Raw genomic sequence first — 273,189 nt, 5'->3', positions numbered from 1 at the left:
GGCACAACAGGTTAAAGGAATTGGGACGGTGGATTCTCAAGACTGCTTCCTGCTGATTTGTGGACATTGTCTTGGGGGGAGCATGAGAAATCTGGGTGCTGGACACATCCTGGGGTAGCTGGTCTCTTTGTTCCTGTCCAATGTTTATGGTATGGAAATGTCTGGTGTCTCTTACACCTGTTTAAGGGATTGGTAGAACACAGGACAAAGTTAAGTTTAGGGGAAAAAAATTTAGGAGCAGGGAATTGAGAGGGATGTATCTGACCTGTTTAAGGTGGATCCTTCAATTCAGTTCCCTGGAACTCACAAGAATTCTTTGGGTTTGTGAAAACATAAGTTTTAGACATATGCATTGAATAAACAGTAGCATATTTATGTCAGAATGACTGTGACAGTTGTTTTTGCACAATGAAAAGTATCTTTAAGGCTACAAAAGGCAGTGTGAGAGAAAATTTTAGTAGCGTGCACTTGTCCTCACACCTTTATAACTTGCAGGTATACACCTTAATAACTTGTATTTGTGTTTTGTTGAAATTTGTACAGTGAGGTTGTACTTTTAAACTGACAAAACCTCTCAGCTGTCAAACTGCATCAGAGATATTTGAGAAGGATAAAATTTTACAAGAGTTATTGATTTAAAAATGACAAGAAACTTACTTGGTTGGTACCTAGAGCTACTCCTCAGGGTCCTCCATAGTCACTGAGGGTCGTATTTGCCTTTTGCTGTTTAGCACAAGGCCTGCCAGGCTCCAGAAGATCCTGTGGGCTAAGAAATCTGTAGGAAGACAAGCCTACCTTGACCTGAGCAGTTAGGCTGTCAATTCCAGTGATTCTGTCCATGTCCGGAGATCTTCAATTTAGATGAAAGACAGTTTTACCCAGTGGTCATTGCTTGGCAGTTGAAGCAAATTGTGGATGGACGTTGTTCTGTGTCCATCTGTCTTCTTTGGAGGAAACAGAGTGCTGCTGCTAGGAGTCAACCTGTCTCTTTTTGTTATGAGAAAGTCTTTTAATAATTAAATATTTAAATGCCATATTCCCCAGATATCTGAGAAGTTGAGGGATGTTTATCAGGTACAACTACAGTATAGAATCTGCCTGGAGAGCTGGGTCTGAGCTTGACTGTACTGGCTCTCAATTTAACAGGTAATGCAGGGTTAGATTAAATATAGAGTATTTTATGTAAGAGACTTAAAAGTACATACCAATTTAAAACATGAGACTTATTGCTTTGTAGTTTTAAATGATACTATGAACAGACAATTATGACATTTAACAGTAAACATAGGTGTATTTAAGTTACATGTATGCACACACACACACAGTGAAACAGTGAACAGGAATTGGGCAAAGTGAATGTTCTTGGTGGGCCTTATCAAAGGCATGCCACTGCATAAAACACACATGTAACAGAGTCAACACCAGGGAAATAGGTAGGGAATACCTCAGATGGGGGAACTTGGTCACCTGACCTGGCTCTCAGTTATGGTGGTGGTGAAGTCACCTGACCTCAGTCAAAATGGCAGCGACCACATGTTGTGTGGAAGAGAGACCTAGAGACATGATCTGCCCTGTTGCCGAGCCACCACAAGCCGCAGAGAGAAGCAAAGGCTGGAATTGAAAACAGCTGCCTCGTGGATCCAACCAATCTTGTTGACAGTGGTGGCAGGGACAGTTTGAGGAGAAGTGGAGCTGGCGGGACACCGGTGGAATAAGGGTTTATACCATAGCTGAAAATGTAAAAACTGGTGAAAACAGCGGCAAACACCACAGGGCCTATAGAAGAACGTTTCCTCTCTACAGTCAGGGTGTTAAAACCTGACTGGCTCCGGTCCAGGAAACTCGGAAGCCAGAGAGGCTGGAGGCCGCTCCAAGCTGTCTCTCATGGCTGGGACCAAAAGAAAAAAAAAAAAAAAGAAAAAGAAAGAAGAAAGAAAAATCTGAGGGACCCTAGCCCCAACCCCCCCAGTTGAATGTACTGCATAGGGTGTGCAGTTCTAATGCAGGAGGACTGACCCCAGGTCATCTAGTCATGTTTTTTGCTATGGAAAGCAGCGAAGGGCGCAACCATAGCCGTGAAGGCTGTGGTTGGGGGCTGGAGGTGGAAAACTCACCATCAAAGCTGCTGGTGTACATACAGGTTGATGTTTAGGCAGATGGAACATGTGGTTGTTGTGTAAAAAATACTCAGTTCCAGATCCCGACCCCGGAAGAGGGGCGGGTGAGGCTCCTGAGTCTCAGGCACCAATGTTACGGTTTAAATAAGATGCTGTGGATCCCCGAGGGGTGCAGCAGCAGAAACGCTGCAGGTCTCCTAGTGGTGGTAGTGGGCAGCGGGCTGTGAGACCATGCCCCAGGTCCCTGAGCAGTGGCAGGCAGAGGGCAGCCAGTCCCGAGACCATGGCTGGCCACGAAGGCAGCTAGGTCCCAGACAGGGAGCCCCTGAGTGGCCTGTGGGCCATGAGGGCCAGTGGGTCCTAAGCAGGGAGCCATATGATGGGTGAAAGACCAAGATGGGTAGGCATGCCATGTAGAGGAAGTGGGTATTTATTTATTGGGTTATGGAGGGGTAAGGGAAAAGGGGGAATGGGGGCAGAGGAGAGAGAGAGAGAGAGAGAGAGAGAGAGAGAGAGAGAGAGAGAAAGGGGGGGGAGGAGCCAAGGCAGCAGTTACCTATTTGGGAGAGAGTTGGAAAGGAAGAGACTTGGGCTGCAAGCAGGAAGAAAGATCTGCCTGCCTCAGTGGATGGGGGAGGGAGTGGACAAGGTTTGTCTCTTAAAGGAACAGGACAGATCATTACACTTACAACCTCAGGGCTAAGGAGGCAGAAACAGGCAGATCACTGGAGTATGAAGGCTGGCTAGCCTAGTCTAATCGACAAGGTGCAGGTTGATGAGAGACCTAATCTCAGAAGACAAGGTCGACAAGAGACAGGTTGTCATTGGGCCCTTCCATGCACATACACCCATGGACCACTGACCACACAAAAACATTCACACACACATTGAAGATGATAGACTTTATGTTTTAAGTATTTTTACCCACAAATAAAAAGTAATAATAAAAATGAACTTGGATGATCTCTAGTATCTCATACTTGGTAAAATGCATTCATGTATATGAGCACATTAGATACTTACAACAGCTTCTAAGGGAGAAGGTTGAATGTTATTACTTCCCTTTTGGAGTAGCAGAGATTCCTCGTAGGGGTAGGGTTGTTGTTTGTTTGTTTGTTTGTTTTGTAACCAGCTCAACAGGAATGGGGATATTCTAAAGAGACATTTGTTCCCTTCCCTTTGACTTTCAGACTAGGGATCAATGATCCCCAAGAAATAGGAATTTTCCCTGGAATCTCTTGCTGGGAGAAAGAGAAGGCTGAAACCTGGTGCCAGCCAGAAGAGAAACATGGTTTTGTTCTTGTTCTTCCAAGACAGGGTTTCTCTGTGTAGTACTAGATACTCTGGAACTCACTCTATAGGTCAGACTGATCTTGAATTCAGAGATCCACCTGCTTCTGCTTCCCAAGTGCTGGGATTAAAGATGTGCACCACCATGCCCAGCTTTTTTTGTTGTTGTTGTTTGTTTGTTTATTTGCTTGTTTTCTGAGGAGGAAGTTTGTTTCCAGTAAAGAAATTTCATATGGTATGACAATGTAATAGACCACCTTGTAGGAAAGATTGAGCTGAGACAATGATGGGCCAGTGACGGGGGAGACTACGCTTCAGAGATGACTACTTAGCTGTGCACACCTCGGGCCCTGTATTTGAACCTTGATGCTGGCATCTGTGGTGGGTATGAGCTATGATGTGATCTCCTCTGTGATGCCGATGCCTGCGCCCTACTTTCTGTATTGTTGTATCTTAATTCTACACACCCTATCTCGCAGGACCCTCTATCTTGCAAGATGATGGTGAGCTCTCCCCACCATCTACCCTTCTAACTTTGGAGACCCACTCAGGGACTAGAGTTTCCACAGGAAACTTTCTCAAGGGCTCCATAGAAAACGGAGTTGACCTGTTAGCCTCTCTCAGCAACCTGAACAGAATTTTAGTGCCATGGTTGGGTGAACTCTGACAAATACATGCACCCTTGTACCCCACACCTTGTCCACACACAGACTATTTCTAGCAACCCAGAAAGCTTGCCACTCTGCCCCAAAGCTTCTACCTACCCTTTGGCTCTTCCTTCACCCTTTTGGAGAGGATGGGGGCAGGAGTGGGAGTGTGGAAGGAGGTGGCTATTTGCTGAGCATTGTTCCTGAAGCATTGTTTTTCACCCAAGATCTGGGACCTGCTAAATGGGGATGGGGGTGGGGAGCACAAAAACACAGACAACAAAGAAATAACTTCCTCTATTTCTCACACTTAGCTAAAACTTCCCTTTCCTTGGAGAGTAGAGGTCAAGTTCTGGCTTGAGAGAGGGTAAATGAGAGCGACCCCCCCCCCGACACATACCCACCTGTTTTCCCAGTCCTCCACTATTTTCACACTTGGTGCTTTTCTCAGACCCTACTTATTAAGCTTCTTTAAGCATCTGTCCTCTATCCTCTGTTTCTACTTGTAAAACTCTTATGTCTGAAATACAGTATCCCTTCATGATAAAGGTCTTGGAGAAAGTAGGGATATGGGGAACATACCTAAACATAATTAAGGAAATATACAGCAAGCCAACAGCCAATATCAAACTAAATGGAGAGAAACTCACAGCAATCCCACTGAAATCAGGAATAAGACAAGGCTGTCCACTCTCTCCATATCTATTCAATACAGTTCTTGAGGTCCTTGCTAAAGCAATAAGACAACAAAAGGAGATCGAGGGCATACAAATTGGAAAAGAAGTCAAACTCTCACTGTTTGCTGATGATGTGATAGTTTACATCAGCGACCCCAAAAATTCTACCAAGGAACTTCTACAACTCATAAACTCTTTCAGTAATGTAGCAAGATACAAGATTAACTAAAAAAAACAAAAACAAAAACAAAACAAAAACAGTAGTCCTCCTGTATACAGATGATAAATAGGCTGAGAAATAAATCAGAGAAACATCACCCTTCCCAGCCACAAATAGCATAAAATACCTCAGAGTAACTCTAACCAAACAAGTGGAAGACTTGTTGTAATGGTCTGCTCTGTCCCTTTAAGAGACAAGCCATGCCCACTACTCCCCCACCCCCCACCCCCCTCCTCCGAGGCAAGCTGATCCTCAGCTTCCAGCCTTAGTTTCTTGTTTTCTCCATCTCTCCGCAAAGAGGCAGCTTCTGCCTTGCTCCCTTCTCTCCACTTCTCCCCTTCCCATCTCTCTGCCCCTCTCTCTGTTTCTCTCTGCTCTTTCCCTTCTCCCCTTACCCCCTCTCTCCTTCCTTTCCCTAACCCACTAAATATCCAACCTCACTCTGCATGGGGTGCCTATCCATGTCTCTGTCTCTCGCCCTCCACATGGCTCCCTGCTCGGGACCAGCCACCTTAGGAGACCTGTGGCATGATCTCATGGCATGTCCATCTGTCTGTCTCTTCTCGTGAGACTCGCTACCCCTTGTGGCCCAATGCAGCCACTTGGGGAACTATACCATCCCTGCCTGGGACTGGCTGCTCTCGGGACCCATGGCTCACTGTCGCTGCTTGGGGACCTGTAAAGTTTCTGCTGCTACAGCCACTTGGGGGATCCACAGCATTTTACTTAAACCATTGCACTTGCATGACAAGAACTTTAAATCTCTGAAGAAAGAAATTGAAGAAGACACCAGAAAATGGGAAAACCTCCCATGCTCTTGGGTAGGTAGAATTAACATAGTAAAAATGGCAATCTTACCAAAAGCAATCTCAATGCAATGCCCAGCAAAATCCCAGCAAAATTCTTCACAGACCTCAAAAGAACAGTACTCAACTTCATATGGAAAAGCAAAAAACCCAGGATAGCCAAAGCAATCCTGTACAACAGAGGAACTTCTGGAGGCATCACAATCCTTGACTTCAAGCTCTACTACTTGAAAGTACTGAAAACAGCCTGGTGTTGATATAAAAACAGACAGGAGGACCGATGGAACCAAATAGAAGACCTGGATATCAATCCACACACTTTTGAACCCCTGATTTTTGACAAAGAAGCAAAAAAATATCAAATGGAAAAAAGAAAGCATATTTAACAAATGGTGCTGGCATAACTGGCTATCAACTGTAGAAGAATGAAAATAGATCCATATCTATCACCATGCACAAGACTCAAGTCTAAACGGATCAAAGACCTCAACATAAAGCCAGCCACACTGAATCTCATAGAAGAGAAAGTGGGAAGTACACTTGAATGCATTGGTACTGGAGACCACCTCCTAAATATAACCCCAGTAGCACAAACACTGAGAGGAACAATTAATAAATGGGACCTCCTGAAATTGAAAAGCTTCTGTAAAGCAAAAAACACGGTCAACAAGACAAAACAACAGCCTACAGAATGAGAAAAGATCTTCACCAACCCCACATCAGACAGAGGTCTGATCTTCAAAATATACAAAGAACTCAAGAAATTGGTCATCAAAAGAACAAACAATCCAATAAAAGATGGAGTACAGGCCAACTTCATATGGAAAAGCAAAAAACTCTCAACAAAGGAATCTAAAATGGCTAAAAGACACTTGAGGAAATGCTCAACATCCTTAGTCATCAGAGAAATGCAAATCAAAACAACTCTGAGAGTCCATCTTACATCTGTAAGAATGGCCAAGATCAAAAACACTGATGACCACTTTTGCTGGAGAGGTTGTGGAGTAAAGGGAACACTCCTGCATTGCTGGTGGGAGTGCAAACTGGTACAGCCCCTTTGGATATCGCTGTGGATATTTCTCAAAAAATTAGGAAACCACCTTCCTCAAGACCCAGCAATACCAGTTTTAGATATTTATTCAAAAGATGCTCAATTGTGCCACAAGGACATGTGCTCAACTATATTCATAGCAGCTTTATTTGTCATAGCCAGAACCTAGAAACAACCTAAATGCCCCCAACTGAAGAATGGATAAGGAAAATGTGGTACATTTACACAATGGCATACTACACAACAGAAAAAAATAACAACATCTTGAAATTTGTAGGCAAATGGATGGAGCTAGAAAACATCATTTTGAGTGAGGTAACCCAGACACAGAAAAACAATTATCACATGTACTCACTCATAAGTGGTTTTTAAGCATAAAGCAAAGAAAACCAGCCTACAAATCACAATCCCAGAGAACCTAGACAACAATGGGGACCCTAAGAGAGGCATACATGGATCTAATCTACATGGGAAGTAGAAAAAGACAAGATCTCCTGAGTAAATTGGAAGCATGGGGACCTTGGGAGAGGGTTGAAGTGGAGGGGACAGGCAGGGAAAGGAGCAGAGAAAAATTTAGAGATCAATAAAAATCAATAAAAAAGACTCTTATGTCTTTGTAGCTCAATTAATAAACCTATTAGCTGGATAATAAAGGTCTGTACTAGTCTTTGGTGTGGTGATTACATAGTACCCCAGACCCACCTGCCAGAAGCTTAGTTTGTTGGGAAATACCAACATACATTAAGCCAATATATACATACTCTAAATCGGATCACCTTCTGGAGTCTCTTTTTTAAAAAATTTAAGTTTATATTAGCATATGTTAGACATAGTTTTTTCATTGTGACATTTTCATATATGCATATAATGTATTTTGGTCATTTTCTTTCTCATCGCATTAGCCTCTTTTGTCCCCCTACTTCCACTGACTGCCTCATTTTTCCAAATAGTAGGAGTCTCTTTCTTGGGGATGCAACTAAGTACTCCTCACCGACAGCTCCATACTGCAAGCCTTCTCCCTACAAATCCATTCACTCTCATCCTTGTTTTACCATCTTTTCCTCATCAGGAACCGACCACATCCACCGCTGTGGTCTCCACACCTCTGCTCAAATGCATCCCCCCTCTACGTCTTCATTTCCACACTGGCTCCTGATCTCCTCCTCCATCCTCTGGACTGTGACTTTCTAGCTACTGCACCATCTGTCTCAGTGCCAGTGTCTTAGTTACTTTTCTATTGATGTGCAGAGACACCATGACCAAGGCAACTTACAAAAGAAAACAATTAGTTTGGGGCTCATAGTTCCAGAGGATATATAGTCCATGATCATGGTGGAACAGAGCAGCAGCAGGCATGTAAGCATAAAGCTAGAATAGTAGCTGAGAGCTTACATGTTGAGACAACAGAGGAGGGGGAGAAGAGCGCTAACTGGGAATAGCGTGGGCTGTTGAAATTCAAAGTCCACATAGTTCCTCCAACAAGGCCACACCTCCTGATCCTTCCCAAACAGTTCCATTAAGTAGAGACCAAGCATTCATATGTATGAGGGTATGGAGGCCATTCTCATTCAAGCAACCATAGTTAGTCTGACCCAGCCATTTCTCTCGGTTCCTAGGTTTAGAGGACAGAAGACTCAGTACTTAATACTTCCAACCAGCTAGTCCTGCCCACCTACAGCCTTAGCTCCTGCTGTCTGTTCCTTCCGAGGCATGAAAGAAATACAAGGGAAATTCATAGACCACTTGAAAAAGACCCTCTTCACCCTGGGATCTAATGTGCCTTTCCTGCAGACAGAACCAAGAACCTCCAATACAAAGGATAAAAGAATTGCTTACAAAGATAACGTGTGTTTTCTTAAAGACATCTCAATACAGATGTTAAAAACAGCCAATGAACTAGTCTGTTCATTTTAATTTTGTTTAAAATTTACATTTATTTACATGTACATGTGTGTATACTTGTGCATACACACAGCACAATGAATATGTGGTGGTCTTTTGTGGAATATTAGTTGAAGATTGTTACATGCATTTATGCTGTGGAATATTTGTTTAATGATGCAAAAGATGTATTGCATTATTTTATGCTGCATTTGCTTAACTTGGTGAACTTGTGTTTGCCTGTCTAAAATACCTGAATGGTCTAACAAAGAAAGGAATGGCCAATAGCTAGGCAGGAGAAAGAAATAAGCAGGGCTGCCAGGCAGAGAGAATAAATAGAACAAAAGGAGGGTAGGAGCAAGAGAAGGAGAAAGAGAGGATGGGACCAGGGGCCAGCACCCAGCTAGCCATGGTGTAAGAAAGAAAGAGAAGTACATAGAATAGAGAAAGGTAAAAGCCCAGAGGCAAAAGACAGAACAATTTAAGTTAAGAAAAACTGGCTAGAAATAAGCTAAGCTAAGGCTGGGCATTCATAAGTAAGAGTAAGTCTCCATGTGTTTATTTGGAAACTGGGTGGCGGGCCCCCAAAGAGTTAAAAGAACAAAACGATAGGACTGGAGAGATGGCCCAGAGGTTAAGAGCACTGTTTGCTCTTCCAGAGATGCTGAGTTCAATTCCCAGCAACCACATGGTGGCTCACAACCATCTATAATGAGATCTAGGGCTCTCTTCTGGCATGCAAGGAAAATATAGGCAGAACACTGTATATGTAATAAATAAATCTTTAAAAAAGCAAAAACAACTTGAGTAGTCAGAGAGTATTTTTCAGCAATCAGCTCTCTCCTTCCATTGTGTGAACTCTGGGAAGGGAATTCAAGACTCAGGTTGGTGGTAAGTACCTTTGCTCACTAACCTAAGAGGAACTATTCTTTTGTTTTGTTTTGTTTTTCAAGACAAGGGTTCTCTGTGTAGCCCTTACTATCCTGGAACTCACTCTGTAGACCAGGCTGGCCTTGAACTCACAGAGATCCGCTGGGCTCTACCTCCTGAGTGCTGGGATTAAAGGCGCACACCACCATCACCCTATTGCAATTAGGGTTGTTAACCACTGAGATGGCTCCAGATCCCTCACCCCTAATCTAAACAATGCACCTCATAGAATCACTTTACAGCTTCATTTACTACCAAAAATCTTATTAAAAAAGCTAACAAGTTCATATAACTACTCAACTTTTAAACTTTAAATTTTAGACTTTGCTGAATCTTTAAACCCGGTAAATTACAACCTTAGAACAGTTCAAACTTCTCAAAGCCACAAAGTCATCCACTCTCTGTGGAGAAGCCCACACGCGTGTCTCGGGATTCTGCCTGCCCCTTCCCCATACAACCTGATTTCTAAATACGTAGTAAAGTTACTAACTTGCTTTGACTACAGTTCATCCTGAAAATCTTTCTGAGGTATAGTTAAGATTCTGAGAGTACATGAGTGAAGGTCCTGAACAGCAAAGGGCCCCTGGCAGTCACCACATTGAACTGTGTCTCCCTGCTGCAACCGACACTCCAGCAATGCTCTTTGCTCTGGCTTCAGGAGACTGTTCTGCTGGTCTACCTCACTGACCCCTCCTGCCATTAGTCACTGTTTAGGAAACTCCCACCCCAGCCCCGACACACCCACAAATACACTACTGTCTCAACTCTGTTATCTGAACAACGTATTTCTCTGGTTTCCTGTTATCTACAACTGAATGCTCCTCCCCACAGGCCTGAGAGCTCCTTGAAGGCTAGGGTTATTCAGCTCTGAGTCCTCCTTGAACAGGTGCACTAGGCTTTGTCCTAAGGCCTTTTCGCAGAGAAAGATGTTACTATGGCACCCATTCACAGTAAGGACAGCGAACAATTAGGGGCTCTGCTCAAACAGCCGCTGAGAGTAGCAGAGCTGAGGTTTTAAACTCAAGGATCAGGCTCCAAGTATCACTTGGAACCCCTGGGCTCATCTGCCCTTCAATTACCTGTCTTGGTCTAAAGGCATTTTTATCTCCCCATCTCAGTCGGAAGCCTGCAACTCACCCAGCAGCCCCTGTCTCTACGTCCACCACCCACTGCTCCTTCAGTTTAGTCTTCGACTTTGACTTCTCTCTCCTCTCCTCCCCCTTTTCCCGGTATGTTCATACTCTGTTTTGTTTCCTTGGGAAACATCAGGTTCATCCTTCCCTTAGGTCTTTCTTGCTGTCCTCTGAACAACAGTTTCCTTCAGGTGTCCTTGACAGTACCGCCTTCCTTTGGGGCCTCAGAGTTCACATAACAACACAAGAGCTAGCTATTGTTTACATTCCCCGCATTAGCCTGAGCAGTCCTAGAACTAGCTCTGTAGACCAGGAAGGTCTTGGGCTCACAGAGATTCGGGTGCCGGGATTAAAGGTGTGCACCATTACTGCCTGGTTTGTGTACATCTTAAAGATGAGGGATCAAATGAAGGACTACAGGTTCAAAAGAGATTTGTTTGATGCAAGCTCCAAAGAGACTAGAGACTTTGGACAAGTCAGTTCACCTCAGAGTCTCAGAAAGCTCATTTATAAAATGCAGATAATAAATCACAGTAATTTCTGAAGATAATAAAGTAGCTTAGAATCCTGCCTAATTCACAGTAAATGCCCGGTGGTTATCAGCAATGAAAGGTCAGAGGACTTAACAATGAAAGCTATGGACAGCGTGTCAAATATTCCAGTTCACTAACTGTGTCAGAGAAAAATTTTCTGGACGTTTAGGACTCATAGTTGAGAGGAAGTTACCCTGCCTGGCTCCTTTGTCCTTTAACTCTCTGCTGGGAAGTTCGTTTTCAGAATGTGTTTCAAAAGATGATACTGTTCATTTTGAGGAAAGTGCCCAGGATCTATGGTTCTGTGATGTATGGGTTGTATGACCCTATACAGGAGAGACTGAAGCCTCATAAAATAGAAACAGTAGCATCATCCCCCAAAGAGTATTGAGGATGTTTACACAGCCTTTACACACTATATAAGACTTTACCATAATCAGGCTGAGAATTTTACAGTGCAAGTCGAGGATGAGATGGGCATGTAAATCACACGACGTTAAAAGCAAGTCTTTAAAAGTAGAGGAAAGATAAGAGGTCTATGCAAATAAGACTAGCTACTGCTAAAGTCCCCATAGCCTTCTCCCAGCGGAGGCAGACGACCTCCCCTACTTTCCAGAGCTCCACCTCTCGGGCCCAGAGACGCTAGCTCAAGCCCCGCCCCGCTTTGGCCCAGAGCCTGGGCGATCTGAGTCACGTGATCTAGAGTGCGGAAGTGGAGCTGAGGTACGCATTCCTGATTGGTCGCGGCGAGTGTCTTGGGGGCGGGGCTAGGCCCCGGAGGTGCCGGGGGAGGAGGCTGCCGTGGGGGCCGGCTTGGAGTGGGATTCGGCCCACGGCGCTGACCGAGTGCTGGACCGCCGGCCGTCGGGCTCCCGGGACTGCGCCCACCGCTGCTCCGGGTCGCCCGGCCGAGGCGCTGGCCGCGGGAGACCTCAGGGAAGGCTCGGGCTGCCGGGCCGGGCGCCATGTCCATGGAGGACCCCTTCTTTGTGGTGAAAGGGTGAGTGTGGGCCAAGGACAGTCGCCGCAGGGGGAAGGGAGGGAAATCGAGGCAGGGTGGCACAGCCTCTGCACCCCGACACCGCGCGTCCTCCAGGGCTGGGTCCCCGGGGGTCCTCCTTTCGGCCCGCACGGCCACTTCCTCGGGGTCGCACGCCGCAGGTGGGGAGCGACGCGCTGGAGCGGGCGGACAGCATCTGGGCAGGAAAAGGGAAATGGCCCTCCTGGAGTGGGCGTGCGCGGGGGCGATCTCCATTGTGGAGTCGCGGAGCTAGCCCGGGACTGGCACCCCGCGGCTTACCCGGAGGCGTCCAGCCGGTGCGGGACCTGGGTGCGGGAGGACGCGCGGCTTCCCGGGGGAGGAAAAGTCCTCCAGGCCCGGTACTGATGTTGGAAGGAAAACAAGATGCAATCAGCCAAACCAAACTTTCCGAGGCTTTTTGTGAGCCACCGGGATTTTCCCACCGTATCGAAGGAAATGAGTGTTTCTTTTGAACTCCTTGGTTTCGTCCTGGGCGTTTGACAGGTTTCCCTCACTTCACATTCTGCTTTTCAGAAGCCTACTGCCCTCTTTTTGCGAGGGAGCTGTCCTGACTCCATCTTTGATTGTCTTTTGGGAGATGGAAACATCAATTGTGCTTCGTTGTCTCAACTTTGTAGCCATTACACAAATGCAAGAAAGTGCAATTATGATGTCGCAACCCATTTCTAATAACATGTCAGCTTTATGCTTTGAATGTCAGAGAAATGTCAAAAATCTGAGAACTGCGAAGTTAAGAGAGAAGTTCTACTGACTGTGAAGTGTTTTTTGTTTTTAACTAGTTGCTCCTTGCATCTTATCTGTGCAGTGATAAAAGCTGACCAGTTGTGTGGGTGTTGTTTTTATACTTAAAAGTACTGGGAAAATTTAAATGGTATTTTAGATGAGATACTTTATTATCCATAGTGTATACAATCAAATCTATTAAGACTGTTTCTTAACATTTTAGTCAAAGGGTTTTTCTTTCACCTTGCTTTAATTTAGATGGGAGACTAGGAAGATATAGATCAACAGTAAAATTTACCTACTTAGAAAATGTGTTATTAGGGAATTGGTTTAGGATGTCTTCTTTTGTTTTTTTGCTTTTTAATTTAGAGTTGTATACTTTTTTCTTGAATGGAAGGGTTTTTGTTTTGTTTTTTAATTTTTTTTGTGTGTGCGTGTGCGTGTGTGCGTGCGTGCGTGTGTGTGTGTGTGTGTGTGTGTGTGTGTGTGTGTGTGTGTGAATGCTATGGCACACATGGAAGTCAGAGGAAAACTTGGAGGAGTCCGTTTCTCACTTTCCTCTCTTTGGGTCTCAGATCAAACTCAAGTCTTCAGGCTTGGTGGCAAGTCTTCACCTTTGCCTGCTGAGCCATTTCACCAGCCCCAGAATTGAAGTTGTTGTTGTTGTTGTTGTTCTTCTTCTTCTTCTTCTTCCTCTTCTTCTTCTTCCTCCTCCTCGTCCTCCTCGTCGTCCTCCTCCTCCTCATCCTTCTTCTCCTTCTTCTTGTCGAGACAGAGTCTCTTTGTGTAGCTTTAGAGTCTGTCCTAGAACTAACTTTGTAGACCTGGCTGGCCTCGAACTCACTGAGATCCACCTGCCTCTGCCTCTGCCTCTGCCTCCCAAGTGCTGGGATTAAAGGCATGCACCACCACTGCCTGACAGAATTGAAGTTTTTAACACTCAAGTTGCTAAGTTTATATCTGTTAGTGAGTACATGTTAGAGATAACCAGAACATTTTTATTTGCTTGCCTTTGAGTGAGAGTTTTGAAAACTCTTCACTGCTCAGCCATATAGATATTTCCCCCGAGAGTCTACCAGCACTTCCTTCCTGACTGGATATCACTAATTGATTGGAACTGTCGTAGGTCTTTAAGGTGCTTGAAGGAAGAGTAGTGGTCTGCACTTTATCCAAGAGTTAAGTGAAGCCAGCCACATGTGTGTTTCCAGACATGTGATAGCATACCCAGGCATATCTGTTCGTTAACAGCCTCGAGGGCCAGTGAGATGTCCTGGTAGATAGGGCCACATGCAGCCCAGCCTGATGACCTGATCTTGGTCCCCAGAACTCACGCAGCAGGAGTTCTGCTTGTTGTCCTCTGACCTCCACATGCAGGAATTTATATGTGCGCACAGACACACACACACACACACACACACACACACACACAGGAAAAGTTTAAAAAACAAGATTATTGAAAATAAATCACAAATAGAAAAAGTAGAGATGTCTCAAGTATGACTTTATTTTTTCAGTTTTTGGTTTTTTGAGACAGTTTCTTTGTGTAACAGACCTAACTATCCTGGAACTTGCTTTGTAGACCAGACTGACCTCAAATTCACAGAAACCCTCCTGCCTCTGCCTCCTGAGTACTGGGATTACAGGCGAGTGCCACCACCACCTGACCAATGTTTTTGTTAATATATTCAAAATATTACTGCCAGCTGTGATTCCTTCCTTTCTTCTTTTCTTTCTTTCTTTTTTGAGATAGAATCTTGTTATGTAGAACTTGCTGGCCTGGTACTTGCAGTATAACCCAGTCTAGCCTTAAACTCAGCAGTCGTTGCTCAGCCTTCTGAGTGTTGAGATTGTAGACATGCACTTGGCTTCAACTATTTGTATTAAGTCTTCAAAATTTGTTATTTTAAATTTCTATCTCATTTCTGTTTGGCTGTTAAAAATTTGAACATACTGTCCTATATTTAGACTCCTTTAAACTTATAGTTCAAAAGATATATTCAAAGTCTGGGTCATAAGGAACACTTGTAATCCCAGCACCTGGAAGTCGGAAGCAGAAGGAGCAGATATTCAAAAGGAGCCTCACAATGAGTTTGAGATTAGCCTGGGCTATATGAGAGTCTGTCTCAGAGAAGAAAAAAGAAGAAAAAATTTACATACCCCAATTGTTCCAAACATACATACCACTTTTTGGGCAACCAGATTGTGTATCAGTTTTTAAAATAATTAAATGTTAGTTCCTTAATGACACTACTTTTAAAGTCTTTAGGCATACCTGAATAAGCACGTGTGAATTTCATATTGGACAGTACAATATAGCCCTTCAAGGCCTGAGCAGGTATAATCTACTTAATATCATTTAGTGGCCGCCCATTGCCTAAAAAATAAAATGCATGGTCTCCTGGACTCACATACTTGATGTTTGGGCAAAACATGCTGTCAACAGGAAAGTAGCCGATGGGAGATGTTTGTTCATGGCAGGTAGTAGCAGAGAAAGTGACACAGGAAGGGCCAGGGTTAAGATTCCCTCAAGAACACACACACACACACACACACACACACACACACACACACACACACACACACATTGATTATTTCTTTCAGCTAAAACCTCCCGCTACAGTTTTGAGACCTCCCAAACAGCTTCTGCTGAGGCCCAGCCTGTAAATACCAGGGCCTCGTGAGGTGGCCCTCTGAATCCCTCGTATCCCGTCATACCTGTGCTTCCCCCACGCTGCCCCGTGACAGGACTGACACCACTGACACCGCAGATGGGTCGAGAGTGAATCTGACTACTCCTTCCTCCAATGTACTTGACTCTAGACCCATCCCACTACTTTCTTGGAACAGCATTTGTTTCTGTGACCCTGAGCTTTTCTAGTGCAGACCAGTTTTCCCTTGCTTCCACTTAGACCCAGCATTCCTCAGTGTTCTTTTACAACTTGCTGGTGTTTCCCAGCATCATGGGTTCAGAGCACCTCTTTTATTCTGATAAGCTTCCAGCTGTATTTCCAACCTAACCCCTTATCCAGGGTTAACCCTTCCATTGATAGCTACCTAGGAACATTCCACTTGCTAAGACCAAACATCATCATCTCTGCTATGGGAAAAGTAAGTATTCAAACAAGCAAACAAGATAGACTTAAAAAAAAAAAAGGCTGCTTCCTTCTCTCACTCTTATGGTAGTGGGCAGTGTCACCTAAATAGTTTGGTGACTCTCCTTCACTTCCCATCTTCTACAGCCTCCACTAAGTCAACCACTGGGCTCTCAGATCTGCAAGGAACTTTCAAGATAACCTACCCTTCATCCATGGAACAGCTAAAGAGATCTAGGGCTCAGACATTTTTGGCTGCTTGTCTCAGTTCTTTGACCTTGAGAATGAAAAGCATTCATTTACCAAGACCTGTTTAATCTCAGCCTCCAAACAAATCTGTTTTCCTTATGGAACGAGCAGATCTGAGTTTGAGCCCTTGGAAAACTGGTTTTAAGTTAGTGAACAGGAAGTTCTCTTTAACCACTGGAGAAACAGTTCAGAAGTTAAGAGCACTTTCTTGTGGAGGAACCAGGTTTGATTCCCGGTACCCAGATAGCGCTCATAGCTGTCTATAACTCCAGTCCCAGGGGATCTGGTGCGGTCGTCTGACCTGCATATGAAACAGGCAGGCTTGGGAATACAACACTCATATACATAAAATCAATTAGTCTTTGTTTTCCCAAATGCTTCCTCGACCCAGAGAGGGAGGGTAGCAAAACAAACAGAAACAACAACAGCAGCACCTCCTAAGCAAGAAGTGGTTGGTGTGAACCTAGAACCCCAGCACTTGGGATGTGGTGGCCAGTGGATTGCCATGTTTTTGAGGTCAGCCTGGGCTGCATATTGAATTTCATACCATCTTGAGCAGCATGGTGAAACTAGGTTTCAAAAACAGAAACCTAAAGCAGGGCCTCTAAGATGGCTCAGTGGCCGAAGAGTTTGCCTTCCCTGGGAAGCATATGGTGGAAGGAGAGAATTGACTCCCACAGTCTGACTTCTAGATATTCATTGTGTCATGCCCCCACCACAAGCACAAGATAAATGCAAACTTGGTTTAAAAAATTAAAAGCAGCCGGGCGGTGGTGGCGCACGCCATTAATCCCGGCACTCGGGAAGCAGAGGCAGGCGGATCTCTGTGAGTTCAAGGCCAGCCTGGTCTACAAGAGCTAGTTCCAGGACAGGCTCCAAAGCCACAGAGAAACCCTGTCTCAAAACAAAACAAAACAAAACAACAACAAAATTAAAAGCAAAAAAACAAAAAAACAAACCTATAAGGTTATATGACCCAGTGGTGTAGCCTTCTTAGTTCATTTAAGTACATCTGTGTCATCTCACAATGACAGCATTGTCTAATGAGACGATTCTCAGATTATAGTCTGATCACCAGCAGCACGTGATGGTACTGACACATCTCAGCATGCTCAACTTTGTGATTTTCTTGGTGTCTTGTTTCACTAGAAGTTGAAAATTTGAAAATGCTAGTTCTGAAAACTTGGTAACGTGTGTGTGTGTGTGTGTGTGTGTGTGTGTGTGTGTGTGTGTGAGAGAGAGAGAGAAAGAGAGAGAGAGAGAGAGAGAAGAACCAAAAACTTGACTGAATAACTCATCAAACACTGAATAAGTTCCTATACTGTATTTTTCTTTCACCCAGCAAATTAGTACTGAATCTATGTACTAGCAAAGGATTAGTAAAACAGGTCTGTTAAAACACCCTGGCACTTTCTAGGGGTAGTCTGGCAATAGATGAAAAGCTTTGTTGTGCATGTGCCCTGAATTAGCTATTATGCTGCAGAAATACAGCCCGTGGAAACAACCCAGAGCAGGAACAAAGCTGGGACACATAGCTTACCTCCATGTTTAAGAGTAAAAAGTTACTTAGAAACTGCTTTTGCTAAGCAAAAACAAAAACCACTGGCCACTCCTCTAGGCCTGCAAGGGACAACAAGGCCTCCTATGAGGACAGACTATCCCCAAAATGAGAACAATTGTCTGTGATGGAGAGACTATTCTCTGCAGCAGCTCATCTAGTAGGAGCCACAGTGGTCCCTCCTAATGACAAGGACTACCATTACCTGATGGGACAGTTTATCAGACCCCCTTGCAGGACTGCTTGCTGATCATTGCACACTTAGATCAGTGCTTTTCAAGACTTCCTTTTTAAATTTCCCTCACACTGACACACTGATGTAGCTAGCACTGCTACCAAACCAATATTCCTAAATCCCTAATTTCACTTCCTTCCCAGTTCCAAAAGTCTCCAATGACATCAAGATGAGGTCTTCCTTGGGTCAACATAATTGACCCTGTTGTATCTGTCCTCAGTGAAATTAGATTATTTAAGTGTGGAGCCTGCAGCTATTTATTAGCAGTGTGACCCCCTAGATACTCCCCCAGCTTCTCCTCTTTGAAATGAGACAAAATTCTCCATTGTCTGGCTGTCTTTACAATTCATATAAAGTGCTCCTAGCTCAGGAGATGCATCCTTTAAATGTTAGTCTCAACACACTGCCCACTCCACTTGAGTGCTCTATGGTTTCTGAACACACAGTGCTGCCTGCCCCCCAGCTCCGCTGATGGTGTTGCCCTCCATGAAGCTCCCTACCTTCTCTGTTCAAACCACCACCAGTAAAGAGTGCATACTTCTTTCTGTGCCTTAAGGCCGGAAACACAGAAAACAAGGCCAAAAACCAAAATGTCATCCCTCTGCTCACAGTCAATTTAGACAAGAGAAGCAGCCGCATAATAATGAATGGCAGGCACCAAGAGAAGCCCTTCCTGGAGGCCGTGGAGCTGCTCACAGTGACTCATGGAGGCCGAATGTGTAAATAGGCAGGGTGGGTGTTTGTGAAGCAAGAGCACCTAGCGTTGTAGCAGACCCGGACTGGACTGGCATTCTGGAGCACTGAGGCAAGAGGGAGCAGAGTGAGGACAGGCTCAGGGAAGGTGCTCCACCAGGACCCGGCTAACCCTGGATAAGTGGTGGTCTCGCGTTCTCCACTACCTACTGCCATGAACAAACGCCACTCTCTTGTGTTGACAGCATGTTTTGCCCAAGCATCAAGCATGTGAGGTCAAGAGACCATGGAGTGAGCCTTCTGAACCCCTGAGGCAGAAATCGGTCTTTCCTCTCATTCTCTCTTTTATTTCAGTCACAGTAGCATGGAAGTGAATGTACAACAGCGTGTTAAGGTCAAAATATATGTAGTGTGGATAATTAAGTGGAGACTTTTTTTTTAATTTGCCTGAATTTGGTTGGCAGTAAGACTAAGCAAAGAGTGTTTTGATTTTCCCTTAAATGCAAAAGATGTGTGTGTGGAAGTAAAGCAATGGGAAGAGCTCCTCTCTCATCCTGATTGGCAGTAGAATGAGTTGTGTGGGGTGCAGGGCAGGAGCAATCTGGGGGAGCGTGGGAGGTGGGTGAGTAAAGTGGTTGCTGAGGCTTGCACAGCTTGCAGCCTGAGTCTTTGAGGTTGCACCTCTGGATCAGACTCTTGTCTTTACTAGTCTCTTGTATGTTGTTGTTGAACCAGAAACTTCTCTGTAAGCTTTACAGAGAAGTTCCTTGTCCCAGATACAGGCTGCACCAGTGTCTGCATTGTCCCGTTTGCTTCTTAAATTGGGAAGCTGGCATTCATTTCTGTCAATCAGTAGTCTATGCTCCCAGTGTTAGACCTGAGCAGACCTTTGGAACTGCCTTGACTGACAAAATGAAGCAGCGACACCGATTCCTGAAGTCCCTCAGCTGATGCAGCTTTCTCCTGCGTCATCTTCTCTTAGGTCACAAGCTTAGGGTGCCTCAGCAGACGTGAAAGAAGTCAGCTACACAGAGGATGAGGGGAGACCTCAGAGAGCTCGGGAGAAGTGACTGGGGAGCCCTTGTTCTAAACATACTTTAGCTCAGACCTGGGACAGGTCATCCTTGTTGTGTCTGATTACTCCCCCACAGAGCCTGTGAGCGCACAACAAACACTATTTTACAAGGAGTTGGGCAGCAATTGTTGCACAAGCAGAGGAGCAGGGACAGATGCCAACTCAGTCTGTCAGCATGGGCAAAGAAGGCAGACTCTAGAGGGAAGCTGGAACTGCAATCTTGCAGTTCTACATAGCCGAGTAACAGCTAAGAACAAGACCCCTTTCTGCTGGTCTAACCAGTAGCCAGACAGGATACTTTGTAAAGAGAGGAGGTTTATTTAGCTCATGGAAAGTCCAAGATTGGGCCCTGTAGAGAGAGGCCCCTGGGCTGTACCACTCGATGATCAGTCATTTATGAGAGGGACAGATACTGTGGAGGCCACAAGCGAGAAGCTCTGTGTTTTGTAGCAACTTTTCTTTCGGGAGCTTACTGGGGTCCCACAAGAACTACCTTTATGGCTTTTTGAGTGCTGTATCCAAACGACCTAATTACCTCTGACTAGGACATGCCTCTTAGGGCTTTCAACACCTCCACACTGCCATATTGAGGGTCAAGTCACTAACATGTATGAGCCCTTAGAGACACACTCAAACCCTATCCAAAGCTTGACATTCGCTATTAGCTGAGACATTCTTTGTTTCTTTTTATACTTGGCAAACTGTCTTGTTCTTTTCAAGAGGGGGCCTCACTAGACCAGACTAGCCTTGAACTAACAGAGATCCTCCTGCTTCTGCCTCCTGAATGCTGAGATTAAAGGCGTACACCACCATGCCCGGGCTACACTTCATTAGCTACAAGTAAGAAAACATCGTGAATTTTTTCTTTTTGGAGGGGGTGACATTTGGGAATATTCTGTAGCCCTCCCAAGCTCTATTGGTTGGGGTGGCAAGCCCTTTACTACGGTGTGACAGGTTGGAATGTGGTGTGGAAGAGGCTTTAAAATCAATAGCACTGGTCAGTGTTGCATTAGCTTCCAAAGGTTAGTCCTGTTGCTGTCAACTTTTGTTTAAAGTGGGTAAAAGAATCTCGTTTGGAAAGTTTGGGTGGCTCTTCTTTTCGCAAAGGTGCAGTCTTTTATTTATCAGGAAGGAAGTGCTGTGTTACAAGTGTTTCTGTGGCCATATTGTGGGATAGTGTTAGGGTCCTTCAGGCTGTGGTTCTGAGAACTTGACAGGCTTTCGGACAGCAAGTGGGTAAAGTCCACTTGTGAAGTTTTACTAGCACAGGTGCTTTGTTGATGTGACGTGGTGTGTAAGACTGACTCTGGAAGCTCGGAGCAGAAAACTTGCCTGGCTTGTAGGCTAGTTGTTTCTCTTCATCAGTGACTTGCTCATGGCTTCTCTGCATGAGGAGCTAGAGCCACAGTTCTCACTAGGAAGGTAGCGGGCGAGCTTTCATTGAAATGGCAGTCACGATTCCAGTGCTGCTGAGCCAACGGGTGCTTTCTAAGAAGCTTGCTTAGCTGATCCCTAAGAAGTCAAAGTGCATCTGTGCTCTTGCGTGTTCTTTAATCGTTCCCATTGCATATTTGGGAGAGAAGCCTGGAAATTGCTAAGCTGGACTGTCCAAATAAAGGAGTATTTTGGTCATAGCTGTTCATTCAATAAAGCACTGACAGGACTGGCTGGGTAGGGCAGATAGTTTCCTGGAAGCGCCTCCTCAGCTGGTTTGACTGAGGCCCCTCCCTTTCCTTTTCTGAGAAGTCTGAGAAGGAAAGAAGGGCTCTTCTGCCTTCCGGGATGGCAATTGGGTGGGTGGCAGGATGATGTGCTGCCGAGGTTCATGGATTGACTTAGTTGAAGTGCTAGGTCTCCTCAGTGTTTACTGTGAGGTGCTTGTGTGCAGTTGTGATGGAGAGGGTGTCCTGGTCGGTTGTGCGTTGTTAGAGGTGGACTGTGGCTCTTGGACTATGTGGAAATTTCAGGTCATTTAGAAAGTTCTGCAAAGTGTTTCCAAAAGTTTGCTACAAGGCTTAGTTGCATATGCCTACAATAAGCTCAGCCTTCAGGAAACTGAGGCAGAGGGATTAACCTAGGTTACGTAACATAGCGAGACTCTCAGAATCTACTTCCAGCTGGGCATGGTGGCTCACTTCTTTAATCTGAGCTCTTGGGGGTCTGAGTTCTAGACTAGCCTGGTCTACAGAGCAAGTTCCAAGATAGCCAGGGCTACACAGAGAGATCCTGTCTTGAAAAACAAACAAGCAACAATAACAACCAGACCAAAAAACCCTATCACCATTAGCATACTTGGTTGTGACCCACATTATTCCCTGTTACTTATTCATGCCTGGAAAGTGTTACTAGCAGGTTGGGCCTCTTCAGTACTGCTCAGTTGGAGTTTCTGGATACACTGTGAGTCTGGCTTTTCTTTCAAGGTCTGAGCCACTGCTTAAAACATCTGCTTTAGAAATATGAACTAATGATCATTTTACCTTTTTTATTTTTTTTAAGACAGGGTTTTTCTGTGTATCTCTAGATGTCCTGGAACTTGCTCTGTAGACCAGGCTGGCTTCTAACTCAGAATTTGCCGGCCTCTGCCTCTGCCTCCTGAGTGCTGGGATTAAAGGTGTGCACCTTTTTTACTCTTTTTTTAACTCTTTTTTTTTTTTTAAGGTTATACTTTACCTATAATAAAATCCACCCCTTTTAGTGTCTGCTTCTGCACAATTACACGGACTCATAGGTTTACGATCACGGTCGTTAGGACACCGGACAGGGCTATGGAGACAGTTCATTTGGTGAAGCGCTTGCTGGGCAAGCATAAGGAGTCAGTTAGCTCTCCAGGGACCACAGCTTGTTGTCCCAGCCTGGGTAGGTGGAGACAGGGAGATACCTGGGGCTTGCTCCAGGCCAGTGAGAGACCCAGTCTCAAAAAACAGGGTGGATAGCTGCTGAAGAACAGCGCCCAAGGTTGCTGTTTGACCTTGGCATACACATGCATACATTACAAACTGACTAATTGGTGCAGTAGTCTCAGGCTGTAACACTGAAGTGGGATTTAAGATCAGTGATAGTGAGGGTACCCTTTTTAACTGCATCTGCTGTGAGAGCATGCTGAACGGTAGCATTGCTGGGGCTAGTCCCACACTCTAAACAAGAAAAGTATTGGTCTGGTACACAGTGTTGCTTACTCTAGGGAAGCAGATACTAGCAAAGCTGAAATGTTTAGGTGTCTTCCAGGGATTTGAAAGGTCTCAGATTAAAATACTGTATGAAACACAAGCCAAGATGGGAGTAGTTCTCAACTGCTCTTACCCCAAGAAAAGAAAGATTGACTGTCACACCCAATGAAAGCTGTATTTCATTGTGAAGGACCCTTTAGTTAATTTATAGGATTGCTTCTTTGTGTCACTTTAGTATTGTCTGTTTAGAAAAAAGAAACTGAACTGTCTTCCTCAAACAAACATGATGTTAAAGTTGCTTCAATAATGGCCAATTTATTCTGCATCTGCTGGGAACAAAATACCCAGTCTGTGTGTTTGGGCCTTGTTCAGGGTGGTGAGGGTGGCACTGTGATGTGGTTGTGAGGGTGACGTGTGGTGGTGTTGCCTTAAGTTCTGCTCTCTTGTTCTTAAGTTCATAGAATGAGTTATGTGTGACCTCTCCCTTCTTTCCCTTCACCTTGACTACAGAGAGGTACAGAAAGCAGTCAACACTGCCCAAGGATTGTTTCAGAGATGGACGGAGCTCCTTCAGGGCCCCTCTGCAGCAACAAGGGAAGAAATCGACTGGACCACCAACGAGCTGAGGAACAACCTCCGCAGCATAGAGTGGGATCTGGAGGACCTCGATGAGACCATCAATATCCTTCCTTCTCTGTGGTGTCTGGTGTAGGGACTCAGGAATGTTGGCAAGAGGGCAGTTCTGTGCAGACCTTGAGCCATAGATGAGAGGTCTGCTTCTATAGTGACTTATCTGCTTCTTGTTTGTACCGTGACACATTTGAAGTCTGCCCAGGGAGCTCAGGTAGTCTGGCCTTGTTCTTCCGTGGATGGCGAGTCCTGCATTATCCAGGCCGCATAGCGCAGTGACCGTCACTTTGGACGCTGGAGTCAGTCTGCTGGTGTTCAGTTTCTTACTCCACTGTTGTAAGAGTACAAATAAACTTTCTGTTCATGCACAGTAAAATACTAATACTTGTGATATCTGTGCACCAAACAGTTTTCCAGCAGACACCAGCTGAGTGGCCTACGGTTTTGACACTATCTACCTGGAGATAGCATGGGCTGCTGTAGTATCCATACCAGATGCCACCTGCAAACCCCAGGTTCTGACCCACCACATCCTGTTTGTTTAATTTTCGAGAGCAGCTTGTAGAGCTCAGAGAAATGCATTGCTTAGGTTAACTGTGTATTGTAAAGTCTGTGTGTAGAAGAGATTTGCAGGGAAAATATGGTAGAAGAGCTTGTGTGGTCCCCAAGAATGCCATCCTCCTGTGGCAGGCACTCCACAGGAACCCTGTCCATTTCAGGAGTATGAGAACTTCATCACAGAAACATTATCAATTAAGTCATTGGCCGTTGGTGATTAGGTCAGCCTATAGTCCCTTTCTCCTTCCAGGGGCAACTGTGGCTAGAAGTTCACATCACTAATCATAGCATTGGTTTGTGTGGTGATCAGAGGAGCTGTGTAGGAATTATCAGTCATCTACTAGCAATGGAACCTAGAGACTCCAAGCGCCTTAGGCGCTCTGGGCCAGAGAGAGTGTTGAATATATACTTGATAATTGTGCCACAACGGTGACTCTGGCTTTGGCCACATTAGTAAGCTTCTCTATGCTTTAGTTTCGTCTTCAGAAGAATGTAAGGACAGCAAGAGTGCCCGGCTTACAGTGTCAAGAGGGTTCCATGTATCAAGAGCTTAGAATGATGCCTGCCCAGAGTGATTGACTGTAAAGGATGAGCAGTGTGCTGGGCAGACTGCTTGGTGATACAGTACTTGACTAACCTAACGCTTGCGGAGCAGGGCTCTGGCCCCACAGAAACACAGGCGTGAGTGCTCACACCACACTAGCGGTCTTTGCTATGCACCCGAATATACAGACCAGTGTTACAGCTTGGTAACTGGAACTCAGAAGAAAATCTCTTTAGAGACTCCACTGCCACTTAAGTGATTTTCAAATGCCGTTGTCTGCTGAAGAGCTGCCTTCTACCCTGGAACTGTTTGGTGAGAGCGGATCCATTGTGCTGATTTCTGTAGCCGCTGCTGCCGGCAGAGCCCACAGATCTGACTTATGAACTAGAGAGCTGCGGACGTGGGATTGTGCCCTTTCTGTTCTCGGCTGGGAAGTCTCTGTAACCAAAGCTTTAGTTAGAAAACACACCAGCTCCGTGTCTGAGCTCTGGTTTGTGTTTTTCTTTGAAATTGTCCATCAAGGAAACCGTCTCTACAGGGTTCTCTTGCTAGGCAGCACGGGCTTATAGGGGGTTGATCTGTAGAGTGTTTAATTGCTGTTCTAGTGACCATGGTAGTTGTTCCTCATTACTTTCTTCATGGTACCTTTTATGTTATTAAAAGACAAGTAAAATGTGAGGGGACAGGATCATAAGCAATTTCAAGGGATATTGTTTCCTCTAAGATGGACTGGGGGGCATAAATTATGAGAAAAGAGAAAAGGAGGGCAGTGAAGGGCAAAGGGCAAAGTATAATGATACACATATAAGGCATGTCACGGAGGAAGCCATTTCTTCTCCTGCTAACCAGATTTTTTTTTTTTAACCAGGTTTTTAAAAGACTATACAGTTAAATAAAATGTAAAAACCTATGAGACAGAAAGGACAGTTGTTAGTGCTAGGCATGGTGGTGTTCACCTGCAATCCTAGCACTCAGAAGGGTGAGGCAAGAGAGTCACAATCAGATGCCAGCCTGGGCTTTGGGGCTATATAGTGAATTCTAGGCCAGCCTTCGTTGCATAGTCTGCCCTTGTCTCAAAGAAACTGAGAGAAAGGACAAAAGTTTTGATTTTTTTTTTATTCATTCAGCAATCATTTATTGAGTGTTCTGTGTGCTAAACATTTTCTTGGTTTTTAAGGTTAGGTCAAATGAAACTAACTACCAGGCCTCCTGGAATTAGGGTTGGGAACAGATAGTAAATAATATGGCAGATACTGTAATTACAGGTTATGAGAGAGACCACAAGGTTTTTCTAGTGTCTGTCCTAAGGCAGTTTAACCAGACCTGAGGAAAAAGGAATCAGAGATTAGCTCCCTGATCTCTTTAGGTTGAGGAAAAAGGTTAGCATTTGGCATAAAGAAGATTTTTCAGAAGCTGACTGCGGTGACTGTGATTCCCAGCACTGGGGAGGTTGAGGCAGTGCTAGCACTCCAGGTTCAAAGCCTGGCTACACAATGAGCTCCAGCCCACTCTGGGTTCCCTGTGTCATTAATCAGAAGGCACAAAAGGATAGCCACAAGGGTTGGCTACTACTGACCCGTGGTAGCCATGAATTTATGGTGAGCCCCATAGCTCTTTTATACCCCTCTCACCCTTTTGCTTCCTTTCACCCCAGCTACATTCCCAGCTCCTGATTTTTGAAACACAGGTTGTCCTGGAACTCAAGATCCCCCTCCCAAGTGCCGGGTTTATAGGTGTGTTCCATTGTGCCCGGCTACAGAGGCTATTTTTAACTTGCCAGGTCATCTTTGTCTTGGGACAGGGGAATCTTCTCAGAGCTGTGGTTGGAGAGAAAGTCTAGGAATATTTATGTCAAGTTGGTGTTTTCAAGAGGTTTAGGAAGTCTTATTTTCCTGTCCTGTCGTTTAACAAGATGCTGTAAAGGCTTCTCATGGTGCATTTGCTTTACCTTAACTTTTTGATCCACGCATAGTTGAAGCAAATCCTAGGAAATTCAACCTGGATGCAACTGAATTGAGCATAAGGAAAGCCTTCATCACAAGTACTCGGCAGATTGTCAGGGTAAGGAGCTCTCCTTCCAGTGTCACCTGTGTGGGAAAGAGGTACACTTCTCAGAACTGTCCCTCAGTCACAGGCCAGCAGGCTGACTCTGAATGACCTTTTAGCATGAACTCAATGCAAGTGTCCCATGTACAGCTTCTCTGGCTGGGTGAAAGTGGAGTGGTGGTGGTGGGGAGGTCTAATTTTTTTCCCTTTTTTTCTTTTTCGAGACAGGGTTTCTCTGTGTATCTCTAGCTATCCTGGAACTCACTCTGTAGACCAGGCTGGCCTTGAACTCAACAGAGATCCGCCTGAGTTTGCCTCCTGAGTGCTGGGATTAAAGGTGTGTACCACCATCACCAGGCTAGTGGGGTCTACTTTTAATACTGCCTGGTTAGTTAGAATGAAAACAAGACAGTAAACTGCTGGCTGGAAGGGAACTTTAACAGCACGATCCCGCTTGTCTGTATCTCTAGTTCCTTTAAAATAGTGATTTAAAAATCTCTTATTGTACCCTATTTCTGGACAAAAGGAAAGTCTCTTGTGGAAGCCATTGGTTTCCTGATTGATTGGTTATGTGCATTGCTGAAGAGTGGCTCTTCCTAGGCTTGGCTGGTGGCCCTCTCTGCCATCTGAGTTGCTTCTGGAACTCCTACCACCCATGCCATTACTATTGCCATAGACAACTGCTTGACAACCTCTCAGGAGTCACCCAGAGCAGGTATATCAAGGATGGCATATAAAAATAAGCCATCAAGTAGATTCACCTTTAGTACTAAATTATTTAGAATACTACCCACTGGTCAAGTATAAACAAGAAAATGTAGTTTAGGTAAAATCTTGTGTCATTCAGTTGTATTTTTTATTTTGAAACTATATGGCTAAGCCATTTGATTAGCATAACTAGATGTAAGAGAAGCAGCTGCCATTAACATATGTACTCAAAAGTAGCTTCCTTGAAGAAAAAGACTTGGGATCAGACCAGTGCTGACATATGGCAGGAACCTTGCTATGTGCTTGCCAGAGACTTTCATCATGTGATTTCCTCTTGAAATGATCTCAAATGGTAGATTTCGTTGAACTTTATACATATTTGTTTCTTGTTTCACCCAGTAGTTGGCTTTTCTCTGTATTTATAACTAAATTGTTTTTATAGACACTCACATGTAATAGAGCAGAAACCTTTTGACTTCAGGTGCCCCATGGAGACAATGAGTATTTGTGTTCAACATTCTGACTTTGTAGGCTGTTGTAGATGCTGTTCTGCTAAGCACATTGTTAGGTGACATCTTTTGTGTGCAAGTCCCTCAGTTGTTTTTATTTACTTATTTAGACAAGACCTCACTTCATAGCCCACACTGACTCCAGACTCCCAAGCACTAGCCTTGAAGGTGTTAACGACCACATCTGGCTCTTTGAGCCTACCAGCATGAACCAAACTCAGGAACAGCAGCAGGCGCTCTTAGCTGCCGACCCATCGCCAGTCCTCGTTGATCTCTTTAATACAGCTGGTTTTCCTTCTCTCCTTCCCTCCTTGCTTCTTCTATCTCACGCCCCTTTCCTCATTTCTCCTCTCTCTTCTTCCCTCCCTTTTTTTAAATATTGGTTTTTCTAAAGGATGCTACTGTTGACCCTAATATTTCTTGGTTGGTGCCTTGCTGTAAAGTATATATTCTTTAATCAGTGCATTTCTTCTTTCTGTAAGGTGGTATTTGTGAGTTTTGAAAATTGGAATTCAAAGGTATCAGTATATTGAAAATTAAATTGGTATAACTATAACTGGAGGTAGATACCAAAGTTTATCTCTTAATATTTGAAAATCTATTTAAAGTACATCTTAGAATTATTTTGTTTTATTTTAAAAGACTTATTTATTTATTTATTTAATGTTTATGAGTTCTCTATCAACTTTATATCAGAAGGAGTCAGATCCCACTAGAGATGGTTGTAAGCCACCATATCATTGCTGGAAATTGGAGTCAAGACCACTAGAAGAGCAGCCAGTGCTCTCCAGCATCCTTGGAATTATTTTAAATCATGGCAGTACATCAGAATTTTATTATCCTTATAGAGTTTGAGATCTGAACCACACTCAGCTATGTTTTCAATGGACTACTTGATAGATTTAGTAATTTATTTCCCGTACCCCCCTTGGGAAGCTGTTAATATTTGCCAGCTTTACTAACAGTAATCACACCTGAACTTTTGCTGATTTGGTTTTAATAACTTTTAATTGACAATCTTGCAGAAAAGAAGGAAACAACTTCATTAAAAACCAAAAGTGTTGCTGGGCAGTGGTGACACACACCTTTAATCTCAGCACTCAGGAGGTAGAGGCAGGCGGATCTCTGTGAGTTCAAGGCCAGCATGGTCTACAAGAGCTAGTTCCAGCACAGCCAGGACTGTTACATAGAGAAACCCTGTCTCAAAAAAAAAACACCACCACCACCACGAATAACAAAAATCCAAAACAGTTGCTTGTATTGACTTCAGTTTCTCTGTACTCAGCTGAAGAGATCTCAGGCTTTTGGTAGAAACTGGTGAAGGGACAGAGTTATCAGATTTGAGAACTGGGACAAGACAAAGTTTACGCAAGAACTTTGAAACCACGGGCTTAGTGGTTTCACTAATCCTAGTGATCCTAGTGACCTGTCATTTAGTAGTGCCCTACTTTTTTTTTATGTTTTAACTTTTTAAATTTTTTTAGAATTTCATGTATAGTTTCTATCATTTCCATTCTCCCCTCTCCTCATTTCAGCTCCTCCTTTGTCCTCACTTACACTCAGATCTGGGACCTCTTCTTTGTTCGTTATTATTGTACGCACACACGAATGTCTGTCTGTCTGTCTGTATATGCACACATATGAATATGTAAATGCAGCCCACTGTTTCTGTTTTAGTGTTGTCTGTATGTGGATTTGTGTCACTCTGACCACTTGGGATTGGCTGGCTTGCCACAGACTTGTCCTGGAGAAGACTGAGCCTCCCTCCCAGCAGCCATTCATAGCCTGTAGCTCTCTATCTGGGAGTGGAGCCTGTGATGTTTCCCCCATCCACGTTAGGATGTCAGTGGTATTGTCACTGTGCAGGTCTTGTTTAGGTGACTATTGTTAAAATTTCATGGGTGCATTTCCCTGACATATATGAAAGACACTATCTCATAGCAGACACCCTGGTCCTCTGATACTTAGAATCTTTCCAGCCCCTCGTCACGGTGATGTTCCCTGCACCTTCAGTGTAGGGATTGTGTTGTAGATTTATCTACTGGACTGGGCACCCCACGGTCAGTTGTTTGCATTTTGACCAGTTGCGCTTCCTGTCGTGGTCTTCGTTTGCCGCCAGTGAGAATTATGCTGACCTGTGAGATATGGATAACATTTAGAATGCATTTGGGAGTTACTCTAGTTGAGAAAAGTTATTGACCTATATTTGTTTGTTTGTTCTTGTGTTTTTGAGGCAGAATCACATTACATAGCCCTGGCTGGTCTTGAACTCACAGAGATCAGCCTGCTTCTGCCTCCCAAATGCTGGAATTAAAGGTGTGTGGCACCATATCTATCCTTCTGCTTTTTTTGATTTAGTTAGTTTTGATTTGAGACAGGGTTGCTCTGTGTGGCTCTGGCTATCCTGAACTTACTTTGTAGACCAAGTGCTGGGCGGGATTGAAGCATGTTCCACCACTGCCTGGTCTAGAGCATATGCTAACTTGCTTGTATCACTTTGTCAGGCAGAGGAGTCAGTGATATGTAATGACTTCTTTATGTGAAGAAGCAATCTTCTCCTGTGTGATTTGTATGTGTGCTACTTGGTATGCTGGACAAGCACTCTGCCCCTGAGCTGCAGTGACAGCCCTTCTCTCAAGTGACTCATTGGCCGTGCACTTTATACACTTCTCTTGCTTACGAGTTTTGTGTGTGTTTTTCTAAGCATCTTCTAAGGCTGTCCAATTTTTATTGAGTTTTCCTGGGAAGTTTTAGCTGAAAAAAATAAATTTTAGTTTTTATGTAGAACAGCCTGTCTTTGCCTCTTCCTTTCCTTTTGGCTTAGTGCTGGAGATCGCACCCAAGTCCTCATGCATGCTAGGTAAGCCTCTAGCACAGAGCTACATCCTGGCTCATTTATAGTTTTACGTTGTAGAATCATCTATTTGCTATTTGAGGCTTCACATAGGAATTTTTTGTTTTGTAACTATATCCCACAAGTGACTCTGGGTAATTCTAGTGATTCAGTACATTTAGTTTTGCAGCATATACCAGGAGAACAGTGAATAAGACCCCAGGAAACTGGAGTTGTAGGCTAAACTCTAACCTTAATAGAGTTTCATCACAAACCATAAGCCTCCCTGGACCTCTATTTTGTCAATGAGACAGTACTTACCAACATTCTCTGAATTTGACTTTGGGAGGAAAATCAGAACTACACTGTACCCTGCACCCAAACCCAACAGTCCACAATATGTTTCCCCTAAGAACTGCTTACCATTGGTTAGAGCAGAAGTGACTAAAAGGTTAGTCTAAGAGGCTGAGATAGCACTGGGACGGGGACCTGTGAGTGGGGAGTGCTGGGATCCACAGTGTCTCATTCATTCAGTGTGGAAACAAGAGAGTAAATAACCAGGACATTTGCTGTTCTTTTGGCAGATGGATCTTGTGTTATTGGGACTAACTGCTGATCCTAAGCTTCATGTGTTAAAAAGAGGATGAGTAATTATGGTTTTGGCATGATAGATTGTTACAGGATGTTTAAAACAGTTTAGTAACAGCTAAAATTCCATATCCCAGTGTGAAGGTGGTCCTCTGTATGGCATCTGGTGACTAGCCTGCTTATATAAATGCCCTCCACATGTGAAGGCTGTACTCCCACAGCAGTGAACATGTATAGGATGCACACCGCAGAGCTGTAAGGGGAGGTACCCATCAGGACTGGCTCTCTCTTTCTCTCTCTCTCTCCCTCTCTCTGTCCTCTATCAAATAGAAACTTTAAAAAAATCTAAGATTAAAAAGCATATTTTATTCAACTGTTGCCTACTGCATGTTTGTTATAATTAGAGTGGCTTTTTTATAAGAGGAGGGAAAAACCATAACTCACAATAGTCCCTGCTCCAGCACTGTGTTCTCGCTTCCTCTTGACGGACAGCTGGAACCCTGTCGTTAGTCAAGTGCATGTTTATGTCTTAAGAATACTCTCGGGGGGGTTGGAAAGATGGCTCAGAGGTTAAGAGCACTAACTATTCTTCCAAAGGACCTGAGTTCAATTCCTAGCTACCACTTGGTGGCTCACAACCATCTATAATAAGATCTGGTGCCCTCTTCTGACATGTAGGCATACATGCAGGCAGAACACTGTATGCATAATAAATAAATCTTAAAAAAAAAAAAGAATACGCTCATCTGTGCACTGGTGACCCATGCCTTTAATCCTAGCACTCAGGAAGCAGAGGCAGGTGGATCTCTGGGAGTTTGAGACCAGCCTGGTCTACAAGAGCTAGTTCCAGGACAGGAACTCACTTTTCATACAGGAGTTCCCTGTCTGAAAAACAAAACAAAACAAAACAACAACAACAAAATTGTTCTCTGCTTTCTGTTTTTTAATGTAACTAGTTCTGTTTGAAAGGTGAAAATGCCTCTTCATTCTGTAATTTGCTCTCTAGAAATAAGCATTTTCTGGGACTGGAGGGATGGCTCAGTTGTTAAGAGCACTGGGTGCCCTTCCAGAGGACTGGAGCTCTGAGGACTGTCTGTAAGCACAGACCCAGGGCATCTGACACCTTCCTCTGGCTTCCACAGGCACCAGGCACATACTTAGTTCACAGACATACATGCAGACAAAACACCTATACACATTAAATAAGTAAGTAAATACTTAAAAAAAAATAACCGTTTTCTGTCTGTTTCTGGTACTGGAACACAGACTCTTAGAGTGAAAGGAAATGATATCCTGTCATTTTTTTCCTATGAAGAATTTGATTGTAGAGTTGCCTAGCGCGCATAATGTTTGGGTTCAGTCTCCAAACCCATCAGAGAGAAAGAATGGGAGTAAGGAAGAGAGGAGAAAATGTGTTGTGTCTTGGACCTGGTGCCTTAGCATTTGGAAAGCGAAGGCAGGAAGATCATGAGTTGAAGACCAACCTGGGCTATGTAGTGAAAACTGTCTCAAACAACAATAACAACAAAATTCATGTGTGTCAATACAATAAATGTAGAATAGCTCTGTATAATTGAAATACGTTATAAACCATTTATGTCTAGTAGACTTATTTTTAAAAAACAAGTTTGTTTAATATACTTTATTTAACTTAATGTATCAAAAATATCATTTGAACATATAAACAATGTAAGAAATATTGGAGGTTAAAGTATTTTTAATTGTTATGCTAAAAACTCTAAATTTTTAGTTCAATTGTGAATTTTTTTATTGAAAATAAAAGTCTTTGCTAGACAGTGGTGGCAAATGCCTTTAGTCCCAGCACTCAGAAGGCAGAGTCAGGTGGATCTCTGAGTTAGAGTCCAGCCTGGTCTACAGATTGAGTTTCAGGACAGCCAGGCCATACATAGAAAGCCTGTCTCAGAAAACCAAAAAAGAAAATAACAGTCTTCATTTCAACTTTATAAAACTTGTAACTGAAAAGTAGATTTATAAAACCAGCTTTCTATGAGCATGCTTAAAAGAGTTTATCAATAATGGAATTTACATTTTAGTTAATTAAAATAATGTGCTGACCTTATTTGAAGGAACTGCAGCTGGTGTGGCCCCTGTCTTGGACAGAAGCAAATTTTGACAATCCTTTTCAATGGCTGCATACTTAGATATGTGTCCATTTTAGTGATCACTGTTAGTCACCACAGTGGCCGTTAGGTACTAATGCAAAATCTAGCAAGCTGCCCAGTTAACCCAGTCATATGTTACTAAGTCTTGAACTCAGTTCATCTTTCCTGGTCTAACTGGGAAAATGCCTCTAGCTTTGCTTTGACCACTAGTGGGCTCTTCCCATACTTGATCATTCATATCCATCTGCTTTCAGAAAGGAATCTCCTTATAAGCAGGCTGTGTAGCCATAATACTGTAGTGTATGGGTTACTGTATGTTCTTTGCCCTTATTTGGATATAGTCTTTATTTCTACTTGATTTCATATTATAAATGACACTAAAATTTTTTTCCACATCTATTTTGGTTCATATCTTTACATAAATTGTTATTGATAGGGTCAAGGCAGTGAAACTTTTTTAAAGACAGGGTTTCTCTGTGTAGCCCTGGCTGTCCTAGAATTCCCTCTGTAGACCAGACTGGCCTCGAACTCAGAGATCCACTTGCCTCTCCCTACTGAGTGCTAAGATTAAAGGTGTGTGCCACTACCTTTCAGCTGGCAGTAAATATTCTTACATTGTTCAATATAAAACAACAAAATTCATTTTGAAGACTTCATCCTGTTATATTCATCCATTATATGGGAACAGTAATGGCTTCTTAAATGCTTTATTGATTCACAACAATATAGAAGCAGTCACATATTAGAAAAAGTCACAAATTCTAAGCAGTCAGCTTGGTGAGTGTATTGCAGGGATACTGCATCTGAGCAGCACCTACAAGCATAAGTAGATTTTCACAGTACTTCAGGAGCCTGTTGGAGGTGTGTTAAGTCATTACCTACCCCTACCCTCCAACTTTAGATAGCAGACAAATTCTACATACCGCATTTGAAGGCTAAGGTGCCACATTTTCTGTGTATACAATGATTCCACTATGGAAGTATCATGCTTTTTGTTTTTGTTTGGTTTTTTTAGAAATACTTATAAACTGTTTTAGAAAGACTTTTATAAAGTTGGCAAACTGCTAAACATCTCCGATTTGCTCTTTCTCATTCAGTGTACATTAAATAAATGTAATTTCTGGATTGAATAAATGCTATCTTAAACTAATTCAGTTGATAAATAGAAAGGGGATTTTGCAATCCAGGACATGTTGTCATAACCATCTTGTTTTGAGGTTTCTAGAGTGTGTATATAACTGAGGTTCTAAAGTTTCAGTCTTTTTTGTTTGTTTGTTCTTTGTTTGTTTTTTGAGACAGGACTATTCTGTGTAGCCCTGGCTGACCTGCTCTGTAGACCAGGCTGGCTCTGCCTCCAAGTACTGGGATTAAGGGTGTATGCTACCACCTCCTGGTTCAAGTTCCAGTCTTAAGACTCCCGGAGAGACTTGTTAATAAAGACTTGCCATAAAGAGCCAGTGGCATAGGTCAGGATGAGGCAGAGAGAAGTGCATTTTCAGTAACCTCTCAGGTGTCTGAGTCGGGCACTTCACCATGTGAGCGCCAAGGGAGCAGAGAACTAAGCACGGGGCCTGCCGCATGCTTGGACATATCAGATATCAGTATGTGCTTGCAGCATGGATGGTCGTGGACTTCGAACGCTGAAGCAAGATGGCTCTTTTTAGAGTTAACCACAGTAGGAATTTTAAAGCCATGGCATGCCTAATACAGTCCTCTCTTGTCAGGGTGTGATGGTGCACACCTTTAATCCCAGTACAGGGAAACAGAGGCATGCAGGTCTCTGATTTCAGGATTAGCCTTGTCTTAAGTAGTGAGTTCCATATCAGTCAGGGCTACAAAGTAAGACCCTGTTTACAACAACAAAAGTTGAATACCATAACATTTGCATCTGTTAGAATAAGTCCACTTAAAATTTCAGAAAAAAAATTCAGAGAAACAGAAAATCCCAAAGTATCTTGACTCTTTTTTTTTAAAGAAAGAGAAAATTATATTGCAATTACAATATGCTTACTTTAGACTTTTTTTTAGTGTTTTCCATTATAGTTAAATATAAGAATTAAAATGGTTCATATTTAATAAAGTTTTACTTAAGATTAAATAATATATCCACTGATTTTTGATAATACTTTAGAAATTCACTCAGCTGTTAGTCTATTCTGTGAATGAATGCAGCTCATTCATAAGTGCACTGCAAGAGTTTCTTGGTATTAATGATAAATGCATTTTAAGAAGAACAGGTTTACATGTGTTTTAGAGGATGCTAGTCTCTGAGCACAGGCTTTAGGTTTTTTCCCTTCACGTGTCCTTTATTGGCTGTATGACTTTGAGAAGTTGTCAGTCTTTTTGCACCTCGGGCCCCTCAGCCTGAAAATGGAAACCACATCAACTCATTCGATCCCCAGGAAAGTTCGGGGGAGCGCTGATTCTGTCTGGTATTTGCCTTTTCTTTCCAGATAAATTTAGTGTCTGTATTAGCTGTTTTTAAGGGAAAGTCTCTCCCATTTCCTTTATGTTTGAAATTGAAAACAAAAGCCAAAGAATGCTATCTTTTTGCTTAAAGATAGACAATCAAGTGTGTATTTTGCTAATATGGGAAGTACTAGCCATGATTTTCTTTAAGAGTATTTTTTTCCTTTGTTTTCTTCCCTTTTGGTCTCATTAGGACATGAAGGATCAGATGTCATCTTCATCTGTGCAGGCATTGACTGAAAGGAAAAACAGACAGGTGAGAAGATACCCGAATATAAGTGTCCATTAAGGAAAATATGTGTTTAGATACTTGGGGTTTGAAATTGCTGACTACCCTGGCTCATGGGATCAAGATCAAGTGCTGTGTCCACTGCCCTGGGTGATGGGGTAGGTATTGTGATCAAGCCCTGTGTCCACTGCCCTGGGTGATGGGGTAGGTATTGTGATCAAGCGCTGTGTCCACTGGCCCTGGGTGATGGGGTAGGTATTGTGATCAAGCCCTGTGTCCACTGCCCTGGGTGATAGGGTAGGTATTGTGATCAAGCGCTGTGTCCACTGGTCCTGGGTGATGGGGTAGGTGGTACGATTATCTCTTGTTTGTTGGTCCTATTCTTGTAACTTGCCACTGTAACAAACTCAGAGCCGATCACATGCTTTTGGGCATGTGCCAAGGCATCATTATAGGAGATCACAAAATAGATTAATTCTACTTCTTTAAATATTTTTCTTTTCGTATAATATATTTTGTTCATATTATTTGCCCATCCCCTAACTCTTCCCAAATTTTCCCCTCCTTACCCACTCCATTTTATATTCTTTCTTTTTCTAAAACAAAACAAAACCAAGCTGGGCGGTAGTAGCACAAGCCTTTAATCCCAGCACTTGAGAGGCAGAGGCAGGCGGATCTCTGAGTTCAGGCCAACCTGGTCTACATAATGAGTTCCAGGACAGCCAGGGTTACACAGAGAAACCTGCCTTGAAAAACCAAAAACCAAATCAGCTCTACCCCCCTAAAAGAGAAAAACCAAAAACCAAAACCAAACAAGAAAAAAAGCATGAGCACACACACACGCAATCAACAACATGTATGTAGTCCACTTTGTGTTGGTGAAGTACCCTGAGCATGTGGCCTGCTTCAAGTGCAGTTTCTATCGCCCAGGGTCACTCCTTTGAAGAACGTAGATTTCTCTCTCCCAGCATCATTTAGTAGCAAATAGTGTTGCTTGGGGATGGGACTTGGTGCCCACATCCTCTTCTCCATGCCGGGCTTTTGTCTGGTTTGCACCTGTGCAGGGCTTGTTCTTGCCATCACAGCCCCTGTGAGTGCATATGTGCGTCAGCCCTGTTTGTCTAGGAAATGCTGTTTCCTTGCAGTTGCCGTCTCTGGCTCTCTTGGCTTTTCCACCTCCTCTACTGTGTAGCTCTCTGGTCTTGAAGGGAGGGGTGTGATGCAGACGTCCCGAAGTCTTTGACTGCATGTTGTCCAGTTGTGGGCCTCTGTTCTAATTCCCATCTACTACAAGAAGAAGCTTTTCTGATGCGCTGATTTTATGGCTGTTAGCTACTCTTCTCAAAGATCCTATTACCTCACAGGCATGCCACAAGCTCGGGCCCAAGACTTTCCCACCTGGCCTTCAGCAGACATTTAGACAAATATTTCCTTCTAGACAGCTTTCCTCAACACTGCCCCCTCCCCCCAGTTCCCTTGCTCCTGCTGATGGGCCCACAGCATCTTTTGCTCTTCCCACCTCCTGTGAGTCAGCATCTGCTAAAGACTCTTGATAACTTAGTGTCTTTTTACGGGACTACAAGTTCCTTGATAATAGCATGGTTATGTTTCAGTTTTGGTGTAGCCAGGAAGTTGCTGTGCCCCTAGTTTAGCTACAAGTTCAAGGCCAGTCAGGTCCACATAGTGTGAGCTCACACTAGTCTGGGATATATAGTGAAACTTTGTCTCAAAAATAAATGAATTGATGGAGACATCTGAGTAATCCTTAAAATGTTTCAAATGTTTCAAATTTATTTTTGCTTTTTGAGACAGGGTTTCTCTACATAGCTTGAATTCACAGAGATCCACCTGCTTCAGTCTCCTAAGTGCAGGGATTTAAGGCATGCTACCGTGCCCGGCACCACGTTTCAAGTTAAATCTCTTCATTTAAAAATGTTGATTATTGATGGGGGGGGGTTGTTTTGTTTGCTCTGGGACAGGGTTTTGCCATGCATGTAGCTATGGCTGGCCCAGGTTGTCTCAGAACTCAAAAACAATCATCCTACCCTAGCTTTCTGAGTGCTGGGGTTACAGACTGGAGCCACCATGCCGGGTTGTTGCAAGTATTTTAAGGAATGGCACACTTTTGTAGAAAGGAAACTCCCCTGGGGGCTGGAGACATGGCTCGGTGATCACAAGCACTTGCTGTTCTTCCAGAGGCCTGAGCCTCACATGCCGCTTTCAGCTCCCATACTAGCTACCTGTAGCCCTTGCCCAGAGATCCACATGCACATGCCCACATGCAGGCACACACACTCACACAGAATTAGAAATAATAAAAATAAAGAAGAAACTCCTTTCTAATGGTTAAAATATGATCCTTAAAGAATTTACAGCTATCACCTAGAACTTAAACTCGAATTCAAGTTCTGATTTGTTTGAGTTTTTTTGGTGAGGTAGAATATCCCTTCAAGTCTGTTTTTCTTGTTTCCTTGGGTTGTTTATGTTGTACTTTTTTTTGTTTTCATTGTTTTTGTCTTGTTTTTGTTTGTGTTGTTTTTTGAGACAAGGTTTTCTGTGTAACAGCTCTGACTGTCCTAGAATTTGCTTTGTAGATCAGACTGGTCTCAAACTCACAGAGCTCCACCTGCCTCAGCCTCCCAAGTGCTAGACTTAAAGGCATGTGCCACCCCCACCTTGTGGTTTTTATTGTTCTTATCTACCTCTCCCTCTTGTGTTCTTTTTTGGAATTATAGGAAAAGCTATTGGTCAGCTTGTCCATCTACCTTACTTTAACCCTTCAAAAAAGCTAGTGAGTGGTCAAGGTGGTCTTTACCTCATGGGCCTTTGGCAGACACTTAAGTAGACGTTAGCCAGAGCCAGACTGCCCTACCGCTGCTCGCCACTGCGTCTTCTCATCGTCTCCTAGCTGCTCTCCTTAGGGACAGAGTTCATCCATGAGGCCCATTTGGGTGTCTTAAAGACAGAGCGAGCCCTTCCTGATGTTGCTCTAACCATCCCGCCAGGTACCACCCTGCCCTGCCACATCCAAGTCTGGTTCAGGCTTGAGGACCATTTGAGTTGCTCAGCAATAGCTTCTGAGTGTTTCTCCTGATTGGTTGTCCCTGCTCACACAGGCGCTACTCGGAGACAGCAGCAGCCAGAACTGGAACACAGGAATGACGGATCGATACGGGCGCCTTGATCGAGAGCTGCAGCTAGCCAACTCCCATTTCATTGAGGAGCAGCAGGCACAGCAGCAGGTACCTGAGAACAGCCGGTGGAGGGCAGGAGGTGGCAGGCAGGGTGCCTCGCCTGAGTCTTCTGCTAGCCACAGACTTATTACTAAATGACAAGCAGGTTAGACCTGAGCATGTCCTATGTTTGGTTGTCGGGTGTATAATGATTGTATACACTGTTTAAAATCTTGAGAGCATGGTGTCCCAAGGAACTAGACTTGACCCCAGGAAACACAGGGCTGACATCAAAACTGAGGAGGCCCAAGCTATGCAGGTTCTGTTTCTGTTGCTGTTTTGAGATGATTTCTCACTGTATGGCTGTGGTTGGCAGGCCGGCTTCCATCGTGGAGATTTGCTTCCTGCTGCCCTCGGTGCAGTTTAAAAATGTATACTACCCCCAAATAAGGCCACGGATTTTAAAAAAGAAAGCAATCCCTCTTCCCCTTTATATATTCAGCTTTTTATTTTAACAAAGATACTTTCAGAAACATTGAGTTCTTGTTTTTTCTATTGAAAGTTGTCAGTTTGTTCCATTATATATAAAAAACCACTTGCTTTGATGGAGATTGAGGTATAGAGGGAAAATGAACTTGTCTCCATGTTACTACATTTTATATTTGTGTATTTATTGTTGTTGTCTTATTGAGGCAGAATGATGCTGTGTAGTCCAGGCTGGCCTTGAACTCATGGTTGTTCTGCCTCAGCTTCATGTGTGTTGAGATGTTAGGCCTGGCCCACCATGCCAGCTTGTGTTCTTGCTTTTATGGATAGCAATGCTAGTAAAAGGAAGGTAACAATTACATTATGTATCAGGATATGAGAATCATCTGTCCATTGAAACTTGGGTTCATAAATACTGTGTTTTATGTATATTTGTAGGCTGTGTTGTTTTGCTTTCTTTACATTATCATGTTGGCCTAACTAGTTGTTTGTTCTCAAAATGTTATAATGAAGCAAAGTTTTTAATAGAGAGTAAGGGAACCACAGCACAGTTGAAAGTATGTCTTTGTCAGCCCACAGTTGTCACCGAGGCAAATTATTGTCCTTGAAGTAGAGGAAAAGGATTCTCTGCGGTCCTCCAGCGTCAGCTGTTTTCTAGGCTCTCCTTTGCTAATGCTGTGGCAATGTGGTGTGCACTAAACCTTGATCTTGGCAGTGAGCTTCCTCTTCCTAACCAACCCCTGATGCGGTGGTCATATGCTCGTGTGCTGTCGACCATTGTCTGTTCCCTTATTGGACCTCAGCCAAGCAGAGTAAATCTCTCTTGGTGGTTTCAAGCCCTGCTGACTGTTCACAAGTTGGATCAGCAAGCGGTGTGGGTAGCTTGACAATCCAGTCTTTGGAGCAGTGTGTTCTCAGAGCCAATGGTCTGGTTCTTTGATTCTGGGCTTTGCTTTTGAATGTGAATTGTCCCAAGCTGGCAAAGAAACTAGCAGCTGCTGGAGTGCTGGGCTTGGAACCAGGTAAGATGGATTTTAATTGCTTATTTCCGTTTCTCTGGCACCAGTTGATTGTGGAACAGCAGGATGAGCAGTTGGAGCTGGTCTCTGGCAGCATCGGGGTGCTGAAGAACATGTCCCAGCGCATCGGAGGGGAGCTGGAGGAACAGGCAGTGTGAGTAGTGAGATGCCCTTATCTGCAGTGAAGTGAGGGAGAGCCATCCCATGAGACCCTGAAAGCCCAGCAGTGAATTACGTGACTGGTAGAAAGAAAAAAATAACTTCATTTATAGTTACAGTTTTTACTTTGTTCCACAGGTTAGCTCTGCCAAAGAGGCAAATCTACCAAATAAAATTCACAATGGTGGGTTAGGCAAAGCTGTTTACTTAAAAATTGTTTAAAAGATATACAAATTTCTTTGAGCAGATCACCCCCCCTCCCCGCCCAAGACAGGGTTCATGGCTGTCCTGGAACTTACTCTGTACCAGGCTGGCCTTGAACTCACCACGAGTCTCCTGCCTCTGGCTCTCTAAGTAGATTCTTGAGGCGTCCAGATAGGGCTGCAGACTGTGGAGACAGCACTCTGGAGAGGATGGCAGGCATGCAGGGAGATGGGTGAAGGTGGCATTAGAACTCTCAGCTTTCATCCCAGGACCCTACTACACCAAACATAAATTATACTCTTATGAAAGAACATTTAAATTTGATTTTAGTTAGCAAAAACAATCTTTCCTTTCAAAACAAAGAAAAAACAAAACATAACTCTTAAAAGTCGCTTTTGCTTAAGAACCTTGTTTTTTACACTCTAAAAGTATGATAAGCAGAGACAGCTTTCTTGAATACTGCTGTATAATACCATTCTGTTTTCCCCCGACCCTGGGTGGGTGGGGTATCTACTAAGATGTTCCAGAAACTCTATACATGCTCATTATCAGTTCCTTCTGGGCCCTTGTTCTGCACCAGGCTTCTGGGAGGCTCTGTGGGTATAGGAGTGAGCAGTGAGACTCTGCCTGCCATTCAGAATCTTTGCTGCTTCTCGGGTACAGCACATCCTGTAGTCCCGTGTGGTGGGGAGAGAGCCACTTTTCCTGGGATAAGCTCGTGCAGCTGGCTGGAGAACCCTGTCTTCTCCGAGAAAGAGGGTCAGCTGAAGGCGTGGGATGTTTAGAAGGTTGGAGGTGGAGTGAGAGCCAGTGACTCTGCAGGGATGCCAGCAGTTATATGGGTACAGGTGTGCACAGAACAAGTAAGTGTCTAGCATGGGGAAAGAGGGAGCAGAAGTCCTGACAGGGCGTCAGGACAGCCGGGAGGTCCTTATCAGTGTGGTGAGAAGGCAGGGCTTTGCCTTTTCAGTAGGCTGGGAGGGCCGGGAGGCAGTGTGTGGAGTGATGGCATGAATGGGGGTTGGGATTCGGGTGATGTACCATAGTGGAGCCAGGTGGGTATGCCAGATGGGAACAGCAGAGTAACAGGAACCCAAACGCACAGGTTGAGTTTCTACTTAAAATGGAAAGAGGCTTGAGCCACTTGGTTGGTGCGGCGGCTTGAGCATAGAGACAAGCCGAGCTACCGCTAGTTCTGAAGATGCAGAAGTGACAACAGTCTGTAGCTCCATTCCCTTCAAAGCCACAGCAGAAACAAATGTTTTCGCAAAGGTAAAAACCTCTGGAGACCCTTTCCCGTGTGGTTCGCATGGTGGAGGCGTCTGTCTCGGACGCCAGGTCTCTCGTTTCCATCGGGTAGACGCTCTACTGCAAAGATGGTCAACGTACCCAAAACCTGAAGGATTTTCTGTAAGAAATGTGGCAAGCATCAACCTCATAAAGTGACCCATATAAGAAGGGCAAAGATTTCCCTGTACGCCCAAGGGAAGCGGCGCTACGATTGGAAGCAGAGTGGTTACCTTGGGCAGACAAAGCCAATTTTCCAGAAGAAGGCCAAAACCACAAAGAAGATCGTGCTCAGGCTTGAGAGTGTGGAGTCCAACTGCAGGTCCAAGAGGATGCTGGCCATTATGAGATGCAAGCATTTTGAACTGGGAGGAGACAAGAAGAGAAAGGGCCAAGTGATCCAGTTCTAAAACTTGTGTTTTTGAGAAGAAAATGCTGAAGCAGTAGGAAAATTACCTGTTAGAAAATAAAGTTATTGTTATTGATACCTAAAAAAATAATTAAAAAAAACCCTCTGGAGACCATAGCACAGGAAACAGCAGTTATAGCAGTTTAGATGACGGACAGCAGGCAGGCGGCTAGCTAGAGATTCAGTAGGCCAAAGAACGCTGACCCCTGAGCCAGTGTGGAGTGAGCAAGAAGCAGTGTGATTCCCAACACAAACCGCTCAGCTGTGACTCGTCTGCACTCAGGTGACTTCATGTTCATGTTGAACATTGATCTAATCCAATTGTACACAGCTGTATCAGAGAAGTGGGAAGGAAACCGAGGTGAGAGTTCAGAGGGCCAAATCCTAGTCTAATAGCGCTGCACCATCAAATGACGTCTGAGCACAAAAATCTGCAGAACATACAAGCGTGCTCCTCGGAAGTGGAGAAAGTACCTGAAGAAGCTAAGTGATGGGAACACATGGGAAACAGAGGAGAGCTATAGTTTAACATAAAATCCCTGTCAGATTGCTTTCCTATTTAAACTGGGTGTTCCTGTATCTGGTAACAATAAAAGGGAAGAAATACGAGTCTCGAGCTGATATATATGCTGTGTAGGAGACGAGCCACCAGCCTCATGCAGCTACTGAGGGTGTGGAATGTGGCCAGACTGAGCTAAGATGTGCTGTGAGCACAAAGTGAACGCTACAGTTTGAAGTAACGGGCGGAGGAGTTTATTAGTAATCTTTATGTTACTGTGAAAATGGTGCTTTGGATATAGTAGTCTAGATAAACAGTGTTAAACATGAATTTCAGAGGCTGGGGCTGTAGCTCAGTTGTGTAGTGCTAGACTAATGTGCACGAGATCCTGCACTCAGTCCCCAGCAGTGCATTAGCCGAGCGTGGAGGTCCACACATTTGGAGTTGGGGAGGGGGGTGGTAGAAGTGGGAGAATCAGAAGTTCAGGATCATACTTGAAAGTTTAAGGCCAGCCTGGACCACATGAGAGATCCTGGCTCAATTTTTAAAAACCTTTTTAAAAGCACAGCTGCCAAAATGCAAAGTAGCATTTGTGACCTGCATGCTCTTTCTGTCAACAGAACTTTGGCTGTGGCTGTCCTTGGCTGAAGATTGAGTGACATGCCTGTTTCATCTTAGTAAGAAAAGTTACTCTCAGCACACACAAGTAGCCCTTGTTTTTCAGTGCTCAGCCTGGAGATGCCAGCCAGCCAGGTCCAGTGCTGCCAGGTTCTGAGATGAACTAAACATGTTTTAATTTGAAAACTCAGGTATAGAACAAAGACTTATTTACTTAGTTGTCAGTGTGGAGTTTGATAGTTAACTTAATGAGGGTTTGGTGGCTCTAGATCCTGAGGGACTGTCATGCTCCTTTGTGGGCCTGCACCCAGACCAATGGATTATAGCTGCCGGTTGCATGGTCAGAGTAAATAAGGTCTTTGTAGGAAGGCCCTGCTACTAATTGGTGTGTTAATTTTAGCCGCAAACTAATCATGTTCTAGTCAGAAGTTAAAGTCTGGAATGTGTAGTAATTTATGAAATAAGGGTTGCTAGAATACAAGTACAGTATTCAGTGCTGTGTTTGCCAGCAGCGTGCTGGGGCACCATAGTGGAGGCCTCCTGAGCTGGTCTCCAGTTCCTGGAGAAACACCACTTGTTTGAAGAGATGGGCTCTCTCTCTCTCTCTCTCTCTCTCTCTCTCTCTCTCTCTCTCTCACACACACACACACACACACACACACACACCTTCTCTCTCTCTCTCTCTCTCTCTCTCTCTGTCTGTCTGTCTGTCTGTCTCTCTCTCTCTCTCTCTCACACACACACACACACACCCTCTCTCTCTGTCTCTCTCTGTCTCTGTCTCTCTCTCTCTCTCTCTCTCACACACACACCCCATCCACACCCTACCCCATCCACCATCAGGGATGTCAGGTATCCTGACATATTATAATAAGGCAGAGTGCTCTAAAGGAGAATCCGACTGATTTAAAGTCTATTCCTTAACTCACACTGACACAAAGTGCTTTTGTGTGTTGTGAAATTCTCACAGGCACCCCTCAACAGGATTTGGGTTGGTAGAATCATCCTATTTAACAGGTGACTAAAGAGTCTCAAAGAGTTGTATGGGGTGCCTTGCTCAAGGTAGCAGGAGACAAAGGCTGCCTCTCCGCTGGCACTGTGCCTGAGCTGCAGTGATGTACAGTCAGTGCCCTACCGCCTCGTCTGCAAATCTGAAATTACAAATCTACGTGTTCAGGCAGACTCCTGATGGGGGAACCTCAGCTGAACTGACTGTAGCTGTGATTCCTCATGCTTCTGCAGAAATACAAGCCTGCTTGATTATGGGAACTATGCCAGACCCTTCTAAGGGGTCTTGACTAATCTATAACATATGCAACTTACTTTAAAAACAAAAAACAAACAGCAAAAAAACCCCATAGATTTCCCAAATTTATAAAAATGTAAGTTGTCCCAAGGATTTGGGTTAATACAATGCAGTCCTGAGTCCCAGAGGCCCCTTTTTACATTTATTGAGACAGAGGCCCAGGCCTCACTTAATCCACAGCAAATACAAGGTCTGCTGACCGCCTCCTTCCTCCTCCTCCTCTCCAGCATGCTGGACGACTTCTCTCATGAATTGGAGAGCACTCAGTCTCGACTGGACAATGTGATGAAGAAACTTGCAAAGGTGTCTCACATGACCAGTGGTATGTATGTGTGACTCTTGGGAATTCCTGCTAACTCTGCCGGTGCCATTCTCCGGCCTGCAGCCTATTTGTCTGTGCTACTTTAGGATCAGAAAGGAGAAAGCTACTATGTAGAGACCATAACTTCTGCCCGTGATCAGACTTTGGAGAAGGGTCTTGTGCCCAACACTTGTTGTTGACTGTTCTCCCCATGGAGAAACTTCCTTGCAATTATAAAATCCCGTTTTTACTTTTTATTTCTCTTGTCACTTTAGAGAACTTACAATTTTTTTCTTTTGGTGTTTTTATTTTAGGATGTATATGTGTGTGTGTGTGCATACTTGCCACACGCATGCATCAGGCATGACAGCAGGCATTTATTTAACCCTAGGGAACTTACTTAAAGCACAACTGATATACAACTATCTTCCTTTCATCATTAGAAAAATACCTACTACTTCAGACTATGCTAGCCTTATAAAGTGATGTCCTAGCAAATGTGTGCCAGGAACTGGGGGTGGAGAAGTTTTCAGTTCAGTTTCTGTGTTTGAAGATGTTTTCTAATGACTACATTTTTTTGGGGGGGTTCCTACAAATCGCCTTCCTTGTCAGACAGGATATATTTTAAACCAATACCCAATATCTCCTCTTTATCTGGAGGGGATTGCTTGGTGAAAGGAAGAACTAGGATATTTCTTGAGGTAATTTGAATACTTTGGGGCCATAAGATGCCTCCTTCATTAAAAGACTCTTCCCCCATTTCCTGACACCTCATTCCTGGTTTTCTACTGTCAGGTACATGTGATATGGAAGATTAAAATACAAATGCTTGTGTACGCTTCAGCAGTTTGTATCCTAACTAAGTTACAGAATAGTGTCTGGAGCTTCATTTCTTAACTAAAAAACGGAAGATTGTAGGTATAGCTCAGTGGATTGGAGGTATAGCTCAGTGGATTGGAGGTATAGCTCAGTGGATTGGAGGTATAGCTCAGTGGATTGGAGGTATAGCTCAGTGGATTGGAGGTATAGCTCAGTGGATTGGAGGTATAGCTCAGTGGATTGGAGGTATAGCTCAGTGGATTGGAGGTATAGCTCAGTGGATTGGAGGTATAGCTCAACTGAGTACTTGACCGGGCATGGGGGAGGCCCGTGTTCTATGCTGAGCACCGCAGAAAGGTGAGCACTGAATGAATGATAATGCAGTTATTTAACCAGGTATTCATGCTATTAAATGCTTTACACTATGGTAGAAAAGACCCTAAAGGACAAGGAACCATCAAATCCAAACCAAAAAGAAGCTCATATCTAGAGTGTTTTCCTTTCTGTCTAGGCCAGATGTCTTTCTGCTTCAAGCAGGTTCTTTGCTTAAAGCTAAGCACATACAGGAAGCTGGCACCATCTCAGTGTCTCTTCCCCATGATTAGAGAAAGGTCTGAAATTTGTTCTCTGGTTCCCTCTGTTCTGTCTTCTACCTATATAATCCTCTACTTTATTTATGTATTTGTTTTTAAATTTTATGTTTGTGCATGTGGTATACATGCGTGTACATGTGTTTTTGCAGCTATGTGCATGTGTGGAGACAAGAGGCCATTTTAATTTGACTGTTTATTTTTTGTGTATGCACATGCATGTGTAGGTCAGAAGACAGCTTGAGGAAGTCGGTTCCTCCTACCATGTAGGTCCTAGAGATCTAACTCAGGCTGTTGGTCTTGGCAGCAAGCACCTTCCCTACTCAGCCCTCTTACCAGCCTCTCAGCCTTACTCATTAACCCGAACCTCACCATTTTGGCTAGACTGACTGATCAGTGTGAGCCCCTGATCTACCTGTGTCTGCCCCTTGCCCTTCCCTCCCCCAGCACTGGGGTTATAGGCACATGCCACTGTATGGGGTTTTACATGGCTGTGGGGATCCAACCTCTTGCTCCCATGCTTACCCAGCAGACACTATACCCACTGTCAGCTCCTCAGTACCCTTGTATTTAAAAAAAAAAAAAAAGTTGTCTTGAGGAGGAAGTATTATATAACCAGTTTAAACATCAGCCCTCTTGCTGGTCTATGTGGTAGCGCTCCTGTCAAGTAGCTACTTAAGCATTGCCTCTGTCAGGGAAGAGTGGGTGAGCAAAGGTGACCTGTGTCTTTTTTTCTAGCATTCTGGGTGTGAATAGTTTAGAAAGTCCTGGCAATGTGTCTGTAACACCGAGACTTTCTTATGCTTTATTCTACTTTTTTCAGAAAGGGAAGTTTGGGAAACAGCATGAGATATTTGGTTATAATTGTATACAGAAAAGAGCCAGGTAACAGAGCAGTTAGCATGGAAGACACTTCGTTTTAATTTTTCTCCCCAAGAAATATTGCTATGATGTCTGCTTCAGTGTGATCGTCTCTTAGCCATAGCATTTGGTTACATTCATTGTTTTCTCAAACCTGTATGTCAGGACAGTCTGAAAACACCAGAGTTCGGTCGAGCAGGCCTGAGCACACATGAGCAGCTCCTTAGAGCCAGGCCCTCCATTCATTCTTGGCTGACTGCTTCACGGGAGAAATGGGCCAGGACTCCACACACACTTTTGTAAATGACCCAAGAGAGACACTAATTTGCCTTTCTCTTACCCAGAGAAATACTCTTTTGAATAAAGCCAAGATCCCCTCCCCCATCAACAGTCTGTGATTCATCTTTTCTCTTAAAGACAGGAAGTATTTTGAGAAAGAAACTACCATTGGAGTTCCCTTTGTTCTGCTCAGCTAAAGCAGGCTCTGTGCCGTAGGTGGAGCTCGGTGGTGGAGCGAGGGCTTAGCTCTGAGTTACAAGCCTGGTACTGTAGATAGGACCCATTCCTGGTGTGCTTGAAGCCATACAGGAAGAACTCAGATGTCTGCTAGGGTAATAGCTCCCTAGGGTTGCCTAGTTCATACCTCACAGAAGCAACTTGCCACTTCAGAGGAAGTGGCCTTGAAAGTTCAGGCCTGGGCTGTGTCTGCTGGCTTAGCATCCTTGTGTTCTCACCAAGATGCTCAAGAGAAAGCCGTTGGGGGAATATGGAATTTGGACTGTCAAAGGCTGAGTGGGTTTAGGAAATCTGGTCCTTCTCTGACTTTGCCCTGCTAAGTGTCAGTTGTTTTTAATAAAAGTGACTTATTATTACATTCTTATATTAATAAGCGTTCTTCCTTTCTTCTTCCTCATCCTCTTCTTTTTGTTTGCTTTTTGAGTCGGGGTCTCTCTACATAGCCCTGGCTGTCCTGGAACTCACAGAGATCCACCTGCCTCTGCCTTCCAAGTGCCATCACACTTGGCCTGATGCTGCTGCTGCTTCCTCCTCCTCCCCCTTCTGTTTGTTTTTGAGGCAAGGTGTCACTGTGCAACCCTGACTGGCTTGGAACTCACTCTGTAGACCAGGCTGGCCTCCAGTTCACAGAGATCTGCCTGTCTCTGTCTCCCAGTGTTGGGATTAAAGGTGTGTGCCACCACATCAGGCCCACTGTATGAGTTTTGACAAAAATATGTGTATCTGTCATCCTGTCATACAAAAGAGCCTTATTTCTCTAAAAATTCCAAAATTTAATTTTTGGAATTAGCACATAATGTTTGTATGTCTTTATGAGCTACAGAGTGGTGTTTTGATCTGTGTGTATGTTCAGCAGTGATCAAGTGAAAAAACTGCACATCCAGCACCTTGCCATGTTTCCATTTCTCTCACGCTCCCTGACAGGTTGGTTGAATTCTGGAAGTAAAGCTCACCAGTGTTGGGTTTCCCTTTAACTGGCGAAATCTTAGACATGACCACACAGACTTCCCAGCAGCTGACCAGTTACACATCATAGTTCCCAGCTCCATACTGGTTCTGGTTGGTCACTGTTGGGATTAAGATGGGGGAGGGGCCCCGCTCTGCTATGAGAGTCCCATCGTTTGTCTGTAGTTTTTCTGCTGTTAGGGGCAGCAGTCCACCCTGTAGCTTTACTCCTGGAAGATCTAAGAAGAAGAGCTGTTTTTGTCACTGTGGTCACCCTGTTCTTGTTAGAAGGAGTGTAAGGAACGATCCTCACTGGACTGGAAACTAGAGTCCAGTATCTTTAAAGAGATGAGAGTGTGCTAGTGAGCGCTGTCCACACCCTGGCTCCTGTGATAGACGGCTCTGCCTCTCATGCCCTTCAGTCTGCTTCACTTCTCTCTTCAGAGGAGACAGACTCGAGATCTTAGCTCAGTGAGTTTCTGGTAGGTCTGGGGTAGACAAGGGGATTGGTCCAGGAAAAAGGGATGTGCTGTGCTTGTTGGCATTCACATCTTTTGACCACTAAGATGTTGATATCCATGGCATTTATTAAGTGCACATTTTACTATCAGTTTTTCCCTGAATTCAGGGCATTCCTACAATATTATCATCAAAGCCATGGTGTACTGAAATACGTAGACTCCTCAGTAGACTTTAACAGCCTCTACACCTTTATACTTCTTTTTCTTTATTTTATTTTGCTTTATTTTGTTTTTTTCGAGGCTGGGTTTCTCCGTGTATCTTTGGCTATCCTAGAACTCGTTCTGCAGACAAGGCTGGAACTCACAGAAATTCTCCTGCCTCTGCCTCCTGAGTGCTGGGATTAAAGGTGTGTGCCTCCATCGCCCGGCTGTATTTCTGTTTCAGTGGAGTTGTTGCTCTATGGCTCAGCTGCATCTCATAGACTGTGACATGTGTACATCTATGTGGAGGTTACCGGTTAACCTTGGATGACTTCCTCTATCACTTTCCTTTATTATTTTTACTTTTTGAGGCCTAACACTTGTAATTTCTGCTCTACTGGCTAGCATAGTCCCAGGGACCCACCTGCCTCTGCTACCCACCAACCCTGGGCTTCAGATGCATGCTGCTTGCATTATTTTTATTCTTACCCGGTTCCGGGTGTTGGTGCCAGTCCAGTAGACATTCACATGCTCAGTCACCTCCCACTGTTGTTCTTTGCCTTTTGTTTGTTAACAGAATTTGTATAGCTCTGGCTGATTTGGTACTTGTGCAGCACGGACTGACTGCCAACTTGTGGGAATTCACCTGCTTCAACCTTCCTATTGCTGACTTAACAGGCATACCCCGCATGCCTAGCTCCTTAGTGACATTCTTTTGTATCTTCCCGGTCCTTTGTGGAGGACACTAGGACTTGCCAGTGGAGATGCCACTTACATGGTCTACATCTCTACAAGTTAGTTACGTGCCCTAATGATGATAGTGTCTCAGTGTCTCAAGCTTGGGCCCTGCACAGCGTCTGTTGTAATATGATGTTATGCTCTTTGTACTCTTGGGGGGCCTGCCACCCAGCTTCCAAATGAATAACACACGGAGTCTTACTCTTATTTATGGATGTCCGGCCTTAGCTTGGCTTATTTCTTGCCCACTTTTCTTAATTTATATTACCCCATCTGCCCTTTGGGTTCTGTGTTTTTCCCATTCTCTTCTGTAAATCTTACTCTTACTCTGGATTGTTGTGTAGCTGGATGGCTGGACCCTGATGTCCTCCTCCTTCTGTAGCTACTTCTCCAGAACCCCTTCTCCCAATTTTCTCCTTCTATTTATTCCCTCTGCCTGCCAGCCCCACCTGTCCTTGCTCCCGCCTTGCTATTGGCCATTCAGCTCTTTATTTGACCCTCAGGTGTTTAGACAGGCAAAGACTCACAGCTTAAACAAACGCAGCATAAGCAAAGGTAACACACCTTAAAATGATACTCCCAGCAAGCATGTAGCTCAGCTGTTATTTAGCCCTCACACCTTCTGTGGGCAGCTGTCATATAGACTGCCAGGACTGTGGGCTGCAGCAGGCGTCCCCGGGCCTATCTGCGCTGTCTGAGAGGGCTTCCATGCTCTCATCCACACAGAGGAAGTCTAGCCTCTTTGTATCCTGTGCAATTGTTCACAGCTCTTTGTAGAGCTGTGGGTTTCAGAAGACATTGGCTTCCGGTCACAGATGCACTGCATAAGTCATCTGAACACAGTCACTGGCTAAGTGATCTTACCTGACTACAGGTGTGATATGGAATTAATCGTTCTCTGTCATGGGAGTGCTTTCTCGGCTGTCCGTTTCCTGGACGACCAGCAGTGACTTTCATCTCCTTTCCGATCTCTCACGGTACTAAGAGAAGAGTCTCTGCACCGCTGAATTATAGTCCTTCGGTGGGAGACTAAAGCAGGTTGTCACGAAGTGCCAGCCACCTTCTCACTGGTGTATGACCACCAGCAGAAAGCTAAGACCCACGGCCTCCAGCTAACGGCTGGGACTCAGCCTGTCCTTACTAGCAGGGTTGTGGATGTGCTTGAAGTGTAGCCTCCAGGCAGAACAGCATGGTGGGGGTGGGGGGCTGGTGCCTGGGCAGGGGCAGGATCTGCTCTGTTCCTCTGCTTCTGAGATGTTTGGGTACTTGTGTCTCAGGGAGGTCCTCTGTGTCCTGCCTTCCAGATCGGCGCCAGTGGTGTGCCATAGCCATCCTCTTCGCAGTCCTGCTGGTCGTGCTGATCCTCTTCCTGGTGCTGTGATGATCGGCCTCCTCAGCCTCCTGCACTGGACCTAGGGGAGAGGAGAAGCAAGCACTCCGCCACTTACATTCCTCTCCCAGAGATTCGCCTCTGCCCTGCTTCCTCTGTGTGACTCCGCCACTGAGACAGCCCTCTCTCCCAGCACTGGAAGGGCAAGGCTGGAAGAGGAAAGAGGTGACCGCACTCCCGGCTGGACAGCAGAAGCCCCAGCTGCCCATCTTTCTGAGGACAGCTAGCCACTGCTTTGCCTTACTGGACCTCACTCCTCGAGGAAGACTCAGAATCATCTGAAGAAATAACAGCGCCACTTATTGCTCATTTTTCTGGTCTCTGGCAGCCCCTTCCCTCTGCTCAGACCCTTGCCCAGCTTAGATGGGTGCCGCCGTCCCTTCGAAAGAAATCCGGCAAGAATGAGGCATTTGGGGATGACGTTTCCCACGGCTGTTGTATTAGCCCCTGAGAGCTGGCTGTTGGTGAGGACAGAGGCTCAGAAACCGTTCATGACAGAAATGCAGTGTTTCACTTTGCTGGGTGAGGGCTGAGGGTAAATTGCTTTTCCAGGTGTGTTTGTGGCAGGGCTAAGCACAGGAAATAGTGAAATCCCTGGGGGCTTGGAGGTGCCGAGGACAAATGGCTTTAATGGACAGGAGCAATTGAGAGCAGCAGCCCCTGTGTTGGTCCAGCTTTATGAAGGGCTGGCAGTATCGCCAGAGGCCGGCCATACCCACTGCCTGTCCCGGGGATTGCTCCCCAGAGATACAGCTGCATGTTAGAGCGCCCCTGCGCACAGCCTTGAACAGCATAGCGCACTCGCACTCGGGTGGGTGAGACACGCCTCCTCCCCTGGTGCCTTTATTCTGACTGCGATCAGAGTGAGGGGGAGGGGTCAGGCATTTATTACATTTGTGCAGAAACTGTCCTGACACAAAAAGGCTGGTCTGCGTCAGACACCGGTTACTCTGTAATAGCGTGGGTGGGTGAGGGAACTTGATACTTTGTTCTCTAAGTGACACTTTGACTCCATTGTGACAGACCGTTTATTGGGTTGAAGTTGTGAGAGCTGCTGACACTAAACTTCAGGCTTCTGGTGACTTTTTCGATGCTTCTGATGAGCACATATATGGAGGATTTTTATACCGTCCCTGATGCATTAACCTGGTATTAAAGTCGCTGTCAGACCCAGAGCCTACCCTTCACAAAGGAGGCTGCCACTCTGTCATCTTCTGTGCTGGGAAGAGCGGCATCTGGACAGAGTTTGACCTTTGACCTCCCTTGCTTTGCCTTTCTGTGCATTCCTTAGCACGCCAACTTTAAAAAAAAATTCTGGGTCATTCATATTCCTTGGGATTTGATTTTTGGATCCCTTTTTTGTTTTGTTATTCCCAATGATGTGCTTGCCCAGCTAACTTTTAAATTGCACTTTTAAATAAATATTTGTAACAGTTTTTAAACGAAGGATATTTTATCTGGTTTAGGATCATGATAGGTAAGGAAATCTACCTGTTGGTGAAAGCTAAAGATTTGTAAAACCCAAAGGCTTGTCAGCACCACGTTTACCTTCAGCTCTGGTGCTGGATACAGAGATGTTATTTCTTTTCAGATTGGGGAAAATGTGAATATTACAAAGGGCTCCAATGTAGGGTTCTGTGTTATTTATGTTTCATGGAATCTTAAGGTTTGAATAGTCTTCTGTGAACTTAGACCATGGATAGTCCTTAGATTTGCATTAAAATATAGAAGCCTTTTGTTAAAAGTCAATGTGGGCCTTGTCTGAGTACTGTAACCCACACTCCACATTACAAAGCCGTGAGCAGTCAAAGAATTAACATTACCCTGTTTAAAGCCATGTTCTGCTACTAGGAGAATGCCCTTCCGACCCATTCAGAAATGCCCACTGCTTCAGCAGGATTCCCCCATCAGGTCAGGGATGAAGTTTTGTGACTCTGGGCTTAGTTTTATTGGCTCTGTTTTGAATTGGTATGTGGACCTCACTGACTTATCTGCTGAACAGTGTTGTAGACCTGAAACTGAGTGTGGCTGGCGCTGGGTGTGGAGAGAACGCCAACTTCATACGCAGGGGTTCCTTCCTGGGCCACAGCCTCCCACAGCAGCTGGCCCAGTCACTTCAGAGCCAGGGCTCCTTTAAAATTGTGGCAAAGAGAACAAGGACTGTGCTTTCTTCCTTAGCGCTCCGGAGAGAACAGGGAAGGGGCAGGCAGCAGGGTACCCCACATTGCTCAGGAGTGTCTCCTGCAGATGCCCCTCACCCCAGCCTTCTGCACTTGGTCTCACATCCATCATGGTTAAGGAACTGGCAGAAGATGCTGGAGAGCAGAAAGAGCTCAGCATGTTTACTGGAAGAACACTTTACTTAACTGACTGGAGGTGAGATGGAGGGTGATCCATAGAGAGCGTTTGCCAGAGTCTGCCCACACTTTGGGTCTTGTCTTTGTTTGAGCTGGGAAGTCACAATGCTGGGCACGCTCCGGACTGTGAGCACAGGGAATTGTCACGTATGCCTGAGCACGCGGGGTGTATTTTCCTTCAGTTCCGAATTCACGCTAGAGCTGAAGCAGGAAGTTTGGTAACTTGCCCATTATTCTCTGCGTTTAGCCAGAGTTAAACAGACTGGTGGGTCTGGTAGCCAACAACTTGGCAACTCCCCTGCCTTCTCACCTCGTGCGAGTAAAGGCTGTGAAGAAAAACCTAGTCCGACTCCAGCGGGCGTCTGTCTCTGTCAAGGGTTCTACCTTCTGTAAGGAAAGGTGCTGCAGCCAAGGTTTTTCTTTTGGTAATTTCTCTGCCCACAGAGTGAGACCAGAGGGGCATTCTTAGCACCTGCAGACCCAGAGCTCACGGGAGGAATGAGTTCACCTCTGTGGACTCAGTGCGGTTTGGCTTTGCTTTGTGCACAGAGTGAATTTGTGAACAAAGCAGAAATGGAGGATGTGAAAAGCAGGTTATAAAGTGGGGTGCAGCACCTGCCATTTCTTCCGCCTCTCTCTCACTGCATAGCCTCCCCTCCCAGATTTGTAGGAATGATGGATTTTTGTTTATTGTTAAAAAGTGTACTTTGTCCATCAAAAGTAGAGAGAAGGCAGCATCAGAATTCCCAAATGTGCCCGGCGGTGATGGAGCATGTTTAGTCCCAGCACTCGAGAGATAGAGGCAGGCTGACCTCTGTGAGTTCGAGGCCAGCCTGGTCTCGAGTACCAGGACATGCTTCAAAGCTACGCAGAAACCCTGTCTCAAAAAACAAACAAACAAATAAATAAAAGTAAAAGAATTCCCAAGTGTGGGCTGGAGAGATGGCTCAGCGGTTAAGATCATTGCCTGCTCTTCCAAAGGTCCTGAGTTCAATTCCCGGCAACCACATGGTGGCTCACAACCATCTGTAATGAGGTCTGGTGCCCTCTTCTGGTCTGCAGACAGAATATTATATACATAATAAGTAAATAAATAAATGTTTAAAAAAAAAAAAGAATTCCCAAGTGTGTCAGCTCTCCATCACTGTGCCCACCCCACACAGTTAGTTCCCGAAGGGAAGATTCCCCAGCAGGAGACCTTACCAGGCCACTGGAGACCCAGCCAGAGGATCTTCCCTGAAAATGATCTCACTCTTGAGAACTGAGAAAGGCACCTCCTCACAAACCCCGTGACCTGCCTGTGCTCCCCAGAACCCACCTGGCGGAAGACGAGACCTCACTCCCACAAGTTGTCCTCTGACCTCCGCATTCATGCTATATCGTGGGTGTGCACGCATGCACAAATGTATAGATGTACATTTTTTAAAGACAAAAAAGGATGACATTGGCCTGATGTATATAAACATGGATGCCACTGTCACCCGTTTCTTATTAAAGCTCACTGGGCCACTTTGCTGTCTGGTTTTGAATCCAGAAAAGTGTGAGTTTGGAGTGAAGCAGCTCCTGTGACCTGGGCAGCAGGGCTGTGACACAGGACAGGAATGAAGCCGTGAAAGAGCCACCTCTGCCCTCCTTGTCGTCCGACTCAGTGAGACGAGGGGCAGAGGGCCATCAGAGGAGTGGCACTGTGGGTGGGACTTAGCCGTCGGGAGCGAGTCACAGTAGCAGGGCTCAGGCTTTGCTAACTTGTACTCAACTCTTCACCCTGCTGTGTTTTGCCTTGGGACAAACACCGGAGTTCTGGGAGCTGCGTGGTGCCCGTTCGTTCAGGTGGCTGCTGACTGGCTGCATTTGAACGTTTGCCATATGCTACAGCCTCTGTCTCGTCAGCTGTCAGGGCAGGGTGAGGAAGGAGGAAAAGAGCTCGTGCGTGCGTGCATGCGTGCGTGCGTGTGTGTGTGTGTGTGTGTGTGTGTGTGTGTGCGCGTGCGCGCGCGTGCACATGTACATGCATGTAGCTCCCCGTGTCCCTGCTGTCAGCTAACATGTTGGTGCTATTTTTCTTCTGACCTTAATCCAGAAATGCTCTCTCCCTGGCTGTGCATCCTAGCTGCTCAGGCAGCGCCTGCCCCACGGCTGGGCTTTTGCACGAACATTTCATGGACCTGGTTGGCTAACTGCAGCCAGGGCTTTATGAGAGAGTATATTTTACAGTTTGTTTTCTATGGTTATGAATTATTTACTGAAAGGCCACTTGGTCCCGAGGGGCTGTTGGAAATAGACCACCCAGCTTCATTGTTTGCTGACCAGATATCTGGGCCCTGCCTCCTTGCCTTGATGGAAGCCAACCCCTGCTCCATTTGAGCTCTCGCTCTCATGAGCCCTGGGGTGGGACCAAGATCAGGTTCTTCATTCCAGCTCAGCGGAATGCAGATTCAGCTGGAATCAATTTGTGAACAGCAAGCGTGACCCTGAAGCCGAGGTCTGTCCCGGGAGAAGCAGGTGTCTTTATTCTGGGGAGAGCAGAGTGTCTGTACCCTGGCTGTCTGGGGTGAGGGCCGCCAGCCACCACTGATGAGCCTTTGGAGTTGCTTTTTTTTTTTTTTTTTTTTTTTTTAAATTTTGTTCCACGTTTTTCTGTTTTTGCTGTTGGCATGGCTCGGGATTGAACCCAGGACCTCACACATGCAGCATACTGAGTACCACTGAGTCACACCCTAGCTTTGGCAAGTGTTTTCAGCTCCCTCTGACTTTTTCCTAATTGGACCATGCTAGCACGTATGAGGGCCATCTAGGAAAAGGACAAAGGAAGATTTGAGTTTTATAAGTGGAAGTAGCTTCCCTGGCTCATTTTAATCAGAGATTGGTATAATTCGGAACTAGAATATGTAAGTGACAAAATAGTAGGGAATAAACCCTTATATATTTTTCCAAGGATAAATAGCTTTATTGAATTTTACTTTCAAATAGGATGTCAGAACTTTACTTGGTGGCTTCTAGGTCGTGCTTCCCCACAGCATAGTAAGAGTGAGCCAGATCCCTGGGACTAGAGTTTTGTCACCTCTGCCCCAGGTAGATTTATATGGTGACTCTCCCAGGCTAAGAAGCTTGTTAGAGTCAGGCAGTGGTGATACATGTCTTTAATCCCAGCACTTGGGAGGCAGAAGCAGGTGGATCTCTGTGAGTTAGAGGCCAGCCTGGTCTACAGAGCGAGTTCCAGGACAGGCAGGACTACACAGAGAAACCCTGTCTTGAAAAATAAAAAATTTATGAGAGTTACGTTTTCTGTGGAATCATTAAGTCTGGAGATGAGGCCAGCACCCCCACCCCAGGTTCCAACGCACGCCACTGAGGACCATTGCCGCTGCACCAGAGACTTCCATCTGCAGGGAAACATTCCCAGAGTCATCCCTGCTTTGATAATCCTTTGGTAATCCTAAAATTTGACGACACTACACACTTGAGAACTTCTAGCACATACTTGTGTAGAATAACCAGCCATCCACAGCAGTGGTGTTCGTATTTCTTGAGGTCTGTCGCTCACGTTTCTTACTCCTGCTCTTGAAGTTGTGTTGCAGCCATGTAAAAGGATTCTGTATTAAAGCGAGATGAAGACACCAGACCTTTGTCCTGGATGCTTCTTTCTTTCTACTTGCTTTGTTTTTTTAATGGAGGATTGAACTTAGGTCCCTGCCCGTACTAGGCTGGTGCTCTACCACATCCCCAGCCCTCTTGTTCTTGTTTTCAGTCTTTTCACACTGAAATACAGGTTATCACTCCTCCCCATCTGCACTAATTAATAGAACATATGGAGGCTGGGGAGACAGCTCAGTGGAGAAGAGCATTACTGCGTAGGATTAGGACCTGAGTTCAGATAAAAGTTGGGTGTGGCTGCTCATGTCTGTAGGCCGGCTGCTCAAGTCTTTAGATCGACCACTCATGTCTGTAGCCTCAGTATTGCGGTTGGATGGAGACAGGGATAACTGGGGTTTGCTGGCCAACCTAGCTGAAATCCAGCAAGCTCTAAACTCAGGGAGAGACCCTAAAGAAGATAAAGGAACCAGGTAGAGGAGGACACCTGACCACATTCTCTGCCCGCTGTACATGCGCATGCTGGTGCATTCACACACATACACTTAAAGATTACTAACATATGGAGGGAGCTGTTTGCAATGGATACCTGCTGGGTATCAGGGAAAAATCATTTTTCTTCTATGGAGTATCAATATGTATATCATCATCACTCCAAGGCAGCCCCCATGCCCAGGAATAGTTGGCCAACGCAAAATGAACTCCATATTGTTTTGTGGGATTTTTTTTCTTTCTGCTTTTAGTGTTCCACCTGCATGTATGCCTACAGGCCAGAAGAGGACACCAGATCTCAATAGAAAATTGGAAGCTAACACATAGTTGCTGGGAGTTAAACTCGGGACCTTGGGAAGAGCAGTCAGAGCTCTTAGCTCTGAGCCATCTCTCCTGCCTGTTTTGTGTGATTCTTGTTTTGGTATTTTTGTCTTACTATTTTATTTTTTCCCTTCCTCTTTTTAGTTTGTTTAGATTTTTTTTTTTAAGTGAGAGAGAACAAGTTGGTAGGAAGGGAGGTGGGGAAGATTTGGGAGAAGTTGGGGGAGGGAAAAGTATGATCAAAATATGTATAAAAGATTTAAATAAAACAGTTTTTAAATACTGGCGTAGACATCTGCCTGGGTCAGAGAAAGCAGGCAGCTGCTAGAAGAGCAGAATTAGGAGCTGCGGGAGCGAAAGATGCAGCAAAGCTGGTAGAGTGCTGCCTGGCCTGCACAGCGTCTAGGGCTCAATCCCGGGTACCGCCTGCAGTCCAGATGCGGTGCCTGCCTGCAGTCCAGATGCGGTGCCTGCCTGCAGTCCAGATGCGGTGCCTGCCTGCAGTCCAGATGCGGTGCCTGCCTGCAGTCCAGATGCGGTGCCTGCCTGCAGTCCAGATGCGGTGCCTGCCTGCAGTCCAGATGCGGTGCCTGCCTGCAGTCCAGATGTGGTATCTGCCTGTAATCCCAGTACATAGGAAGATGGAGCAGGAGGGCCAGAATTTCAATCCTCCTGCCTCAGTTTCCTAAGTAGCTGGAATTACAGGCCTCTGCTTGCAGACTGCATGAAGCTACTAGAAATGCACCAGCATGAGGTTGGAGCGAGGGCTCAGCAGCGAGAGCACTTGCTGTTGCAGAGACCTGTGCTCTCTTCCCAGCACCCACATGGCAGCTCACATCTGCTATAACTCCATTTTCAGGGCTCCGACCTCTTGGGTACCAAGCATGCACAGGTGTGCATTCATACATGCATGCAGGCACTTATATATATACATAAAAAACTTTTTTTTTTTGCTTTCGTTTTTCTTGACGGGGTTTCTCTGTGTAGCCCTGGCTGTCTCACTCACTTTGTAGACCAGGGGGCCTTGAATTCACAGAGATTCACCTGCCTCTGCCTCCTTCCCAAATACTGAGATTAAAGGCACGTATCACCACCTCCCAACACACAAAATAAGTCTTAAAAAAGAAATTAACCACCAGTGTAGTGTCAAAGGCCGAGGCAAGAGGATTTCAAGGTCAAGACCAGCCTGAGCCGCTTTAATGAGACCTTATCTCTCCCCGCTTCCCCCCCCCCCCCCTGGGAAGAAATATGAAATGGTGTGGTGAGGCGCCTGCCATCAAGCCTGATGACCCTAGTCCAGTCCTGGGAGCCCAGGTATTGAGCTTCACATGGTGCCATGACACACGCGTACCTACACACATACAAACTACATAAACAAACATAAAACTTTTTTGATGTAGAAAAAAAGGCTAAGGCTATCTAGTGATGGTGCACGCCTTTAATCCCAGCACCAGAGAGGCTGATCTCTGTGAATTTGAGGCCAGCCTGATCTACAGAGCCAGTTCTAGGAGAGCCAAAAGTGAGACCCTGTCTCGGAAAAAAAAAAAGGAAAGGAAGAAAGAAAAAGAAGTTAGAGGCATAGCAGTTGGGAGGTAGGTGCCTGCCTGCTATGTATGAAACCAAGTCCAGCCTCTAGTAAGGATGGTCAAAGTTCACTCAAGGGTACAGCTGGCACCACAGGCTTCTTTAGGGGAAAAACTGCCGGTCTGAGCTCAGGGATGGCAAACGGGTGTTCACTAAGCTTCTCCTATCCTGACATTGATGTTGGTCCTCAGGAACCTGCCACCTTGGTTTTGAAACAAGTTTTCCAAGCTGGGGCTTGGTTCGCCAGCAAACTCCAGGGCTCCTCCCACCTCTGCCTTCCCAGCCCTGGGATTGCAAGCATCCATTACCATAGCTGGCTTTTTAAAGGCTGTGGGTTCACAGACTGGTCCTCACACTTTACACGCCACTCCCTGACTGAGCCACCTTCCAGCCCCTAAAACACCGAACTCCTCAGTGCCTGAGGTAAGGTGTGGATGTCTTGTGCCTTGGTCTTCTATGTCTCAGAACCTTCATTAAAGTCTACTGTTAAGTCAGGAAAATGGATCCAGGCCAGGGTTACATAGGCCTGTAATCCCAGCCACTCAGGAGACCAAGGATCTCAATGAGTTCAAGGCCAGCCTGGAATACCCAAAATAATAATTCTGGTTCAGGAGTTCAGGAAGTCAGCCTCAGTGGTTGTGCTGGCTAATCTGTGTCAACTTGACAAACTAGAGTTATCTGAAAGGAGGAAAACCTAATTGAGAAAATGCCTCTCTAAGACCCGACTGTAGGTGTGATCAATGGTGGAGGGCCCAGCCCATTGTGGTGTTTCTGTCCCTGGGCTGGTGGTCCCGGGTTCATTAAGAAAGCAGGCTGAGCAAGCCATATGAGAAGTCAGTAGGCAGCACCCCTCCATGATCTCTGCATCAGCTCTTGACTCCAGGTCCCTGCCCTGTTTGAGTTCCTGCCCTGACTTCCTTCAAAGATGAACAGTAACATGAAGTGTGAGCCAAAAACACTTTTTCTTCCCCAGATTGCCTTTTGGTCATGGTGTCTTCAATACAGCAATAGAAACCCTAACTAAGACACTGCTATTTGGATTTTTGTCTATAAGAACAGTGAACCCAACTGCTTACAGTGACCTAGAAAAACCTGGAGATGGATGAGCTCCGGAGGCCAACAGTAGCACGAGCTCCCGCCACGCCCATGTTTCTTCCTCCCGATCTAGCTCCAGAGCTGGTGAATTTGGTGTTGAGGCTGGCCCTCCCCAGAAGCCTTTGTGGCCCCAGGTGGGGATGGGCCCCCTGCCTTGGCATCTCTTGTAGCCCATGACATGCTGATTTGCCTTATCTCACAGCTATAGCTGACTCCATTCTGGAGGTGTTGGCATCCCAAAGGGCAGAGCAGGCCTGGCCTTAATGCTTGGCATCTGGCCAGAGCCCCAAGGGCAGCCCCATGCTGCGATAGAGGCCTGAGTCCAGATTGCAGAAGGACGAGACAAAGGCGGGCCTGGCAGGTGGCTGGGCATCGGCAGAACAGCCCCGGATACCCTCCAGGACTGGCAGGGCAGCTGTTGAGTCCTGGCTCCAGGGGCACAATATCTGAGCCAGTCCCAGCAGCTCCCTTCCTCGGGCCCAGCACAGCGACCTGGCCAAACCCACAGCCTTTGCAAGCTGGGCAGAGCTTGCCAAGGAAAGGCTGTTGCCATTTCTGAGCAGGTGCCCTGGCTCCATAGGAAAGAGACGTCCCAGAGCACGGTGGGAAGGGATTTGGGGACGGTAGCCTTTTGAATAGCCTCAGAGTGGGCCTGAGGACAGAAGAAATGGCCCAGGCAGGTGCAGGTACAGCAGGCCGGAGCAGTTGTTGCCAGGTAAGTCTAAAGGATAATTCCACCGAAGAAAGTCACAGTCTAAAGTCCCTGCTTGCACGATTGTGTGAGAATTAAAGGGGAAACAATGCCAGGCAGCACGCAGCGTTGTGGTTTGTGCCCGGGAGAGGACTTCTCCAGCCCTTTAAAGGTTGCCAGGCAGTGGCTGGTGGATGGCAGCAGCCCAGCCAAGGCCGCGGATACACGGACTGAGAGGATCAATGAGTGTGTGGAGCTGGAGCCCAGGGAAAGGGCAAATGCCCAGTGGTTAGCCCCTTCCCTGAGCCACTCTGAAGGGCCTGCAAGTCCAGATGTGTCCGCACATCTACTTCTAGGTCTCTGGCTTCTTGGTGACTCGGGGGCCAGAACCAGAGATGTCCTCCTCCAAAAATCATATCTGGGTTCATCAGTTCCACCAACTCGGCCCAAGGTGACGCTAGAGAATCTGTCATTGTTCTGTGGGAGGGTCTCTTTGTTTGCCAGCCCTTCCTCCCAACACGCCCCACTTTCTAGGGTCCGAAACACTGCCAGGGAAGGAACACTGTCTCTCCTGCAGGTGGTGCAAAGTTGGACCTCATTTCTCCCAAAGGACCTCAAAGCTGAAAGTGAAGTACAGCACCCCTACCCTGCGAAGGTCAGTAAATCAGGGTGGCACACTGCCTGCCCCTGTACCCCCTAGCTAACTTAGAACTCGGAGCCTCCTGTGGCTCCCTAACCTAAGGACTGGGGACCGTGTACCCAGTGCTCACCCCTGCACACAGACACTTGGGCCCAGCTGTGAGTCAGCTTCGGTCAGCACCCTCCCCTCACCCCCAGCTGGCCTGGTGCCTCCTTCAGTACCTTTCCTGAGATGTCATCTAGGTCACTCACCGCACACGAGGTTGTGGTAGTCTGGGCCTGGCAGGAGAGGCCCTCTGGGCACCTTCCTCAGCAGCCTGTGGCCTTGAAGGTGCAGCTGAGGACTAGCCTGTGGCCTGCCCAGACTCAGGGACACCCGGACTTGCTGAACTTGCACTTCACGCTACTGTTTTGTCTTAGAAAGCAGCGAAGTTGCTTCTGGATGGCTGGCAGGATGACAGTTACCTCCTAGCCACAAGGCCTACAGCACACGTTGCTACACTCCGAGGTGAACCAGTACCCACAGTGCCTAGTGGTAGGAATGCTGCTCTCAGCTCCTGCCAGGTCCTGGGCAACCTTCAAGGCACACCTTAGGGGTCACTCTGTGTCCTCTTCCTGGAAGCAGAAGCAAGGCTTGATTAACAATAGTGTCTTCTGAGGTCCTCTCCCACCTTCACCCATTCCTGCCCTGCAACCCCTCAGGAGATTGGCTGATCTGAGGCCAAAATAGGTTCTTGTTCTGTGGTCCCTAACTCAACTGCCATTCATGAGCTTAGGGGACACAGGTTATTCAGGGGAAACCCACATCTTTTGCCAGGGTGTATATTTTTAATGCCTTGCTCTCACTGCAAGCTTCCATGCTCAGACCCCTGCTTGGGTGCACTGTTCCCCTTCCCATTGCCAGGTCTCTGGCTCTGCACCGGGCTGTACTATGTCTGGCTCTCAGCGGCTCTGCCCAGGTGGTGCGCTGCTCTTGCCCCTCTTGATGGAGTCTTCCTCATTTTCCCCTGCCCCTCTGGCCTGCACCAGACCTGACTTATGGCAACTAACTTAGTTCTAGAAGGTTCTGATAGCGCAGTATTTAGAGAAGGGCTGGACCAGGCCTTGGTCAGCAGCTCTCTAGGTAAAGCAGATGTTGGAGATCAGACAAGGTGCTGGAGTAAGTAGCCCCTTCCCGCCATGCACACAGGTCAGGGACCTCAGCGTTGCTTTATTCCAGGCAAGAGCAGGGGCCACAGTGGGTGCCTCAGATGCCAGGTCAGAGGCTGGAGAGCCTCCGCAGCCCTGCACATTCTCTCACATCCTGGCTCTCTCCTTCTCTGGCACTGGGGGAGGAAAAGCAGGGGAAGACTAGAGAGTGACAAGTGACAAGACAGTGACAGGCAGACAGGGCTGGTGGCACTGAGCTGGGCTTCCCACCTCTGAAAGGACAAGAAGCAGGATATTCCTCGGAGAACCCTTTTAGACACTAAGTAGGATACACAGGACCCTGGCCCATCCCTGGAGTGATTGCAACCCCCATCCCCTACCCCTGTAGCTTCTTCCTCCTCTCCCAGCCTCAGGCCCTCACTGCCTTTGTCCAGAAGACAAGAGTCCTTGCCATACAGAACACAGGTGACTTTTGCTACTGAGGTCTTTTCCAGGGTGATGTTTCTCCAGCTGAAGCTCCAGGCTAGGAAATAGTTCTAGGGGTTGCCAGGGTTCCCCCACCCCCATGGCTGTAGTCTCCTGCTAGGGGGTGCTGTTTCTGTGGAGGAGGGATTGGGGGGCAGATTTATCTCCGGGGTGCCTCAGTACCCTCTTTATACCCTGAAGTTTCTGGGGTAGCCTTGGCTAACCTGCCCTGTATTCTTGGGGTTCTGAAACACTCCCCCATGTCTCTTCCTCCCCCTCTCTCCTCAGCTTCTGGGGCAGCAGCAGCAGGTTTTGTGGTCTCTGCTGAGCCGGTCCCATCTCCTTGCCTCCCAGGCTGAGGTTACACTGTCCCCTCTCCACAGGCCCATGCCTCCCTCAGTGTCTTCCTTGTCCCAGGAAAGCTGCCCACAACACTCATGTCATCACAATCTAGATGAAAGCTGTTTTTTTATATATAATTTTTCATCTTTATTTCCTGTGCATTCATGTTTTGTCTGCATGTATGTCTGTGTGCAGGTGTTGAATCCCCTGAAACTGGAGTTACAGGCAGTTCTTAACTGCCATGTGGTTGCTGGAAATTGAACCCAGGTTCTCTGGAAGAGCAGCCAGTGCACTTACCTACTGAGCCATCTCTCCAGCCCCTGTTTTGTTTTAACCTTAGCTCACACCATGGCAAATTCCAAACTAGCAATGAGCTGCCCACTCTACCCCTGGACGCACCTAGCTAACATTCTTATCCATGTTCTTCCCCATCCTCGGCCTTGCCAGGTTCCTCTGCTGATTCAAGGCCTACAGACCTCTGAATCTGCCCTGGCTGTGACCCGACCTCTGCAGCCCCCCACGTCCCTTCTGCTCCTGCCTCAGCTCTCTCAGGGCCGATGAAGGTCAAGAGAACACAGAATTCAGGAACTTCAATGAAAGCAGCTTCAGCTTTTTATTTTAATAATTTAAGACTGACACCTGTCCATACATCTACGGAGTCCTGACCCCTTGGGCAGGCTGTGCCTAGGTGGGATGGTCACCCCCAGCACAGAGCCTCCCTGCCTGCTGCCCACCCACAGCTGCCACCAGGGAGGTCTGGACAGGAATCCTGCAGCTGGGGGACAGCCAGACACCAGCTGCAGCCCTGTCTCCAAGCTGGACAAGAGAACAAAGACCAAGGCCCGCCCAGGCCAGGCTGCAACAGCCACGGGCTAGGCAGGGGTGGCGCCAAAGGGCTGGCTGGACTGGCTGGACTCTACTCCTGCACCCTTAGTACCATGGCCACACTTACTTAAAATGGCAATAGTTTCATTCATTTATTCAACTTCATTTTTTTGTGTTGATCATAAAAATTTCCTAGAATTTCTTAACATTCTGGCTCTCAGAACCTCTCGGATATCTACATACCCAGAGGGGGCTCAGAACTTAACATTCTGGCTCTCAGAACCTCTCGGATGTCTATATACCCAGAGCGGGCTCAGAACTCTTGACAGCCGTACTTCCCAGCGCTTGGTTTGGAACCTGCACTCCTGGCTGCCATGCTGTGCCAAGACACTGAGCCCCTTCTGGATCAGGAGCAAAGGTGCAGGCACAGGGGAACCAGGCAAGTCACAGCTGAAAGAGACTGAACAAGGCCCATGGGGCCACTTTGTCTCTGGTGTGCTGGGGGCTGAGGAGGCTTTTCAGTGAGTGTGACCCAGGGCGTGAGGCCAGCTCTCAGGGTCCAACCCAAGGAGACAGTCATTCGCTCTCCTTTCCCTCCAACAAAGGGACACATCCTGCTGCTACCACTTCTGTCGTGGAAAAAGACCATTATTTTCTTTCCCCAGATCTGCATAAATTAGTGACCTTAACCGCTACGTACAAACAGGCTCTTCGTGTCTTTCTGCAGGTCAGATCAGAGCAGCTCTGCCACAGCCCAGACAACTAGATGCCACCCTGATCTGCGAACCGCATTTTCCAGCCACAAATTATCTCTGAGTAGTGCATTTCCAGCCCCCACCCCCCGCAGTGTGGGGGTCAGGACTTCTAAGGGAGTGTCGATGGAGGCAACAGTACTTCTGGGTCACTGGGGAACAGGCCTCTGTCTCAAGACACGGATTGACAAGCTCTCCACACGAGCCAGTAGCTCCTTGATGTGAGCCAAGCCCAGCCCAGCAACCTTGGCCCCATTCACCTCCAGGATCTCATCCCCCACCCCAAGCAGCCCCGAGTACAGCTTGGCAGTATCCCGGTCAGCCATGGCCTGCACGTAGAGTCCTGCAAAGGAGGAGAGGAGATGGGGGTGAGAAATCATACAGGGCACAGTGACACACACGCCTCACAACTGGCTTCATAGAAACATGTCACGTGTTCCTCTTCCCTGCCTCCCCATGCATAACCTCATTCTCTGCAGCCTCTTTCAAAACAAGAAAATCCATGCAATTGATCCTTGAAGACATTATTTATCTATAGTTCAGGGAGAATAAACTGATCTTACCCTTTTCTGATGGCAGCTTTTAGGATAAGGAAGTCATTTTAAAAATGAAGAACTGTGTGCCTTGCATTTGTTGCTTAGGACTCATAAACAGATGTAGTTGATGGATCAAGGGACCCAGGGTCAGTCCAAAGGCCAAGGTGGGGGCACTAGAGTAGTTGAGACCAAATCTGCCGCACAGTACTGTACAGCCCTGTCTTCCACCATCACGCACACAGTTTCTCACGTGGGAGTGGGGGCATCTGGGCCAAAGTCCAGCCAAAGTGAACGTTCTGCCCACATTTACAGCTTACTCTCAGGAAATCCATTTGTGGGAGAGGTTATGTGGACTCGGGCTGACAAGGCAGGGCTCCAGCCGCTGCTGCTACAGCACTGGGGTATCCAGCTGAGGGCCAGGCAAGTTCTGTCCGCTGCCCCCATCTGACAGGGTACACAGGCAGGTTCCTCTGGAGAAGGCTGGAGCCCACTACCATGTTCTGCAGTGTGAGCATAGCCAGCCTGCTGGAGGGCAGCAGGGGACAGCCTTTGTGGGTGACTTTCCTGAACTGACAATATAATAGGATTTGGGGACAGCTGAGCACAGCCCTGACCCCTTCGCCAGCTGGCTGAGAAACACAGCAACTGCCCCAAGGCCCTTCCTAGTCAGGTGCTTAGCACGGATGTCTGTTCTGGTGCCTCCAACTCTGGTTTGGAGCATCGTGGCCTGTGGAAAGTGGTACCTTGGCCCACGGACCAGGGGGAGCCCACGGACCAGGGGGAGCCCTTTATTGCAACGTCTGGGTCCCGGAGAAGCCAGGCTCTGAATACAGATGACAAGTCCTTCACCAAGTCACCTAAAAGTTTGAGGCCATTTGGCCGACCTGAGCTGCAGTCACACTTCCTCTCCTGTCTGGAGTCTGGATATCCTTTTCTGCGCTTCTTGGCCAAGATGAGCCTTCCCAGTGAGGCTCAGCCGCTAAATGACCAAGTATCATTTAGCAGACATCCTTTGGCAGGTGGCTTTTCCACTGGGGCCCTGCCCTACCCTTGATCTCCTTTCTCTGATGCCTGAACAGCTTACCTGCTGGGTCTACACACTGTTGGCAGGGAGAGAGGGAGCCACCCCCCCTCCCCACACGAACCCACAGAAGTGTTTGGTGTGCAGGAGGAGAGGCAGGTGGGGAGGAATGACAAAACCCAGAAGAATGTAGCCAAGCCAGACCAGACACTGACGTCACTCCAGCCATTTTGGGGAGACTTGGGTAGGCTTCCCAGCTGAAATCGTGACTGCAAGGCAAGTCTGGCATTTATGGTCTGCTGGAGGCAGCCTTTGTTAAGGATATGGATGCCTATGTTGTAGTCAGTTAGAACCAGAAGGCAGGACCTGCTGTTTTCGTGGGTGTGGTGTCAGATGGGACACATGCTGGCATCCTGACTGATGCTTAGCAGGGAGCCAGAGCAGCCAGGGCCGTGGCTCCTCCGAGGTTCAGGGGAAGTGGCCCTAAGCAGCTAGGGGAGGGCCTGTGGTGGGAACAGCTACAGCACCACACTGCCTAGTGTGAGATCCCCGTGTGATATCTGGTGGCCAAATACAGCCGCAAGAGTGGGACATCACCTGGACAGGACCATCCAAGTGAGGGACATGGAGACAGCCTGGGTGCCGCTGTCTGGTGCCCCCAACGCCAGCTCCTTGTGTTCACTGACATCTGACCCTCCTCAAGTCCAGATTGGGGGAGGCCCACCCCATTCCTGTTCCCAATCTCTCCCTCTGTCTCTTTCCTCTCCCACCGAGAAGTTCGGGTCACGTTAACTGCACACCAGCCAGGTTAAAGTCCCTGCTCACCATCTCCACGGCCGCCCTGTGCCGCCCGCTGTCTTGTCTGTCTCCTGGGCTGTGGAAGTCGGCTTCGTGCCGGTCCCTGTCCCACTGTGTCTTCTCAAACCTCTGCTCTAAAATCTCCCTCAGTAGACGGTCCCTGCCCTCCTCAGCGAGGAACCCTAAGTCCCTGTCTGCCCTCAGCTCCAGCCTGACCTCCTCACTTCCCTAACAGGCAACGAACGCCATGGCCTTTAGGACCTCTGATCTCCCAGCCCTGGATGGCTCCACCCTCTCGTGTCCCATCTCCACTCAGGTCTCAAGTGGTCTCCAGGGCGCCTGCCATGCCTGCTTTGTTTACATTTGCTTCCTGGTGGTTTTCACGAGGTCACAGTCACAATACGAAATAGATGAAGTAAACTTTTAGAACTGGCCCAGCACCCTAGCTGGAGTGCTTGCCCGTGAGGTCAGGGGTCTGTGTGCTCCCTGCGGTGCTGTGACCCCGTAGCCACAGTGTGCAGGAGAAGGCACCTGATGTCCATATTTCCTGGTGCTGTGACCCCGTAGCCACAGTGCACAGGAGAAGGCACCTGATGTCCATATTTCCTGGTGCTGTGACCCCGTAGCCACAGTGCGCAGGAGAAGGCACCTGATGTCCATATTTCCTGGAAGCTGCTGGGTGCTGAGCAACAGGACAGGTACGAGAACACAGGCTGTGCTGCAAGCCCAGCAGCAGGAGGCTTTCTCAGTTAAACAGCCTGGACCTAGGACACTCAAGAGCAGGATAGCCTTCTCTGCAGGGCCCAGGAGCACAGCCCTGGGCTTGCCCGCCTTCCCTTCTTCCCCTGCCTGCCCTCCCTCAGCACACCTCCCAACCTTCCCCACTTAGCACAGCCTGTGGATAGCTTTCATGGTCTCTTGTACTCAGATGCACTCTGGACCACAGGCTTTGGCCTAGGCAAGTCAGGTCGCCACGAAGGACTCACAGATGTAGAGGGACCAAGAATTCAGCGACAGTGGGATTGAATTAGGACCCACAGCAGGCAACCCGGCCAGGCGCCTGGAGCCAGCATCCATCTGAACAAAGCCCTGAGGAGCTGGTGAGGGAGGGCTGTGGACAGGATTGCAGACAGGCAGGCCCACTCCACATGCCCAGACACACCAGCAGCTGGAGGCCGGGAGCCGTTGAAATACATCAACCACATCAAAGGAATAGCCGAGAACTGGCAAGACAGGCAGTTTTCCTCTGCTTCTCTGGAAAAGCCTCGAGGACTCTGATTTCAAGATGTCACAGGACAACAGAGGGACAGTGCGATCAAATCTGCCAGCTCAGCCCCCCCCCCCCCCCAGCAGCAGGAGCTCCTGGAAGGACCAGGGGAGCCTTTCTCCATTGCTCAGCCAAGCCCAGAAGGAACCTGACCACACCCTGGGTACGCTACTGAGGATACCAAGGGCATACCTGAGTCTCGACGACCATTGCCGTAGGCCACACAGAAACCAAAAGTGCCCTCTGGGGGTCGTTGCAGCTGCAGCTGACTCGTGCCATCTGGGAACACCTCTACCACCCGGCCCACAGTGCGAGCCAGGCTAGGGGCACCCACATCTTCCACGCTGAGGGCACGATGGGGAAAGGCTCTGGCTGGCCTACAAAGAGACCAAAGACAATAAGATAGAGCCAGCTCCTTGTTGGCCCTAAGGTGACCTGCACCTCTGACTTAGGGCACTAGAGGCTGGGGTTCCCTAGGCTAGAGACAGGCAGTTACTGCATCTGCTGGCAGCTCCTCAGGGCAAAGTGCCTTGAAGCAAGGACTGTGGTTTCCAACATTTTTAGGAAGAGACCTCTGAGAATGAGAGGGAATTATATATAAATTTTATATAGTGTTCTCAAGAGCTACCTGCCCCACCTCCACTCCCCAGCCCAAAGTCTTCCCATGAAGCCCTGGGTAAAAGCAGATAGGTAAGAAGGCCTGGGCAGAGAGGTCAGGAACCAAGGGCCTCTGGGGATCCTGTTTCTGGGAGTTTAGAAGGATCTTTGGCTGCGATAAAGAAATTCTGTACGTTAATTTTAGGGTGTCCTGGGACAGCCGAGAGAGGCTTCCGAGCGTTCCAGCACCACCTTCCAGCAAACCTACCTCTCAGTGTTCACTTGCACAAGGCAAGAGCACAGAGGTCACTCACTGCCTCACTTCCCCTTAAAGGGACAGACGGGCTCACGCCTGTGGTGCTGAGGGAAGAAAGGACTAAGCGTCTAGCTCCACTGGCGACTCTGAGTTTGTCCTTTAGGTTCTGGAGCCACACTTACCTGCTCGATGTACTGGGGTCCTCTGACCCCTCTACCAGGTAGAGGCTGGACCGGTCTACCTTGCCGCCTAGCAGAGAATGGAGGTTCTGGAAGGAAGTTGCTTTCCGATGCTGATGAGAGGGTGACACCTAGTGGGAAAGGCCCAATATTGCCGGTGAGAAAAGCAGCCTGGAAAGGGGTCCCCAACATAGGATTTGCCAGAACCATGAACCTGAAGTCACTCAAAGAAAGCAAAGGTCAGCACGTCCAGATGCCTAGCAAAAGTCAGTAGAACCTGCTCCGAGAGATGGGAATACACCGGCATCCAAAGCAATAACAACTCAGCACTGTGCTAGCACTTAGCTCACTGTGGAACTCTCCCCAGAACTCAGACACTGTGTCAGGAGGAACAGGACCTTAAATCCCTTAGGAGACACTTCCTTGGTGGGGGTGGGGGGGGGAATGTGGCTCACTGGTGGCATACTCAACGTGACACACCTTAGAGCAGAATGCTCCCAGTTGGGAGTGAGGATGAGTCTAGTTACCTGATAGCTCCTGGAGCTTCTAACAAGTTCCTTAAGCAGAGATGTTTTGGTTCAGAAGGTATGGGGACAGACGAGGAGCTGGCACTCGAATGAGGCTGTGAGCAAGAGCTCTCCAGCTGAAAAGAGGGGCACAGGTGCCCAAGATCCACCCCCCAAAAAAGATAGCATGAGAGAAGGCACAGGGACACGAGAGAGGGCATGGGGACATGAGAGAGGGCACGGGGACATGAGAGAGGGCACGGGGACATGAGAGAGGGCACAGGGACACAAGAGAGGGCATGGGGACATGAGAGAGGGCACAGGGACACGAGAGGACACGGGGACACGAGAGAGGGCACAGGGACACAAGAGAGGGCATGGGGACATGAGAGAGGGCACGGGGACACGAGAGAGGGCACAGGGACATGAAAGAGGGCACGGGGACACGAGAGAGGGCATGGAGACACGAGAGAGGGCATGGGGACATGAGAGAGGGCACGGGGACATGAGAGAGGGCATGGGGACACGAGAGGACACGGGGACATGAGAGAGGGCACAGGGACACAAGAGAGGGCATGGGGACATGAGAGAGGGCACGGGGACACGAGAGAGGGCACAGGGACATGAAAGAGGGCACGGGGACACGAGAGAGGGCATGGGGACATGAAAGAGGGCATAGGGACATGAGAGAGGGCACAGTATGTGCTGATGTGTTTGGGGGGAGGGCGGATGCTCAGGCATCTGCTCTGCTGGGAGAGACCGGTTCTTTCAGCTTCTTGAATGCTTCTTTTGGTTCAGTTCTGGAATTCTGTACCATCCTTCCTGCATGCCCCATCCTTTCTTAGCCAGGCTGCTCTCTGCTTTCAGTCACTCATCTTACACTGCAGCAAGACCTCTGAGACACAAGTGCATTGTCATTTCCCTTGAGGGTTTCTGGAGACAGAAACTCCAATGCCAATAAATGCAAGTGCCACTGCTGACAGTTCGACGCCAGAGAAGTTTAGCTTGAGACGGCTTCCAGGGAGCAATGTCACCATGCTGTCTTCCCTCCCTACTCATCCAGACAGCAGATACTGCACGAGGATCTCCTCCCCTATATATTGTCCTGAGTCCATGAAAGTAGTCATTCGCCCTGCACTCTTCCTTCCGTGGCCTTTGAAATGAAAGGCTCCAGTGCCTTAGACCACGGCTCTCTACCTTATTTGTTTTTTGTTTATTTTTGTTTGTTTGTTTTTTCAAGACAGGGTTTCTTAGTTGCTGTGGGGCTTGTCCTGGAACTTGCTCTGTGTATCAGGCTGGCCTTGAACTCACAGAGATCCACCTGCCTCTGCCTCCCACTGCACTACTGCCCAGCAGCCTCTACCTTCTGCACAGAGGAGGTAGAGGACAGAATACACAGAATACCAACACGCTCCTAGTACAGAGCAGGATTCCTGGTCGAGGCTCGTGTGCTGGGTGATTTGCTAAGCACACGGAGAGGGAGACGTTTAGCCAGTGCCTTGTGCTCACTCTGTGTGAACTGGGTACACTAGACTAATGACTGAGATGGGTATTGGGAGTACAGATACCATACTCCAGTGAGGGGGAGACATGGAGGAGTGAGCCCTGGTGAGAGGACAGAGCAGAAGGCCCATCGGCCTAAGGACAGTGATGCCTTCTGAAAACACAGCTGGAGTACTGGGGACATAGCAGGTGTCACACGGGAGACACATTCAGGGAGGATCTTGTCAGAACGGGTTTATCCAGCAGAGGCCAAAAGCATTCTGGAAGTGATGGGACATAAAAGCAGACAGGCCACAGATCCTCTCACAGCACTGAGTGGTCTCAACTGTGTCCTGAACATGATAAATGACCAAAATGGATGCATTCCTGGCAAGGGCAGTTGGTATGCAACCTCAGATATACTACTAAGGAAGTCACATGAGAAAGACCAGAATGGGCAGGCCAGTCAAAGTCTGCTGTAGCAATACAGACTGAAATGAATTATGTTTGGGAAATGCAGAGATGCCTCAATGGTTAAGAGCATTGGTTGCTCTTCCAGAGGCCCAGGATCAATCTCTAGAGCTCACATAATAGCACATAACTGTGTAGAACCCAGTCCTGGGGGGATCCAATGCCCTCTTCTGGCTTCTGTGGGTACCACATACACAGGGTGCACAGACATACATGCAGGCAACACACACACACACACACACACACACACACACACACACAAAACCAGAAAATAACTTAAAAAAAAGAAAAGAAAAGAAAGAAAGCAAGAATAAATTGTGTTTGGAGTAGAAGAGTCACTGCAGCCAAGGAGAAAGTTAAAGAAACCAGGCCTTGAACTCTCCAGGAAGTAGAAGCAATAAAATTGAGCAGGAGAAAGAAGAGAGTAGGTATTGGGGAGAAGAACAGAATTGAGGGGTACTGCACACACAGTGAGCACAAGTCCTATGAGTCAGCTGTGTGGACACCAACAGGTCCCCACTTTTGTGACCTGGGCTCCAGACAAGGACCTGGGGCCACACCCTATCGCCCAGGGCCCTGGGGACTTACCAGATGCAGGATCTGCAATGACGGGGCTCTCTTCACTTTGGAGGTACTGGTCTGGGGAGCCAGTGCTGAGGGCTGCAGCTGTTCCACACTGTAGCTCCGGGATGTGCCCAGTCTGGCCTGGGGGGTGTGGCCCAGGGCTGAGAAGAGTTTTTTGAGCCCCAGGGTAGAGGAGATACTGCTCCTCCTTTTCTTGCTCCCATCAGAATGGGCAGCTGAGGGTGGTGCGTGCCCTGCGCTGGCCTCAGGTGATACTCTGAAACACAAGGGGGAACATAATGTGGCTGGAGATGGCTTGATAGGCAGGCAAGAGCTGGCTGCATCCTGCTTCCTAGGGTCCCATAGGCCCCAGATGGACCAGTGCCAATGTCCTCAGGGAGGAACTATCAGGCTGCAGCAAGGGGAGTCATGCAGAGACCGCCAGGTGCTGAGTGAAAGCATCTTCTGGGGAGAACAGTCCAGGATAGCCCCGCCACAGCACACAGTCATGAGTCCAGGATAGCCCCACCACAGCACACAGTCATGAGTCCAGGATAGCCCCACCACAGCACACAGTCATGAGTCCAGGATAGCCCCGCCACAGCACACAGTCATGAGTTCAGGATAGCCCCGCCACAGCACACAGTCGTGAGTCCAGGATAGCCCCACCACAGCACACAGTCATGAGTCCAGGATAGCCCCGCCACAGCACACAGTCATGAGTCCAGGATAGCCCCGCCACAGCACACAGTCATGAGTTCAGGATAGCCCCGCCACAGCACACAGTCATGAGTCCAGGATAGCCCCGCCACAGCACACAGTCATGAGTCCAGGATAGCCCCGCCACAGCACACAGCTATGGGCTCATCATCCATTCACTCCATTCCTTCGGGATGTCTCCTATCTGTCGGCCCTCAGCTAAGGGCGTACAGAAGCTTCTAAAGGAGAAAAACCATTCACAGTTGTGTGTGAAGCAGAGTGTGACCAGGCACTTGTTTTAAATAGTTTCCAGGGAAGGTCTCTTTGGGAAGAAGACAATCTTTACACCGCGGGCCAGTGACAGGCAGGGGTCTGGCCATTAATCCTAGACGTGAGAGCCGCAGGCGCACAGAGTGGCTGGGCCGCTGCCAGAGCAGAACCAAGTCTGACGCGACGGCAGCAGCCAGGTAATGAGAAAGGCAGGAAGAGGTGTGGTAGGAGGTCAGGCAGGCAGGCCCAGCACACTGCCAAGCGCTGTCAGCCTCGGGAAGGCAAGGGAAGAGAGACTGCCCTGGGACTTTAAGTAGGGCAATGATTCCATTTAATTGGGTTTTTTAAAAATATTCCCTCGTGCAGTTAAGAAGTGAGGCAGCTCAGAGCAGATGGCAGAAAGAGGGGCTGGGGGCTGGAGAGGGTTGCCAGAGGGTGGAGGTGGGGGAAGCAGGAGGAAACGCAGACAGTGTGTGTTTAAGCAGTGTGTGGATAGCAGCGTGGCTGCTAGGAAGGGGGCTGGGAAGGCCACGGTTCGGCTTCTGTTGAGGGGTCAGCTAGATACCGGGAGAGATGTCCAGGAGAGACTGAAGACAGACCTTGCTTCCTGGCAAACGCCCAGGCCATAGGGAGGCTGGGTGTTGCCGTGTGGTCACAGATACAGTTGGGAGCAGGGAAGTACCAGGTTCACCAAGGCTTTGAACTCGGCCTAAGGAGGTCCCAAGGCAAGACCTCACATGTCTAACCCCAGCTGAAGCAAAGATGGGAAACAATTTGCATCCTAGGAGCTCCCTGAGGCCTGTGGCTCTCAGTTGTAGCATTAGAAGCTGGGGCTCAAGGGTGAGCAGATAACTCGGTGGCTCTTCAAGGTGCATCAGATAAAAAGACCTGGAAAAAGTGGGGGCTGGAAGTAGATAAAGTGCTCGGCACGCAAGCCTGAGGACTCGAGTTAGATCCCAGCACCCGTTTAAAAGCCAGGCGCATGGCAGAGCATCTTAATCACCCCAGGTCTGGGGAGGCAGAGACAAGTGAATCCCTGGGGCTCAAAAACCAGGCACAAACCAGGCACATGTGCACACACCCACATGAACACATATGTACAACACACACAAAGAGCACAAAAAGAGAGAGGGAGAGGGAAAGAGAGAGAGAGAGAGAGAGAGAGAGAGAGAGAGAGAGAGAGAGAGAGAGAAAGGATTGGGAAGGGTGAGGGGTGAGTTAAGGTGCCAGGACATGGTTTAGGAACCCTCCAGGATTTGGGAGGGCGGGGTTAGAGATGTTACCGCTACAGCTTCTTTCCCCATCCAACATGCCCATTGTAGTCGGGCTTCGTTCTTGCCACTCACCCAGTGGGCATGTGGCCGCCAGAGCTGGATTCTGTCCTGTGTGACTCCAGGGGGCACCCAGGCTCCTCTGAGGTGAGGGAAAGGGTGACGGCTGTAGAGTTGACAGTGGCGACATCTGCTGACTGGAGAGAGTCCCAGAGTGTTCCTGTAACAGCATGACACCCCCACTGCTACACTGACGTCCCCACAGGTCACAGTGGGGCAAAGTCTGTTTCCCCAGCTTAGGAACAGGAGACACCGGGGAGAGGTGGGAGCCCCAGGAGCAGGGGCAGTGGAAGCAATGGTGGATTCCAGAGCTGCTGATTGGCCCGTCAGACTTTACACAAAGCCTCCAGCAGCTGTGGACTGGAGCTTCCCTACACACCTCAGACTTCTCAGCAAGAAGAGGGCACCATCCCCACCTTGCCTGCGTCCCCATCCCCCAAGCACAGAAAACTGGTTAACCTGCTCCGTGCTAATGCTGAATCCTGCACCCTGTCCACACTCTGCCGCCTCCCTGCCACCTGCTGCTGACGTGAGGGACCCACAGGGATACGAGGCATGGTGTGTGGCCTTATCGTCTGGTGATCAAGACGGAGTGCAGAGGAGTGCCCCAGACCTGGCCTAGGCTGGACATGAAGGACAGCGATCCTTACCATCTCTGTCACTCTCCAGGGGCGGTCCAGGCTCCTGGCAGCAGTACTCCCTGTCAGCTCTACTCTTGGGGACAGCTGCTCCTCGGGGCTCCTGCAGCCACAGAGGGACACTGCCATTGGTGCTGGCAGACAGGTCCAGTAGTGGATGCTTGACACGGGGCCTGTTGGGTTGGGTCTGGGGCGAGGTGTGAACTGAGATTCTTGGAGGGGACAGAGGCAAGGGGATATCCCTATGCTCAACCTGGAGTTCCTGCCTGTGATGTCTAGTACAGGTTGACTTCCTCAGAGGCATCGGGCAGAAGGATTTCTTTGAAGAGGGAGGGGTTGGCGCCCAGCCTTCAAGGGAGAGGGGCAAAGTTGGCTGCAGGGCTGGGTGAGGTGCAGAGGGCTCCTCAGGACTTCCTTGGAGAGAAGAAGTGCACGCAGGTTCCAGAGACTCGTGGCTTTCAGACACTTGGTCTGGTTGACCTGACCCTGAGGACCCAAGCTTCTTGGAAGATGACACAGCATAAGCTGTCCTGCATGTAGTCCAGGAATCCTCAGGCTGGGTCCGGTGATTTCCTAACTGTAGTCCAAGATGCCCTGGGGACCAAGACCTCTTGGGTTCGGAGGCAGGTTTGGGCTCAGCATCTTCCTTTACAAACAAAGTCCCCTGGGGAATGTGTCCTGTGGCTCCTTTTATCTCCCCTCCTACAACCACATCACCAACCTCATGTAGGTGAGGCCAGGCCTGAAGCTCCCAGGGCAGCTCCACCTCAGTCCTGGGCCACCTGGGGCCTTCCTGAGGTCTAGAGTCACAGTGCCACTGTTGGGGGCTGCTGCCTTGTGTCTGCCCACCTGCCCTGCTGAGCTGAGAGGTCCTGGCATCCTTAATGTCAGTCCAGCTATCTGAATTGACGGTGCTGTTGAGGACAGAGTCCCCCTCCTCAGGATGCGTGGCAACAGTGTCTGTGATGTGTGTTTCCCGGATCCATTCTGTGTGGTGCCCTGGGAATGGGGAGCTCAAGTCATGGGAATTACAGGGTCCCAGCAGCAATGTCTGCTCACAGGTTGCCTGGAGACCCTGGAGGACCCTCAGGTCAGGCGTTGCTCTCCCCTCAGCAGGGCAACGCTCTTCAAGACAGCTGCCACAGGCTGGGCACGTCCTCTCACTGTCCCATATCGATGGTGGTGCAGGGAAATCACTGTGGTCCAGGGAGCCCATAGGCCTGTGGAATGCACTGTTCCCCATGTTATGGTTAATGTAGTTGGTTAAGTCAGGCTTGGAGTGCAGAGGTCCTTGGCCCACAGCTGGTAGCACTGTGCTTAACACTTGACGCTGGCGCTGCTGACGCCGTTCCAGGTACCGGAACTCAGCCTCGTGGGCAGACTCATCTTCAAAACGGACATGAGACAGCGGCATTCCCTGCTTGGGCCACTGCCCATTGCCAGACTCCACATCGGAAGAGTCACTCAGGTTCCCATTCTGGAGGCTCTCTCTGGAGGCAGAGCTGCTCCTGACATCCAGAGCTGGACTGCTTTGGCCATTTCTAGTGAGGAGACAGGAGAGAGGTCACATGCATACAAGAGAGTGGTGAGGAAGGGAAGAGCTGCTCTGGATGTGCTCTGCCCCAGGCCTCACCTACAAGGTCACCCCAAGTCAGGCTCCTGGGAAGTCATACGGCAAACCCAAGCCCATCCTGCAGGATATATACATCCCAAGTCTGTAGATGGAAGTTTCTGTGTCCCCCCCACCCCGGTCCATAGCTGTTCAGTAACAAAGAAACACAGAGGCTTATAATAATTATGAACTGTTTGGCCTATTAACTCAGGCTTATTACTAACTAGCTCTTACAACTTAAATTAACCTATAATTCTTATCTGTATTTAGCCACGTGGCTTGGTACCTTTTCTCAGTAAGGCATTCTCATCTTTTATTTTATTATTGATTTTTATTGAGCTGCTCCCTTCCCCTTCAACCCTCTCCTAAGGTCCCCAAGGCATTCTCATCTTGCTTCCTCCAAGATGAGGCTGCGTCTCTGACTTTCCTCTTTCCAGAATTCTCTTAGTCTGGTCACCCTGCCTATACTTCCTGCCTGACTACTGGCCAATCAGCATTTTATTAAACCAGTACAAGTAACAAACCTTTACAGTGTATAAGAGCTTGACCCCACAGCACACATTCGTCGTCCTACCCACAGCACACGTCCGTCCTAGTACACACTGCTCAACAAAACCAATACAACATCTTTTACTTTTAACTTGTTTTCTATTGCTGGGCTCAGTATAAGTTAAAAAGAAAAGTTAGGGATGGTACAGAGGAAGATGGCAGAGCTTATATGTGCACTCCGTGTGTGTGCACATGTGTGTATTTAGGGTAAGAAAGTGGCCTAACTTGGCAGTGATGAGTTGCAGAAACATGTAGAGTCAGTTCTGTGTGCGTGGGTTCCACATCTAGGGAGTCCAATCTCGTCATAAAAATATTTGAAAACAAAACCCCTTATCTGTACTGAACATGGAGGGACCTCACTCTCCCTGTCATCCCCTAAGCATGACGCCATGGCAACCACTGTAAAGCACCTATCGCTTTAAAGGGGTGGCTTAATGCATACAGGAAAATGCCTGTCCATTTGTGGGTTTTGGCATCAAAGGGGGAGATCAGAACCAGCCCCCTGTGAACACCGAAGAGCAGTTTTAAGTGCTATAAAGCCTTCATGGGAAGAAGTCTCCATGGGTATTCTATGAGGCTGGAAGTCTGGGACTTGGCGGGCTCTTGACCTGACATTCCCACTAAGCATTCCTCAGGCCTTGCTGGGATGGATTGCAGATCAGCAGCCCCTGGAGCCTCTCTGAGGTAGCCCCAAAGCCTCTGATCCCCATCCCACCTCACACACCCACATCTGCCTCCAGAAGTGCATCCTGGAGATCTTCATATCTTTTATTAGCTCTGGCTCTGGCAAACACTGGCTGGTGGCCAGATCCTGCTCAGATCCACACAAGCCTCATCTCAGGACCCCAGTAGCCATCTTACAAAGTTATGCAAATGGACCCAGGTCCAAGGCCCATACTTCCTCCTTTTCCCTCTGGAGCCTTTGTCTTTGGAGCTGACCAAATTTCTCCCACTCATTACTTTATCTCACAGAGCAGTTAGCCTGCTTCCTTCGCACTTCCTGACCTGGTTCCTCCCGGAGCACAGCTGGCATCGTGCCACATTACCCAGCAAAGGGCACAGTGATAGCCTTTGGGGTAAGCATACAGGGCTGCCACCTCTTCTCTCCCCAGCTCTGACTCCCACCCATTGAACCCTGTAACTTCAAAGGCCACAAAATCGCACACACAAGCACTGCTGGGATATTTAAACATGCGCCCTTCTCGATGCCTCGCCCATCTGTCTCTCTGAGCTCGCGCCTCCTTTGTTTAAGATGCTCCAGTTGGCTTCACAATGGCTGTACCAGAGCGGAGATCTCTGAGAAGTCCTCAGATTGCAGAGGATACCGTCTCCCATGGCTGGAAACATGGCGCTTAATCTAATGTCAATGTGGAGGCCTCAGGACCTAAAGACTCGGTCAAACATTATTCTGGATGTTAACAGCACAAAAGCTTTCTTTTTTAAAGACAAAATTAACATTTAAACTGGCAGATTTTGAACAAAATAGATTACATCCCATCCTGTGGTGGGCTTCATCTGACCAGTTAAAGGCCTGAGGGAAACCAAGGCTGATCTATCCTGCAGGTTCAGGATTTATCAGGTGTCTACCAGTTTGCGAACCAACTCCTTAAAGTAACCCTCTCCATACATAGCCGTATCCTATAGGCTACGCTTCTCTAGAGAGCTAGAGTGAATAAGTACCCTTCAGTGATGTGTCCCTGCCCTGAACACCCGGACCACACATTTACTGTCGCAGAGGGTTAGGTTGGAAGGAGCCACCGAGTAACAGCAAACAAAGGCCACCTCATCAGGCACAGAGGGGGACAGGCAGGCAGCCAGGTCTATACTGCACAGCATGGCTCACTGGAGACGCGGTGTCTGGCTTAGAACCCATTCCACCTGCGGGCTCCAAAACCAGCGCCCTGTTCTGCTGGAAGGGGAAGAAACCAACCTGTCTCCAGGGCAGTAGTGGTGAACTGATCCATCTTAGAATTCACTCCAAAGACAGAAATTTAAAAAAAAAAAAACAAAAACAAATTAAAAAAAAAAAGCAGCCAGGCAGCAGTGGTGCACACCTTTAATCCCAGCACTTGGGAGGCAGAGGCAGATCTCTGTGAGTTCTAGAACAGCCCGGGCTACAAGGAGACACCCTGTCTCAAAAACAAACAAACAAACAAAGAAAAAAGCAAAGCAAAGGAAAACTGGGTGTGGTGATACATATCCCCAATTCTAGCACTCAGGAGGCTGAGGCAAAAGGAGGATTCTGAGTTCAAAGGAATCTAGACTACAGAGTGAGATCCCATCTCCAAAACGATAAGGTGGGTATGGTGGTGTATACCTTTAATTCCAGCACTTGCGGCGGGAGGGGCAGAGATATACACGTCTGTGAATTCAAAACCATCCTAGTCCACAAAGTGAGTTCTAGGCCAACTAGGACCACACAGTGAGACCCTGTCTCAAAAACAAAATAAAACAAAATCCCACAAACCCAAATTCATTGTCATAAGTAGAATAAAGGAGAGCTAACCATGTAGGAGTCTTCAATGCAATTATTCAGAACACAAGGCCCCAGGCAGCCGCACAGACAATAGCATAGGAAAGCAGGGGGAGGCCTCAGCAGCCATGCACAAGAGGCAGCTAAGCCAAAAGCAAATCCCAGAGCTGCTGGCATCCCACCCAAGGATAGGATTCCAGTCAAGCTCAGAGCCTCTGCTGTTGCCCTGAAGTAACATGGCCTTTGAGGAGGCCAGTCCCTGTCCACTGCCTCACTTTCTACAACAATGCTATCCTAGGCACACAATTGATGTGATGTTTGTGAGCTCTGCAGCCTCACACAGGACAATCCTTCCCAGGGTGCAGCCTGCTGACACATCCTATGCTCCTGCGATAAAGTGACATGTACTGTGTTTTGTGATGAAGAATACTGATACCAACCTGAGTCTGCCTATTCCCCAAGTGGCAACAGCTTTTCCCCTTCCGGGAGCTGCTCCATTTCTATGTGGACCAGCTTCCAGACAATACATGTCTCCACCTCCCCCTTCTGGGAGAGGCCTGCAGATGCAGGCTCACCTGGCTGCCTCTAGGTAGACCTAGGCTAAAGAGGGCCTTCTACAGATTGCTCTGCCTGCCCCCATTCCTCCCTTACCTTTTGCCAGGCTGTTTTTTGGAAGGAGTGATAAGGCAGGCTGGGGCAGGACCTCCTGCTTCTAGCTGAGGCCTGGGGCCTGCCTGGCATCACCGCGTTAACTCTGCCTGCCCTCCAGGGTGATCTGATGGAGCGTAACCTTTCCGAGCAGCTGCATCAAGCCATCTGGTGTGGATTTTTCAGCTCTACCCTCTGAGGATTCGCCAGCGCTGCCAAGTCATAGTAATTCTTCTCTGGACACAGCAGCTGTTGAAGTAGGTCACCTTGCATTTTTATAGCCAACGAAGAGGAAACCTACTTCACAATAGCTACTGGATGTAAAGACTAGGGGCAATAAACTAGAGAAGAAGGCGCCCAAGAGGACAAAGCACACTGAAATCGGTTTCACCGTCTTGTCTGTGTGTGCCTCAGCACACATTCCTATAGGACAGGGCAGGGGTGCCGTGGCTGTCAAGGCGTCTCTCTGCACATGTGGAAAACAACTGGGACACCTCAAAGAAGCCATGTCATTCCAGTGAGTGCTCTGTAGTGGACGGGAAACAAGGCATTCATGTGGAAACGGAAGAGCACCCCAAGGTCAGATTTTACTAGCATTTGGGGGTCTCTTGTGCCCTCCTCCTAAGGGTCACAATGACATCGAACGAAGAGACTTCTGTTTGCCGTGGAGTCAAGATAGGGCTCTGTGAATGTCCCGAGCCTTTAGTGAGCAGACCCAGCAGCCCCATCACAGAGCACAGAGTTGTGTTTTGCTAAGCGTTCTCGTTACCCCAGTACCACACTGATAAAGAAGACAAGCAAATCCAGTGTGCCCACCATAGCTGTGAAGCCACAGGCCTTGTCATTTCCACGGTGGGCCTGCTGGGGCCTGCCAAGATCCGGCACGGCCTGACGCGGCAGAGCACCGCTAGGGCTGCATCTGTGTGCTGGAGAATTCCACACGTAAGGACTGCTTTCAGATACACCATGCAAAGAACAAGCACAACGCCGGGGACAGGCGTGTGGTTTGGGCAGTCACGTAATGACACGCTAGTCCAAGAGTGCCCGAGCCTCTCCTTTTCCGTCCCCTCACCCTGGATGTGCTCGCTCTCGCAGCCCCAGCACGATGACGTCACCACGGTACCCACATCTCTGTTTCTGGCCTCACCGCCAATGATCCTGCACCCAGCTGTCCAACGGGCATTTCCAGCCTGACCCTGAACCCAGGCATCACCCTCTGGCTAGGGGCCCGTGAGCATGCTAGTATAACCCTAACTCTAACCCACCTGTCTACCCATCTCTGCGGCCCCACACTAGTACAGGACTCATGCTCCGATGTTCAGCAGGCCTGGCATGCCCCCATGGCCGGCCTCTAAGGAGCTCTCTAGCCTTCATGTTGCACTTGACACATTTCTCTCTTCCAAGCTGATTGAGCTCTGAGCACAGCCTTGCCTCTCACAGCTCCCATCCCTTAGCATGGTGCCCCTTCCTCCCTACCCAGGGAAGATTCACAACTCCTATAAGCCCCATCTGGGGAGCCACATCCTGAGAGCCTCGCCTGTCCCTTCCAGATGGAGCAAATGCTGCCAGCTCTGCACACATGCTTTTCCCCTCTTCCACTAGAACCCACAGACCCGACTGGGTGTTTGGCTGTCTCTCTCCCTGGAGACTGTGATCTCGATGCCCCCAGAGAGCTCAGGTCACATAGATATTATCTTTATATCTCATCTTATGGGGAATGATGTGTTGACTGACTAAATGATCATGGCAAGTGCCTGACACAGAAAACATAGGCACACACATGCATAAAGAGAGTGGGGAAGGATGGAGGGAGAGGAGAGAGAGGGAGGGAGGGAGACAGGAGAGAAGAGAACAAATGCTTTCTGGCTATATAGGAACTATTTGTGCTAGTGACCCTTCCCTGCCACAAGCCCTCCCAGGCCAGCCTGGCTTAGGCTCCACTCACCGGCTGCCCTGAGCAATGGTGGGCACAATATCATGGCTGGCTCGGAGTGGTTGAGTCCTGGCCTTCATGCGAGCATGCTGAGTCAGATGCTTGGATCCCTCATACCTGGCACTCAGAACAGGCTCCAGCTTGGGAACGCAGATCCTGCAGGGTAGCACAGGCCGGGATGGACAGCACGGGGATTAAAAGAAAATAACACGGCTTAGGAGGCTTTAACGGTATCAAGCACAGCTCTGCCAGGAAAAGCCTTGTATATACAGCCTTCCCCTTCTAACTCACACATAGGGCTCCCTCCTCCCCACCCCATCCCACTCCCTGAGGCCTGGGAAACACCCTGAGCTCAGACAGGAGCTGGGGAGCCAACCTGACCTTGGATATCTGCTGGGAGGGGCTGGAAAAGGGGCTGGGGAGTCTGGCTGTCTTATTGTTCCTTCAGGGCATAAGCAGGAGCTTTTGGAAAGAGGAAAAGGAAGGTCCTTGGGTTATGGATCTGGGTCTGTGCCCAGACAGATGGTCTTTCCATGCATGGTCTCCCTGTCTCCTTCTGTCTCTCAGAGTCCACACACACCCCCACTGGAGTCCACACAGAACTGTCCCCAGCTCCTATCAAAGACACAGGACCAAGGCACTGCCTGTCAGTCTTGGGCCTTTGGCAGATGACGTTTCCTAAATCCTGGTGTTTTCCTCTCATAATCTCAATCCAGACCTGTCAGGAGTCAGCTCAGGGCTCACAGGGCAGAGAGAAACTAAGCTGGATTCAAACAAGCCAGCACATAGCTCGAGTTTCCTAATAATAAGGGTCATGTGGTGGTAAACGCCACCCACCAGATGTGCTGCCTCCCCGTCCCCGCCAGTCCAGAGCTGCGGGAATGACGGGCACCTCTGTCCAGAGCTGTCTTCCAGCTGCTCTGGGTTATGGAAGTAACAGTCCACATTCCCCGTGACAAGATGGCTTTCTCTGCACAGCTCGCTTTTCACAGCCGGGCTGGATGAGGGCAGGTGTTCCTGAACTTGACAGATTAGGCGAATGCACTGGAGGGGAGTATTGACACACCGCTCAAGGTCGAACATCAACTGAAAACTGAGCAGAGTGAGGCAGAGGACAGCCAGCTCCAGTCTCTAGCCTCATTTCACATCCTGTCCCCCTTCCTCCGAGGGCGCCAGGGAGAGCAGGGATGTCTGTGGCTGAGGTCAGAGGGGCTTTGATGTGACTCCAGCATCCACGCTGTCGCACATGCTTGGCTCTGCTCACAGGGAGGGTCCCCAGAAAGAGAACTCAGTTAAAGGTTCAGCAGGGCTTAGCTCTCACACCCGGGGTACCCCTTACTCCATCCATATGCTACACGGGGTGGGAGGCTCCACCCTGACCTCAGGACGTATGAGGGACTCTCATGACAGGAGTGGACAAAGGCCTTCAGGACAAGGGCTCCTTGGGACACCCTTGAACTGGCTCTGAGCAGATGACGGGTTTTTGTTTTCTTCTTGTCATGTGTTCTGAACACCGCTTTGGGCCAGAGGAGGAAAGGCTGCAGGCATAAAGGGACCATCTGTGCCATGAGCTCTGGCAGGGCGAGGCCAGGCTTGGAAGGAGGGCTTCATTGGAGTGATGCAAAAAAAATAAAAAAAAAAGTCCTTCTCCAGGCTTGCTGCCCCCATGAGGCCTCCATTGGCAGGAGAGGCTCCCCTGACATGGCTTCCAGAGCTCCCCAAACCGCAGCTGAGAGCAGCTGTGCTCCCGGGGGCTCCGGTTCCAACAGCAGAGATAATGAGGCTACCAGGCAGAGGTTCTCCTGCAGCCGCGGGCCTCTGGCTACCAGCCTGCATGCTCACAGCTTTCCGGTGACAGCTGTGCTTCTGCGACTGTCGGCGGGCATTTGTCACAGGCCTGGTGGGCAAGCAGGAGAGCCCCTCGGCAGCTGGCCGGATGCTGCTGCGATCAGCCTCGCCTCCAGGTTTCTAAGCCATTTCCAGCTTTGCTGTTTCCTTTTTGGAACAGCTGTCCACCCCCCACCCCCACCCCCTTCATCTACTGCCCTGCCTCAGTCTGGCAGACAAAGCTGGTTTCTCCACTGATTAGAAAGGCAGGCTTTCTGGCCGCCTGGAGGCGTCTATGCAGCAACCCAGCAAGCAGGGAGGAGAGCAGCAGCCACCTTCACAGACTGCAGCCAAGGTCAGCAAAGCAAGGACTTTGTGCACCCAGGAGATGGGGGCTCTGCCCGCTGGGGAAGAGTGGGAGGTCTCTCTCTCTCTCCTGAGGGGAGGAGCAAACAGGCACCACACACACCAAGCAGGTATCTCCTCACCACTGGTGGCCCTCCATTCCCCAAAGCTGGGGTTCAAACTTCCAACTGAGGAAGACTCTATTTTCATTTGATCCTGGACCAGAGGGAGGCACGGAGCCCCAGAACCAATCCTTCCTATCATGAATTAAAACCCACAATCCCAGCTCTTTCAATTCCTTTGAAAATTTCCTGGCCAAGTCAGGCAGTGTGCAGCCAGGCACAGGCAATACTACCCACAAACAAACAGTATTTATCACCTTCTTGAAGTCCGAGCTTCTGTAGTCCATTACCTCTGTGGGTAGGGCACAGGAATAAGGTGGCTGCGTGCTTTCCCTCCAAGGCCTCAGTTTCCCATCAGTAAACATGAGCTTTTATAAGAGAGAGAGGGCTTACACTGCTACCCTGAGTCTGGGTCTTCGGCCAGGCCGGCTATGGTGGGGAGGGGGTTCTGAGGTTCCCACTTAGGGGGCATTTGGACCAAGGACTGGCTCTTGTGGAGTGGTCACCCAAAGAACTACATATTGGGGGAAGCTACAGGTCCACAGATGTGTCCAGGTCCTCGCCTCTACCCTCTGCTAGCTGCATCCTGACGACAAAGGGAGCCTGTGACTCTGGCCCTCTGCTCTAGGCCAGGTTCTTGGAGCGGGGGAAAAGTTAAACAGTGACTTTAGCACCCCAAGAGCTGGGCAGATCAGGAGACCCTTAGCTCTCCCATTCAGAAAAGTCAAGGGGACAGAGACATTTCTCTGCAGCCAGCATAAGCCAGGATTACAATGAAAAACTCCAGCAAGTCTGGGGTTAACCCCTTCATCTCAGGAATGTGAACCAGGACTAGACTCCAGGAGGCAAACAGTGACGGGAGAGCCCGGAGCACACAGAGAATATCCAAGGCCTTTGCTTAGTTACTCTCCACTTGTGTATATTAAAGCCTGTGCTAGCCAAGGACAGAGGTCTTTACTGTTGCTTCTGAGGGATCGAGGAGTGTGTCTGCACTGGTGGAGAGCTCAGGCTTGTTGGGGCGCACCCTTCTTCCGCCTGCAGGACAGCCACAGGATGGAACCTAAGGAGGTGGTTTACAGTGTGTCAGGGTGACCTGCCCACGTCCTCAGCCCTGGGCCATCTCTTCCTAGTGGCGTCAGTTTCCCCACCTGCTAATCTGGGAGAAAAGGTCTCTTCAAACATGGTCAGCATTTACTACTGTTGCTCTATTACTAGCACGGTGTCACTTTCACCCCTTCACTCTGGGTGTGGGGACCTTTGAGCATGAACTAAGGTCACCCACCAGTGAGACTACCCTGCTGCTGGCAAGGGAAAGGCATGTTTAGAAGTGACAATCTGCGGGCAATTTGAGAGGGCTTGCTGGGTTTGCTCTAGACTGTCAAAAGCTCTGTTGGAAAGGTGACTTCCACACGGGACAGGAGGAGGCTGACAGGGAGCGGAGGAAGGCCCATGCTCGCTCTTCCTTCCGCAGAGAAGAAGAAAGGTCTCTGGCAGGTCAGAACAGGCCTGTCCCACATTCCCAAAGAACGATGACAAATTCCCCAGTAACAAGGCCTGGCACTGGCCAGGTCAGCACTGCCTGGGTTCATGGGCACACGGGCAGCCAGAGCGGCAGATGTCTGAGACATTCCCAGAAAGGCCTTTGGTGAGGTCAGCTTAGTCCTACCTTGACACTGTCCATTTCTGTGAGCTCCTCCCTGCTCAGGATGGAGTCACAATGAGAATTTTGCGTGTGGAGTCAAGCGTGGCATGGGACAGTCCACCTGAAGGTTCTAGCAGTGGCTTTCAGTGGGATCAACACAGGGGACAGAACACTGGGCACTGGGGAACTGGTTAAGCACTAAAGGCTTGGGGTACTGTTCTGTTGTGTTTTCTTTTTCCTTTGAGTCTCCTGGGACTGCAAGCACAGAGCTCTCTTTGTGTCTGTACATCTACATGGCTGGTGCAGGATAAGGGTAAGCAAGCCACACGGGGCTCGACCCCTTTCAGTGACATCTTACCCTGGACGCTCCTCAACAACCTCTATGGCTCCCTAGAACGCTGGAGCTGACCAGTGTCTTGTGTCTTGTCCCCTAGTCTTGCTACAAGGCTCATAACTCTCTGACACTCTGGGCCCAGAAGATACAAAAACTGGCCAGTGACTCAAGATGGCTTCCAAACTCTCTTCCCAGGTCCCCGATGCTCTTAGCCCACAGGACTCACATCCACCCGTGTTTCCAGGAGCTGAAGTCCTCCTTCTGTGCAGGAGGAGGCCGTGGGGGCAGGAAGGAGACCGCTGGATGCCTCTGTATTCAGATGAGATCTCACTCCAGCTCTCCCCGGGCGGGTGGCTACCCTCCACGGATCACCACACATTCCACCTCAGATGCTCCCGAGCGTTTCCTCAGCCTCACCCATCTGGAATGCTCCTTCAGCTTCCACCCAGACCCTTGCAAGCCCTCACAGGCTCTGGCTGTCAGCGAGCCCTCCCTCAGTTCTCTCCTGCCTCCTCTGACGGACATTTTATGAGCACCTGTTTCTGTCTCCAGGAATTCAAGGAGAAAGACACCAGAGAAGGCACTGGTGGCATAGGGGCAGGCCGTGCCAGTGGGCAGAGAGTGATGACAGTAAAGTGTGTGTGTGTGGGGGGGGGATTCCACCGGAAAGCACACGGACACACACAAGCTGGCCCACAGCGGAGAACAGGCCAGGCTGGAGGGAGGTAGAAGGCCCAAGGGTTGCTTACCCAAGGGCTGGCCTACAGAGACATGGAAAGGACAGCTCAAGGCAGTGCCCCATAGGCGGTCAGAGCATAAGTCTTGGGGTCTGAGTGCAAGTCCTGACTCCATGTCACCTGGCCTCCTCTGGAGCCTCTGCCAGTAAAGCAGGAACAACGGCTAAGATGTGTGCACAGGCAAAGTGAGATGCAGGAACAGCACTTACATAGCACCTGGCACATAACCAGGGGGTGAAAATGGCAGTGGCTGGCCTGCTCTGTCATCTGGCCACTAGTATATTTTAGGCCTATAGGGCTGAGCAAAAGCCTGACCCTTAATAGAGAACAACTCTGCGCGCAGGGGATGGAGGTCCCCTGCAGGATCTGAGGCCCTGAGTCTTTAGGTGGCTCACCTCCATGGATGACTCCTTCAGGCCTTGCAACAAGCTGGCCCAGATACCCCAGACTCAGACACTGGACTCTGCAAGCAAGGCCATTCTGTGAACTTGTCGTCTTACCTTGCAGAACAGTGACAATTAAGAGCATGTTGGGCTAACCTGGCTGTCACAGTTATTTGATTGTAACATAAATTATCCAGATTCTAGGGCTGGAGAGATGGCTCAGAGGTTAAGAGCACCGCCTGCTCGTCTAAAGGTACTGAGTTCAATTCCCAGCAACCACATGGTGGCTCACAACCATCTGTAATGAGATCTGGTGCCCTCTTCTGGCCTGCAAGCATGAATGTGGGCAGAATACTGTATACACAATAAATAAATAAATCTTTAAAAAAAAATAATCCAGATTCTAAACTTGACAGAATGGGACTCAGACTCATTTGCTCTTCAAGCCCTCAGAAGGTCTGCAATGCTTTAAGAGTGAAGTGCCACGGCACACACTGATGAGTGACCATTGTGCCACGGCACACACTGATGCGTGGCCATTGTGCCGCGGCACGCACTGATGCGTGGCCATTGTGCCACGGCACGCACTGATGCGTGGCCATTGTGCCACGGCACGCACTGATGCGTGGCCATTGTGCCACGGCACGCAATGATGAGTGGCCATTGTGCCATGGTACACATTGATGGGTGGCCATTGAAATGGTCAGTTACTACCTCAGAGCACTGCTCTGCCCAGAGTCCTACACCCCTCAGCACAGATCCTGTGGCACTCCTGGGGCACAGAGCCAGGGAAACCAAGTCTTTGGTCAATGTGGGTTCCGTTGCTGTAGTGTCCTTTAAACTATCTCACTCAGACGGGAGCCCTGCCATGTCTTAAGGTATCACAGTGGGGCTGGCACTTTCTCTTCCTTGAACCTATGTTTCCTGGCCCTTCAGCCAGTTTCTACCTAGCAGGGACTTGCCCTTCATGCCTGTGGCTCTACATGTCAGGCACTCTAAGGAGACATTTTATTAGTCTTTGAACAGGGTCCTAAAACAAGTTTGTCTGTTTTTCTCTGTGTGTGTATATCTCCCCTCAGACACATACACTGATTCATCATATACAACACACACACACACACACGAATCATACAATACATATACATACAAGCCATACCTGAGATCTCTTTGTCTGTCTGTCTCTTTTTTAGACAAGGTTTTGCTATATAGTGCAGGCAGGCATGGAACTTGTTGCCCTATTGCCTCAGCCTGCCAAGGGGTGAGATGCCAGCTATGTGCCATCACACCTGCCTCTCTGCATGAACCCTGCTACATAGCCCATGGGTAAAGATGGCCTGCCAGGTTAAACTAAACTGGGAGTCTAGTCCTGGGAGCTCTAAACATCCTCACAGACGTGTGTGAAGGTCCTTCCATCTCCTGGTTGAGTCACTTCATCAGGAGAAGCAGGGTATATTTTTTGTTGTTGTTGTTGTTTTTACTTATCTCAGTGCAAGCCAGGGGCTGCCCTTCTTTCTCTGAGGACCTCAAAGCTGTGTTTCCTTGTGTTGCCTGGGGAGTCGAGGGAGAGTGCAGCACTGCAGGGGGAGGGGTTCTGTCGCTACACAGGGAGCAGTGGATGCTGAAGGCCATAGGGGCAGGGCAGAGAAGGGTGTGATGAGAGGGCTGAGGACAGCAGCCAGGAAGGCAGAAGAGACCAGACATGAACACAGAGGGACTAAAGGGCCAGACATCCCTCTTTCCACACCCTCCACCACCACCAGCTGAGCGCAACCCTGATTACCTGACTCTGGGCACCCTCATCTTGCTAGAGCAGAAGCAGAGATGGGGCTATGTTTCCCAAAATTTTCATGTTGGAATCTCACCCCCAGTGTGAGGGGATCGGGAAAGGGGGACTGATTACCACCCTTGAACTGCACGCATGACATGCCTGAGATTTCTAAGTTACCGGCTGCATTTTGTTACAGCAGCCGGCATGGGCTAAGGAAGGCAGAGAAAGGTCTTACCCGTGTTCTGAGGGGGACAATAGGCTACCCGGGGAGCAGCCTGGCCATTAAGAACAAAGCTGACAGCTGTGGGCAGACATCATGGGACTCTGCAGAGACTGATGTCATGGGCAGCTGTGGAAATGTCAGCCACTCCCAGTCCCAGGGCCTAGCTCAGCCTCATGGGCCAACATCCCAGCAAAGGCTAAGGCTGGGGCCAGCCTCCAAGTGGGCACTAGTTCAGACCTCCACGTAGCCCCCACCACACCTCTCTTTCCACTCTTCCAGGCTCAGGACACCGCCTCCATCCACCCACCATACTCTGGACACCAGCTTCCCCGAAACAATGATGGAAGGGCTAGAAAACAATCCGTGGGTCCCAGTGAGAGGCTGGAGGGGAACCCTTAACCCTGAGCCCGGCGCATTCCTCTGATTAGGAAAAGAATAGGAGGGGTTGAAGTTTTGGGTTTGAAGTACTTTCCCTAATAATTTTCACATCCATGCCCTTTATCTTTGCAATAACCCTATGAACTAATCAGATAGCTATGACGTCTCAATTCCTCCTGCTCGAAAGAAACAGAAGCCTAGGCAGGGGAAATGGCCTCCAGGACACAGAGCAGGTAACTGGAAGGCTCTGCAGACCTCTGCACCTAGTGGCTTTGCTTAATTGATAGGCAGACAGCAGCCTGGTACCTTCCACAGAGTCTCAAGGACGATGGTTGGCCGTGGCCACTATCCACTGGTGAAGGTTTGCCTTTTTATCCTCTGGTCTTTGCTAGGTTTCCTGCTGATCTAGTGCAGAGTAAAGGAGGAATGGAGGTAAGGAAGAGCCCTTACCTGCTCTGACCTGAGTCCTGCAGGGGGGTGCCCGAGTCCCAGTCCACGTCTCCCGCTGGTCTCTCTAGGGCCCAGAGCAGAAGCAGAGATCAGGACAGAGCTACCAACTGGGCTCTCAGCTGCTACTCGGTGAACTCGGGAGAGATGCTCTGCTCCCTGTGTGGGCTGTAGGCCTATGTTCCCCAAAAGTCACACACTGAAGTCTAATCTCCAGGATGATGAGATTAGAAAGTGGGGGGGACTGGGACCCAGGTTCTGGTCTGAGAGGTGGAGGCACAGGCTGTCACAAAGACTGAGTGAACCCAGAATAGCTGAAGAGGACCCCATACACGCCCTCAGGTACAGCAATGAAAAAGCTAAGAAAGGATGTCTCTTAGAGTCTGAGCACACACCCAACAGTGTTCCTGTGGCGCTCTGAACAACCTCTGCAGGGAAGTGCTCCTGCTGCTAGCCCACCCGAGGGCACAAAGCACAATGGGGGTGACACAGGACAGCATCAGAGGGAGAGCAAAAGGCCACTCTGCAAAGAGCTACAAGGCACAGGGAAGAGTCACATAGCCTCTGTCCCCCAAGCACAAAGGATGGCCTCCCACTGATCTGGAGAGCCACAGGGTGAGGCAGTTAAGGCTGCCTGGGAGGTATAAAAGGACCTTATGTTCCAGCTGGACACCAATTATTTGGGTGACATTATCATGTTCTCCCATCTTTCCAGCTTCCCTACAAGTTCCCACTTGTTCCAAACCAGGCCAGCAAAATGAGACTGACCTGATGCAGCCCTGTCCCAGGATGGAGTGCAGTCTGGGCTTCCCACCGTGGAAGAACTCTGTCTGGAAACTTTCAGCATCTCCTGCAGTAGGAGGCGGTTCTTTTCCACCTGTTCAGACAGGGACAAAGCGTTTGTCCCAGTGCCCTGTGCCTCTAGGCCACCAGCTCTCCGGAACATCTCTGGCAGGTCTGTTCTGGGGACTAAGTGCTCCCTGGAGGTTGTTAGGGCTCTGTTGTCTAGATCTCTCTCTGTCACCACCCCGGCTCCAAGTGGGTAGGGTCTTCTCTTCTTCAGGCTGCTCAGGTGGGTGGTTTTGCAGGGACCAGGCCCCTCTGGCTGGCCCACAGAAACCTGGTTGTTGGGGCCCTCTTGTAAAGAGCCAGATCCTGGTGCCGGGCCAGCCTCATGATCAGCCAGCAGCCACGCTGCTTCTGGAGACCACAGGCTTTGTCCATTGCAACTCTCGAGGCCAGGGGTAGATGGCCTGGATCCACCATTCCTGGCAGGTTTCTTCTCATTAACACTGCTGTCTAGCTGCCCATCAATCTGGTTCTGAGCATGGGGAACCACCGGGGTATCTGGTAGTTCAGAAGAGCCCTCAAGTAGGCTCCCGACAGCTTCGGGCTTGACTTGGCAGCACTTGGATTTGGGGGGCGGTGGACGCTCATAGGAAGTGAGGCAGGGATTTGCCCCCTGTTTCCTTGCTGTCATTTTCTCCTTCAAGGCCTTCACCTTGGACTCGAGCACAGAGGGGCCTTGGAGCTGCAGCTTCCATGTCCGGGGAGGCTTGGGAGCTACCAGGCTAGGCATCCGGTCTCCCCGGAGGCAGAGCGTGGGTCCTGGGAGAGGTCCGCTGTCCGGCTGCTCTGGACCATTTCTGGCCACAGTTGGAGTCACTTGCATGGTGCTGGGTGTTCTGCTCCCTGGCCTGGATGCTCTGCAGGATAAAGGAGAAGTTGAAACCCTGTACCTGGATGGCCCAGGAACCTGCTTGGTCCCCCAGAGTGCGTTGATATGGACCCCTGCTCAGATATCAAGACAGCATAGAGGGGTGTTCACTACATAATGTGGACACACACTGGAAAGGACAAGTCAAAGAATAGTGTGAACACATTACTGCTGAATTTATGAGTAATATTCTTTCATGGGCGAGGAAGGAACGGGGGTGTTTCCTGGAGCATGGACAACGTACCAGTGTTTGCACTACTGAAGAAAATGACACTGTTTCCCAAGCAACCACTACCTGTCAACAGTCTCTCCGAGGGTCTGGGGCCTTATGTGTGCTGTGTTCCTGGCTTTTCTAAACCCATTTTACAGATAAACAGAGCAAGGCTTCAGACAACGAATCCTATGGCAAATGTGGAGTACTGTGAAAAGCAGTGTGACTTCCCAACGCTGGGCTAAAGGACGGCCTCGGAGAATGCTGGTTAAAGGCCAACATGCTCCTCCTTCTGGATGAAGGACCTGGGCCTCCAGTAGAAGCGGTGCCTGCCAGCCTCATGCCAGCCCCAATGCAAAAGCCATTGGCCAGAGTTAAGCCGTACTCAAGAGGAGACAGGGACAGTCACAAACTAAGACTTTTCAAACATTTCAACATTCTCTAAGATAATTCCGACGTGTCTGTGCTAGAATGCTATTAGTATCTTCTTTTTTTTCCACAGGTGGGGAAACTGAGGCACGGAGAAATTACACCCCATGGGTGCCATGGGGGAGTCCGGCTTATAACCAGAAGCTTTTCACTCCAAGTCCAGGACTCTGCCAGGACAGTTAGCGTTTAACTGCAGCCCCTTATTCTTAGGTATGATCTGAGTCCGCAGAGGTCACCAGCCTCACTAGTGTGATACAGCCCAGCGGTGGCTGGGCTGATTCCAATGGCCTTCCATAAGGAAAGAAGCAACTGTCTTACTCACTGTACATGCTCCTGGGTCTTAACGGTTACTCTGTCAGGTCACTCTGAGGAATCATCCTATGTCTAGATGTGTCCCACATGAAGTAAACTCCGTGGATAAGGAATCCATGCATAAACAACAGATTAGGAGCTAATTACTCCCTTCACACAATAAGGATCCACCACAAGATGTTCTTAAAGGGTTAACTTCTACAGTCATTTATTACATTCAGTTTATATGCTTTTCGGGGATATAAATCAAGTTTCACGGAAGTAACTCTGTGAAGTTTAAGGATTGTCTTTAGGACAGCAGTCATCTCCTCTACCGGATCACCTACAGCAGCAGGTCTCAACCTGTGGGTAGAAAGACCCTTTTACAGGGTCGCCTAAGACCATTGGAAAACACCGATATTTACATTACGATTCACAACAGTATCGAAATTACAGTTGTGAAGTAGCAACGAAAATAATTTTATGGTTGGGGGTCAGCACAACAAGAGGAACTGTGTTAAAGGGTTTTACCATTAGGAAGGGTGAGAGCCAGTGATCTAGACTACACTAGGTTTATCTTTGCAGCCCAGCTACCTCTTCTCCTCTGAGGTCCAATCCAGAGGCCAGGGTTGGGATTGTAACATGAGCCCTTTCAGTAAAACCCAAAGATCTTCAGGGCCGGTAAACTCTGGAACTGCACTCCAGACATCCTTGTCTGCAGACTTTAAAGAACATGACGCTCCCGGTGAAGGCCTCTGGACGGTCTTCCCGGAAGACAGTTATCGAGCCCTCCGCTTCTAGCAGCACCGATGCTCTAAGTCAGGAAAACTGGAATGAAAATGGACGTGAAGAGCGGGCCTCCTCAACTCTTCCGGCTCTAAGGCGGTGGGAGGTCGGGTCTCGGGCGGCCCAGGTCCCCTCTGCGCCCCGCCACCCCTCCCGGCTCCTCTCCGTACTCACTGAGCGCGGCGCGCAGGCTTCACTGCCGCCTCCATCCCCTGCATCCCTCGGAGAGGCGAGGCCCCAGCCCGCGCTCGCTCCCCGTCCCGGGCCGCTTCAGAGTCCCGGGAAGGACTCGCCCTAAATCCGGGAAGGCGGGAGTGTGGCCCGAAGGCCTCGCCCCTGGGATGGCGTTCGGCCCCGGGGCCTGCGAGGCGAGGCCGGGCTAGCGGGAGTGTGCTGCGCCCCAGGCCCCGCAGCGACCGCTATTCCCTGGCTTTGCCAGAAGGTGAAAGGCCCAGCGGGCGGGCGGCTTGAGAGGCCGGCCAGGGAAGAGAGGGCGAGGAAGGCTAGAGGAGGGGCGGCGGAAGGGGCTGGAGGAGCCGCGACCTCTGCCTGTCCCCACCCCCAGCCTCCCGCGTCCTCCCGGGGTCGTGGCCGCTCCTACGGGGCGAACGCTGGGAGCCAGGAGCAGCCGCGGTTCCGCTCCCCTCCCAGACAGCAGGGGATGCGCCCTGAGTGTGGGGCGCACTGGCTGCCACCGAACCGCGTCCGGGACGCCGAGCAAATTCCCCCCAGGGCACGCGGGCGCGAAGGCGGAGGGGAGCCGAGGTGATGGTGAGGCGCAGCCGGGGTGCCGGAGGTGCCACGTTTCAACCCACTACACCAGCTCCACTGGAGGGGAAGCTGAGGAACGCTGGGGGTAGAGAACGTTTCGGGTGGAGTAGGTGGACTTCCCCGAAGAACCAGCTACATCGACCTTGGGCGCCCTCCTAGGTCAAGGTCATTGGCCGCTGCTCTGGCTCTGCGGAGACGCCAGAGCAAGCCGGAGTGGACAGCTCACACAGGCAGCCAAAAGTGGGGTCTGCATTGCCAGCCACATTGGAAGGGACCGGTTCTCCGGGCGCTGAGGATCCCCGAACAGAGCTGGGTTCAGGCCTCTGCTGAACGAGCGACAGAGGGCTGACAACTGTGCCCTAGATCCATGGAGCGTTCTCCATGGAAAAAGAGGGAGGTGACCAAGTCTCTCTAATGTCCAAACCAAATTTTTTTTTTTTGGGTGTGTGTGTGTGGGGTGAGACAGTAAGAGGAACCAGAATATATCCAAAACCTCTGAAAAGAGAACATGCTCATTCATCGTCCCTTTCGCCAGCACATTTTACCTCAACTAGAATAATTAATTTTTTGTGGGGGGCAGCTGCTAGAAGGCAGTGTAGCTACTGCACAAAGCTAAAGGTCTGAGCAGAGCACGTAAGCGAAAAACCAGTTCTGCCCCGTGTGTGTGCTGTGTGTGCCTGTAATCCCAGTTGATCCGGAGACGGAAGCAGGAGGATTTGCTAGTTCAAGGCCAACATAGTCAATCTAGTGAGACCCTTTCTCGAAATGAAAAGTGAAGAAATGGGCTGAGGATGTAGTGCTGGGGTAGAGAATTTGCCTACTGTGCCAGAGGTCCTGGGTTCCGTCTGAGTACTCAGAAACCAAAAGGATGTCTGCCTTCCCTGGCCTGTGGGAGGAAGACCCTGGGCAGGTAATCCGGCCCAGATCCGAGCAGACTGTCAGGAACTGACAGCAGGACCAATTTAGGAACCAAAGGGCAAACCCCATATAAGTAAGCGAATCTAACTCACTCACTGCAGCTCTGGTTAACAGAGTCAGAGGCACCCCCTGCCATGTTCCCAGAATAAGTAGTTCCTTAAACGAGGCACTTTCTGCTTTGGTTTAATGCTGATCACATCATTCATGAGATGATCAGTCATGGTGGTGACTCATATTATGGGGTAGGGGTGAGGGGTCTGTCTACTTGGACAGGCATTCTGTGACTTCAGGAGTCCAGCACTATTGTCTTGTCCCTTTGTGCAGATTCAGTGAACAGTCAGGACCAAGCTAGTAAGTGCAGGTCTCCAAAGACTTAGGGACTTCGATCATCACACTGTTCAGTGCAGTTGTTCGCATCTGTAGCACAATATGAGATGTTTAGTCTTTAAAACCTCAAACTGAAGCTGGGCGGTGGTGGCATACGCCTTTAATCCCAGAACTCAGGAGGCAGAGGCAGGTGAATCTCTGTGAGTTTCAGATCAGCCAGTGCTACACAGTGAGACCCTGTCAACAAAGTAAACCAAACACTTCGAATCAGGTTGGGATGTAGCTCAGCCGGGAGAAATTCCCTTAGCAAGCGTGAGGCCCTGGGTTTGGGTTTGATGCCTAGCACTACCTGAACTGGGTTGTACACACTTGTAATCTTAACACTTAAGAGAACAGAGGTAGGAGGACCACAAGCCCAAGGATCCAGTAGCTGCTCTGTCCCACGAGGCTGGGTGTCTCACCTGGTCTTCTGTATACGGTGGCATCCCAAAGGCTCCAACGCCGGTGAAGGAACGGATGTGCTGCCAAGGCAAGGGCAAACAGAACGAACAACCCCTTCCTTCTTCCCTCATCCCTACACAGGCTTCCAGCAGAAGCTGTGGTTCAGATTAAAGGTGTTCTTACCTCCTCAAGATCCAGATCAAAAGCCTGTGTCACCTGCCTCGAGATCCGGATCACAGGTGTGCCTTCCATTTCTGGATTGTAGTTCATTCGAGGCAGAGTCAAGTTGACAACCAAGGATAACCGTCACAGAACCCATACACATAAAGTAAAGCTGAATAATAATAATAATGATAATCATTGGGGGGGGGTAAATTTTTCAATATAGAAAATGTGCTATCAAGGAGGGGGTGGCCCTTCTCTGGATTCTACCTGCCATACCTTCTTCCTGGTGTCCAAGGTGAACCCTGAGAACAGCTTAGCCCATTCATGTCTTCGCCAGGCAACATCACAGTGCAGTTGCTGCCTGCCACTGGGACCTTCAAAACTAAGGTACTTCATGGGCTCTCTTAATAATGCAGTGTGCCTCCACTTTGGCAATGTGGAAATCTGAGGTCCAGAGACATTGACTTGCTCTGGGCCACACAGCTGGTGTAGCTACTTTATGAACCCAAACCTATCTGGTTCCAAGGTAGTCTGCCTTGGTTCTTCTCCGAACTCAGACCCCTACTGGCTCCTGGTTCCTTCCTGTGGCAGAAGTTAATGATCTGTAAGGCAGATTTCTGTAAGTTTCAATGAAGGTTTAATATTTAAAGGAGCCCTGCCTTCCCTCTGGCCCTCTAAGATGGAAGCAGTCACCTTTGGTTTACTCATTAATCTGTCTGGGGAAGAGGAGAAGCCTCCAATCCTAAATATAGCAAAGAGCAAATTCTTTACATTCTATGTTAAATCGTCTTGTCACGTGGGTGTGGTAGGTTATAAACCCATTGCTCAGGAACCCGAAGCAAAGGGAATGCCACAGATTTGAGACTAGCCTGGGCTATATGGACAGGAAGTCCCACTAGGGGCTGCATAGCAAGACCTGTCCCAAACAAAGAGGGCACCTTTCTCCTAGGCCAGATTCTGCTTGTTTCCCCAGATATCTGTTGCGCTCCTGTGGTGTGCCAGGGACTGGGGAACAGAATGAAGCACCATCGATTAGGACCTTGAGGAGTTTGCAGCAAAATTGAAGCAGGAGGGGACAGGTGTGTCCACTTTTGTGTTCTAGTTTCAGGTCAGTCTAGCGCAGGGTGGTGTAGACTGGAACAGCTGACTGAGGTGAGGTGTCGTGTGCGAAGTGGTGTCTCAGAGAACGGGGGCTCAGAACAAGCAGAGGTTAGCCAGTGGTAGGAAGACGCATTTGAGAAGGAATAGCGTACACACAGCATAGATGGGGTGTGAGAGGGGCCGGCCAAACACACAGCGCCTCATCCACGTGAGCAGCTACAGGGACCTCCCTCCTAGAAGCCTCAGATTCACCTTGGGTGAAGGACAGGCAGGCCTCCCCTCCTCCCCAGCTTCGCCACGGTGCTCTGAACCCAGCAGGGCTGAGGAGCCCAGGTGTGAGTCGGGTTTCACTTAGGACAGAGAAAGGAGAAAGATTGTCCTTCCAGCTCACAAGGCTAGAGTCCAGCCAAGCAGAAACAAGGTGGGGGAGATTTGTCTGTGCCCTGCTGCACAGACTAAGGGAGCTCGCCCAGCTGGAAACCTGTCTTTCCCCAGCTCTCTGTCTTGTACTTGGACAGGCACATGGTGAAGGAAGGAGGCAGGTGGCCCCAGCAGCAGGTCTTATAGGCAGGACATTCAAACATCTCTTCAGCAGGAACCAGACTCGGTGCTCTGTGCCCCTTGGGTACCTGGGGTCCTAGGGACAAGACTGACCAGGGCACGTGCAGATTCCCTGGTCATTGGCAAAAGACTACTTCCATGGTCTCCTCCATGGGCATTCATTCTTTCGGGATGGAGGGGACCCCAGAATCTACGTCCTGATGGGCGTGCCAGGCAATGTGAAGCCACGGGTCCTTCCAGCCTCAGCTCTCGCAAACCTCGGCAGTTACCCTCACATCCCACAGTGCTGAGCTGCTTTCGTATCCCCAGCTGTAGAGGCTGATTCTGTCTCCTTGCTCTTTGCCCAGACTTCAGTCCAGTCACCCAAGGACCCAGCCACTGAGGACACCCCCTTTCATGTATTGAAGCCATAATCCCTATTATGGCTGTTGGAAGATGAGGTTCTTGGAAGGTAGTTAAGTCACAAAGATGGGTCCCTGTAATGGGAGGAGGGACTTTACAAGAAGAGATGCTGGTGAACTTGCTTTCTCTCTGCCAACCCCTTTCCTGACAAATGAGAACAGAAATAAACCAGGAGCAGGGTCCTCACCAGACCCCACCCAGACCGCCTCCCTAGCTCACAGACGTCAGGACTAGGAGAAAGAAGTGTCTGTCCCCCAAGCCACTCAATCCACTGTATTTCTTTCTTTTTCTGTTTTTTTTTTTTTTTTTGAGAAAGGGTCTCTTGTAGCCCAAGTTGGCCTTTAGTTCATCTGTATACTGAAGATGACCTTGAGCTCCTAATCCCCCCCACCTTGTAAGTGCCACAGGTGTGCTCCTCCACAGGTGTGCACCACCACAAGTGTGCTCCGCCACAAGTGTGCTCCGCCACAGGTGTGCTCCACCACAGGTGTGCTCCACCACAGATGTGCTCCGCCACAGGTGTGCTCCACCACAGGTGTGCTCCACCACAGATGTGCTCCTCCACACTCATCCGTAGCATCCTATCCTTGTCCTAATATTCTGTCCGGTACTTTTGAAACACTGACCGAACATTTTCCCATTAGAAAAATCCCTATAGTAGCCTGGTGTCTGCGCCTCCCTGTGTCCCTGGCTATAAAAAGTCTGTCAACGGCTAAGGAAAAAAGAGAGAAATTCCTGCAAAAGGCTGCCTAAGGACTGCTGCTTGCCAAGTAGACTTAGGTTACTTTCAAGGGCTTTGAGCATCCACTCCAAACAGCCCATCCTGCCCTAGACTCTTTGAGAAAGGTGTTCAAGGGCAAGGCCAGGACCAGCATTCAGGCTTCTGACTGACACGCACCTGACCTTATGCTTGCCTGGGTCTTTTCACACAGTCCATCTTCCAAGGGCCACTGATCACAGACAGCAGTGCTGCTCTTACACCCCAATTCTGAGAGAGCCTAGTAATTTGGAGGTAAAAGAGGTAGCAGATAAGATAATGGGGAGGGAGAAGAGTGAGAGAGACATACAATGACAAGCTAGAAGGTTGAGAGGGGTGTAGTCAGCCATGTAGCCATTGGGTACCCTCAGATAGCAGCTACCGTACTTTCTTCTCTACTTCCTTGTACGCACATGCGCACATGTGCACACATGCACACACACCCCAGCTCTCCCATGCCACAGTGTCCGCAGCTAAAATCTAAGGAGAGCAGAGTGTGGTTCTTACCTGCCCATAGTCAGCGTCTCCCGCTTCTCAAGATTGGCAGGTGAGGAGCCCAATGGAACAGGGACCTTTTGGGTCTTCAACTCCAGACCTCGCTGGTTTGGGAGCTTCTCACCCTGGCCAAATGGTTGCTAACTCTACCAGGCAGCTGCTTCCGAGTTGAAGTCCAGCTGCAGCTTTTGATTTCAGAGCCCCAATCACAGGGTAGTGACTGAGATTAGGAAATCACGCCACCACCGCTCCACCTCACCTGCTCTGTGAGAGCTGTCATTAGCGTAAGAACAGGGTCCTGTCACTCAACAGTCACTGTCCCTACGGCCTAGTCCGCTCCTCAGTTCTGAACCAAAGACTCTGGGAGAAGAAAAACCTTGGAGGGTGAGGAAGCTTGGAAGTAGTTATTGTGATACCTTCGACCTTGAGAAGAGACAGAAACCGCTCTCTGCTCTATGCTAATTGGCTTAGTGCACAGCGGAGCCGCTGAAAAGCTGTGCTGGCATCATCTCACACCAGCAGCTCAGTGCGAGGCCAGGCCTATTTCAGGGGAAGCTAAAAAAGGGTATTTGACAGGATTCAACACTATGCTGAGTAGAGTCTGCCTAAACAGGATAAAAATATCTCTCTCAAATCCTCCATGAAACTGCCAACATGTTACTAAATGGTGCTTTCCACGGCGGCCCCATCAAAGGTAGAGATTGAGTGAGGACACTTGGAACGGCCATAGTCGTTTATTGTGATCTAGTAAGATGTGGGATCACTTAGAAGGTGCAGTCAAAATCATTATACTTATTGGTTGATGTTGATATGATCATATATTTTACTTTTGAAGGCTGCTGTGAAGTTTTGGGTTTCGTATACGTGCCATTTTACTTCGCTCTTATTCCTCCCCTCCCCTTTTCTCCCTCCCCTCTTTTCACCATCCCCCTTTGCTAGTCCCCTACCTCCTCCCAAATATCCTGCCTTCTTTACATGATTGTTTCCCATGAAAACCTGAAGCAACATGGACACAAAATAAATATTAAAATGTAATTTCCTTAAATACCAACACTAGTCAAATATACAGAATTGAAAGAAAAAATATCTTAGGTAAAAAAAAAACCCACTAATCCATTTAGAGACAGATTTGTTTGTGCATAGTTGTAACACCAGTGTCTGGAGGCTGAGACAGGAGGATCTCAAGTTTAGGCCAGCTTGGGCTATATAAGTGGGATCCTATCTCAAAAACAAATGAACTAAAATAATGATAATTCATCTAGAAATAATCTTTACAACAGAAGACACTTATAAGAGTGTTGATAGCGATAGTGCCTACAATACAAGATAACTGAAAACAACTCAGATGTCCATTGGTGACAGAAAGGATAATTTTGTCCTAAGTGTAAAATGAAATAGTGTACAGTACAGCAATGGAAATGAACAAGAGATGGTCACAGTGCAAACACGACTGAGCCTCACTACCACTTTGTGGAACAAAGTCAGCTGAAAAATATAAAAAGTTAAAGAAGTGCCTGCTCTGTAAGCAAGAGGGTCTGGATTTGGATCTCCAGAACCCATAGAGGAAGCTGGAGGTGGCCTGTAATCCAGCCTTGAGACTAAAGGATACAGGAGCTTGATGGACAGTCAGTGTAGCCAATAGGTGAACTCCAGTTCAGAGAGTTACTCAGTCTCAAAAACAAACAAATAACAACAACAACAACAACAAAATAAAACATTAACATGGAAGGTGATTGAGGAAGGTGTATGGGTGAAGGCTTCCCTCCAGCCGCTGGCATCCTTATATCCAAGGAGTCTGGAATGTTCGGGTGGAAGTTCCACCACAAGCCCCTTCCCCTGGAAGTTGTCTCAGACCAGACTCCGCCCCTGAGAAAGCCCGCCAATCTATGACCTCTCCCCAGAGATGCTCAAGACCACTCCCACAGGCTATTTAGCGCCCCCTCCCCCCAGAGAACAAACACGTGGTTTTCTTTTCTTTCTTTCCCTTCTCCTCTGGGGGGTGGGGGCGGGGAGGTGGGGGCGGGGAGGTGGGGGGTGGAAAGCCATCAGAGTGTTTGTATCCATTAAACCTGGGCCTTTTCTAACTTGATTTGGTCTGATTTGGATTATTGCATTGGCAGGGAGGTTTATTGGGGTGCAGAAACTTTTCAGGAGCTCGGAAACAACCTCCGGCCTCAGCACTTGCAGAGCCTCACACATAAAACTGCAAGATACACTCCTTAAAGACACATGTGCATGGGGTACGACTAGTGTGGAAAACGAGACGATTATTAATGATCAATCATTAATAATTAATGACAATCAAAGTGTCATTCTCAGCATGAGAAGGGGACTGGCAGCTGGGCAGGACTAGAGAGCTCTAAAGGCAAAGGTGGGGCTGGGGCATAGCTCAGAAGAGCACTCTGGGTTCCATCTTTAATCCTTAGTGGCACACACACACACACACACACACACGCATACACGCACAGAAATTGCAAAGGGATACTTTGTAAAGATGAATGGGGTCTTATTTTATGTTTTGACATATCTGTATTTTCACAATTTGCCCTGAATACATACAAGCCTTCTCTCTCCACCTTGCTTGGGGATGCCCCCGCCTGCCTTCTCTGTCAGCCCCTGGGACATTCCTCAGGATCTGACCCAGCCTCACACTGCAGAGCCCCAAGGTGAAAACTATCTAAACCCTCAAGGTGAAAACTATCTAAACCCTCGCCGTTCCAGTCCTGTTACTTAGCACTGGGTTCAGCATGATGTCACCGGCTGTGCTACGAAGCTGTGAGGCCAGGCATGTCAGCTCTATGGAAGTGGTGTCTTCAGGAGAAGCTCAGGGGTGGCCAATGTTCTTCGTCTGTTCGCAGGGTCGCTGCCACAGTCACTAGCAAGTTGACTCTTGACCAATGCTCAACCCCATTTTAAGCAGCCTTGGGGCAGAGATGTCTTTTTGACCCCCAGGAGAGCAGGGGTGAAAATCCTGATTGATAATAATTATAATTTTATTTTTATCTTCGGTTTATATTTTCTGAGACTCTGTCACTTGCAGCTCAGGCTAGCAGAAGCTGGCCTTGAACTCTGATTTTCTTATGTCTTCACCTTGAGTTCTGGGATTACAGGCAAGTAAACCACCAAATCCTGGGGCGGGTAATTCTCTACTGACCACCGCCCCCCGTTTTTATTTTTTAAGTGTTTATTGATTGTATGACTTGTTACATCTGCTGCCCCATTGGTTTGTCAGGGTAAGCTGGGGCTCCTGGTACATGGGAGCAGAGGTCCTTACCTGGGCCGCAGTTGATCTGTTTGGAGCTACCACTAGGCCACCACGTCTTGTGATGTTGTTGTCCACTTTGGCATTGGTCACTTCTGCATCTGGGCACAGCCAAGCCAGACTGCTGAGGCTCTCATGCGATGGGGATGCAACAGCACTGAGTATTAGGTAACGGGAATGAGGTCACCAACTGCTTCCTAGGAGAAAAGAAGGGGGCTAGCCACCAGGGGAGGTGCTTCACCCGGCATGAGCACAGCACAGGAATGAGGTCCGGCAGTGTGAGCGGAGGGAAACCTGTGTGCGAGGTCGCCTTTGGCCGATTCTTCAGTATTCTCTCGTCAATTCTGCTATTGCTAATACGTATTTTTAAGAAAAGTGACTTTCTGTGAAGAATTTAAAAAAAAAAAAGGATCCTGGGTGTATTTCCACCTGCCCCTTTGATGCTCCTGCCTACCAGCTTTGGCTAACTGGTTACAGATGAAAAGGATCGCTTTCAAGGTTATCCAGGACAGAGCATGTAAATGCTTTTCAAAGCAGGATCTCGTCCATCCCTGGCTGCCCTCTGAGTCACTGTTCAGCCTGTTCAATTAGCCAAGGAAGACACGAGCTCCTGATCCAAGTGCTCAGGTTATAGGTGTGTGCCACCATGCATTTTGCCTGACTTCACGCAGAGCTGGGGATTGAACCCAGGGCCCTGTGCCTACAAGGCAGGCTCTCTACCAGCTGACCAGCTGAGCTTCCGCCTGACAGCTAAGTGCATAATTTTGGGTGGAGGAGTCAACTATCAACTGAAATACAGGGGGGATAATGAAAGACTTTGGAGATCTGAAAAGGTTTCTGAGTGCTCTGTCTTCATCTTTTCGGTACTGTTTTACAGACAGCTTTTGCTGGCTTACATGAGCTGGGTATCAATGCCGGGGCACCGTGCATATCAGACAAACACTACCACCGAGCTACATCCTTAGCCCTTTCTAAAGTTTAAGATTTTACTTTGAGACAGCGTTTTTCCAAGTTGCCCAGACTAGACTTGAGCTCGCCATCCTCCTGCTTCAGGAATGCACCCGCCATGTCTGGCTGCTGTTTTATGATTCCACAAACTTCAGAAAAACTGTCATAGAAGTGATTTTACCATAATAACGCAAATTGTGTTTGGTGAGACGGCTCCATGAATAGTGACCTGTTTTGAGTTTTCCATTTGTTTATAAATTCTCCGTATTTCTGATGCTGAACACTTGGGATTAATTTTTGAACAAATTGTAACAATTAATGAACCTCTAATTAGTGAGTGACTTAGAAATTCCTGACACATTCACTTCATAACTGTTGCTAAAATTCCTTCCCTGGGAGCAATATAAACAGCGTTTACCTCTCTTGCTAAGGCTCCAAAGACAAACCAAGGTACTTGCAACCAAAGAGCACGCTGCAGAACCAATGAGTCTGTTAGGTATAATTAGATACAGAGCAATGGGCGAGGGGTTCCGGCAAGAGTATGAGTGACCTTAAGGCAGCCATGCTGGAAAGTCTGCCAAACGGTGCCTCTTTTACTAGGTCTGCTCACATATAGACTACTAGTTGCCCCTGAGGTCAAGTGCAATTAGGGCAGAGATTTTGAGTGACTGGGTAGTCAGATGAGTCCCCCTACTTCTATGGGGGAGCACCAACAGTCAGCAAACCCATCTGTGATGCCCTTTTTTAAAGCAGACACAGCTGAACTCCTGAGGACAGGAACAGTTTGGCTCAAAGGGCAGTCCTGGGTCACACTCAATCCCCTTCTCTTCTGGAAGGATGTCTGAGTCCTGGAGAAGGGGACATGAGTGTTTGATTATTCTCTAACCCCAGTGAGTTACCAAACTCTGGTGCCCAGAGATAAATCCCTCTGTCTCCAGAACATGGTTGTTGGAAAGTTTCAGGGTGTTCTCCTACTACAAAGCACGTCAGGAAAAGGATAAAAAATTATGAGAAGAAAAATATTGCTGGGCGGTGGTAGCACACACCTTTAATCCCAGCACTCGGGAGGCAGAGACAGGTGGATTGCTGTGAATTTGAGGCCAGCCTGGTCTACAGAGCAAGTTTCAGGATAGGTCCCAAAGCTACACAGAGAAACACTGTCTCAAAAAAAAAAGAAAGAAAGAAAGAAAGAAAGAAAGAAAGAAAGAAAGAAAGGAAGAAAGAAAGGAAATAATAGAAAGGACGGAAGGAAGGAAGGAAGGAAGGAAGAAAGAAAGAGAAAAATACCAAAATGGACACGAACTGCAGTAATAGCCCATGACTGTAAACATGAATGTGGGCAAGCACCTTAGCTGGTACATCATTTAACAAAGCAACAATGGCTGCATCTCCATGGGTTATGGCTTCCTTGGTCACACGATCTAAGTTCCCAATATCCTGCAGAGTGGGCCTTTTGTCCAATCAGAAAGTTGGTTCGATTCATAACAACTCCTGTCAATATTCCACGAGCTGGCACATCTCACCTCGTACTTCCATCATGAAGCATGTAGGATCCACAGTGGTGGAGGACTCTGTCCTAATTCTCCCAGCATCTTCAGAACCACACTCCAACACTACAGGGGCTAGTAGGCGTAGAAGACACAAGTCCAGACCAGTCCTAGCTTTATTTCCCCAAATTCTGAAGCCAAAGCTCTATGATTTTTCTGTCTTTAGTTCTGGAACGCAGCCAGCAGCAGTTGTAATAGACATTATAGTTTAAGGGTCTCTATGGCCTCTGTGGCCACCACTCCCAGGGTGGTGACCCACTCCCTAGCATGGGGATTCTTAACAGTCTTAGTGCTCCTGGGAGCATCTGTTGCTATTTCCACAAGGTTCTTGTTTGCTCTTTAGCCTTTACAGGCAAGACTGTTGCAGGCTTACCCTAAGCACCTTGCTGGGTATCTTACACAGCCGTCACCCTTCCAAGAACGCCACAGTAATACTTGGTTTTTGAACCTGCTACTCGGGCTGGTTCCCTGCATCAGAGAGCCTAGAGGTTAGCGCTGTGGTTGTAGCTGCAGCTGTTGCCTCTTCATCCACCATACTGGCTGCTGGGGGCAGCCTGTGCTGGGCAAACTATCTCACTCCTAGCATAGCCTAATATATCGCAAGAAAGAAAGGCGCCCTGCTTGGTTCGGGGGACGATAACTGCCCACCCCTGGGATGGGTTTGATCTTCTGCACCTGCATTATTTGAACAGGGATGCTTTCTAGAAACTTTTTCTGGCTTTAAAGACTTCCAGAAGTTCATTAGCACCAAATCTGGCTTTCTGTCCATTTTGTTTTTCCTTCAAGAATTTGGACTTGATGAAATTCTTGCACATTTGCCTTTGAGTAGCCCGGAAAGACCCTTCTCTTTGCTCCTCTTGGCTGTTCTCTCACTTGATAGACACCCTTTTTTTTTCTCCTTTTTTTTCTTTCTCCATTTTACTTTATTTAGGCGGTGCTGGGGATAATTCGAGCCGTGAACAGTGTTAGTCAAGTGCTCTGCCACTGAGCCATAACCCCAGCATATCATGTTGTGAGGTTAAAGCTTAAAAAATCAAATCATTTAGTTATTACCCATGGTTGTTGATACATCTAATGGCAGAGACCACATTATTTTTGTTGTTGTTTTGTTTTATTTTGTTCTTTTGAGACAGGGTTTCTCTGTGTAACTCTGACCATCCAATAGCTTACTCTGTAGATTAGGCTGGTCTGGAACTCAGAGATCTACTCTGCCTCCTGAGTGCTGGGATTAAAGGCATGCACCACCACACCTGGTCCAAAGACCATACTCCTTTTTTTTTTTTCTTTTAGTTTTTTGAGACAGGGTTTCACTGTTCAACCATGACTATGGATGGACACCCTTTATATGTTGGCTTAAGTCACTAAGATCTGTCAAAGCCCTGGCTACTTCATATCTATGGGTTTTGTTCCACTAAAGGGCTCAGGAAAGCCACTAGGGCTCCAAGTCCGTCTCAAGTTCACAGCTGAATCAAGTCATCCTTTAAAGTCGCTGGTGAACAATCCCATGAGACCCAGTCAACTGGGCATCATATGCTGCTTTCCTTGCACCCATTTCCCTCAGTAGCACCTGTCCCTCCTCCATAGCCCTCCAGTTGGTTATCTCCATGGCAACCTCCATTGGTGATGGTCAAATCTCTCTAATGGTAAATCAATCCACCAGGGACTGATCCCCCTCAGAGTGTCTCAGGTTCTGCAGTCTGTGTCTTAAGGGCAGATATGCAGTGACATGCTCAGCTTGTGTGTCCATGGCACTCAGACGGAACCCATCTGCCTCCATCTCCCACAAACCAGCCCGAGAGACTCTTTCATTGCATATTTGAAGCTTTTCCCTGATTCCAGGAATTCCAGTGCTGAATAAGCTCCGATTCCCATGATCTCTCACACTGAATCATTCTTAAGAACTGCCACCAACTGGGTGGTGGTGGTAGCACATTCCTTTAATCCCAGCAGAGGCAGATGGATCTCTGTGAGTTTGAGGCCAGCCTGTACTACAAGAGCTAGTTCCAGGACAGTCAGGGCTGTTATACAGAGAAACCTTGTCTCAAAAAACAAACAAACAAAGAACAAAACAAAGAAAGAACATGTCCCCCAGCATGTCCCACAGGTCACCTCCCTCTTCCTGTTTGCAGGGTGGGTGGGGTGGGGGTCCTGGATTTTCCCTGTCTTTGTCTTTAAGATCACACCCGAGGGGCATCTTTGTTACCTGGCTCCTTTCATAGATCCTAGGTTAGGGGGTCCCAGGAAGGCTTCATTAATATGGATCTGATTTGTGTTTACCCTTCTGTCTCCTAGCTGTGAGAAGTGGGAAGCCAACACCTCTATCTCATCTACCAGTCTCTCTTCTATGCAATTCCCCAGTGATTCAGAGGCTTATGCAGAAGACGCTAGGCACATGTCACTTTTCTGTTGCCGTTCCTTCCTTAAGCACCACACAGTCTCAGTCTGGGCAGCCACCTCAACCTCAGGAGCATTTCTTACCTCTTCGGCCACCTCTGCAGCCACCTGCTGATACCCTCCTCTCTGGTGTGCTGTTCTCAGATGGAAATACCTGCTTTAGATCTTCGGTTGTTCTCAGGGCATCTCTGTACTCACAAGGTGGACCCCGCTCCCCAGGCACTGTGTAACGGTAGCCCCATGCTTCCTAATGGCCAGGGCCAGTTGCCCTGCCGAAACATCAGCCACTCTTGGTCTCTGGTCATTGAGAACTTTTTCCATCTCTAGAACCCTGTGAGCTCAGAGTTAGAGGGACAGAGAGGAGAAAGGAGAGCTAGGACCATGAAGGTAAGCAGGGCTCCAAGTCCACTTCCTGATCTTCAGATCCCATGTGTCCTTTTCTCGAGGGAACAGTACTATATCTGAGCCTTTGATTCAAAGCATGTATTATGTCCTAAAAGAGATTCCTCATGCTCACAGCACGTGTTTTGATCTGGCACTACAGGTATGTTCTCAGTATATTAGTCCAACGCTCATTTAACCCGGAAGCTTCTAGATTGTGCCTCTGTGCTACCATCAGTGAGTGTCATAGCCATGGGACATGTTCCCCATAATATTCCTCTTGTGCTGCAAAGCTGGATTTTGGGCCTACGGTGATATTATATGGAGTTCTATGCCAGTAGATCAAACGCTCTCAAAGCCATGCCCAGGCAGGTTGGACCTTGGTGATAGATCTATAAACCTTTTTCTATAGACTCTGCATGCTGTTGACCCATGAATAGCTTGTCTCCTCTTTACATCCAAGTGTTTGATAGACACTTTGACCTGCTGTTACTGAGCCAACGTGAGTGGCCAGTGACAGAGACTTCCTGACATCTATGGGCTAAGTCACTGGACACTTGTCTGTTTTGTTGTCTATGATGGATACTGTTTTATGGGAGCTAACATGTGATTGTAAGACTCCCCCTGACTCCTTAAAACCTTCATTTTTTCTGACCAGCTGGTCAGACCATTTCCCCCAGCCCTGTAACTGTTGATCTTACCTTGTCGAGTAGATGGGCAGGTGTACTAGTCAAAGCCTGACCCCTACTGTTTCTCAAGGCTTTCCATGTGTGGGGTCTGAAGTGCAGCTACCAGCTGAATCTACTGGTAGGAAACGTCCAATCACCAGGTCAACAAGGACCTTGTGACTACAACTGCCCAATACATGCTGAGTCCTGTCAGACAGGCTTTGTCACAAGCCCATCATAAGACACAAATGATATCTCCAGGACTGAGCACAAGTAAGTTTTGCGAGGTGAGCCAGCTCCTTGTCTCTTGTTCCTCCCTAGGGGCAGACCTACGAGAGTAGGGGACCCTGTGAGGCCAGCTGAAACAAAAGGGGAAAGATAAGACAGGTCAGCTTCACTTGTAGGTGAGGGATGCAGGCAGCAATAAGATGGAAGCTATGCCATAACCTCAAACATGGCCTGTTTTTTGAACTCACTTAAGAATTGGTGAACCAAGAGGTGGTTAAAGGCACATGCCTTTAATCCCAGCACTCAGGAGGCAAAGACGGGTGAATCTCTGTGAGTTTGAGGCCAGTCTGGTCTGCAAACAGAGTTTCAGGACAACCAGGGCTGTACAAAGAAACCCTGTGTTTTAGGGTCATCATCACTGTGAAGAGACACCATGACCATGGCAACTCTTGTACAAGAAAACTTTTAGTTGAGGTGGCAGCGTACAGTTTCAGAGGCTTAGTCCGTTACCATCATGGTGGTGTGCAGGCAGACATGGTGCTGAGAAAGTAGCCGAGAGTCCTACAGCTTGACTTGTAGGCAAGAGGAAGTGGTCTTTCTCACGAGGTGGAGCTTACCCACCTGCATAGTGACACACTTCCTCCAACAGGCCACACCCACTCCAACAAGGCCACGCCTCCTAATAGTGCCACTCCCTTTGGGGGCCATTTTCTTTCAAACCACCCTGTCTCAAGAGCACTCCCCCCACCCCCCCAGAAAAATAACTGGCATTTTTTCCTCTTTAAATGTTTGGTAGAATTCATCAGTGAAGCTATTTGGCCTGGACTTTTATTTGATGACTTTTAATTATTAATACAAATTCATTATTTTTTTATTGATTTGTTCATGTTTTCTACTTCATCATGATTCAGTTTTGGGGAGGCAAGTATGTCTAGGAATTTCTCATATATATATATATATTTATATATATATTTCTTTATTATGTATTGCTACTAAATGTTTAATGTAGTTATTTTTAATCTATTAATACAACTGTGTGAGGGTGTCAGAACCCCTGGAGCTGGAGTTACAGACAGTCTTGAGCTGCCATGTGGGTGCTGGGAAATTGAACCAGGGTCCTCTGGAAGAGCAGCCAGTGCTCTTAACCTCTGAGCTCTCTCTCCAGCCCCTCCATTTTTTTTTTTACATTCATTGGTATAAACTGTTCATGACAAATGCTAATGATCTTTTATGTTTCTGTAGCTTTAGTTGTCACTTTAAAACTACTACTTTTTAAGAATTATTTATTTTTGTTTTATGTGTATGGGTGTTTTGCTTGCATGTATGTGTATATACCATGCATATGCCTGTGGCTGCTTGTGGACATGTGTACCATCATGTGGGTGGTGGGGATAGATCCTGGGTCCCCTGTAAGAACAGCAAGTGATCACAGAGTTATCACTCCAGGACATTTTTTTTAATTAATTTTATTTGCTTTTTTTTTTCTTTTTCTTTTTGAGACAGGGTCTTACCATATAGCTGTTCTGACTATTCTGGAACTCACTATGTAGATCAGACTGGCCTCGAACTCAAAGAGATCTGCCTGTCTCTGCCTCCCTGGTGCTGGGATTAAAGGTGTGCACCACCACCACCCAGCTGTTTTCATGTTTGTGCATGTGCCTGTTTGTGTGTAGGTGCAGCAGTGTGTGTGTGTATGTGTGTGTGTGTGTGTGTGTGTGTGTGCGCATGTATGTAGTGAGGGGCTGCGGGCAGGCCTATATTTCGTCCCACACAGCTCCCGCACGGCTAGCTTAGCCCCGGAAATAACAACACACAAATTGTATTCATTTAAGCACTGCCTGGCCCATTATCTCTAGAGAGTTAGTTACTGGCTAACTCTCACATCTTGATTAACCCATTTCTAATAATCTGTGTAGCACCACGAGGTGGTGGCTTACCGGAAGAGATTCAGCATGTCTGACCTGGTGGCTGGCTCCATGGCGTCTGCCCCATTGCCCTCTTCCCAGCATTCTGTTCTGTTTACTCCGCCTACCTATTTTTCTGTCCTATCAAAGGGCCAAGGCAGTCTCTTTATTGACCAATGAAAATAACACAATAGACAGATAACCCTCCTCCATCACATGTAGAAGCTACAGGACAGCCTCAAATACTGTTCCTCAGGGGCTATCATTGTTCTTTAAGACAGGGTCTCACGCTGGCCTGGAGCTTACAGATTCAGATTGGCTGGCTGACCACTGAGGGTTAGAGATCCTCCTGTCTCCATCTGGTACTGGGATTACAAGTGTCTTCCATGCCTGGCTTTTTAACATGAGGACTGAGTTCAGGTTCTTGTGTGTGTGAGGCACATCACCAGCTGAGCTTTCTCCTCAGCCCTCCTTTTCGCCACCACCCCAGTCTCTTTTAGGAATTAGTTTAGCAAAACATTTGCTCCGTTTTATCTTTCCAAAGAGGTGACTCTTTGTTTTATAGATATTGCATATTTTTGTCTCAATTTTTATATCCTTTCATCCCCTTCCTCTCCCTGTCTCCTCATTCTTTCTTTTCTTGGCCCTTGAGACAAGCTCTTGCTTCATAGTCCAGTCTAGTCTAGAGTTCACTCCCGACCCCAGCCCCCTGCATTCTCCCTGCTGGAGCTGCAAGAATGGATTGCTATGGTTGGTACCTTGCCTACATTTAAAGTACAAAGATCTCACAAGATCTGTCACTGCATCTCAAGGCACTGGTGGCTGTAAATGTCCATCAACACTGCTCTGGGTGTAGACCATAGACTTTTGTGTGTTATGTCTCCATTTATGTTTAAAGACTCTTTAAATCCCTTTGTTCATTTCCTTGGCTCATGGGTTATTCAAAAGTAAGTCATATCATTTCCATGTATTTGGTGTCATTTCCCAAGTTTTTATTACTGGTTTCTGAGTGTTTATGTTTTGAGACCAGGTATTGCTGTGTGTCCCAGCTGACCTCAAACTCACAATCCCCCTGCTTCAGCCTCCAGAGTGTCTGGGATTACAACCAGGTACTGCCATGTCTTACTTTTGTCAGGGGTATTATGTTGTCATCCCAGAACGAAGCAAGCTCAAACTTTAGCCCCTGCCCTTTCCTTCCTGGGCCTCTTCTCTATTCAAATTGCCGGCTTCTCCATGACCAGTTCTGGTCAGCTAGTCACTGGTTCTGCCCCAATTCAAGGTATTACTTTATTGGACAATCTCAGGAGTGTCAGAACGTGATCAAAATATCCCACAACAATTAGTCTCTGGGCTACCATGAGCCAAGACCATGGAGGGTTATGCTCTTTGTCTGTCTGCCATGGCTCAAGGTAGGTCACACACAGTTCATGCACTGCCCACCCAGCTAGGGGTGGTTGACACACCCACCTCTGACTTGTGCTTTGCTAGCTGCTGACCTTGAACTTGACTGTCCTGTAGATTTAGCCCCAGCTTGTGTTGCCAGTGGTGACCTCACAGGTGGCTTTCTGGGTGTTAAGTAGACTCTTCTTTGTTTTTACATGGGAGTTCACTCTATCACAGTTGCTGCAGTCTGTTTTGGTTACCTCGTATTTAACAGTTCAGCTTGCTACAAACTGCATTAGATGCAAGAGTGCATGAAAGCAGGGGTGGAGAGACGGTTCAATGACTAAGAACACTGTTGCTATGGCAGAAGACCCAGCACCCACATGGCGGCTCACAACTATCTGTAACTCCAGTTCCAGGGGGATCCGATGTCCTCTGCTGACCTCTGTGGGCACCTGGCACACACATGGTGCACATGCATACATGTAGGCAAAATACTCATTCACATAAAATGCAATTAAATTTACAAAATGAGGGAGAGGGAGAATAATGATGTCTTATGTTCCTCAAGGGCCTCAGGGTGGAGGGCAGCTGGCTTGCCATCCCTGCAGAGCTCTGTTCCTCCCATCCGTGTAGCTCCATCGTTTCACACCCAGCTACAAGCCCTTTTATCTACCTTCTGCCCTCAACCTTGCTGCCTTAACCCCAACCTCTGTTTGCACTGTGAGTAACAGTTTTCACTGCAGGCCTTTTCTCTTGCTATGTACAGACAGCTAGATCACTTTCTCCATCTATCGTAGATGATGTTCCATGCTCTGACATATGTTCCATGCACTCACATATAGCCTGAGGTTGTTGGACAGAATGTTCTATGGGTGTCTGCAAGCTCCATATGATCTGGGGTACAATTTTACTCTGACGCTTGTTGGCTTTGTGTCTGTACGATTGGCCCATTGCTGAAAGTGGGGTGCTCACCTAGTCTGTGTTGGAGCATCTCTTTCCTACTGGTAACTCTCTCACATTTGCTTGCTTTCTTCGTCTCCTAGAGCGGTTAAGTAATTTAGTAGTGTGCTTTCTCTTTATTATAACTCCTACAAAAACATATGTAGAGATTACTTCTTGGAAATAAAAATTTAACATTACCATAGAGATGGAAGCACAAAATATACAAATAAGCTCTACACCTCCATTCCTCCTTACTGAGATCGTGGGGGCCAGCCACTGTATCTGGCTAACATTTCTTACAGCACAGGTCTTGCTGAACGCTCCACTTCTGTTGATCTGGGAATATCTGTTTCTCCTGTCTTTCTACACGAAAGCTTTCCTGGATACAGTGATCTTGGTTGAGCATTTTATTCTCCCTTCAGTACTTACAGGACTCTAACACCATTCTCTTCTGGCCTGTCAAATGACTGCCAGCAGGAGAACTGAGGCACTCTTGCATGTTTTTTCTCATGCAGTCTTGAGACCTTTCTCTTCCTTCTTTCCCTTTAGAGCTTAATTCTTTTTTTTTTTTTTTTAGCTTGGGCTAGATTCAGGATCTAGTTAAACTGACTAGTGATCTTGACTTTCCTTTACCCAGATGTGCCCTTTTCTAGTCTCGGGGAACTTTTGTGTTATTTCTTTCAATAAACTTTCCAAGCCTCTTCTGCCAGCAATCCAAATATTTTCTCTTAATGCTGTCACAAAGTCTCTGTAAACTTTCTCCATGATTCTTTCTCTCTCTCAACTGTATATTCTTACATTACCATTTTTAAGCTTGGAGTCTCTATTGTTTGATCTTTCCTGCTGTTGCTTCTTTCTATTGATTTGAATTTTCCCAAATATTTTATTTTTAAGATTCTTCCATCTGTGGTTATATTCTCTGAGTAAGAAAGATTTGTTTTCTTCATCTCTTTGAGTATCCTCATACAGTGGCTACACACGCTCAAGTTTCTCTTTTACTGGTTATTCTCACGTGTTTCTGGATTTGATGAGGTGAGGTCATGCTTTCCTCAAGTTCTTCCTGGGTCATCTGCACACTGAAGGAGTAGGTATTTACAAGTTATTCATTCCACTGTTCTTCATCTGGCTTTGTTTGTGCACGTATTTCCTGATTTCCTAAGCTGGCTACAGTCACCATTTCCACACTGGCTGGTTGATGCCTAGGTCCCGATTTGCAGGGAGTCTGTTGTTAGTGTATGAATTGTTTCACTATAGAGGATGGCCTATGCCGGGTTATCCCAGATATACTTACTCTTGGTGCGTTGTTGAGAAAGAACCAGGAGACTATTAAGCAATAGCAGCAGTCTGTCTTCTTAAACTTCCCTCTGGGGTTGGAGGATGCCTGCATACTTTCCCCATAGTTACCACGATGTGGTCAGGCACTGTGGGATTCTATGTAACTACATGCAGACTCACCACAGATGAACTAACCCCAATTCCATTCCTATGTCATAACCATGACCACTATTGATACTAAATGTAATCTGAATAAATAGCCCATTTAAGACCAACACAACACTGGGGTAGGACCAAGAGTCACACAGCTATAGATTGCCTATTGCTGGAGACTTGTGGTCCAAGATTCCTGCAACTAGCCACAGGTGATGCTAGCTGCAATATTAGGCCAGCATACTGGGGTTATATGTATTCTCTTGGCACTGAAGCTCTTCCTAAGGCTCCATGCATAGGCAGGCCTAGGAATGGGGTTTCATCTGCAAGTTCCAGAGCGATGTCTTCTTGTGCTTACCCTGGCTTCAGTAAATAGGTACTTGAAGCACACTACACTGCACTTGGCCTTCAAGACCAGTGATAGCTTCGTTACAACCTGGTTATATGATCATGGAGACCTGTACAACTTTGGGGAGTGGCATCAGAGCCCACCCCATAGCTGGCAGTGATGCAGACCAACATGGACCTATCCTACTGGGTTGCAGGTCTCTTTCTGATACCAGGGCAATTTCAAAACCTGTGGGCACCAGCTAATAGCTGAGCTGCCTGAGGCTCACAGTAAGCCATATTATCACTGGATTTTACCATGATAAGCCTGGAACTCGGTTTCGAGTCAAAGGCCTCGACTTAATGGGAATTAACTGAGGAGGGCTCCCTTTAATAAAATAGGAAATGCCTCCGCTGGGCTCACCGAAGTAGAAGAGAGTGTGGTGGCAAGGGCATATATTTCTTTTTTCTTTTCTTTCTTTCTTTCTCTCTCTCCCTCCCTCCCTCCCTCCCTTTCTTTCTTTTTTGGTTTTTCAAGATAGGGTTTCTCTGTGTAGTTTTTGGAGCCAGTCCTGGAACTCGCTCTGTAGACCAGCCTGGTCTTGAACTCACAGAGATCCACCTGCCTCTGCCTCCCAAGTCCTGGGATTAAAGTCATGAACCACCATGGGACTTTTAGCCTGTCTTTTCATTGTCATGCTAACACCAAGCACTGTGGGCTTTGACTGAATTTCCTTAGCTGTCCAGAGTGTAGTGTTTTTGGTACCTGAACTTGCAATGTCTGTAGAGAGATGATAATTGGAGCATCTTGACTGCCATCTTGTTCTGTTCCACACTTTTTTTTTTAAACAAAGGTGTATTTATTTATTTATTTATTTATTATGTATACAATATTCTGTCTCTGTGTATGCCCTCAGGTCAGAAGAGGGCACCAGACCTCATTACAGACGGTTGTGAGTCACCATGTGGTTGCTGGGAATTGAACTCAGAACCTTTGGAAGAGCAGGCAGTGCCCTTAACCTCTGAGCCATCTCTCCAGCCCCCACACTTTGTTTTTTAAGGGATGAAAAGTACCCAGGATAGGCTTTAATGATTGCCCCAGACAGAATGAAGAGCCCCTGTGATCTGGGAGAGAAAAATCCAGCTTATTCTGGTGCAAACATCCAGGAGTCTAGATCATTTTGCTAATGGTTTCATAAAAGTAACTTTTACCATCTCAGATTCATAAAGTTAACAAAACCAACTTCAGTGAAAGTCAAGTAATATTGACTGAGTACATGGCAGGGACTCAACAAATGTGTAAATCTTTAAAAATATAAGAACTAAACAATGTCTTTAAGGGGGAAAGTGGAAAGTCAGAAAGAATAAACTAATATTTTCATAACCTTTGAAAAGGTTTAATTAAAAAAATCATAAAGATACAGATGCTAAAAGTTCAAGGATTTTGGATGTGCTGGTAAAAAGAGCCACTGGGCTTCTGGGATTATCTAGGATTACAGATTTATCTGCTCTGGGTCTTAATTAAAATTAAAACTGCCCACTGGCTCACATGTAACTGCAGTGCTGTGTATTTGGCAAGCATGGAGGCCACAGGCACACAAATGCTGGGCTACAGGAAAGGGGTGGCTCTTCTGGCTCATGCTACTTCCAGCCTAGCCCGTTAGCTTGGAAACCCCATCACCATAAAGGTCTCAGCCTGCAGAGAAACAGGAGACGGAGAGACAGCAACAGCATGAAGGTGACGGCTCTACCATACAGTCAGCAGACCGTTTCCCTCTCTTCCTCTCAGGGTCAGTGAGTTTCCTAACTTTCCCTAGTCACCCAGGACCCAGCAGGAAGAGTTGCGTTCCCCACCTTGGGCATGAGCTGTGAGGCAACAAGGGTGTTGCTGTCCAGCATGCAGTTACACACGGTGTCTCATTTAACAGCAAGATTCTTTGTGTAAGAAAAGACAAAGCTTGCTGGATCAATTCCATTGTTTTAGAGCCATACCTTGGGGAAAAAAAGCCATTTAAGATTATTTGAATCCCCCCCCCCTCTAATCCAGGTGGCCAGGGTCTGCCTCAAACTCATAGCAATTCTCCTGCCTCAGCCTCTAGGTGCTGGAGATTATAGGCTTAGAAGACTATGTCTGCCTTTTTAAAAAATTGTTTTTGAATATGGCAAATTCTGTTTTTCCAATTCACCATTGTAAGCTGTTTGTGTTAGGTCCATATACTTATTAGTACTAAGGGGATTAATAATCAAGATTCCAAGACCCCCAGAGAGAAAGGCACACAGTGACACAAAGCACTCCCCAGAGACAAGTCAGCAAACTGCTGGAAAACAGAGCTTATAATAATGAAAAAGGCCAGAGTTTTGAAACCAATCACTTATTTTCTTTTAAAAACACATAAGCACATTAACCATCTAGAAACTATAGAACAGTACCACATTGTGCATTTAACCTACTTATCCAGAAAAGAACTCCACAGGTCATAAGAATTCTACCCATAGAAGAAGGAAAAAGGAGACAGCTAATAGTATAGTCACAGATACGACGTGAGTCCAAGCAAGCATTGATTCTTTGACGTCACCTTTTCCATTCACCATAGTGGAGAGTAGGGAAGAAAGCAAGGGGGCAAATGGGGCAAGAGTCACCCACAGAGGACTAATCACAATCCATAGTTACTCTTGACAACTATAGCTCAGGGAGTTACAGGACAGCATCATCTGACCAACACGGTGTGGCAGGGTGGAGGAGTGTGTGTGTGTGTGTGTGTGTGTGTGTGTGTGTGTGTGTGTGTAACACAGTAGAGAGAGGACTTGAAAGAAAAATAACAAGTTTCACCCCATTTCCGTCCTGCTCTTCACTGATACAAGCTCCTGTGCTAACCCAGAGTCTTCACAATGTGATAAAGCTTCAAGGGTTTTGTTCTTTTTGCAGATGAAACAGGAGTGGTTTACAATTTTACCTTAACAGTTCAAACAATAACAATGTCACAAAAACTCCTTCTCCATGTCCACAGCACACTAGTCTTGTTAAGGATGTTGGGAGAAGTGTAGGCAAGAACTTCAGGAATAGCATTTGAAACAGGGAGGCAGGACCCTGCCCTTTCTCACAGGTCCACAGCCATCCAGCAGTGCTGCTAGCTGCCCTCTGACTCGTCATGGCTCACATGGATAGGCGTGAAGTAGAAATTAAGTTCAGAGGTATACAAGATGAGAATCAATAGACACCGAATCCAAGGCAAACAATAGGTCATTTGATTGTCCTCCTAGGTTGATGGCACCATACAAAAACAAAAACAAAAAAAAACTGAAGCTGGCATTGGTTTAATAAAATAATCCAAAGGTCTGCTACAAGGAAACACATTCAGTTATAAATTGATAGGATTCTCCCCACTTCAGGGAAAACTCATCTTGTCCCCATCACTTCCTCATCCACCACAAGAAAATACATTTTGAAAGTTGCTTCCGGGGGCAGCTCAGTATCGGCTTTGAAAGTTTGTGTGAGAAAGGCATCAGCACCTCTTCTCCATCAGGCAAATGTTTGTACTGTCTGACTTCAGCTCTTTCAAATCAAAGGAGATGCTTTTTGCTACTATTCATTGAAGAGTGTGGTTAATGCAGGCTAGAATGCTGATTTGTCACACAGCATGCCACAAATGGATGCTACAACAGAACCAGCTCTGTCCCACACAACCACATGTTCTGACACTGTATAAACTTGAAATAGGCATGTTGGGAGCTCTAGGATTTAATATCATGACTGATAGCAGAACCGCAGAAATCCATGTTGAAGTGAATGACCAGTAAAAACCAATTAGACCAAGTAGAAAACAGATCACCATTTTCAAAATTCAATCTGAATTTCTATTTTCACCTGGTCAATAATGACACTGGTTTATTAGAGTAAAGTATGGTTTCTGTAGTTGAGGGAGATCAAGATTCAACATGATCAACTTTTAGTCTAAGAAGTTACCTTAATTTTAGACACCAGAGCACACTGTTTATAGTAAGATGTATCTATTAAGAGGGAGGCAAATTTTATTAAACTAGTAAAAGAATGATAACCTAAAACATATTGATGAAATAGTATCATCACTTCAGAGAATCCCAGGGGTTTACTATAATGTCACAGACAGTGTTATTTCTAAATTTTTTCCTTAGAATAAGAAATCTCTGTAGTTACTGCATGGAAAATTGAATTTAGGTATAAAAAACTATTCTTAAATGATGCAGTGACAGGAAATGGAGGCGTAGAGGGACAGAAAGGTCATGTGATTTACCTAGTGCCCTGTTCCTGCTGCCAAGGCCCAAGTCTTCTCTGTCATCTCCAACTCAGTGCTAACATGTTTCTGTGCGGCTCAGTTCCACTCTTGCCTTGCGCTAGGTCCATCTATTTGGAAACTAGGGAGCCATGTTGGGAAGACACCACCTGTGAACTAACGCCACTGAAACAGCAGCGCTCTCATTCAGAATGCTGGGAGTCATGGCTCTAGAAGTGGGGCCTCCTCTAAGAGTTCGTCCAGGTTCTTGCTGAGTTACTGGCATTCTTTCACACTGTGTCCCCGAACCTAAGCAGTCTTCTAATAATAGGGTGCTGGAGACAAAAAGCCAACATGACACACGTGACTGTCACACCAAATTATCGGATGACTTCATCTCTGATCACGCCTTTGTCTCTGTATGAGAGGACATTATCAATGATCCATTGTCAAGCCTCTGCTTGACAGCAGAGGCTTATTGGCAGCTTCTGCTATAGGTATTCACTTGTTAAGAACAAACTGCTAATAGCTCTTTGTACTCCTTTGCTTTCTACATAGTATAAAATGAAAAACAGACTTTATTCTCGATTTTGTTCCTTTTGGGAGTATTTTAAGCACTACTAAAAATGGAGTCTTTTTCAAATAAAACTAAAATTAAGGACTAGTCTGTAACATGACTGTGGTATGGATTCACTTCTAAGATTTTCATCAGGAGTTTCAGGGTACAGGACACACTGTTCACAGTGCTCAGGGCAGATGAAATCAAGGTGAGAAAAATGCACATTGCCTTTTTGAAAGGAAAAACTGAAGTGCATGCTTGCTTTCCCAAGGGAGATGAAGCTGCAGCATGTAAGCAAGTACTGGGCATCTGCCGTGGTAGCTGGAGAACATGTTAGCCTTACTTCGAGTAGGCAACAGGACAAACACCAAAAATGAATACACTCTATCACTGCATTATTTATGAAAGAAATAATACTGATTAGGGCCTGGATCCTAACAGGGGAAGAAAGACCAAGTTGACCACATATTAACTGATGTGAAAGCATCAAGGAGTTGGAATGGTGGAAGTCAACTGTGTGAGTTTCTGCATGTCACACACAGACTGACTACCAGAGAAAGAAGCCGCCAATTCATATGGCTCTGGATACACAGTACCACTGACTTTATTTGTACAAGAAATCATAGGTCACTGGACTTTTCTATAGAGTCTTAGTACTTGCTGATGTTACCTCAGAGACCAGTGAGATTGATCACCTACTTGAAAGTACAAAAACCCAGGTTAGGAAAAAAAAAATTCTAAATAGAAATAATGCAACCTTTAATTTACAAAGGGTCTCTAAATTGTTACCACTGATTATTATAAAGCATACAATTTATTTAAAATTTGTTTTTTTAAAAAATAAATGTTTCTTCTTTAGTTTTGGGGCGAGGGACATGCTTGGCATAACAAAATGCAAGAGAACCTACAACATTGGATGTACTTTCGGGGATATGAATGTATGTGTTAAAATCTCAATTCTGAAAGAAGAAATTGGAACTCTGTCAGAATAAAAATGAAAGAAACCCTTTCTATAAAGAAGCTGATGAGTTAATAGGTGGAATTTTAGTAGTGCAGTAACTTTAACGAGGGATTGTTATGATGCATAGGCAGGGCTCACGACAAAAGGGAGGTTAAAGGGCAGCAGCCAACTTTTTAAAACAAAGCAAGTGTCGATGGCCATCTTCCTAGTCATTAGTTCTCTGTCTGTAGTTAATGTGAAAAGGGCAAGTGAATGAATTCTGATGGCTCTCCTAGATCCCAGGGTTGGGGGCACTAAAGTTGACCTTACCTTTTCCTAGTATTTATATTAATTTTATTAAAGAGTGGTTTTCCTCCCCACCCATGCTGAGAGAAAACCCAAGGTCTCAAGAATGCTAGGCAATTACTGCTACCAATGATCTATACCCCTAGTTCTGAAGAATAGTAAATTTGATACCAACCATTTCAAGAAAGTCAAATGTATGTTTTTAGGTTTCTCTAGAGAATTTAGGAAGATGGGATGAGATAAAGAAATAAAAATGTATATTTATAGCCTGAAATTTCTAAGAAATATAGTTTTAAAAGTATGGCCAGGTTTAGAGGCCCCAAATTTAAAAGGTTTCTATCATGGGGGGTCATAAAATCCAACACTCACTTTTTAATACTGCTGGCCTTAAAAATGGCTGCCAAGGTAAGTTGAAGGAGGAAGGATTTGTTCTACATGCTCAAAAGTACAGTCCCCACCAAAGACTTTTAGTTTGATCAAATTCTGGGTAAGGTAGATGAGATCAGAAGGGGAAATATTTAATAAGGGTGTGAAGAGTTTGAAATTAGGCCTGCCTTTCCAGTCAGTCAGGAGAACTCGGACTCACTTCTCCTCCATGCAGAAGCAGATGGCAGAACTTCATTGTTGGGACTGGTAAATGAGCGAGTCATGCACCTGTCCCTAAAGACACAAGTATCAGAACCTTCGCTCTGAATGTCTACCAGTGGGAAGCAAGTGGATGCCAGGTCATGACAGTGACACTTGGAACTCTAGAGCAGCAACTTAAAATTTAGCAATAAAACTTTGGCTTAAAGTTAAAACGAAAGAGGAAAAGTACAAACTGGTACAAACTGTTTCCTGGAAAAGGTATGCGGGCTTGACCTTCCCAAATACCATCTACCCTTAGTTCCTCCTGCCTCCCTTCATAGGAGGAGTATCATTCATTTATGGTTAAGTTTCATAAATAATGAGAAGACCATATGTAACAAATACATCATATTCCCCGCCCACCCAAAGCCCTCCCCAAATGAGAAAACCCACATCAAATTAAAAAGTAGCTTCGTGGAGGAGGGTGCTGCTCCAAGCTGCACTTTCCCTGCAAGTGCTGCCAGTGGCTCTATGCTGGCTAGGAAGGAAGGGAAAAAGCTCTCCACAGAAACTGACAGAAAATTTAAAAACCAGTGTCCGGTTTCAAACAGTCAAAACCGGGCTAGGCGGAAGCTGAGTTATGTCCATTGCCGTCCATCAGAGGCCTTCTTCCAATGCCTGTTCTTCATCCTGATGGGCATCTGTGTCTTTGTGATTGTAAACAATTCGTAAGATATTAGGTTTTGTTCCTTAAAACATCCTCTGATTGGCAAAATGAAGTTTTTGTTTTAAAAATAGAAAATGAAGATTAAACCAGAAGAAAAGAAAAGAAAAGAAACACAGTGAGCTTGCTCGAGTCCATAGGACCCGATCTGAAGAGCCCGGGAACGTGTTCTGTTTTCTCCTGTTCTCAGCTGGAAAAAGGTGCTGGAGGTTGCGTTGGTCAAGGGAAGAATTGTAGAGTAGGAAACCAAGGATGTTAATCGAGACTTCAGAGAATTCAAGTGTTAGCTTCGTCGTCTGTATCTTCTATCAATACCTTAGTGTCTCGAGTCTTGGATCTAGGGTAATCAGAGGAAATAAACATGTAACTGATCTCATACAGTGCTCATCTTAAACAGGAACTATCTACTGCAAGAACAACAGTGGGTTATGCTTAAACATCAGAGTAGCTCTCAAAAACAAAGCCGGGAGTTTGAGTACCGACTACCTAATGATAATGCAGGTGCCTCAGTTAAATGGTTAGCACTGTTGATTGTCAATTGGCACAAAATGATCGGTCTTAGGACTCTGTGCAGAGATTCTTGTACTGTGTGAAATGGGATTAAGTAACATGAAAACGTCCTGCAACTCGTTCGCCCCAAGTGTGAAGGTAGTGTCTGTGAAAGGAGACTATTATTCCCACTTGGCAGATGGGGAAGCTGACATTCAGAAGGTGTGCCACAGCTGCTTGAATCATAGCGTCAGAACTCAGACTCAGCTTCCCTGCACTTTCTGTACCATAAACCTCTACCTCTAAATGCCGTCATCCTCTGGTTGCCATCTAGTTTCCCGTTAAACACCTGAAGTGACCATAATCTGGGGCCTAAGAGCCCCATTTCTGAGACAGAAAGTGTGTTTAGACTGCCCTCTGCTGGTAGCTCTGAAACCTTCACAGCGAGGAATTCTAGTCCGCCAACATTTTCTTCAGCTCTGAGGCCCCTCTCTTACCTAGTCAGTCCCCAGAGTCCCAGTCTGTCAAAGCCTTCCTTGGCAGAAGCCTGGCTTGATTCGATGCTCTTCTGGCTGACTTCCCTGTTGACTTCTGCTACTTTGCTCTTCCTTTTGCCCAAGACTTCCTTCAGCTTCCTGCTTCCTGCCTTCTCTATTCTTTCCAATCTCTAGCTAAAGCTCGGCAGGACTTTGTCTACTTTCCCGTGCTCAGCGGGCTACAGCACCTTCTGCTCGCGCCCTTCATGTTCCTTCTAGTCCTACGTTAAGATCCCAATCCAGGTCTTTACTGCCCCAACTTCCTACCGCATTGTGCAGTGTCATTAAAATCTCCTTTCATATCACTCCTCGGAAAGAACATGTTTCTTTCTTGCCTACAAAATGAAGCTTGCAGTTTTTAGTTTTTGGCTATTTGTTTCTTTTTTTTGAGTCAGGTCTAGTCTTGAGCTTGCTATGTAGCCAAGGATAAGCATGAACTGATCCTCCTGCTTCCACTGTCTAAATGCCTGGCCAGTCTGACAGTTCAAGTGAGTGCACCCAATTATATTTTCTCACTTCAGTTCTGGACACACGCTTTTCCTTTCTACCCTTCATTTCCACTCATAGTATTATCTAAACATTCCCTACCTTTAGAAACTGCTTAGCTTCAGTCTCTTTCCTTCCAGTCTGCTATCTGTTCTCTCTAAATTTCATTACCCAGGACACATTCCAGAAGTTGATCACACAGAGTGGCTGGTTACTACTACTGTCTGGAGAAGAAGCATGGCCGAGTATCAGCAAGTTGCTGATTCATCTGGTTCAGTCTAGGGCTTGTTAGCTAATGTTATGTGATGTTGAAGACCAAAGAAGTACTCTACTCAGAAGTGGTGGCTATACGTACTGGGATGCGAGACGAGGCCGGCGCAGGGATATGCTCTGGTTGTACTTCCATGACCGATTCTTCTGGCGGTTTCGCACCCCATCTTCCTGGTCCATCATCTGCTCAAGGAGTGTCTGATCATCTGCATTCAGGGGGGCCACAGAGATGTCCCGCACGGCACGAAATTCACCACAGTTATTTAGATGCTCGTTCTCCAGGCGGAAGAAGTTCCATACAAATCGCCTAAGCAAAATGGGGTAGATGCATTCAAGTGAAGATCTGAAAATATTACCTCCTGTAAACTTTCAGGAGACTCAAGTTCCTGCTCACTGAGAACAAAACAAAACAACAACTACAGGCTAGAATATTAAAATCAGAGGGCTAGGGAGATGATGATTCAGTTGGTGAAGCACTTATCTCACCAGCACGAGAACATGAGTGTGGAAACCCAGAACCCATGCAACAAGCCAGGCACTGTGATGCACATTCAGAACTCCAGCAAGGGCAAGATGGGAAGCAGAGACAGGTAGATCTGTACTGGACCAGAAGAGCCAGGCTAGCCTACTTGGTAAAGTTCCGGGTTGATGAGAGACCCTGTCTCAAACAAAAGGTGGAATGGAAAACATGGATTCTGAGAAGCTGAGTGAGGACAGGGCTTTGCTGGAAGATAAAAGATAAGTACAGAGGATCAAAGGCAAGACTTCAAAACAGCATAATCTGGGAGCTTCAACTCTAGAACATTGTCTACGTTCTAATCGTGGCTCCACCACTACTAGCTATAAAGATGATGGATGAGTTTCTCTGCCTATGCTTCTCTGTCACCAGGAAATGGTGTAACACTGAAATGTCACCCTGGCTGGGCAGGCCGAGGGACAGTGACAGAAGTATAATTGGTACTACAGAGTACTTGGTCTATAACTCTTATTACAGATCATTTAAAAATGGATTTGACTGCGGGTCAGTGAGAACGCTCAGCAGGTAAAGGTGCTTGAGGACAAGCCTGCTAAACTGAGTTTGATGCTGGAATTCCACAAGGTGGCAGGAGAGAACTGACTGAGTTTCACTCAGCCCTCTACACTCTCAGTGAGAACGGCATGTTTAGGCTTATACTCACACGTGCATACGCATAAGTAGTTTTTAAAAGTGGCCCAATTCCTGTGTTGGGAACAAATACAAGGGTTGAAAGGAAGGACAGAGAGAAATGAGAGCAGAGACAGTCAAGGGCAGAGAGTGGTTACTATGGAGGGTTTGGACCTCACATACAGATGTTTAGGGGAATGAAGAGGGGGCGAGGGTCCAGAGGGGTCAGTGGCACCCACAAACAAGCACACTCTGTAAAGAGCCCTCATTTGCCTTTCAGGGCTAGCTTTGCTTCCAATCCTATGTTATTTATCAGGCTATGTTTGTCTTTCCTGGCTCGCAAGAACACCATACACCTTTCTAAAATATCTTTTTATCTTCTCATTTGTGCAAGCTATCATCATGGATGAAGAGTTGGAGGGAGGGAGGCCTTCACTTTTCCCCAGCATATTTAAGACATGCTTTTTGACTTTCACTGTTACTGTTGAGGAGTTACCTGTCAGTCCAACTGCCACTTATTTCTCTAAGGTTACTTAAAAATAAAGTAAATGTAGGCCAGTGAGATGGCTCAGCAGATGCCTGCTGCCAAGCCAAAGGACTCAAGTGCCATCACTGGGACCCATATGAAGGAGAGAGCCAGTTTCTATAAGCTGTCCTCTAACCTCCACATGTGCATGATGACACACATGCATCCATCCATACACACACACATATGTACACAAGATAATTATAAATATGTAATTCAGAACAAGCATATCACATACACCTCAAAGTTTGCATGTTAGTATATAGCTTGGCTAATTATACAAAAATACACTGCATATCCAATATCCTGAAGTATGACACACAATACTACACTGAATGCCACCTCTAGGGCTCTCTACCAACATTTAGAAAGCTTATGTGCTACTCTTATTTAGCTCTGTAACCTCCCTGTAATTGATTCTGTATACTGAATGTGACAGGCGGCAGGATTTATTTTCTTCTATATAGTCAGATGACTTATGTTTTATTTATTTATTTTAAAAATTTTCTTATTTTTTAAAAAATACTTTGACTTTTTTATCTTTAAGCCCTTTCATTCTTAAATTCTTCTTCTTTTTTAAATTTATTTTTATTTTAAATGCATTGGTGTTTTGCCATGGGTGTTGGGTTCCCCAGTATTGGAGTTAGAGACAGGTGTGAGTTGCCATGTGGGTTCTGGAATTGAACCCAGGTCCTCTGGAAGAGCAGTCAGTGCTCTTAGCCACTGGAGCCATCTCTCCAGACCTCCTGACGCATGTATGATGTCCTCTCTTCACTGTTAGGCAGCTACATTTATCAGCAGGTGGTGTCATGATTATGGGTCTGTCTCTAGATGCCCCACTCTGTTCCAGGGACGTCTCTTGTTTAACCTCTTACTAACACGGTGCACAGCCTTCTTCTCTCTGTATGACCAGTCTTCAACTTATAACATTACTCTAGCCTTGTTCTTTTTAGAATAGTCTTGGTTATTCTTTGTGTTCCTATATAAATTACAAAACTATCAGGCATGTTTGTCATATAGGTATAATCCCAGCACTTGGGAGGGAGGCAGCATGGAATTGGAAGCCAGCCTGGGTAACTTAGTGATACTCCATCTGAAACGCACACATGCATGCATGCATGCATGCACGCACACACTTGCGTCACTATAGAATTGGCTTGTCAACTTTCACCCATACACCAATCTCTCATTAGATTGACTTCTGGGTGTTTTAATGTACTTGGCATTATTAAAGGACATGGATTAAGGTCTTTAGAACCCTCCTCATTGCACTACCCACACTTGCAGCATTATGACGGTAAACATAACTGTCGACAGCAGACATCACCCTAGCCACAATGTGTTTATGTGCTTTATGATCTTTTAGGAAAAAGTATCAATTTTTAAGTTGCTGAAATTTTTGTTTGTTTGGTTCTAAAATAGGCTTTGCCTATGTTGCCCAGACTGACCTCCAACAGTCTTCCTGCCACAGCCTTTAAACCAGCTACAACTAGTTGGACGGAGGTGGTGCACACCTTTAATCCCAGCACTTGGTAGGCAGAGGCAGGCAAGTCTCTGTGAGTTCAAGGCCAGTTTGTTCTACAGAGTGAGTTTCAGGACAGGCTCCAAAGCTACACAGAGAAACTGTCTCAAAAAACAAACAAACAACAACAAAAAACAAAAAGACAAACACAAACCAAAACCACCACCACCACCAACAACAACAAAAAACAGCTACAACTATAAATAACATACTCCTTTGCTCAACCAGGTATTGTTAACAATGGCCTTTTCCACATGTCACAGGCTCCTTTCTCTTATTCTCTTATTGAGTTAAATGACATGAATTAATTTTTGAACATGTGATAGTCTGAATAAGAATGGCCCCCATAGGTTCATATATTTGACAGCTTGGTCCTTAATTGGTGAACCTGTTTAAGAAGAATTAGGAGGAATGGCCTGGTTGAGAAGGTATGTCACTGGGGATAGGCTTTGAACAATCAGTCTTAATTTCTCTGCTCACTGCTTGCGGATCAAGATATAGCTCTTAGCTACTGCTTTTGCACCATGCCTGCCTGCTGTCATGCTTCCTGTCAGGCTGATCACATACTGATCCTCTGAAATGAAGTGACGCTCCAATTGAATGTTTCCTTTTATCAGTTGCATTGGCCATGGTATCTCTTCACAGTAACAGAAAAGTAACTAAGACCAATATTAAACCTTAATTCACAGAATGATCCTAAATTTTGAAGTATTAACCTTTGTAGATGCTACTGAACTTAATGGCTAATGCTGTGTTCAGGATTTCTGCAACTATGCTGCAAGACAACAGTGAGGCACACAGGGTCACTCTAGGAATATTCTTGGAGGTTCAGACGACTGTCATGCTGGCCTCATAGTCCTTAGTTTTCCCTTTCTTTTGAAGTGTTTTGTAAAAAAACAAAAATTTTGACTTCAACTATTAGAAAGAATTTCTGAGTCTGGAGTTCTCTTCATGAGAAATATTTTGATATTGATTTAAATGTTGATATTTTGAAAGATACAGATTTCTCAGATTTTCTATTTTCTTATTGATTATGATATTTTGAGGAATTTGACTACCTCATTTAATGGCACTTATATCTCTTTAAAAACCTTCAGAATTTCCCTCCTGTTCAGAGATGGGATGCAGAGCATTGAGTACACTGGTCAAACTCTGCCTCTTAACCACATCCTAGCCTTCTTTAGGGTTTCTGCTGGATGTGTCCTCTTCCTCCCTTTTTCTCTGGATTAGTCTTATGTGAGCACTTCATCAATTATTATTCTTTTAAAAATTCTGTTTTTAATATTCTCCACTGCACATCTGTTTTCTATCCTGGTAATTTCTAGTCTATATGTTTCTTTCTTTTAGGTTTGATTTGCAGCTTTAATTTTTTATAATTTCTTAAGCTTTCTACTTTTCTGATACATATATTTATGGTTTTTTGCAGTGGCTTTTTAGTTGCATTTTCATTTTTTTTTGCTATCACTTTCAATTTCAGTCTATTAAAATATCTTAACAATTTTGTTACAATTTTAACTTTGACTTCAGGGCACTAGACATCACAATGATTTGAGTCTGAAATGTTCCCAAAAGCGCACGTGCTGAGTCTTTCCAGTATTTGAAGGCTGTGGAACCTGTAGGAGGTGGGGCCCTGGCCAGAGAAGATCACTGGGATCTCTGAAATTTACACTTGCCCCTAGTTCTGAGTTCCACCTTCTGGTTCCTGGTCCATCGTGATGGACAAGTCTTCGGCACATGCTATGTCACCCTGCCTTGTCATGCCACCCCTGCCATAAACCCAAGTTTCTCTGAAACCGTCCTTTCCACGCTGTGCCTTTTGGTTCTCTTTCACAGTGGACAGTGATAGCACAAACATGCTTTGGTTCATTTCTAAACAATTGCCATTTTTAAACTTATCATTTTGTGATTTTTAATAATAATAACAATTATTATTATTATTATTATTGAGACAAAGTCTCATATGTATCTCTGGCTGGTCTGGAACTCTATATACAAACTAGGCTGGCCCTGATCTCACAAGAATATACTTGCTTCTGTCTCCTGAGTGCTAGGATTAAAGGTGTGCACTATCCCATGCCCAAACAGTTTTTATTACATCTAATTGTCTTCTTTGTTTTTGTGTGGGCAAAAAGACCATAGCTCATGTGTGGAGGTCAAGGACAACTTCTTCTACTATATGGGTTCCAGAACTGAATTCAGATCATCAGACATGGTAGTAGTAAGTACCTTACCTGCTGAGTCAGCTTGCTGGCCCAGTACTGGGCATCTTTTAAAAGAATCCTTGATAGATTGTTCAATAATTTGCTTACCGGAAAACCTCAAGGGGGGCAAAGACAGTAGCAATGATGTCCCCAACATGAGGCTGAAAAGTCGTAGCAGTAATAGAGATTTGGATAGTCCAAGCAAAGCGCAGTATCACATCTTCTATGATGGCACAGTAGTAATAGGCCTAAGAAATACAAGGAAATAGAGTATATTTCTCACCACTCTTCTTACAAAGTACCCCTACACCAGCTGGTAAGACTCACAGATATCCCACCAACAGATAAATAGGGAAACATTACATAGGTTTTAGTTTCCCGAAATAGTGCAATATTTAAAATGATGATGTAGTACTGAGTTTCAGAAATCATTTAACAAATACAGTTAATGTCCACATTGTACACGAGCCTCTCTTGTAAATTAAATGAGACCCCTGATCAACTGAGATTGTAGTCTAGGAGAAGCATGGTAAGACGATGACTAAGTCACTAGTACTAAAGAATATTAGCAGATTTATTAATTGTACAATTTGTACTTAAAATTCCAAATTTCTTTATCCCATATATAAACAAGCTTTGTCTTGTTTTTTTATGTTGATAAATCAAATGATAAGTATTTCGCAAACACGGCTGAAAATAAGATAGTATTCAACTAATCCAGTTTAACTACACAAAAGTCTTAAAAATACAAACTGCCAATAGATCCCAAAACTCATGGATTTGTTTATTACTAAGCAAAATTCGCACTTCAAAATGTATTTAAAGGTTGTGTCATTTTGATAACTAGAACTGCTATGTAGTAAGCTGTATTAATTTACTTTACTTTAGAAAGTATTGCTCTTTTATGTGTGCGAGTGTTTGCTGGCATGTGTGTATGTGCACTGTGCCTCTGGAAGTCAGAGAAGAACTGGAGGGACAGGTGGTTGGGAGCGGCCATGGGTGTTGGGAACTGAATGTAGGTCCTCTCCAAGATCAGTAAGTGTTCCCATGCCCTGTGCCACCTCTCCAGGCCTGTTTAATTTTTAACAAAGCGTATGAGTCACCATCAGAGGGCTATTAATAGGAATTGACAATTGATCCCTGTACTTCTCTTCCATTCCCCAGAGACAGTCATTTGTAACTATCCATTCCATTTGCCCTCCATAACTTTAAGTAATGTATTTAATGTTTTGACTAGTCAGTTTTAGACATTATCAACTAATTGATTAGGTTTTGTTGTTGTTGTTGTTGTTGTTGTTTTGTTTTTTTGAGACAGGGTTTCTCTGTGGCTTTGGAGCCAGTCCTGGAACTTGCTCTTGTAGACCAGGCTGACCTCAAACTCACAGAGATCCATCTGCATCTGCCTCCCGAGTGCTGGGATTAAAGGCATGCACCACCACCGCCTGGCTAATTGATTAGTTTTTAAATTAAAATTTTAAGCAAGCATACAAAAAGCAGTAAGCTTCAGTAGGTATTTTCAGTCTTTATTTGTATTCACCCCTGACCCATCTCTTTGTCCTTCTCCCCTTTCCCTCAACAATAGCTCCACTTTTATTTTCATGCCCCATGTGTGTCATCATTTTCATCTCCCTCCTCCCTTAAGGTCTTTTTTTAACCTTTTCACAGGCCCCTTTCCAGTTTCATAAAACACCCCCAACAATGTAGGTTCCGCACATGCGAAAAAGCAGGTAAAATTTTTATGAGGACTGTGACAGGATTTTATAATGAAGGTTCACTGGACTTCACAAATAGTTTCCTCACTTTTTCCTTATAAATTTGCAACTATAACTTAAGAAAATTTATACTTTATTTTTTATGGCATTAAAATAATAATAAACTAATTGAAAGATTCTACTCACTAATTTCATTACAAAGAAAACAGTAAATCAGAACTCATTTAAATAGAAAATAGCCTAACATTTATGTAAAGATACAACGAAGTGAAGCAATCACCACAAGTAACAAATAAGTGCAGAGTTCACCAAACACCACACGCACTAATAAAAAGCACAGACGTGGTGAATAGAAAAGGCAGCTTTAACTGAATTCATAATTATTCCAATTGTTGGTCTTCTTTTCTTTTTTTAAAATGGCACTACAGATTAATCTGTATATTGCTCCTGCTAGTGCTTTACCAGCATGCTACTGCCTGGCCCCAACCCATTCATTTTCCTTTTAATTATGAATTATAAAAAAATGTTTAATGCCTTAGTCACAGCCTTCTCTACTCCATACTATTCAATCATATACTTTTCAAAATACAGATATGATGTAATGGCAACATTTGGGTATGAATTATATGTTTCCATAACAGAATTTTAGGCCTGAGAATATATCAAGAGCTAATGTAGTCTATACCCCTTCAGTCTGGCTGACTAAACAGCTTAGTTAGTAATACAGCTGGGATTGTAATACACATATATATATATGTATATATATATATATATATATATATATATATATATATATATATATATATATATATATATATATACACCCAGATTCTAAGCTCATTGTTCAATTTTTTTCAAGGTCTAATCATGGTATATATAGCTTTACCAAAGCATCTGTATAAAGACAATTTTTTTTATTTGAAATTCAGCTTCCCATTCCCTTTATTCTAATATGCCAGTAAAACACTAAAATGATTCCTATAGAACTCTACTTTTTTCCCAGTTGGGTTGGCACTAACAACTACTCATTGCATAGACAAAAGAATCTGCGCACTTGGCAGTCCTTTCCCCATGAGTGTTCATAAAGTTGCTTTTTCAGTCAAGTATGCAGCTACTCATTCGGTGCACACCAAGTCTACAAGAATTATTCTGAGCAGTGAGGAACATGAACACTCAAGCACCATTATAACATAATAATTATATCAAGGGAGATCATATAAGTTAGAAAAGAGAGAGTATAAATGGCCAGACACGTTAAGAAAATAGAGGCTTCTCAGAGCAAGTCACCCTCTCCATTAGTTAGGACACAGCATTGCCATCTGCTTATCTGCTTACATTCCCACAGCATCTACCACATGGCAAACATGATAAATTTTTTTGTGGACTGGGTTGGTATCTTGAACTTTTTTTTTTTTTGGAGACTGGCTTTCTCTGTGTAGCCATCTTAGCTGTCTTGAAACTCACCTGTAGGCCAGGCTTGGCTTGAACTCACAGAGATCCACCTGCCTCTGCCTCCCAAGTGCTGGGATTAAAGGTGTGGACCGCCCAATTGGATAATTGTTTTTTTTTAAAATCATTTTTAGGTTAATGTAATTAGAACTTTGAATCGATACTGCTGTATGATCTAACTACTGATATAGCTATGATTTTTTTTAAAACTCTTTTCCTTAAGTGTGAACATTCCATACATACCTTTTGAGGGTATACAATTTCTTCCCGGAGAAAAGTGTTTTCTCCTGCGTTCTTATCAAAGAGACCCCAGTCCATCTTGAGATCCCAAATGAGGGTATAGCAGGAGCTGATGACACAGAAGACAACCCACAGGTAAAAGAACACCTCAGTGTCTGAGTGCCGTCGTTCTGTAGAAAGAGAAGGAGAAGCAAAATGGACAAGATAAAGTGACTAGACTGAACCAAAAAATAGATGCTTTATAGTGTCCCATAAGAGAAATCCAACTTTTAAAACAAACATCCTTAGCAGAAGAATCACCTAACAAAGGTTAGTAATAAATATGACTTCTCTGAGGTCCAAAATTATACAAATGTTTATTAAGGAGTAAGGATCTATAATGAATCTATAACATCTCAATGTACTCTTTGGATTTTATAAACATGTCATTTAAACTTCTGCCATTAGGTGGCAGCTTAGGGTAAAAGACAGAAAAAAGAAATCTTGAGTTGTTTTTGACTTTAGAGCATTTCCTTTACACACTTTGATCTCGTCAATATTACTGTGAAGACAATCAGACAATTCCAGAAAAAAAATGCCCCAGAACCCAACAGACCGATGAGATATTCACCCTTTATGTTTATGAGAATGAGTTTCCCTCAAGCCACAGAGCTTGATTAGTTTTGCTTCTTTCACAGGGATATTACCAATATAAAGGCCCAATCCATCTTTATACTGATAAACAGTACTTTCGGTTTTATTCTGAGAACACCATAAAGCACACTAAAACAGAATAAAATGATTTGTAAACATAGTAAATCAATTTGATCTTTTTTGGTCTTAAGAGCCTTGTTTGCTCTCTAAAATTCTCCTTCAGTAAGTTCCAGAGTTCCCATGATGCTCTCCAGTTTCAAGACACGGAGAGATAACAATCTGGCATGGAACTGTCAGGAGAAAGAATGGTGCCTGTGATATAGTTTCAAAATCCTTTAAGGTTTGGCCAGTTTCTCAGACTGTAGCATGCACTCTCCCCAATTTGTCCTACTAAAATAAACAAGTATGTATTAATCATTTTAAAGTTATTAATGTGCTGAATACAGTTTGATCCAAAGGTAATTAACTATCTACTGAGTGACAGACATTTGCTACAAGAGTAAACTTGAGTTCAAATGAAGTACAAGGAACTGAAAAAAACATCAAGGAGAATGGGAGTTTCCCACAGAAGGAAACGAACATCAGTAGCATTTGTGATATTGCTAGAAAGAGAAATAAACAGTATTGCAAAAGTCAGGTGGATGAAGTGAGGTCATTCACTCCCCACTGAAGACACTCCCTACACCCCCCCCCCCCGCCCCCACCGGAGACAAGGTTTCTCTGTGTTATGGTCCTAGCTGTCCTGAAATTGCTCTTGTAGACCAGTCTGGCCTTGAGCTCACAGAGATCTGTCTGCCTCCGCCTCCTGAGTGCTGGGATTAAAGGTGTGCGCCACCACTGCCCAGTTGAAGACACCCTTGAAAAGGTTTGGGGTAGGAAAGTGTGCTATGCTTAAAAAATTACAAGTCATCTACATCTAGGGCAGGGGACACAGAACATAAGACAGTTTGTAACAACCTGAAATGACATTGGAAAAGATATGTAGGATTTGACTGCAGAATGTCTTCTTGGGCCTTAGGATCAGCTCCGTATTTTAGAAAACTAAATGCTTAGACATTTACTAACACCAGAATTGCATAGTTAGAAAAAAAACTGATACCTTAAAGGTCTAGGACAGTCAGAATTAGTATCTATCAGATCATGAGATACATATTGTTTGCTGAAATGATCATTATTAAACATTAAGTCACATAGACATAATTAGCAATATTAAAGTAATAGATACTTGGGATTCATCACTTCTTCAAGGTGCTAAACCTTGTTCTTTTCTACCCTTCCAAGGTTGTATACATTCTGTCTGCATGATGAAAACACTGTACATCTTTTCTCAACTCTACATTCAACATTAGGAGCCTAAAATTGGGTCTGATAGAAAAATTTACATCATGGAAATCAACAGACACTAAAACCAGTGTCCCCAATCTCTAGTCACCAAGAGCTAGCTGGTTTAGTGAATAAACACATACCAGTATATCCCTTGTTTAGCTCCTTTTAGACAGTCAGGAGGAGGGAAAGGCAAGTAATTCTGATTGATCTATCCAAAAAAAAAAAAAAAGAGCAGAAAAGCTCTGCTTCGACAGAAATTAATTATCAGGTTTAAATTATAGTCATAAAAGTTTTCTTCTTCAAAAGTATACTGATATGAATATTTACATTAGAACACTGAATAGGAGTTTTAAGTGTCTAACACATTACTAATTACCTAGGTATATTTGGATCTGTTCAGAGGTCAGGTAACTAGTATTAGTTATCTGCTTCATGAATGCATTAAAACATGCTCACAATTCATCTATCAAGGGTTCCAAAAAGTAAAGCAAATTCAGGAATGGAATGAAACCCACTCTTCATGTTTCAAAAACAAGATGAACACAGAGATTAAAAGATAAACAATTTGTTAATAAATTATATTAGTAACTTATCAAATAAAATGTTTATGATAAGCCTTATACTCTACAAATATCACATCAACTTTCCCAATAATAATCTATTAATTCGTTTGCTAGTGAGGATTTGCACACAGACTAACAGGTAGGTCACAAATTGGTGTTTATCAAGTGAGTATAGGTACTACCAAATCTTCTACTGAAAACTGATGCTCTTTATTAATTACTGAAGAAATAATCAAATATACATTATTGTCAAAGGAAAAGGAATTATCAGTGAAACAAAACACAGTGTGCTAATTTTCCTGCATTTCTATATTTTATTTTGTCTTCATAGTACAATTCTTAAACTGGTACAATGGTTCAGGTACCTCCCTCTTTCTAGGTCCAATTATTCTATGGAGTTTCTATGAGACAGACATGGAGATTTTACTGACCTTTAAGATAAACAAATATTCTTATATAAGATTTCAAAATAAATATTTTACTTCATAGACTTCAATGATGAACATATACTAAATTCTGGTCTCGTTTTTGATCTTTAACATATCCCAAATAAAGAATGCTTCTCCCTTAAATCTTCCTCCTTCATTGATATTCAGGGACACACTGGATGGGTGTTATCACTTTAGGCAAGCAATTACACCATATTCTCTTTTGGCTTACACTGGTAGTCCACTTTAATAATGGTGAGAATCACAGAAAATCAAGTCATTGCTATTCTACTAGGAGTCTCTCTCTTACTCATCTGCCACATTAGAAGCAGAATATATGGAATAAATTTGTGGAAATGACATCCATTGAATTTAAAATAAAAATAAGTTTTGTAAGAGTTGCATACCCACAGCCATGAGAGGAATGAAAATTGAAGTAAGAGCCAGAGGAAGTGACAGGCAGAAAACCAGAATATCACACAGCACTCCGTCTCTGTCAGGAAGGGTGCTTTAAAGTGAAGGAAAGGAGTAGTCTTTACCCAGAGAGTCCTACTCTGTTAATTACCACTTTTTACACTAAAACTAAATAAAAAATGAAATAGAGAGGGCACTGTTTTCAAAGTCCAAGCCTTGGAGTAAACTGAATTATGCCTGAACTTATCATGTAATAGTCTACATTTATTCCTATAGCCTCCAAACCAAATCACTGAATTATGAGATTAATATCGTTCTCTCTGAAAATTTCAGAATTCTGAATAAATACAGATAATCTGTTACGTTTTACATAACGTAAAAGCCATATGCACTCAGAGAAAATTATAGTTTGCATTTTGACTAGTTATATCCTTCATGATAGTCTCCTGACAGGGAGCAGCAGCGGGCACAGCGCCAGCAGTCATGAGTTCATAACTTCAAGCAGCTGGTCCTCCACAGTGCACAAGCTATGATGTGTGGTTGGTTAAGCGTCCTGAATATATTTTGATTTACAATATTCTCAGTGCACACAGGTTTACAGGACACAACCCCACTACAGAAGTATCAGTACACAGTCACTAATCATTACTGTGTTTTAGTTAGCATGTAAGACTGCGCATAATACTCCTTAGGTGATGACCATCTTTAAATTGAAGCAAGCAAAACAGTTATTTTTATTTTCATTTACAGTTAAAGAATCTAAAGTTCAGAGAGAAAGGAAGCAGAAAAATAACTGGTTTTGAAGTTAAAAGATCTGGGTTGGAATATAGACTCTATCACTTCCCAACCTTGTGGTTAGAGAAGATAAAGTCTTAACATGATTAAGACAAAAATACAACTAACTAGGCCCAAAAATAAAAGAGGAAAAGAAAAATAGCATCCCCATTTAAGAAACTATTTTTTTGGTATTTTGAGACAGGGTTTCTCTGTGTAACCCTGGTGTCCTAGAACTCACTCTGTAGGCCACCCGCTTCTGCCTCCCATGTGCTGGGATTAAAGGCACGTACCACCACCGTGCAGCTCAAGAAACTTTTGTACCACACAGCGTGCTTTCCTGCGAGCCTCTCACATTCAAAGTGAAAGGGAAGTTCTAGCAGCTATAGAGTACCATGAAAATATTTCTAAGATGATGTAGAAAAATGACTTAAACACTATCTATAGAACCTAAAGGAATATCTCTGAGGTAGAGTGATGCTCAGCAAGTGTAAGACCTGGATTCAACCTTCACAACAAAACAAAGTCTAGCCAGGGAGTGGTGGTGCACACCTTTAATCCTAGGACTCAGGAGGCAGAGGCTGGTGGATCTCTGTGAGTTCTAGACAAGCCAGGGCCATACATGAGATTCTGTTTCAAAAAAGCCACCCCCTATAAACCCTAAACCAAAACAACTATATATATATTATTTCAAATTATTTTTGTATATAAAATGATGACTACAGCAATGACAAAGATGATTATTTCAGATGAGGGAACTCACTCTAGCTTTATTTCTGTATTATTTGACAATTATAGTAATGTATATTTATATAGTAATACATATCTATCTACCTAATCATTCATCCATCTACCTATCTCTATATATCTATATTTTGCTTGCATTTTTTTAAACAAGATTTATTTTTATTTTTGGTGTACAGTGTTTGCTTCAATGTATATATACATGTGTCACATTCACTAAGTTTATAAATTTCTTTAAAAGTAGAAGGGAAAAAAGTAGACAAAGGAAAATAGATGTCAGCATGACGATATTTATAAATGATGTATTGGTTTTATAATATTAAATCGTATAGGAATTTCATTATTTAACAAAGGGCTGTAACTTACATTATTTGTTATACGGATGTAGCACTGAAGATTAACTTCTAAGGAGAAGTGTGTTCTTTGGTACATTCTACAGAGAGAATGTGGCCTGGGTAACCTATTCTGGAGAATTAGGGATGTGCTGAAGAACAAGTAAAGGCTACATTTAAAAGAGGAGAGTTGGTGCAGGCAAAACCAATTTGTAAGCACAACTAGAGACCTGTGCATGGAGGAAGAATGTGGCTTTTGGGAAAGGCAACAGTTAGGAAAAGCTTCATGAAGGAGTTGCTCCTTGAACTGACTCTTAAAGAGACTTAGTTGAACAGTTTATAGGTGCAGAGAGAACCATTTCCAGTGACTGGAAACCATTCATCCAACATATGAGCATCTGCTGAATGTGAACCAGATATCATCCTAGATGCTAGGTACATAGCATTGAATCTTATTTTTACTAAAGGGCAGACAAATTTCCTGCCTCATTGAGTCTTGCTGTCTAGTGGGGGAGATAATTATCACATGCATGAATGAACAAGAAGATTGTGGACAGTGAAAGAAGCACGAGGGAAACAGAACAGGGTGACACAGCAGATGGGAGGAGCTCTTTCAGACAGTATTCAAGCAGTGTCCAGGCAGAGAATGTCTGAGATGAGAGAGGGCAGCTACATGAAAAACTCAAAGAAATTACAGATACAATGCTACATTTTCTAGACACCATGTTAGAGAAAGTGAAAAGAAACACGTTAACTTAAATAATCCATCTTATTTAATTCATCACATACAAAATATTTTAGTCATTATAAAATTGAGATATCTTATATTCCTTTTCATGTTAAGCCCCCAATATCTAGCTTGTATTTTATACCTATGGAATATTTTAATTTAGAGTAGACACATTTTAGTGCCTACCATATGAAATCCCAAGTTTGAACCCAATGCATAAGACAGAGGAAGAGAGGGAGGGAGGAACAAAGAAAAGAAAAGAATGAGAAAAAGAATAGAACAGAAAGAAGAGAGACAGAAAAATGGATGGAAAGAGGGAACGATAAGAATAGAGAGAAAAGACAGTTGAGGTAACTTCAAGTGCATTATCAGATGCATGTGGCTGGTAAGCAAACTGCTGAGACATAAGCTACATCTCCTGTTCTACTTCTGCAAACTGGTAGTACTGGGATGAACCCTGTGCATGCTAGGCACTCTACCAAGAGCAACAGCCTTAGCCCCCAAGTATGCTGTGATTGTTACTCAGCACTGCTGATTGAAAGGAATGGAGATAGTGTGGAGAAGCAGACTACTAGTCTAAACAAAAAAACAATCAAACAAACAAAAAACAGAAATAATGTTAGATGGCTTGGTGTGGTATAGGAAGTTGCTTGAGAGTAGAGGTCTCCTGAGCATAGGCTGAAGGAAAGACCCAGCAATGATGAACTTTAGGACAGAGACAAGGATGACTTCCACAGTCAGACCCCAAGACAGGAAGTGAAAGCACAGCATGGAAAAAAAAGACACCTTGTCTCCTGAGACTGGAAAAAAAGACTGCAAGGAATTTCAGTTTTAGAGAAATAAATATAGAAAGGAGTTCCTATCAATTCTCAAAGTGGAAGACAACAGAAAAATGGCCTAGAAGAGTAAAGAGATACATGCTGGACTGGATCTTAAAAAAATACTTGCAAATTTAAAAACTCCCAACAAGTCAGGCATGTGTACATGCCCATGATCCCAGCACTTGGAAGACTGGGGCCAGCCTAAACCACACAGAGAGCCTCTCTGTCCCCCAAAGAAAAAGACTTCAGGATGGTTTTCCTGGGGGAAAATCTAACACATATTTAAAGAATACACATTTTGTACAATTTCTTCCAAAAAAAAAAGAGAATACCTTTCTATTGATTTTATGAAGCCAGCATCACTCGAAGAACAGAATCAAGAGCAGTATGAGAAAAGGAAAATAGGCCAGGCGGTAGTGGTGCACACCTTTAACCCCAGCACTTGGGAGGCATAGGTAGGCAGATCTCTGTAAGTCCAAGGGCAGCCTTGTCTACAGAGTGAGTTCCAGGACAGTCAGAACTATGTAAGGACTTTTTTTTTTAAAGCATAACAACCAGTTCTCTGGATATGAAATGAAACTGTATCTCTATGCTAAACACATATGATAAAATAGAAGGTAAACTTGTGCAACTGAAAATATTTTCTACCTCGACTGTATTAACATCCTAATTACACTGCTGGAAAAAAACTGTGTAAAGAGTACAACATATATAAAATTATATGGACACATTTTAAAATAATAATGAATATATATTAATATTAATATTATCTATGTATATGTGTATCTGTCACATGTTGTGGATGCCTGTGGAGGTCAGAAGAGGGAACTGGTTTCTTGGAGTTGGAGTTAAAGCCAAAACCAAACTCTGGTAATAAGTGTTCCTAGCTGCCAAGCTATCTCTCGAGCCCCAATAAATATATATTTCAAACTTGAATGCAAACCTATAGTTTTCTTGTAAAAAGTTTAGATATTTTTAAAACCCTTGAAAGTAAAAATCCAAAACCATGGTGATGTGGGATTCCCCTCTGTACGCTATGAATAAGTTTTTATTACCATTAGTTAACAAAGAAGCTATTTTGGGCCTATGGCAGGGCAGAATAAAGCCAGGCAGGAAATCCAAACAGAGCTATACAGAGAAAGTAGGCGGAGTCAAGGAGATGCCATATAGCTGCCAAAGGAGAGAGACGCTGCAGCTTCAATTGCAATTTTACCAGGTAAGCCACAGCCTTGGGGAGTTATACAAAATAATAGAAATGGGTTCAATTAAGATGTAAGAGTTAGTTCAAAAGAAGCCTAAGCTATTGGTCAAGCAGTGTTATAATTAATATAGTTTCTGTGTAATTATTTTAGGTCTGTGTGGCCGGGAAATGAACAGTCTACACCATGGTATTATTTACAATCCCTCAAAAAAACCCTCCATTTGTAAAATATCTGTGCATAAGTATAAAGCAAAAATTATAAAATGCCAATGAAAGAAATAAAAGAATATCTAAATAAGTATAGTACAGTATGTTCGTAGACAAGATACCAATTCTTAAACTTATAAGCATGTTCAACATAATTCAAAAATTAATAACAAAAGGCAAAGGAATTAAAATAGGCAAGACAATCTAAAAAATGCATAGTAAGGTAAGATATCAGTCTACCAAATTTTGAGATATAATATGCAGTTCCAGGAATCAAGACTGTGTGATACTGGCAAACAGAAAACACTAAAGAGAATTCAGGAAAGGACCCACATAAAAATACCTAATTGTTTCTGACAGCGGTATGAAAGCAGATATTCAATAGAACAGAGACAGCCGTTTTCAACAACATAGTGCTACTAAAACGAGATAACCATAGGTCAAATATAAACTTTGACTGTTTTGTAACTTATACATAAACATTAAGCCAAAATACACCATGGGCTTACCTGTAAAACATAAAATTAGGATGAGAAAAATGTAAGACTGAGGGCTCCCAATAGCCCTGGTGGGCAGAAGCCAGCCGTAGGTCCTCCAGGTGGGTGCCACTATGATGAACAGGTAAGTGGTAGACAATGGGACAGAAAGAGAAGCGGAACAGTTCATGTGCTATGGAGAGAAGCAGAACTGAAGACTCAACAGGCTGCTATGGCTGGCCTACACTGTTACCTGGGGCCATGTCTAGGTCAGTGCTGACCTATGCTGACGTCCATGCCCCCTGTTACCATTGAAGGTCATATGGATGCCTGTGATCTGGGCTGCCACTGATTCCACGTTGATGTCCAAGGGCCATGCTGCTACTGAGGCCATATTAATCTGAGTGCCCTGTGCTGCCACCAGACACCATGACATCTGGTCCAGAGCTGCAGCTCAGGGCCATGTCTTGGTTCATGCAGCAGGGGTCTGTATTTATGTCTGTGGCCTGTTTTACCACTGGGAGTTATGGGACAGCTGGCCCAGGTGGCCTGGACACTAGAGAGTTGGTCCTGCCCATCTCTCACTGACTGCCTCAGCTGAACTGGTCCCAGTGGCATAGGTGCACAAGAGCTGACCCAAACTCTCTCGACTGCCGTGGGCCAACTGGCCACCCCACTTGCTGGCTGCTGCAATAGGAGAGTTGGTCCCATTGGGTGTGAGGGGAGGCTGGCCCTACCTCTTACCATGTGTATGAGAGAACTGGCTTGGACCATAGAATGAGGGATGGGGGGGGGGGGTCCCAGCGGCACAGACTGAACTCTGCTACCACCTAGGCATACATTCATGGTTTTGAGTTGGTCCATCCCAACATCTACCCCATCTATGACCTGCTGGAGCACATAAAAGGGGACTGGTATTGTGGAACTACAGCAGCAGGATGTCCATGACTCAGAGTAAAAGCAGGATATCTGAGAGGGGTTTCGGTGAGGGTCCGGTATTGATGGTGTACCAAAAGCCTTAAACTAGACCAATGACTCATTGCAATGAACACTTGCTAGTAAAGCTAACTGGACAAAAAGGCACATTGTAAGAAACACCACAGCTCCCAATGACACTACAACAAACGAATATGTGATGGCGAGGTGGGAAAGATGGAGGAGTGAAGTGGTTTTGTTTCTGTTTTGCTTTGTTTTAATTTTTATTTTTAAAATTTTCTTTTTAGGGGACAGCTACAAGAATTGAGGACAGACATGGAAAGGCTGGGAAATGGGTTTGGTATTGGGGTGTGGAATGTGAATTTCCCAAAGAGTCAATAAAAAATTATGTTAATAATAAAAAGACTGAGATAAAAAAGAAAAACCTAGGCTTAGGTAAAGAGTTGTCAGTCTTAAAACTAAAAAAAAAAAAAATGGTCCATACAAGGAAATGTTGATGAACTAAACTCTGCCCTGAAAAAGATCATGTTAAGAGAATAAAAAGCTATAGATGTCAAAACTTATTTTAAACACTATCTGATGACTTCTATGAAAGTATATAAAGAACAACAAATTCAAAAGTAATAGTAAATTCAACCAAAGATGGGTAAAAGGTATACATTGGTACCTCATCAAAAAAGACATATAAATTCCAAATCAACATCTCACAAAGCGGCATACTTGCAAACAGCTCCACAAGAATAGCAGACAGGAAGCTGAAGGGACCACTGATCTATTGAAGTCCTCCACAAGTGCATTAAAAAACAAAACAAACACCTTTCTGGGACTGGTTCAGTCATTAAGAGCACTGTCTGCTCTTCCAAGGGAACCAGGTTCAATTCCTAGTACCCACATGGTGACTCACATCTGTAACTCCAGTTCCAGGAGGTTCCACACCCTCTCTGACCTCCAACGACATCAGGCTCACATATGGTGCACAGATATACATGCAAACAAAACATTCACATACATAAAATATTTTTAAAAACCCTTTACATTTTACATGTGTTTTCTATATACTTTTATCACACCATGGAGAGATCAGTCAATCACAGCCAAATACAGAATTCTTACACAAAAGTTAAAGCTTACAGGTAAACTTGAGAGGCAGAAACTGATGTTTTGAATTTATGAATCTACAATCCAGATCAGTGTCTTTTTCAGGGTAACACAGTCAAGACCTGAATAAATTAAGCCAGTCCTCTTCTGTCTAAACTCCCAAGTCCACATACCAGTTCTTCACACACAAGAGCGCTTGTCACAGAAAAAGCGCTTTTTGGTAAAGGACTTGGTTACTGAGAAGAGGGAGATAGTGAAACCTTACTGTAGGCATTAGAGGGAATGTTTTTGAGACAGGGTATTGGTATGCAATCTTGGCTGTCCTCAAACTCAAAATCCTTCTGATTCAGCCTCTCACATGCTGGGATCCCTGGTATGTGCCACCACAACCAGCTGTAAAGTTCTTGATAAAGAACTAAAACAGTGTGTCTGTAACTGACAAGGACAAGGAGGACCATGTAACGGGTTCTATACTTTATTCAATTTCTGTCCCAGACATGAAATGTGTTGAGTAGGCTTTAATATTCCATTTTGTTTGATAGGTGTTGATTTCCCTTCTGTAAACAGGTGTACATTTTGTCTTTAAAGAAAATATACTCTATGGTCTCATTCTATAACCATTAAAAATATGTAGAAAGCCCCAAAAAGCCTATATGAGGACTCCAATGCAAATGCTATATGTCAATGAGATATTTAGGTGATGAGTAGATTTTTATTTTCTTTTTCATTAAATAGAACAAAAGCAAGAAGCAAAAATTCTTTCCAAATTTTAATGAAAATCACATCCTCTACGTTATTCAAAGTATCACTGAAAAGGCTAAGGGTGTAGCTCAGTCTAAGTATGTGCTTAACATACTCAAAGCTTTGGGTTCAATCCTGTGTGTGTGTGTGTGTGTGTGTGTGTGTGTGTGTTACATTTTGTCCACTACATTCGAAGAAGCATATAGATGTCATGTCTTGTTTATTAGCATACTAGCAAACTTCCCCCTATTTTTTGATATTTCCTTTAAAAAATATTTTATTTTTTCACATTTATGGGTGTTCTGTCTGCATGTATGTCTGTATACCATCTGTGTGTCTGGTGCCCTTAGAGACTAGCACATAGGATCTCCTGGAACTGGTGTTATGGACTATTATGAGTCACCATGTGGGTGCTGGGAGTTAAACCTGGGTCTGCTGGAAGAGCAGCCATTGCTCTTAACAGTTAAGTCATCTCTCCAGCACCGCCCCCACAGTTCTTAAGACGCAAATTTAAAATCATAAAATGGAGTGCGATATAGACCAGTAGGCTGACTTGGAGGGAAAAAGCACTTGCTGTGAAAGCCTGACCATTGGAGTTTGATGCCTAGAACTCACGTAAAGGTAGAAGGAGAAAACAGACTCCACAAAGGTGTCTTATGACATGCATATGTACACGACAGCACACAATGCTCTCCCATTATATAGACAAATAATAATAATGAAATAAAAATGTAAAAGAAACACAACGCTAAGCAAGTTAGTCATGCTAAATCATTTTCCCACTACTTGAAATAGCATTAATGTTTCTTTTTTCTTTTTTTTTTTTGTTTTCCAAGATAAAGTTTATTCTGTGTAGCCCTGGTTGTCCTGGAGCTCACTCTGTAGACCAGGCTGGTCTCGAACTCACAAAGACCCACCTGTCTCTGCCTTTTGAGTGCTGGGACTGAAGGTGTGCACCATCATTGCCAGGTGAGCATTAATGCTCCTGTTTTCCTCTGACGCATAGGTAACTTTTCTTTTCTGGCAGAAGGGGAACTTGGAGCTGACTCCACACTGCGTGAACCACTGCTGTGGCTGTTAGTATGAAAGGTAAGTTTCTGGCTCGGTGTTCGGTGGATGTGGCAATTAGGGTCAAGAACCAGGAAATGGGTATCTCCTTATAAATAGAGCTTACATCATTCTTGATCACTATACTTCCGTGTTTTCTCAAAGACAGCTTTGTCCCATGGAATGACAGCATGCTACTGTACCTGACTGGTTCTGTTTTGTTTACCTAGGCTTTAACACTGTGTCACTGGGTAGTGCTCAGGGCATTCTACAAGCTTAGAAGAATGGCACAACAAAAATAATCCTAAGGCCTTGGTGTAAATTCTAGCTCTGTTACCCACTTGCTAGCTGATTTTGGAAGTACACTCTCTCTATAAATAGTCATAGGTTCTTCTACTTCCTAGCTGTAAGACTTTGGCAAATATCTTATCCACTGATTTTAATTTCCTTCCTTGTCACATGAAGATCAAATGTCTGTCTATATGAAAGATTCTCTCCTTGATCTGCCTAGTTAGGACTCTCTACTCTCTCTAGGCCCCAACCCTAGCATATGGGATTTATAGGTCCATATCACCTACCTGTAGCAAGCATCTTGCTAAGTTTAGAGTCTCCAAACTCAACAGGCATCAGAGAACCTATGTCAACCTTCAGTAAGAATCCTGTCAAGTCAGTTTAGCCAGTGTGCCTAATCCTGATGTTCCCTTATAGTTAGTAACTTTCCATCCTTACCTTCCTTCTTGGCTATAAATCCTCATTTGTTCATTCTTCCAGAAGTGGAGTTACAAACACAAAAAGAATAATGATCACTCTTCCTCACTGGCAATACTTCTCAATAATATGCCACCTTAAGAACTTCCCGGCACTGGGTGGTGGTGTCTCATGTCGTTAACCCCAGCACTTGGGTGGGTGAGGCAGGTGGATCTCTGTGAGATGAAGGCCAGCCAGGTCTACAGAGTAAATTCCAGAACAGCCAAGGTTACAAAGAGAGACCCTGCCTCCAAAAACCAAACCAAAACCAAACCAAAACAAAAAAACCCAAAAAACTGCCTAGCTTTGCTTTTAATATCCAAGATTGCTATGATTTAAGCTAGTTAGTATATGTTAAATTAAAATAGTGTCCAGTCCATAGATGTATCCCATAAATATTACATTTGATAATACAAGTATTCTTTTTGTGTTGTGCTGTATGCATGGAGGTCAGAGGAAGGACTTAGGTGTCCTTCCTCAGGGGCTATTTCTACCCCCTGAGACAAGATCTCTTCCTAGCCTAGAAACTTGCCAAGTAGTGCTGGTGGGCTGGCCAATAAGCTGTCAATCCACCTGTTTCTACCTGCTCAGCAGTGGGATTCAAACATGTGCCATCCATCACACCTGGCTTGTAGACTGTGATATCACTCACTAGTCTTCATCTACTCTTTGCAGAAAATTGCAATATCCTTTGGTAAGCTATTGTGTAATGTTTCAGGGACTGCTGCTACTAAATCTATTACAAACTTGTTACACTGTTTTATTTTCTTACTATATAATGCTATGAACACACCTTAATTTTTCACAACTTCTCTATTCTAGTTATAGAACTGGATTTACTAGAATAAAAGACATATATTTTGGTTTTTCGAGACAAGGTTTCTCTGTGTAGCCCTGGTTGTGCTGGAACTCATTTTTTAGACCAGGTTGGCCTTGAACTCAGAGATCTGCCTGCTTCTGCTTTCTAAGGGCTGGGATTAAAGATATGTATGCACTACCATGCCAGACTCTTAACAAAATAAATAACCAATTACCAGAGAGGGATTGCTCACCAACCTACCCTGCAGTGAACACCATCACTCTCCCATCAATACTACTTTAACTTGCGTTACTCTGCTATTAGTGAACTGAAACACTGTTAATGTGTTTATTCTGCAAAATTATGTTTATGTCCTTTGCCAATTAAAGAATCAATTTAAGTTGTTTTCCAAATAATGGTAGATTAGATTACAGCTGAAAAATATTCATTCCCTTCAGCCCATCCCTGTTTCCAAGACAAGAATATTCTTTGCCTCAGTGATGTTGGGTTTGGTGATTGGTTTTGTGTCGGAAAAGACAGACTTCTTTTGACCTGTCTTTGTGAATTTCTTTGGCTAACAAGAAGCAGGCAGATGGTGAGCAGAGAGGCTTTGCATGTATTTGTGCAATAGGACTTGCTTCCTCAGTGCCATGGCAGGAGATTTCTTTCTAAGTGTTACTCCATGAGGTGAGGCTCCAGAATAAACACACATGGAACAGACCCACCCCAAACAACAGTGAGAACAACATCCACATAAGATAGTTCAGGAGAGGCAGCCTTAACATATGAGCCCAACCTATTCCAGTCAATTTCCAGCTGACCTAAAGAGGCTCAAGCAAGAAGAAATTAGAGTTATTTCACTTACCAAACTTTGGGTTGATTTACTATGTAGCTGATGAGTAAGTATACTTACTGTAGTGAACTATAGAAACAACTGGAAGAGATCCACATAAAATCTCTCCCTCTCCCTAAAGTACAACATATGGTAGGAATAAGCCCTTATAGTCTATTTGCTCACTTATTTTTTGCCTTTTGTTTTTGTGCTAAAAATATGTAGACACAATAAGTTCATTGTTTTTCATTGATAACACCAGTGTAAAATTATATATACATATATATCACATGCCTAAAGTTTTAAAGGTTTTAAAACTATGTGTAAGTGGACTTTATCTTAAGTAAAAGATGTTTTTAATAGTTTTACATGAACATTCAATAAATAAATGTGATCTCATCTCTTTTTTTCTAAAAAAAAAAAAGAAAAAATTAAAAATTCTATCAAGCCTCAAATTTCTCTCTAATCAGGCATTGTTGTGTAAGTTGAATTCAAATAATTTTCACCTTTGCTTCTTTTTATTTGTTTGTTTGTTTGTTGTTTGGTTTTTCGAGATATAAGATTTCTCTGTAGCTTTGGCACCTGTCCTGGAACTAGCTCTTGTAGACCAGGCTGGCCTCAAACTCACAGAGATCCGCCTGTCTCTGCCTCCCGAGTGTTGGGATTAAAAGGTGTGTGCTACCATCGACTGGCTCCTTTGCTTCTTTTTAGCAAAAATCCTATAATTCTGAGCAATAAAATATTACAAATATTAGTGTTATTAAAGCAACATGACATATAGAAATGCTGTTTTCATGAGTTGTAAGAACAATTAAGAAAACCAATGTGATGAGAAAACCAAAATGATATCAAGGTGTCAATGTGTGTGTTACTTTTTAAAAGTCTTTTAAGTGACAAAGAAGATAAAAAGATTTAATTTATTCAAAGATATCTATCACATGTAGAAATATATAAATTTATATATAGAAACAATTACATCATTTGAAAATTAGTACAATGATAGCTGGAAATGGCAAAGAGCATTAAATTACTAATGAGAAGAAACCAGTATCTTATTGTTTTGCTTTCTGATATCAACAGGTCTTTTAGCCAATCTTGTCTAGATAGACTGTAAAACAGTTTTTCCTTCTATGAGGAAATTACAACAGAATATATTAAGTTCCAAAAGGGTTAATGTTTTGAACTACTTTAAATATCAAGGCAAAAAAATGAGAACATTTATCCAAATGAGTTTTCTTTTTTAATTGAACGTATGTCTTTTAAAGCTAATGGAACAAAAATTTCCCCAAAGAATTTAAAAAAACCACAATTACTGTTTCTATTATAATGTAAGACGATTAAAATGTGGACTAGAAGCCTATTATTCAGGGTAGCAAGAGGGTAGCAACTAGCTGTACCCCAGAGAAACAGCATTTCAGGACTGTGTGTGTTCACTCAAAATAATGAAGTGGCTACTGCACAGGAGGCACTAACTGCTGCGGAGGAAACCTCACAGGGAGGCGTAACACCCTTCAGAATGCACAAGGGGATTCAGACGAGACCTGGGCACCAATAACATGGATGTAAATGAACACAAGAAACGCTCTTTCAAAAACTTTATAGCGAATTCCACCCTGCCCACAAACGTCTCAGGGAATGTGAAGTGTAAGCACCCCTTCCACATATATATATGTGTGTGTGTGTGTGTGTGTGTGTGTGTGTATGTGTGTATGTGTGTGTGTGTGTGTGTGTGTGTGTGTGTGTGAATAGCACAGGTCTAACTCCACTAAGAATTTATGAGGATAACAGAATTTTAGAAGCTACAAATGCAATACAAGCTGATGAAATAAAACTTGTTAGAAGTAATACCATCACAGTCTTTCTGCTATTATACTTCCCAAAGATCTTTTCTTGCAAAGCCCAGAAACCTCAAGGAAACCAAAACCCATTTAAAACACTTCCTCACCTCCTCTAATCCCAATTCCAAGACAACACTTGTAAGGAGCTGTTTCAAATGTGGTCATGTAATGAAATATGAATTTTTAAACACAGAGATTGGCTGCTAGCTGAATTCCTTTGTCTCTAAAAATTAATGACAGAAAATAAAATGCCCTGAATTAATTCAAATGTGCTTCTTTTTTTTTTAATACAACAAAAGAGGCCTAACTAAAATATTATCATGATTAATCTTCCTAAATGGGCTGCCTAAACCCTCACCTTCTAAAAAATGATTCTAGGTTTAGGGTTAATGCTTACACCTCCATTTTTTAAAAATCATGCAGCATAACATAAGAAACAACCTCTGTAACAATTTTGAAAGTGCACTTAATATAATGCTGTTACTATGGTAACCCTGGCAGGCTAGTTTTTTGAAAAGACTCAGATCTGAGTCTGAACAAGGTTATGTCATGATCTTTTACTCTTCTTTCCTCATAAATGTAGCTTTTGCAACAGCACATGCACTCCATAGAAGAGTACATAATTAGACATTTTGAATTGATTCTTTTGACTCAGTAATTATTTCTAAAGTCTGTGTTTTCTTAGAATACTGCCCAAGAAAATCAAAGAACTTAAGGCTGGGGATACAGCACAGTGTATAGAGTGCTTGCCTAGCACGCATGAAGCCCTGAGTTTGATGCCCCATCACCACATAAAACTGGGTATTGTACATTTCTATAATCCCAGCACTCAAAAGGGAGACTGATGCAAGGGGACCATGAATTCAGTCATCCTTGATACACAGTGAATTTGAAGCCAGCAAGAGCTATGTGAGACCTTGTCCTTTTCTTTTCTTCCTTCCTTCCCTCCCTCCCTCCCTCCTTCCCTTCCTTCCTTCCTTCTTTCTTTTCCCCTGAAACAGGGTTTTTCTGTGTAGTCCCGGCTGTCCTAAAATTCATCAGCACTGGTCAGCAAAGGGAGCTGTTCTTTTCCCATCCACCCCATTTTTGTAGTATACAAAATTCTTATTTTGTAAGAATTTCATGAGCAATTCTTACAATAAATCTGTGAAGTAAATAGATACAGGTAAAGATATGGCTTTCTGTGAAACAAAGCAGCCATGGCAAATGAGGCCAAGGCAAGCAGACGTAGGAAACAGGATTGCTTCTACCCTCCAACTGCAAGGTAAGGCTGGGATAAGCTCAGTGATACAGTACTTTCCAGGCATGGCACACACAAGACTCTGAGCATCCTAGTATCACAAAAATAAAAATGAAGAGACAGGCATGGTGGCACACATCTGGAATCCCAGCACTTGGGTGGCGGAGGTAGGGGGATCAGAAGTCCATCCTTAGCTACATGTCATCTGAGCATCATCTTTCATCTGTGGCTTATCAGGCTGGGTCAGAGATTTGTGCTGTGTGCTTTCCCAGTACCCTGCTTATACAAACTAGTACTCTATTTTGAAGTCTTTCAAAACATGTAGTTTCCAAACCCCATAAAACTTAGCATTTTAACCATTTCTCAGTATACAGCTCAACAAAGCTCAACAATTACAAAAAAGTGGAAAAATTTCTCTTAACACCTTTTAGTGAAAGGATATAATTTAGTATCAGTTTACATATATATGCAGCAGGTAAATCAACAACTATAAATACATTTACACAAATGTAAAACTGTATCACATTAAAATATAGTTCAGTAGTAGCACACACCTTTAATCCCAGTCCTCGGGAGGCAGAGACAGGCCTCTCTGTGAGTTTGAGGCCAGCCTGGTCTACAGAGCAAGTTCTAGGACATGCTCCAAAGTTACTGAGAAACGCTTTATTGAAAAAACAAAACAAAACAAAAAACTATATATATATATATATATATATATATATATATGTGTGTGTGTGTGTGTGTGTGTGTGACAAAAAAGATAGATAGATAGATAGACAGACAGAGAGAATATATGTATATATTGAACTTAATTCTGTAATTAAGGCAGGCCTTGAACTTGTGATCATTTGTCTCATTATAGGTCTTTGTATAAACTGATGTTCCCAGGGGGAAAAAAAAGAAAAGTCATACCTGTGTTAAAGGATTCTACAAGGCTGAATGGCTGAACTTTGTGTGTGACTGTAGATAGTGTTGAAGACCAGAGCCAGATTATCTTAGACTGTCTTCAGTCCCTTTAAAAGCCATCCATTGTCTACTCCTGTGTCTGAACATCCCTGTGACTATCAAAATCTTTAAAATGTATTCTTTGTGTGTATGGAGAGTTTGGTATTGATGTTTTCCTCAATTTCTCTCTCCTTGTTTTCTGAGACAGTGTCTCTGATTTAGACCAGAGCTTGATGATATGACTGAAATGACAAGTGAGCAAGCCACAGGGATCCATGTCTGTCTTCCCAGAGTGGGGATTACAGGTGCCTGCAGCCAGGCTTGGCCTTCACATAGGTTCTGGGGACCAAACTCATGTCTTCAACTTCGTGCAGCGAGCATTTTCCTGAATGAGTTACCAGCCCTAAAATCTAATTTCAGCAGAACACTAGCTCCTACCAATCTAAAAGCTGAAAGTGTTATCAGACAACACCTCAGACCTATAGTGTTCCCTTGGTTTGCTGTAGCCTGCCTACTTGCAGCCACCACCAGAGCACTCAGTAAATGCCCTGACTTACGGCTTTCTTTGTTCTGTAACTGCAAACTCTCATGTAACTACTTCCAGTGGAATATGTCTTTCAGGGCAACCTCATCTGTGCTCCCAGGCTATCATCACTTATGTCTGGAACAAGTATGAGCTGTATTTCCTGAGGTGAGGTGTGTATTTGTGTCAACAGCACCAGCAGCCCTGGCAACTGTCAGCTTCTTAATGAATGTATTGTTAGTATAAAATATTTACCCCAAAATAGTGGTGCTCATTTTTACCTAAGGTGGGGGGCAAGTGTTTGTGATAATTTAGTAAGAGAAACCATAAAGCTTCTTGTATCAGATCAACTGTCAAATTTATAAATTATTTAGTAATAACTGACTAGTGGCATTCCTCAGCAAAATTAAAATTGCGGGAGCTTTCCATTTAAATTCTATCACTTAACCAGAATGGCCACATGCTATTCTAAGCACAGAATCTATGTCATAGTATGGACAACAATCTTACACTATTAACTCTCAGGACCAGCAGATACATGCTACTGCAATAGCAGTTTTGTCCCACTGAATTAAGACTCAAACACAGCCTCACAAAAATGGTTTCTGAAAACAGTTTACCTGAGTATTTAAAAGCACTCTACTGGTTTCCATTAGTCACATTTCTGGACCACCTACGGATGAGAAATTGTAGTGGCTAAGTCGTGGGCTGATACTGTAATGCGCTTTAGTAAAAGGAAGTGAAATAACTGATTGACAGTTCTTGGGAAAAGGTTAAAAATTCAAAAGGAGTGTCTGCATGTGGCTCAGAACTTAAAAGCTTTTTTTCTCTTCCCAATAGAAGAGCAGTAGCAAGTAATAGCAGGTTGCCATGGAGACAAGAAAATAGAGGGATCAGAGAACTCAATTTGCAGTTAAATGGGCTGGAAACAATCCTTACTAGTTGGTGAAGGGAAACGATTAAAAATATACTTGATTGCCAGAGGGAATCTTGTACACTTACCCATTTCCTAACCTCATTAATGAACAAGGAGATCTTAAAAAAAAAAAAAACCAAAACACTAAATGAAAATCCAAGGCATTCATAGGTTAAATCCACTGAGCATAATTCAGGGTTTCGAACATTAACATAATTCTTCCTATCTGATCGACTGTGATTCTTGTTAATGATGTTTGTTAATATACAGTGAATGAGACTAAAACTGTATTCAAGGATAAACCACAACAATCAGGGGCTGGAGCTTCAGTGGAAACCAACAGCACAAATAGTAAGGTCCAGGGCAACAGACTCAGGAAGAAACAACTCAGATTTGAAAGTCTCAGCATACCTTTGTGAGTACTGTACAGGGCTGCAAAGGTCACGGTGAAGAAAGTGGTGGAATATTTGCCAGCATTTACTAAATGAGGAAAGGCCCTTTTTGTGTCACGGTACCGGCGCAGGCACTGGATGAAGCGAAGCCAAGCAGGAATGCACTGAACAATGGCTCGCACACCATATGTGTATCTGTGGCAAAATTCTGGTTCTGTGAAGATTTCAAAGAAGAAGAAGAAGGAAAAATTACAATTCAAAAGAATGAATTGTTCACACCATTTAGTCTCACAGTCCAAATACCCATCAGCGTATAAAATCCAAGTCCTCCCCATGGGTTCAGTCATTCTCTCCTATGTAACTACTTACTGTGTGCTCAAGCTTCTCAGTGGTGGATAAGCCAATGAGAAAAGGTAAAAACTCCAGAGGAACTACTGGGAAAAATCTGTCCTCTTGGACTTCTTAATATCCTAGAATTAATGTTTTTTTCAAGTGCAATAAAACTATAGGAAAAAAGTCTATGAATCAAAAGAAGAAAAAAACTGTTTTGTTCTATGATGTTAAACATATGGAAAACCAACAAAAATCACAGGTACCTAGACAGTTTCATAAGTGCCAAGTACTATAAAATATGTACACAGAGTACATATTCTATGGACTCCCTTTTAATCAAGAACAAGGTATAGGGTTCATTATTAATTTTTTACTGCTACTTTGTTGTGTTTTTACTTCTGAGACAGGGTTGCATCATTATGCAGCCTAGGCTGAACAGGGACTTATCCTACGGCTTTGGCCTCCTCAGTGAAGGAATAGCAAGTGCATGGTAGGCTGTCACACCCAATTTTTCATTCTCTTTTGTGAATAAATGCTCTATGTATGACCTGTCTACATTAGATCTTTGTGACGAATGCAAACTTCCTAACTATACAAACCTGGCATTACCTAAGTGTGGGTAAAGAGCCAGAAGAAAAATAAAGGTTTCAAATAAGATTTGTAAAGCAATCTACCACAACTTTTCCCAAGGCATTTGACCTGATTCTAAGCAGTCAGTACTTTGATCACGGTACCTACAATGCTATCCCAAGCATTTTTGTGAGGACTAATTGCTGGCACTCTAGCATTTGTGATACAGTTACCAACACATAGGAACGTTGAGAAATAACTGCAGAGTTCTTCAGTATAAGTTGTAAATTTCTTGGTAAGTGGATGGCTAAAATAACACAATTTAAAAGCCAAATTATTTCAGTTCAGGAGATTGCTAACAGAATGCCAAGTACATTTAATTAAATTTGAATGCTATTGGATGAGTTTTCACCATGACCTTAACTGTCGCAGTTATCATTCCCAATATTTCTTGGTTTATGTTGGCAATCCAGCAGTGTGAATACAAAATCATAGCCTACCTTGTAGATCATTTGGCAACAGGCCCTTACTCTCATCCCACTTGAGCTCAAAACTGTAGAAGCAGATCATATATTCCAGGTCCATGAGTATCACTGACAGGCTGTTCAGCTGATCGGCCAGCCAGAAATCAGCAAAGCCTACCTTATGGAAGGGAGCTGTAAATACTCGAAACTGAGAAAAAGAAAGGAGAGAGAGAGAGAGAGAGAGAGAGAGAGAGAGAGAGAGAGAGAGAGAGAGAGGCATAGAAACAGGAAACCGTACATTAAATTTCTGCAGTTGATGTCTGACCATTCAGAGTGACTGCTGATGAAACACACACACACACACACACACACACACACACAGCCCAGACAACAAAGGCTGGGGTAAGCAGCAGTATGGGGATTGCATTGAAAGCATGACTGTAAAGACAACAGTGTGCCTGTGTAAATGTGTGGGGCTGCTGGTAGGAACTGCAGGTAAAAAAGCAGAGAACAGGAGGAGGGAGAATAAACTAGGCAGAGTGGGTAATTCCTGTAAGCCCAACACTTAGAAGGCTAAGGCAGGATTTCCACAAATTCGAGGCCAGCCTGAGCTACAGAGTAAAATCCTGTCAAGAAAAAAAAGTGCTGGAAATACAGAGAGGAAATCTAATATTTAGGTTACAAAGCAAATTTGCTGGACAGGGGAGCACTTAGCTAACTAAATACAAAGCTCTTCTTTGCCTGTAAAATACAGGTAGGGAAGGGTGGTTATATCAGCTGAGGCATTCACATTCTCTAACCTAAATGACAATGTTACAGCATGGGGTTTCAAACCCAGGGTCTTGTGCATAAGTCAAGCCCTCTATCACTGAACTGCAACCCCAGCCTATGTAATATTTATTCCACTAATGTAAGAGTAATGGCTTGTTAACCCTGAATTTCACCACAAAATCACTTCTCTTACCACTGTCCTGAAAATGGTCAATCTATTAAGCAAATATATTGAACACTAACTTAAAAAACTATATTTTCTTAGGGGTTATAGACTACTACAGCTCAATCTTTATAATAACTCCTCTTAAGGGGAGTAGGTTGAGACAGGCCTCACTATGTCGCCCAGGTTGGCCTCTAACTTGAAATCCTTCCACCCTTACACAATAAGTGCTAGGATCATAGCTGTGTTCTATCAAGTCCAACTCAATTCCAAAGTTAGGTACTACTGCTATTCCATTAGACACAAACTCAGCGTGGCTTGCTCTATATCAACCTGTTATAACTGCAAAGAGAAATTCTGGCACTGCAGAGAAGACTCAGATACTAAAGCCGTCACCAAGAATAAAAAGTTGTGGAGTGCCTGGATGACCCCATGCAAAGGAGTATGGATGCAGATAGCTTTTATATTTATCCTGTCAGATTCCCTTGATTTTATTATAAAGAAGAGTAAGATAATAATGATGTACTTCTCTGAGTATAAATTTCTAGCTCTCTGGATATATTCATTTAGTAGACAAATTCAATCCATAAGCATTTCTCTTCAGAGAGACACAGGACTAAATGGTATGACTCAATCCTGAGTGTCACCTAACAGATACTGTAATTGGAACTAGACCAGGAAACAATAATACAGGCTTTGTGATATTGCTGTCTGGAGCTGGTATCTTTGGGTTCCAGGACTTATTCTCTTGATAGCTCCCTTATATTTTGTTAAGTCCAAAAATCCAGGTTACAAGTTATGCTACTGCACCATAAGCTCCAGATAGAGGACACTTCCTTACAGGGAAGAGGCAGAATGAGGTCGTAGCAGTCCATGTATGTAGACTCTGCTTTGAGCTACTGTAATATTTTGAGATACTGTTGGAAATCTGGGGCTTTGTTTATACTTCCTAATTGAAATTCTAGTTGGGGCAAATACAGATGCAGGAAAAGAGACTAATGGATATAAACAGACTGTACTAGACTAGACATATTAATATTGCTACTTAAAGTTCTTGAGCTTTTTTTAAGGGAAGGTGGCATTTGCCAATTTCAAAGATTTCCATATAACTATGAATATAATACATATTCCCATATAACTATGAACATAATAGTACTTTATTATTATGATCACATGACATATGTGTTTTCCACACTAAAAATTGGAGGTTAAAAAAAGAGAGAGAAATAGCATTTTACTTTAGGACAAATCTTTAAAAAACAATTTCAAAGAAATATAGCTACAGTGAAAACATTCTGTTAATTTTCTGTCATACATTATGGGGACTAATTGGATCAGTGAAATTTGAATAAAATAAATATGTCAACTGAATTTAAATGACCTATACACAGTAATATTATTTGTTTTGGTAACAATATGACAAAAGTAACAAATCAGTGTTTCTTTCTACATTTCACTGCTTCTAAGAGTGCTTTTTACTAGTCTATGATTCCTTTTTATACATCATTGCTAGCCTATTTAATCAACCAATCTGCATTATTAACACACACTGCAGACACATACATAAACATCTACTCAACAGGGATCGTTCTACAAATCAGAGGAAGTAGCCATGCATGAAATTGTGGCTTTCTACTTAAGTAAAGGATGCACTGGGGAATTGCGCACTTAACACACAACATACACAACTACATCATCCTGTTATTGCAATGAAATTATTATAATAAGCTTCCTGAATCTTCCAAAAAAACCTCATTTAGAAATAATTGTATACATAAACTGAAGAGGTGGCTCAGTGGCTAATAGTACTTGCTGCTCTTTTAGAGGACTTGGGTTCAGTTTCCAGCACCCATATGGCAGCTCATAACCGTCTATATGTTCCAGGAATCCAATGCCACCTTCTAGTTTCTATGAGCACAAACCATACATACACATATGAAGGCACCCACATATATGAGATAAAAAGAAACAAATCTTTAAAAAAAAACCCAATACCTTATAGGGATTTTACATTTACAGTTAATCTAAGAAAATATTTTTAATATATTCAAGAGATAAATGGCAGCTCTATTTCTTCTTCCCCCTCTAAAACCCAAACCACCTTCTCTAAAAGCATGCTGATACTAGGTTCTGGTACATGCCTGTAATTCCAGAACTCATGTTCCAGAGGCAGGAAAGTTGCAAATTCAAGACCAGCCTAGTCTACAAATTAAATTTCAGGTTAGCCTCAGCTAGCAAATACTTTATCAACTGAGGTGCATTCCGAGCTCTGAGTTTTTGTTGTCTTCCCCACTCCCAAGAGGGAAAAAGGAAGAATTTTAATTTGCAATAAAAATCTTGGTAGAAAGTAAAATTCTCATAATATTCAACTTTGGAAAAGCCAAGAAAATTTGGCCATATTATTTTCTTCGTTGCTATAAGCATTTACAAATAGGGAAAGAAAGCTGTATTTTAGGTTTTCAGGTTTTAGGCAGTGTGCATGTGTGTGTGCATGCATTGGCGTGTAAGTTCAGATAGGGTCTAACTCTGAAATTCACGATGTAAACCAAGTTGGCCTTGAACTCATGGCAATCTTCCTGCCTCAGCCTCCAGAATGCAGGGTTTACATGAATGAGCCACCAAGTGTAGTATGTTTCAGTTTTAAAATTTTAAACAAGTATTGCTAATCCCCTAGGGAAAAACAAAAAGCAAAAGAAATAGAAATGATATTTTTCGGGGAGGAAAGTGTTACGGTGATTCATTTGAACCACCATTCTTCCTTCTATTATCAGCTGCGACCCATCATCTAAGAACTATACACACGAGAACATTCTTAATTGACTTCAAAAATAAAACCGGCCTTATTTAAGAGTGTATCAGATCCTCCCACAGCTACCTTTACACTATCACAAAACAACACAGCTGTAATTTTCCAGGACATTCTCTATTCCACTGTTAAAAGATGTTGAGATCATTAAGAATCAGGCAAAGGCCAAGCACTGTGGTACACTTGGGGCTAAGGCAGGAAAACCCTGACACTGAAGTCAGCCTGGGCTAGAAAAGTAGACTCTACCTCAAAAAAGTGAATGCAAAATCATATAAAGAAAGAAGTTACTAAAACAAAAAATTCAAGTTGGCTTCAAATTCAGCTTGGTGGAGGACCAATTGCTCCTAAAATAAAGGGCTTGGCTAACTAGTCACATCAACTGGACAATTAGGAACAATAGTATCACAACTTTAACGGGACAGGTTTAGGTTGGCTTTAAACCTGTTATGTAGTTGAGAATGACTGTGGACTTCTAATACTTCTGCCTTTATCTCCTAAATACAGGGATTACATAAAGCCACTATGTCTGCCTTTCTTCTCTTTAGAAAGAAGCCAAAAGTTCTAAGTTCTACATATTATCACACTGGTTAAATAACCTGTATAACAAAATAAATAATCATAATTTGCAAAATCAATCACTATCTGGTCACTTGGAGGAAAAAAATACAAAGCACTTTCCCAGAGCTGCCATGCTGTAGCTGTAAACTTTTAAGGTTATCCAGTATCTGTCAAAAACATCTTTGCTCCTAAAGCTGGGCACCACTCATGTGGCACAATGTGAACTACACATATGGGCTGTACAATTCAGCAGCCATGAGTGACCTTTGAGGTAGCCAATGACTAACAACACCACTCTAAAAATGTTGTATAAGCTTTCTAGACTTACCAGAAGTTTAAGCAGCCAAAATCTGGATTTATAGTAGAAAGTTTTGGTGGGGTTGATAAGAAAGAAGACCATAAACCCATAAAGGGCAAGTGGGTACACATATATAGGGATGATACTAATTGGAGCGAAAAAGCATGCCAGAAGGCTCAGGCACCATAATATCCCCAGGAATCCAGCAATCTATAAAGCACAGGGAACACAAAAAGAAAGAAAGTTACTTTTTATCATTACACAGAAAAACCCAAACAAAGGTAAGAAAAACGATAAAGAATCCAACAATCTTCAAGTGGAAGATGGACTTGAGTACTCATCAAGACTGCAAACTACATTCAGTTACTGCAAACTATATTCATGAGACTCTGCTTTATTACCTCAAAGAGATGCTGATGAGACAAATTGTTTCTTGGATTAAGTTCAAAGATGAGGACATGATTTACTCCAGCCTGTCTCCAACCGTACGTGTTGATGCCCAGTAGAAAAAGGAATTCAATCAGAAGAAAGCCACCCCGATAGATTCTTATCAAGGGCCATACAGTTCTATCTGTTTCAAGTTTAAATACGGCTGAAAAAAAAAATGTATTAGTTAGTTGTAAAATCTACAATGTTCCCTTTAATTATCTTCATTCTTCATTCTTTCAGATACAACCCTAGCAGGAAGTTTTCATAAAGAAAATCTGTATCTAGATTATTTTAAGAATCCAATAAACTTGCCTCTAGATTCTTTCCTCTTCTGCCTCAAAGACTCTGCAGAATGCCATTAGAATAATTTTCTCCAAACTTGGTTTTTAACATGTTGTTCCATTGTCCTATAAGCGTTTTATCTTGTTTTGATTTTTATCTTGCTTTGAAACAGTAAGACCAGTTTTTGTTTTTGTTTTGAGACATGTAATCTTGGCTATACTGGAGTGTGCTATGTAAACCAGGCTGGTTTCGAACTCTTGCTTCTACCTCCCCTGTGCTGGCATTAAAGGCATACAACATCAAGCCAGCCAGGTCTAAGACTAGTTTTGTCTTCTGAGTTTTTTTTTTTTTTTGTGATACCTCCCTCTTCAACATTGCTTTCTCTAACATTAAACTGGATACAGTAACTTCTACCTCACAAAGTTATTAAAGAATGAAAAGATACAAAGCACAAGAAGACAATGTGAGAATTTAAATGTCATATAAATAGACAATAGTTGACACATATTGAGTGCTTAATATAGTGTTTACCCTTATTCTTGGTGCTATTACATGTAACAATTAGTTTAATTCATTATAATTGTTTTATAAGTTAAAAATTACTATGTCCATGTTGTCTGAGGAAACTAGAGCATAGACAGGTTAAGTAATTTGCTCAGGTTTACTGTCAGAGTTAAATGTAGCCTTTGGCTGACCTGGCCTCGCTGTGGGGATTAACGACATCACCACCATACCTGCTTACAACATAATTTTGTGCAAAGCCCATGTTCTCAAGAACTATATTGTTCATATGCCCATACAAACATTCAGTACCCTCATTATTTTACAGCTTTCCTAGAATTATATTGTTCAAAAACCTTAGGTCTGCAAACTTAAGCTCTTAAAAAAAAATCTAGTTTCCAACTTACTTTTTCCAAACTCATCCTACAGTACTCCCCAATGGCCAACCCCGATGAATTTCATCTTTTAAAAAAGTTATTTTTCCCATGATCTACAGTGTTCTTTTATTTCATCTCTACCAATTTATATACTTACTTAATTTAAATAATGATTTGTTATTTATCTTTGTAGTCTCTACAGTATGAAAACATTTAATAATTTAAAAATAACAGGGGAGAAAAAGTGTTTGTTTTGGAATCAAATAATATATAAACTGCATATCAAATCCTAGTAGAATAAACTGTTTAACTTAAGAGTTTCTAGTCCTCAGTTTCCTCTTGACCAATGAAAATATTGTCTGTTCTCAGACTGGACTTGATCTCCAGTACTGCATAAAACTGGGATTATACATGCTTGTTATCCCAGGCCTTGGGAGGTGGAGAAAAGGGGATCAGAAGTACACAGAACTTTGAGTTTAGCCTGGACTACATGAGACCTATTTAAAAAACAAACCACAAAACAAAAACAAACAACATACTTTCACATGCCTGTGACAGTTAAACGTGAAGAACACATCAAATGCCTAATGTTTGACTCTATCAGTATTCAGTATATATTAGTTACATTAGCTTCTATTAGTTGCTAAATAAAACATTTATACAACAAGTACTTATTAGATGTCTTTTACACCCAACATCATCCTAAGAACTGGGGATTCAAGTGAATAATAGACAAGATACCAATTTCCATTTAACTTCTATCTAACAGTATATGGTGAGAGGGATAAGAGTAAAATCAGCAGATAAAGACTCTCAGGAGATACACTTGCCTTAAAGAGTGAAGAATGAAGCTTAGTTATAGAAGGCCAAGGTCACTATTATTGGAAAGAACTAGAGATAAAGTTCCCAGCGACAAGACAGGGTTTTGTAGTACTTTGTTCAGATTTAAGTTTTATTTCTGATGTATGAACTAATAGAAGGTTTTGAATGGGTTAAGACCCAAGTAATTACTTTAAAAGACTGTCCTAGTTGCTATGTGACAATGGAGCACAAGAGAACCAGCAGAGTCAAGATTAGCTAGAAAATTAGAGGAGTAGAAAAGCACATTTGTAGCTTTGCATCCCGAATCCTAAGCAAAGACCCCAGACATTAAGATGTTAGAAAACAAAGCATAGATTCCAAAGCAACCACAATACAACTGTAAAAAATGGCGAAGCTGTAGAATACAAGGTCATGAATGCAACATCAACACACAAAATTCAGCTGTGTTTATATACATCAGCAATAAGCAATCTGAAAATAAAATTACAAAAACAATTTTTAATTATAATAGTACCTAAAAGAATAAAACATTTAGTAGTAATTTTAATAAAGGAGATGAGAGGCTCGTATGTTGAAAGTGACAAAATATATAGAAATTAAAGTAGACTTAAGTATATAGAAAGAAATGTCAAGCTTATAGATTGGAAGATTTGATATTGTTAAGATGACAAGTCAATCTATGCATTTAATTAAATCCCTATCAAAATTCCAATGGTCACTTTATTTTCAGAAAAATAGAAGTCAATCAATGTTTTAGTGCTTTAGTGCATAATTTCATTAATTTTTCACAGCAAAACACATATATCAGTTTTCTACAGTAGACACATTGAAGAAACAGTTAAATTAAGCCCCTTGTTTAATGACACAGGGATTAAATCCCAGTAATCTGGCTCTAGAGCCTGATGCATTTAACAATGTAGCTAAATTATATACAAACTACTATGCATTTTTTAAAACAAAACAAAATCAATAACTCAAACAGAAGCCTATTCAAAACCTTACAAAATTATAGTCCTCATGGTACTGAATCAAATTGCTAAATAGGTTTTCATTTTGTTGTGATTTGTTATTCTTTTTATTAAGAATTTCATACATATAAATTGTGATCAAAACACTAAGACTACTTAACGCAGTTTATGGACATGGGAGAAAGACACTACTGGAGCATGGGTAGCCTCTCCGGGAACACATCCCTGAAGAAAACACACTCAGTCCACCAGGAGCCATCAATTGCCAATGGATCCTCAGCCACAGGTGGGGCTTCATGACCTTTCCCCATTCCACGCTGGGGTTTTGAATGACCAAACCAGTTTTGCTTTTGCTAAAAATATTTAGGAATAAGGAATATATGTATAAGAGAAAAGGCTCTCAAATATAAAGGATGTAAGAAGCTCCCTACATTCAAGTCCCTACCTCCTTCCCTAGAGGCTACCATATTAACAGTTTTATCTATTACCTTCCAAGAAATTCTTCACATACTGAAAAATACCAAATAACTTTCAAAACAAAGCAACTAACCAACTACAATTAACAGCATTCCATACATGGCTATCCTAAAGCTTATTTTTTCATTTACATTCTAGAGTGGTTATTTTTCTCATAAATACACACAAAGATCTCACTTATTTTCTAATGTAGGTGTTACACACTATAGAAGATAGGATAAATTTCAACAACAGTGAATCAGGACCCAGAATACAAAACAGTGCCCAAAGGCCTTGCTTTACATCTTCTTTCCATCTATGGTAAGCACTCTTTTCTAACACTAACTTTTTATCTTCCTGTAAATTAAATAATATAATGTGTACTTTTGGTGTCTGGCTTCTTTTGTTTACTTTACAATGGTTAATTTTATGTTATATAAACCCCACTTTCATTTGCTTGTGAGACTCATTTATGTTTTTGCATGGGCTACATTTCAATCTTCTCACGGCTACATACTATCCTATTGGGTAAAGACATCTGCTATACTGTTGATGAACATTTGGGTTGTTCCAGTTTGGGGACATTAACACAGTATAGTTACTAATGTTCTTGAATGTTTCCTGGTAGATATATGCACTCATTTCTATTACTAGAGATGGATCATAGGCTAATATACAGTCAGTTTTGGTAAAAGTGCCAAGTCATTCTCCAAAATGCTATGCCTCCCTTTCATTTCCAGCTTGACCAACCATGATATGCCATTGTATATGGCAACACAACTCATTTGTACAGTTTACAATCAGTTTCTAAGATGTTGCTGTCATAAGCAACATGACAATAAATAATTTCTTGTAGGAGCCTAAGTTGTAAGCTAAATTTGTAAAAAAAAAAAAAAACTAAAGTTAGTTAAAGTTATTATCAAATTTTTACATATACTACCACATTATTTTCAAAAGAGATTTCAACCTTCAATAGTTTTATTAATTACAAGTGCTTAGTTTACACCATTATATTCCTGTAAATGGTAAACTAGTAGGTGAAATATGGCATACTGTGGTTATTTCAAATAGAGCCAAGATTTCTAGAAGAAAATTTTAAAAACCTATACAGCAAAAACTTCATTTTTATGAAACTAAAACTCTATAATGTGTGATTTTTTTTCTGGCAAATTATTGAACACTAGGCCAAGTCCCCATGAGAGACCACAGCAATTATGCACATAATTTTTATGTGAATGCTCTAAGAAAAGAATCGTGCTTGTACATGCATTACTATTGCTGCGATCCCCTCTGACTCTCAACACTGTTATCTTCTGAGTACCCAGGGGGAGATAAATAAGGATAGACAGCTGGCTTTATCTCTGGTTACCCTCCCCCCCACCAGTACACAGGAAGATCAAACAATGAAGGGTTCTGAGGTTAGAACATAATACATAAAGCTAAATGGATAAACTGCATGCATTTCAAAAATCAAACTATCACAGTAATACAGTCTATATTTATTAAAACCTAAGCTTGACATAAATTAAGAAATAAAACACACAAACAAAAACCCTTTTCATTTAATTCACATAAAAAGAAAGACATTTGCTTCTTCCCTTGTCTTAAGCTAGGGAGGATAAAATCACCACATACATCTTGGAAATTAGACAAGTAAATCTACTCATAAACGAGTAACAATATTTTCCTAAAGAGAGAGCCATGTGTGCAGACTATACTTGGGGTTGATGTGCTTCACCAGATGTGCACTGCTCTCAAAGCTGGGCTTCACCCTGTTCTACTAACCAGCCCCTCTAGTAATTCCCTCCCTCCTCCTATTCCTGACCAACTAAGTTACTCTCTCTTTTGTTCTCTGGTAATGCTTTTAATCCCACCAACTTAAATGTCACTTCTTCCACAGCATCTTCCTCAATAGTCTAATTAAGAAAATACTCAGTAGTCTCATAGTACTGTTTAGAACATTTATCATCTTTCATTATTTTTGAGGCAGGGTTACAGGTAGCTCAGGATGGCCTTGAACTATTATCTTAGGATAACACTGACGATTTGTTTCTCCCAGTCCCATCGCTAAATGCTGACTACAAGCATGCCACACACCCGTCTAAGAGATTGATTTCATCTGGTTTTGCAGTACTGGGGCTCTAACCCAGGAGTTCAATTTATATTAGGCAACCATGCTGCTACTGAGCTACACAACTCAATCCCTCTGCCCCCCCCCCCCACAACTTTTTATATCTTAAGACTCATGGGATCAGGAACAGTTGGGAGATACATAAAAGTGACTTGTGGATGGGCTTGGTGAGCAGAGTGCCTGTGTGGCCAGTGTGACGGTATGACTTTGGATTCTAGCAACTCACATAAAAAACATGATTTTATAACATTAATCTGTAACCCCAATGCTCCAGCAATAAGATGACAGGAGAATCTTGTGGGCCAGTCAGTCTGGCATAGCAGAGGTAAAGAAATTCTTCCTCAAAACAAGATAGAGTGATAGTGGATGTTGTCTTCTGACTTCCCACACGTGTATGTGACTGTGCTTGAATTCACATCCATGCAACACAGACACACCCCAGATGGTAAAGCTACTTGTGGATGAACAAATAAATTCTCAAGCAATCCTGTAAACTGAAGGTACTGAGTTCATTCAATAGATGAGAAAACTGTTTTAGAAAAATCTAAGGGTTGTCCACACAACCACAACAGCTAACAATGAATGGTGGGACTGAAACTGAAACTCAGGCAGGACTTCCGTTCTCTTTATGGCAGTTTGATATTCTAGGTTGGGGTTCGTACTGCAGAATTTCCATGTATTTTACATAAGTAGATTATAATTACCCTATATAAACAAACAGATAACAAATTGATCATAAATCTCATCAATGTTACATTGTAAGCTATGGGTGCATAATACTTAGCAACTGGTGGAAAGGAGAACTCTTGATGCTGTTGTTGTGAACCTCGCCTTTAATGGCAGAATCATCTCTCTAGCCAAAGAACTCTAATAATACAATGAAAACATAGGCAACAGGCAAAGTTCATGTAAAAGCCTTTACAATTTGGGTTATAACTTTATAATGCAAAGTAGGCAGTGCTGAAGAGGATGCATGCAAGGAATAATGAGTTCTGCACATCATTTAATTTCAACTCTTTATCTCTTCCATCCATTCAAACTTTTTCAAAATTTTTTGAATTCCTATTATGCTCCACGTAGTGTTCCAGTACTAGAGATGAAAGCCCAGGCATTGAGACGTTTTCTATTAAGTCCAAACATTGTTTACATGTTAGTGGGAAAGCAGAGACATAAATATGTGATACCTGTCAGACAAGCATTCTGAAGAAAATTAATGTAGGCTAAAGGAACAGAAAGATACAGAATAAACCGTTTTAGCGTAGGGTGACCACAGAAGATATCAAATCAATGAAGAGACAGCATTTGAATAGATGTTTAAGTGAAGGGAAAACAAAAGCAAACAGACACCCTTGATGGAAAAGAATCCCTTAGACAACAGATGTGTTTAAAGAATAGTAAATGAAAGTGAGTATGGGGAGAAAGAAAGGATAGGAAGTAAGAAATGACTAACTGCAATATCCTCGAAGGTCTTGTGTACTATGGTAAGGAATCTGAATGTAAGAGAAGCCATAAATAGATTTTACATGGGGACATGGGCTGATGAAAGAGGGGCTGAGGAAAGGAGAAAGGAGGAAGAAACCACCCTCAACAAACTTGTGGTCAGAAGAGGGCAACACTGGATGCAAACAAAGAGACAAGTCCAGAACTAATGGGTATAGTGAAAGTGATCAAATTCAAACATAGTATGAAGACAGAGCAATAGGATTTCTTATATGAATTAGTGATAAAATATGAGGGATGTTGTTTAGACCCTAAGTGTTGGCCAAAGCTCACATATCTTGGTCATGTGTCATGTGTGCTGGTTCCCAGCTCCTGGTGTTACCGGGAGGGAGAAACTTGAAGAGGTCAGGCACAGTTGGAGGAAGAAGCCTGTACTAGAACATCCTCCCTCCCCAGCGTACACTTTCTGGCTTCCATTCAGTGAGAAATTTTGCACTCTAACACAGTCTCCACCATAATATTCTGCCTTGCCACAGGTCTTAACTGACAGTGCCAAGTGATCAAGGACTAATATCTTTAAAACCATAAGCCAAAATAAATCTTTCTTCTTTTTAAGTTGATAATTTCAGCCAAGACAGGGTAAATAGGAATTAAAAGGTTTGGGCTCTATTTGGGGGACTTACCAAAAAAAAAAAAAAATCCAGGGGTCTTTTTGTCTACTTAAATGGGAAATGAGTATTAGATCTCCAAACAGCCATTAGATCTTTTTTTTCAGAGGAGAGAGGATATATACTTGTGAGCCATTAGCATATAGATAGTATTTGTAGCCACAGGCTTGAATAATTTGCCTAGATAGGAAATGAACATAGATATGTTCATATGTGAGAATTGAATATATTGGGAATACCTAACATTTCAATGCCACAAAGAATAAGCATGGCTTAGGAAAGAAATACTAAAGAAATAATGGGAAAAATAACAGGTGTGGTATTTGAAGCTTTTCAACAGTGATAATGTGAAATGCTACTGAAGGGCTCTATAAATTCTTGGGCAAGCTTAGGAAGCCTATCTACATATTATGTAGCTGAGGAAATCCTTGAATTCCTGATCTTTGTGCTTCTTCCCAAATGCTGGGATTATCAGTATGTGTTACTATACTTGGTTTTATGTAGTGTTGGGGACTGAACACAGGACTTCATCCATGCTAAACATATACTCTAGTCCCTACTTTGAAATTTCACTGAAATGAAAACTACAAAGCCAAGCATGCGGAGCAGTTATAAGCAGCTTTGGAAAAACATGAAGGGGTGGGGGTCACTATAAGAATTAAATAAGGCTTAGTGGATGAACTTGTAACATATTTATCTTCATCTATGACCAAGGAAACAAGCTCTTAAATTAATTACACTTTTTACTTAGTGTGTGTTTGTGTGTGTGTGTACCATGTCATACGTGAGGAGGTCAGGGACAGTTTGTGGGAGTTGGCTTTTTTCTTCCACCATGTGAAACCTGGAATCAATCTCATGTAGTCAGATTTGGCAGCAAGCATCTTTACCCACTAAACCATATCACTGGCCTAAGCTTAAGTTCTTGACAACTGAACTCTAAAAATCCTGAAGTTAAAGACTAGAAATTGATAGTAAACAAGAGGTCAATGTTTTAAAAAATTATATCCCAAAGGATACAAACAACTTTCTAAAACCTCGCACTTCAGTAGAATTGGTAGACATATGCTTGATTCTTTATAAAAGGGCAGAATATGACATAAACATATTAAGAACAAATGAGTTAAAAAGTTAAGAATTACCTGCAAGCACGAGGGTAATATTTAACACAAGGAATATTCCACAAAATAGACCAACTCTAAAAGTAGTCCATGCTGGCGCAGGCTGTGAACATAAAACAAAATTTTGAGTGAAAGATATCAAACACACCTGTAAAGCATGCTATAGTATAGTAACTTAGTAGTATGAACCCCAAAGTTCTACAGTGAAAGTATATTTTATTATTTTAACTTTTATAACTTCGAAGCAGAGGATCATTTACACCCCATCATTCTATAACTAGAATAGGGACACTATTGAGTTATTTTACAGAAATCTGTATTGCGGGGCTGGGGAGATGCTCATACAGTAAAGTACTTGTTGTGTTGGAATGAGGACAGTCCCCAGCAACCACATAAAAAGTCAGGCAGATACCACATAAAAATCTGGGTACAGAACATGTTTGTAATCCCCATGCTAGGTGGGCAAAGACAGAAAGATTCCTGCAGCTTGCAGGCAATGAGTTGAGATAAACTGGTGAGCTCCTGGTTCAGTGAGAGACTGTTTCCAAAAACAAGTTGGAAAATGACTAAGGAACATACACACATGCACAAGCTCACACGTGCGCACGCGCGCGCGCACACACACACACACACACACACACACATGGGGGGGGTTGATGGAAGGGAAAAGGGGTGAGAGAGACAGAAAAAAAGAGACAGAAATAGGAGTCAAAATAAGATGGTAATTTCAGACTTCAGATGAACACATAGAAGAATATTTTGAGTGATTTAGAATGCAATTTAGTTTTTATAAAATTTATTTATCTCTACATTTCTTTAGTTAGAATTACTCAATTAGAGTTTACTTTTTGGTACTCTGAATGATGAGAGTCAATGGCAAAAACAAGAATACTTACTTTCTGATAATACGTTATGCTCTTATACTGAGAAAAACTTAAGTGAGAAATTTTAAACATTTACTTATTCTTTTATTTATATATATGCATGTCTGTGTGAGTTTATGTGCACCATGTATGTGTAGGCACCCACAGAGGCCATATGACATCAGACCCACCTGAAACTGGAGTTAAGATAGTTTTGAGTTTCCTATGTAGTTTCCTGGAAGCCAAACTTGGGTCCTCAGCAAGAACAATAAGCACTCCTAACCTCTGGGCCATCTCTTTAGCCCCTTAAATGAAACATTTTAAGCTATACTAGTTATTAAGAGATTGGGCATATTAAAACCTCCAGTGCAATAGACTTGTTGTATCCTTCTTTATTATAATTTTATTTTATCCATATGCAGAGGGACTAGTTTGGCCCTATGCTGGTTCCGTCCCTGTCCGGCTGGATTTGGTGAGCTCCCGTTAGCTCAGATAAGATGTTTCAGGGGGTGTCCCCATAATGGTCTTGACCTCTCTGCTAATACTCTCAGTCCTCCCACTCTTCAACTGGACTTTGGGAGCTCAGCCCAGAGCTCTGCTGCGGGTCTCTGCCTCTGTTTCCATTAGTTGAGGAATAAAGGTTTTATTGTGATATTTAAGATATTCATCAGTCTGACTACAGGACTCAGTTTGGGAACCCTTTCCTCTATTGCTCAGGGTCTTAGCTGGGGTCATCCTTGTGGATTCCTGGGGGAATTTTTCTAGTGTCAGGTTTCTTGCTAGCCCCATAATGGCTCCCTCAATCAAAATATCTTTCCTTGCTTTCATCTCTGTCCTTCCTCCATCTCGAATATCCCGTTCCCTTAAGTTCTCCCCCGCTTCCCCTACCACCCTCTCTTCTTCCCCCACACTCACGCTCCCAATTTTTATTAGGCAATCTTGTCTATTTCCTCATTTCCAGGTGGGTCTATGTGTGTTTTCTTAGGGTTCCCCTTGTTACTTAGCTTCTCTAGGATCATGGTCTATAGGCTCGTTATCCTTTGCTTTACAGCTAGTATCCACTTTATGAGTGAGTACATACCATGTTCATCTTTCTGGGGCTGGGTTACCTCACTCAGGAAGAAAAAAAAATTGATTTATATCTATAACTGATCTTAAATTACTTTTTTCTAAAGCAAATAGAAAATTCCTTAGATTTTAAATATAAAGGGACGAAGGACAGAGAGAAGGACAGATAGACAGACCTACAGCTTTCTAATGTAGTGAAGGGTGAGAGGTCACACCTTTAATCCCCCCACAAAGCATCAAAACCCTCATTACTTGTCACAGGAGGTATCTGTAGTGTTAGTTTCTGAATGAAAGCATCTAGGAAATGGTCATTTATCTTCTCTTAAATGCTACAAAAATTGCACAATACATTCTATTCATAAAAGAATGTACGTCATATATTTAGGATGTTGGAAATAACTGGTAAAGTGAACATATATAGTATCTATCCTAGTCTTTAGATACCATCCTACCCTGAAGCCCTTCCCTCTCTCATCACATACCTTCCTTCCTCGCCAGGTAACCGCTTCTGTGTTTTCTGCAGGACTGTCTCCTCCAAGCACACTTTTAAGTGCTTTAGTTTTTTTAATTACTTTTTCTCATTTTAAAGTATTGTTCTGCTATAAGTAGCATAATAAACTGTATACACTTAATGTACACAATTTCTGTTTGTTATGATGTTTTTATAGTTTTTTCTTTATCTTTCAATCAGTTTGACTGTGATGTCTATTTTTTTAAATACTGTTTTATTGAATACACAGGCATACAATGAATTGAACACACACTAAATTATTTTACTTGATAAGATTTTATAAGATTTAATATATATAGATATTTATGAAATCACAATCATAATGAAGACGGTCAAGACAATATATGGAGCAAGGCATGGTGGTACATGTCTATATTCCCAGCACTTCAGGCAGAGGCACCAGGTGTTCAAGGTCATCTTGGCTACATAGTGAGTTTGAGGTCAGTCTGGGCTATAGGAAACCCTGTCTCAACAACAACAAAAATACCCTAACACAGTCACTACTCCTAAGAGTTTCCTTATGCCCCTTTGTTGTCTTTACTTCCTGCCCAAGCCTCCCTGCCCCACTTCCAGTTTGACTGGCAACAAATGCTATGCTTTTTGTCATTGTTTACTGGTTTACATTTTCCAAAATAGTAAGTAAATAGAGTCAGATAGTGTATACTTGAAAAAAAAAAAGGTGCCTTCTTTCTCTCTCTTTTTACCTATGTATGGCATGTATCAACAAATTATTTTTCAGGCTGAGAAGATACAGTACAATTGTTTATCCACTTACCTACTGATAGAAACAGGCTGTTTCTTAATTTTAGGCTACTACAAATAAAGTTGCTATGAACACTTATTTAGAAGACTTCTTTGTGGACATATATTTGCATTATTTTAGATAAATATCTAGGAATATAATAGCCAGTCATGTGGCAGACACACATTTAACTGTTTAGGAAACTCCCCAACTATATGCTAAAGGGTTATATAATTTACTCCACCAGCAGCATATGAGATGGAATTCTGGTCCTCCATTCACAGGCATGGTCAATCTCTGAATTTTGGTTATGGTTACTGTTAGTATTTCTCTGGTTTTAATTTGTCTCGACAGGCCACTGGAGTGGAACACCTTGCCATGCTCCCATTCTCCACTTAGCTCTGATGACACTCAGGTCATTTTCTCCTTGCTAACTACTGGAGTTCTCTATATGTTCTTAGTAAAATATGCCTTTTACTAGACATGTTTTATAAATATTTTATACTAGTTTAATATTCTTCATTCTCCTTAACAGGGTCTTTTGAAGATTTGTTTTTAATTTTGATGAAGTGCTTTTGATGCCATTTCTAAAAAGTCTCTGAGTCATCCAAAGATGCTAAGACTGTCTTCTATATTTTCTTCTAAAATGTTGCTTCAGGTTTAACTTAGGTCCATGTTATGTCTAGAAATCCCTGGTATAAAATATAAATAAAGGCTTGTGCTTTCTTTTTGTATAGAGAATCCAACTGTTGAATTGTTGAAAACATTATTCTTGCCACTAGCACGCTTTATGCCTATATTGAAAATTAGTCGTATACATATCTTTGCATATTTTTAGATTCCTTTCTGCTCCTTTGAAGTGTCTGCCTATCTTGACTCTACTGCAGCTTCTTTATACCATGTAGTACTAATATTTTAACCTTTAATTTGGTTCAAAGATGTACTGACTATTGCAAGCTTTTTGCATTTCCATCCATGCATTTTAAAGCTAGCTTACCAATTTATACACACACATACACGTGCACACACACCTTATACCATATCCTGACTGAGATAATTTTAGATGGATTATGCTATACTAAAATTAAAAAATGGTTTCCTAAAAGCACTGAGCTTACTTACATAATAAGCCCATTCATAATTCAACTGGCTCTCACTTAAGTGATCTGTAGTTTATTTCAGCAATGTTCTGTAATTTCCAATGTAAAACTCTTCAGCTCTTTTGCCAGGATTATTACTATTGCATTTCTTATTTCTGTGGCATTATTAGTAAAGTTTTGACTTTTAACTGTACTTGATGTGCAGGCATACACTTGAGTCTTTGTAAACAGGTGCTGTATTCTGCAAGCTTGCTAACTCCCTGATCAGCTTAGTAGCTATACAAATCACTGGATTTTCTACAGAGATCATCAATTTACTAACAATAAACAAGCAAGCAAACAACAAAACCTCCAGTATTTTCATCTTTTTTTCTAACCTGAATACCTTCTATGTCTTTTTCTGATCTTATCACATTGGCTATAATCACCAGGAAAAGGTTTAATGACAGTCCTAAGACTGAATATATAATTTGTCCCTGGTCTTGTAAAGAAAGTGTCAGTGTTTTTCTGTTAAATATGACATCAAGTCTAATTTTTTAAACATGCCAGTTATTAAGTTACAGAAGTTCTTTATTATTAATTTCAACACACTGTGATAACAGAAAATACTCCATGATAATTTTTTTAATTTATTGAGACATGCTTTATGTGACAAAAGATATTTACATAGCATTTAATAAGCCCCTCCTCTCTTTTGCTTGGGGTATAAACTGCTATTTTGGAAAAAGCTATATGGTAACCCAGTACATCTAAACTTCTCATATCATGAACAACAACAAAAAACTTCGTCTTAGTTGATAAGGCAACTGTCATGAAGCAAGTGTGTATAAGAACAAACAGGAGAGGGAGTTGAGGGGGAGCATTAAGAGATAGGTGTAAGATACTGCAATTCATTATGATATGATAGCTTGTATCTAATTTTTTCTTCCTTCTTTCTATTCTCTGACATGGGTCTTATATAACCCAGGCTGGTCTTGAACTAATGGTTATTCTGCCTTCACCTCCTAAGTACTGGATTAAAACATATGCCGCCATGCCTGAATCTATTTTTTTTTTGTAATGAGAGAAATAATAATATCAATTACTTAAAAAAAATCTGGCTTAAAAAATTTAAGGTAATGACAACAGTTAACAACAATGCTGTACTAATTATTAAGTATGAAAAATGGAAACAGGCAGTGGTGGCACACGCCTTTAATCCCAGCATTCGAGAGGCAGAGGCAGGCAGATCTCTGAGTTTGAGGCCAGCCTGGTCTATAAGAGCTAGTTCCAGGACAGGCTCCAAAGCTACACAGAGAAACCCTGTCTTGAAAAACAAACAAACAAACAAACAAACAAACAAACAACAAAAAAGAAAAGAAAAGAAAAGAAAAGAAAAGAAAAGGAAAAGGAAACAAGCCACTAGAAGTTGATACTAACCTGAGCCGCTCCCAAAGGAGGGACACGCAATCGCTTCATAGCCTTTTGTCTGTCACCATCTTCAAGTTCATTGGTTACTACAGCCTAGAAGATGAATTGTCAAGTTTTGGCATAAATTAATCTAAATAAAAGCAATACATATAAATACACATGTGTATACTGTTCTGATAGCCTCTTGATAAAGATACTGATAAAGCAAAAGGGAAGAGACCTCAGTAAGAGCACTGGTATCTAAACCAGCAATTTATAAAAGAAAAATAGTGAGTTATTTTTTTAAAATACATACAAATGAAACTGAACATATACAGCAAGCAAGCAGAGGTGTTGTACCTCAGTCTCAGAAATGAGCTGGTTGATTTTCTTGCATGTATAAAATGGGGCCACCTCTACATGAGCCACTCGCCAATCTGCCCCACGAGATGTTTCCAGGATCTTGTCATGCTTTTTAAGGATTTTTCGAAACCCTGTAAAATTCAGATTCTATAGGAAGAAAAGAGAAATGCAATTATCATTCTATGATCATTAGAGAACATTAAAACAATTAAGCAACAGACATCAACAGAGTTTACTGAGTCAATACTGAGAACCCTGGGGAACAGCAGCACCTCCTAGAAGCATTCACTGCTACCAGGATAAGGCTCTCCTGTAACTTACTGGTTCCAAGGTAGAATCCTACTGGAAACACAACTCAGTTATTTTTCTTCCAAGTAAATTAATGAAAATTCTAAGCTCAGAACATTTTCATTTCCAACTTTCCACATATAACCATTTTAAAATAGATTGTTTTCCTGCTTTGACCAAAAGAGTATTTTCAGAAAATGGTTTTTTTTGCATTTATCATGCACTGAACTCATCTGTTTTAACTCTTTGCTCTATGAAGGGTGGTAAAGAGAGTGTTTTCACTCCTCCAGGCAGGTGCAACGGACATGCATCTAGTTCTCTTGACTCTGTTTTTCCTTTCATCCTCCTCCATTTAGGGATGGAAGTAAGCAGGGGAGGTCAGCAGAAAAGAACCATTGCACAGGGCAGGTGACAATGGGTAGGAGCTTGACATTCCTTCAATTTCTACAAAATCAAAATACTGTATTTTCCTACACTCTCACCTTCAGTTGTTGTTTGCCTATCATCTGAAAGGCAGAAAACCACAGATTTGCAAGTCTAGGTAAGATCTACCAACCAGAGCCTGTCTGTATTTGCTGATAAGGTTTCTTGCTCACTTGTTAGAATACATTCCTCATACCATAATGCATGATCATGAACTATTCTTGGGTAAGTAGACAGCTCACTTAGAAACAGGTGTGAGTGTGTGTGTTCATGCATGTGTGTGGATGCAGAGGTGGTCAGAGGTGATCTTAGGCATCATATTCTACAGCTCTCCAACCTTTCTTACTTTCTTCAGACAGGGTCTTTCACCTGGAGCTCAAATTTGTCCAGACTGACCCTAGATATCCTCTTGCCTTCCTCCCCAGTCCTGGGATTATAGGCCAGAGTAGTCAAACCTGGCCTTTTTACTTGGATGCTAGGAATCTGAAGTCAGGTCATCCTTGCAGCTCCACAACAGAACTTTTAGAATTACTATTGAGGCTAGAGAGATGGTTCAGCAGTTAAGAGCCTTGTTCTTGCAGAAGACCTGGGACCTAGATTGAATTCTTAGTTTACAACTGTCTGTAACTCCAGTTCCAGAGCATACAAAGCAGCATTTTTGTTCTTGTTTTTTTTGTTTGTTTGTTTGTTTTTTAACAACACAAAATAAGCTGGAAATGTGGATATTTTCTATTACTTTTTTAAGATTTATTTTTATTTTTTTGTATATATGTCTGTGTAACTAAATGTCACACATGTACAGGTGCCTGTGGAGGCCAGAAAAGGACAACAACAACTGACAGTTGTGAGCGTAGTGACAGGGCTACTGGGAAATGAATTCAGGTTCCCTAGAAGAGCAGCAAGTGCTCTTAACAATTGAATGCTCTCTCCAACTCACAAGATTAATACTTTAAAACCTGTGGAAAAGCATTTTGTTTCTTTTAAATATTTAGTTATTAATATGAATCTTTTAAAAAAATCAAATTATAAAGCTTTGAGGAAAATGTCAAAAAAGGGGCCTAGGTGTGTAGATAATGAACCTGGCACTTAGAAGGCTATGGTAGGAGGATGTCAAGTTTAAATCAGCCTGGGGTATATAAAAGAAACAAAGGACTTATCAATTATTTCTCTTATGTTATTACTTTTCTGCTGAATTATTTCTCAACTGGGTTCTTCTTTGACAAACTACTAAACTGCCAAAAAAATTATGAAAGCGATGGGAAAAGCATACATATTAACAATTGAGATCATTGAAGATAGGGCATTTCTAGTACTTTGTATATTAAAATTGCAACACTTCAGGGAAAATCTTTTTATGTATTCTTTTGAGACAGAGTCTTAAAGTCTACACAAGCTGCTTTCAACCTCGTGTACGTGAGGATGATCTTCAACTTTAGATTCCTATGTCTCCATCTGCCTAGTACCAGAATTACAGGCATGTGCCTCCACACCCAGTTTTATGCAGATCCAACCTAGGGTTTCATGCCTGCTGGCAAGCACTCTACAAACTGAGCTGTGTCACCAGTCACTACAGGTAAAACTTTAATTGCATAACTTTTACTTTTTAGATGTTCCATCATCCTGCAATGTGCTAATCATTCATTTTAAGTTATATTAGAGAATAAAATGCAAAGTAGTACATCAGACTCAGAGATGTAAATATTTATTATTGAACATAACCTGTTTATTGTTTTTCATAACAATTATATAAACAAACTTATAACGAATTACAAATAAATGAATACCCTAATATAAGGTTAATGGATGTTCACATTTTTCATACTGGGTGTAAAAACTATTGAGTGCTATAGCAGTCTATATATTTAACCTTTACACATATCTAGCATGACCTAATTTATTTTTGATATGGTTACACTGTATTCTGTAAATAATAAAATTGTGATGTTGGATTCCCCTCTGTATGCTATGAATATATTTTATTACCATTGGTTAATAAGAAAAGCTGTTTCAGCCTATAGCAGGGCAGAATATAGCCAGGCTGGAGGAGATATAAAGAGAGTAGGTAGAGTCTAAGAAATGCCATGTAGCTGCAGAAGGAGAAAGATGCCAGAACAGAACCTTACCCAGTAAGCCATAGCCTTGTGGCGATACACCGATTAATAGAAATGGGCTAATTTAAAATGTAAGAGTTAGTCAGTAAGAAGCCTGAACTAATAGGCCAAACAATGTAATTAATATAGTTTTTGTGTGATTATTTGGGTCAGGGCGGGCGGGAAACGAAAAGAGCAGTCTCCACTTACAAAACTGGGATTCTTTTGGTAGCAAGCTAAAATGTTCAGCTTTTTTGTTTTATTATGGCAAACTTGCAAAAATGTTAGCTGTCCAGTTGCTTTTCTTTTCTTAATGTCTGCCTCAGAAAGATCCAATGCTTTTCTGAACTTTAGCTATGCATTAGGAATATAAAGACCTCACAGCTAACATTTTGATAGACATTTATTTTTATTCATCACTACACTTCAAATAGTAAGCAAACTGCTATTCTCTTAGCCTAAGGTACCCATAAATAGCGCATGACTTGTTTTTTAACTAAGTGTACATGTGCGTGGAGACTTGAAGTTGGTGTTGGGTGTCTTCCTCACTTGCTATCCACTTTATATTACTGAGGCAGGCTGTCTTGCTGAGTCAAGAGCTCTTCGCTTCTGCTAGTCTGGCTACCTATATTCTCTAGGACTTCCCATCTCCTTCCTGTATGTGTAAATTACAGGTGGCTGCCATGCCGGCCTGGCTTTAACGTGGGCTCTGGGAACCTGAACTCTGGTGCTCGCACTTCCATCTCCTCCGCCCTACAAAAGTCTCTCTGTGTGTGTGTGTGTGTGTGTGTGTGTGCGCATGTGTGTAGCTTAAAAACTATTAGCCTTAATAGTTTTAATCCTGCTAATGCCTGGTTTTTGGCCAACAAAGACATCTAAACTCTAACAAGAACCCCAAGAATAAAGATGATGTCACCTTTGGGGGACTCAGTGTAAATCAAGGTAATTCCACTTACTGAGTTTACTTTAAAATGCCACTCCCTAGGGTAATCTAAGCACCTGATAGTTCTGCAGCAGAATGAGGCTGAGGTAGAACTCGCTGAAGGCCAGCTTAAGGTCTTTAATATTCCTATGTTGGACACGCTCCTCATGGGACAGGTGGAAGACTGGCTTTCTGCGTTGTCGCAATGTAGTGACACCAATGCTTTCTTTCTGTGCATCCAGGGAAGACTGAAGCTCATTCTGAAGTGTAGCAAACCTGCGCTGAGCTTCTGCCAGCTTCTCTGTAAGGAAAGGGCATTGTCCAATCAGGTTAAAGATATACATGTGAACAAAACACCCAAACATATAAAAACTTTTTAAAAATCTAAAAATAAAATAAAGTATACTCATCTTCTAATCTTATATAAAAAAGAAGTGACAAGTGCTCTCAATTTTGAATTGTTTTTGTTTTTACTGAATTCTAATTTTCTTCCCTAGAATTTCTAGGAAAAATATTACACATGATATATAGAACCAGATGGAAGAAAACATTTTGGCACAACATCTGTACATTCTACCTCATATTTTACTCCCTGCAAAACTGTTACTGCACCTATTTTCATAGACTAAAGAAATGTGCAGTCACTAAGAGTGAAAACATAAAACAGTACAAATATTATGAATTTGGAAAACAAACACAGAATTTACCATATGATCAGAACACCCATGCTAGGTATATATGTAAGATAACTGAACATAAGGCATTCACAGAAAACCTTGCATACAATATAAACAAGTTATTATACCAGCCAAATATCTATCAAGTAATGAGTGGATAAACAAAAGATAGTGTGTGGATATACAAACATATATACAAAATGGAGTATCAGCCATACAGAAGAGTAAGTATCAATTTATGCTACAACGTGGATAAGCCTTAAAGGTATGTTAAGTGAAATAAGACAGACAACCCCACCCCCAAGTATGATATGACTCCACTTAGATGAACTGTCCAAAATAGGGAATTAGCAGCTGGCAGTAGCCAGGGAAAGAGAAGGTAGAGTGACTGCGAGCAGGAATAAGGAGTAGTATGTCTTTGAGAAATGATAAGAATGTTCTGGAATTAGATAGTGATGATTGTACAACAACGTGACTATACTTAAAATTACATATTATAAAATAGTAAACATTGGGGCTAGGGATATAGTCCAGTTATTAAAGTGTTTCTCTGCATGCATGAAGCCCTGGGATTCAACCCCAGCATCTAAATAAAAAAATTAAAATAAATTTTCTTTTATGTATCTTATTTCAAAAGAGCTCTATATAAGATATATTTCTGAAGGCCCAGCAAAAGGGCCAGAGGGACTTGCTGCAAAAGTCTGACAGCCCGAGTCCAATCCCTAAGACCCACATTGTGGAAAGAAAGAACCAACTCCCCCAAATTGTAATGTGGCCTCCACAAACACACTGAAGCATACAAACAAACACTAAATAAATGTAATTTTACAAAATGTTTAGAGAAATGTTCCTGTGTTTACAACTTCATACAAAAACAGAAGTAGAATCAAAGCTCTGATTGCCATATTTCCCATTGTACCTCACCATTTCTCTAAAGCAGGTGTTCCAAACAGACTAAAACTAAGATATGTGTTAAAAATTAGACTGTTAAGGATACATGTGTTTCTGCTATACACATACAGTTGTACCAGTAAGGACTGGTTCCACGATCCCAAAGGATGCTCAGTCATACCACAAGGATATGTGCTAAACTATGTTTATAGCAGCATTATTTGAATACTTTTAACAAATCTTGAAATAAATAAAAACAATGTTTTGAGAAATTTGTTGTCAATTAGAAGTGTTTCCTTGTTTGAAATTTCTTATTTAATTCCAAAACCTAAAAAGTATTACATGAAAGGAGATCTTGTGTTACCTGCTGCTATTTTGAATGAATATAATGTATAGTTTTGGCTGGACAGTGGTGGCTCACACCTTTAATCCCAGCACTCTGGAGACAGAAGGCAGGTGGATCTCTATGAGTCTGAGGCCAGCCTGGTCTACAGAAGGAGTTCCAGGACAGCCAGGCTACACAGGGAAACCCTCTCATGGGGCAGGGGTGGCAGAGTAGTTCACAGGTTAAAAAAGTTTAGGTATGAAATTAATAAAATTTCTTTATCAAATCAAGTTGTTTCCAAACAAAATTCTATAATTTGTAATGACTAATGAAAGCAGTTTATTATAAGCATATAAACAACCCAAAGTTTGTAATTCAGCTAGATGAAACATCTATTTCTGAAAGAATAGAATTGTTTTTTATGTAAGTATGTTTATGAAGGAACTATGTGTGAGAGATTATTGTTTCACCACCCATCAGGAAGGGGGAATGTCACCAGAGAGCTAAACTCCTCACAAATGGAGCTTTCTCCAGTGAAAATATGGTACGAGTGTCTGTATAGATGGTGCTGGAGCAACACTGTGTGAGAGAAGTTGAATTTATGGCAAAAAAAAAAAAATGGTGGCGAACATATCACTTTTACTAAGTGTTTCACAGGGAGGCACTCACAGTCCCCATCAGAGCACCAATGAGATGATGTTTTATGATATCAGAAAAATCAGTAGCTTCATTAAAAGCTGTGCCTAAAACAGTAGCTCATTTTTAAACCCTTCTTTGGAATTTTAACTAAATAGTTAACAAATGGAAGAATAGAGTTAAAAATCATTCTTTAGAAGCATTTACTGTAAATATCTTAAAATGTTTAACCAAAAATAACTTTCTCAAAGTTTTAAACATAAGAGTTATAACTGATTATCTGAAATGTCTGGAGACAGTTTCAAAAATTCTTATGTTTAATTTTGATTATATATAAAAAAACTATGTTGCTCTACAAATTGAGAAGGAGAAACATATACAAAGCCCACCCCCAACCAACAGGCTATTTCAATTGATGCTTGCTGGGAAAGGGAAAATGAGTTTTCTCCTAGGCAGTGTCACGGGGTAGACACATTAGCCACACTCCAAGGCAAGCCCCGTGCACAGAAAGAAGCAGTTGGCCAACACAGAACAGATTCCAAGTTTTCTCCTGGGCCTTTTGTTTTGTTTTGGTATTTTTGTCTTACTGGCTTTTGCTTGTTTTTTTTTTGTTTTCCTTTTTTTTGAGAGAAAAATATTTATTTTTGTTGTTGTTTTTAAAACAGGGTCTCTGTGTGCAGTTCTGGATTCCTGGAGCTTGTTCTGTAGACCAAGTTGGCAAATTCATAATTTTAAAATATCATAAGATAATTTTGGTTTGAGATTAATAAAATAATTCTAACAATTTCTGAAATAAGCCTTATAAATTTGCTGCCATTCTTATTACACATTTAATGAGAAACAAGCATTCTCATTATTGACAATTATAAAGTCATTATAAATTGTCATTAAAGACAATTATAAACTATTGATCAGTTCTAAAAAATAATAAAGGGGCTGTTTTCTACAATATCAAAGAATCAGCAAAGATTCAATTAGTTAGATAAAAGTAAATAAGCACATCCACCTCGCTAGTATGCAAATTTGTATTTATCCTTAATAAATGGTGAAATGAAACCAAGTACAATTATTATTTTTACTAGTAAGTGTGTGATCTATAACCCAATTTTATATACTCTAAGTCAGGTAAAAACGGTGGAGGTAAAAAGGTGTCATGAACCAAAAAAATTTAAGCCCTGACTTATAATATTAATACAATATAAACTGTTGTCGAAGTGCATTGTTTAAAGAAGAGATGAAAAAGCGTAAGAACATGTTCAGTATAGATGCAATTTTTCCTAGGAACAAAATCAGGGTGGGGGCTATGCTAAAAGAAGACACACACACACACACACACACAATTTGCCATGGTAAGGATGGAACCTAGGGTCTCATACATGCTAGTCAAGTACTCTACCACTGAGCTATGCACTTTGCGCTCCTGATTTCTTTTTCTAAATATACTGGTTGAATTCATAGACACAGATTCCATTGGTATGAAGGGTTAATTACACTTTAAAATAACTGTATCTTACATTCCATGATCACACTTTAGTATATGGAATTAAGCAGATTTATGGTCAAATATTTGTTATTAATTCATATGATTTTAGTTGAGTTTATTTTTCAACTTTTGTAAGCCTTTCATAGGTGAAAAAAAATACAACTCTCCTAAAAAGTACTTGTAAAGTTTAAGCGCAGCATAAAAATGCCATGGGGCACAGCCAGCGCTCAGTAAATAACGATGGTAATTAGACAATAGCAATAAGAAGGAGTTATCATTTTTTTCAGAGTTCTAGACTTCTCTGTTGTGGAGACTGTCATACACACTGAAGTGTAGTATTAGTATTTTTATATTCGTTGGCACTGCTGTTTCTTTCATAATTTACACAATTCTCTTTCTCAGAAGTTATTTCTATTGGATGCTTCCAAGATTCATCTCTATCCTTAACCACCTGACTTTCATTTTATGTTTAATAATTTATATTTTATGTATATCTTATAATTTTAAACTATACTGAAAACTAAAATCAGGTTTCAGTGTTCTTTTCAAATTAATTTAATCCATCCTAATAGTTTCATTTATCTGGGGTCTGTTTTTAGATCCAAGAGATCACGCTCCCCATCTCTAAAACCAACTCCATTCTCTCCCGGGAGGCCCAGAAACCCCCTTAACTAGGGCAGGTAGGGAGTAAGTCACTGAGGAAAGCGCCTTCCTCTTTGAAGAGCTCTGAGTCTGCTGTCCACTGCAGAACAGGCCCAGATGAAGCCATTAGGGCTCACTGATTTTAGTGGCAACAAAAGGACCCTGAAGAGAAAGACCAGATGGAAGCATTTAACCCCCAAAACAAAGTGGGTGTGCTTGTCATAAAAGGTAACTGAGTGAATCACGAACAAGAACAGTTTAGCCCACAGGATTTTCAGCTAAGGTTAATCGATAAAGGTTTGTCATAGGAATGAAACAAAGGGGCAAACTATTAGACTATTGCTTTATCACTGTAAAGTCTGCACAGTCTAGTGGCAGACAGTTGAGTTTAGTCAACTGATCTCGTTTCCAGACCTAGAGGTAATTCACAACAATGAGACCCCTTACTGAAACACAGCAGGCTGCTCTCTCTTGCCACTTCCACAGGAATATATTGTTAAATCTTTCCCCAACCCTTCTTCAAAGGGCCTAGTGGCCATCTTCTAGGGTGACTGTGGTTTGTGGAAAAGGAAACTTCCAGACATTTCTAAAATTCCCAGGCACCAGCTTTTGTATTGGTTTCCTATTACTATATAACAAACCAGCATAAACTTAATGGCATAAACAAACCAAGCATGATGTAGCTGGGTTCCTTGCCAGTACAGTTCTCAGGACCTTCTAGAGTTTGGGATCCTCTGTCACACTTCCTGGGATGTAGCTGAATTTAGTTGTTTGCAGTTGTAAGACTGAGGTCTCTACTGAATGTCACTAGAGGGTCACTTTTAGTCACAGAGATCACTTTTACCTCTCCACATTTTCAAAGTTACCAACAGAGAAACTCTCACTTCAAGTCCTTCTCTACTTTGGATGCAGGGCTAACTAAGTCACTTTTAAGGATTCACCTAGCCAGGTTGGGCTAACCTGGGTTAAGTGCCATTACTTAAAAGCAATTGATTTGAAACCTTAATTATTCCTGAAAAAACTCTCTTCTAGCAGGCATTCTGTGCTTGAAGGCTATCTTAAAATTATGTCTACAATAACAACGCACTGACACAAATTTCCAGACTCTCCAAACACTACTGCAACTTAACAATCACACTAACCATAGGTGCTCAAGCCATCAAGTGCTCGTCCAGGTTTGGCTCATAGTAGAAAGCTGGGTTACTGACTCATCCTATGACAACTTTCTCAGTTCTAAAATGGGTAACTGGAATAGACTTTAGGCTGCAAGTAGGATTTCTGTACTGATTGTGATCCAGAAGTAAGAACAGTGTGGTACAGGGAGCTAAGCCTAAGTTCCTATAACTTCCTAGTATCACAATAAAACTTTAAAGGTGTCAGCAGACAGTTGAAAGACAAATGGATAGTGATGCCTATACAAACTACCACTTAACATAACGCTTTACTTTGTACAGAGTTGGATGACTCTTGGGAAATACAGATTTTATTGTTAACTTAAGCAAGTGTTCTCTCCCATAGCAGCTGCGCTTCTGGATAAGGTAGCTTCATTGGAGCAAATAAATACAGTCCCTAGCACCTGGTATGCACCTGCACACCTGATAACGCAAGTATTCAATTAAACTCTTGACAAGGAGCTATTCACCAAGTAGAGACCATTCTTGACCCTCAGATATGGCCCCGCTACCCACTAAGACTACCCAGACACTTAGTAGGTTGATTATATTGCTTCTCATAGAGTCTTTAAAATCTTTCCAGTGTAGGACTGTATCACCTGCAAACAAGGACTTCTTCCTTTTCTCTTTGCATCCCGTTTCTTTTCTCTTGCCTTAAAGGTCTGGCTAAGATTCTAAGCACTACACTGAATAAGAGTGACAAGAATAAATGTCACCTCTCATTTTAGAGGAAATGCTCTCAATTTGTCCCTATTTATTATATGGGCTATGAACTATGAAAGGGTCTGTCATATTCTGCCTTCCTTATGTCAAGGTATGATCCTTCTATTATTAGATTGTTTTATTCAGGCTTTTTATAATGGAAGGATGGATATGGAATATTATCAATGGAATTTTTCTACATCTATCAAAATGATCACGTGATTTTATTTATATGCTGTATTTCACTTATTGATTTGCATAAGCTGAAATTCTTTCATTCCTGTAATAAAACTAACTCGATCACATATGATCTTTTAAAATGTACTATTGAATATGGCTTGCAAGTATTTTATTGAGGTTGTTTTCATTTATGTTCATCTTGAAAATTGGGGCCCCTCATTTTTAAAAGTTCCTTCTTTCCCCATGGTCTTTCAATTGTAAAAACATTTTTCTATAAATATAAACAACTGTTCTTTTAAAATTAAACAAAACTGAGAGTAAAAAATAAGAAAAGTAATTTACATCAGGTTTTCAACTGAAAACAGCTTCTTACTCTTAATAAGCACAATCCTAAGAGGCCCAGGAATTAATCTTCTTTATAAGCAAGTGTTTGTTGGAGTAGGAAGGTTAAATGGTTTTTAAAAATGATAAAATTAAACAAAATCATTCAGGTGGTGGTGGCACACACCCTTAATCCCAGGACTCGGGAGGCAGAAGCAGGAGAATCTCTGAGTTTGAGGTCAGCCTGGTCTACAGAGTAAGTTCCAGAATGGCCAGGGCTACACAGAGAAATCCTGTCTTGAAAAACTAACAAAAAACAAGCCAAAAGAAAAAATTAAACAAAAATCTAAACTTTAAAAATTCAAAATGTAATTAGTTAATGGAATTAGCACTTTATTATTTTATTTATTTTTGGAATTTTGGTATGATTAGAAAGACAAAAGGTAGTAAAATGTTTGGATCTAGAATATAAGTCACTTAAAGACTGACCATTTTTAGGTATTAAGTAATCTGTGCTACCTTAGTGGATGAAGGTGAGTTAATAAATAAGCTCAAATAGGTGGCGCACACAACTATACCCAGCACTAGAAAGCCCTGTCAGGACGGTATCAGAGGCTGGTTTGGGCCAAATAGAGCTTCTCTTAACCCTTACCAGAAGGTAACTCACTAGTTACTTATGTCTTCTCTCAGGCATGAGTGCCTGAACACTGCAGTCTATAAGACAATCTGCTATGCAGAAAGCAGCTAACTAGGGAGGAAAGTGATACTGTCTACACTTGCCAAATTCTATTTCTTGTCTTCCAATCATGTCCAATCACATTACTTACCCCTTACTGACCTTGCAAAAACTCAGTCAGTGACTATCAATTTGTACCCCAATGGCCCTGCCAATACACATAGATAAGTTATTATCTTACAGCATCCAAAAAATTTAATAATAGCCAACCCAAAATAATTTTTGAAAGTTGATCTACTCAATGATATTATTTTTCAAACTGAATCCTGCAACCCAATATGGATCAAAAGCAATGTTCAAGACTAATTTAGGTTGGATACATTCTAATTCCAGCACTAGGGCGTCAGAGACAGCCTAATCCTGTGAGTTTGAGGCCAGCCTGGTCAATATAGCAAGTTCCAAGCCAGTCAGAACTGCACAGTGACACCTTGTCTTAAAACAAAAACAAAAATAACAAAACCCCCAAAATTTAGTGAAACACAATCAACATTTTAAAAATCAATCAGAAAAAGTATTTAAAAAATAGATTAAAAGAAGACAAATATTGTTTGTTTAAAAACACTTAAATGATTTAAACATTTGCATATTCACACTCATAGGTGCATAAGCACACATAAGATCTGAAGATCTAGCCAGGTGTAGTGGCACACACCTTTAATCCCAGCAGAGGCAGGTATATGTATCTCTGAGTTTGAGGACAGCCTGGTCTACAATGCAAGTTCCAGGACAGCCAGAGCTACATAGAGAAATCCTGTCTGGGAAGAAAAAAAGCAAAACAAAACAAGGTGGATAGCTGTATATTTGCATATTTAGTCATAAAGTAGATTTTTAAACTATAACTCAAAATTCTCCATTGCTAAGAATAGATATTTATTTTTCTTTGTAAACTAAGAAGCACTATCTATCCTCTGGACACAAATTACCACTTTAGATCTGAGATCAGAGGTCTTTTAAACACCACAGCAAAAGAGAAATACTAATAAACCTAGTCTTGTATATATTTCATTTACAGCCTTAAGTCTTATCTAATAGCATTTTCTAGTGCAGCCACAGTCTTTCCAATGCTCTTACTTTTATATCATGATAACCAAAATCCCTGACAGAAGCAGGAAGGAAGATTTGTTTCAGTGCAAGGATTCAGATTTGAGTGCAGAAGGAAGAAATGGCAGAGCAGTGTGAGGGAGGCTGTTCACATCCAAAACTGGAAGCAGAGAAAAGTAGGCTACAACTAGGGGCCAAGTGAACCCTTAAAAGTCCACCCCCAGTGGCTTGTCTGTGCTACCCATCTCCTGTAGGATCCACAGTTTCTCAAAACAGCACCACCAGCTCAGAAACAAAGGGTTAAACATGAGCTTGTGAGGGGCAGTTCACACTCAAACCACAATATCTTCCCATGATAGTTGCCTTCTCTTTGTCTACACTGCTGGCTCTTCCTTGACCTTCTACCTCCGAAGTGGAAATCACATTTGTCCTTGGGACACTGCAATTCTTTCTGTACAATTTTTTCTTGAAGGTCTACCCTTTTTCATGCTTTCAAACAATATTTTAATTTTGTTCCTGCTTTTGAAGGTTCCTGTAATCTCTTAATAAAGGCATGCATAGACATTGTGTCTTTTTATAAACTCCTCTCTCTACCTGGGAAGGAGTCCTGACATAAATGAAAAAAGAGAAGGCTATAGTTTTTTTTTTTTTAAAAAAACTTGCTTATTTTCTTTTGGTTTGAAAGGAATGACTTGCTAAGAACACTAAACTGGTTCAAATCTATTTATTCATTTGCTCTCTGAGGAAATCATTACTGAAACAAGCCTCAGAAAACTGAATTCAAGCAGTGTTATAGAGGAAAATAAGGAATATCTATAGACAGTTGGAAAAGAGGTAGCATAGATATGTATATTACAGGTCAACCAGAATAGGTGGTTGCATTTTTCTAAATTATTTATCATGTGGGTGGGTGGGGGTATGTGTCCCTGAGTGTATCTTTCATGTGAGTGCCTATAGGAAGCAGAGGCTGACATTAGAATTGCTCAATCACTTCTCGCCTTATTTTTACTCATTCTTTCCCTTTCTACCACACTCTATATATGTGTGTGTGTTTGTACACAATGTGTATGTGCATACACATATATTTGTGAGTGTGATGAGGCCATTCAAATTTCATAGTGTGAATGTGGTGGACAGGAAAGATAGACTGATCAGGGATCACTCCTTGTCTTCTACCTTGTTTGAGACAGGCTTTCATATTTTCCCCTACAACACATGCACTCCTGCATTTAGCTTTACGTAGGTTCCAAAGATTTGAACCCAGGTCCTCACACTTAGGTGGCAAGTACTTTACTCAGTGTGGCATCTCCCTCGTCCTTCACCTTATTTTTTAAAATAAAATTCATTATTAAAAAACAGCACATTATTATTGTTTTTAGGCAGGGTCTATCACAGAATCCAAGTTTATATTTCAGCTAGACTAGCTAGCTAGCAAGTCCTCAAGATGTTTTGTCTCTGCTCCCCAGTTCTGGGGTTACAGAGGGCATCATCACGCTCAGTTTCTATATGGGTACCGGGATCTGAACTCGGTCCTCATGTTTCCACAGTAAGCACTTTACCATCTGAACTGTCTGCCTTACTTTTTATTTGTAAAGAAAGTGGTTAAATAATGGGTGCAGAGTTTTAAGAAAGGGGCAGGGTTTTAAAGAATTCAAGAGTGATGGCAGGGATAGCTCAATAGTCAGGACCTTCCCAGAATACTCAAGTTTGATCTTAGCAAAGAAAGAGAAAAGTAACAGAACAAATCCCCTTCTAAAGTTTTGAGGACCTCCTTAAGGGTACAACAGTGAATCTGTATCTGTTCCAATTCCTCTATTGTTATGTGAGGCAGTCCAGAAGGTTGGCACTAAGGTACAAGAAGCACTGAGTTTGCTAGGTGAGCACAATATAAAGCAATAGAGGTAAAGGAATTGAAAGTACAGGGACAAAATGATTAAAATGACTGATAAAAAGACATCAATACAGGTTGTGACATGACTGGAATAATAGGGGGCTAGAGTAATGACTCAGTGGTTAAGAGACCCGTTTGCTTTTTCCGAGGACCAAGATTCAATCCACATCACCACATGGTGGCTCATGACCATTTGTAACTCAAGTCCCAGGGGATCTGATGCCCTCTTCTGGTCCCTGCAGTACTGCATGCATATGGTATACAGACATGCATGCAGGCAAAAAACCCATAAACACAAAATAATAATACATGTGTATGTATGTATGCTATGTATGTATTTATCCATCCAGATGTTAGAGAAAGTGTGTAAAAAGCTTAAAGCCTAGAAAATATGGTCATAGAATTTTGTGGAATTTACTAATCTGGAGGAGAACAATTCTGGGCAAGTACAGCCATAAGAAAATGTGAAAAAAGTAGATTGGAACCCAAAATGGACTGTCCACAAAGGCAATTAAGTCACCAGAATTATACAGAAAGTTGAGATAAAACTTTACATTGGGAGGTAAGCATCTTTATTCTCAGTGAGCAACCAAGAGATCCGCAGTAGCAAATACACAGGAGTGGCCAACTCCACAAGATACCAGATGTTCATAGATCCACTTTGCAGGATACACAGCAGTATTGATTTTGGAAAACAACAGCACCTAAAAATGTCAGACCAAGCCTCTTAGGGTTTTGGCATCTGCTTTATACTGCTTCTTACCTCTCTCAGTCTCCCACTGCACCATACACAAGAATAATCAGACCTATCTGAGGGTTGCTGAGAAAATATCTGAATAAGATGCTTCCAAAAGTTCTACACGTGCTAGGAGGAAAAAAAATCATCCTTTGAAAAAGAAACTAATAAAGTCATGCAACTAGTCATCCTCGGACTAACCCATACTAATCGTTTTGATTGTTTGCTTTTAATGATTATGTCAGTATTAAGACTATGGTATTTCCAAAGCCTTTGCCAAGAGAAGAGGGAAATCCATTATTGATCATTGCATCTAGTAGGTGATTCCAAGCATAAAGCGGGTACATTGAGCAATGTACAAGGGAATACACATAAGGTTTATTCAAAGTCTGGATGAAGTCTCTCTGAATCTAAATCACTGTTTTGATTCTGTACTCACAAAACATTATAATTATCAACTAGGCTCCACAGGATTTGTGATGCTTAAGGCAATGCCCTAGGCAATCCATTACAAGGACATTGCTTTACTAATCTCTGTTAAGAATATTAAAACATATACTTTAAACAAGCTAGGCATATAAAAATATAAAGTTAATATTTTCTTTTCAAGCTCCAATAGTATCTTGCAGATGACACATGTGAGATTATGCTTTAGAGAGATGAAGATGAGTGTTCTAGCCATGAAAGGGCATAAAATTAACGTAAGTAATAATATGGAAATAAGGATTAAAATTTATAAAAGATAAAATCAAATTTATAACAGAAGGTCTTACAACCTGTAAGGGAACCTAGGTAATGACCACAAAAAGTATATACACTACAGTACCAATCACATTACTGCAGCATAAACAAGAGAAGTCAGTCTCAAGTAACACTGATCATGTCTGAAGGGCATTGCAGAATGTCTTTTTTTTTCTTTGTGACTACTCACCTGAATAAAATGTGTTGATTTTGGCAAGTTCCTTTTCACAGGTTTGGAAAAACTTCTCTTCAAACTTGGCAAAATATCTCTTAACTGTATCCTCATCTGTAACTGAAAAGCAAGAAAAAAAATTTCAAATTTAAGGCAGAAGGCCAAGTGGGAAAGTAGGGTAAAAATAGTACTTCAAGTCTTCAAAAAGCCAGTAGATGTCTGTATATAAGTGCCTGGCAGTGGAAAGAGGCTAATCCAAACACACTACAAGTATAATACAAGTTATCATGTTGAGAAGAGAAATGCTCTAAGACTTCAGAACACAGAGAAAATTCTGTAGACAATTAATCAAAGAAGTTTCAAGGTGCTGGCAGCTGAGCTGAGTAGAATTCGCGTAAGAAAAGGGAAATTAAATATTTCAGAGAAGGAAAAAAATACAACAAAGGAATAAAAGAAATGAGACTGCAGTATGTTTCTAGAAAAATAGGTTAGATTCTGTTTTATGTTATGCTAGCATTTCCTCATTTTTATTTTAGTTGTACAGACAGGGAAGGTGGTGTGGACCAGTGGGTATAAATTAGATGATCCATAGTGTCAGAGGCTTGCTAGGTAAGGCAGTGACAGACAAGACACCTGTATAAGTAGACAACAACTGACACCTTCAGGAAGGAGGGGGATGACTTCTGGAAATGCCCATTTGGTCACTTTTGTGTGTTAATATGACTTGTAAGATCTTTCTGGACCAATGACATGTCTTTCTGTTGACAAGATCTACTCTGTGCGTTTTGTGCTAGACCTACCAACTGTTAAATATACTAGAAATGCTGAAGAAAAGTGGCTTCAGGGACTTTAAGAACCATGTGAGATTTGCCTAGACACTTCCCAGATCTTAACCAAAATATAGAAACATTCTATTTCTGGACCTAGGGTAACTTAATTTGAGATGTATAGAAAAAGAATAGGCCCCTTTCCATCCCCCAGATCCTAGACTCCGAGTGCAAACCCAGAAACCCTTAAATATTCCACCTGTGTAAGAATAAATGAAATGGTATTTCCCTAAGAAATATAACACACACACAAATTCATAGCACTAGAAATACTTTAAAGAGAGACAAACAGCTTAAATAGTCTTTAAAAGCTTGTCGAATCTGAACACTGAGCTGGCTCAGAGAGTGGAGGTGCTGGTCATCAAGCCTGATAATTCCTGCAGTACAAACAGTGGAAAGAGAGAACAGATTCCTTCAAGTTGTCCACAGGATAGCAAATGTGCCCCCCACAAATAAATAAGTATAATTAAATAACTTTTTAAAAAGGTTATCAAACCTATTCATTTAATTTGAACAACATAGTTGCAAAACAAATTAATATTGATTATTTATTATTTGTAAAAATTTATTTCTATATACCCACTATTCTATTTCATATGCTTTAAATCTAAGCATACAATGCAGAGTGTTGTATTGATTCTTCAGAAATACAGGGATGACTTTATGTTTCTCATGTAAACGTAGCAATTAAGATATAACAAAGGCTACAGCTACTACTCAAGGCCACTGAGAATTATTTTTTTTCAAAGCATAAAGCAGGCCCCAGCGCTTTTAAGGAAGCTGACCCTGGGTTAAGAAAACTCCATGGTAACAGAAGCTGTGCTTAGAATAGCATCTAACTCCAGCTAATTAAAAATAAGAACAATAAATTAATTTCCTACATTCTTCATTTTAATTTTATTCCCTATTGTTAAGAAAGAAACCCCAAAAGCAAAAAAGGCTTGGTTATATTTGCTTTGCTTCTCTATTAACAATAATAAGACAAAGTAGCAAAGTCCAGCAATTTAGTTTAAATATGGCTTCTATTCTTTAAAATAATTGTAATACACATTAAGGTTTATATAGAAGCTACATATTCAAAAACATCAACATCAAATATTGCAAAAGACTTGGAAACAAAAACATCCATTTATGAATTAACTGTGAACAACTTTCTTATTTCAAAGACTATTTCATCTAAATCACCAGCAGTCTGTTATCTCTATTCATATATAACGCAAATGTCACAAATCTTAACGGAATACAGTAGGGTTACAGCAACACAGGGGAGTGATATCTGAGGGTAAAGAGGAGAAACCATAAATAACAACAGCAAGGGTAGCTGTGCAGAAATTAATGAAAGGTGGTGGTTTTGTCCTGTCAGATTTCAAAGACCTGACACACACAGGAACTACAGAAGCACACTACTGGTAGAAGATCAGAAAACAACAGAGAGGACAACTCAAAATAAACTTGCATATAAAAGAGTGTATTATAAAAAGAAGTCTCTCTTAAACACTATGCAAATACAGAGACCATGAATAAATAGTTAACAAGTCTACAAAATGAAGTATCTCACTTTAAGAGATGCCATAAGTGCAGTTAACAGAGAAGCAGGCACTAGGAAAATTTATATGTGCAGTATTTAATAAAAAATTCATATTCCAAATTTATTTTGGGGCTGGTGAAATGGCTCATCACTTAAAAGAGCACTTGAGTTCAGATCCCCAGATCCCAGCAAAATTTATCTTTGAAAATGATTATAAGCCATTACTAAATGATTTTTAATTTCTTAATAAAAGGAGCCAATTAAAGCAATTAAAGCAAAATAATAACTGGCCAAAAAAAGAAATTGAAAGGAGGTTCAACATCAAGATCTCAAATAAATTCAAGATTTAAAATATAAAATGAAATTTCAACATCAGATTGGAAGCAATTTTAAAATAGTGATATCATTTTGGCAGTAAGGGTAAACCAACACTCTTACTCCCTGTCGGTATCTATGTGAATCTGCAGTCTTCCTAGGAAGACAGTTTGGCAGTAGTTATCAAAATGTTCAGTATGCTCAATCCCACACGTAGGAACATGCTCTAAAGGAATCTACATAAAATAATGTATTTGCATGGATTTCACACATCATTATTTTAATAAGGAAAAAGAAAACAAATTAGTCCAGTAGTTACACTACAGCAATCATTTTCATTTTTAAAAGTATACATTTTTGTTTGTTTTTGTTTTTTTTGTTTTTTTTTTTTTTGGTGGCACATCCTAAGGGGTCAGTTGTGTCCAGATTAAGCTCAGTATCTGCTCTCCAGCCACTGACCATCAGAAACTCATTGCAGTCAATGATGAACACAAGCTTGGTACTGTCTATGAAAAGTGAATGGCCACAGAAGTAGTTGTTGATGTTCTGGGTGAAGAAAGAGTTGTGGAGTCCAAATCAATGGAAAAAACACAGTTCCCAGGAAATAGGGTTTCTTGACCCACAGCAGAGTATGCCTGTTGTTGAATCAGGGGCACTTTTGTAAAAGACCAAGGAGAATTGAAAGGAAGAAGCACAAGTCTATTTATGGATGTCAATCTGAATGCTTTTTTGTTGTTGTTGTTGTTGTTGTTGTTGTTTGAGACAAGGTTTCTCTGTGTAGCCCTGGCTGTGCTGGTTTATAAAAAAAGGAGATAAGGATATTCCTTGACTGACAGCTACTACTCTGCTCTGGTGGATGGATCCCCCAAAAGCCTGAAGAATCTGAAAACTTTTCAGTCTCTCTAAAGATGATATCCTCCAAAATGCTTTCTGAAAGCCCTTAAACAAAAAAGGTATGGAGTACAAGACCAAGGCACCCATGATTCATCATCTTGTTACTCCACATGTCCTGAAACTCGAATCTAATGTATTGCTCGGAAGAAAAAAATGAACTAAGGAAAACAAAGAAGAGGCTAAAGAATATGCTAAACTTTTGGCCAAGAGAATGAAGAATGCCAAAGAAAAATGCCAGAACAGACTGCCAAGAGACTTTGGCTGTGTCTTCTCCGAGAACTTCAAATTCTGAGTCCAGTCAAAAATAAATCTCTAAATTGGGTGGTGGCGGTGACGCCTTTGATCCCAGGCAGAGGCTGGGTTAATTTAAGTAATAAGAGCTAGTGGGACAAACATAAACTAAGGCCAAATTTACATAATTAATAACTCTCCATGCCATTACTTGAGAGCTGGCTGACTGGACAGAGAAAGGCTAGCTACAGTCAAACATGCCCCAAACTCAATAATTAGTCACAAAAAAGACTAAGCTTAATGCAAAGAGAGCTAGCATGAAAAAGCGCAAATCTTGGTAAGGTACATCAACATCTTCTGTTGATTAGCATTAACAGGAAAAAAACTGAAGTGCACAAAAAACTGAGAGCTGATGAAGAATGACTCAGAGACTTGCTGTAGAGATCCCTTTGATCTGGATTAAGCAGTCAATTACGCTAACATAGTCTGATTTTGTCATTCTATAACTGTCTTATACCTACTTCACATTTGTGAACAACAATTTCTCATCCAGCCTGCCATGCTTCTTAAGGGTATCAATCAAAGCAAACAGTTACCACTGTGCAGAAATCACCATCAAGGGCTTTACAACCACTCTCAGGAATATTTTAATTTTATACCAAAGAGGTCATTTAATCTCTAGTGCAGTATCTGGGTTAGACAGATCAACACCATACCCCTCAAAACTAAATTTAAAGCTTCTATTAATTCCATTTCATTTCTGGTGTTTCATCAAATATCTTGATATTCTTCTATAAAGAATACTCCTAATTTCCAGCTTTGAGAGATACCTAGGCTAGAACTATGCCTCCTTTATTTTTAAAAGTCCTATGTCAAATATATTATCTTATATAATGTAATCCATATATTATGTTTGAAATGTATAAATGTTGAAATTATATTAACATGAGGACAATTTATTTTTGTAATGATTTATTAAAGTTAAATGTCAACAATTGGCTGGGTAGTAAGTAGTAGAGCACATCTTTAATCCTAGCACTCAGGAGACAGAGGCAGGTAGATTTCCGAGTTTGGGGCCAACCTGGTCTACAGATTGAGTTCCAGAACACCCAGGGCTACACAGAAAAACTTTCTCTCAAAAACAAAAAACAAAAAAGTCCACAATTGATGATGAATAGCTCAATGGACAAAGCTACATAAGCCTGTGGACTGGAGTTTGGATCCCCAAAGTCCAAGAAAAAGCTGGGTAAGTAAGGCTACTGTTTACTATCATAGCACATAGGAGATAGAAAAAGGGGATCCCTAGGGCAAGCTGGCTACCTAGACTAGCTGGAATTGGTGAGGACAATTTGAAGGAGTTGGTTCTGTCCACACATCACAACTCAGACATCAGGGTTGGTTGGCAGTGAGCATCTTTATCTGCTGAGCCATCTCGCTTCCCACCTACTGTGATTCTTTTTTTTTTTCTCTCAGGGATGGGAAATCTGCCTTCTAGAGTGTATCTAGAGAACTTTTGGTTGTCATAACTGACTTAACAGGGTACTACAAATCTAATGGGTACAGACCAAGTACACTGTCAAAATGTCTTCCAATGCCCAGCAAACCTTCCCTGTCCCTGACCCTCCCAAATAATATCCCCAAATGTTAAAGTACAGGCTGAAAAACTTTGCTTTAAAGCAAAGAAGTTTTACTAAACTAACAAGGGGACTCAGGATATTGTTTCCCAATGTTACACATAACAGTGCAATCCTGAGAAAATCTTCAGGTTCAGTATTCTGGAGAACACTCCTTCTGGAGACATTAACTTGAATATCACCATGACTACCTTTCTGTATTCTACAGGCAATGACTTCCTAGCTTACCCTACTTATGAGAAAACTTAAATAAAATTCAACATGAGACTAGATCAAAAATAGGAGTATTTGGTATTACTGATTTTATGCTTTTGAGAAAACTAGTTGGAGTTTTTAAGAGTGTGAAATTTATAAATGGAAATAATTAACTTGAAATTCTATTTTTTCCCCAGATACTACACTATATCCACAGATGGGAGGATAAATTATAAAAAGCATATCGCAAATAAGATTCCAAAGATAAAAATGTTACTCTGAAATCACTGGTGTAGTGAAAATGGGAACAGACTGGGAGTCATTCATTCAACAATACTAAGTCCCTCCTACACATCAAGCAATATGGCAGGAATAGCAAGAGTGATGAGCAGAATTCATTAATTCCACACTCAGAGATTACAGCCTACCTACAAAAATATGTCAATCAAATAATGGCACAAAAGTATAAACATTAATATAAAAGTACAAAGCATAAAGCTAACAAAAACCCCAGGAGTGAGACCATGTCAAGCCTAAAAGGACGTGGAAAAGAAATGTGTGAGTCTCTAGAGATGTGTCCTTTAAGAAGGAAGATGAAGATTAAGCAGTCACTCACTAAAGAAGCAGTAATGGTCCAAGCAGAAGAACAGCATATAACAAAATGCTGAAGGAAGGAATAAAGTAAATCTGAGAGACTGGAGTTTGTAAGGATAACAAGGGAACAATGGTGACTATTAAAGATAGAGACAAGCAAGGTCTAGCCAGTAGGGACCCAAGAAGATGAACCTTCTTTATGAGACAGCGGGTTCTTGCAGAGGATACTAAGCAGAGGGCAGTTATCAGCAGATATGCTTTCTAAATGAGGGGTAGAGGGGATTAACTAGGCACAGACAGAAAACATGAGAGACCACAGTAGCATGGATGAGGGAGAGGATAAGAGGTAGAGAGATCCAGATGATGGATCTGGTGGGCTGGAACTAAAGAGCAGGGTGTGTTGTCAATGGACCTCTTCATCTGTTCCTTTTCTCAATGCATCCCCATTGAATAAGTTCTTTCTCTGCTTCATATTAAAAAAGAAATTCAAGAGCTGCTTTAGAGGTAAAAATCAATAGTTTTCATGACCGGTTTTGCTGCCTACTGCCTGTATGAATTTGATGTTTCTCTACATTCTCTCTTTAAAAGAGAAGACATTTGAATAAGCAATTAAAAAATTCTCTCTTATCTAAAAATTTTGTGCTCAAAATTGTAGAAGAAGCGGTGGGCCGCTTCCTGCCGCCCGCCTCCCGCTAGCTTTACCCCTGAAATAATTACAAGGAAACTGTATTCTTTTAAACACTGCTTGGCCCATTATCTGTAGCCTCTTATTAGCTAACTCTTATATATTGATCTAACCCATTTCTAATAATCTGTGTAGCACCATGAGGTGGTGGCTTACCAGGAGAATTCTAACCTGCAGCTGTCTCAGAGAGGAGAGTCATGGCGACTGCCTCATTGCCTTCTTCCTCCCAGCATTCTGTTCTGTCTACTCTGCCTATCCAAGCTGCCATCCTATCAAAAGCCAAGGCAGTTTCTTTATTAACCAATGAAAGTAACACATAGACAGTTAACCCTCCTCCATCACTCCATAATTAAAATGGCTAATTTGTACAAAATGATTTTGAATCCAGCCTGTCTTCTGTGGTCCTAAACAGAAGCCTCTGATGCAAGTTTGTCTTTGAGGTTTTATCACACAAAGTTTTAATCAAATGTGGTTTTAAAATATTCTTGGCAGAATACAGACCAAAAAGTTTTTGAACTATATTTATAATATGTAACAGATGAAATTAATCTCATTTTTAGTAGCTCTAATACAATCTAAAGTATTAACTGTGGCACTGAATATTTGCCTAATATCTGCTAAACAAAGAACTCTAACATGAAAATAACTGACATATAAATTTAAATAGGGCATCATTCAAGATTAAAATGAGCTGGACAGCTAGTGACTTTCAGAAGTGTTTTGCTCTTATAACCCCTAAAACAATTCTGAATAACTATCTTACATATTTTGAAGTTAAGACAAAGGGTTTTAAAACACTTAAGTAGTTAAAACAATGTAATTTCTGATAGGTTGTGATTAAAATGACACTGAGAAAATGCATAATGAAATTCAAATGCCAGAGTCATTTCATCACTACTACCAAAATTCACTATTATTCACTTTAAAACTCATAAATAAAGGACTAGAGACACAGGTCAGCAGTACAATGCTTGCCAAGCAAGCCTCAGGCTTTGGGTTCAATACTCAAGAATGCATGAAAACCAAAAGCATTTGGCAAACACATAAAAACAAAATTCTTTGCTGGCTGCTGGTGGTGCACACCTTGCAGATGAATCTCTGAGGTGGAGACCAGCCTGGTTTACAGAGAGAGTATCAGGGCAGCCACAGCTGATAGAGAAACTCTGTCTCAAAACAAACAAACAAAACCAAAGCACAAGATCTTTAAGAGCTGACATGTTTGTTTATATTACTATGTTTTCTTCTTGAACATATTTTTATTTTTTTAGATCACAAAATTTACGTTTAAGTCATTTATTGAACACAGCACTATTATTTCCTGGGGATTAAATATTCATATGAATTAAAATTTAAATACCAAAACTTTTCTAACTATCATGCTTTAAATATTAAAAATTGCCCTGCATTGAAATTTCACTACAATTATTAGAATGCACTATATCAAAACATCAATATTTATAAGTATTAAAGATAAAATGGCATCACTGAAGACTTGAAAATAAATTTCATATTTAAAGGGATGGAGAACCTCCTCCAAACTAGTTCATATATTCTTTGATAGATAATATCCTGTTACTAGAAAGATAAATATATTACTTGCAAGAGTAATGGATATTAAATTGCCATCACATTATGAACAGTGTGGAAGAATATCATCTATCCCATTTTAGAAATTTTATGCTTGTGAGAAACTTTGTATACAAATAATTACAACAGGCGTTCCTCTCCCCAAAAATGTTGACTATGTGCCAAGCACTAACCTGGTGTGGGAGGTCCTTCTGTCTATGTGTTGCTTTTATTAGTCAATGAATAAAGAAACTGCCTTGGCCTGTTGATAGGGCAGAACTTAGTAGGCAGAGAAAACTGGACTGAATGCTGGGAGGAAGAAGGTAGAGTCAGAGAGACACCATGGAGCCGCTGCCAGAGACAGAAGTGCTGAAACTCTGCTAGTAGGCCACAACCTCATAGTGATATACAGATTAATAGAAACGGGTTTAATTAATATGTAAGAGTTAGCCAATAAGAAACTAGAGCTAATGGGCCAAGCAGTGATTTAATTAATACAGTTTCTCTGTGATTATTTTGGGTCTAAGCTAGCCGGGTGGCCAGGAACCAAAAAGCAACCCTCCAAAATGCACTAACCTGCTGACCAAGAAAACAAATTCAGTCCCTGTACTTTGAGAGAAAACAGTCACTCAGTTAGTAATCGGAAGAACCTTGCAATAATAAAAAGGAAAGCGCAGGCTGTGAGGACACATGCCAACAGGCACTAATCCACTAAGAGTTCAAGCAAGCCATGCAGAGGAAATGACACTGCAGGTGTGGTATGAAGGAGAAGTTGAAGGATGTGGATAGGAAGAAGCAAGAGAAATGAGACCAGGGCAGACTAATAATACAGTCTGAAGCATTTTTAGCAGTCATTATGAATAATAAAAGGCAAAGAGACATTTCAGGATCACAAAGGGACTCAATACCTTGAGGACCCCTCATAATACACTACACCTGGTGCTGTGCCCACTAAAAATTCAAATGCTGAAGCTCTAAACCTCAATATGTTATTCAGAAGTGGGACCTTTAGACGTAATAAGGTTCAGATAAGATAAAAAAGGTGAAACTCATACAAGAAAAAGAATAAAGATCAGGATCACTCTCTGCTAGCACAAACCATGGACATGCCATGTGATGACATAACCAGGAAGAGAAACTTCACTAGAACCTGACAATTTCTGGCACCCTGACCTTGGACCTCCAGCCTCCAAAACTATGACAAATAAATGAATGTTGTTTAAGCTAGAGAGTCCATGATCATTTGTTTCAGTAACCTGAGATAAGCTTCCATCTCATTAAATGTGTAACTAAGAAAGAACAAGGGAAATTTTCAGGAGTTAAAACATATAGGAAAAAAAAAAAACCCTGGAAGTTTACTGAGCACTGAAACAAAGGGTTAAACACTAAAGGTGACTTACAGACATGCTGGCTGGTGAAATAACAAAACTATCCAAATTAAATAGTATTTACATATAAATAGTCATTAGTTTAAAACTCCACATAATCATTTGACTTCAAACACAGGTATAGCTATGCTTTGCTGTAGATAACCTGATGTGCTTTCTCTGAAGGTGCTTCGTGGACCACACCATTAGAAGCACCAAGTGGAGATTTTTTTTTTTTAACTTTCTTGCTGCTCACATTAATTTATTCCTTCCAATCTGTATGCTACCATATGTACCCTTCAGTAAATCCTCATTTTACTTGGTCATTCAACTTGTTTATAATGAAAGAACACACGTTATTGACACACCTGAATATACATAAGCCTTGAATCCATGGGTCTCTGTCATCAAGTAAATCAGTTTGTGCATACAGAATTTCAAACTAAAAGCTTGTCTATGTTCAGGCAACCTATATCAAAGGCACAAGACTATATAGTCCTTGGCTTCCAGATTCTTTCTAGATTCTTTCTAGAATAAGTGTGTGAACACTTATTCCTATTTGATAAGGCCTAAGACAGACCATAGTTGTACCAATCAAGATTATCCTTAATTTGAGATTAGAAGATACTTAATCCTATTTTTGCTTTGCAAATCTCAAGTGAATGAAATGTGAAACAGAAGGGCAGGCTCTATGTATGCAGGCTGTAACTTCTCACCTTCACTGGCTCTTTCATAGGAAAATTAGATCTTTTGCTTATTATTTAAGAAGCACCAGAGTAAGAAAATAGATAATAAGATATGAAGCATTAATATTTCTACAAAGCAAAAGAATGGAAGTTCTTTAGAAAAAGATAAACCTATGCAAATTGAATTTTAAAAAACAAAATCAAAGATACTTTCAAAATGTAATTCTTCATCAGTGATTCCTAGATGGACTATAAGGGAACTTTTCTGAAACTAGATGTAAAACAATGTATACCCCACATATTGTCTATATTTTTCTTGAAATGTTTACAAATCATTTCTTTCCTCTGGAAAGTTAGGCCCCACTGCTTCAGCACGCGAAATCTCCAAGAGAAGGAGAAGCAGCATCGATTCGCTGGCCCACTGTGCCTGGAACTAGTGCATACCAGCAGACCAGAGGGAGCACACACATTCAGCTCACTGATCAGTAGAGAAATGCACTCTCCTCAGATTATGGACATCTCCAGTAGCAACACTTTATGAGAACACCTGAGAGACAGATGCAGTTCTTGAATTCAAAGTCAGCTTGTGAATAGCTGAGTTCTGGGCCAGCTCCAGTTACACAGTGAGAACTTTTATCAAAAAAAGTTAAATACGTACTTAAAATATGACCAAATAATCCCATTCCTGAGTATCTAAGGAATACAATTAGTTCACATAAACAAATGAATGTCTAAGATGGCCTTATTTACAACCACTGGAAACTTGAAAACAACTCAAATATCCTTCAGCAGGTAAATGGCTCACAATGGGATACTTTGACAATAAAGAGATGAGTTATTGGTATAAGCTCACACACAAACCTCAAAGGCACAAAGCTGTACAAAAGGTGAAAGAAGCAAAGAGCTACATTGTATTTTTCCACTCAGATGTTATTCTCAAAAGGACAAAACTACAGAGATGAAAAATCTTAGTGGTTGGTGGGATTGTATACTGTGTGTGACTACAAAGGAACTTCTGCGTCTTGATGTGGAAATAATAGCAATCACTTCTACATAAGTTAAAATCCATAAACTATAAGAAATAAAAGCTCAATTCTAATGTATGTTTACTTAAAAATATAAAATCTTAAAAGTCAATCAATTACAATATCAATGTATGTGATTATTATTTCCAGATTCTATTTTCTAACCCCCCCAAAAGTGTATGTGTGGGGGTGAAACAAAAAGGGGAAAGTTTAAGTCAAATAATTTGCTTTACAAAATGTTTTACTGGGTATAGATAATTCAAATATTCCTCTGCCTTACCAGCTTACAGGTGTATTAACTCCAGTGTTTACTGCTTATTGCCTTTAACACACATAATGCCTTATTATCTCCCCTTTGCTCTCTAGATGTCTCACAGCATTCCTAAGTTTTTCATATTCTGTTCCCATTAGGTTTATGTCTGGTTCCTATAAAGTCACTGAAGGAAAGTGCTTCCCCATCACTAGTAGGTCACTCCCAAAGCATCAAGCCTTTAAAGGATTCCTTTATTTCTAAACATTAATGCCATGCTAGGGTCCTGCAGAAAAGGACAGATGCTTTCCTACTGGAATTGTTTCACATCTTCAGTGTGCCATGTTCACAACTCTAGATCCTGGGATATGTTTTTCTTCATCATAAAAAACTTCCCAGCTATCTCTAGCTAATTTATCCTCCAAATGTCAGCTAAAACACATATGCCTTAAGACTTTCTCTAATTCTCATACATTAAATGAAATTCTGTCATATTCTATTAACACTCTATTTCCAAGCCAAGCGTACTGTAAACTCAGCCCTCAGGAGGTAGAGGCAAGTGGATCGTTATGAATTTGAGGCCAGCCTAGCTGACAGAGATCAAGGACAACCAGGGCTACAAAAAGAAATTCTATCTCAAAAAAAAAACAATGAAAATCAACTATATTCCTTCTTCAAGAAAGATGTGTTTATAAGTTCACTACTGAACTCAGAGAGATAGCTCAGTGAGTAAAAGTGCTTGTCACATAAGCTTGACAATAAAACCATTTCCACAAAGTTTGTCCTCTAATCACACATGTGTGATGGCACAAACAGGACCCCCATCCCACCACAATGCACATATACAGTAATTTAAAATATGACCCTAAGCCCGGGTGTGGTGTCACATGCCTGGGAAACTAGCACTGAGGAGACAGAGTTTACAAGTTTCAACTTAGCCTAGTCTCCAAAGTGAGTTTCAAACAGACCTGAGATTTCTGAAAGGAAGGAAGGAAGGAAGGAAGGAAGGAAGGAAGGAAGGAAGGAAGGAAGGAAGGAAGGAAAGAAAGGAAGGAAGAAAGAAAAGTCACCAATAGGTTTTAGGTTTTAAGCTCTAATGAAGACAGGGCAAGTGTCCGTGTTGTCCATTTCCAGATCCTTGTGTTTCCTGTAGTATGAGCACTTATGACTGGCCGCAATGTAACTGGAAAAGTAATGAGTTCTAGAGAAGAAAAAATAAAGCCATGTGACCATATCCATCCTGGAAATAATTAAAAATTTCATGTAAAAGATGGGAACTGGAATTAGATAACCTTTAGAATCCTTTGCAATATTTTTATTATAATAAAGATTTTTAACATTTCAAATACTTAAGATTTGATGGTGGTACATAATAAAACTTCTAAACAAAATCCATCATTTATTCTTATTTAAAAAGTCTGTTTTTAAAACTGCAGTGCTTCAAAGTTATTAAAAGTATTAATTAAGTTAGGCAGTGGTGGCATATGTCTTTAATTCCAGCACTCAGGAGGCAGAGGAAGGCAGATCTCTATGAGTTTGAGGCCTGCCTGGTCTAAAAAGTGAGTTCTAGGACTGCCAGGACTATAGAGAAAACCCTGTCTTGAAAAACCTAAATAAATAAATAAGTAAGTAAGTAAATAAATAAATAAAATGGAAGGAAGGAAGAAAGGAAGGAAGAAAAAAGCATTAATTATGGTGGGGTGGAGAAATGGCTCAGCAGTTAAGAATACTGATTGTTCTTCCAAAGGACCCAGGTTCAATACTCAGCACACATGGCAGCTCACAACTGTCTGTAACTCCAAGATCTGACACCTTTACACAGACATACATGCAGGTTAAACACCAATGTAAATAAAACAAAAATTTAAAGAAGCATTAATTATATTATCAATGAAAGAAATGAAGAATTCAAGCTAAGAGAGTGCTACACAAGTCAGATGTTACCATTAGATCTAGCTATAAAATATTAAATGTACGGATCATAAACAAATCAGTCATTCCCTATATAGTAAGGTTTTGGTTAGTGATAGACCACATACACCACATTAGATCCTTACAATTATAGTGAACCTAAAAAGCTATCAGCTATTGAACAATTATAGTGAACCTGAAAAACTTTCAGCTAGTGACAATGAAGGCAACATAACACCCTGGTACATCACATTATTTATGTTTGAGGTAGTGTTGATATAAACAAACTGCCTATATTATATGTGAAGATACAGAACACAATCGTGCACAGTGTACAGTAACTGAGGGCCATCTATAAATGTTACTGGTTTATGTATTTATCACATTATACCTTTTCTCATGATTTGAGTGGACTCCTACTTATAAAAGCTTACTGTAAAACAGTAAGCTATGCTAGGCCACCAGCAGCCTTACAAATCTTGTATTTCCCTCATTTCCCCCAGTGTTATATGTACCTCTGTGAGTACACACACTGTTCATGTGTCACATGTTATCAGAGTTCCTCGGGTGTCAGTCCTTCCCTTTGTCTTCTCCCTTTGTTGCTCCAGGTATTCTACTGTCTCTGCCTGCCATCTCACCTACCACAGGGACACTGGAATTATAGGCACATACTGACTACATCCAATTTTACACGAGTTCTGGGGATATAAACTCAGGTCCCCACATCTGGATGGCAGTGCTTTACTCACTGAGTCATCGGGTTTTTTCATTTTACAAAAAAGACCACGTCAAGTAACTGACCTGTAGCATCTTGGTTTGTGTAAATACCCTTAAAATACATTCGCACAATGAGATCACCTAAAGACACATTTCTCAGAAGGATTTCTGCTATTAAAAGACACATACATGACTAGACAGGGTGTGGTGGTACAAGCCTTTAATTCCAACACTGGGAGGCAGAGGTAGGTGGAACTTTATGAACTGGAGTGAGACTTTGTCTAAGAGAGAGAAACAGAGGGACAGGGTGAGGTATACTTTTTAAGTGTGGTGGGAGCTGGAAAGATGCCTCAGCAGTTATGAACACTCGCTGCTCTTGCAGAGTATCTGGGTGCAATTCCTAGCACCCACATGCCAGATCATCACCATCTGTAATTCCAGTCCCACGGGAACTGATGCCCTCTTCTGAACTCCCTGTGCACCAAGTATGCAAATGGTGTAAATGCAGGCAAAATCATTCACACATAAAATAATAATAAAAAAAAATTTAAAAAAATTTAAGGTCTCATTATGCAGCACTGGCTAGACAGAACCTCAACATATGGACAAGGCTGGCCTCATATATATCCAAAATAATAAATGTTTAAAAAAGCATACTTGAAATAAAATTCTGAACAATAATTTAAAACTCAAAAGGATTTTATTCCCACTTATACTATACTGATTTAGTAAATGCAGAACTAGTCTAGTTTAAAAAAAAAGGGAAAGGATGAAGCTCAGTCTTGTCTTCCCAAATGAATTAACAGATGTGTCTGGTCTTGTTTGGAATACACACTACTTGATGGAATTGTTTAGTTAATATTTTATTTCTTATGAAATCTGGTGTTAATTGGAAATCAATTTTTTCTTAAGTCTAAACAAGTTAAATGTCTAGAGAGAATCATAATACAATACTAAAATCTGTTTAAAATCATTTTTAAAAAACACTATCTTAATCAGTTTTCAAATAGACTTGAACCATTAAACAGAGAACAGACACAGTCTGTCTGACAATATGTATTTCTGAACTGAAGTGTGTATCTGCACTCTAAAAGGGCATCGCTGAGAAAAGCCAAAATGTTCCCATGAGTAGTCAAGGTAACGAGCTCATTCTACTTGAATTAGGGGCTCTTTCTGGTTATAAAATACCATCTTGATTGCTAAGATGATGCGCCCATGGCACATTTCACAGTCCTGACCACACTAATAGTTGGGTTTTGTTTTGTTTTGTTTTTCCCCCAAGACAGAGTTTCTCTGTGTAGCTTTGGAGACTGTCCTCCAACTCACTCTGTAGACCAGGATAGATTCGAACTCAGAGATCCGCCTGCCTCTGTCTCCTGAGTGCTGGGATTAAAAGCATATATCATCATCACTGGGCCCCACTCATAGTTTTTGACCATACCCCTCTGCATATTCATTTCCACAATACCAAAACTCATGGTAGGTGCTTCCTACCGAAGCTTACCAACTAATATGATGATTTCAGAATCTTAATCTCTAATCCAACATTTACTAGTCCTCAGACTAGTGTGCCATACTGATAACAGGCCACTGTATCTCATCTGTACCTCAAGTTTAAAAAATAATAAAAAGGTAAGTTTCTGATGAGTAACAACTGAATGGTGTTTGCAGCATTTTTATTAATACTAGACTATCCATTCAATGTACTTGTCTGAGTTGTCCTGAATGCAAGTGCATGTTCTAGTGTCTGTCGTTTGTGCTACTCCTGGAAGCTTTCTACTAAAATACATTAAACTACCAAAATCAGTATGTTTATGTTTTTTTAACAAGAACCCCGAGATGCCCTACAAGTCAACTTTTGAGAAATAATGGGCTAAAAAATGAAGAGTCCAGTCAGTATTTCTAGGTTTCTAATTTCCAGGCTTTCTTTTGGGATCCTTATCCAGAACCACCCACAGACTTCATGCAAGTCAGCTCTCACCCAGGACAAATATCTGAGAGAAGTCACCCACAGTCACGGATTCTTTTGTTTGTGGGGCTACTGTGAGGCGGTTCACACTAGCAGAAAAGGCACTGTAGTCACTGATCTAATGCACAGCTCCGTTTCAAGGCACTGAACAAGATAAATCAATAAAACGAGTAAATAAAGTCAGTTTGTTTAGCTCTTCTTTGATCTCCTTCCAAAGTTGCCAGGACAGCACTGCAGCCTCTCTATTCATGGTTTACGTGGTTTCCTTTTCAAATACTACCTCTCAGAAATTTCCATCATCACATTTTAGTGTTTTTAGATAAGCTTATCAAATTTATTTCTCTTTGGTGTAATTGTTGGTGACAAATCTGAAACTGTTAACTTGACAGACTAAGAACAGATGCACAAAGACTCAGAGAGAACCCACAGTCCTCTCCATCTTTGTAGACATAGGGGTAAAAATAAGAATTAAATGAACAGAACAAAAGAAAAGGGAGGAAGGGAGGGGCTGGAGAGATGGTTAACAGCACTTGCTGTTCTTGCAGAGGACCTGAGTTTGGTTCACAGCACCCACCTTGAATGGCTCACATCTATCTGTACTTCCAGTTACACAGGGTCTGACACCCTCTTTTGGCCTCCTCAGGCACCCGGACTCACATGTACATACCCTTCCAATACACCAATATCTATCATTTAGAAAAATAAAATACATCTTCAAAAAAAATCAGAAAGGACTGATGAGCACTAATGATCACACAGAATATGCACAAAGAGATTTTCAATCATGTAATACTAGTTTATAAAAGAGCCAATGTCTCAAGACACAAGCTGTTTCTTCTAGTAAATGTGCTACAAAAAGGAACAGTAAGAAGAATTTAAACTTTAGATGGCTTTAACTATCCATGGCTTAACTGACACAGGACAGAGAATTTCTGGACAGAGATAAAGATATGTAAGGCAAAGAAAAGGAGACATATTTACATTATGTTACCTAAGCTCTTAACTAAACGGAAATAGACTCCGAGCTTTCAAAAAAGAACAATGTAGCTCAAATTTTAATTGGTATTAATAATAAAAACCCAGAGTCAGATATTAGGGGGTGAAAGCTGAGAGATCAGAGACGCAGAAAGGCCAGTCATTAAAGAGACCTTTTACCTCTACTAATGCTCAGATCAAAGGCATGATCCTGTCCTCAGACTGTGCCCTCAGACTGCAACTGTCTCCACCAAACCTCAGGCTGCATCTGAGCTCCTGTCTCCTTTCACCTTATATTCCTCTCTCCATCCAGTCATATGGCTCCCGTCTCTACCTCCCTATTGCTGGAATTAAAGGCAGGTGATCCCAAGTGCTAGGATCACCTTTGTGTGAGCTGTTTCTCTTTTAGACAGACTCAGTCTCCTGTAGCCCAGGGTGACTTTGAAGTAACAAAGTCACCCTTTGCCTCTGTCTCCTGAGTCCTGGGATTAAAGGTGTATGCCACCACTCCCTGGCCTCTAGTGGCTTAGTTCTGCACTCTGATCTTCAAGTAAACTTTATTGGTTAAACCATAAACAAAATATCACTACAGAACAAAGCAAAAGAAAGGAAATGAAAGTTTCAGAAATACTCTTAGAAGGGAAGACAGCTCCTAAATAAAGGTAGAGTAGGAAGAAGAATTTTGTTTGGTGCTATATGATGTCCTTTATGTCAAAGTGGTCCTAGTGTAACAATTGGAGAAGTAATTCTAAAATGCCCAATTAATATAACAATAGTTTTAAAGATAAAAAATTGGTACAAAGGTTAAATTTCAAAGTTTTAGCTATAATATTAACTAGCACAGTATTAGTTTTAATACAATATAGTTAATTTAGAATTTTAATAAGAGTCTCATTAATGCATGATAAATACCCTGTTTATATAGGTTAACGTCTTAGAAATATTCCTATCATCTGAAGTCAAAACTATGAGGAGAAAGAATATGTTTAAAATTGGCATTTTCTTTACAAAGACACAGAGAAACAGTCTGAAAACTATGACAAGGCCAGGCATGGTGGCACACACCTTTAATCCCAGCAGATGCTAGAGGATCTCTGAAATCTAGTGAGATCATAGTGAGACTCTGTCTCAAACCAAAAAACAAAATAAGATCAAAAAAGAATCCCCCTCCCAAATGATATCTCTGTCTACCCACATCATTATTCTTGTCTTTTAACTACAAATGTGATGACAAAATGAAATGCTCTGACATTAGATAGTCTCAGGGACATTTGATAATTCTACTGATCTATGTAAACTCAGCACCTGTCTAAAGCACACTAGTCTATAAATAATCACAGCTCTTCCAGTCCCCAGTGGAAACATTTCAGGAGGAAATGTATCAAGTTGAAAACAGTGTGAATCCTATTTTGGGACCAGTATTCTGATAGTCAAGCATTTGCTTTCTTGCCTAGGAAAACAATGAGGTTACAAGTTAAAACAAAACTGATAAAATTACATCTGTGTTCAACTAAATTACATCTTATACCAGGTCATTTTACAACAAGCCAATTTGAAACACCCAGCTTCATTTCTCTAGGTCTGCAGTTTCATTTCACCTTTTCATAAAATCTAGGCATCAAGTAAAATAAAAAACCAAGCATTTCTAGTTTAACACTCTCTATAAACAACACAATGTTTTTGAAATAAACACTTTATACACATTAGGATAACAATCTCAAATTAAGACCCATATACAAGGGACAAAAATGACGATCCCAATGCTTGCTCAACATCAAGACAAGAATAATCTCTTCCCTCATCTCCCTCAGGACTTATTCTGACACCATTCAAATGACATTCCAGACTGACCAAGATCAACTAACAGTGTCTACCTTAGTCTGCCAAACCCAGCAGCTCAATCAATCAACAAATAACATAAAGAAAAATGAAGTAATAAATTTATCTAAAACACCAAAACCTGATCATCTGTTTTCGCAAGTTATGGGAACAGAATGAGGTGGGTTTTGTCTTGATTTAAATGACACCTAATATGTTATCATTTTTCCCTCTGGTCAATTCTTTTAAACATTCTGATATAAGTGGTATAAACTGATTGAACAGTCTATAAATGATTAACTCTTGAATGGCACAGAATCTGGTTAAGTGGGAGTAATATTCTAGGTCTTAGGTTTTCAAACTTAACAGGTGATTCACATCCATTCCCTGAGTTCCTGATTCAAGTCTATCAAGTGATCAAGACAAGCTAGTACTTTAATTGGTCCAAAAACATATGATGAAAATTATTGATCTGGTAAAATGCTAAACATGAATTTTTATGTCATTCATCAGCTTGTTCTAGCTCATCAAACTTATGAATGTTGTTTCATGCCAACATTTTCAAATTTCTTTTATTGGCTAATATAAAATTACCATGTTCTAGCTCCTTAAGAATTTTATGATATATCCTTATCAAAAAGAAACACTCTAGCCAGGAAAGGTAGCACATCCTGTAATTCCAGCACTTGATGACTTAAGTAGGAGGATCACAATGAGTTTGAGGCCAGACTGAGCAAAAAAGCAAGACTCTATCTAAAACAAGAGATGGGGCACTGCAGAGATGGCTCAGCAGTTAGAAGCATGGACCCGGGTTTGATCCCTACCCCCCAGCATCCTATGGTGGCTCAAAACTATCTCCAACTCCACTTCCAGTGACCCAACCCCCTCTTCTAGCCTCCTTGGGCATCAGGTACACATGTGGCACACAGACATGCATGCAGGCAAAACATTCATACACATAAAATGAATAAACCTTAAAAATAAAAATAGAACATAGGCAATGGTAGCACTCAGTTACCCAGCACTCAGAGGCAGAGGCAGAGGGATCTCTGAGTTCAAGGCCAGCCTGGTCTTTAGAGCGAGTTCCAAGACAGTCAGAGCTGCACAGAGAAACTCTGTTTCAAGAAAGAGGGAAGTAATAGAGGAAGGGTACATGGGAAAGAAAGTTTTCCCAAAGCTAAGGGACCAACCACTTTAGACAGCACCATCATCTTCTAATATTCTATCCTATGTCAGTATATTTGTCATTTTTCAATAATCAAATTTATTTCTTAAAACATTCTAGTCTAGCTCAGATGAACTACAATTGTATTTTTCTTCCTTTTAATAATTCTTGAAAGATAATCTAATAATCTTTATATGATTATCTTAAACATGCCATAGTCTAGGCATGGGTTAAGAGTGACCCTTCCCTATGCCCTAGCACTTTCCCTTCGACCTAATAGAGCCACTTACCCATTTATAAACCAATGCAAAGACTCTGGCTCAACTGATCGCTACAAAATAAAATATGGATGCTAAAATAAATCAGTATTTCTTCTATAATTTTGTTAAACATATTTTTCTGGGTTTTTGATTTGGGATTCTTCTCCTTCTATTCATATTATTCTTAGGCTTGATATTTTCATAGTGTTCCAGATTTCCTATATGTTTGTGTTGGGAGTTTTTTAGATTTAACATTTTTTTTGATGAATCTATTTCTTCTATTGTATCTTCAATGCCTGAGATTCTCTCTTCCGTCTCTTGTATTCTGTTGGTGATGCTTGCATCTGTAGTTCCTGTTCACTTACCCAGAGTTTTCATCTCCAGAATTCCTTCAGTTAGGATTTTCTTTATTGCTTCTATTTCCATTTTCAGACCTTGAATAGTTTCCTTCCCCTGTTTGTTTTTTCTTGGCTTTCTTTAAGGGATTTATTGATTTCCCCCAATTTTTTGTTTGTCTTTTCCTTGATTTAAAAGATTTTTTTTTAATTTCTTCTTCTTCTGTAAGGGCCTCTATCGCCTTCATAAAGTTGGTTTTAAGGTCGTTTTCTTGTGCTTCAGAAGCACTAAGATATTCAGGTTTTGCTGTCATAGGATAGCTGAACTTTGGTGGTGACATACTGCCCTGGCTGTTGCTGACGTGTTCTTACACTGGTGTTTAGCATCTGGATTTGTATGATTATATGTCTAGGTACTAATATCTAAGTTTGTCTTTGTTGGATGGGTGTTTTGTTTCTTCAATAGTTCCTAAATATTAAACAAGATGAGCCTAATATATATATTTCAAATCTTATCTTTCCAATTCCAATACATTCAATCCCTAGCTTAAATACATTCAATCCCTAGCTTAACAGCTAACATTTCTTAGATATCATCCTTCTCAATCATTGCTCTGCAATCTTTCAAATTATTATCAGTTCTAAAGTACACCTGAACCAAATACCAATGTTCTGTTCTCTTACTATAGTCACCTGGTCTCATACAGTCATCTTGATATTCTTGATCTATAAGTATATATATTTACTGTGGACTATTGTTTTGATTTTTGAAAAACTACATTTATGTCACTCAGTATACATTTGTTCCCTACTCCGGTTTGAGGTTTTCTGTCCCACTAGGTCTCCACAGCCGTTTAGTCCCAAATAAATACACAGAGATCTACATTAATCATAAACTGATTGGCCTAGTAGATCAGACTTTTCTTATTAATTAATTCTTACATCTTAAACTAGCCCATTATTCTTGTCTATGTTAGCCATGTGGCTTGGTACCTTTTTTAGCGAGGCAGTCCCATCTTGCTTCCCCTGCAGCTGGGTCATGACTGCAGACTGTGCTTCTTCCCAGAATTCTCCTGTTCTCATTGCCCCACCTCTATCTTCTGCCTGGTTGCCCCACCTATACTGCATGTCTGGCTACTAGTCAATCAGCATTTTATTAAAAATAATACAAGTGATAGGATGAAAGACCATTGTTCCACAGCAACCCACACAAAAAAAACCCACCAAAATTCTTTCATTCCTTCATTTAAAGAAAACTTTACTCAGTAAAAAGAAGGCATATAATAAATGCTAGCTTAATATAGTAACTTTGACAAATAAGCAAGTCTACTAAATAATGTGAAATAAAGTGTTACTGCTAACGAGTGTAGTTAGTTGTTCCCTCTTTCGCATCCGCATACAAATGCACAAATGAATCCACACTTGTCAAAACTTGTTATTTTGTGTCTATGTTTATGATGTCTGTGGGGGCAGGTAAATGATAATAATATTTGTCATTTGGAAAATACTTACCGAATTATGTAATTCTTCCAAGAGCTAATGTATTTTACCATATACGCATTTCCTGCCTGTGCTGAATATGTGAATTCAGGGACTTCTGCATGTTTGGAAAGTGCTCTACTATTAGGTGCACCATCGGTACCTTAAATAAAAAAAGACTGAATTTTCTCTTATGGGTATTTTGCCTGCATATCTGCATATATATGCATGAGTACCACATGTGTGCCTGGTTCCCTCCCTGGGAACTGGAGTCCCAGAAGGCTGTGACTTGCCATGTGGCTCTGGTACGGAAGGCGGTCCTCTGCAGCAGTTATCCACCACGTCGTCTCTCCAGCCTCAACCCAGCTTCTACATTTTTGTCTGAGACACCATCTAGTTAAGTTGCTTGAATTTGTTAGATAGCCTAGGAAAATCCTGAACTTTCAATTTTACCACAACTACTGAGTGTTGGGGTTACAGGCATATACCCCACCAGCTTATGTAATACTTTTAAATGACAATTATGGATTGAATGTCTTTGGTCCCCTCAAAATTCATATATTGAAATCCTAATCCCCAATGTGATAGATAGTAATAGGATCTGAGGCCTTTGGGAGAAATAATCAGTCATAAAGATAGAATCCTCATGATTAACTCATTAGTTATTAATACATTTAAAAATAACAAACCCAAGGCTAGACATAAGAGGAGAAGGAGTTTAAGGCCACAAGCTATATATGTCCAGCTTGAGGTTAGCCTGAAATATACAAGATTCTGTCTCAAAAATAAGAAAAAAAAAACAAGCAAACAAATAACATTGTATTTTAACATGTTTTACAAAAAATAACTATTTTGGTAGAAGACTCATAAGAGAGACAGCAGAGAGCACTATGTTCCTCTCTATGCCATGTGAGAATGTAGAACATCAGTCCGCAGTCTGGGAGAACACCCTCATTACACCAACCATGCTGTACCCTACAACTACTACATGCTTCACAATTATCGAAGAAAATAGTTAACAAAACTATTGGTCAAAGAACAAAGTATGAAGAACTACCAAACTCAGAGTGGCAGATAAAAATATCCCAAAACTCAAATTTTATTATTGGCAGCAATAATATAGGTTTTTCTTGAAGTAAGAGACTTACTTTACCCTCTTTTTTGAGAAAATGTCTGCCAAAATATCCAAATGAGGACAACTATAGTCTGCCTGTCATCTGTTCTAATAATTTAAAAAATAAACATAGCTATGCAGAAGATGTCAGTGTCGCTTAGAAAACTTGGTTAAGCCGAGCACTGTTGGCTGATCTCTAAAATATTCAAAGAAATTATACATCAAATTACCAAATAATATAATTTAAAAATGAGTACAGAAGCTGGGAGGTGCTGGCACATGCCTTTAATCCCTGCAGAGGCAGAGGCAGAGGCAGGCAGATCTCTGTGAGTTCAAGGCCAGCATGGTCTACAAGAGCGAGTTCCAGGACAAGTTCGAAAGCTGCAGAGAAAGACTTTCTCAAGAAAAGAAAAAAAAAAGAAGAAGAAGAAGCAGGGTTGGGGACGATCTGAACAGATTTCTCAACCAAAGAATCTCAAATGACTGAAAGACACTTAAGGAACTGCTCAGCATCCTTAGTCATCAGGGAAATGCAAACAAAACAACTCTGAGATTCCATCTTACACCTGTCAGAAAGGCTAAGATCAAAAACACTGAAGATGACTTATGCTGGAAAGGATGTAGGGTAAGGGGAACACTCCTCCATTGCTGGTGGGAGTGCAAACTTGTATAGCTGTTATGGAAATGAGTATGGCAATTTCTCACAAAATTAGGAATCAATCTACCTCAAGACCCAGAAATACCGCGTTTGGGCATATACCTAAAGGAGGCACACTCATATCACAAGGGCATTTGCTCAATTATGTTCATAGCAGCATTATTCTTTTTTTTTTCTTTGTGGAAATTTTTATTCAGTTATTAATAATACTTTATTTATTTATTTATTTATTAAAAATTTCCACCTTCTCCCATTCTCCCATTCTTCCATTTCCCTCCCACTCTCCCCACTCCCCCTCACTCTCCAGTCCTAAGAGAAGTCAGGGTGCCCTGCCCTGTGGAAAGTCCAAGGCCCCCCCTCCATCCAGGTCTAGAAAGGTGTGCATACAAACAGACTAGGCTCCCAAAAAGCCAGTACATGCAGTTGAATCAAAATCTGGTGTCATTATCATTGGCTTCTCAGTCCACCCTCATTGTCAGCCACATTCAGAGAGACTGATTCGATCACATGCTCGTTCAGTCCCATCCCAGCTGGCCTTGGTGAGCTCCCATTAGATCAGTCCCACTGTCTCCGTGGGTGGGCGCACCCCTGGCGGTCCTGACTTCCTTGTTCATGTTCTCCCTCCTTCTGCTCTTCATCTGGGCCTCGGGAGCTCAGTCCATGCTCCAATGTGGGTCTCTGTTTCTATCTCTATCCATCGCCAGAACACACCAATGATTATCTCGAATATCACTATAAAATCTTTGTTCGGCGACAGATGGAGATAGAGACAAAGTCCCTCATCAGAGCAACAGACTAAGCTCCCAAGGTCCAATAGAAGAGCAGAAGGAGGAAGAAGATGAACAAGGAAGTCAGGACTGTGAGGGGTTGGTTCACCCACTGAGACAGTGTGCCTGATCTACTGGGAGCTCACCAAATCCAGCTGGACTGGGACTGAATGAGCATGCGACCAAACCGGACTCTCTGAAAGTGGCTGAAATGGGGGGGCTGATTGAGAAGCCACTGAGCAGCATTATTCTTAAGAGCTGGTATAGGAGGTACTTCCATATTTATGTTGTTTCATTGGTTGAATAAAGATACTGCCTTGGCCTTTTGATAGGGCAGAATTTAGATAGGTGGAGTAGACCGAACAGGCTGCTGGGAAGGACAGACTGGCCGACGCCATGATTCTCCCGCCCGAGACGGATGCTGGTTAGACTCATGCTGGTAAGCCAAAGTCAAGTGGTGATACACATTAATAGAAATGGGTTAATCAAGATATGAGAGTTAGCCAATAAGAAGCTAGAGCTAATGGGCCAGGCAGTGTTTCAGTGTTTAAATGAATACAGTTTCTGTGTTATTATTTTGGGGGTTAAGCTAGCCAGGTAGCAGGAGGCAGCCCGCTCCTCCATACTACAAAGAGCCAGAACCTGGAAACAACCTAGATGCCCCTCAACCAAAGAATGGATAAAGAAAATATGGTATACAATGGAGTACTACTCAGTGGTAAAAAAAAAAAAAATGACAAATGGATAGAATTAGAAAAAAAACATCCTGAATGGCGGTAACCCAGACCCAGAAAGATAAATATAAGTGTATACCAGACATAAAGCAAAGGATAACTAGCCTACAGTCCACAACCCAAGAGAAGCTAGAACTCTCTTCCAGAAACAGGTGGAAGCAGATACAGAGACCTATCTACAAATAACCACTGGGTTGAGCTTCAGAGTACAAAGGAAGTGAGGGAGAAGGGGTAATATGAACAAAGGTGTCAAGACCATAATGGGAAAACCCATGGAATCAGCTGATCCAAGCTGATCCAGCTGAAACTAGCTGATCACTAGTTTCAGGTTGGCAACTGGAGACCTGCATAGGACTGAACTAGGCCCCCTGATTACAGGTGACAATGGTGTGGCTTGAGACAGACTTAAGTTGATTTCCTAGGGGAGGCATTATCCTCTCTGAGGAGTGGATGAGGGGTGGGGTAGAGGGAAGAGGGGAAGCAGAAGGAGAAGAGGGATGGAGAACTGGGATTGGTAGGCAAAAAAATTAACTAAAAAATACTAGAAGAGGGCTCCATCCATGGGGAGCCATCACCCATTGGAAGAAAGAAAGAAAGAAAGAAAGAAAGAAAGAAAGAAAGAAAGAAAGAAAGAAAGAAAGAAAGAAAGAAAGACCTCATACTTCCACTTACTAAAGCAGTTAAGTGCAAACATCTTAACAGTTATAGCCAATGAAGCCATAACTTCCAAACTTTGAAATCACTGGACACCACCAACCACATATCCTGATGATTTTTACACAGTACCCACATTTTATCCCTCAAGTTCCCCAAATTCCATACAAATATATGATAGCAATGAATCGAATACAGTAAAATCTAATGCTGAAATTGTAAAACTATCTTGCATTAGCATTTTGTATAATCTAAGTATTCTATTAATACTCCTTTACCACCCCAGGACTAGTCTGCAGTTTTAGCACTTGAAGAACTTCTCAGTAATAGAAGTATAGAATACTGTAAAAGAATGCGTGAAAGGTGAGTGACAGGCATCACAGGTATCAATAAGAAGGGGAAGAAAATAAATGGTGAGGGAGAAAAAAGCAACAAGGGCACTGGGGCAAGCATAAATTCAAGGAGATCTTTCAGCAGAACACAGACAAGAAATAATAAATGGGGGAGGTCAAGACATTAAGAAAGACAGGTGGCCAAGAGAAACAGAAAGACAAAAAAGGAGAGAGAAATGGGCAGACTGGGTAAAAGACAGAAAAAACAAAGAACGCAAGGACAGACAGAAAGAGACTGAGCAATAGTCAATGGGGCAGAAACACAGACTGAAACAGATGAACAAACTGAGCAAACAAAAAAGAGGATCAGACAAAGGTATGAATAAAAGATCAGAATGAGAAAAGCAAAACCAAGAAATGAGGAAGAGAAAAACAGACAAGTCAATGCAGACATCAGAAAACAACAGGAGTAGCTGAAAGGCAGAAATACCAAGAAAGATAGTGGATTCAGCCTGAGAGAGGGGAAGGAGAAAAGAACTCAGGTTGGGCAAAACTATACAACTGTGAAAGCACATCTGATCCTGGAAGATAAGCAGAATCAGGCTGTTCAGTCCTGAATAGGAAAAAGGAACTAGGGTGTGGTGGTGTAAGTGGTGGGGGTGAGGGGGGAGCTTCCCTTCCCAACCCCTCCACCCTGGGGAACAGGACTGTACCCATTAATTCGTCATTTAAAGGCATGGTCCCTACAGTTCACTAGTGCATGAAAATGAACTATGAATTATCGAAACCATTATTAATGACACTGAACTCTGTATGCTAAGTTTTTTTCTAGCTGGAGGGTCTCTTCCTGCATATTACTAGCAACTGGTTTCTTATTTCAGATATTAATACTCTCAGGGAGATGCTATGTGTGTTTCCAAGAGTTTGTGCTCCAAGCACTCAATATAGTATGCCAATAATTCATTTTTCTAGAAAGATTATAACCACATAAAATTATATATGAACACCTTTAAAAAGAGTAAAATAATAAATGATAATGCAGCTTACCTCCAGGACATTATCAGCCTCAAATCTCCTTTCACTCTAAGACCAGCACTATTGGAGCTGCATGTTGCTGCATGCATGTGTGTGTGTTTGTGTGTGTGTGTGATTGTTACTGTTGTTTTTATTTTTCTATCTGATTTTAAAACCAACAAAGAAGAAAGCTGAAAAGACTATAAGCCCAAACATGATTAATGCTGAGGTTAACCAATATTTTGCAAAAGTCATCTCATCACATTTTATACACAAGAAATAAAACTCTAAAAACAAAACCTTTTCTTTGTTGTTTTGTGGATTTTAAACACATTTTTATTTGACTAGGGATCTTAAAGATAAAATTTTTGCTATTCATTATGAAATCATCATACAGATACTTAATAGTTTCTAGAATGAGAATTCCTGTCCTCAGAGTCAATGAATCTATATTTACAAGTCAGATTATTTAAAGTCCTTTCCTGAAAAACAAAGTGGGACCATTGTACAGATAGAATTCAACTAAGATTTATCTATTCCAAAGATTCTCAAGCTTTGCTGTACAATATAATACCTGAAAAGCTATATAAAAACATACAGATGCTAAGTCCACAGATTCTGACTTAATCAGTTTTATAAGGTAACATCACGCTTCTGATTTGTTTGTTGGTTTGGTTTGGTTTGGTTTTGGTTTTGGTTTTAGTTTTTTGAGACAAGGTTTCACTATGGTGCTCTGGCTGTCCTGAAACTTAACTTTATAAACCAGTCTAGCCTTGAACTAAATGATCTGCCTGCTTCTGTCTCCCATCTCACACAGCACAGGAACACTGGGCTTAAAGGAATACACTACCACACCAGACTGCACCAAGCTTCTTTTTTAAATTTTCTGGTAATTCTGATTTGCAACCACAGTTAAGTCACCAATTTAACCCATCTTCCTACCTAAAGCAAACTTTTTCTCTAAAATCTATTGTAACAGCTACCCATCATACATTCTGAAAACCTACTATATATCCATCAATTTAATTTTGGAGCAATTTTAATTTTCTGGAAGTTCTGAAAAGCAAAAATTGCCACCTAGTCCTATTTCTTGTTCACCATCCAAGTTCTTCTAATTACCCATGTATCCCCCAAGTACTCTGTGCTAAGCTTCTTTAACCACTGCTACTCCATGCCTATTCCCATATGCTAATGGCTCATTTCTAGAAAAGTTCAGTAACCTTTTAATCCATGGTACCCATTATCATACTCAATATTCCAGACATGGGTTGAGGGTGCTCTACCGTTTTTGCTATTGCTGTTCTATAAAACTTACTATATACTGATGACTAGGATTTTACTCATGGCTCATACCAGGGAAATAGTTAAATCCCTAGATATCTTTAAATTATATTTAACCATGCTTTCATTCTCCCTTCCTCCAGGTGTTTATAACTTCAACTTAACTCTTCAATTTTATTCAGTTTAACTAATATTAAGCTAGTAATTGTTCCCCAGAGTGACAGACTAGTCTGTAAACATTACCAATTTCTATGATAGAAACAATGCCATCATATCTAATTTCAAGCTACCAACACTAAATATAAGATTGAAAAGAGATGTAGACAATGATCACAAGCTTGTGTGAGAAGGTTCAGGGACTACAGTGCTCAATTCACCATTTTAGCTAGACGTTTCCATCAGTTTCTACAAATGCACTTTGAAAGTAACATTTCTTAACTGGTCTCCAAGATTCTGATACAGTGAGTATAGCATGGGATTCAGATACTAGGACATTTTCAATAATCCTCAGGTATCTCTAAAGCATCTACTTGGATGAAAACACTTTTGGCTCACATGAAACTGTCAATACTCTTTGAATAGAATTTGTTCAGTTAGCTAAAAGTTCCACTAATTATGTTTTCAATTGTCTCACATTTTATTCTCCATAAGCAGAACCTGAGAGGCTTGAAGGATCTGACCTGAAATGACATGCTTCCAGCATTTGTCCAGTCATTTAGGGAAACCAACTTCAAAAGAATATTCGGTCAACAATCACACAGCTTGCTTTTGTGAACCAGTATGAACTGCTAGGTGATGAGCAAACTGCTGAAAGCTCAAAATTCGTCTCTTTTAGAGGGGTTACTTCCGGGTAAGAAGTAGCAACACTCACAAGGTATAAACCAGAGAGTGGAATTTACTTTAGGTATCTGCTTCAAAGTAGCAAATAACTAAAGAGCAAAAGCTAGAGGTGAAGTACCTAATTCCAGAGAAGAAAGAACCAAAGAGAGGTAAGTTGACCTTCTGTGCCACTCAGTCTTGCATGCTTACCAGTTTAGCTACCAGGCATGAAGCCTGAACTTTGGACATGCAGAGGGATCCACATAAAGCAAGAATCATTAGCATAGCCAAAAGCTTATAGTTGAAAAAATAAGAAAGGAAGGGCAAGATAAGTCTAAGGAACCAAAAAAGGACGTAAATAATAAAGATCAAAACTCCAAAGACAACTAATGATATAAAAATGTGATACTTTGACAAGATCCATAAAACTCATAATATTTTCTTCAAATTTACTAGGAAAAGAAGATAATGTATAAATCCCTAATATCAACAAGAAACAAGATCTATAACTATAGATTTTAGAAGCATTAAAAAGACAGAGGCCAGCTGTGGTAGCACTTCCCTGTAATTCCAAGATTTAGAAAGGGAGGCAGAGGCAAGAGGAATATGCATCTACACATTGCAATCCTGTCAAAACAGAAAAAAGAGAAACTGGAGGATGGAGCTCAGGGGTACAGAGTGCCTGTGAGGTGAGGGGGAAAGCACTCATTAAAAAGAAAAATGCAAAGCAAGATGATTTGATTAGGAATTTAACACTTAAGGAAAACATTACTCTATACAAAAAGTCTAAACGCAAAACAGAGGGAAAATCCCAACTCATTTATGCTACCAACATTAACCCAACTCAAAAAAGGGGGAATTAAAAGCAAAACAACATAAAACTAGACCAATATATCTTACACACACACACACACACACACACACACACACACACCTGTCATGCAAACAACCGGAGACGTGGGTGTGTATTCATACCTTTGGTTGACCTATTATTATTCAACAACCATGACCTCCCCAACTCACTGTATCTAAAGCACAAGGGTACCAAGCATACAAAACCAGAGCAGGAGCTTCATGATGCCCTCTTCAGGAATATTCAGGCACTTTCTCAAAATGAGTCAAAACCCTCAGTACCCCAGAAGCCAATACGGACTTGAAGAAGAACCTCAACCTTGTCAAACGTCATACCCTGAGTTCTGTCCACCTAGACCCCAATCTCTGTGACATCCTAGGGACCCAATTCTTAGATAAAAAGGTAAAGCTCAACAAGAAGATGGATGAGCATCTGGCTCACCTCTACACACTGACAGTCCCAGACAGATACCTGTTAGAAATGCTCTCCCTCAGGCAAGACCAAGAGCCTCTAGAGCCCAGGGACCTCTGAGAAGCTGCTCTGCACTTCCAGGTGTCTGGGTTTCTTCCTGAGCTCCCCTCTATCCCTGTGTCCCTTGATCACCCAGAGAGCATTTTTTCCATCTTTCTTTCAGTTTTGTTGAGTCTGGGTCTTACTACATCATACAGGTATCCTCAGACTGTCTCCTGCCTTGGCTTCCCAAGTGCTGGGGTTACAGATCTGCATCACCACACTCAACCCTAGACAGCTCTTTAATCATTCTGGAGCCCTATCCCAAACCTAAACCAAATGAAAATAAAACAGAAAAATAAAGATACATCAATAAATGTAATTCATGTTTTAAAAAAGAGAAAATACTTAAGCCTGTCCCAATTAAGTATAAGAAAAACATTTGAGCATGTCCAACATACAGTGTTGAAACCTCTAACAGAACCTTCTTAATGACACATAACAAACATGCCAATGACCATGACAGCAGCCACTCATCACATAGTCATACTTATTTCTAGGAGCTTATATAACAAAAGTATTACTTTTTCAAAGTTACATTCAGGAGATAGAAAATATATCTGAAAACCAGAGTAATAACAGTAATAGCTGTAGCAATAAATTAAAACCCTATATTAAAAGAAGGGCAAGTACATTATAAGAATCGATAATAGTAAGCCTACTTACAAACTCCTTAGTTTTGCTCCTTATTGTCTCATATTTCTTACAAAAAAAAATGTTGTGATCCTCTAGGCCTAGAAGTTAACTTGACTCCCAGAACAAAAGGTTTGAGAGGCCAGGGTAATTATTAGTCTTGGAGCAAAAGATATTCTAAATCCAATCAGGAGCCTTGCTGATCAATAAAATTAATTAGTTGACAGCTATTATGGTCTTGACACAAACCAAAGGAGGCATAATGAAGTTTAAATTACACCGCTACCATATCCAATAAGCTGACAACCTTCTCAGGGAGTCAAATAACATTCAAGTAAACATGAGCATTAGGTGCCAAAAACACAACCCAATCCACTATGTAGCTCCTTCTAAAAGCCAAGCATTACTTGGTATTGCTCAAAACTGGATCTCTAGGACTGCACTGCATATGTGGAATTATCACTGAGTGCTTCCTACCACTTACTCTCTCATCTACCAACTAGTGATTTTCAGTATGTAAGCAGTGGTGGCACATGGCTTTAATCCTAGCACTATAGAGGCAGAGACAGGTAGATCTCTGAGTTTGAGAACAGCCTGGTCTACAGAGAAAAGTTCCAGGACTGCCAGAGCTACATAGTCTTTTAAAAAAACAAAAACAAAACACACACACACAATATATATATATATATATATATATATATATATATATATATATACACACACACACACACACATATATACTCACACACACACACATATATATATACATACATACAAACACACACATGTAGCAATATCTATAAAGGCTTTTCTCTGAAGTTTGAATAATAGTTTGCAGTTCTCCAGGTTTTGTCGGCCACTTTGTTTAGGGATTTATATGCCATGAATGATATAAGACCATGTCAGCCATTTAGTGCCCTGAACATTTTGGAGTAAGAAACTAGGTTAGATAGAGTCTTAGATGTAGCTCAGGATAGACTTCTATTTACTGTAGCCCAGGTTGGCTTTAAAACAGGATCCTCCTGCCTCCATTTCTAATGGGCTGAGATTACAGGCCTGGGCCACCACATGTAACTGTACACCGTAATTTCATTCATTTTTCTGGTCTCCCTACACATTACATAACATAAGCAGCATTGAAAAATATATGGTAATACAGTATCCTTAAAGATCAGAAAGGACACGACTCTTAGCTGGGCCTTAAAGGAGGAGGAGTTACTAGTGCATTCTATATAACAGAACTAAGCATGTATGCATGTTAAAAGACAAAAGTAATTGGTTTGCCCAAAGATCACAACTATGGTGTTGACTACATTCTCAGTATATGTGAAAGCTACAGAAGCCAAGGGTTATACTAACTATGCCAAAAGTACCATTATTTTTACACAAACACAAATCTGTTTAATAAAATATAACAGCATAAAGGCAAAGTTAATATGCCAGGCAACAAAATGATTTGACAGTTCCAGTTACTAATTTGCTTACTGCCAATAGTTTTTGCTTTTTTTTTTGTAACCTGTTTCTTAATTACAATTGTTTTTGAGACATAGTACCTCTGACGTTTGACCTTGAACTCACAATCTTCAAGTCTCAAGTCTCCCAAGCACTGAAGTTACAAGTATGATTTTTATATAATTTCCTTCTGCCTAGAAGGCTCTTTCTTCAAGATCCGATTAAAATCCCATCTCCTCTACTAAGCATACTCCCACTACTTCACTTAAAAATAAGATGATTTTGTGGTCACTGGATAAAATGCCCATGAAGATATATATTTTTCTAATCTACAATATTATTTTATACTCTTAACTTTTTCTGTCATAATGTTATTTACCATGTCATAAGTGAATCATGATATTTTTTTAAAGCAAAAAGTTGCTGGCATCTTAAAAGATAATGACATTTTACTAACACACAGAGATCTGTATTTTTTTAATATAGGAAAAAAACCAAAACTATGCTGTAACATAAAAGGGCCTGCTTGTTTGTGTTTCTGTCCTGCCCGGCCCCCCAGCTGTTTAGTCCCAGAGAAAAATCAATCACACAGATCTCTGTAAGTTATAATGCTGATTGGCCCATTAGGTCAGGCTACTTATTAGCTAACTCTTACATCTTGATTAACCCATTTCTCTGATCTATGTTAGCCATGTGGCTCGGTACCTTTTTCAGCTGGCAGATCACATCCTGCTGCTTCGGAGATCTGGGCAGGAGTGAGAGGAATCAACTTTCTCCTCCCCAGAATTCTCCTGCTCTCCTTGCATCATTTCCACTTCCTGTCTGGTTTTCCCACCTACACCTCCTGCCTGGCCAACCAGCATTTATTTAAAACATGATTGACAGAATACAGACAATTCTCCCGCACCAATATGCAAATAGTACATTTCACCATACGAATTACCTTATTCTGATCTAGTCTTTGTAAAGAAATGCACACAGTTATCTTTTCTTATTGTAATAACAAAAAGCATTCCTTTATGAAAAACCTAGTGAGAATTTCATATTTTAAAATTGTGCAGTGATTGTAGAACAAAACTCTAAAATATATTTATCATACTATGTCAAGGCATAGATATTTCAACCTGAAAAAACATTCATGTTTCTCTGGTATATATGCAACATTAATTGCATGTGATAACACATCAATATAAACTCAATTTCCTTTTCCAATCCCACTGAGTGCATCTCTTATAACAAACATATAGCAGGTCAGTTTCTCATCAAGAGCCACAAATTGCCACTCAATCTCCTAGGTGATAAACAATGTTTTACCCCACACCTTATGACTAAAAAAATGAAAATGTAATCAATATGGATTCCTCATCCTCCACACTCTAGTCCTAAGGACCTGAGCTTGTGGTTGCTACTCGAGAATATTACTCAACCTAAAAACTATCACATTTCAACTAACGCACACTTTTTCAAATCCAAAGTAGACTAACTAAGAATCTAACATTTAACAAAGTATTTTGTTTTTTAAACAGACACACATGTGGTTTATTTTTGTATGTCTTCTGGTATATACATGTATTTATTTCATTTCAATGAACAGCCCAATGCAATTACATTAAAAAAGAGCCCAGTATGCAATTTCTACAGGAAGAAAACCTTTCTGGAAGCAAATAAAAGAGTCAAGATTCCATTAGAAATTGGCAAGGTCTATCTGGGTCCCAGACTAGAATTAGAAAAGTGGGGGAACAGCAATCAGGTACTGACTGTAGTTTCATTTTATATAAATTTTTAGTACAAATATGGGATGTAAAGCATTAATGCAAGACATATGTTTCAGTGAACATAGCTCAAACTTCTAATAATTATAAACTTGCTATCTTAGTTTATTTTCCCATTGCTATGATAAAATACTCTGACAAATACAACTTAGGGAGAAAGGGCTTATTTTAGTTCATAGTTCTATCTGCTGGTGGTTACAGGCTTGCACAGCCTCCTAGTCACAGCCCATGGTGCTTGAGGTGGCTGGTCACATGATACCCACAATCAGGAGCAAAGAGGAATGAACACAAGTAATCTAGTGCTCAGTTTCCTTTCTCCATTTATACAACTCAGGTTATGTCCACAATGAAGATGGGTCTTCTCAACCAGGCACAGTGGTACACGCCTTTAATCCCAGCACTCAGGAGGCAGAGGCCGATCTATGTGAGTTTAAAACCAACCTAGTCTACATAGCAAATTCCAGTACAGTCAGGGATTCATAGTTAGACCCTAAATCAAATCAAAACAAACAAAAAAAGATAGGGCTTCTTACTTACATTTAGTAATGTAATTCAAAAGTCCCACATAGACCTGTCTGGATGCCCACCTTCCAGGTGATTCTAAATTTTGGCAAACTGAGAACTAATATTAACTATCATACCTGCTACATTATTGTGGATAATGCCAGCATTCGGATTTTTAAAGGATTTTAAAAAATTTGTTATTTATTTTTATTGGTGTTTGTATGTGTGACATGTGCATGTGTACATGACATGGCATGAACGTGGAGGTCAGAGGTCAACTTTCAGGAGTTAGTTCTCTGTTTTAACTTTTCTGTGGGTTATAGAGACCAAACAGGTCATCAGGGTTGTATGACACCTGCTGAATCATCTTGCCAGTTCTAGATTTTTGTTCAATTTTTCCAGACAGGGTTTCTCTGTATTGCTCTGGCTGTCCTGAAACTCACTGTGTAGACCTGACTGACTATGAACTCAGAAATTCTCCTGCTTCTGCCTCCCAAGTGCTGGGATTAAAAGTGTGTGCCACCACTGCCCAGTTGGATTTTTTAAAAATGTAAATTCTGTACTAGCGGCAAATAAATGGTGCTTGTAGCATTTTTATCACATGGTAGATCCTATCTATTCACTATATTTTTCAAAGGACTTATCTTACATGCGAGCACACATTTTTCATGTTGTCTGTTCTGTGCTGTTCTTATAAACTAAGAAACAGCACTGTGTGATTAATGGTGACTCTATATGTTATACTAAAGGTACTTGACTCTGCAGGATCACCAAGATTAAAAACCTGCATCAAAAACATTTCATTTCCTCCAGTATTCCATCTATAGGCTACTGAGTTGCATTTATTTTTATAATAGAATTCTGTTACCTATTTATATGATTAGTTAATGTCTACGAATGAGCATTAAATTATCTGTAATTCACTTTCTGAGAAAGAGTAGATAGTTCATCTCTGTACAGTAATGCTATTTGTTCTTCAGAAGCACTCTATTACCAAACACACTGAGGTGGCAGCATCTCCCAGAACACAGGCACAAGACCAGTTTTCCAGGGAATAAGTCGTTCTCATCTACAAGTTGTCACTTTACACTGCAAATGAAATAAATATGCAATCCTTTTCCAAAACAAACATGAGATGAAGAAAATAAGGCATGCCCTTAACTCTATTTCATGACTTGTGGCATCAATCAGGGTTTTATATCCTTTCTAACAGAAGTTAATGAAAGAATAAAAAAAATCTTAAAGAAATGACAATAGATGGTTTGGGTCTTACCTCAATTTTCAATTCTTAGTCATATTTATTTCTTCACGGTTCTCAAAAAATAGTTGCTAGAAATAATCTGAGCATTCCATCACCACCCCCTAGCTTAGTCTTCTCTTACAACAAACTTATCTCAAGCAGAAGGGTTTTTGAAAACATAACGCCAAAACCATCACCCAGACAGGAAAAGCTACTCTTCGCAGCTGCCCAGCTGAAAAGGTGGCACATTAACATAGCACTTTCTTTTATAAACATCAAGGATTTTATTTCTGCAACATAAAACCTATAAAAAACAATATTTAAAGATAATGAGACAACCTAATAAAAAAGAAACTGGGGACTATGAGACCAGATTATAAACATCGTGAAAAAGTAACATATTATGGATGTACACTTCACAGTAATCCTACACATGCAGAAACTACTTCATTTCATTTTAGAAATGCAGTTCAATCTCCAGAGAAAAGAGCTCACATCTGCTAAAAACAACAAAGATCTAGGGACAGAGGTGAGAAACAAGAAAATGCCTAAAGTGGACTCTGTTCATTCAAGCAGATAATCAGAATGAATTATTTACAAGCATACTTTTATCTTCAGCACTACTAAGAGCTCAATCTTAAGGAGCTTAGAGAAACTGTAACACATCTGCTAATCAAAAATAAACAGATCAAAGGCTTAAATGCTCCAACAAAATCATGTATAAGATTGGAGAGGTGGTGAGATTAAAGAAAAATGTTAGACAAACACAGAATAGGCTGATAGACAGTTACTTACATCAAGTCAGATAACTGTTTTAAACTAGTGAACTAGCTGTATTTAGCAAAGGTTGGCTAAGTGTATTTCCCACCAAGAGGAATGCATTATTAAATAGTGAAAAGGAAAACGGCCATTCCTTCTACCTTAATTTAGTATTATTTAAATTTTTAACTACACTGAGGGGAAAAAAAAGCCTAACAACTCACATGTGATCTTTAAAGTCTATACCTACACTTCACATATCTTTTAAAGCACATAAAAAAGTATCCTCCTGCAAAGAAAATATAGCCTCAATAATTTGTCATGTCTTGGGCATCAAAACAATATAATGTCACAAAATTAGGATGTGTTTTACTCATTTTAAAGAAAGGTATTTGTCACTTCAAATTACATCAACATTATAAAACACAACAAACAAAATGTCCAATCATCTAAGCAGCAGGTAAAATCCTGTATTCTAAAGGAGAATGCTGTGGAATAATCCTTCTGTGCATTGTTGTGTTGCTCTCATTGCTAATAAAGACCTGACTGGCCAATAACTAAGCAGTATTTTGGGGGCAACAAGAACACTGGGAAGAAGAAGGGAGGAGTCACAGGAGTCTGAGGAGACTCCATGAGACATGGAGTGAGCAGGATACAAAGTATGTGCATGAGGTAAACAGGCCTCAAGGTAGCACACAGATTAATAGAAATGCATCAATTTAAGTTATAAGAGCTAGCTAAAACCAAACTTAAGCTATCACTCAAGCATCTATAATTAATATTAAGTTTCTGTGTGGATATCTGGGGCGTGGCTTGTGGGGCAGAAAAGTCCACCCACAGGAGAAGGGAAATAAACAAAACAAACATATAAAAATCACTACATAAAGAAACAAACTAGGTTGATTTTCTCCCTAAAGACAATACTTAGGCTTCAAATAAAATTGAAGGTAAAAATTTTATGTATTCTTATTCATTCATGAACCAAGTGAATGTGTAAAGATTATATATATATATATATATTTGATACTAAATATTAAACAGTAGAAAAAAATTTTAAAAACTTGATCTCGAAAGATTTGTATTCTAGAGGTAGGCACAGTGGCCCATACTTATAGTTCTAATACAAGCCCAAGCTTGGCCAGATTAGAGACAGAAAGGAAGGCAAAGCTGGAGCTAGCAAGCAAGTGGAGGGTACAGGAGGTGAAATCAACATAAAGTCAAATAGGGCACTTGTGGATCATAGTAATACATTTTTAGATTGCATCCTTGGATCATAGGAAGCAACCTTGTGAAACTCAGTGTCTCATGCTTTCTGGGAAACTATTATTAGAGATCCTATCCACCATATAAACCAAATATTCTTTATAGAGGTCAAAGGAAACCTTTTATTTATTGCTCAAAGTTCACCTTTCCTAAGCAACTAATATACATCTGCCTCATGCACGTTTAAATTAAAAAAAAAATCTTGATATTGTGGGTATATGTATGATGTATGTATGTGGCGGCACATGCCACAACATGTGCATAGGTCAGAGAACAACTGTATGTTAGCTCTCTCCGCCACCTTTACCTGGGCTCCAGAAATCAGACTCAGGTCATCTGGCTTGCATGGTAAGCACCTTTACTTCTGAGCCATTTCCATAGCTCTTTCATGTGCACTTTGAAATTATATTCTCCTTTATACTATCCTTGGAACCTTAGAAAACTGCAAAGTTCAATCTACATTTAGCTTCTGGCAGCTGCATAAAACCTTATGGTATCTATTTTCTTTTAAAATAAAATTTTCAATTTAAAATAGTTTTAAATTTACCAAAAAAAGTGACAAAGATAGTACAAAGTGTTCTCATCTATCCCCACCCATTTCCTGTCATGAGCATCTTATATAACAGTTTACCACAATTAATAATTAATAATAATGCTATGTTATTATTAGTCAAAGTCCAAAATTTACTCAGATTTCCTCAGCTGTTACTTCTTTCATATATACAGTAGTTATTATTATATAATTTATTATAATCTTATTAGAAGCTTGCTCTGGTGCTATCTTAAATCTTTTCAAAAATTGCATTTAGAGAATTAGACAAATTCACAAATTTTATAAACATTCTTTAATCTTAACAATAAGCTATAAACAAGTAACATATCTAAATAACAGTACAGTTTTTACTTATTCAATTCAATAATAAACATTTTAAAAGTAAATGTCCATTAGATACTATTAAAAATATTCTTTATATATGACAAGATGTAATGTGTAGTGATATTTTGCTTGTAATCTAACAAATAAAACTTGCTTCAAGGTAAGAGTTCAGAGCTAAGCCACTAGTTAGCCACAGACATCAGACAGTGGTGGTGCACACCTTTAATCCCAGCACTCAGAAGACAGAGGCAGATGGATCTCTGTGAGTTCAAGGCCAGTCTGGGATACATGAAACTGATCCAGTCTAAAAGAAAAACAGCTGGGCGGTGGTGAATCACACCTTTAATCTCAGTACTTGGGAGCCACATGCCTTTAATCCTAGCACTAGGGAGGTAGAGACAGGAAGGGAAATGGCTGGGAGGAGAGAGGACTATAAGGCAGGAGGAGACAGGAGCTCAGACATAGTCTGAGGTAGTCAGTCTGAGGCAGTCAGTCTGAGGACATGATCTTCCTTTTGGTCTGAGCATTGGTAGAAGTAAGAACTCTAGTGACTGGCTGCTCTGTTTTTCTGATTCTTCAGCCTTTCACCCCCTAATAACTGGGTTTTTATTATTAAGACAATTTAGAATTCATGCTACAGTGATGGCAAATGCTTATAATCCCAATGCTCAGGGAGCAGAAGTAGAAGGATCCAGTTTAAGGTTATCTGGTGAGTTTGAAGTCGGCCATGGCTGTATGAGATACTGTCTTAAAAAAAAAAAAATTCTTTGATGTGGGACTCCCCTCTGTATGCTGTGAATAAGTTTTATTACCATTGGTTAATAAAAGGCTGCTTTGGACTATGGCAGGGCAGAATATACGTAGGTGGGAAAGCTAAACTAAAAGCAGGCAGAAAGAAGGTGGAGTCAGGGAGATGCCATGTATCTGTTGAATGAGAAAGACCCCAGCCAGCCACTGATGAAAGAAGACATGTAGAAAATGAGGTAATTCCACGGTTACATGGCAATACACAGACTAACAGAAATGAATTAATTTAAGAAGAAGAACTAACTACAAATATGCCTGAGTCATCGGTCAAAGCAGATTCTTTTTATTATCCAGTGGTAATAAAACATATTCATGGCATACAGAGAGGAATCCCATATCAATTCCTTATATAAATAAACTAACCAAATTATCAATGAATTTAAGAAACCTACTAACTTGAGGGCTAATTAATGTCTAGAGGGGTAGTATGAATTAAACTGACATTACTGTAGTTATACAAATATACATGAGAATCACTGTAAAATGGTTTAAAATTTAGCTTCTGGCAGCTGCATAAAACCTTATGGTATCTAGCATACCTACTCCAAGCAATACAATGCCCATGTTCCACCCCATAATCCTATTTCAAATAGTCTGAGATAGGGAAAAAGTGCTGCTTTTTTTTAATTGCTTGTGAACTCAGATAATTATGGTAAATTATGTAAATAAAAAGAACCCCTGGTTTGCTGCATGTGAGACATAACTGGTAATCGCCAGTTTAATATAAAAATACTCCTCTCTGGCATCAAAGCTTTTAACTCTACTAAAACTTAAGGCCTGTGGGGAAAAGAAAAAGAGAAAGAAGACAAAAGGACTTTTTAGATATCATGAAGTCCTAATAAATATTTTCCCTTTAAAAATGTTAAAGCTTGAGGCTGGTGAGATGGCTCAGCAGGTAAAGGCATTGCTGCCAAGTATGGCGACCTGAGTTCAATCCCTGCGACCTACACAGTGACCTCTATGGAAGCATACAATGGCATGCCCCACCACTGCAAGACATAAAATGAAAAAAAGTTGAAGCTAAAGTCTTGTTTTAGACTTTGGTGATACAGCTTCACATACTGTATAAACAGAAAAGTTGTATTGGTTTAACTAATTATGGACTAAGACTTCATAGATGGATGGATATAAACACTAAGGTGATGTAGGAGGCTGCTCATTCATTCCTGGCCACTCCAGACTTGAAATAACTACACAGAAACTGTATTAATTAATTAAATCACTGTTTGGCCTATTAGCTCTAGCTTGTATTGGTTAGTTCTTGTATTGGCTGTGGCTTACTGGATAAAGTTCCATCTAGTGGCTGGCTTCTGTCTCTGGCAGGGAAACATGGCTTCTCACTGACTCCGCCACCTACTTTCTCCCAGCATTCAGTTTAATTTTCCCAGCCTAGCTCTATTCTGTCCTATCACAGGCCAAAGCAGCTTCTTTATTCATTAACCAATAAAAGCAACACATATACAGAAGGACTTCACACACCACTGATTGATGAAGGCAACAGAAAAACCTTCGACTAAACCAGTATGGTTCACAGTCCTAAGATGATGTGTTTGTCAGGGGTTTTTTGTTGTTGTTGTTGTTGCTTTTTGTTTTTTTGTCACTGTGCCAAATACCCAAGACAAACAATTTAAAAGGAAGAAAGGTTGATTTCAGCTTACAGTTTCTCAGGCTTTAGTCCATGACTGGCTAGCTCTATTGTTCTGCCATGGCAGGTAGCATCTGGTGGAACACAGCAGCTCAGTGCATGGCAGAACATTGAGAGACTAGGGGCTGAGGACAGGGTCTGCCACCCGGGGCATATTCCCAGTGATCTACTTGCTCCAAATAGGCCCCAGCTGAGCTCTAAAAGTTGCCACAATTTCCCACAATAGTGTCACCAACTAGGATCAAACCTTTGCATATGAGCCTAAGGGAAGCACTTTATATCCAATCAATAACTGATGACTCAAGAATATAGTACAAGGTTCATCGCAAGCATCCAAGGTTAAGCGTGAAACAGACAAACAAAAGCTAAAATACTTAAAAAAGTCATATCAAAACCAAAAAGACATACATAATAGAGAAAGTTATAGTGTTCATTTTATAGTCCAGCATTTAAAATATTTTTCCTTGAAAAGAGGTTTTTCTGTTACTAAACCTAGAAGTTAATTCATCTTACCTTCGACAGAAGGTGCCTGGTCCTGAGCTGAATACAACATATCCTTGAATGCCTATCAGAAAAAAGAAAAATAATACATGAAATCACAAAATAAATCACAAAATAAGTTGTGTTGAAAGAACATGAGCTAAACAATTCTTTTTTACTATTCAGTAACCACATTTATTTTCCTAAATTAAAAATTTAGTGAACTATTTCTGGTAACTTTAATAATCTAGCCCACATTGTACAATCTTTAATGAGTGCTCATTTATATACTTTACAATGAAAGGGCAACGGAAACACCTAAAAGATCTAAAACACTCTGGATTAAGAAAAATGGGGAATAAAAGAGATTGCGTGAGTGGACTGATGGTGGGTGGGGATGGGAACATGAGCAATCAGGTTAGGGGGGAGCACAGGGGAAAGTACTGAAAGAGACTACTGGAGATGGGGGCATTTCAGGGTCAGGTAAAAACCTGGCACAAGGGAATCTCCCAGGAAGTTACAGACTTAGCTGGATGACCCCAGCTAAGACTCCTAGCAACAGCACACACATAGCCTGAATTGGCCATCTTCTGTGACCAGACTGGTGCCTAGCCCAATTGTCATCAGAGTCATCATTCAACAACCGATAGAAACATGCAGACCCACAGCCAAACATTAGGTGGTGTTTGGGAATCTTGCTGAAGACGGGGAGAAAGGGCTATAGGAGCCAGAGGGGTCAAGGACACCATAAGAAAACTCACTGAACCAACTAACCTGGGCTCACAGGCCCAGAAATGCTAACACCGCATGTTCTCTCTTCTTGGTGAATCTTATTTCCAAATCCTTAAATTTGTGCACATAATTGAAATCACTGAATAAGTCAGGAATGTGGAAATGGACAATGTAGGTGGGGAAAGTCAGGAGAGTCCTAGAACTAGAAATGTGCTTAGATTGAGAGACACTGAAGCATCAAATCCTAGTCTTTATTAAACCTGTACTCTCAAAGCTCAGAGATCTATACAGATGAGGAAATGGGAAAATTTTTAAGAGCCAAAATGCTGATGACTTCAATATTTTGCCATCCAGACACAACAGACAGATACACACAAACACAAAGAGTATGACAGCACACATAAGACCTGCACATGTTCAAATCAGACAAAATGCCAGCAATAAGGAAAAGTAAACAGAAAGTCTCAACCCTATCAAGAAGGTATGTGTAATCTACACCTGCATGGAAAAAGAAAACCAGTTTTCTTCAATGGACTGTCTTCCTTGCTGAATATATCAATCACACTCCAGGACAGACAATCACACCCATGGCCAGGAGTAGTTAGTCAATATAAAATGGACTCCTCTCTCTCTCTCTCTCTCTCTCTCTCTCTCTCTTTCTCTTCTTTTTGTTTTGAGTAGTTTTTTATTTTGTTGATTTTTCAAAGTTTGCTTGTTTAGATTTGGGAAGGGGAAATATGATCAAAATACATTTTACAGAAACTGAACTGACAACAAAGGAGCCTACATGGGACTGACCTAGGCACTCTGCATATATAGAACAGTTGTGTAGTTTGTTCTTCTTGTGGGACTCCTAACAGTGGGAACAGGAGCTGTCTCTGACTCTTTTACTGCCTTTTGGGACCCTACACCTCATATTGGGTCACCTTGCCTAGCCTTAATACATGGGAGGTGTTTGGTCTTACTGCAACTTGATATGCCATGTTTTATTGATACTCAATGGAGACCTGCACTTTCCTAAACAGAAAGCAAAGACAAGTGGATTGGGGTGCAGGAACAGAGGAGAGTGGGAGGAGAGAGAAGGGAAACTGTGGCTGGGATGATAGGTAGGTAGGTAGGTAGGTAGGTAGGTAGGTAGATAGATAGATAGATAGATAGATAGATAGATAGATAGATAGATAGACAGACAGACAGATGGATTTTTTTTAAGGAACAAAAAAGAAAAATGCCCTTAATGATGGGGTTGGCTCGGTGGATGAACATATAATCTCAAACCTGATGGCCTGAGTTCAATCCCTTGGACTCAAACACTAGAGAGAACCAACTCCCAAAGGTTCTGCTCTCCACATGGCTGCATATGCACATGCATACTAAATAAATAAAATTTAGTAATAAAAAGGTACTAAACACTGGACCTACATAGTAAAGTGAAAAAAAACTAGAAAAATTCTGTAGCCTGAGCTGGCCTACAAATCAAGGCAATCCTGCCCTGCCTCCTGAGTGCAGAGACTGCAGGCTTGAGACACCATACCTAATCCCCAGAAATCTTTCTATTTTAGATATAAATGTTTATTAGTGAAACTCTGAAAAGCTTAGGACTATAAAAAGAACAAGGATTTTATAGCTTTTCCTCCCCCAAATTATACAGTAGATTAGCTAACAACCAGATTTAGGTAATTTGGATAGTTACAGTGTAGTTTCTCAATAAGTAGGTTGGGAGCTGGAATAAGAAGCATTTCTCAGGACAGAGATGAGAGCTAGCTCAGCAGGTAAGTGCTACTGCTGCCAAATCAGACGACCTGAGTTCAAACTCAGGACTCACATGGTGGAAGGAGAGAACCAACTTCCCAAGCTGCCTCCTGACTTCCACAAATAAACTATGGCGCATGCTTCCCTGACTCCCCCTCCAAAAAAATAAATAAATGTTTTTTAAAGAGAGAAAGAGCACTAATATAAAGAAAAGAGAGCTTCCCATATAAATCAAAATATTCAACCCATTAAGTAGATAAGGGATGAAGAACTAGCCATAAACTTAGTGACTCTAACCACTTCAAGTTTTAAATACAGCTAACTACTGCCAATTCCCAAACTGGCATATGACGGAGTTCTTCAGCCTTAATATAAGTGACATTTGGGACTAAATAATTTAAGACGAGGAGTTCTCAGCATCTCTAGTGACATCTAGAGACACCAGCATCAATCCTCACCTCCCAGCTGTGACACTGCTAAATGTCTCCTGGCAAACAAAATCGCGCTTCCCCAGAACCACCCACCGATAGTTTTCAAGTATATAAATACAGAAAAGGAATAAATAAACCTCTAGAGTGGCCCATTCTCTTTCAAAAGTATTCACATCTAGCACATTATAGTCTTCCCAAGTGAATTTACTATTTGCTTTGTCTTAATAATAAATCTGTTAGTTCCATATCTATCCAAGCCTAACTAAAAAGATCTCGAACAAAATAAGAAAGTTTAAAATTCTTAAATTAATCCATCTTTGTTCACTTTGTTTTATAAAAGTTCACTTTGTTTTATAATATAGGTATATAAGAAAATTACCTATATTAAAACTTTACATGTTTAAATGAAAAAAATATTCAGGAAGATTCACTGTATGCAATTTGAATAGGCACTATAATAAAAAAATTAGGTATTTGGTCTTTATAGTCCTTGGCTGGCACTTTAGAATTTACTGTCTTTTACATACTAAAATCACTCCAGGGGTAGGAGTTAGAGGAGAATCTCAAACAGCTTCAGAATGGCGGTTAGCCAATGAAAACAACTGACTACAGGGTTGAAACTTTCGACCCTAGCTCTGAATTTCTGGGGAGGGCAAGGTGTTGGAAATAAGTTCAATCGCCTCCCTATACATAGTCAACCATGCCTGTGTAATGATACCTCCCAAATGTGTAGAAAAGAAATAGGCTTGAGTAGGAGGAGGAAGAAGTATTGGGGTTTCTTTTCTAGGTTCTAGAAAGCTAGAAATTGCTAGTCATACACATAGATGGATGGGGAGGATAGTTCAACTTATAGACTCTTACCTTTCTATTGGTTTACGCTGATACTGAGTTTCTACTGGACAAGTGCCTAGTGTCCTCAGAGCTGTCTGCACAGCAGCTGTTTGTTGTGTGTCTCAGGGGTCCAATGTGGATCGTGTTTATTTATGTGGCAAACTTAGACACAACACGTATTAAAAGATGGTACATAGTATCTTCTTTGAACATAATCTAATGAACTTAGAAATCAGGAAAAAAATTAATAAAATCGCAAAATTCATAAGATGTGAAAACTGAAAAATATTCCTTTAAATAACTCATGGATCAAGCAAATTAGAAATGGAAAACACACATTTATGAGACATAGTGAAAGCAGTTGCAAAGAGGAAAATTTATACCTACAAAAGCTAAAAAAGCTCAAACCAACAACCTAACTTTACAACCTAAAGAATTATAAAAAGAGGAACAAACTAAATCTAAGGCTAGCAGAAGGAAATAAAATTATTAGAGTAAGTAAATGACATAAAATGGGAACACAAGAGAAAATCCAGTGAAAGCAAAGATGCTTCTTTGACAGTACCAATAATACTAGCAAATCTTTAGCTAAGTAGATGAAAAAAAAAAACCTGAAGTTAGCAAGATCATAAATGAACATGAGGGCACTGCTACAGGTTCTATAACAATAAAGGGGCTATGGGACACTATAAACAACTGTGTACTGACAAGATAGATAAATTCCTAGAAATTTATAAAAACATACCAATATTAAATCATGGGAAAAAAACCCAGAAAACTGGAATAGATATATAATGTGTAAGAAAGCTGAATCGATACTAAACCTCTTCAAATGTTTATTAAAAAATAAAAAAGAACACAGAGAAAATTTCCTAGCTCCTTTCCAGCCAGCAAAACCATAATATCAAAGCTAAAACAACATTATAAGTGACTAAAGAGATGATTCAACAGTTAAGAACACTGCCTGCTCATCCAGAAAACCCAGATTCAATTTCCAGCACCACATGGTAGTCCATAACTGTCTGTAATTCCAGTTCCAGGAGAGCCAATGCCCTCTTCTGGCCTCTGTGGACACTAAGCATTCATGTGGTAGACAGATAAATATGCTGGCGAAAATAGCCATACACATAATAAAAGAAGAAGAAGAAGAAGAAGAAGAAGAAGAAGAAGAAGAAGAAGAAGAAGAAGAAGAAGAAGAAGAAGAAGAAGAAGAAGAAGAAGAAGAAGAAAAGAAAGAAAGGAAGGAAGGAAGGAAGAAAGGAAGGGAAGACTACAAGAAAACACAGCAGATGAGCATCTCTTATGAAAGCTAATGCAGACATTCTCAACAATGCACTGGATGTATAACTTCAGAGCATAATGCTTGCATAGCATGAATAAGACCCTGGGTTTGATTCCTAGTAGCCAAACATATCACACACACACACAGACACACACACACACAATATCTGATTCAAAGGACTTCAAGAGGCTATTTCTCCAAATCAGAGATACAAAGAGCCAATAGCCACATGAACAAATGTTAACATCACTCATTATCAAAGGAACACAAAACAAAGACACAGCAAGATAGCGTTACTACCACAACAGCAACAACATCTTGGTAAGAATGTAGATAATTGTACACTACTGGTGGCAATTGTTGGTAGGAATGTACACTATGGGTGAGAATGAAAAACTAGAGAGGCTGGGGAGACAGCCCAGTTGGTAAAGTACCTGCCCCAAAACCATGAAAATCTGTGTTTAGTCCCCAGGACTCACATAAAAAGGCCCTGCATTGCATGGCAGTGCACACCAGAAGCAAGACGAGGATGATCCCAGGGATTTGTTGGCCAGCCAGTTTATAAGAATCTGCTAGTTAATTTTTACTGGGAACCCCTCCAGAATCAAGTCTCTTGCAAACCCTAAAATGACTCCCTTAGCTGAGATATAAACCTCCCTGCTCCCACAACCATCCTTCCTCCCTCCCCCCCTCCCATTCCCCCAAGCCACCCCCAATCCTCCCCCTCTCCCTGACCATCTTCCCTTACTACCATCCCCCCACCCCCCATGCACCCGAGTTTGCCTGGCAATCTTGCCTAGTTCCACTATCCAGGAGGATAACTATATGATTTTCTTCAGGTTCACCTTCTTATTTAACTTCTCTAGGATCACAAATTCTAGACTCAAAGACCTTTAACTATGGCTAGAAACCACTTATGAGTGAGTACATACCATATTCCTCTTTTTGGGTCTGGCTTACCTCACTCAGTAAAGCGTTTTCTATTTCCATCCATTTGCATGCAAAATTCTGGAGGGGTTCCCAGTAAAAATTAAATAAAAAAATTAAAAAATTAAAAAATTAAAAAAATAATAAAAATAATAATAAAAAAAAGAAAAGAAAACTCTTTACTGAGTCAGGTAAGCCAGACCCAAAAAGAGGAAAATGGTATGTATTCACTCATAAGTGGATTCTAGCCATAATTAAAGGTCTTTGAGCCTATTATTCGTGATCCTAAAGAAGCTGGATAGGAGGGTGAACCTGAAGAAAATTCAGGTAGTTTTCCTCCTGGAGATTGGAAATAGACAAGAGTCCCAGGTAACCTCGGGTGCTTGGGGGGGTGGGAGGGTTGCTGGAAGGGGAGAGGGTTAGAGAGAAGGGAGCAGGGGAGTAATGGGGAATGCTCGGGGGACTGGGAGGAAGGATAGATATGGGATCAGGGAAGAATATATCTCAACTAAGGGAGTCAGTGTAGGGTTTACTAGAGACTTGATTATAAATGGGATCCCAGGTCCAAGGAGAGATCCTCAGATTGTTCTCTGGACAGAGTAGAGGGTGCCTGAACTGGCCTTGGCCCATAACCATACTGATGAATATTTTGCTTATCACCATAGATCCTTCATCTGGCGATGGATGGAGTTGGAGACAGAGACCCACATTGGAACACTGGACTTAACTCCCTAGGTCCAAACGAGAAGCAGAAGGAAAGAGAACGTGAGCAAGGAAGGCAAGATCAGAGGGAACCTTCATCCGACGAGGGATGGCGATACAGACGGAGACCCACGTTGGAGCACCGGACTGAGTCCCCAAAGGTCCAAACGAGGAGCAGAAGGAGGAAGAACATGAAAAAGAAAATCAGGACCGCGAGGGGTGCGATCACCCACTGATACAAGGGGACTGATCTAATGAGCGTTCATCAAGGCCAGTTGTCTGGGACTGAGCGAGCACATAATCCAGCCAGATTCTCTGAATGAGGCCGGATTCTCTCAATGTGGCTGGCCGGGAGTCTTTCTGAAAAGTCATTGACAATGACACTGGGACTTGTTTCCTCTGCATATACTGGATTTTTGGGATCCAGTCTGTTTGGATGCTCACCTTCCTGGACCTGGAGGGAGGGGGGAGGAGCTTGAACTACCCTACCCACAGGGCGGGAGACCCTGACTGCTATTGGGGATAGAGAGGGAGGAGGGGAAGGAGTGGGGGGGGGAGTGGGAGGGTGTTGGGAGGAGGGGCAGAAATGGAGACTTTTGTATTTTAATAAACTTTGAGGAAAAAAAAGATTACACTGATTTTTACTGTGTCCATTTGTATATTTACAGATTCCATGTGCTTATAATCTAAATATTGTAAAGTATATTTAATGAAAATTTAACCCCCTTTCCCAATATTAAAAACCTTGAGACCTAATCCATTTCAAATAACTGCAATTCTTTGGTTATCACTGAGGGTGCCTATTGAAATACTAGAGCCTTCAAAACTCAATTGTAACTTTTGATTGGTAGAAAATCACTGTTGGGTATTTTTATTTGTAGTTCGTGAGAAGATTGAATGCTACAATTTAAACTCCTCAACAAGTCAGTGAAAATTTGCAAACATGTGACTGACAAACACTCAAAACGGTACTTTTCAGTTTTTTAGAATATTTTTTGGCATTTGAATTACCAGAATAGATTTACACTTATTAATATGGGGCTGCCTAGTAGAAATATAACCATTATTTGAAGTTTCAGGTTTCCACAAAAGTATCTTACTTACAGAAGAAAAATGTGCAATGATACATATGCTTATCAATAGGAAATTTAATGAGATACCTTGGTATTTCTAAAATTTAACACAGTTTTTTTGTTCATGATGTCTGAAATACTTCTAAATTTGATATCTTCTTTACATACTATTTAATTTTAAAGAAAGTCTCTGGGAATGATGTATAACTAAGATTATTTAAATTATTTCTTTTAAAAACAAATTCAGAATAAAAAGCATTGAAATGATCTCTGGAATATTTCCCATGAGTGGGGTATAAGGTGGTCTACTACTTTGAAAACCTTCCTGTAAACTTTAGAGACTGAGATGGACCTATCTGCTAAGAGATGCTACAGTAAGTTTCAGAAGACTATCTACAAGGTCATTCTTTTCAATAGCTTTGATAAAGTATGTAGCATTTGGATTATATGGGCCTTCAAATATGTACACACACAAACACAAATACACAGGATAAAAAAAGAAAAAGAAAAAGAAAAAAAAAGAATCTGCTAGTTAGTACCAGATTCAATGAGACAACTACCTCAAAAATTAAGATGGGAAGCAATAGCGAAAGACACCCGACATCAACCTCTGGTCCCCAAACAGATATGGATAAACATTGCAATAAATAAAGAAAAAAAGCTATCAAGTCATTCAGAAACTAAAACTGAAAGTAACTGTCTGAGAATCATTGTTTAGATGACTGTTTTGCATATATATTAGAGTTAAAGATACAAATACCAGTCAATAATTAACTAAGTCCCTTTTTCTCATTTCTGTGAAGTAACACTTGACAAGAGCATTTTAGGAGCTACTTCAACTCACAGTCTGAGAAGACAATCAATTGTAAAACAATCAATTGTTGTGGGAAGACATGGTGGTGGGAAAGTGGCAGAGTTGGTCACATCCTACCAAGTCAGGAGGCAGAGGGAGATGAATGCTGATTCTTATCTGGCTTTTTTAAAATCCTTTTTTATTCAGTCTAGACCCCATGCCCATAGTGCTACCTGTGTTCAGGGTAGGTTTTCCCTCCTCAGTTAAACCTCTCTGGAAACACCCAGAGATGAATCTCCTAGACAAATCCAAATCCAGGAAAGCTGAAATGAAGACTAAGTACACCCTTGTCAACATGACTTAAACTGATTACTTTAAATTCCACCCACACCTGACCTCAAAAGGCTCATACCCATAGTTCAATGAATATGAACACATTCATTCATTCCAATTTCAAAAGTTCCCACAGATTTCACAGTTCCTACATTATTCAAAAGTCCAAAGTTTCTTCTTAGAGTCAAGACAATCTCTTAACTATGAGGCCTCATAAAATCAAAACACAAATTACATACACTTAATATACAATGACAGAGAAAAAACATTCACATCCCAAAAGGGAGGAATGGAAAGGTGAACCTAGAGGGCAAACACTAAATCTTGCAGTTCCATGTCCAGCATCTGAAGGGCTTGGATGGTCCCAGTCCTTCAGCCCTGCTGCCTACAGCACATGTAGCCTCTCTTTAGCCAGCTCAACACCAGGACTTCTGCTTTCTTCACCAATGTTCCATAGTCCTACAGCCTCCAACATCCTAGTTTCTCCACTGCAACTTAAGCTTCACCTTCACAACTTTATGAAATGGCCTCTCGAGGCATCCTTACAGTGAATCTACCCTGCCATATGCAACCCGGCCTCAATGACTGATTAGAATCTTGGTGCAAACCTCTCTGACCCATGTCTTATATGCCATATGCATGCAAAATCAGACTACACGTACAACACTGCCAAGTCCTGCTGTCAGCTTGTTGTAGCCTGTCTCCTTTCTGCCATAGCTATGGTGCCCTCTGTATATCTTGGCAGCTAAATCCTTCGCAGTTGTTTTGGAATAGGGCCCCTTAATGGCATTCTCAATTTAGTCTCTCTCCTTTTAAATTAATTTGCTTTTTTAAAGTTTCTGCAAAATTCTGTATAATGTGTTTTAAAGATATAATACCCTCTCTTCCCCAATTCCAGATCCACTTCCCCCTCCCTACTGGCCCAAGTTTGTGTCATTTTTTTTTCCATTCATCAAGCCCAATTTGTGCTGCCCATATATTCTTGGGTGTGTGATCTTCCATTGGAATGTGGTCAACTTACCAGCTGCACTCTTAAAGAAAACTGTCCCTCCCTCTCCCAGAAGCTAACAATTGTTCCACAACTAGGGATAGGATTATGTGCCCAATGGCCCTCTTCAGATTTTGTTCATGTTGTCACAACCATTGTGAGTTCATTATGTACAGCTACCCTCATTGTGTGGGGAAGACACAATTTCTTTGTAGTCCATCCACCACCTCTGGCTCTCATACTCTTTCTACCTCCTCTTCCAAAATAATACATGAGCCTTGGGAGGAGAAGGTATGACATACATGTCCCACACTAGAGATGAACATTCAACAGCCTCTTATTCTACGTATACTGGGCCAGTTGTGAGTCTCTATGTGAGTCACCATCTACTGCCAATAAAAGCTTTTCTAATGAGGCTTGAGAGGTGCATTTATTCATGGGTATAACAATAAGTCACCAGGAACCAATAGAATACTACATCTATTTAGCAAAAGAGTAGAAAGAAGGTTCTTCCCTAGGGCCTACAACTTATCTAACCATAGGTTCACGGCCCAGTAATGGTGTCAAGTATGAGTTTTATATTCTGGAGTGGGAGTAGATGCAATCAGAAAGTGGTTGGTCACTCCCATCTGTGAACATGTCTTGTGAGGCCAGTTGTTACAATAGCTTGCAGAGTCCACAGATAGGTAAGACTGATGATTACTTTTCTCCTCTGGCAGCGTGCACAGCACCTTTTATAACTATGAAAAGCTAGCCAGTGAGGATGAAGATTCCAAGTCAGTTTGATTTCTCCATGTTCTATAATGTGAGAATGTGATGTCACTGGGCAGTGGTGGAGCACACCTTTACTCCCAGCACTTGGGAGGAAGAGGCAAGCAGATCTCTGAGTTCAAGACCAGCCTAGTATAGAGAGCAAGTTCCAGGGCAGTCAGGACTACACAGGGAAACACCATTTAAAAAAGAAAGAGAGAGGGAGGGAGGAAAAAAAATGTTGTGTCCATGGCAATAGGGTAATCATAGCATGTGCAATAGCCTTTAATGTTGGGGGGGGGTCCATGGATTCTCACTTGTTAACAATGCCAAAAGAAATAAACTTGGCATTGAATTTTTATTTGTTAACCTGGGTACATAGTGAGGACACTGTTGGTCTGTTATAGGGTGACTCCACTTTAATTCTTTTTAATGTGTGTATATATGTGCATATGTGATATGTATGTATGTATGTATATATGTATATGTATTTTATGGACTATATATAACAGTATATATACAAACAAGGAAATTCTATGTTAATTCCAATATCACTTTTTTGAAAAGTCTTTATTGTTATCTCACCCTGTATTTCTTTCTGCACCCTGGACGACTATCCCCCACCCAAATTTAAACCTTGTTCCATTATTCTCCTTTACTCCCTTATATCACTGCATTTTATATTCCTTCCTAGTGGTTTTATCTCCCCTCAAACAGTGGTTTGAATGAGAATGCTCCCCAAAGGCTAATATATTTGAATGTTTGATCCCTAGTTGATGGAACTGTTTTAGTAAGGATTAGGTGTGGTCTTGTTGGAAGAGGTCTGTCAATGGGGGTGGGCTCTTATCATGCCAAGCCAATATTCAGTCTTTCTCTCTTCTCTCTCCCTCCCCGACCCGATTGTGTATGTGTGTGTGTGTGTGTGTGTCTGTCTGTCTGTCTGTCTGTCTGTCTGCCTGCCTGCCTGCCTGCCTGTCTGCCTGCCTGCCTGCCTGCCTGCCTGCCTGCCTGCCTGCCTGCTGCTTGTGGATACGCTATGAACTCTCAATCACTCCTCCAGTACCATGCCTGCTTGCTTGCTGTCATTTTCCCCACCATAATGGTCATGGACTCACCCTCTGAAACTATAAGCAAACCCCCAATTAATGCTCTCTTTCATAAGCTACCTTGATCTTTTCATAGCAATATAAAAGAAACTAAGACAGCTCCTTTGAAAGCCTCCTTCCTGCCCTTTATTAATTTCCTGATATATCTATGAGTATTTCAAATGAATACATTTATCTCAAGATTCAAATACAAACACGCAAACAAAATATTTGTATTCTTCTAAAGTGGAGCCTTTGATGGGTGTGGTCTTGCCCTCAGGACACCTTCCCTATTGTCCCATTGCAAAAGAACAAGGTTTCTCCTTAATTGTGTGTGTCTCTTCAACAACTGCAAGGGTTTTCTATGCACCCTCCTTGTTAAAACTTCAAACTCAATCACACTCCTTTCCTTGTCAATCTTTTAGTTCCACTTGCTACTCTCTCCTCTAAACCAGGATAAGAACAGTCAGCAGTGACCACACACTATCCTATCTTAAAATTGCCTCTGCCAAACAAATTATTATAGATCATTACTTTTGCCTTAAGTCTTACTTGACTTACCAGAATTCAGGCATATGGAAAACAGATACTTTGCCAGAAAATAACATGAATGGCCTCTAAGTAACTCCCCAACAGAATCTTGCTCCCCTCTGAAACCTCAGGAGTCAAGCCTTCATTGTCCACATTTCTCCTGGAATTTTGTTTTTCTGAACTCCTTCCAAAATGACCCAGTAAGCTCCACTTAGAGCACTGTGGAGCCTGTCTCTAGTCCACAGCTCCAAACACCTGCACATTTCTTCCAGAAATCAACTAACAATCAGCAATGAACACAGTCAGGTTTATCATGGCAAAAGTTATACTCTATGTAACAATTTTCCATATTACTTTTTTGTTGTTGCTGGGACAAACAACTGACAAAAGCAATGCAAGGGGGAAAGGTTCAGAGGACAGAGTTCACCACAGAAAGAAAGCATAGCAACAGGAATGTGAGGGGCTAGTCCCATCACATCCAGTCAGAAACAGACAGGGATAAATGCTGTTACTCAGGTGACTTCCTCCTTATTCCTTTTTATTCAGTATAGAACCCCAGCCTATATAATGGTGCCACCAACCATCATGTAGGTTTTCAATTAAATCTTTCTGGAAATGCCCTAACCAACACTCCTAGTGGTATGTCTTTTGGGTGAAAAGAAATTCAGTCAGGATGCCAATGAAGATTATCATCAAAATTATAAAATAATAGCTATATTTACTGAGTGTCTATCATCAGATATTATGAATATCTTAATTTATTATTTTAAGAGAAACTTGCAAGTCTTTTTTAAGTATATGACTCCCACTTAACCAACTGAAGATCTGAGACACAGAAAAGTTATCAAAGTATCATGCCAAGTATTGCTAAATATTAGTCACTTTACAATCAATGTTTCTTTGAAAAAGATAATAAATAGCTCATGTTTGGGAGTAAGACCTTATTTCCTAAAACAACTTCTATCTTGGTCTCAAATTTTCTGATTGTTCCCATATATTTCTGTATTTTTTCTCCTGTATCTCTTTTGTTTTTGTTTTCATAAGAAGTATGGTAAACAGTCTCTAATAATCCTTGCCTCCTGGTAGTAGTGCTTGTGTGCAGCCCCCTCTAGTACTACAGATGGCAGGCTTGTGTAAGCAACTGAATATTGCAGAGACGCCAGGGTAGAACTTCCGAAGATAGATCAAAAGATACAGTGTTTTTCTTCTTGTTCTGTCTAGTATCACCCACTCCTGAGAAAGCCAGCCAAGAAAACCTCAAGTAGCCCTACCAAGATCTCCATGTAGTAGAGCTGAGGCCTCATAAAAAGTGCAGCACAAACGTGCAAACCCTCTGACTGAGCCACCCTACACTGCTTCTCAGTTCAAGATAAGTACTGACAACTTCACTGAATCATCTGATTAAGCTGCTCCCAAATTCTTGCCACACAGAAACCATGAGACATGTATATTAATTTAAGCCACTACATTTTGTTAACAACTTGCCATAATGCAACAGATAATTAATACAACAAGCTAGATTTGGAAAAAAAGATGTTATATGATCAAATGCACCTGTTAGTAGATCATAAGTAACATTTTTGTTAGTTCTTATCAAAGTAAATTTTTATTCCCATAAAATTAAAGACTGTAAAAAAGTGAGACTGGAGAGATGGCTCAGTGGCTAAAAGCACTTACTACTCCTGCAGAGAACCTAAGCTCACCTCCCAGCACCCACATCACGTAACCCACAACTGCCTGTAACTCAACCTCCAGGAAATTCAGCACTATCTTTATGGCCTCTGTGGGTACCGGCACACTCAGGGTACATACACATATATGCAGGTACTCACATATGTACATAAAATAGATAAATAAGATCTAAAATTTTAAATTAAAAAAAATGGCTGGGCGGTGGTGGCATATGTCTTTAATCTCAGCACTTAGGAGGAAGAGGCAGGTTGTGTCTACAAGAAAACAAAACAAACAAACAAAACTATCAGACAGTGGTGGTGGCACATGCCTTTAATCCCAACACAAGGGGGCAGAGGCAAACAGCTCTCTGTGAATTTGAGAACAGCCCAGTCTACAGAATTAGTTTCAGGACAGCAAGGGCTACACAGAAAAACCCTGTCTCAAAAAACTAAAAAAAAACAAACAAACAAACAAAAAACTATTGGGTTAGCATTAAAAGCAAACTGGCTGTTCTTTTGGAGAACTTAGGTTTGCTTCCCATCACCCACATGGTGTACCATAACCTACTGTATATATGTATGTATGTATGTGTGTGTGTGTGTGTGTGTGTGTGTGTGTGTATATATATATATATATATATACTCATACACATACACACACGCGTGCGCGCGTAAAATCCTAGTGGATTTAAAGCCCTCTTCTGGCTGTGGGTATCAGGCACACACGTGATACACAAACATATTCAGGTAAAACACTCATACATGCAAAATAAAAATAATTTAAAAAATAAAATACAGAAAAACTATAGAAAGGAAAACTATGGCAACTTCAAGTTATTTATTTAGTAATAATAAAAAATACATTCCCATGTCAAAGCCACTACTACCGTAATTTAACTTACATCAATTCAAATACCCTTGAAAAGACACTCACACCCATGCTAAAATAGATCTGACAGAAGACTAAAACATGTCTTTGTCTAAGGATCCTATTCTGATGAAAAACTAAAACTGATAAGATGCATTCTTCTACCACTGAAGTCCATATGACTCATTGATACATTCCTGTGGCACAATGTCACTTCAACGTCTGTAAGCCCCAGCATCTAACAAAGTGCATGTTAAAATACATCTAGAAACTATATTGACTCATCATTTAATTTTAAGTGTTAGCTGATTGTTACTTTTATTTAAAAGCAGTTCCAGTTTTATGAGATATCAAATTGCAAAGTTCTATCTTAGTTATTCCAAACTTCATTAATTTTTTTATACAAAATTCCAATCTCTTTCATTCACTAGACAGAGAAAATATTTTCAAGGTTTTGCTTTTTAGACTTCCTAAATATATACTATGACTATTCAATTTAGAAAAACATGTTGAATTTTTGGTCAAATATAAACGTTACCACAATGTAACACTGCTAGCTATTCGTCTTAGTACAAGCTTGTCATTATATAGGATGAAAAGACTAAAAATAAAAATGAAAGTAAACTCAGAGGGAACTAAATTTTACAATGCCTACATGCCTATAAATTATCTTTTTAATCTACGGATCTCAGACTACTTCATGGCTCACATTTCGAGAGATATTTTTTAAAAAATACTACTTCATCAAACTCTCGTCAGGAACGCATGGTTATTTTTCATATCCTTCAGAAAGGAAAGAATCACCAACAACTAGGCACGTGTAAGATGCATTCCAATGCTGAAGACACTTAAATGCGGGAGCGCCACTCTTGATGTTGGCTTAGGAAATGCGTGGGGCTACAACTTTCATTTTTATGAATTTACTAAGCTCACAGTTCTGGATGCAAAGCCAGGCACTGGCATCTGCTAAGCTAGGTGAAGACACTCTGGCTACCTCAAAACATGGCAGATGGTATCATGTTGTAGCACACGTAACAGGCAAAGAGCACATGACACAGGAAGCCAAAGAACAAGACAAAGCCTGATTTGGTCTTTTTATAACAATGCACTAACAAGAACTAACCTGAGTTGGGCGGTGGTGGCGCACAGCACTCAGGAGCAGGCTGATTTCTGACTTTGAGACCAGCCTGGTCTACAAGAGTTAGTTCCAGGACAGGTCCAAAGCTACAGAGAAACTCTGTCTTGAAAAACAAAACAAAACAAAACAAGCAAACAAACAAACAAACAGACAAAAACCCTAACCTGAATCACGTAAGAACTACATAAATCTCTCCCCAAGACAGCATCCTCAACAACCTAAACCTTTAAGGAGGTACACCTCTTAAAGATTCTAAAATCAGCAAATGAACCTCTGCCACATCCTAGGCACCGGAAATGAAGACCAAATGCTCAGTTGTCATCAACCGGTTTCTAGAAAATTTTGACATTTTCTAGAAGGGGGTAGAATAATGTAAACATATTGAGTAAACATGTAAACATATACAATAGAAAATAACACCAATAACCTTTCTTACTTAAGTTAGGTCTTTCAGCACTTTCAAATATTGTTACATCTAATTCTCAACAATCTAGCAAGGTATCGTTATGTACTGCAACACAGTCTATACACTTAATACTAATCAATTCGTTCCCTTCCATATATTCCTCCTAAAAAGACAGTCTTGCTCTCTGTAGCTTATGGATGAGAAAACTGTGACAGACAGGCACAATAACCTGCACTAGCTGTGTTACCACAATTTTACTTTAAGTGATGTCAAAAATCAACACATTTTCTAAATCACTCTACTAAGAACCAAGTAACAAGAGTGAACCTCTTCACTCCAGAGGCAGATACAGGCAGATCTCTGTATGTTCCTGGCCAGTCTGGTCTACATAGTAAGTTCTGAGCCAGTCAAAGCTATACAGTGAGATCCTGTCTCAGAATTTAAAAAAAAACAAACAAACAAATGAACAATAAGAATTTTTAAAGGTCCTTGTTCAAATGCAATCAAATCCAATAGAAAACGTTCTGTCTTTTCTAAGAAATACTCAAGAGTAGAACAGCTTGAGACACTCACCTTTCAAAACATAAGCTTATTCTACACAGAGAGGATTAGTCAAAAGATGGACAGACTATGTCATTAGATGTGGCAGTCCTTCTGTTTACTGATAGTTTTGTTACCTGCTATTAGAAAAATATTAGAAAAAGGGGAGAAAATATAAAAAACCTAGTGCTAAATATAGACTTACTAAGCAGCAATCAATCAATAAATGAAACTTCTTTAGATTAATCCCCAAAGCTCACTTACATGCAACAGAAGACAAACATGAAATGTCATCTCTGCTGTTCACTGCCTTCAACCTCTTCCTCTTCTAAATCACGTCTCCTTGTCAGAGTGGCAGATCTCACTGACATTTAGTCATTTTAATAGAAGGTTAAAGTTTCCATGTGAAATCAGATTAACGTTTTCTTTCTCTCTGCCTGCACCCCCCTCCCTGGTTCCTTCTGGTTTTGAAGCTGGAGACTGAACCCAGGTCCTTGCCCATGTTAGGCAAACACTCTCACATTGCCAGCTGTCAACAAATCCAATGATAATTCTTTGTTCATTTTCCCCCTCAATATACTGTATTAAATACTGTCAAACAAATCAAGTGGAAGTCTTCATATTAATTTGAAACAAACTGCTAACTAACAATAAATGAAAACACTTTTAACATAAATCCTGAAAGGTACCATCACTCTCAATTTAGGGAGTGGTGTACTGGGGATTGAACCCAGAGTTCTGTTGTTAGACATATACTCTACCAGTTATGATTCTCAGTCCTCAAAGTATGTTTAAATAGTTCTCCTAGACATTCCAAGTAACAGCACTAATATAGGTAATGGAGTAACTCTAAGTTAACAGTGAGTGTATATTTCAGAAATATGACATGTTGACTACATACATGTCATAGTTTGAATGTAATTGGTCCCCATAAGCCTAGAGGGAATGGCACTATTAGGAAATGTGGCTTTGTTGGAATAGGTATGCCCTTGTTGGAAGGTATGTCACTGTGTGGGAAGGACTTTGAGGTCTCTTATGCTCAAGCAATGTCCAGTGGCACAGTTCACTTCCTGTTACCTGCATATCAAGGTGTAGATCTCTGAGCTCCTTCTCCAGCACCCTGTCTGCCTACATGCTACCATGGCCCACCATGGTGATAATGGACTAAACCTCTGAAGCTGTAAGCCATCCCAATTAAATGTTATCCTTTATAAGAGTTGCCATGGTCATGGTGTCTCTTCACAGCAACAGAAACCCTAAGTAAGACAATATATTTATCCCCCTTCCCTCTCAAAGCTTAGTGACAATGTAGTAATTCTTTTAAGTACAAAGCTATAAGGAAAAAATGGGGAAGGAGATATAGCAGGTAGCTGATTTAATAAATCTGCCCGAAACAGAGCAGGAGAGGAGTGAACTGATTTACCACACAACACAGAAAACTTGAAATACCTTCAGAGTAGGAACCTAACAGGAAGCAAGCCAATTCAAGTTTATAAACCCAGAAGAGGCCAAGAACTGGAAGTATCATGTGGTTGAGAAGGTAAAGTTAAAGAAAGGCTAAATACAGGATTGGTTGAATAAAGTAGTTAACAGGTCTACTCCTGGCTTACCACAATACTTTCCACACATATTCCACCAGACACTAACATCGTTTAGACCAAGAAATTGAACTGAAGGAGAGAGGAGGGATTAAGATATTGACTGCAGACCAAGCAGAGGACAGAGGCAATAAGCACAGACTGAAAATGAAGTGTATACACGAATGGTAGGATCGCAAGCTGATTTCTTCCCCAACCCTCATAACTAAGAACATGCCTGCTAAGAAAACATAACTAGGGGGACTGGAAACAGGATCAGTGGGTAAGTGCTTGCTGGGCAAGCATGAAGACCATAGTTCAAATTCCCAGCACCTATGTAAAAAGTGGGACGTAGTGACACACACCTGTAATCTCAGAACTGTAGGGGGAAGAAACAGGAAAGTCACCAGTGTTTACATGCTGCCAGAACGGCTCCAGGTTCACTGAGGGACCCTGTGTCTCAAGGGAATAAAGTGGTGAGTGATAGAGTAGGACACTGATAGCCTCCTCTGATCTCTGAGCATGCTTAGGTAGAAGCACCCACAGACAGACGTGCACATACAACACAGCACACATGAGAGAGAGAAAAAGAGAGAGAGAGAGAGAGAGAGAGAGAGAGAACAACTGAAGGAAAACTAGGATATTGCCTCTCTGTTTCTCTGTTCCAATTATTCATTAGTTAAACAATAGCATGTGAATATGATGGCAATTATATAATAGCCTCATCAGAGCTCATTTGCATACATCACTCAAGAGTGTTCTCTAAAGTCAAGCACTTTCTATTTTATTTTAGATTAAGAATCCTCCTGTGGGTTTGCTTTAAAGTAGTTATCCATCTTTAATTCTTTAATCAAAGTATAGAGGTCATTGACTTTACACTAGAAAATGTTATTCTAGGTTAGTTTCACAAACAAAGCAGATATACTCTTCCTATATGTGTACAGGAATTGTGAGAAACAAAACAAAATTTTCATGAACCCAGTACAAGATCAACATTAGAAACTAAGTCTCCCAGTAAAGATGCTAACTGTAAAATTACTCATACACACATTGAAATAACAAACTTATAAATCTTACTACTATAACAAGTGAATCTGTTTTTTTCATTTATGAAAATAGTAAAAATCATTTCAGTGGTTTACAGAAAGTTGTTTTCTCTTTTAATTGAATATGTATGTGGTCTGAATTCCAGAAATTCTACTTTTCCACAGAATTAGTGGGGTCTAGATACTTACACTACTGAGGTCTACAAATTACATTCTTTTTTTTAAGTTCAAGAGCAATTTTATTAGAGTTTAAAAGAAAAATCTCTTCAGCAGACAAGCTGTACATCTCAGCAGCTACCCAGAGGAGGAAAATGGAGGAGAGAAGGTTTAAGCCATGCCACTTGACATGGAGTCACATGGAGGTGAGGGAGCTTAAGAGGATGTGAAGAAATACCTAAGTTCTGGCCAACAGCAGAAAGAAAGAGACAGAATAAAAGAAAAGGCAAAGTTATACCTTTCTGAGTCATAGCTTGCTGTGGGAGCTCCTTCTGCTCCTTCAACCAATAGCCTTAAAGATACGGTGCTGTGGGAGCTCCTTCGCCTCCTTCAGTCAATAGCCTTTATGTTACCAGTCCACTTGGGCATGGTCTCTTATACTATAAATGCGGATGCAAACCGTGTGCGCCAGCGCTCTCTCTCTCTCTCTTGCTTCCAGCTCTCATTTCCAGCTGCAAGACTCTGTTCCTGTTCTTCATTCATGCAGAGGATTGTGATTTAGGACAGTGATCTGTAAGTCTTCCCTAAATAAATAACCCTTTATTATACATAATTCTGAATGAGTGCGGGATTATTTTGTATCTTCCATCATCAAGAACTCAGAACTCACGCTGGTTTGATTCAGCTTATAAAGGCTGTTGTTTTTATTTGTGTGTTGTGTGGGTGGCTGGGGTGCAGTGGGCGTGCACAAGTGCCACAGTGCCAGTGGCAGTCAGAGAACAACTTTCATAAGTCCTTTCCTCTCACTGTGTGGGTCCCAGGCATCAAACTCTGGTAATCAAGCTTGACAGAAGGTACCTTTAAAGGCTGAGCCATCTCTCTAGGCTGCATTTCTGGTTTTACATACAGCCTGTGTGGCTCTAAAGCAAATAGTCATTTGGGTCAATTTTTGAGACACACTCTCCAGCAACTCAAAAATTAGACCTTGATTCAAGGCTACTGAACAGCCATTGCTAATGACAAGCCTAGAACACTGGCCATCGTGGATGCTGGGAAACCCAGAATCAGTGACAGAAGAAAGCTGTAAAGTAATAAAAGGAATCTAAACTGGGATTCTCTGTTCTTGTCATGGTCATGAACAATAAAAGTTTCGAGCTCTGCAGTAGCTACTTGCCACATGTTGCTATTAAAATTTTAATTAGCTAAAATTAAATATTGAGTTCTGCAGTCTCATGAACCACATTTCAAGGATCCATCAGTCATATGTGACTCGTGGCCACATACTGGACTATATAGATATAGAACATTTCCTCTATCATTGCAAGTCCTACTACATAGTGCTGTACTGCAGTTTACCTATCAAGATAATTGCCAATGCTGCTTTCCTTAAAACCAAATAATGCCTTCCAGTGATAAAACCTATAGCAGTCAACTGTCTACCCTGGCTTGGTAATAAATAATACATTGTTACTGCCTATAATATACAGACCAGATGTTTTACCTATAGTATCATAATGACTGAGAAAGCCTCTTCCATAGGTAGAATCTAAGATTCAGAAAGGGTAATAAACTATTAAATAATAAAGCCAAACTTCAAATTGCTCTCTTAAAATCCAACTAAGCAGAGGTCAGGGATGTAGTTCAGTGGTAGAATGCCTGCATAGCATACATAAGGCCCTGAGTTCAAGTCCTAGTACTGGGGAAAAAAACTGTAAACAAAACATTCATATACCAACATAGATATTAGCATTGTCTTTTTAAAACGGTCTTTAAAATTCATGCATGTGTGAATGCAAGCATACATGTCTTGCAGCATATGTGAAGAAATCAGAAGAAAACCCATGGGAGTTGGTTCTCTCCTTCTATCATACGGTTCAGATAGTCTTTGGGCTGATAGTAGGTGCTTTTAACTGCCAAGTCATCTCTCAGCCCAGCATTAACATTATCTTAAAAAGAAAAAGAAAATAGAATAAAGGAGGTCAACATTAAAAGTAAAGGGGAAAGAATGTCTCAAAACAGTAACAATGGCAGCATATCCAAGCATACTCCAGTAAAAAAGATATACACAAGGAATTTGATCCATCCAAACAGTGTAAGACCAAGGCCCTGTAGAATGAAATGAGTGCATCATTAACTCTAGCTTTCTAATCACATGCTCAGCCAGTCTCATAATTTATCTCCTCTCAATAGGCTGGTGGAGAGAACAGACAAACAATATGATGACAAGGAAAACCTGTTTTAGCCTAAAATATGGATGCTAAGTACATTTCTCATTGTAATGAATAATTTGGTACACGGGTATCTAAACATCACTCCTTTGTGAGCTTACAATATTCAGCCAGCCACTTAATTGTATACAATTGGCCAAGCCCCATCAATCTAGGGTTACTGAAAAGATCAATTCAGATTGGAACTTGGGGCACAGTGAATTCAAAGTAAAGACATTCTGTGAAACTCCTTGGCAACCAGTAAAATGGTGTTCCCAAGCAAGGCACTGACCTCAAATGACACCTTTCATTCAAATTCCAGCAGCATTTATTAGTTCCTGTAGCAAATGCCCCAAGATTCCCAAGTACCAAATAAAAAACAATTCTTCCCCTTCAACGTTTTTCCTACTCAGCAGAACCACTGCACAGAAAACATATCACAGTGATAACAGAATTGAATTTGAATGAGAGCAAGGGAATGGGGTACATGGAAGAAGTTGGAGGGAGAAAAGAGAAGGGAAAAATGACATAATTATATTGCAATCTCAAAAGTTAAAAATAATAGAATCTGTACTAAGACAAAACTGAGTTCATAATCTTAATTCATCCTAAACTAACTGTGCAGCCTTGGACAACTACTAGAGTAAGAGATTACTTGTCTTCAAAAATAGGATAAACACCTATGTCAACAGGCCTGTTGTAAAGATCACATGAGAAACTTCATCCAACAAATATATAAGTAGTTAAATGTGACAGATGGTGGGCTAGATACTAGATGGACAACATCTACTACCTGGCTGGACATTCAGCAAGCATCTGGTAAATGTTACACTATAACATCAAATCTAAAAAGCCACTAACAGCAACATACGTCATTGGTTTATATACTTCTAAGACTGAAATGCTATGTCAAACAGAAAAACAATATAGCATTAATTTTTAACACATTCCAATTTCATTTAAAATGTGAACCAAATATAAAACCAATTAAATAAAACACTGATTCAAGTCTTCAGAATTTTTTACTATACTATCTTTTTTCCTGTCTTTGACATAATTTGTCTAAAACATCATATAAGATACAAATTACATACACACACACACACACACACCACATTGTATCATCTCTTTAAAATCTTTTATGGACAAAGAATGGTAATACATGCCTATAATCACAGCACTTAGGAGATTAAGGCAGGAGGATGGCAACTCTGAGACAGTTCTGAGCTACATACTGAGAGCCTGCCAATAAGTAAATAAATATTTACAATTCATACCCAGGAACTTATCTTCACAGTGTTCTAGGCTTTTCAATCCCTCCCAGATCCTTTCCTGGTTCACTCTATAGACTGTCCAATGCTCTAATAAAATCAAACTCCGTTAGGTATATCTGGATATGGTATAGGAGTTCCTTCAGTTTGTGTGTTGCTTTCACTGGTTAATGAATAAAGAAACTGCCTTGGCCTAGTTGATAGGGCAGAACTTAGGTAGGCAAAGAAAACAGAACTGAATGCTGGGAGGAAGAAGGACAGAGTGAGAGAAGCCATGGCCTGAGATGGACGCCAGTTAGAATCTCCGGTAAGCCACTGAAACTGGTGATACACAGATTAATGGAGATGGGTTAAACTAATATGTAAGAGTTAGCCAATAAGAAGTTAGAGCTAATGGTCAAGCAGTGTTTTAATTAATACAGTTTCTGTATGGTTATTTCGGGTGTAAGATAGCCAGGTGGCCAGGACAAACAAGGGGCCCTCTCCTCATAAATATTCCTACCTATGCCATTGCTCAACTTTCTGCCTACAGTGTCCTTTTCCTTCTTACCTATATGATAAAATTATATTCAATCACTTGTATCTTACTGAAATAATACCACTGTAGATCCTTCTAATGTAAATGTCTTTGCTCTTTAGGGCAAAATCAACTGGTCATTCTTTTGTAACAAACAATATGTGTATGTGTGTGTGTGTGTAACAATACATATATGCATGTATGTATGTGTAATTAGACGACAACATAATTTAAAAATTACTCAAAAGTAAAAACTCATGCTCACTGACTACCGCACACCCTGTATGATCCCAACTGTGTGTCATCATGTTAGGAACCTAGTCTCTAAAATTCGACACCCTGCTTTTGCTTTCTAAGCTCTAAGCACTTTCCAGCTATGCAACCTACCCATCCTAAAATTCAATGTTTCCCCTAACAAGAATAATAATATACTTTGGATAGTGAAGATTAAAGTGCACACCAGAGCACTCAATAAACATTAGTTGTGGTTATTATCATTGTTATTGTTTTATTGTTGTTTTAAAAAAAAAGGGAGGCACTCATGAATAATGAGTACATTTAATATATGCTCTAATATCCTCTAGACCAGTGCTTCTCTACCTTCTTAATGTTGCAACCCTTTAATACAGTTCCTCATGGTATGGTGACCCCCATAACCATAAAATTATTTTGTTCCTACCTCATAACTACAATTTTGCTGTTATGAATTGTAATGTAAATCATTTTTGGAGATAGGGGGTTGCAAACCTCCGGTTGAGAACCACTGCTCTATGTACATTGTCCTGACTTTGGCTTGTCAACTTGGGCTATAGGAGTTAGGAAATGTAGTCTTCATGTAACCTATGCTACAAAACAAGCAGAGGTATGTTACAGAGGAATAGGCTATTCATTTCTTAACCTTCCTGAGTCTTCCTTTAATTTCTACCTGACCCCTCAAGCCTTATTATATTTCCTCAATTCTATCTCCTAATTCAAACAGCTTTCTACTTGTGAGCATACCTTATAAATGAGGGCAATGGTTAATTTTATGTAGGTAAGTAAACAACAGCATCATTAAAACCTGAGTCTTATCATTTACTGAATCTTTTAATTGGCATACAGAAAAAACATTTTAGGTTGTTAATGTGATCTAATAGATTAGATTCAGATAACTGTATTTGTACAGAACATCTATTAACCCGGACAAAGAATATTCATCCTTGAAATTTTAAGGCAAAACAACAACAAAACGCAATATTTATATGTGTAATGATTGTTCTGTCTCTTTAAGAGACAAGCCATGCCTACTCCCTCCCCCATCCACTGAGGCAGGCAGGTCTTCCTTCCTGCTTGCAGCCTTAGTCTCTCTCTTTTCTCTTCTTTTCTCTTCTCTTCTCTTCTCTTCTCTTCTCTTCTCTTTTCTCTCTCTCTCTCTCTCTCTCTCTCTCTCTCTCTCTCTCTCTCTCTCTCTCAGAGGCAGTTTCCATCTCTCCCTTCTCTCCTCTTTCTCTCTCTCTCTGCTCTTTTTCCCTCCCTTCCATAACCACTAAATAAATACCCAACCTCACTCTGCATGGCATGCCTATCCATCTGTCTCTGGCCAGCTGCCACCACATGGCTCACCGCCGGGGACCAGCCACCTTTGGAGACCTGCTGTGGTCTACTGGGCCTGTCCCTGCCTGAGACTGGCTCTTGGGACCGGCTGCTCTTGGGACCACTGCCCCCTGCCTGCTACCAAATGGCTTACTGCCTGCCACCACTTGGGGACCTGCAGAGTTTCTGCTGCCTGCCAACGGCCTGCAGCGTTTCTGCCACTGCAGCTACTCAGGGATCCGCAGCAATTTTTAATAATCCACTACAATATGGCTGTGCTAAACCTAAGCAGCCAGCTGTAAGGCTGATCCCATGCAGTGTGTGACCTGTATGCCCTCAATTTATCCATTCAAAAACAAGGTATTGAGAAGTTTTTTTTTTCAATTCCAAATCTAACTTTTTAGGACAAAATATTGTTTTTACTATAAAATTGCTAAGAACTAAAGTTAGGTAACCACTAGAAGCTCACTTAAGCTATTTGGATACATTTAAGAATGCACTTGTGATTTTTCATCTCAGTTAAAAAACAAAAAATTTTGACATGGGATAGTCAAACAAACGAATTTACAAAATGACCATCACAACTAACTTATTATACAACTACATTATCATTGATGGCTGTCTTCCTTAGTGTATACTGAAAAAGCTAAGAACAATTCATTAGAACAAATACTACAGACATCTGAAATATTAGCTCAAATGAACACAGCCATTTCCTAGAAAAATCTACATATGACATCTGGCAGATAAAGCTTGAGGTTCCATCTCCCTAGTATAAAGCCAACTAACCAAGCACTATACATTATCTTTGAATTCTTTGGAAAGAAGAACTTTTTAATATATTCATCTTACTATATGCCAGGCATTGTTCTAAGAACTTTTGGTGGTTTGACTTATTTAATCCTCAACAGCTAGGCATGTTGCATACATCTTCAACCCCAGCATTTTCTCAATAGGCTGAGACCAAAGTATCAAAAGTTCAAACTACAGTTTTAGTTCAGTAATAGAGTGCTTACATAATATGTCAAGATCGACCTGCATTACATAGTGAGACTGTCTCAATGACTTTGGAAATGTCAATCGAACAAATGAATTTTGGAAATGACGATTTTTGTAATAGTCCTACAAGAATCTTACTATCATCATTGCTAATTTACACAGAAGGAAAGCAAAGCACAAACATGTCAAGTGATGTGGGCTGGGGAAATGGCTCAGCAAGTAAAAGCACTAGCCATGCAAGCCTGATGACAAGCTCCATTCTCAGGACCCAGGGTAGAAAGAGGCAACCGACTCCTAACAGTTGTCCTCTGAGCTCCGCAAGTGTGCACTCACCACACACACACACACACACACACACACACACACACACACACACACACACACATTTATTAAGAAAAAACTAAATGACAAGCGACTTGCTTGCAGTCACTAAGCTAGTAAGCCGGTGAGCTTTGATTTGAACCTACAGTCTGACTTTAGGTTCTCTGTGTTAAAACACAAAGCCAATAAAATAAGTCAGGATAATGGTTAGCTCAGTCACTGACCAAGCCAAATGGCCTTCATCATTTATCTCTATGATTCCATTCTCACTTGGACAAAACTGGAACTGAACTGTTCCTTACAGGAACATGTAACCTTGACATAAACCTTAAAGCCAACTGCCACAACTGAGGCAATCAATAGCAATATCCACTTTCACATTCCTCTTTTTACAATTCATCCCTTCCTTCTTATGCTCATCGTATTAGCTGTTTATTCACAATGTTATGACCACTATGAGGAAACATAAATTAACAGAGGTGAATTCTGTCCTACTAAGGGCTCTGCTGCCTCCAAACCCTACTGACAGAAAAGACCAGTCATCACTTCACCATGCCATAGATACAGATAAAAGGTCAGTGGTACTGAAGAGGCCTCTCACTGTCTCATGTGTGCTCCTGTAACTAGGAGCAGCAGTATAGTTATTTACAAGCTCAGCCTACCCCTCCTGAGACAGTAGTAACAACCTACCTACACAGCCTGCTTTTAAGAGAAATGTTTTCTAAAGTGTTTATCACAAGGTGTGACATAAGCCCTCAAATAAATAAACAAACAAACAAATCCCGGCTGCTGCTGTTGTCACCATCCACTACCGCCACCGCCACCATTGCTATTTACACTCCCTCCCAGAAGGAAGAGCTCCATAGTATGAGACTTAATTTCAATTCTAGCTCTACTGACTTAACAGGTGAAATCCAGGGAAGCCAAATTTCTTTTCTCTATGGCCCTTCATTGTGTAGCAGGCACCAGGAAACCCTCACCCTATCCTCTCCCATGCTTTGTAAAAACAGAACATTTTTATTCAAGCCATCTCCCAACTTTCTGAAATAAGTCCTGTGCTCATAGAAGGCACTGCTGAGCTGGTCATGATGGCACATGCCTTTAATCCCTGCACTAGGGAGACACTCCTGAAGCAGAGGCAGGAGAATCTCTTGTGAGTTTGAGGTCAACCAGGGCTACATAGTGAGACCCTATATTAAAAAAAAATAAAACAAACAAACAACAAAAAAAAACCCTTCATAAACCTACCACTCGTTTGTTTTGTTTTGTTTCCTTCTCCCACAGGTATACAAAGTAGTTTTAGATGCTGTATGAAATGTAAGGTCAACCCCAGTGGTTAGTAAAAGATGTGTTTGTATATTGCATACTAAACACTCCTCGGTTTTTAGTTTCTAATACAGCATATCAATAGACATTGACATCCTTTATAATTTGAAGACTTTCAGAGTGTTCTAGGATTCAAAAAGCTTGAGAACCATTGCTCTAAGGCATTAAAAAAAAAAAGTAACCCACAAAGCATACTTTCTGGAACTAGAGAGAGAGCTCAGTTGATAAGAGTGCTTGCCTGGCACTAGTGAAAAGTCTTGGGTTCTTTCTCTAGTAAGGCATAAACCAAGAATGGTAGCTCACGCCCATAATCTCAGCACTAGAGGTATAGGCAAAGGGATCAGAAATTCAAGGTCATCCTTGACTATGTGGGGAGTGCAAGGCCAGCCAGGCTTTCTGGAAAGGGGGAAGACAAGAGGAAGGAAAGGCCGAGAGAGGGAGAGGGAATATGGAGAGATTAAGTGGATGAGAGGAATAGATACTGAGACTTCCCCACTTTCCTCTGTGACTGCATCCCACCTTTTATCTTCAAAAGACCAACTGTTGGAGCTGAGGCCTGGGGACCTGGCTTGGTGGATACACAGTTCACTGCACAATTATGAACACCTGAGTTTGGAACCTCCATGAGAATCCTGGTATGGCGAAATTCCTCTGTAACACCAGAACAGGGACAATGAAAGCAGGTGGATCCTTGAGGCTTTCTGACTATTCAGTCTAACAAAATCAGCAAGGTCCAGGTTCAGTGAGAGATCTGTCTTCAAAAACTAAGGAGGAGCTCTGGGAAAGGGCAGGCAGATCTCTCTGAGTTTGAAGCCAGTCTATTCTACACAGTGAGTTCCAGTGTACATTCCAAGGCCCTGTAGAGAGGCTGTTTCAAAAAAAAAAAAAAAAAACAAAAAACAAATAAATAAGGTGGGGCAAGGCTTTAATCTCAGCACTCAGGAGTAGAGGCAGGTGGATCTCTGTGAGTTCTAGACCAGCTAGAGCCTATCTTGAGACAGCCTCAAAAATAGATAAGATGGAGAGCAATAGAAGATACCTAATGTCAACCTCTGGCTTCTAAACACAAAATGCACATAAGTGGGTACATACCTGGACACAGAAGTGTTCACTATTTATGAGCACTAAATGACAGAGCTGTACCTTAGGAATTCTTAGCTCCTTATTCCCGATCTAAGATCTTTATACTAGTATAGCCCTCCTTCAATAATAAGACTTTAAAAAAAAAAAACACCTTTCCTACCTGAACATTTTTGATCTAATAATTTATCTCAGTATTTCAAAGGGCTAGTGTAAGGTTCAGGACTGCTTTAATTTTGAACTTAATTTTGATGGATACCAAACTATCAAGGCACACATGAGATATAAGTTAATCGTGGATGTCAGAGGATATGAACACTGACTTCAAAAGGTTATCTTAAAACTGTGAAATACTTTGTTGAACTTTTTGTCAGATCTAACAAAGTATTGCTACATTACCTGGAGTCTGGCTAGTGGCTATTTCTGGATGAGTCAGTTGTCACTGCCATGCTGTTCACTATGCTTACAGACTGGCATTACCTCACAGCATCTCCTGTTAGGTTCCTCTAAGTTTTATTGACTTTGAAGGCTGAGTGAGCTGAACTTACACAGCATTCATTTACCTAAGCAAACTGTACTGCTACCCGCTGACAACGAACAAAGAAGTGAACAAATCACTGAAAACCCTGACTCCCTCAGAATTTTAAAACACTTGTGGGAAGCCTCCTTGGCAGAGTGCTACACCAATTCATTTACTAACATTTGAAAATGTTATTTCTTCCTTCTCATATGCATAATATTGACAAAACTAATGGTTTTAACAATATCTTATCTCACGCCATAGAGTTTGGGGTACAATGCTTTAGGGACTAAAAGTCAAAAGTACCTGAAACCCCCAGCTAGTATAACTCAGTCTCTCAAATGTTTTCCAAATGAGGACTGATGCCAGGACTAGTTTTCCATGGTCACCCCAGGTCAAATAAGATTCTTAGGTTCTTATGATCTGGGCCTTCACCCAAAAGCTGATCCAAAATCAGCCTCAGGGATGGATAGACAAGTATAATCTTACCAGGATACTCACACTAATATACTTTACAGAGACAATAAAGAACAGTTATAGCTTCCTGCTCTACTTTTATTCACTCATTTAAATTATATTTGTAAATTAGGCATCTCACTAACAATCATTCATAAGCATTATTTAAAATATACTACATTGTACTTTATTTGCAGAAGTACCGTAAAGAAAAAGTGTGGTTTGTGCCCCATCGGGTGGCCAAACTGAAAATTTCAAACAAGTTCCAGCAAGGCAAGTGAACCCTAACTAATCAACATAATACTCCTGAGACACGGAAGCTGTAACACAAGCTTTCCCACGGGAGGGCTCTATAAGTGAAAATCAGAACATCACAGCAACTCTTCCTTCCACCTGACAATGGGGAAGTGCAGTTTAGGCAGTACGTTTTCCAGATCATGTAACATAAAATCAGTTCATCACCATTGCTTTCTGTTTAAGGAAAATAAAAGCCTCATGTTGGAGATGTGGTTCAGTGGTAGAGTGACTTGCTTAGCATGCCCAAAGCCCTGGGTTCAATCCCCAGCAATGGAAACAAAAGATTTCTCTGAGTTTTCAAGTCACAACAAAATTTCAATTAAAAACGTTTTTTAATTTATTAATTTTTTGGCGTATTTATTTATTTGGAGAATTTTTGTTTTTGTTTTGTTTCGAAGACAGGGTCTCACTATGTAGCTCTGGCTGTCCTGGAACTCACCATGTAGACCACGCTGGCCTCAACTCACAAAGATCTTCCTGCCTCTGACTCCCAAGTGCTGGAATTTAAGGCGAACATCACTGTTTGGCTTTTCATTAAGTTTTTTGAAAAGTTTTTTTTTAATATTAATTTTATATTAGGATTTAAAAATAGTTCCTTAAATTCTCTCTTCATAAACATAATTAAACCAAAACAAAACACAGAAATTTAGACTTGAATGGGTGCTTGGATTATAAAAGGCTTACTTAGAAATCATCAAAGTTTAGTTCTCCAACACCACATACAGATAAACAACCTGAAACCTCAAAAGGAGGAAGTGATTTCATAGGGTCACACAGCTAATGTGACCTGGTTCCCAATTCTGAAACATACAGTGCTCAAGAAACAAGTCAGATGTGTGCATGTGTATGTCCACACATTTATATGACGCCAAATGGCTTAACCTTTCTAGACCCGAGTTTCTTTGCCTGAAAAAGCAAGGAAGTAGATAATCTTTAAAATTCCTTTTAATTCCTCAACTTTGGAGAGCTCACTGTTTTAGTATCTTATGCTTACTACAGTATACATTGAAAAAAGTCATTCTTGGTTCCTGAGACACCAAAGCACAGGACCCTAGAGAGAAAAAAAAAATCATGTCAGCAATCAAAGGCATCAAATATACTGGCCTCTTTTGTTAATATTCTGCAAAATACTATCTGATCCCACTAGTCTATCTGGATGAAATTGGTCTGAGTTAACCTATTCAATTAACCTATTACAGACCTCTAAAATATACAACCATTGATTCTAAAGTTTTTCAAAGGATTGTTCCAGCACTTATTGATGTTCCATTTTCCACCCTGAGATTTGTACTCAGGTTATTAGAAACAAAGATAGTCTCTGCTCATTTGTATTTATTCTTAGTAAAACTGTTCATAAAGCATCAACTAGAAGTCCTGCATATGGTTTTGCCTTGTTGCTCTATTCTTTTGTGCTTATCCTGACTATGAATGCCACAATTTTTTAGTTAAAGACTAATAATTTTCAGGATGTTGACATAATACTATCAATAATTTTAGCAATTCAGGAAATTAAAAGTTAAACCAAACACTTAGGAACTAGAATGGGCCTTAAAGGGCTCTGGCCCTTTATGTGTTTCTTTATGGAAAAGAAGAGAGCAGGAAGAGCAAAAACATTCTCTCCAGGGCCTCACAGCCAACATACACAAGAACTAGCACCTACCATGCGCCATGTATCTATAATATTATATAGAATTATATATTGTATAGAATTATAGATGTAAGCAAAATGTTCAGTTTCTATCTTAAAGCTCCACCTAACTCAAGTAATAATTAATAAACTGACATAAAACAAAGAAACTGAACAGTTTCTGTTAGTCTAGGGCACTAGAAGGCAGCCTAAGCTTGAATTAAGGGAAATGCATCAAATTTCATCACTAGGGCTTGAAAAACAAATTCAAGTGTCTGTTCTGCCAACTGTTTCATTTTCAACTACATGAAAACACATATTTCAAAAAATTAAGCAAATGCTTAGCAAAAGCTAACTTTTATTATAGATACCTTTTTCCTCTGACTTTTTCTTTTTGAGACCATCTCTTCCCTGGCATTTTTAAGTCCCTAACATTCCCAGACCTTAGCAATTCTTACTCATCTCTTTATGCTATTTTTAAATCTTTAGAAATAATACACAACACAAAGACTACACTCTGATGCAAACGTCTTTAATGGTTCCAACTTACAAAGAAAAAGCCCCTTATTTTTCACCTTGTCTATAGAACAATGAGTCTACCAAGAATAGAAGTTGCATACTAGGGAATCTCTCTGTAGAATCAAATTTCAATTATCCACAATAAATGAATTTTTCTAAAAGTAATTTATAATTGGTCTGAGAAAGAAAATGCAGTCACTCAAAGGCATAGGAATTCTGTCCCTCGGTGACTAATCTAGAGTAACCATTTAGAAATAATACTAACCAAATAGACTACGTAAATTGAGGCGTCCCAGAGTCACTGTGATTACTCCAGCCACAAAGCTGACATTACAAACCAAGGGTTAATTGCATTTTTAAACTAAATCATATGCTTCCCCTTCCAGGCCAAGATAGTCCAAGTTAATTCTATAAAATAGTCAAATGTTGAAATACTTCAAACAAATCATAGGATACATTCGACCACTGTTACTCTGAGCAGAAATCAAGCATTCCATACTGTATAATAATAAGATGTGCTTCGGCATGCTCCGGTCCTAGCCTCTCTGAAGAACTGACAGTGGTGCTGAAAGTGCTAGCAGCAGGATGAAAAGCCAAGGCCTCCTTTCAATGAAACCCACCATCTGGAGGCTAGCCAAGGTTTTAAAACTGACTGAATGTTATTACAAACATTAAATCAACACTCTACAGCCTGAACTGTTAGAACCTTTTCTTACAGAATGCAGCTAAAAGAACCCTACAAGCAAACTGGCAAGAAAGTATTAATAATAAGCCATTCGTCTCTAGCATTAAATGCAGTATACTGTACGTAAACTTATTTTACAATCTTCAAGATTCTGTTTAACCTAACTACACCCTTCCCCCGACCCCGTCTCCAATTATTACACTGGCTACATGAATAAATGAACTTACTGCTGTTGCCTAAACATCCTATCACTAAATTTATATAAAGTTAAAAAGAGATCCAAAATATTTTAAATCATAAAACCTAGCCAGTGTGTGTGTGTGTGTGTTTGTGTGTGTGTGTGTGTGTGTGTGCTCCTATTGATTTTATACTCTTTGTTCCTGCTCATACCATAGATGTGAATTCCTGGAGGTTACAGACCCAGCTGTCTTTCTCTATCCAGGAGATGAGCTACTAGCTTCTGAGAATAACCTATTGCAAGCTCAAAACCCTTCAGGTACCCTACCTTCTAAATATGTGAGTAGATTTCACTGCCTTTACTGTTCCCAATACTGACTCAAGGTTCCTTACACTACCTATTAAATAGCCTCCCAAAGCTGTGGAAGAAGAAACTGAGAGGAAGGGAGGAACATGACTCCTGTAACACACAAGTAAGGTACAGTATTTACAATACAGTGAATTTTCTCCCTAAAAACTTAGCAGAAAATCTGAAATTTGAAATGATCCTCTTGCCTCCTTCCTCTTCCCTCCATTCCAAAACCTGAGAAGAGTGAAAAATCCAAAGATGAGGTTCCTCTGTATAGTTCGTGCAATCAGTACAAAGACTAGACTAGACACCGTCTCCTTATCAAAACAGAACTATTAGTTCAATGCGTTTGGAAACTATAACCACTGCATTAGGCGAAACACATTTCACCAAGTTTCAATCCTGTTACAAAGCCTTTGTCAACAGTGGGCAAGTGGGGGTAAGCCGACGGGCTGGTGAAGGCAAGCGCTGGAGGGGCTTATCTTGCAAGAGCACGATTCCTTGGCGAGAGAGGAGCGGCGAGAAGCACCTAACCTTGGCGAGGGGGTAATCTTCCGCGGTGGGGACCGGAGGTCGGGGGAATGAGAGAAGGTGGCGCCGAACCGCCGCGACCCCGGGCCGCCGTCACACCTGCGGCTCAGCCTCCCACCACCATTCCCCAGCCCCAGTCCGGCTGTGCCCTTCCTCTCGCCGCCGCCTGCATATCCGTTACCCCGGCGGCAGAGGGCTGCGGGGGAGGGGAAGGACGGCCTGGCCGCCGGGGGCCAGAAGCGCCGGGGATGCCGCAGTGGCTCCCCGCGGCAGTGGGTCAAAGTCCGCCCCGACCGGGGAGCTCACGGCGGCGGCTGAGGTCGCGACTGGGGAGATGGCAGCCCCTTCCGAGCCCGCCCCAAACCCGGCCGCCGCGGGTACCTCATACTGGATGTACTGCTTCCTCCACTCGGGAGTGATGTGCGCGGAGAGGTGCTCGGCGAACTTCATCCTGCCGTGTCCCCCTCACTCCCACCCGGCTCCGGCAGCTACAGGCGGCGGCGGCGGCAACTGCGACTCCGACTCCTCCCCACATGGGCCCCGGCGCTGCGCGGAGCTGCGCTTCTCTCCTCCTCCGCCGCCGCCGAGGTCTCCTCAGAGCCGCCCTCCCGCCATCTTCCTCCTCCTCTTCATAGCCCCGCCCCGCCCCGCCCTCTAGACGTCATCGCCATGGTAACCGCCTACGCCGCTCGAACGGAGGGGGCGGGGTACAGGGCGGGGCCTCCGGGGGCTTTCCTTTATGCTCCGCCCCTTTGGGCCGGACGTGGTGAAGGAACCTCCCCTGACCTCTTCCGCCTGTCTTCTGTTTTCTACAGCTGCTTTCTACAGTCTGCCTGGGAAGCAGAACTGTTGTCATTTCAATTAATATTAGTACTGGAGCAACAATAATCCACACAAGACGCTTATATTTGCAGAGAACTGTGCAAATATTTTTTCCATCTTAATATTGATTCTTCATAAAACCCTTAAAGATGAATCAGCACTAATTCAAATTGAATAGTTGAAACAGTTAAGAGCCAAATGCATTTAAAGGAAGTGTATTTGCATGCTCTAGGGGCTCAATAAATGCTTGTTGAATTCAATTTAGAATGTCAGTGCCAAAAAATTTGTGCTGTTTCTGTCTGTCAATGTAATTGTCTATTTAGTCTTGGAGTTACAAGAAAAGCCAAAACACCTGGATATAAACTAGGACTGGAACTAGTCTGTGATCCAACTGACTGAGGCTTGGGGCAAGGGTTGAGAAGGAAAACAACGCTGAGAGGAAAAAGAATCCTATTTGCATCCACCCTCTGGTGAGACAGTCCCGTATCCAGGCTGAACCTCTGGGAAGACACCACTCCCAGAGCAAAGTACCACATTCAGTGTGAGAATGACTGTCCTAGAGAACTTATTTGAGGCAAAAGCCACCCTGGGTGGAGGAGCCCTGGACAACACAGCAGCTGAGATTTTTAGCTTGTCTGTCCTTGCCCCTATACCAAGCATTGTTCTAAATCCCTTATATGTCCTTTGTCCTTTAACTCTCACAATTTTGATGAGATTCAAATGATTGCTAGGAAGTATTGTACCTGGGACAATGTAGATCTCTGCTATTGGTTTCCCAACACACACACACACACCAGATTTTTTTTTATCCTTCCCTTCCACTTAATTCATGTCAATAAGGTTTTATAAATGTTTCTTCAGAAGAAAGATAGGGCATGAGACTTGGTGGAAAAAAAGCCTAAGTCTTTCTGGCAAACTTCTGTACAAAAACCTCAGCCTCTGGTGAAGGGTTAATCAGAGGCCTAGAGAGATGGCTTAGCAGTTAAAGCAGACCTGAACTTGATTCCAGAATCCAGGTCAAGCAGCTCACAACCACCTGTAACTCCCAGCTCCAGGGACATTTGTGGCACCCGAGAGCACCTACACTCTTGTGCATGAGCCCACACATATACGCATAACTAAAAATAATAAAAATATTTTTTAAAAAAAGGATAATCAAGGTCAAAGAGAAGAAAGTAAGAGATGTAGGACTCCTCTTCAGCCTGGTACCCCTCTGCCCCCCTCTTTTACAACAGTATAATGCCAGGAGGAAAACACAGGCAAAAGGGAACATTATACACTGGGTACACTGCTGCCACAGCACAGCCCGCCCATGCCTTAATTGTATATAAGATTCAGGAACTGTGGTCCAGTTGAGGGAAAAATGAAATCCTTCATTCTAGCTCTAAAACCAATAATTCTTAGTTCTTCTCCAGGCTGACTCAAAGCCCAACTGCCCAGCGAGACACAGTCTTTATTTATCCACACGAGTCGATAAGAAAAAAAAAATGAGACAGGGACTCATGTAGCCCTGGCTGGCTTGGAATTCTCTGTGTAGACCAGGCTGGCCTCTAGCTCAACAGAAATTCTCACCTACTTCTGTGTCCTGAGTGCTGGGATTAAAGGCACACACCATCACTCCCAGGTGAAATTTCTTTATCCCTAGCACTATTACAAATGCCTCATCAAATACTTGAATGACGTTAACTGAACACTTACTCTCTGTAGTATACTCTCTGTATAAAGCCAAATGTTTTAAAGATAGCATGAGTGGTTCTGCTCTGAACCAGCAGGGCCCTCTACTCAAGACTTCTCTTTGTGAACATAATCTCTAACAAAAGGCTGCCGAGCATTCTAACATTCCAGTCATGTCCCTTGGGAATGAAGGACAGTTCAAAACAGCATAAAACTGTCTTTTCCTTGAAGGAAATCACTGTCTAGTCAAGTGATGAACAGACAGACTAATCGCCTACACTGTGAACTGTGCTGTGAGTGAGGCTGGATAAGGAAGCAAATATCTAGCTGAGGAAAAAGAAAAAGATGGTGTCATGGAGATGATTTTGAAATCCAGTCTCAGACAATAATATGACAAACAAAAAGGGACACCTCAAATACCTCAAGGGCATATAGCATGATGGCAGGATTGCTAAAGAGTGACTCAGTGTTGTCTGACCCCAATGTACTCCAAACAGCTGGAACCGTCTGCGTGGTCCCCTCTCCTCCTTGGTCCCGTCGTTCTCCATTCACCGTGTGCTATTGACAGTTGATCGGACCACGAGCTCTTTGACAATTAATTGCTCATTTTTTTTGTCTTCTAAGATTGAGCACAGTGCCTGGCTCTTGGGCATTGAAAAAAGAGGAAGGAAGGAAGGAAGGAAGGA

General features: G+C 42.3%; 3 protein-coding genes and 1 pseudogene across 9 annotated transcripts; 2 read left to right on the top strand and 2 right to left on the bottom strand.

The window, feature by feature from the left end:
- Positions 1–12,078: 12,078 nt before the first annotated feature.
- On the top strand, positions 12,079–54,087 carry Stx6 (syntaxin 6). 2 transcript variants are annotated; one of them, XM_048421015.3, is made up of 8 exons: positions 12,079–12,285; positions 23,630–23,799; positions 26,818–26,912; positions 36,321–36,383; positions 39,473–39,598; positions 41,082–41,188; positions 45,744–45,838; positions 52,253–54,087. In XM_048421015.3, the coding sequence occupies exons 1-8, from the start codon at positions 12,251–12,253 to the stop codon at positions 52,327–52,329; spliced, it is 768 nt and encodes a 255-aa protein (XP_048276972.1). In that variant the 5' UTR covers positions 12,079–12,250; the 3' UTR covers positions 52,330–54,087. The 2 variants fall into 2 exon arrangements, with proteins under 2 accessions (XP_048276972.1, XP_087762528.1); XM_087906402.1 differs by lacking the exons at positions 12,079–12,285; positions 23,630–23,799; positions 26,818–26,912 and adding an exon at positions 27,153–27,234.
- LOC125391610 (large ribosomal subunit protein eL42-like) lies at positions 41,210–45,737 on the top strand (annotated as a pseudogene).
- Positions 54,088–65,655: 11,568 nt separating the features above from the next.
- On the bottom strand, positions 65,656–102,505 carry Kiaa1614 (KIAA1614 ortholog). 5 transcript variants are annotated; one of them, XM_087906401.1, is made up of 15 exons: positions 102,062–102,504; positions 101,696–101,795; positions 98,752–98,902; positions 98,589–98,648; positions 96,286–98,364; positions 95,920–96,153; positions 93,446–94,383; positions 92,681–92,744; positions 84,484–84,627; positions 77,269–78,797; positions 76,634–76,778; positions 74,343–74,595; positions 71,299–71,426; positions 70,456–70,640; positions 65,656–66,984 (listed from the first exon to the last, which is right to left on the bottom strand). In XM_087906401.1, the coding sequence occupies exons 6-15, from the start codon at positions 95,967–95,969 to the stop codon at positions 66,791–66,793; spliced, it is 3,630 nt and encodes a 1,209-aa protein (XP_087762527.1). In that variant the 5' UTR covers positions 95,970–96,153; positions 96,286–98,364; positions 98,589–98,648; positions 98,752–98,902; positions 101,696–101,795; positions 102,062–102,504; the 3' UTR covers positions 65,656–66,790. The 5 variants fall into 5 exon arrangements, with proteins under 5 accessions (XP_087762527.1, XP_085544214.2, XP_087762526.1 ...); XM_085688088.2 differs by having other exon boundaries at positions 96,286–98,217; XM_087906400.1 differs by having other exon boundaries at positions 96,286–98,217; positions 101,701–101,795.
- A 17,315-nt stretch (positions 102,506–119,820) lies between these two features.
- Positions 119,821–270,625, bottom strand: Xpr1 (xenotropic and polytropic retrovirus receptor 1). Of its 2 annotated transcripts, XM_085688082.2 has the most exons (16): positions 270,389–270,625; positions 235,976–236,027; positions 193,367–193,468; positions 181,080–181,303; positions 177,277–177,426; positions 176,947–177,030; positions 171,265–171,346; positions 162,453–162,643; positions 162,082–162,261; positions 157,492–157,663; positions 156,108–156,302; positions 144,068–144,166; positions 135,389–135,555; positions 132,093–132,232; positions 126,677–126,898; positions 119,821–125,147 (listed from the first exon to the last, which is right to left on the bottom strand). In XM_085688082.2, exons 1-16 carry the CDS (start codon positions 270,455–270,457, stop codon positions 125,087–125,089), a joined length of 2,190 nt encoding a protein of 729 aa, XP_085544208.1. In that variant the 5' UTR covers positions 270,458–270,625; the 3' UTR covers positions 119,821–125,086. The 2 variants fall into 2 exon arrangements, with proteins under 2 accessions (XP_085544208.1, XP_048277650.1); XM_048421693.3 differs by lacking the exon at positions 144,068–144,166 and having other exon boundaries at positions 120,764–125,147; positions 270,389–270,624.
- Between the last annotated feature and the right edge of the window lie 2,564 nt (positions 270,626–273,189).

This window comes from Myodes glareolus, chromosome 5, assembly GCF_982192425.1.
Source record: "Myodes glareolus chromosome 5, mMyoGla1.1, whole genome shotgun sequence".
NCBI lineage: Eukaryota > Metazoa > Chordata > Mammalia > Rodentia > Cricetidae > Myodes > Myodes glareolus.
Note: the sequence above shows the minus strand (reverse complement) of the source record. Positions and strands in the feature narration are given on the sequence as shown.

Excerpts from the sequence above, each read along its gene's own strand:
- Stx6 (XM_048421015.3), top strand. The coding sequence starts at position 12,251 with ATGTCCATGGAGGACCCCTTCTTTGTGGTGAAAGG. Across the intron at positions 23,800-26,817 it reads GGACCTCGATGAGACCATCA|GCATAGTTGAAGCAAATCCT; the intron begins ATATCCTTCCTT and ends TTTTTGATCCAC. Across the intron at positions 41,189-45,743 it reads GAGCTGGAGGAACAGGCAGT|CATGCTGGACGACTTCTCTC; the intron begins GTGAGTAGTGAG and ends CCTCCTCTCCAG.
- Kiaa1614 (XM_087906401.1), bottom strand. The coding sequence starts at position 95,969 with ATGTTACAATCCCAACCCTGGCCTCTGGATTGGACCTCAGAGGAGAAG. Across the intron at positions 94,384-95,919 it reads TGGACCTCAGAGGAGAAGAG|AGCATCCAGGCCAGGGAGCA; the intron begins GTAGCTGGGCTG and ends TTTATCCTGCAG. Across the intron at positions 66,985-70,455 it reads CAATGGTCGTCGAGACTCAG|GACTCTACGTGCAGGCCATG; the intron begins GTATGCCCTTGG and ends CCTCCTTTGCAG.
- Xpr1 (XM_085688082.2), bottom strand. The coding sequence starts at position 270,457 with ATGAAGTTCGCCGAGCACCTCTCCGCGCACATCACTCCCGAGTGGAGG. Across the intron at positions 157,664-162,081 it reads TTTGGCTGCTTAAACTTCTG|TTTCGAGTATTTACAGCTCC; the intron begins GTAAGTCTAGAA and ends TCTTTTTCTCAG. Across the intron at positions 132,233-135,388 it reads AAATTGTATACCCTCAAAAG|GCCTATTACTACTGTGCCAT; the intron begins GTATGTATGGAA and ends TGTATTTCTTAG.